Source organism: Drosophila nasuta, chromosome 3, assembly GCF_023558535.2.
Source record: "Drosophila nasuta strain 15112-1781.00 chromosome 3, ASM2355853v1, whole genome shotgun sequence".
Taxonomy (NCBI): domain Eukaryota; kingdom Metazoa; phylum Arthropoda; class Insecta; order Diptera; family Drosophilidae; genus Drosophila; species Drosophila nasuta.
In genome coordinates, this window is record NC_083457.1 from 46,265,990 (window position 1) to 46,511,399 (window position 245,410).

A 245,410-nucleotide genomic window follows, 5' to 3' on the forward strand; every position below is an offset into this window, starting at 1 on the left:
CTCTAGCTGCTGCACACCTGAATGAGTCTCGGAGCTGGCAGGCGCCCGCGGCTGTCGCGGCTGTATCTTCATTTGCCTGGCTGCTCTGTTCATTCCAATGAAGTGGAAATATGTCAACAAGCGACGGAAGTTGGCTTCAGCAATAAAAAAAAAAAACAACAACAACGAGAAGCAGACACTCACACAGACACAAGCAGCAACTCACGCCAAGCGCATTACACATACGACCCGTAGGCGCTGCTAGTTAATGTTGTTAGCCAAGGCAACGCGACGCTGAACTGCCACTGCCGTAGGCCAGATAAAACTAGTTGACATACATAAGAAAGTACTGTGAAAGTATCAATCGGGTATGTACGACTAAGCAAGACAAATAAATAATATATACTTAAGTATAGATAATAACTCTAATATATAATATATTAATAGTCCTTTAAAAAAATCTTTTTATTGGACGAAGAGGGAACTGATAACAGTTAGATGTTTTATACAAGAATACAATACAAATTTAAATTAAAAATAAATGCATGTAAATAAATTAAGTATATGCAATATTGTGTCAGACTATTCCCAATGACATACAAAATAGGGTGAAGATAGAACCATAGAAAATTCAAGATTATTAAAAACAAATACTATTTGTTCATATATAAAATACTTATTTTGTAGAAAAATAAAGTATTGGAATTGGAATTAAGTAAATCGCTTATTAACACCTTAATTATTTGGCACATTATTTATATTACCGCAAAATATTGCCGTTAAACATACTAAACAAATGCGAATATCCGTAAGCTATATATTTTCGTATACTTAATATTTTACTAGATTATTTCCAATGTAAATGATAAGAATTAGGTATAAGATTCATAATAAATACAAATTGTTTTCATTACTTAACAAAATTATGTGAAAGATAATAATTTAATAGGTATCCGAAAATTGCAAATTCTCCAATTTCAAGATGCGTATACGCAATATTGTAGTAGACTATCTCCAATGCAAGAAATAGGAATTATATAAGAAGAAAGTAAAACAAAAATCATTGAAATATCAAGACTATTATTAATAATAATTTTTTTTATTACACAAATTAAAATTAATAAATTTTACTTAAATATAAATTAAAAGAAAAGTTAATTAAAGTAACTATTTCATAAAAGATTTAACGATTAACATATTAGAGCTAGATATAATTACTGAATATGTATATTCGTAATTTATGAATTAATTTATTTTTTCACATTACTTATACGCAGCATTGTAGTGGGCTATTTCCTATTATAGTGATAATAATTAAGAATAACAATATGAATCAAGAATCACAAAAAAATAAATTATTTTACATAATCAAAAAAATGCTGCGAAAGTTAATAATTTAATAGTTATATCCGTGGGCTACAAAGATTTTTGCTCACATTGCCTATACGCAACACTGTAATAGGCTATTCCCCATTGAAGTGATAATAATGATAATGATAATGTGAACCAAGAGAAAGTTAATAATTTAATAGTTATATCCGTGAGCTACAAATATATTTGCTCACATTGCGTATACGCAACATTGTAGTAGACTATTCCCCATCGAGTTGAGCTGCATTTGAAAGGTATTCGCTTGGCACTTGTGTATTCATTTTAAGCTATATTTAGATAGTGATTCATGATAATGAGAGCGTATGTGATTGCACATATCGGAGTGCTCTGATTTTACATTCTCGCAGTTTGTCACGGGGGCGTCTAAAAATTGCATTGCACGGCCTGAACTTCCTGTTGTCCTGCTTGCTACCCAACAATCCAGCCAGCAATTGTTGTTGTTCCCTCGCATTCCCAAATAAAGGAAGTGTTTGCTCCTTGTCGCTGTCGTCGTTTGCTGTTGTTGCCGCACTTCCGTTGCGCGCTGTTTAACTTTTTGTGTGCAGTGACATGCGCGCCCATAAATTCGCCCTCGAAAAAGCAACAACTAAAACTGAAACTGAAATAACTGGCACAAGATTTGTTACACTTTTCTAGCTGCTTTGCTGCTGGCCAGCGAAGTGTTCTCCTACTCTCTCAGTCGCAGTCTTAATGCTGACCTTCCATTTGCTTACTTATATTTTAGCTTGGCATTTGCTAGTTTGCCATTTATCTTTGGCTTTATGCCAAACACAAGCCTGGCACGGAAATGCTGCTTATTTGTAAAGAGTTACAATGCCATTTTCCCTCATATCCTCATATCCTTTTACACAGGACCAGAACGTGGTCAGATGACCTGCAGTAAACTGTGTGAGTTTATCATCGAAATAAGGAAGGGGGGAAATGGGGAGGAGAAATTCCCCATATTTCAGCACACTTCATTAGGCTTTGCTTGCTGGTTAGGCGACTCATTAAAACGCATTTAGCATTTAGCATTTGGTTATTGGATTTCCCTCGCTGCAGTTGGAATTAAATTGAAATTAGAAAACACAAAAAAGATCTGTTTTGTTGTTGTCTGCGGCGACCACAAAATGTTAAAACAATGGCGCATTATTCAATTAGTGTGTGCGAGCGAGTAAACAAATAATATTATGCCAAGAGCCTCTCGCTGGCACACAACCAAAATAATTACAGTTGCAAAATAAGCGTGAAACTGGAGCACATATGCACACAGTCTCTAATACAAGCACCTGTTTCGACCATGTTTGTCTCCAATGGTAATTAAATATGGCTTATAATTTATAATTCGCTGCTCCGAATATGTGCATGCGTCTCTGTGTGTGTATGTGTGTGTGTCAAATGTTACTAAATAGTTAATTGCCCAATTCAAATTATTTCAAATCGCTTTTCCGACAGACAACATTTATTTACATTTTATAAATAGAATTTATTAGCATGGAATGAATGGGAATTTAAAACCGCTTTCACATACACTTGCACAGCTCTTAACAAATTTAAATAATAGCCTATTTATTTTTGACACTATGTGTAATTAATATATGGACAACATATTTATTTAAGGCATGCATGCTAATATAAGTTTATTTAAAACAAAGACTGCTATAATGAACTCCTTCATGTTAATGCTTACTTGTTTAAGCTAAATTTTTTAAATTTATTTTTCAAACTTATCTTAAATCACAATAATTAAAATTTATTTCTGAAACGTCTTAATTTTTTTTTCTTTCATTTTCATTTTACTTTCAATTTGGTTAAACAATTTAGATTCAATTCTAAAATATTTTATTTTGTCAACTGCTCATTTTTAATTTACTTTCAATTTGGTTAAAAAATTTAGATTCAATTTTTAAATATGTTATTTTATTTTGTCAACTGCTCAAATTAAAGGTTAATGAAAAATAAATAAACTCAAAACAAAACTGCAAAAGTAAAAACATTTTATATAGAAATTATTTCTTATTTTGGAACAAATCTATTTAAAATTTTTTAATTATATTTTTGATATTTTTAATTGAATTCGGAATTTTTTTTGTTGTCTTGTGTTCAAACTGCAAAGGTATCCAGCAAAAACAGGTTTACAAATTAGAAGATTGGCAATTTTGGAGATAAACTGTGTAAATTGAATATTTTCTGATGATGTTCTTTGATTTTTGGGCTAGGGACGGAACAATTGTAGAGTGGATAAAAAAAGATCTAAGTATTGATTCACCAAATTTTCCATGAACGGAGCTGTAAAATTAAATGCATTTGAATTTGTGAAACATTTCGTTTAATATATCTTAATTGCATATGCTGAATTTCAATCATATTTCTAATGTAATAAAAATGACTTATTTTTGTCATCTATTCGTAATCGAAATTGATAATAAATAAAAATAAAAACATTGAATATTAATTTCTTAAGCAAATTTGCAAATTTGGAAAGGCATGTTATAAAACATTTCATTCCTTATTCATCGTGCTAAATTTAGAAAAATAATATACTTTTTATATTAATTAGGAATGCTTTTATTTACAATATTTTAAATTTAAATGTGCATTTATTTTTATGTTTACTGTTCTACATAATTTTTTTTATTCATCAACGATGCATAGAAATGAACCTGATGAAAAATATTATTAAATAATTCTTAAAAGTATCATCACGTTTCCAATTCTGATTTGAATATTTCTCCTTGTCAACTAATTATTGTTGATATTTTCTGTGTTGTAAATAAAAAATGTAATTCTCAAAGCAATTTACTACGAATGTAAGCGCATTTTGTGTTATTAAACATTAAATTTGTGAATATGAAATTGCAAAAGTAGTATAAATTATTCTCTTATGAAACGTGCTGTAATTTAATTTTATTTTCCTTTTTTTTTTTTTGCGACAGCAATAACCTTGTGTCCATTTTAGTCCCTGAAGTGTCTGCTGTTCTGTTGTAATCTCTGCGCTCGTTGTGCATAGTCAACGCGTATCAATCAAACATAAATGAGCTTTCAGGCAGATAATTAACTCGCACTCGCTCTGTCTCTGAGTATTTATATGCTCATCTATTATTTCATCATCATTTGCAGTATGTTCCGGTTACACACGGGTTAAGTTGTGGGTTAAACATTCGACATTTGGCTGTGGCTGTGGCTGAAGCAGATTGAAACAAAATATTTGGTACAAACCCACACACACACACACATAAAGTTGTGCCATGTGTTTGTCATGGGCTAATTAGTGGCTGCGGTTTGTTCAAACACACATCGAGACACACATAATGCGAATGGAATATGCAAAAGTGTGTTATGGTAATGCAATCAGAAGGCCAAATGTGAAATATCAAATGAAAATCGATTTGAATGGCCATTAACATGCTTTCGAAATCCCATAACCATAATTATTAATATGCCCAGGATAATGTTAAGTGCACTGCACTGAACTGAACTCAAATGCAACTCATTCCAGAGACTTTTACAAGCATCCCCTCGACGATTTGTCGCCAGTCGGTTGTCTACTGATAGCATTGTCAAATGCTTTCTCTGCTGTGGCTGTGGCTGTCGCTGTGGCTGCGTTATCAGCTCTCTGCTCGCGGGATGTGATGGTGTAAATCTGTTTGGAGCTGCCAAACAAATGGCAAGCAATGCGCACACAATTGCAGGACATTCATCTTGGGCGTCATCTAACAATTGTTCGCTCAATCGGCGACAAAAAAAAAAGAAACGCGCAGCCATGACAAAAGGCAACGAAGAATGGAGACAGAGAAGAAGAACGAATCATGTGAGTACTCGCACTCGCATTTATCGATTGCTGCTCATCAACCACATAGCGCGAGCTCAGCGTTAAGGCCAAAGAAGACATATCCTGCGCTCTTCTTCGCTCTCCTTCTTCGTTCGCCGCAGTCGCTTGCCATTGAGTTATGGCAAACATGCAGCATAAATTATGGGTTTAGGCAAAAGTGCTTGACACCAAACTCTCACCCGCTGCTAAAAGTTGAAGCGTTGACATGCCAAGTGCGGTTCTCCGTCTCCATCTCCCACTTCAGCTCCCACTCCATTGGCATGACATGTCAGTTGCTCATCATGCACGTCAATGTCGCACTGTCGATGACGATGATGATGACGATGACGATGTTGTTGATGACGCTAACTTTCATTGCTTGTCAGTTGAACATTTCAAGCATTTCACTTGCTTCCTCTGGCTATAATATTATTACCACACTATCACAAATACAACACACACATACATACACATAAGCTCACTCACACATACATACGTGACTGCCTGTCAGTCTTCTCGCTCTTTGGCAATTATCCAAAAAAACCATTTTGAGAGCTAAACGCTTTGGCCGCAATTAGGCAAAAATACCAAAAACGAAACCATTTGAAGAGTTTATGGCCGAACGTGCTGATATTTGTATACCCGCTACCCATAAGGAAGAAGGGTATTATCATTTTGTGCCGACAGGAAATGTATGTAATACGCAACAGGATGCATTCTTGATCAGCGTCGACTATGTCCATTTGTTTGTCCGTATGAAAACCTGGATCTCATAGATTTAAAAGAGATATATGTAGCTATAATTTTAAACTGCAAGATCAAGTTTATTTCAAATTTTTGCCAAGCCCGCCTCCGCTTTCGCAAATATAAATGGTATACTTTGACCTATGGTATATTTCGAATATAGTACTTTATCGATATATCAAATGTAGCCTTTTTATGTATATTTAGTATTTTTGTGGTATATTAATTTGACGAAATTTTTTGCTTTAATTGAACATGGGTAGCGATAGAAAACACTCGACTGTAACTTTGTTACTTGTCAGTATTTTTGCAGTATATTTTTTGGTATACCTTAAGAATAATACCGCACTGTTTTGGTTTTTTCTCAAACTGTGTAGCGGGTATCTCACAGTCGAGCACACTCGACTGAAGATTTCTTACTTGTTAGTATTTTTACGGTATATTGTTTGGTATTTTTTAAGAATAACACCGCACTGTTTTACTCTTAATAATATTGCATATTTCGAAAATAGAACTTCATCGATATATCAAATTACCTTTAGTTTTATTTAGTATTTTATAATATATTTATTTGGTATATTTTAAAATGAATACCGAACTATTTTGCTTTCACTCAAACTGTGTAGCGGGTATCTCACAGTCGAGCACACTCGACTGTAGCTTCCTTACTTGTTGGTGGTAGCAATGGGATTATGCTCCATGCCATGGCTATTGACCACATCAAATAGCTGTAAAGACATTAAATACACATGCATAAATAATTTTGGCAAAGCTGCCAAAAATAAAAATCTACCCGTAAAATTGAATTCGAATTGCATGCGAATTTGCGAAATATTTTTCAACAATTTATTTATGCATTTGATTTAACTTTGTTGATTATTTTTCGTTAATTCACTAAGTCTTGTTTGCATTTGATTTTTAGAAATATATTTTTGTAGCTCTTATCTTGACTTTTCTTAATTGAATCATCAATTTTGCATTTATATAAATTTTTATATTTTCAATATTTTTCATCGAGCCTTTTTAAATATTTATAGTTATGGCAATGGCTTTGGCTTTGCCATTCAATTTCAATTATACAATAAATTCAAAGCACTTGCTTTGGCTGTACTTGCAGCTAGCTGAAGATCTAATAAACCTCCCGTGGCGGCAATTCGTTAAATAGCCCACCAAGGGCATACAAATATCGAGGGTCTGTTGTCGAGGCCTTTTTTTTGCTGCTGTCGTGTGCGGCATGGCGTATGATTATTGCGTATACGCAACGGGGTCACTTTAACTTTATGAATTATGCATGGGCGTTTATAACAATTTTTGCGGTGTGCGCCCAGCGAACTGCCTCAATAAAATCTGCGTTTTGGCGCTCATAAATGTTTAACGCACCTGCAGCGACCCAGAGCGTACAGACAGAGCGTACAACAAGCAACGCTCGAGGCAGCTGCTCGACCTTTTTATCTTCCTTCCCCACATATACGTATGTACATACATCTGTGTCTGTTTCGGTTGCTGTTGCTTATCTGTTATCATGCTAAAGCTAAAGCGAAAGCTAAAATGACGGCCACAATTGCGCACGCCGCAGAGGAATATGTCGAGTGGCAGACAGAGAGCGTGAGAGTTGGGGGCGTGGCAGTCGGAGCCCTTTTTTGGCCACATTAGCAACAATCAATGTTTTGAAGCCCGGCGCCTATTTTAGTTTCATGTATTCTCAGCATAAATCACATGCAACAACATGCCAAGCTGCCTGCAGACTCTTTCCCTTTCACTCACTATCCTATTCCTTCCTTCCTCTTCTACACTGAAAAAAAAAGTTGTGAAATTAAGATTTTGCTTTCACTACTAAAAATTATTTGCGTCGCGAACATAAAATTCTTAAAGGTGGAAAACACATCTTGTTATAAGACTTAGTTGATATTAATAAAAATTAATCTATCATATTTTTAACTCTTTGTTGTATTTTGAAGCCTTCGGTATACTTTAGTATTTTTTTGATTATGTATTATATTTTAAGAACAATATCGTATTGTTTTGATTTTTAATGAAAATGGATCACTGTTTTTTTTTTTGTTTCTTTTTATGCCGTTTATTATTGTATTATTTAATAAGCACATTCTTATGAATATTTAACGCTATACGCTCTATATTAACGCTATACTTACAAAGTACTTATCGATCTTCTCTCACAGACTACAGAGAACTGTTCACGACTATGAACGAAAAGACTGAAGACTTGCTAAAAACTATATAGAAATTTTGATAGCTTCGAGAATTGCGTATCCCAATCATATTTTGATAATTTCGCATTTTTAAGATACATAATACATAATAATAATAAAACATTATTTTAATAATTCAATCTTCAAGTAAACTTATTTTAAGAACATAAATGTTTCTCATTACAAAAACTGACTTTTTTCAGTGTACACCTCGTTACCATTGCCATTGCCGGTGTGTTCGTTATTTATTCATAGCCAAACTCTGGCGATGCTGCTCGTCATTGACAGTCAGTCTCGCTCTCTCTCTCTCTCTCTCTGCTCTCTGCTCTCGGTCTGCAGTAGGTGATGATGGGCATTAGGTGGCTGCAGAGTCGCGTCTGCTGCAGAATAAATACAGCGAAAACCTCAACGTAACGAAACGAAACAACCAAAAGCCGCCTGCCACACACAAAACAATACGATGCGACGCTTGTCGTCATTGTTGCCTGATTTTCCACGCGGTCTCTCTGTGTGTGTGTTTTTGTGTGTGTGTATGCTTAGCGTTGCGTAAAATAAATCATTTTGATGCGGCACACACATGCACAGATAGCGGCGGTTCAGTTGTTACAAGCAGCCAAACAAATTGCCAAGAGGCTGCGCGCCTCTGTACTCAGCTTTTTCCCTCATTTGCCATGATGGTTAGTTAGGCTTCCCCACATACTCCCACTCCCACTCCCACTCCACCCCTCTTCGTCTCTCTATCTGCGTCTAAAATTGGTTAAATGAATAAAAATGAATCATTTGCGAGCACGAAAATTAAGCACTTGCCAGGCTAAATGAGCAAATATGCAAACACATTTTGAAAAGCCAAAATGAGTGCAAAAGGTGGAATGGCATGCGATTAGACACTGTGAACACTGTGAACGAGATAAGCTCCTGGGCTTAGTTCTACTCAAATGACTCCCCACTGAATATAGACAAACCCAATTGTACTCCATTTGCCAAATTACAGCTTATTAAAGGCGACAAATGAAACTTGGAGAATTTTTGGCAAAGTACTGAATGCAAATGCCAAGCATTTTCCAATTTAAATAAGACATAATTATAACGATTTATATTTGCGAAGGCTTATACAAAACAAGTTAGAAAGTTACAGTCGAAAGTGCTCGACTGTAAGATACGCGCTACCTAATTTAAATAAATGCTAAATAGTAGTATTATTCATAAAATATTTTCAATAAACTAACTGGAATATACTGAAATATACCTATGGTTATATTTGGTATACCGTAATACTATTACATTTAAAGCATACCTGAATCTAAATATACCGAAGGCTATAGTTGATATATTGATATAGTACATAAATTACCAGATTTTCAGCTAAGCAACCGAATCCATTTTTTGCAATATAAAAATAATTTTGAAATACTTCCACAATTTATATCTGATCGCAACCACATTTTTCGTAATCCTTACATCTTTAATTGCGATTTATTATTACTTGCTATTCGATTTTTTTTCGATATGCAGGTATGCTTTATCTATCTATTATAGTCTATCTATTATAGTAGGCTGTGGGCACCGATCAAGAACATATAATATATACTTTATAGTGTAGGAGTTGCCTCCTTCTGCCTGTTACACAGATTTACTGGAGGCACAAAGATATGCTACCCTACTTTCTTCTATGGGGACGGGTATAAAAATTAATTAGAATACGCTTTTTACCAATTGCCAAAAGGATAAAGACTTTGCAACATAATGAACTCTGACAGAAAATGCAGAATTTCAGTAAAATGTGCTTAGTCTCTGACAATTTAAAATCTGCACAATTTTGCGCAACAACTTTCATTGTAAATTGATGCGAAGCACATAAAATATATGTATTGTTTGCAACTTTTTAAACGATTTTAATATAAATCTCAGTTTGCGTGCGCCACAAAGTATGCAACACAAATTTTCGACTGCAACGCGAAAAATTCGAGAACGTTGCGAACAGCGAGCGCGCCAACAACAAACAATAGCTGCAAATTTGTTGAATATGCCAGCAATATTCAACACTGTTTGTTCGACATATAGTAAACAGCTATATAATATATATATGTATATTAAGTATACGTATAAATTACGTGCAAACTGTTTGCTGAAAACACTATGAATAAGCGAAAGAGAGAGAGGGAGAGAGAGGGAAGGAGCATAGATAGACGGATAGATAGATTGATGTATTTCTATGGCAATAAATGAGTTTTGATCAAACAAGCTTGCAAATTGAACAATCTGTGCTGCGTGTAACATGTATATAATATTGTACCAGCTGCCAGGGTAAATTTAATGCAAAGCTGAATGAAATTGAAATGAAATATTGCTGAAACGAAGGGAACGCGTATTCAGGCCATTTTCTAATTAACTTTTACGCATACATTTTGTTGCGTGGGCCGAGCCGTGTAGATCTTTTCAGTTTCATCATCAAATGCAATGACCATGTGTTTACCTAGCATTGTGCGTAATTCAATTTCCCTCCCATCAGAGACGAGAAGAAACGGCGCCCAACTGCCCGGAAACACTAAAAGCTCGCGCCGTCAACTGAGAGGGAAGGAGGCCAACTTTGCGCTGCCCTGCACAAATATAATTAAAATGCTCAAACGGCAAATGACTCGAATGCCAACGCAATGTCGAATGGCAATAGCAAAACACAAAAACTCAACAGGCCAAACAAGTAAACTTGTCATTTAATTTGCCTCACAGAGCTCAAAGAAAAGTGATTCTATGGGTGGGAGGAAACGCTCTGCTCCCTTTTCTGAAAGGCAGAAGCAGGTCTTTGATTCCCATCTATTTAAATTGTCAGCAGCTGTGGCGGAAATTTAAGCGCAGCAGCAGCAACAAAAAGGGAGGCAGAGAGTTGCACTCTTTGAATGCTTTGCAGACTGCGAGCTGACTGCAATTCCTATTTTGTTGCCATTTTTAAAACGAATGTTGTGTTATTTCCGTCAAAAGAGTAATTAAACGTACAAAGCAAAACGGCAATTCAACACACGCCGCAGCGAGGGCAGCTCAAGCAGTTGACCATTCAAAGCTATGTGTGTGTGAAGTTGCTTCGCTTGCAAGCAACCCTCGTTATACCCTTTACCCATAGGGTCAAAGGGTATTATAGCTTTATGCCTGTACTATAATTATACCACATATAATCTTTAGTACATTTTTAGTAATTTTGCTGTATACTAAGTTGGTAAATTTTTAATTTAATACTGCACTGTTCAGCTTTTATTCATATGGTATATTTCAAATGTAGTACTTCAGCGTTATATCAAATAGGACTTACGGTATACTTTTAGTATTTTTGCGGTACATTAATTAGGTATATTTTAAAAGTAATGTTGCACTATTTTACTTTTATTCGTATGGTATTCTAGTATATTCTGTATATTTGTCATCTGCATATTTTTAGTATTTTATGTCATATTAATATGGTATATTTTGAAATTAATATCACACAGTTCCAGTTTTATAAATATGGTATATATTGCAAATATAGTACTTAATCGATTCGGTATATTTTTAGTATTTTGTGGTATATTGTTTAGTATATTTTAATTAATGCAATATTTCAAATGGCATTCGGCATATTAATTTGGTATATTAATACTGCACTGTTTTGCTTTTATTGACAATGGGTACCGGGTATCTCACAGTCCAGCATACTTGACCGTAGGTTTCTTACTTGTTTTTGGCTTCTGCTTATGGCCGCCAGGCATTGCCATTGCCAATGCACATTGCAATGTAACATTACAAGGGTCGACAGAGAAGACAACGTGTGAGGAGCAGCAGCAGCAGCAGCTGGAGACAAGGGAGCAAAAGCAATGTCGACAGGAACCTGTGTTCAAAACATTGTAAATAAAATGCGCCAGAGCAACGTCTGCTCAGAAATTCGGTAGAAGAAAGAGAGAGAGGAGGGGCAACATACTATACACAGAGACAGTAAAGCCATTCTGACCTGCGGGCGCTTTTGTGTTAATTGCGGTTGCATTTAATTACAGTTCGTTGCATTTGCAGCAGCAGCAACAGCAGCACGTGACCATGTCTGACGCGTCTGTCTGACTATCAGCACCATCAGCTGCAGGGCGAATTTGTCGGACAAGGTAGAAAGACGCCTGCATACTTCAGCAGCAACTTGCCACATTTGCCGCAAAGTTTAGCTTTTAATTAAAGTTAAAAAGAATTTCGACTCGCCTCGACTCGCCTCGACTCGCTTCGACTGCTGGACTGCTCGACTTTTGACCCCGTTTTCGACGGCACTGTTGCTGCTGTCATGACCATTGGCTTGTACACAGGCAGGCGGCAGGCGTGGCAATAATTAGCAGGCCATACCGAATAAACAGACCAAATGGGCCAAATACAGCAGCAAAACCAGCGGCCAAATGACATATGCAGGCCACAAGCGGCATGATTTGCATAAGCCACATGGCGAGGCAAACGCTAGATTACGCATACGCCACATGCACCGAACCGAACTCAACTGAACTGTGCCACGACACGCTGCATGCGCTCAATTATGAGTGCACCCAATCCACCCCCACGCCCCCATTCACTATCAGTATTAGCATTTAACGGCAAACATTAGGCATCGAGGGAAACGTTAATAATGTCCATGCTGCGCTAGTTCAAGAAGAGCAATATCATCAGAGCAGCAAATTATCGTAATGCACATTAAAACCAAACAGAAAACACACCATTCACATTGTCGGTAAGTATAATTCACATTAATGGTTGCACATTGCTTTATCTATAATTTTATGGTATTCAAATACCTAATAAGCTACTAATCAACATTAATGCATTTCTTATTATATCTTAATTTTATACTACATGCATTTGTCATCAATTATTTAATGTGAAACTCAAATAAGATGTCATCTATAATCTTTGTAGTCTCCAATTACCTACCAAACTTAGAATTTTGTCTTTATTGTCTTTCTTTTGGAAGTGATTAAGTAATTAAAATTTAACTCCAACTAGATACGTTGATTACGATATGAACTGATCAACCTATAATTTTCAGGTGTACAAATATCTGTCAAACTCATAACTCTGGAAATATTATCTTCATAATTTTTTGTATCATATTTTCTCTACATTTAATTGCTTTATATATCTTTACACAATGTTTAACCCAAACTTAATGCTTATGATACAATTTGGCAGAAAAACAGCTTATAAATAACTTAATCCTACTAAATAAATGTACATAAATGTTAGATGAACCCTAAGTTGAACAAATTATTGACATTATATCTGCATTTGATTGCAACATAAAATTTAATATTTTTCCCGAAGTAACTTAACAAATAAATGCATTTCTTAGTCTATAATTTACAGTTTTCGAAATATCTTACAAACCCAAATCTATGCATTATTTATTATGTTCTTATGTTTATATTAAATTTACATTGACTAACTATTTCATAGTTAACTCGAACTAGATACTTTCACTAATAAATAACATAGTTGTTTACCTAATCATGTTTAATCACCCAGGAGTTATTATTGCTAGCTATATTACGAGTATATCTATATATATTGAAATATATAACCAATTAAGGCGCAGAACTTATTACCATTACAAATGCATTTAATTGATATATAGCATACTTAATCAATTTCGCAAATTTGATGATTTTATTAAATAATACACTGCTCTAGCGAATCTATAATTTTGAAATATACAAAACAGATAAGAAAATCAATAAGTTGATCTCTGTTTTCTTGTCTTATCAATAAGTATAATTTATTTGATTTATCTCTATATTGAATTTATAACTACTACTATATATTCATTCACTTATTAATAATATTGTTCCTGAATGATGAATAATATTCTATTTTATTTAAACTAAATGCTTTAACTAAATTAATATATAAGAAACTGATAAGAAATCTATATTTTATTGTATATCAGAATGTCGATGAGATATTAGAAAGGAAATTTTGTACTTTGTCTCTACATTCAATTCCTACCTACTCGAACTTGTTGCTTGCATTTATAAATACATTGCATTGCAAAATCTATAAAGTTAAAAAATATATATCCAATTGTCTAAACAAACTCATATCTCTGCCTTATTGCAGGCATATGTATCAATAATCTCTTCGACACTGACAAAAGTACCCACAAAACCGCCGAAAGCGCCGAACATAAATAGCAATATGTTAATCACCAGCTTATACTTTAGACGCCCGTAACCCTGTTCGTATTGAATACAGATTTGCAGCAAAGCCGGGCACATAAGTCCCAATATAGAGAGACATAATGCTCCGACCAGCGACAAGAAGAGTCCAAGATCCGGTATGGCAACCGCAGCAAGAACTGAAATTTAACAATTAATACAATTCAATTTAAACATTAAAATTAATTTAAGTGACTTACATGTTAGAATCACAATTACTGCGCGCATAATGAGTTCGTATCTCGTATGTTTGGGATTCATCTGGGAAATGTTTAATCAAATACTTGTTCCAAATAATGTTGGCCGCAACATAACCCTGCAATGCATATGAAATATATGTTGTGACTGCAAATAATATCTTCACACACTGCGGCAAGCTACATAGAGAGAAAAAAAAACATGTAACGTATACGTAATATTTTTTGACTGCGCTCCTTACATGTCTGTTTGTGGTATGTTGAGTGTGACGCTGCCCAATACCTCATTACCGTACCTCCAATAGCCAAAGAACCCGATTGTTGCATACAAAGTCAGCACAATGGCCATGCCCCAGTTCATGATGCCACACGGGGTAACATATGACTTTGGTGTGGCCATATTCTCTTCAATAGCTAAGATCTGAAAGAAGTTAGTCATAGTACAAAGAAAGAACTAATTAATAATTAAAATTAAACTTACCACGCCCACAGCTTCTAAAGCAAAGAGAACAGTACCGAAAAAAGACGGGCATTTGTCTGATATCCACAAGCATTTCTCGTTCACTTAAAGGAGGCAACTCAGTGCAAATATAATACATAACAATGGATAGACCTTTAGGCAAGATATAAATATTTATGGTTTAGTAAGCAAAACTTATAGTAAACAAACTAAATAATATGATATCAGCAATAGTGGCTTGAAATTTTAAAATGATTATATAAAAACTTGCGAATTGTAAAAGCTTAACATCTTATATTATAAATCAAAATTAAAAAACTTATTTTGACTTTTTTTTACGAAAATATTGTAATAAAATTTTTATGAAATGCATTAACCAAACATTTGGTGGCTTACCATTTCTGCGGATAAGAATTTGATTTATTATTTTATTTGTTGAAATTAAAGCTAATAACTTATAAAAATTGATAGTATTGCTATGTAAAATTCAACGCTTGTACCACAGACATTTGTTCCATTTAAAGTTAATCGATAATACTTAAAATTTATGTCATTATCATTATATATAATTTTGCATGGATGCCATTCTACTCTTATTTAATCAATTCGTAAACTGCTTCGAGTATCTACTGTATTTAGTTTGTAGTAAAGTAGATAAAAATTCCCAAATTTAACTTACCGAAAAGGAGCAGAATATTGGCAGCCGCACAAAAGGGAGCGAGTAACTTGAGATTCCTGATGCTAAAGATGAGTAAAAGCGGAATAACCAGAAAGCACATGTGAGTGCGAACTGGCCACACGATGAGATTATGGTCGACAACCTGTTTGATGTTGCTCGCCATAAACACCACATAAATGCAACAGATGCCATAATGATAGAAGGCCAGAAATCCATCCACTATCGGGCTAGGAGTGAGTTTAAAATTCAGTTTAAAGAGAGATAAAATTAGCGACTTACGTGGCAAGTGGAATCAAGCATTGAAATATGGGCGGACCCTCCTTTAAACCAATTTCCATGCACTCCGAGTAGCTGATGTAGGGCACTCGCTTGCGCTTACATAGAATATACATGGATCCGAGCTGCAAAAAAATAGAATTTAAAACCAATTTAATAGCAAACTAGAGAACTTACTAAAATGTGGAGACAATATAGAGCTATGCAGCCAAGGATCACAGTCGAGATGCTACCATTCAAATACCCAGCATGGGCGAAAGCATTGGGCATGGCCAGCACTCCAGTGCCAACTGAAGCCTTCAAGAAATGCACCATCGTTTGCCAATTGCTGGACGGGAATTATATAGGATAAGGCTGTTTATAACGGATTTTTTACGTACTTTGTGGGTTTCTTAACATCGCGATGCTCGTGGGGATCATAATCATCATTAGAATCATTCCTAAAATTGAAATTACAAATTTTATTTTAGAAAAGTATTTACGGATCTGCTTCTGTCGTCTTGTCATTATTGAATTAAATGCTGGCGTGTCTACTCACTTCATAATAACTTAAAATTTAGAGTAATAACGATAAAATAACTAAAGAATTTAATTCAAATGGAGCATCGAAATAAAACAAAAATTTTATTCAGTTTTCAAAATATATTTTAATTCATAAAAATGAGAATAAACAAAACGAAAAACCTACTAATTTTTTTACATTTACTCATTCGCCACAGTGCTTAAAATATTGCTAAGTAACTAACATAAATTAATTCTAAGACAAAGCCTCCACAATATCGACGATGCTAACATAGGTGCCGACAATTCCACCAAAGAAACCGAAGATTAACAACAACATATTGATCACCAGTCTGATGTGAAAAGGTCCATAACCCTGTTCGTATTGTACACAAATCTGCAGCAAAGCCGGAAAGATCAGGCCCAGGATAGAGAGGCAGAAAGATCCCACGAGGGATAGGAACAGGGAAAGATCCGGAATGGCAATGGCACACAAGACTAGATAATAGATAATAGATAATAGATAATAGATAATAGATAATAGATAATAGATAATAGATAATAGATAATAGATAATAGATAATAGATAATAGATAATAGATAATAGATAATAGATAATAGATAATAGATAATAGATAATAGATAATAGATAATAGATAATAGATAATAGATAATAGATAATAGATAATAGATAATAGATAATAGATAATAGATAATAGATAATAGATAATAGATAATAGATAATAGATAATAGATAATAGATAATAGATAATAGATAATAGATAATAGATAATAGATAATAGATAATAGATAATAGATAATAGATAATAGATAATAGATAATAGATAATAGATAATAGATAATAGATAATAGATAATAGATAATAGATAATAGATAATAGATAATAGATAATAGATAATAGATAATAGATAATAGATAATAGATAATAGATAATAGATAATAGATAATAGATAATAGATAATAGATAATAGATAATAGATAATAGATAATAGATAATAGATAATAGATAATAGATAATAGATAATAGATAATAGATAATAGATAATAGATAATAGATAATAGATAATAGATAATAGATAATAGATAATAGATAATAGATAATAGATAATAGATAATAGATAATAGATAATAGATAATAGATAATAGATAATAGATAATAGATAATATATAGTAGATAGTACTTACAAGTGAGCAGCACAATCACAGCTCGAAAAAGGAGCTCATAGAGCGTATGCTTGGATATGTCCTTAATGCGTTTGCTTAGATACTTGCTCCACAAGATGTGTGCTGTGACATAACCTTGAAGCGCATAAGAAATGTATGTAGTGATGGCAAAGAAGATCTTCACCACTTGCGCCATGCTGCGGGAGAGAGCGACAAAATTATATGTATTACTATGCGTATGAGTAATATTGTGAATAAAGCTTACACTTCCGTCTGTGGTATGTTTAAGGTAACGCTGCCCAATGCCTCATCACCATATTTCCAGTAGCCAAAGAATCCAAGGAACACATACAAGCTCAACACAATGGCCATGCCCCAGTTCATGATGCCACACGGCGTCACGTAGGCACGAGGTGTTGCCATGTTCTCCTCAATAGCCAAGATCTAACGGAAGCAATGCACAGATAACAATTGCAATTGCTGTTAATGGCAGTTAAACTTACCACGCCCACCGCTTCCAGTGCAAAAAGCACAGTGCCAAAAAATGTAGGAAACTTTTTGTAATCTTCAAAGGCTTCCCGTTCACTGAGCGGTGGTAAATCCGTACAAATATAATACAGTACAATTCCAAAGCCTAAGGTAGTAAACAAAATTCTTGTAATTATCAAAATAATGTCATAAAGTAATATAAAAGTGTTATTAAAAATTTCCAAGCCAATTGAAGGTAGATCAATGGGTGACGTAATCAGTTTAAACTCTATTTTTACGACTATAATAATAGTACTTCATTTAGTGATCGAAAACATATTTATGACTAAAACAAATACTTTAATCTTAACTCACCCACAAAGAGCAACAAATTGGCAGCACTAGAAAATGGCGCAAGTAGTTTGAGATTTCTTATGCTAAAGATCAGCAAAAGTGGCACGATCAGCAAGCACATGTGCAAGCGTACATCCCATACGACGACGTATTCATCAAACAGCTGCTTGATGCTCTCCGCAATAAAAACGACGTAAACGCAGCAGATGCCGAAGTGATAGAAAGCCAAAAAACCATCCACAAAAGGACTGAGAGAGAGAAATACAAAATGGTTGATAAGATAATTAAGATATGAATGCAACAATTGACTCACGTGGCAATTGGAGCCAGACAGCGTAAAAAAGGTGGACCTTGCTGCAGACCTAGTTTCATGGCTTCCGAGAAGCTGACGTAGGGCACTCGCTGACGTTTGCATAACAAATACATGCAGCTGATCTGATAAGTAAACGGAAGTAATAAAAAGATTATTGACAATAAAAAGACAAATTTATTATCTCCATGTACATCGAAAAGAGATTATATCTATCTAACTTTATCTAGCTACATGTGCACTTATCGATTGCTGATAAAAATATTTAAATATGTACTTTATCTACTTGTTAAAGTGTGATTATTGAATAGTACAGATTCTGCACTTAATGTAAAACATGATTAAAATGAATATATACTTTTGGATGTGCAAAAGAAGTACAACAATTTTTTCTAAATGAGTTTTAATTTATAATTTGTGTTACGATAATAAGTAAATTTAGTGAATAAAAGTATTGGCAAATAAAAACATAAAAATACATAAAAATATATAACAAATAAAGTGTGCAGTTTTTTGGTATAAAAGTAAAGTGTCTAAAGTACAGGTTCTACACATGAGAAATGTGTACATAAGTGAAGTCAATAAAGTTTAGATCGACATTATTAATTTCTAAAACGTAGTTTAATAAATTGTAAATAAATAAAAAAGAACATTTTTTTTTATACCCGCTACCCATAGGGTAGAAGGGTATTATAACTTTGTGCCGGCAGGAAATGTATGTAACAGGTAGAAGGAGGCATCTCCGACCCTATAAAGTATATATATTCTTGATCAGCGTCAACAGCCGAGACGATATAGCCATGTCCGTCTGTCCGTCTGTGTGTCTGTCCGTCCGTCCGTATGAACACCTAGATCTCAGAGACTATAAGAGATAGAGCTATAGTTTTTTTTCGACAACATTTGTTATGTTTGCACGCAGATCAAGTTTGTTTCAAATTTTTGCCACGCCCACTTCCGCCCCCGCAAAACAAAAAAATCGAATAACAAGCGTAATTTTAAAGCTAGAGTTCCGAATTTTGGTATATATAATAACTACTATAGTAGTTATGATTTCTGAAAATTTGGTTGCGATCAGATAAAAATTGTCGAAGTTATAAAAGAAATATTTTTGTATGGGCAAAAACGCCTACTTACTAGGGGTCTTAGTTGCTTTGGCTGACAATCTGGTATATTGTGCCGTCTATGGTATATTTTGAATGCGGTACTATGTCGATATACCAAATATACCATTTGGTATATTTTTAGTATTTTTGCAGTATATTCGGTATATTTTGAGAAAATACAGCAAATTATATTTATTTTATTCAAAATGGGTAGCGGGTATCTCACAGTCGAGTACACTCGACTGTAGCTTTCTTACTTGTTTTTTAATACAAGCGTAAACAAAGTGAATAAAATTGAACTATGCATTACAATTTTCCACAATTTTGAGCAAGTCAACTTACCAATATGTGCAGACAGTAAAGAGCCAGCCCACCAATGATCAGAGTCAAGATAATACCATTCACATAACCCGCATGAGCAAAAGCACTTGGCATAGCCAGCACTCCAGTGCCAATGGACGCCTTCAAAAAGTGGGCAAATGTTTGCCAGTTGCTTAAAAAATAAAAGAAAGTAAAGATCATGGAGATAATTCTATTTTTGTAGATGCCAATTATGTTATGTTTCTTACTTTGTGGGATTTTTCACATTGCGATGCTTGTGGGGATCGTAATCATCTGATATGGTTGGCTTCGTGGGGTACACCATGGACTCATTTTTGATATCGGCTCTAAGATAAGCATTTAATTCACATTAGTTTGGATTTTTACAACACCCATTAATCGAGAGCGTCATTATGTCAGATTGCGTGTGTTGATTTTATTGCCCTCAAGGAACAAAACAGTTGTTAAACTTTATTATCGGAGGTAATCAGTATATACTGCTGTGGCAGTACATACAGCTTACAGTGTTAATTGCTAATGTCTTTTATGGAAGGTTGTTGTCATTAACTAACATAGCAAACGAAAGACAGCAGCAATTGTTCTACCAAAAAATAATAATATACGAGAACAAACAACTCGAAGAGCTGACTCTTTGTCTGTCGCTTCTGTCATCTCTGTTTGCTCATCAGTTAGCTAAGAGTTTGTGACTTAATGACTTGAGTTGTTTAATTTACTCACTGCATTGTCAGCTACTCGACTGCACATAAATCGTTTATCACACACAAGATAAAAATGTAGACTAGGATTAACAGCGAGGATCACGAGTATTTCTGGAGGCACAACCGAGCGAGGAGACCGACGAGCAGCTACTAAATTGCAAATGCACGTCGAAGTAGCTTAATGCCTGTGAAATGTGCACAACTCTAATCTAGATCTAGATAACACAGAAATCCTAAGGGAATAAAAATGCCATCATCATAGCTGAACTTTGGTTCACCTGGCGTATGCGTAATAAACCCTGACTTTGAAGATCAAGTGTAATGAAAGCACAATACAAAAGCTAAGTGAACTAGCCGAGACAGCAATCATTCGACTCTAAAAGCTCAAAGCTTGCGTGGGATCTCGATAAAGAGAGCGAGAGCGAGACAGAGAGAGAGCTTTGCCGCTCTTAATGCGTTAACAGTACCAAAACGAGTTAAAGTTTTGGTTTTGGTTTTTATTTGTTGCTTTGTCGCTCATTCTTCATCGAAAAACTGTCCACAACAGACGTGTAATCGCCGCGTTTCCCATTATTGTCGTGCGCGTGAAAAAAAATACAATAAAAGCTATAGCAACGGCGTCAGGCCAGTAGAAAAGGTTAAATATATACCATACGTATATATATTATTATATACTCGCGGTGCTCGCAATTTAATGTGCTTCATATGAAAAATAATTCGAAAAAGCGACAAGTTAATGCAATTAAATTCAATCAATCAACAACCGGTTCTTCATTTGACACCCAACAATTAAATAATATAAAATAATAGTTATTATCAAAGCTGTCTATTTGATTTCACGGCAAAGTGAAATAAACGACGACAGTTGAAAAGTGTGCGGAAAATTTAGCAAAACAAATATAATCCAATCAATAATATATTATTATTATGCGTATTTGATCTTTGTGTGTGCGTGTGTGTGTGTTGGGAAATATCAATAACTGCCTAATAATCGCAATATAAACAAAACAAAATTCCCAGAAACGAGAACTCCACAATCATATACTATAAAACCAATAAATTATTAGCCAGACAGACATGGTATACTCCATAAAGGTGAGCAACGAACGCGTTTTGGCCTCAATAGACAAAAAAGCAGCCGAAAACAAAAAAAAAAATAATATAAAATAAAATAAAAGTTAAGAGATTGTCTGTATCGCCAGCATTTTAATTGTTTTCCCCTTTTTCTCGTTTCGACGTTATATTAGGCTCCAGTTTTAGATTTTTAAACGCTGTCTGGCCAAAACTCGTTTTTGGTTTGTGGTCCAAAACGGCGAAAGGCAGGCAGAGAATGAGAGACTGAGAGAAAGAGCGAACAAGAGATGGGCAGCGAGAGTATTTTTGGCATTAAATCTAGCTATTTATTGGGATCTGTTTTTATTTTAACTTTGCGCGTAATTAAGCTCATTTAAAAATGCGCCCTATAAACAACGATTTTATTGTGATTTACTATTTTGCCAAATGCCAGACAAACTAATGGCAACTCATGCTCTCGCTCTCGGTCTTTCGCTCTCGTGACGTATACTTGATATGCGTGATAATCGCAACAAATGCGAACCTATCGATTGGTCGACACTGCGTTATCACTTAAGTGTTACAGCAACAGCAGCAGCGACAACTATGACAATGTCTACTACTATGTATACTTTATTACATGGCTTTATCGTAGAACTGTCATCAAATTAGCTGCCGCAGGTATTACTTTTTCGAGTACCCTTTTAACACCATGTAATTACACTCGGCACTAAGCCAACAGCTACCAACCAACCACCAACCATCGATTGTCCCATTTTCAAGCTAAAAAGTGTAAACAGCACTTTAGAGATCAGAGAGATGTGAGATTAAAGCGATGAGTGATAAATTGATTGACATCTCTCGGGGCTTGCCTATGGGAGACTGTACCTTTTGTCAAAGTCAATCACGGAAGATAGTATTATATAAGCTCATACATTGTCGAGGGCAGGGAGACCACCCAGGAGAAATAATATCTTATATAGCACTTGGCATGCGAGTCAAGTAGTGTACTCAATTGAATATATTCATGGGTGCATTAGGTTAGTCAAACATCGAGAAACACTACGCAGCACAGTTCAAGATTGACTAGCAACGTCTGATATAAAAATAGACACCGATTTAATAACTATAATTATAATTAAAGCCAGTTGTTCATTATTATGTCATGAACTGCGTCTTAGCAGCTTCTGGATTTTATTTTTTTATTCTCACATTCCCGCTCAGTGTCAAATTGGATTAATCATATGGGAAAGATTTTGCACGCAACTCAATCAAGGGCTAGACCTCGTGTTGGGGGGAATGAAGCTGCAATGAAGCTGCCCAAAATATTGTCACACTATAGAGTATAGAAATGTAAAAATGATAAGCGACTCTAAAATATTTCATAAGGCTGGCAGGCACTGTCGTCGTATCTCAAGTCTCGCTGATAACGATAAGTTATTTTATATTTTTTTTGTTTGTAGTGTATTTGTATTATTATGTTATTGTGTCGCATGGACAAGCGACCGAATACCATTAACGAGTACTCGTATTCGTATTCTTCGGGTTTAGTATCACTCTAAACATGATGGTGGTAAGGTGCATGCCAAAAAGTATTTCGTGTTCACTGGCAAATATTGCGCGCAATACCGTTAAATGAATCACATTCTGCGATTCGATTAGAATCGTATCACAGGCAATGTATAAGCCTCTCGATTCCCCCCTTGGGGGCTGCCTGTCTTATCAAGGAAAAACATGTCTCGCCTATTTTTGGAAACTAAGAAATAAAAACAATTTAATTGCCTACTCTATCAACACACTAAGAACGAGAGGGATGAAAGACGATAGAATGTGTCACAAGTTCAGATCGAGATCAGAGATACCGCAAAGCCAAAATTTGAAATGTAAATTTTCATTACCATCAGCTGTTGCAGAAAGCGTAGAACTCCTTATCAACTTTGCTATCAGCTTTAAACAACTTAAACTAATCTTTACGTGTTTTGTTATTCTTTTTTTATTTTGTTCGGTTGTAGAACAGCGAAACTGGTGAGTTTGAGTATTTCTACACCGATTCAGCACGCGTCAAACAGCCCAAATATGACGAAGAGACCGGTGAACCCGTCAACGATCGGATGAAAGTTCGCTATCGCAAGCACGGCAACTTCCATGTGCCACGCCATTTCTTGCGTGGCACCATCTGCGATGAGGTCGAGAATGTGCTGGCCAACAAATATCAGGCGGACTTCGAAGTCAAAGCCAAGTATCTGAGCGACGATGAAGCGCGTAATGTTACCGCCAAGCAACCAACTAAGACGCCCGGCTATGAGCGTGAGGATTACATCGAAATGGATGGAGTGAGCACCGTAAGCTGTAAATCAATATAAATTTAAAATGTGTGTACTAAATATTTGATTTGTAGAACATCATTTTGGGCTACGAACGCAACAAGACGTACTTGCTGTTCCTCATCCCAACGCTCTTCTGCTGGAGCTTTGTCGTGTGGTGGCTGTTGTCCATTCTGGAGATCGTTCTCCACATGATGGCACACAAAAAGAACTCGCTGACCATGCAGAAGAACCTCTATTTTCGCAGTCCTATGCACGTTTTGAGCTCGCAGTTCTGCGCCATCTGTCGCAACGAATACGGCAGCAAATACAATCGCACCTTTGATATACTTAATCGACAAATGCGCCTCGCTCATCGCTCCGGGGCACTTAAGGACATGGCCAAGGCAATGGGGTAAATGGGTTGGATTGGATAACAAGCAAAATTACATTAACAAACTTTACACTTTAATCGTAATAAAAGAAACACACACGATTGTTGTTCCACGTTTCAATAACAATAAATGCACAAATATATCACTTCGAGTACCTGAACTGCATTTTTAGCCAATTGCAATTCTTAATTCTCGGCAGCTTAGACGGGTATTTGCCTCATTTGGGTCACATTTGGTGACACACTGAACTTAGCTCCGGTGCAGGCAATAATATCATCGACCGTGAAGCCTTCGGCAACCTCGATCAAGGTTAAACCGACGCCCTTTTCCACTTGGAACACTGCCTTCTCCGAGATGATCAGATCGATGACTTCCTTGCCTGTGAGTGGCAACGAGCAGCTGTCCAGAATCTTTGGCGAACCGTCGCGTGCATTGTGTTCCATCGTAATGATGACTTTTGTGCCGGGAGCAGCCACCAGATCCATAGCACCGCCCATGCCCTTCACCAGCTTGCCCTGCGATGCAAAATTAAGATCATTAATAAACTGTATTTTGTTTAAGGAAAAAAATTGCACTAACGGGTATCATCCAGTTGGCCAAATCACCAGTGGCCGACACCTCCATGGCACCCAGAATAGTCAGATCAACGTGTCCACCGCGTATCATGGCAAAGCTGTCATCGGAGCCAAAGTAGGCAGCACCTTGCACAACAGTAACGCTCTCCTTGCCGGCATTGATCAAATCGGGATCGACCTTATCCTTTGTAGGGAAGGGACCCAGACCCAGGATACCGTTCTCCGACTGCAGCATGACGTTCATGCCATCGGGGATGTAGTTAGAAGCCAGCACTGGAATGCCAATGCCCAGATTGGCGTACATGCCATCGCTAAACTCCAGCGCCACACGACGAGCGATGCGCTCACGCAGCAGCTGAGCAGGATTTGCCTTTGCAGCCGGTTGACCGGCTTCCTTAGGTTCGGTGATGCGCAGACGTTCCACACGCTTGTTGTAGTTGCTGCCCTTGAAGATGCGCTTCACATAGATGCCAGGCACATGGATCTCATCGGGAGAAATGGCGCCAACAGGCACAATTTCCTCCACTTCAGCCACGGTCACCTTGGCCGCACGGCACATGGGTGCATTAAAGTTACGGGCGGATTTGTTAAACACCAGATTACCCAGGGCATCGGCCTTCTGTGCCTTAACAAAGGCAAAGTCAGCGAAAATGGACTCCTCCATGACATAGTTGCGGCCATTGAAGGATTGCACCGGTTTCTTAACGCTCTCAACGATCACCTTGCCATCCGTGGAGTATTTGACGGGTGCTCCGCCTTCCTGGACCAAGGTGGCATAGCCAGTTGGGGTGAAGAATGCGGGAATGCCGGCGCCACCAGCACGAATCTTTTCGGCCAAGGTGCCCTGAGGTGTCAGTTCAACGGCCAATTCACCGGCGAGATACTGACGCACTAGCTCGGTATTCTCGCCCACATACGAGCCAATCACCTTAGCCACTTGCTTCTGCTTAATCAGCACTCCCAGACCGCAATCGTCTACGCCTGGAAATGGTCGCGAGATAAGATTGATTATTTGCAAAATTTATGTTGCGATAAAACACTTGTTTTGTTTGATTAACAGTGGCTGCTGTTAATAGCTAGTGATAGGCAACCCTGGCCAATCAGCTGTGCTCAGCTGAGTTCATCAGCCTGAACTAGTTCCCTCGGAACTTTGAATCTAGGAATGCAACAGGTGTCATTACCATATGATAACTGGAAATGCTAATTAGAGGTGGAAGTTTCTATAAAATGCAATTAAAACAAGTCTTAAATTTATGAGCAATGCGAATCCAATATTTTATGATGCTAATAAAAAAGCTACTCGGATTTAAATCAATTTAAATCTTTTCAGTATTTGTTTAATGTGTTTTAAGTCAAAAATGATTCCGATATGTTTTTAGTGTCTCTCAAACGCATTAATTAACATTAAATATACTTCAGTATCTCAAAACTTAAATAAAAACACTAAAAAACTGTTTATTTTATCATAGTTTAAAATGTTTTTCTTTATTTTTAATGCGTTTACTAACAGCTGATAAATTGAAATTAAATAGCTTGTGGTGCTTATGCTTCTTGAATTTCAATTAACCATTTTTTTTTTTAAACTAGCAACTCCTTATAATGTTTGCAATGTTACTTTAAATCAATTCCTTACATTTTATTTTTAGAGTTGCAGAAAAGTTTCCCTTATTAACAGTTCGCTAATTAAAATCAAATGTTTTTAGTGATCAATTAATTAATACTGGCCTCTCTTCGTATATTTTTAGTTCAATTTGTTGATTCAGCTTTAGTTTGTACCATTAAATATTATTTTAAAGAAAATTTAAATTGATTTGCAGCTCTATTTACCTCCGTTATTGGACACTGCGGTGATGTTCTTAACACCCTTCTGTTTCAGAGCATCAATCATCTTCTCGGGAATGCCGCAAATACCAAAGCCACCAAAGAGGATCTTGGAACCATCCTTAACATCGGCAACCGCGTCGTTAGCGGACTCGTAGATTTTACCCTGTCGAGGTTTACCCGATGTCGAATAACAAGCAATGAGCTAAAAGTAGAATAACCAGGTGTTTAGATTAAATTAGGTTTCCAGCGGGCAGCAATTTGCATACAAGTTTGTCATGATTATCTATCTATATAGCGTGAGTGCGTGTTGTTTTTATTTTTGCAAACAACAACTTGCGTAACAGCCGCCTATTTATTAAATTGTGTTCGCTAGTGTTCGTTGTCGGGTGTCAAGGGCGAGGAGAATTTGTTCGCGTGGGGTGATCACAATCACGATCAAAATAGTGCTTATCAGGACTGTAGAAGAAGCCAACGAATCACACACTAATAAACTTATCAATCTTCACTATTCACACACACACACACACTCACACAAACAAATGTGTAAACTATGCTGGGAAGTGTGTACACATCTAATTTTAGCATATCAACATGTGGCTGTTTAGCACCTGTTCCAAGACTGGATTCAGTCTTATCACGCACTAAGCGAGAGGTAACAATTTCTATGAGTGGCTAATAAAGTGTTAAAGATAGTCAAGAAACCCCACATAGAGTGTCTCTGCATTTGTTATTGTAGCCACAATTAGATTATCCAGACACACAAACACACGCATAAGTTGGTATCTATGAATAAATAATTGCTACACTTTTAACTCACCTTGAACGCTGGACTCTTATTGGCCAGGCTCTTATTCACAAGAAATCTACACAGCATTTTGTTACAATTTGTGTGTGGACTTTCAATATGAAAAATATTCCTTAAAAATTGATATTTTTATTATTATTAACGCGAATTCCGTTGAATAAAAGCGCGCGTAACAATCGCCGTCGAGCAAAAGACTGACTGCAGATACAATAGTTAAATAACATTAGCAACAGCTGTTAATTAACAGCAGGCACGGCGCAACTCAGCTGTTGCTTTCGCTCATCGCATTATTGTAGATAACAGCTGTTGTATGTTTACATTCCCTGTACAGCTGTCATCGATTGTTTTGCGTTGTATCGCTATCGAACTACCATCACTCACAGCTGATTTCTGCAATAACAAAGCAGTTCTTGAGCGCTTTTTGTTTATAACAATAATAGAACGCACGCACACACCAACAGACGTGCAGCGGAACTAAAACAGTGTGTTGTCCTAAGGAAAAAACTATAATTGTGTTGTGTTATTAATATTTTTGTGAACGGTGTACATACTCGAAACCAAAATGGCGTATTAAAAGTGTTGTTGTTTTGCGCCGTTGTTTTTTGTTGTTCCCGTTGTTCTTCGTGGTTTTTTCGTTTTTTTGGTTCTGCGGGTAAGGTCTGGTGATTTTTCGCTATGAGCAATTCTAATATAATATATATGTGTAAATAATTTAGTGGGCAGCGTCATCGAAAGGTATTTACGCAGTTTAAAAATTGGAGAACTTGAAGAATATATTTTTAATATGCATATATTATTGTTATTTTGTTTACATTGCAATCTTCTGAGATGTTGTTGTTGTTATAATTGTTGTTGCTGAAGTCGTTGGCCGATAAGAAACCGCATTTAATTGCTAATTGAACTGAACGGTCAATTCATAAACTATGCACTTTCTATTGATCAAGAAGTCGGCGCATAGAGTTACTCCGCTTATCGTCGCGAATAGAGAAGACGCGCATCACTGCCAGCTATTTACCCCGCCGCCTTCTCCCGCGCGACACGCCTACAAATGCCGGCTTTGGAGGCGCACTTGACAACAGCAACAGTGCAGTTTGCCATTGGAGCATGGCTATAAATAGCAATCAAATATAGTTTGCCAGCAGAAAGTTTCCATTATATTGCTCGTCCAAATAATAATCAGCTTCACCGGCCTCTGCTGTGTGTATGCGTTCCTCCTTCTCCTCGGTCGCTCGCTCGACTATCGCGACCACGCATAAAGTCAGTTTCACACACACAAATGCACTCACACACTTTATTTGTACTTGTTTAATTACAGCTGGCAGATAGTCGCTAGTTCGGTGCATTCACATCCATTCGGTCAGTTCACTTGCAGCGCTTATTGCGGCCACAACGTTGCCCGATGCTCGACAATACAGCCGGAATCGTAGCAGCAGCCAGAAGCAGCAGCAGGAAGAGTGTGTTTTGCCATGGCCACCGAGCAGCAGCAGCAACAGGAGAAGGTGGAAGTGGAGGTGGAGGAGGAGGATCAACGTCAACTGTTGCTGCACACATTGAACAGACTTTGGAGCCATTATCTGCACGCTCCAGACTCTGAGGCTGCGGATGATAACCAAGCAGCGAGTGTCAAGGTTTGTATACAACTCAGATATATTACGCTCTTCATTCCCCTCATCACTTTTTCACTTATCGCACACTTATTTCAGGAGCATTGGCTCTGGCTTTTGCTATACAACTTTCAGTACGTGGATGATCAAACGCTGCAAGATGCCCAGTTCAATAGGTGAACTAATCATTTCTTTCTCATACTAAACATAATCATATTCATATCATTGTTGCTTTTAGCAATTTTAACCAGCTGCCAGAGGAGCTGTGTTCATATCTCCTGGAGCAAGTGTATCAAATCATCAGCGCTGCCAAACGATCGCAGGAATTGGAATCCGAGCAGCAGAACAAATGCATCAAGCAGCTGCGCAAGCAACACAACCTAGCACAGGTAATAAAAATACAGTTATTATCGGTTTTTATGGATGATTAGAAAGTGCTAAACTAATTTCTTGTATGATCGCTAAAATACAGAAATTTATTGACACTTTTCTTTGATCAATAAGTTGAATTAGTTACCTCAAATTATATTACAAAGGTCTAATAGTCACGTCTAGTCATTGTATTGCAATTCCTTCCAGTATTCTAGAAAACAGATTTAGGTACAGACACTTTTAACTAAAAGCATTATTATTATAATCACTTGAATTGCGTGTTATATATGGATATACATACAATTTATTCATGAGACCTATTCAGATATACATTTAAATCATCGACAATAAGTTTAACAATATACTCAAATATATTGTTATGTATTAAATCCCACAAATTTCATTTTACATTCGCGAAATTGAAAATATTGTCAAAATCCATTTATATAAAATAATCTTTCTTAAATACAAAACTACAAAGGTATATTTATGAGTTGAGAATTAGTAAAAAGTTAAAAACTTATTGAGAATTTTTATCAGTCAATAAGCTGTATTATTAGAGTCTACTTCAAATTATCTTTAATCTACAACTCAGTATTGAGGTATTGGATTTTAGTGCTTAATCTTGTTCGTAAATATTGCCCAAATATTATCTGCATTATCAGTGTAATTCCTTGTGTGATTTCATACTAAATATATATGCCAATTGGATTACAGCTCATACTCAGCACACCCAGCGACTGCAATAAGATACTGGCACTTCGAACTTTCCTCACCAATGGACTGGGTCAGCACTTGCTCGCCTTTCTGCTGCGAGTGCAAATCAAGGCAAGTCAAAGCAGAGCTACTCCGAAGTGAAGTCAGCTTATCATTAACTGTTTTGTTTTTTGTTTCTTTGCAGCACATTGCTTCACAGAAGAGCCTCTGTCAGCTGTGCATCAATCTGTTTCCCAATTGCAAATGGAGTGCAGAGAATCCGCCACTTCAATCGCTCACCAGCATTGCACAGTTCATTGGAAGTTTTCACCTGAATTCGCAGCGCAACAAATCACGTCGCCAGCAACAACAGTCACAAGTTCAACAGCAACCGCAACAAGTGCAACTTGCAGTTGAGACAGATTACAATTTTGAGCAGTTTAAAGCTGCCAGTAAGACGAGCGATGAATTGGCTTTGCTGCTCATTCAATTGCTGACGCGTTGCCTCGATGCCGAGCAGGAGCCGCAGCTGAGTGTGACTGTGCACAACTTTGCATTGGGACATCTCTGCAGCGGCTGTGTGGAGGATGCCAACGATACGAACGATGAGATTATCAAGTTTGAGTTGCTGCAACTGATCGCACATTGCGTCAACAACTTTTACGTGCATGAGCAACAACCAACAGCCTTGGATTTCAACAGCAACTTTAGTCAGCTGCTCTATGCGCTGGCTGCCAATCGAGGAAGTCCTTTGTTATCGCATGGCATACTCTATCTAATGTTTGGCACGCTGCACAATCTGATCGAACATGGCGCCCAGCAGTTGGGACAAATCGATGTGAAGAACTTTGACAGCTGCTTCGACGTGCTGCAAGAGGCAGCCACCTCAACAACAAGCACTTCGCTGCTATTTCTGCACATCTACAAGCTGCTGTTGCGTCTCACCGATCATCTGTCGCGCCAGGAGCAACAGCAACAATGTCTCATGGAGAGCAGCACCTCCACCGCACTGGCCAAGCATCAACAGCAACAACAACAGCATCAGCAACCACCGCGCCACAAGCGACAGCGACACAGTCAATTGCACTGCTCGAGGCGCTCGCTGAGCTGTTATTTCCAGGGCAAACTGTATCAGCTACTGCCCAGCCTGGTGCCCGAGCTGCAGGAGCACAGCGTGCGCTCGCTACTGCGCACCGGCAGCTGCTGTTGTCACTACAATGCGACCAACTATGCCAGCTGTTTGCGTCTGGCCACACAACTCTCGGGCAGTTATCAAAAGTGCGCCTACAAATTTCTGCACTACAATGTGCTGCACACGATCTTCGTGAAGCGTTCGCCACAGCATTGCAGTGTCTGCGAGGAGAAGTTAAAGTCACCGGCATTTCACACCCAACTATTGAGCATCTACAGGGATAACTATCGACCGCTGCTTAACACCAGCTCCATGCTGCTCTTTCTGAAGCATCTCAAGCACATTGCTTACCTGCTATCGTATGATCTGGCTGCTGGCATTCTAGCTGAGGTGGCGTTGCCCATCTTTCGGCAATACAAACAGCTAAGCGAGTGCAGCGCGAAGTCGCACATCAATCCAGCTAATAAGTTGCCAAGACTGCAGCTGCCTGGGAGACTGGAGAACTATCGTGTGCTTCACGAATGTCTGAGCATCTTTGTGATGTACTTGAGCGACATTCGGCTGGTGAAGGCGTTCTACAACGAGGAGAACATCGGATACATGCAGGATCTGTTGAGTGTGCCCGAGTTGCAACGCGGCGTCTGTGATCTCATCAAGGTGGGCATCGATAACATTGCCTTCCTCGGCGACAACAATCACGAACAGGTTGCTTTGAGTCGTCGTTTGATACAACTACAACTGAATAGCAGCGATCGTGCCTCGAAGCTGTTCCAGGCGCTGCTTCAAAGATGTGCCAAACGTTCGCAGGTTAAATTCTGGCTGGATGATGCAGCAAATACAGCGCTGCTCGATGGTCACAAACCTGTGGATATACTCTATATAACAGCGCTGCAGTGGACACTCAACTATGAGCTATTAAAGACCAGTCAGCTTTTTTATAATGAATTTGCCAAAATCTACTCGATACCCGTGGAAATGACAGTGGACGACGAGGATGACGAAGAGGAGGAGGAAAAGTTGAAGCTGGAGCAACCACAATTGGAGCAGGAGCAGAAGTTGCGGCATGGTGATAAGACCATCATTGACATACTCAAGCTGAACTACAATGCGCTTAGCTGTTTCCTCATGCTGCCCAAAGCCGCCATCTCAACCGCAACCGCAACGACGACGGCAACTGTGACGCCGTCGTCATCGACGTCGCAGACGCCGCTGCCTCAGCTGCCACGAAATGGGGGCGTTTGTGGCTCAAGTTCATTGGAGGCACTCGTGTCGCATGTACAGCTGCCGTTCAGTAGTGCGCTGGCAGCCTCGACAACGACGACAGCGAGCTCAGACTACGCGGACTCGTCGCTCGATTACGCCGCTGTCATCGATAACTACGCCGAACAGGCAGCATTGCCTTCATTTCTACAACATCTGCAGTCCAGTGAACCGGACGAAAGCATTGTGCTCTTCGACATACGCGGAAGCAATCACAGCAACAGCATTGAACCAACTACCACAACAGCTATCCCACTGGCCACCACCCACTTGACACTCTCCAACGTTGCTATTGAGGATCAGGTGGCCGCAGCCGGACTAATTAGCAAGCTCTTTAACATTGTGGGCTCGCTTTTTGGTGGCAACGCCACCAGCCCCACGTCGGACGAGAGCGAACGACGTGTTGCGGCAGAGCCAACTCTCGACATCGATGCTGACTTGTATTGTCTGTACGAATCGAATGGGGAGTGCAAGAAACTGTTGCTAAAACTCTTCGAGGCGACCATGGCCATCTGCATCAAGGGCTTTCAGAACGAAGAAGGTGAGTCTAAGCTGCGTAATATGTGTGGAGTGTGAGGGTGTGTGATTGGAGCATGAACGTGTTGTCGATTCTACGCTTAAGTGGTTATTATACCCTGTACTCTAAGAGGAGAATAGGGGAGTTTGACTTTATTATTGAATAAGACTAAATGAATCAAGTGTGATGATGATACGTAGTAATGACGTCGTTAATTCGGTAACCGCAACAATTCTATAATTGTGATTATGTGGGTTATCCATATTAAAAGATCTCACTAATATAAATTTATTATTCACAATTAGATATAGAATCTTTCAATTTTTTTATTATTATTAGAAAAGCAGAGCTTTTCTTAATGTAGACGGGTTTTCTCATAAAGCAATGTTGAGGTTCTTGAAAGTGCATTGACATTATTTATTATTTCATTCTTTTAAAAACTTATGTGTAATAATTTAGATAAACAAATTTATTTTTACGAAAGTTTTATAGTTGCATTTTTTCGTTATGAATTTTAGTTATTTTTTGTTTTTCATTTTTTAAAAACTACCCAACTTCATTCACATTTTTTGATTAATTGTATTTTGTGTTTAATTTCCAGACTATTAGCTCTTACAATTTTCATTGTGCTTTAATAGTTCAGCATGAGAGTCAGGAGAAACAAACATTTCAGCCTCCTAGCTATTACCTTATGAACTGTGATTGAACAGTTTAGTCTGTCAGTATAAATATGAATAGATTCGTTTAGAAGTGGTGTAGAAATTTACAAACTACAGAATTCATGTGTTCAAACTTTAGCATTCTACCTCTTACCATTTGGGTTATGCCTTTATTATTCAGTCAGTCTGTACAAACAGTTTTATATATCGATTAACAGTCTCCTAGCTCTTACTCTTACTATATGAGCTGTGTTTTAATAGTTCTGTCTTTGACTCAAGACAAACATTTTAAATAAATAGAATTTCTGCAGAAATTGTGCAAATTTTAACATTTATTTATTAAAATATCAACCTTCTAGGTCTTACCGCTTGGTTTGTAGAAAGATGTTAATTATACAGTAGTGAGATTTTGACTAATGGGAACAATCCAATATTGAATTTGACTTTCTTTGCTTTGCATTCATTTCAATTATGATTAAAGAGTGTCTTCTCAAATGAATACCCTTTGATAGACAAGCAAGCTCGGCGACTGTTGCTATAACATTCCGCGGCTAATGCGTTTCCAATGCAATCGACTGAAGCTAGGCCAAGAAGCCTTAGAAAAGCCCGTGAGTCGAGAACAAAGCACGCAACACACACAGCACTCGAAACAGATGAGAGGGCAACGATTGTTGCTGTTGCTGTTGCTTATGTTGTTGCTCTTGTTTGGCGGCGGCTAATAACGGTGCGTTGTGGTTGCCCAAGAGTTAATTATAAGACGAGTCAGTTAGTCGGTGAGTCAGGCAGACGCTGTGTTACTTTTGCGCCATAATACGAAGCGCTTACAACGAACACTCCGAGCAGCTGAGATTGAATTTCTCAGACTGAGAGTGTGTGTGTGTGTGTGTTGCACACGTTACAGAAATGGATACAGATGCCGGAGAAGGCATTCCACACGTTCCAACAGTAACAACAGAGGCAGCAACACTTTTGCTTTGGCACTCGTCGAACACTGACGACTAACTCCCAACGAATGCTGTTGCAGACGACGCTCCCGCTGATGTGTTTTGCTTTGTTGATGTTTGAGCTAGATAAGATCTAGTCTCGATTCTTATCTAACATCTCGCGCGTCCACTCAACCGAACCAACCGAAGCTCTAATCACATTTCATTTGGTCTTTGCAGTCGAGAAGATGCAGAAGCACCTGCGCAAACTCAAGGCAATCATACTCAGCAACGCCTCGAGCAACTGGTCGGAGCATGGCGAGCAACATGCTCGGGACAACGCTGTCATTCAGACACTACAAACGCTGCTCAAGATCGCCGAGCTGTCGAGCACACACCACAACAACGAACCAGCTGGCGTGGCTGCTGTAAGTGACACGCCCTCCGCAGACTCCACACAACCGCGACCACGTGCGCGTTCCTTCAACAGCGGCAGCGTTGAGCTGCCTCGGCCACAGACCACAGCGGTCAAGCTGCCGGCGAAGAATTCGCTGGCCACTCCACCAACACCACGACGTCGCCCCAACTCAAGTGAAGCAGCCATGGGCGCCGATGCCGATTACTTTTCCACACGCGCCTCGCTTAGTTGCGCAGCCGACAGCGAACTCGAGCTGAGCGAGAATGAACAGGATTACTATTTAACAGCAGACGAAGGTTATGAGGCGGATGGCGAAATAGCCGAACTCACCGAATCCGAGTGTGAACTGAATGGCGGCGTCGCTGTGGCCGCCAACGAATCGTGGCTGCCCTTTCAGCCATCGTCGCGTTATCGCAGTCACATCATGCACGAGGGATTGAGTCAGCTGGTGGTGCAAATGCTGGTGGAATTGTCGCTGCTCTGCATGCGCCAACCCGCCGGCTGGACAGAGAGTCTCACACAGCTGGCGAATCGATTGTTTGTCATCAGGGATTATCTCGGTGGACCGTTGTGTCTACTCCAAGGTTTCGCTCCTGTCCTCAGCAGCAGCGATGCCAAGCTGCGAGGTAGGTTTGGAATACTATCAAGCATTTTCCTCAACTAATCATTTTCCTTTACTCTTCCAGAACTCCAGCAATCCATACTAGAGCTAATCAGTCAACTGAATACTCCCGATGTGCTCAACACTTTCTTTGGCATTTTGGCCAGCAAACAGCCGCCAATCGAGTTGCTAATGCGTCACATGCATCACATTTGCGCCTTCAGTTTGCGCAAAGCACAGCCTTGCATGGAACTGGAGTTTCCCATTACAATCGATGGCAAAATTGTCATCACGGCGGATGCATTTGTTAGTGAACAGATCGAGCGCGTACGTCTGCAGCATCAACAGTGTCAGGCCACAACTTTATTCACACGCGCCGCTTGCATTGTGCCGGTGACACAGACGCGTCTCTGGCAGCCCGATGGACTCACGTTGTCGTTGTGGCTAGAGGTTAAAGGTCAGCAATTGCAACGCAGCTTTGCACAACTGAACGACGACGAAACGCGCTACTCCGGCGAGGATTTGACAGTGAGTACAGTGTTTATTTTGATAGCTGTCATTCCAAGGAGTTGAAGCTTATTATTAGTGGAGTTATTTATGAAGACAATTAAAATATGTCAGTATGTCATGTCTGTCTAAACATCCTGAGCTCAGAGGCTACAAGAGTTACTTCTACAGTTATCATATGTACGATGAATAGATCTTATTGTTGAATGTTTCGTGCCTTAGCAATAAAGACAATGTATCTATACAGCGGATCTGTCACATGTAGGTTCGTACATAGCTATTTTAAGCCATTTAATAGTAAGAGAAAAAATTATAGACCAACCTATGCAAAAAAGTCCAATGTTACAGTTTGAAGTTAGAGAATATCTCCTGCATTATTAAGAATTTAGCATATCTTAAAAACTAGAGTATTCAATTATGTGAATCACATTAGCTAATAGCTGCAGCATTCATCAGATTAACGTTGATTAATTGTTGATTAAGTGGATTTAAATTCAATGCCTTCGACTAGAATGATTCCTTAAAATCTAGTGTTAATAATTAGCTTAAGACTTTTTGGAAGTCTGTTGTAGCTGTACCAATATCTGTTGCTTGTTGACTATTAATTATTGTATGTACTCTCAAATGCTATGGCAGTTATCTTCCTCAATTTTTATATCAAACTTAACGAACATGCCTTCTCCCCCGCAGAAATCGCATCTTATCTCGCTTGGCAGCAGCGGCGTTATGCTAAGTATCTACATCAGCAACAATCTGCAGTTGGTTTTCGAACTGGTCAAACCCAGCGAGCAGCTGCCGCAGCGCATCGAGGAACACATTGAGCCAGCTACAAGCACTGAGCCCGCTACACAAACAGCGCAATCGAGTGGCAGCTTTCGTCATGCTTTGAAGCAAACGAAGATGGCGCTGCTAAACAGCTTTGGACAGATGCATCTGCTCAACGGACATCAATCCTCGGCCGAGGGACATGGCGGCTACTTTGAAGGCGCCTCCGTGCAGCTGCACAGCTGCGTTTGCCACGCAACAAGTGGCTGCATTTGGTGTTTGGACTGCAGCAGCAAACGGATGGCTTGCAGGTGACCATCTGCATGGATGGCCTCGAGCAGCACACGCTCAACATGCCGTTCCACAATCTGCACGTTGCAACGCGCTCGCACAGTTTCCAGATGCTCGCCGTGGGCGAAGGCATTCCCGCCAAGGCGGGCAACGGCAATAGCAACAGCAGCTCATCGCGTTCCACGCTCGATGGCTCGGCACCTCGCTATGCACTGTCTAATTTGGTGCTCTTCAAGCGTCGCCTAGTTGAGCGCAATCTAATGCTCAATCTGACCGCAATGGGCCCGGACTTTACCGAATTTACACAGTGCCAAGTGGCCAATTGGAAGCCCAACTATGGTTACGTGCAGCTGAACAAACTGACGTCCGCTTCGTTTGGAAATTATGCGGACTGCATGAAGCTGTTGCGGCAAGCAAGGGTTTTGGTCTATTCCGCACAGCAACCTGATCTTGTGATGTGCTATGACACCAGCCAAGAGCTGGACATGTCCAGCTATGGTTGCCCGCAGGGACACATGCTCTATGGCGAGCTGCTGCAGCATCATCCACAAACTCTGCAGACGGCGGTGCTGCTCAACGGAGGACTGTCCACGATGCTTTACCTTTTCGCTAGGGTAAGTAACATCAGTAAAGTATCTATCATTCAAACTATCGAAAGTGTTTGAAATTGTTTAATGATTTTGAAATCTATTGAAACTGTTTTATATATTTTTATCATGTCAATATTGTAATAACTGTTTTTTATATTTTTATCACCTCAATATTGTGAAATATACTTTAGGAATTTGTTGTTCATGTCTGAAGTTAAAGGCACATAAAATGTTCTAGATATATAAATGTTTTCATAATTAATTATGTTTTAAAATTCATTTATCATTTTAACTTATTTCATTGAATGTCTTGGAAGATATGCAATTTTGTTGTGCTCTAAGAAATGCCTTAAATAGAGTTGAATGATTGATCTAAACCAGATTAGATAACTTGAAAGATTGATCACTCTATGAAAATATCATTAACTTTAATTACAAAGTCGATGAACATTATTTATTTTATTTTTACACGCTCACTTACTATATTATAAATCAAATTTTGCCTATTATAACTTTACTCTCAAATCAAGTCTCTACAATAAACAAAAACATCGATAGTAGATGATAGTACTTTGATGCTTTTACAGCTCTATCTAACAGATCTAGCAATTCTCTATATTCACCCAATTAACACACTTTTCCCTTGCAGATCGTGGAGCTCTCCAGCACAGCCAATACTCAAGCGCTTGCCTTGGATCTGCTACTGCAGCTGGCGCACTCGGATGCACAGCTTTACACGGAGTTTCTGAGACAGGATTACCTCGCACTCATTGGCTATGTGATCAAATCAGAGCGCTGTTCCAAGGACGTGCAATTGCTGCGCAGCATTGTGAACAACGCCTGCTCACAGCCACTCATAAGTCGACGTGGTGATGGACTGCATGTGAATGACAACACAACAGCCTGTCTGGTATATCCACGCCTGCTGATGGCCGTGCTGCAACGCTACTCGGACTGGCATCGCTCGGGATCCACGCACTCCGATGTGCTGGACATGCTGTTCCGTTCGATACTCGCGCTGAGTCGCGACAAGCATCCGCAGCGGGATTTCAACATGGAGCAATTGCAGAACTCGGGCTTGCTGCGAGCGCTGCTCAACCTGTGCAAAGTCTATGTGATAGAATCACCCAATCCGGTTCACATCTCGCCCTATGCCGCCGAGTGCTTTGTGCAGATTCTAGCGGTGTTTGCTGGTTCACCGCCAGCACCTTCGTTGCTAGACGAGATGATGAAGCTGCTGCTGTTGCTGCACAAGCCCAGCGAATGCTATGTGACGCACGATCGTGGCAACTTTTACTTTCTGCTCACTCCGCAGTTGCCTGTAAAGGAACGCTCGCTGGTGGCAGCCAATCTCAGTCGGGTGACAACCTCGTTTCGACGCCAACCGCAGCCAGCGACGCAGGAACTGGATCCAGAGCGTGCGGAGCGCATCAGGCGACTAAGAAGATTTCACAACTCGAATTCCAGTTACAAGCGGGCGCTCAACGAGCTGGAGGATCAGCTGGAACAGATGGCCGACTGTTCCAATCTGAACAAAGCCGCGCTTCGTCTCTTGAGTCCCGTGGAGGCAACGCGTTGGCGTCAGCGCTTCAAGCGTCGTCATCCCAGCACCAGTCAAAGCCCGAAACGCAGTCCGCTGAAGGTCGCCCGACGTCGTGGTCACTCGCATCCCAGCAAACAGTGGCAACCCACGGGTCACAGCACGCCCAGCTCAGCGCAAATGGCGCCGCTGCCCAATCGCAAAACAGACTTCTACGATCAACCCGGAATTGTGACGCTGCAACAGCGTTTGCTCACGCTGCTCAAAGACTTTCTATGCCTGCTGCCAGACTCAGCAGTGGATGAGGTGCTGCGTCACTATGTCAAGCTTGAATTTTTGCTAGTGCTGGCCAATCAACGCAGCTGTGCAGTGCGCACAGCCATTGTTCAGCTGCTGGCGGTGCTCACCAAGCGTTTGCCATCGGCGGAACTTGTTGCTGCCTCCAAGCAATTGTATCCATTGCATTTGGCCAATCAGCTGACCATTCATGGCAGCGATGTGGCCATGTTTGAGGCGTGTCTGTCCTGGGTGACAGATCTCCACGGCAGCCTCGACGACATGTGCAGCAGCGAGGTGTCGCTGGCCATTCGTCAGCGCTTCGGTTTGCAGTCCTTGCTCGCCATCTCGATGGCCATGGGCAACAACAGCTGGCACAGCGAACCGCAGCGGGTCTTCAAGGCGCTGCTTCGATTGTATCTGCAGGTGAGTTTTGTATTTATTGTAATAAGTGTGTAACTGGCTCGCAGAACTATCAATAAGTGCAACCTGATGGGACCATGTGGTTTACAATATATCGATTGAATAGCTGTTAAAGCTATGATGATAATCAAAGTTTTTTTGCTTTAATTTTTAACGCAAAATAAGTATTATAATTATACTGAGAAAATTGATCCAGGTTCAAATGATAACATTCACAGTGATTTTAAGTAATGACAACATTTATATATTACTAAAAATTTAATTTATTGAGATTGTTTTATATTCTGTACTGCAACAAAGCCATGAAATAACTTTTTTTGTTTGGAAAACCGAGAACAATTAGTGAATTAAGATAGAAAAAAACAACTTGATGAGAGTGAACACAAACGATTACTTTATTATTTTCGAATACAAAAATCAATTGCTTACAAAGTAAAAGAGGAAATATAGAATATAGAATTCGTAACACGATCAAAAAAAATATAAATTATTTAGAATTTAAAAACAAAATAGAAACATGTATTACTATTTGTAATTCTATCAAAGCGGACTTTAACAATTACATCTTTCATATTTTCTTAATAAAAAGTCAATGAATTTTACATTCAAGAATCTATAAATTGGAAAATATGTTTCCTAAAGATAAATAATATATTTAATATATATTATATAATATTTTTATAAATTCTCTCAATACACATATATGACTATATCTTAAACTGTATTTCTTCTCAAAATAAAACTATAATATGAATACCATTTCAATATTCCCACAGAATGCCGATGAGCAGCTGAGTCTAGTGGATGCAGGATTGCTGCAGTGTGCAGTGAAGGCGTTGCATCAGCTTTACTCTCTTCGCTTAGGACAACCCAACATGGATCAATCCATCGTAGAGCTACTTGGGGGCATAGGCGAACGTGCATTGAAGTCTGTGGGGCAAATCAATGTGAGTAGATGTTGTAACCACTTTAATGCATTGAAGTTAATCTCTCTAATTCCTCGACAGCTGGTGTGGGATATACTCAACATGCTGTCCTTCTACCAGGACAAGCAACCAGCGCTGATTGTGCGCAGCTTTCGCACAGTTCAAGCGCTCCTGCAGCTGCAGTGGCTCAACATGTTCTTCGAGGCGTGCGAGGGCAACAAGAAGAGCTATCGGTTGAGGAGCAGTCTTCCCGACTGTTCGCTCAGTGCCACCGAGTGTCGCACTCGCATGGAACTGCTCATCGATCGCAGCACACAGTTCTTCACCGGCAGCGGCTGTGTTGCCAATGGAAATACCAACAGCAGCAGCAGTAGCTATGTGGCCAGCAGCCCAGAAGTGGCCCTCTTCGAGCTACTCGTCTCTTATGGCATTGCCAACAATCAGCGTTGCAACAATTTCATTGCCTGGGGTCTGCAACCGTCGCGTCCGCGAGATTTGCGCGCTTACATTGTGGATGCATTGTGGCGCACATGCCAGGATGAGTTTCAGAGCGCCATCATCTGCGATGGTAAGATGATCAAAGCGCTGCTGTGGCTAAGTCTCATGGAAGACATCAAACCGCCCATTGAGAATCTGTCGCCACTCTGCCAGGCGCTGGGCATCAAGGAGAACGACTCCTCTTGGAATCTGGTGAATGAAATTCAACGACTCGAGTTGAATCGCAGCAGCTTGGCAGGCAAGCAAAAGCAACTGCTCGAGAAGACGCTCTACAAGTTTGAGCCGCTGGTGCAGCACTGCATCGACACTTCGATGGTGACTACGAGGCGCGTGGCAGAACTCCAGGTGAGTGTTAAACACATGCTCTTTTACTAGTAGTAGATATAGTACGTAATATAATTTACTGCAGATTTAAGGTTGTGGTTGCCTTACATCAAACACAAATAAATTGCATCTTAATTATAAGAATGGAAATAGCTGAATATATTTTAAAAGGTTTCCTGAAAGTGCAAATTACTTAAGAATATTAAAAAAGCCTTGCCTTTTCATTATGAAACATACTTTCAATCATTTAAATTACGCATGGTCATGCAATAAAACGAAGTTTTCTCAAATTACTTTTACTTTACTGTGTTTTTAGAATGCTGAGCGCAAGTTGCTGATGTGCCACATGAAGGACTACGATGACACCTACACGTACACCAAGTGGCTGGAGATTATACGCCGTATGACACACGAGGGTGCTCCGTGGCACTGCAGCGAACGCGCCGAGTGGTAAGAAAATGAGTTCGTCAATCTTATCAAGCAATAACATTCTTTCCCTTGCAGCTCTTGGGAACTCGACGACACCGAAGGACCATCGCGAGTGCACACGCGATTGCGACGTTGTCACCTAGAGATCGATCGCAGGTTCTTCATGAACGACTATTGTCCTGGGCAGGGACAACGTGAGGATCTGGAGCAGTATACACGACCGCTGGACTATCTGATAGCCAGCTATGATCAGCAATTGAACATATCGCTCAACTCGCAGATACTCTACAATTTCGCGGCAAAGTTTCTGCCCGTGGATGGGGAGATTGATGGCGAGATTATCATCACGGATCTGAAGCTATACTTTCTGGCCACATATCGTTGTAAATACTTTAACGTCAACTGTGATATATCGAACATTACTGAGATCTGGCTGAAGCGCTATCAACACCAGGAGAAGGCATTCGAGATTCTTCTCGACACGAACAAATCGCTCTTCTTTTCGCTGCAAAACGCCGACGACTGGAAGATCATGCGCGAGGTATTCTGTGATAAAATTGTGACCATGCCGGACAATAGCAAGGTGCTGGCCATTACGCAACAATGGCGCGAAGGCCTGCTAACCAACTGGGAGTATCTGATGACACTCAACCAGATAGCTGGACGCACCTACAACGATCTCATGCAGTACCCGGTATTTCCTTGGGTGCTGGCCAACTACAAATCGGAGCTGCTCGATCTCCGGCTGCCGCAGAACTTCCGAAAATTACCGCGACCCATTGCCGTGCAGTTGGAGGAGAATGAGCAGCACTACATCAGCAATTACACGGTGAGTAGTCGGGGTGGAGCAAAGAGTATTATAAGTAATTTAGCAACAACAACAGCACACATTGAGGTTGGCAAAGCGCTACTTAATAGAAAAGGAGCAGTGGCATTATTAGCAAACACTTTCTTCTTTCAGTTTTTTTTTATAATTGTCAAGTGAAGTATTCACTCAAAAGTCGATAAAGTAAAACAAAAAGAAATAAATTTAGCTAGAATTCGCTCCGTTAGCTTAGTGTCTTAATTTAAAGGTGGAACTACATTTTGTTGAACATTATAATTATCACTATTTTGATCATTCCTAATCTTATTTGCCGTCAAAAACCTTAAATCTGTTGAGCTAATTAAAAGAAAATGTATTCATTAATAGCAATGTTAGTAATTACAATCAATTGTGTTTCTTCTTTTCTGCAGTACATCGATAGCACCAACACGAACATGGGTTCGCTGATACTGAAGCCGTATCACTACAGTTCCCATTACTCCAACTCTGGCACCGTGTTGCACTTCCTCGTTCGTGTGCCGCCTTTCACCAGCTACTTTCTGCGTTATCAAGGTAACATTTCCATTATCAATTGTTGGTTAGTTCTTATTCTTTTGTTATTACTTTTTAGACAACAACTTTGATCTGCCGGATCGCACATTCCATGCGCTAAACACCACCTACTGTCTGGCTAGTCGCGATAGTCCCACCGATGTCAAGGAGCTGATACCCGAGTTCTTTTGTCTGCCCGAAATGTTTGAGAACTTCGAGCGTTTCAATTTCGGATGTCGACAGAATGGCGAACGTGTTGAAGATGTGGCATTGCCCGCTTGGTGTCAACGTGATCCGCGACTCTTTGTACTCATACATCGACAGGCGCTGGAGTCGGAATTGGTGCGCAATGATCTGCATCATTGGATTGATCTGATTTTTGGGTACAAGCAAACGGGCGAGAGCGCCATCGAGGCCATCAATGTATTCCACCCAGCAGTAAGTATAAAGTTTTAAAGCAAGTTCTATTTCTCATGGCAACCTTTGCAGACTTACGCTGTGTTCTTGGACTCGGAGATCAGTGATCCCATTGAGCGCGAGGCGGTCAAGACAATGGTCAAAACATACGGACAAATGCCGCGACAGCTGTTCAAATCGCCGCATCCTTCGACCAAGGCTCTGGATTATTCTTTGGTAGACACGCCTATTGTTAACCAGGTGAAGGGACTCCGCTGGGGCGTCTATGTGGGCTCGCCACAGCTGAAGCCACCCTCGTGGGCCAACATACACAAACTGCCCGGCACCGAGAATCTGTTCAGCTTCAGCAACACGAATGTGGTCTATGCGCTGCCCACGCGAGCTGGCGTCATGCAAGGCGCTGAGCCAGATACCTACAATGTCATCTCGTGGGGCTACGACGATCGCATTGTGCGCATCCAGCCGCTGAATAAACCGCAGGCCAAACCCAAGAATCTGCTGCACAATGGCAGCTTCGATGACATCACCGCCTGTGGCTGCGATGTGAATTGCAATCAGCTGTGGTTCGGACACAAATCGGGACGCATTAGTGTCTACAAGTGTGCCAGCAGCATGGATGCACAGCAGCGCACCAGCACCAAGAGCCGTCAGAGCTATGTGCGTGGACTGCGTCTGTCCTACAACTCGGCTTTCCGGAAGATGACCTCAAAGAGTTCGGTGCCTGGCACAGCGCTCGATGTGTCCGATGAGTCGAGTAATCTGCATGCCACGCATTCAGCTGCATCGGTTGCTTCATCGGGCGGATCTTCGTCGAGTGATGCATTGCAACGCGATGGCGCTGATCTTAGTTGGTTGGGTCCTACGTTGCTGGTACGGCACACCGATGAAATCACCTGCATAGCACTCTCGGTGGAGTTCAAGCTGGCTGTGACAGCTGGACGCGATGGCATTGCCGTCATCTGGGATCTCAATGAGTAAGTGTGAGCATTAAATACATCAATTCAGTTGTTATATATAATCTTGTTTTACAGCTGGAGCTATGTGCGCACCATTGCGCGTCCCGCAGAGATACATCAATCGCCCATCACACACGTGGCCATTAGTCCAACCCTCGGAGACATTGTCACGGTGCATACGCTGCCTCAGCAACCAGATGCCAATGCTGTGGCTGTCGCTCAAGCCAAGCCAAGCGCAGCGGATGAATGCTTCGAGGTGACAGAGGAGAGTCTGGATGATTTTGTCAATGTCAACATCAATCCCAATGGCAAATCCATATTACGACTGCACTCTGTGAATGCTCGCTATGTGCAGCATCTGGTGCACGAGGATCGCATTCAGGCTGTGTGTTATTCCTACATCAAGGAAGGCGTTGGCGTCAACGTGATTGCCACCGCTGTGGAGGGCGGCTTTGTGCGCTTCTGGTCCAGTTGGAACTTGGCATTTGTGAGCGAACTAACCACAGGCACTTCGCCCATTCGCAGGTAAGTCCAGAGAAAATATAAAGCCAAGAAACTCGTTAAACTTAATGCACTTCATTCACAGTATTTGCTACTCTACGCATCAGCATTTGGTGGTGCTCACGAGGGAGTCGCACATACAGGTCTGGGAATCGGAGGGACTCTATGGCAATGCGCCCAAATTTCCCCAGATTGCCTACAAGTGAACAACAAAAGTAACAAGCTAATAAAAATTCACTCAACCGATAGCATATCAATGACAAATCCATCAAACAGCATAGCTACTAAATCAAAGCGAATCGTAATCCTAAATTTAATCAAAAAATATTTTTTACTGGCTTCGAGTTACATATATACAATATACATACATATACTATATACATTATAAAAGCAATTCGTTTTATAGCCTTAAGTTCATAGAGCTGTATAAAATACAATTTTCCACCAGACAAAACTTTATAGTTTGCTAACACCTCAAAACATAATACAAACTTAACCAAGTGACGATGGCATCTCTGATCGAGGGCAGAAAAGAAGATACATTACTTCTCCTTGCTACTATCATAATAACTAACCAAAAGGCAGAAGATTCAACTCGTCTCTGCCCTTTCCTTGCCTTCAATTGTTGATATTATCAATAAATAAAATTCACTTTTTTACAATGACTAAACAATTTACTTTCCATAGACAAAAGTACAAAAATAGAAGCCACATCTGTGACTACATCTACAGCTAACTAATTACAATCTTATACATCAATCTTTTGGCTTCGTCAGGCTTTCCAAGGCGGTGGCTTTGGCACGTTGCTGGCATTGCGCTTCTGTTGTTTGGCAGTCTGCTTTGCAGTCAGCGCTAGAATCTGATCAAGCTTATCGAAATCACTGGGCGATTTGCTCAACAACAGCTCAATGTATGCCTGCAACTTGTCCATGGGCGATGATGGATCCTTCTTGCCCACTACATCTAAGTTGTTTTTTTCCGTATTGTTGCTGCGCTGCGTTTTGCTCGACTTTGGCGTGTCCGCATAGTGACGTGCATTATTTAAATCAGGAGACTCGGTATCTGTTTCACCGCCCGAAATTTGAAATGTCTGATTGGGTGAAGTGAGAATAGCCAAAGCCTGTTGCCACTGTGCCTCCATAACTCCGTGCAGCTTTTCCGCAATATCCGCACTGAAAAGAATCGAATTTAGTAAACCATTGAAGCAATCATTAATTAAATCTAAATTACCGCTTATTCTTATAACCGCTGAGCTTGAATTCGAGTTCTTCAATCTTCTTGGAAGCATTTGCCAGTTGAAGACGATACAGTTCCACCTCCTCGTTGTGCTTCTCTTGAATGAGATTCAATTCCTGATTGTTCTTTTCGTTTATCATCTCCAGCTGCTTCACAGCGCGCTCTGCTATTAAACGTTCTCTTTCACGTGCTTCTGTCTTTAGAGTCTCCTCCACTTTGTCGAGCTGAAGCTGAAACTCTTGCAGCTTCTTTGCCACAACATTTTCCAGTTGTTGCTGATAATGCTGCTTCAACGATTTTTGTTGTATATCTAGTTTTTTCTTGAGATTCGTCTGCAAATTGAACAATTGGTTATAGAATTGTTTATATTGTAAACTGTTTGGACCGACCTCAGTCTCGGTTAGATTGGCCAGCGCTTCTTGTAGAGATTTGCGCTGTCCCTCGAGCTGATCAGCACGTGTCTTTTGCTTTTGATGATACTCCTGCAGCATTTCCTTCTGCTGGCGTAATGTTGAACTCTCCTTTTCCAGCTCTTCTATGCGCGCCTTGAGCTGTCGAGGAAATAAAATGTATGACTTGACTTCTTATAATGGAATCTACAATTTAGTAGTTGAACCTTCTCTTGCTGATAATCCACCTTGGCGAATCTGTCCCGCAGCTTGTTCAGCTCGCCATGCGACAATTCCTCGGCTCGTCGACTGCTTTGCAGCTGCAGTTCCAGCTGCTCTTGGGCATGCAAAGCATCGCTCGCCTGTCGCTTGCTCCGCTCCACCTCCGCCTCAAGTTTCTCGGTCCGATCTTGAAATTTGGTGGCCAGAGACATGGCCTGCGCCAACTCATGCTGCAGAGCATCACAACGCACCAGAGTATCGCCACGTTCCACTTCCTGCTTGTGCAGGGAGTCCCGCAAATGCTGCACCTCAAAGTTAAGCGTCTTCGTCTGTTGTTCCGCCTGCTGCAGTGCGGCATCTTTGCTGCGATCCACTTCCACGGCCACAGAGATGCGCTGCTCATACTCCAGCAGCTGCGTTTGCAGATTCTGAACCATTTTCTCCAGATGCTGCCGTCGCAGCTGCTCTTCCTTCAGTGAACTGCTTGCCGCTGCAGTCGATGCATTATTTGCTATGACTGTACCTGCCATATTGCTGCTTTTGCCCCACAAATCACTCAGACTTATCAGTCTGGGTTCGGTTACAGAGGCTCCCAAACGTATGCTGGGCAACGAAGTCGCCGCCGGCTGCGATTCCTGAGCTGAGGATCCACGCATCCGCAAATAATCGTCACTGTGATGTTGCTGATGTTGTGGCTGCCAACAAGCATTCTGATCCTCCAGATAATGATCGATCTCATGCAGTAGGTTATCATCGGGTCGACGCACGCCATTCTTCGGCGTCGAGTGCACCACACCATGCAGCTCACGCTGCTGTTTGCTGCCCAGCGCAGTGCGCACAGTGCTCGATGAGATTGTGGACAGATCGGAGGGAGCGTCGAAGCGACGCTCGTCATCGAGTTCGATGTTTTGCAGGCGTGCATTGATGTGATTCAGTTCCGTCTTTTTGCTGGGCATCAAAAATTGATATGCAGCCGTCGTCGGTACTGAAGGCGGAGGCATTGCAAGTACATCTGCCTCAACATCTGCCGCAGTTGCAGCTGCGGTTGGCATCATTTTAGAATAGTAATTTGGTGGTATCAGCAACAATAGATCGGTGTCGTCCGTATCGGTATCACTCATCACTTAAACATAGTCAATTTGAAATAATTAAACTAAATTATTTTTAGCAAATATAAAAATTTAAATAGCCAAGCGAAACAAGCGCTCTGTATGGTTGCTATGACTGCACGTAAACATAAGGGTTGCCACTCGATTTAACTAAATTTAGCAATCAGGCTACGCTACTTATGTGGCAGCGCAAGCAGTGCTGCCAGTCTTACCAACTGCAGTTGGTTGGCAACAAAATAAGTACAAAATCAGCGCATGTGGCAACGCGACGCGTACGGCGAAAAAATGTGAAAAGTGAATTTGAATTTTTTTAAGCTTTATTTTTAACAATTACGCGTGTGCAATGTGTTCTGGTGTTAAAAGTGCGTTATTAAAAGTGATTCTCGTCGATTTACATATAATTTGTCTCGTACATGAAGTAGGCTATGAAAGCGAACAACATTGTGAGTATAACGTAGAGCACCTTGTTCCTCTTCTTCTTATTAATTATTATTTGCGCATTCGCCTTGTCGAGAGCCTCGACTTTTTGCGACAGCGTCTTGCGCTCCTCCTCCAATTCGTGGACTTGATTCAATAGATTGGCCAGGGGATCACTCTCTTCCCTATCCACATTGCCCTCCATACTGTCGACCAAATTAATCGGAGATCTAAGACATGCCTCTGTCAACGTAGTGTTCTGTTCAACAAATTTGATTTTAATTTTGATTTCATTGGCCTTAGCAGGATCAAGGTTGCGCCAATACTGATGCAAGTCCGGCACTTCACCATCTATGGTGGTAGCCAGCAATAGAAACTTGTGGCGTTGCGTATTTTCATTTTCGCTTATTGGATGTACGAATATATCAATATTGCAGGTTTCTCCCGGCTTCACAACACCCACATTTGGGCGCACAAAGAAGAGGCGTGGCGTTGTGGTCTTCAGCTTGAAGGCCATGCGCAACTTCTTGCCAGGATTGTGAACCAATAACTTTTTGCAGATAGCTCGATTAAATGGTCCCTCTAACAACAACTCCTCGGGGGGATCAACGATCAGAACGCCTTCGCTTGTGTTCATTGTCAAATCTTTTTTAGTAGAAATTGTCATTTCTTGAAAAATTCTTTTTTGTTTTTGGTAAAACTATTTTTTTGTTTTCGTTAAAATTAAAATGTGATTGGAACAAAATATTCTCACGAACTGAATATCTACATAATAAAGTGCTCAACGTGCATTAAAAAAGATTTCACAGTGTACTGTGATTAAAAAATTGTGTTTATCAGATATTGTTTTCTATCAAAGAATTAATTTAAATATAATAATGGTAGATTTGAATGAATTTTTAACTAATCTAAAGATGACCTTTTTTTATTAATTAAAATTTATTTTTGTTATCTTTTTAAAGTTAGATTAATATATTAAGAAGAATAAGAATTCAGTCCTTCAGTCCCAGAAACTTATTTTATAATCTATTTTTATTATTCCCAAAAATAACTAAAACACTATAATATAGCTTTTTCATTATTCGTGGAGTATTTAATTCGTTTTCTTTTTTGTATTTACAGGTTCGTTTCGATAAAATTCGGGTAAGTTCAAGTTTCGATTCATATCGTATTGGCTTTCTACCAAAATATCATTCGTCCTGCATTCGGGGACGTTGCCTTCGAGAGGATTATATCCGAGAGCTCCTCGTCCTCCAGATCGTTGCTATGCACCCCATAATGCAAGTACGAGTTTGGGTTGAAAATGAAAATGGAATCATATAGAAGGGAGGGAGACATAGAAGGATAAATACAAAGTTATTTATTGCTTTTGTGAATACACAAAATTCAAATGTGCACACATTTATTAATTGCTTTATTCGCTTGGTTTTGTTGTTTTTTTTGTTTTTGCTTTGATTTAGTTGTGTGTAATAAATAACAATGAATGTTTGTTGCTGATACGGCTGGACATCGATATAGATCACCTTGTTATGGGTTTCGGGATGTGGATTGATGAGGAGGTTGTTGAATTCGATTCGGGGTATGTGCAGAGGCAGGTGTGCGCACAACAATAACAACAAGTACAACAAATTGCAGTAGACAAATGCGCTTTTTTATGGTCTACAAATAAAGTTCAAAAAAGAGAGAAAGAGAAAGAAAAAGAAAGGAAAGATAATATGGAAGAATATTCCATTAAAAATACAAGAAAGAATTCGGATTTAATTAGCAGCATTGACATTCAACACAAACATTAAACAAAATAAATATTACAGAACAGAACAAAGAAACATTTAAAATGAACATGCGAATGATAGAACTGATAAATATATATAAATATATAGAGATGTCTGATAAAGCAGGGGGGACACGCGGATGCAGGGGAAGTTTCCACTTTGGCAATAATACACAAATTGATTTAATTATAATTCACATTTTATTTTGTAACTAGTCCAAATTTTAGGCACTATTTAATCATTAGTCATTAAATATATATTGCAAAAATCAATAAAAATATGCCTTAAGTCTCTTTTGCTAAAATTAAAATATTTTACAGCATAGTTTCTGGTTTTTGTTGTAACTTTAAATTTCCTTTTTTTTTTTGTTTTTTGTCATGTATATTTTTAAATATCACTTAAATATTTTCGTTTCAAGCCACGTTTTGTGTTGTTTTGTGAAGTTTCCTTTAGTTTTTCTCATTTTGCGGACGGTTACAAGAAAAAAATTGCATTTGGAAATTAAATTTACAATTTTTGACAATAAATATTAATCGTATATCATAACGTATAATTAATAGAGTTCTCATGTATTTTTCTTCTTCTCTTTTTTTTGTATGTTTTTGAGTTTTTTTTTCTTTTAAATTAGTTTTATAAATTATGTTTTGATTTTATGCAGTCGTTAAAAATAGTTTATAAATTAGTTTGCAATTTAAATTCGTTTTTTTGCATTTCTAAAAAAAAAAACAACTAATCACAAGGCAAATAGATCTTGACTTTAGACTGAAAGAAGGGGGAGGGGCGTTCAAGAAGTTGTTGTTGTTGTTTTGGGGCAACGCAGGCAAGTTTTAGTGGATGCTAGAAGCTTAACGAGTTTTCAGATACTATGAGCTACGAGCTAAGAGATAAGTTGAGATAGCGAGCGAGTACCATAACCACAGAGAGCAAGAGAGCGAGAAGAGAAGTAAATATAGTCGATAGCGAGCGAGGGGGACTGTGACAAACAGGGGCCCAGGGGATGTGTGCGTGTGTGTATTGAATGAATGATTAATAATATTGATGCATGAGATTCGTTTAAAATGACACAAATGTAACGAGTAGCGAGTGACGAGTAAAAACGTAAAGCAAAGACTTTAGTGAATGAAATGAAAGACGTTAAAATAATAATAATAGTAGAACAAGATGAGTTGTATAGTACGTTGTGCTTGTGTGTCTGTGTGCGTGATTAGATAGTAACGAGTAACGAATGGAAAATAGCGAGTAAACTATGTAGTAGAAGTTTTGCAAATTTGTATCGAGATTAAATCGATCAGAATTTTGTTCGCATTTCTCAGGCTTACTTTTTGATCAGCGAGCGCACTTTTTTCATCGTACGATTAAAGATCGTCTTATTGTTGGCGCTATTGTTCGATCCCAGCGACGAAGTGGACGTCTTAGTGCTGTTCAATCCGCCACCGCGATGCACATGCGCCGACGCACGCTGCTGATTGCCATGCTGACTATGCGACGACGACGATTCGCTCGGCTGTGAACGCACCGATTGCCCATCCTCCCGCTCGCTCTCCGTGGAACTGACGCCATCGGGACTCTGACGACTCGGACGCTCCGGTGTGGGGGATTTCGATGAGGAGCTTGTGTCACGTCGCTGCGGCTGTGGCGTCATTGGCAACACCAGATTCTGCATCGATTGCGTCTCATCGGTTGGCTCATTCACTGGCAATATCTCAGCGAGCGTCTGCTTCGATAGTATGTGATCCAAACTACGCGATTTACGATGCTGCTGCACATTTGCCGGCGGTGGCACCAAATTCTGTTTCTCACGTCTCATCACATTGCACATCTCCTGCTCCTGCTCCTCCTCCCCATCCACTTCATCCTCCGGCTGCAATGTGCTCGTCGAACTGGCATTCGTCAACGCTGTACTCCCAGCGGCCACCACAGCCGCTGCAGCCGCAATTCGTTGCTCTGGGGTGCTCAGGCTATCCTGACTAGTTTCCGCTGCCGCCGCCTGATCCAACAGACCGTCCACGCTGTGCGACCGATAACCGTTCGCCACGCCCCCATTGTGTCCCAGTCCCGCTGCGGAACTGCGTCGCGGTGGCAAATATGCCAGCGGTGTCATGTTCTGCATCGATGCCGAGCCGGCGCCGGACTTATGCAGCATGGCTGCCTGTTGGGTGCGATACGGAGGCAGCATGTGATTTGAACGCTTCGCTGGGCCGCGGCCGTAGCTCAGAAGTGAGGTGCTGCCACCGGCTGCACGTTGACGCGCTGGTGAGGGGGATTGCCGGTATCTATTTGCCTGGTGATTAGCTGATCTCGTGAATTAGCGAGATAGACACAGAGAGAGAGAGAGAGTTCGAGGTGTTGTCGAGAGGTTGCAATCAAAATTAAATTAATTATTAATTCACTTTTGTTTCGAAGAAAGTTATATGTAAGTGTGTGTGTGTGTGTGGTTGAGTGAGAAAAAGAAAAAGTGTAATTAAAAGCAGGGCTGCAAAGTCTATATCGAAGTAGTTACTCCAAATTTATACAGTATGGAAGTTTCAAAGAATTTCCCTACAACGAAACATCCTTGCAGCCTTGTGTCTAGGTGATTATGTGCGTTTGTTTTACGTGTGTGTGTGTGTGTACTTAAAAGAGAGGGGAAAGAGAGTTTCGGGAGAGAGAGATAGAAAGAGAGTCATCGGAGCTGCTTTGAAGCAGTTCTTTGAGGTTGATTTTGTATATAATATATTGCTGAGGAGGATTTTTTGTCTGAGGATGTGTGTTATTGATTTTGTTTTTTGTTTTCTTTTTTTTTTTTTGTAACACTTTGCTGGTTTGTTTGTTGCTTATTCGAGGCTAGCCTAAGTGCTCTCGATGGCCTAGTCTACGCTGTAGTTGGCTTTGATTCGCATTCGAATTTAAATTCGGATTCGGATTCTGATTTTGGTTTTGATTTAGATTTGAAGTCTGATTTGTAGTAGTAGTTGAACTCGTTGGCCCACCTTGTCCGCTGCCATTTGCTGCCATTAATGCATCCACCACACTGCCGTTGCCGCCGCCTCCACCACTGCTTCCGCCTCCGCCGCCGCCTCCTCCTCCATTCGTTTGATAGTCTGGATCGTTGCTGTGCGTTCTTTGGAACGAAGCCACTCCGGGCGTGCCAGGCCCCATCGCCGTAATGCGATCGATATTCTTTTCGCCGCGCAAAAATCTATCAACATCAGAAGATGAAGTTTGTTGATGGGTTGAGAATTTGGGTAGAAGAAGGGAAGGGGAAATTTGAAGTTTAGACATTGAGCTCTTAAGTTGCTACAAATATGTATATATATAAACTATATACTACATTGTAGTAGTATTGGGTCTATTTGGTTGTCCATTTAGTCCTAAATGCGCCGTTAATATACCTTTCGAGCTTGTCGATGCACGCATCCTGGTAGTCATGTATCCAATTGACGCCATTGAAGTTCGCCACGCTGCACATGTCCTCGGGTAGATTCTCTGGCCAACTGAATTTATGATCCATAATTGGGATGATGTTGCAACTGGAGTTGAGGGCAGCCACAATTTCCTGCAATACACGCAAATAAGTGTAAGAGCTTTTCCCGTTTGGGGGTTTCAGGAAGACTTACGCGATGCACCCAATCCTTGCACTCGTCATCGTTGATGCAGCGATGCAGCGCATCGGGGGTTAATACTAAGACAAAGTTCTTTGCCTGACGAATACTGTTCAGTAGGCCATTATCAAATTTGCCCGCCTCCAAGCGCTCCACATCGATGAACACCGAGAAGCCGCGCAACTGCAGATGAACCTGAAGAGGAAATTATTTCCCAAAATTAGTTAACCGCATTTCAACATCATTATCTTTATAAGGACTATTTACCTTAAGCAAACTGGCCAGCTGGGAGCCATTGGAGCGACGATAGCTGACAAACACATCCAGCGTCTTGGCCATGTTCTCTTCCGACGAGCTGGGCAACGAGTTCTCGAGGTTCTTCACCGAATTCAGAATGCGCAAACGATGTATCGCATTCTTGATACCGCACTCAGTCATCAGCATATCCTCGTTGACATGAGGGAGCGTGCACTTGTCAATGCCCGCATTGAGCATGGCATATGTGTAGGTGCAATAATCGGCGCCAATCTCGGCGAGAAAATGATGCATTTTCGCTGTGTCCTTCGACGAATAGTCGGCCATACGCTTGAGATTTTGCAGTTCACGTTCGAAGCGCTTGAGGAGAATGCCATTCGAAATCCCGATATCGTCGCGCAGATTCTCCTGATTAAGCTTGAGCAACAGATCGCCATCCACCTGGGATTCTTTGAACAGCGACAGATACTTGTCGAAGCCAATCTGTTTGACCCATTCCTGCACATCCTCCACGGACCACAACGGCACCTGTTGCGACAACTTGTGAGGCACCGTTTCACCAATCAGACGCAGAGCCTGCGCAGCAAACTTCGAGGCAATCGCATTGGGGCAGCTGGCCACCGTTTTGAGTGCTTCGATGGCGCCAATCTCGTGAAAGATATCGGTGTTTCCCTGCTTGCGTTTGATGCCCGCCTCCATGCAGAAGTGGAACGCGGCCAGATTGCGTGCTTCCTCGCGATTGGAGCTCAACACCGGAACAAGACGTCCCAGCCAATGTTTGCTCTGACCGTGCGCATGCGCCAGATTCGATTTGGCAAACTCGTAGGGATCGTGGGTGGTCACAAAGGGTTCCACAAGATCCAGGCAACCGGACTTGAGCACCTCGGCTTCGATCTCCTTGTTGGCCACAAGCACAGCGATGGCCAAACAGGCGTAGTACTTGATGTTGTCGTCGTTGTGGAACGCCAAGGGGAACAACCACATGGGCACCTTGCGCACAATCATCTCCTCTTGATTCTCCGCGCCACCGTACAGCGATAGATTGACCAAGGCGCTGGCACAGTGACGCAACGTTTCCACATCGCTGGTGCGGCACTTGAAGAGCAGAGCATCGAGACCGCCGAGGCGTATGACATCGGAGCAAGTGCCCTCGGAATGCTTGAAGAGATGCTCCAGTATGCCTGTGCCGACACGTGAATGCTCCATGTTCGATTCCTTTGTACAGACGCAGGCCACATTCACGACCTTATCGAGTCCGTTGTCCACCACATGCGAACGATTCTCGGTGGTCAGACACTGCTCCAGCAACTGGGCGGTGGAGAACTGCAGTTCGCTGTTGTGCTGCACACAGTTCTTCATGAGCAGATCGAGACCTCCACTCTGACGCAGTGAATTGCACAACGAGTAGCCTAGTTCGTGTCCATGTGTGGGCACAGCCCAGGCTCGACGGATCACCTCGTTGATCATCTGCAGATAGACGGACTTTTTGTCGCCGTGACTCGATACGCTGTTGTCGTCGTCCTGCTGAAGTGTGCTCACAAATGTGGTCAGCACATTCGAATACTTTGTGATGGCCTGTTCGATTTCCTGTTGACCGCTGCCGGCGGTTAGGGATTTTAGATCGTCGAGCTTGAGATCCTTGAGCTTGACCATTTGACCGTTGGTGGCAGACATTTGCGAGGAGGAAGAGATCATGCTGCTGCCGGTGCTGGAGACACCTTTGTGTGTCATCGTGTAGTTCGCTTGCGAGGCGGATGACACATGTTTCTCCTGGCTGATGATGCCATTCGAAGTCATCGTCTGCGATTGCTGTGACTGCGAGATGGCTTTCTTGTCGGCGGAGAAATTGTCGCTCTGCACTTTTATGCCGGCGGCGGCGACTTTGTTGGTCGCCTGTTGCGTGATGTCGCCGGTGCGCAGCGAGAGGGCTTCCTAGAAGGCGAGGCAGAGTATAACAGTTAGTACAAGTGTGTAAAACAATTATGCGGGCTGTAAATTGTAAAGATTGCTAATTACATGCTGCTAGAGGACTGACGGTTGTTGTATAACAGTTCATGGACACTGTTATACAAGACAAATTTGATGGTTATGCTATGTTTTCAAGCATATTATATCAATAAAGCTGCTTCTGACATTCAATGTGTATGTATGACAGTTTTCATGTAACTGTTATATACGCTAAAATGTTCATAAACCAGGAAATTCATCTGTGTTTGCTAATATCTCGACTGTGAAAGCCGCATTAGAGTGTATAACAGTTGTTTATGACTGTCATAAACAACTGTTATACTCAGCAAAATTGTGTAGTATGCCAAGAATTGAGTTGTGATTGCTGTGTAAACTATTATGAAAGTCCAATTCGCATGTATAACAGTTTTCATACTGTTATACTCCATTATAAAACATAAATAATTAACACAGTCTCGAACTTAGCCACTGTTATACCTTGCTCTGTTCTACCTCAATGGGTATTTCGCGCACATTTGATTTAATATGGTTGTTGTGGTTTGTCGTGGTGATGATAGCTGGTGTGTGGTTTAAGTTGTGGTTGTGGTTGAGGGGCGTGGCCGTGGGCATTTGTGTGGTGGGTGCGGGCGACAGGGAGCGGGTGGCGGCAACTGGCTGCAAAGGGGGATTAGAACTTTTACGTACTCTATTTTGTGAACTACAACTTTGACTAGAGGATGACGACGACGAAGACGACGACGACGAAGAGGAGGCAGAGGAACAACCAGACGATGACGATGACGACGACGATGAGCAGCTACTTGATGCGCCAGACATTCGGGCAGCGGATGCAGTCGACATGTTTGTGGAGGCACCGACAGACGATGTCAATGGCAAGTTGCTAACCAATTGAATTGGCTGCGGTGGCGGCGACAGCGGCGAGCGAATAGAGCGTCCCAGAGGCGTGCCCGGGGGCGGTGGCGATAACGGCATTTCAACAATGGGACTGGGCGAACGGGTGGGCACAAAATCGGATTGTCCGCTCGATCGAAAGATGCCCTTGCGCACAGGCCAAGGCGCCTGGTTCTGTTGATTGTTGTTGTTATTGTTGGACATGGTTCCCGTGGGGTTTCGTTTACTCGGTTGTGGAGCAACTCAGTTGCAGTTGATTTGATTTGATTAAACGATTCGATTCGACGCGATGCGGTGCGATGCGATGTGGTGTAGTGCTCTTGTTTCGTTCTTGTGAAATAATTAAGTATAACACAGCGTGAACGTGAGAATGAATGTTTTCAGAGTGTTATATACAAGTTAAACACAATTTCAGTTTGCTTATTTATTTTCATACACATCAAAAATAGCGCACAAATTGCCAGCGCTGACGTCGCGCGCTTTCGCTGAGAGGGAAGAGTGTCTTTTTGGTGTATGTGTGGTGAGAGTGTGCGGAAGAGTGTGTGTGTGTGTGAGAGAGTTTGTTGGGAGCATCTCTCGGAGCTACGTTGACATTGACCGACAAATTGAGCTTGTAACAATTATTATACTTGGCTCGCTAATGACACTTAACGTCAAACTGAACAAACACACACATAAAACTCTTAACGAATGTTTGTCAGATATCTCACATATTGCCGAAAGCGATAGCTCATTATTCACTGAAGTTGCGCGTAGAGTTTTGAGAGTTTCGTCAAGTCTCTGTTTCGTTGATTTTAGGAACTTTTGTTTGCTTTCGACGTGATTAATGTGCTTCACATATATTTTTATGAAATTCCACAAGTTGTTGCTTTTTCTTTTTTGGGTGTTTATTTTTAAATGATCCGCCGCGCCGGAAGGTCAAGTTCTAATTTTGTGTCACTTGTTCTGCTTTTGTTAGTGATAATAAGTATTTGTACTATTTTATACTTTATGCGATTGTTTTGCTTTTTCTCTTTTAATTAGGAAGTCGTCTTTTGGTGCCAATTGGCTAATTAATGCATTGTTCATGCATATGTATAACTCATATATGTATATTCACAGAACATATACAAATGTATATACTATATTTCAGACTTGTCAGCTATACGGCGTAACGCTCGCGTCGATCGTTCCTCTGATACTGAGAACCGAGCACCGCTCAGTGCCATTTTATTTAAAGGAAAATATTCTCGAAAAGAAAATAAAAACTTTTTGCTCCCAACGCCAAAAACTGAGCACAATAAAAGAAACAACAACAGGCAGAAACAAGAATGTCGGAAATTTGTATCGAAATTTCGGAGCGTAAAAATAATTGTGATATAAATCAAAAAACTACAATTTACATATGGAACATTTGATTGAAAGTTCTGCTGGAAAACTACTCAGCGGTGCTTCCAAAAACTTTCAACTGCTGAATTTTATAGAATGTATCACAAAGTACATTTGCTTTATGATCTGCTCGTCGACAATAAAGAGACGGCTGAACACATGGAGCGTGTCTGCAGTTGGCCCAATGCCAGGCAATAGATCTAATTTGTAGCATTATCATCTTAGCCAGGGGGTTAAAATCAAATCGTGTTCCTTGCGGATAAAACTTGAACAAAGTGCTTGCTAACAGCAAGTTGTAGTTGACTTTTGAACTTTAGTATTATTAATTATTATTTATTTATGCAATGGACTGGATGTAATTGCATCATCTGTCGCGAATTGCGTTGCTAGCTAACTAGCTGACTTTTATGGGACCCATCATAAAACAATTTATGCTAATTTGTAATACGCCGGCCTAGTCGATGATACGTCAGCTCGATTTTTCCCCCCTCGCTCACTGATTAGATAGTGTGGGTCACAACAAAAGGCAGCGCTCGTTGCCCGGGGAAACCAGAAAAAAAAGTACCTGAATTTTCTTGAACATCGATCCCTTGACTTGGTCTCCTTTCTTGCAAAAATGACGAACTAGACGAGGACTGCTCCGCTGGAGCTGGTGGCACTTGTAGAGGAACATATTACGTATACGCGATGCTATTCCGCAGTAGACTGTTGCCTACTTTTGGGCGCCTGGCAAACACACATACGAAATGTGGCAAGAAAATCGATTTTATTCCTTGGGGAGGGATTGTTAACTTAATTTAACTGGATAGTTTTCACTTTCGTTTGGGTGCGAAGGCGAAGGCGACGCCATTAACGGCTCGTGTGTCCCTCTTATGCGACTTGAACATGCACGCGACGGAGTTCGACTGAAAGGAGTGTCACAGCAGGGCACAACAGTTGGGTACGCGGAGTGAGCTTTCGCTAAGGGTTGACTACCGGGGGGTGTACAGAGCTTTCAAAGCTCGCCACTTGCAGATTTAATAACAGAGTTCAACGACTAGTTTTTGTTGTTTTGTCTATCGCATGTAATTAGCTATGTACGCAACAACAGTTTACGCATTGATTTTGATCGATTTGCTCACCTGCATGACGGCTGCCTTCTCTTCGGTCTTGACGCCATCCATTTCCAGGCGATTTCGCATCGCTGACGCAGCCTTAGCCTCTTTGTAATCAATATCACCGGCCTGCAGACGCTTCATCTCTGCCGTATTGCTCGTTGCCTGCTCGGAACTGAAGCCATCGGCGACGACTTTTGTGGTTGCCACTGATTTCGAACGTTTCTCCTCGAATTTGATGGTATCGATGGTTTTGTTGGAGCCACTGAGGCCGCTGCTCGCGCTCAGCTGTGCGGCAGCCGGATGTGTGAGATCCAGGCCGCTGCCAAAATGTTTGTGTGTGCAATCATCGTCGCCATCTGGCGTCGTGACAATGCCATGACAACTGCTATCATCATCACGATCCACCAGATTCTCGAATGAAGCGCGCATTCTACACAGCAAAAATTAAAAGAGAGAGAATGTGTTAGCACTTGATTGTTATAGCTGAGAGGGGCTTTACTACTCACTTCTTTTTCAGCTGCGTTATGGCATCTTCGCTATTGAGACCCTTGAGGTCGTCAATCGATGGATGATGTCGTGCCTGCGGCGGTGCCGCTGTGAGACGCTCTATTTCCGACATGGACATTTTAATATCTGTGAGATCGCGCTTGACGGCGGCAGCCTTCATTTCCGAAGACGTCGTCGATGACGAGGATGTTATGTGATGTAGACGCTGTGATTTCTTCTCAACTCGCGTCGTTGTGCTGCTGCTGTTTACAACCTGCCAAAGAGAGAGAGATGAGAATAGAACACATTTAATAAGAGCAGAAAACTTGTGATGTTGAATCAGCCAGCAAATATGCGAAGTATGCAGACATTTTGTGCAGTTGTCGCGCACTCGACAAATATTACTTATACGCATCTATATATCCGATATGATATACTACTCTCTCTCTCTCTCTCTCTCTGTGTCTGTTTCTGTGCTATCTGTGCTTTCGGTTTTATGGCAGGCGCTTAGTGGTTGTCGCCTTTATAAATCAACCGAGAGCTGTTTCGGTTTTTTTTTTTGTGTATTGTTATTTTTGCGAACCCCTCGACGAGCATTTGCTTAACTGTTTGGCTTTTTTGGGGTTCTGATAGATAGGTTTTACTGGCTCGACTTGTGCAGCGTTTCTTCTATCTGATAAACAAAACATTGTGATAAATGGCCAATTGTTTATGGTTCTCCCTCCCCAAATTAACAAATCATTTATAGCCGCTCTTTTGCTCGGAGTGTGTTCGAGTGTCGAACTGAAGATAATTTGCACACAATTTCTGTCTTCTGTGAGATACATCAGCAAAACTCAAGTGCTGATTGTCTGCGCTTTGTATAATTATACCTGGTGCCCGTAGGGTTGAAGGGTATTATGTGTTTGTGATGGCAAATGAATCTAATTGACAGAAGAAGCTTTGTGTGACTCCATTAAATATACTTTTATATTCTTGATCAGAGTATATAGCAGAGACAATATAAACTATAATTTCTCTCATCTTGTTTTATCAACATATGCATTTTGGAAGATTTCAGTATTCTTTGGTATATGTTATATATAAATTATACCAACATACCAAATATGCATTTCAGTATATTATGATATAGTTCAAAAATTTTATACCAACATATCAAATATACCTTTTGGTATATTATAGTCATTTCAGTATTTTTCAGAAAATGTTATATTAAAATATCAAATATACATTTCGGTATATTATGGTATTTTTCGGTATATGTTATATGTAAGTATATGCTATAGCAATATACCAAATTTATAGTATATTATTTTATATTTCAGTATTTTTCGATATATGTTATATCAAAATACCAAATATAAATTTCGGTATGTCAGTATTTTTTAAGCTAATTTAGTATATTTAAACAATAACCGAATGATTTGCTTGTATTAAAAACGTAGAACGAGTATCTCACAGTCGAGCATACTCAAGTTTCCTACTTGTTTCCCCATTTGGGATTCGCGTTATGAAAGGCATTACATATGTCAGTCATATCTGCAGCTGTTGCAGTGACAAATTTGCATTAGTCATAAACTCTATTTAAATACAACTTATTTAATTCCGAGATGAACTTTAAGTATAGTTAAAAACTTTACTATTACTCATTATTGCTATCTTTCATTCGTTTCACATTCCATCAACAGTTACATCAATTATTTTACGCTTTTCAAGTTATTGTTCTTCAATAAACGTTTTGTAGTTGTTGAAGATTGTAAATTCATTGTCGAAATTTCAGAAAGCTTTGGGCCACAAATTCTTTAGCCAATTATATTTCGACAGCACTAATGAATAGTTATTGTGGGTTTTTCGCAGAAAATCTATTTATTTTGGCAAACAGCACTTGAATTGCTACGTGAAATTTTTTGAACAGGTTGACAGCAAACAAGAAGACCGCACAAATCTTTTCCGTTTTTTTTTTTTTTTTTTTCTTTTTGACAAATGCTGCCACAACATTACGAATCAATTCTAATTTTGGACACATTTCATTTTTGTCTCGTTGTGTTTCGAGAAGAAGCGCCAAATTGTAGAACGTGCCCAATATTTTGTGTGTAGGTGTTTATAGGTTGTATAAGGCGCGAAGCTCTGACTAATAAAACATATTCATATATAAAATGCAAATAGTATAACAATAATTATCCGGTTTTGGAAAAGAATAATAATAAACATGCATAATTCTGTTGTCTGCGATTTGTAATCACATTCTCTTTCTCTCTCATTCTATGGCATAATATGAATCGGACTTATCGCAGCAATTGTGCCAATGGGGAAAAAAATTCCCCAAGTGCCAAGTGATCGACATTCTCTTTTTATTTTTTCGCTGTTCTTGCTGCAGTGTATTGTGTTGGTAAATATTATTATTATTATACTGTTGGGGTTCGCTTGGTCGCTTGGGCTGCTAGCGTTACTTGGACATGGTGGCAGTCAATAGTATAGATTAGATATGAATATGGGAACCTTAAGTTAACGCTTTTAAGACTGCGTCATTTACTAATTTATCATTATTATTATTATGTATGTGTGTGTGTGCGGGGTCTAAAGTAGTACTAACCAATGACAGCTAACACGTTGGACGTTAAGAGTTTTCTGGAAATTCCTCTAGGCGAATTTCCTTTTCATGCGTTACGTATACGACAAGTTGTCGCTGCCAAAACTAAACAAACGCTGGGGGGGCTTATCAGTAGACACACAAATATGTATATATACTATATACATTAGACACAAGAATCTGTTTTTTTTTATTGTCTAACTTGCGCAGAGTCTCTTAAATATTTATACTTGATTTATTTACTCATATATATTTGTATTGTTTTTTCGCGTACTTTGTAATGATTTTTTGTTGGCCAGCTTTTTGCGTTGCTCTCCCTTCTTGTTGTTTCTTCGTAAGTTTCACACGCTGAGAAGACGCGTTGCAAACTGAACTGAACTTTGCGTTAACAATTTTCACGCTTGCCCAAATAATAATCTTTCGAGGTTTCTTCTTTTTGTTATTATTGTTATTGTAGATGTGTAGTTCGTTGTTCGTTTAGATGTTTTATTTTGTTTGTGTATGTATAGAATACTGATAACAAAAAAGAGGGTTCGTTTAATTGTTCGTTAATTGGCAAAAAGTTGTGTGTGTTTAACTTTTGCTCTTTTCGTTCGAAATCGTTGTGTTTTGGTATTATGCAAAATATTTATTTCTATATTATAATATTAGACGAAGGATGCGCTGCCGTCACACGAGAAAAACAAAGTCACTCTGCACGTTTTGAAACAGAAAATCAACAAATATTCATTGGCAATTCTTTTCGGGCGACGTTTTGTAGATTTTTCCTCTTTTTGGTTTTTTTGTGCGCGCGACGCTCGCTTCTCGTTCGTTTCGTTAACTAAAGTAAAATGAGCGAATTCCTAGCGACGCCGTCGTTGCTGGGTTCTGTTCGCTGTGCGCGAGCTTTGCTTGAGCTAGAGCTTTCACTGCCGACGTTGACGTCGACGACGTCGCTGCTGCGGGCGACTGCTTGTCATTTTAAAGTGGCATCGGTGCGATCGATGTGTGGGTGCAAGCGGGACAGCTAGTGGGAACACATCGAAAGTTTGCTATTGACATGAGCTCAGCGCGCGTTGAGAATTCTAGGAAATCATATTGTAAATACTATTCTTGCCGGCAGCAGCAGCCGACGCAACAACAACAACAACAAGAATAGCAACAATGACAACGCGTTGCCTATTTATATGTATTATTTAATTTATGCAGCGTTATTCTTGCTGTTTTTGCTACTCTCTTACTTTGCATTTCCATAATTCCTCACGTTTTAGTCCAAGCGATTTTCTAATTAACGCGTTCAGCTTGGGTTTTTTATACTCAATCTATCGCTGTCTTTGTCTCGCGTTAACTGTCTGTGTTTTTTGTATCTCGTTTGCGAGATGTTTGCTTACTTGATTAGTGTCGCTTTTTTGCATTAACCCCATTAAGGTGAGAGGGAGATGGAGACGGAGACGGGATGCTTTTTCGTCATGAATTGTTTTTGCTCGCTGTTTATATTTATAATTATTGTGTGGCGTTTTTACTGTGTTTACACACTATATAATAAGCTACTAATTTATGTACAATTGATAAACAATTGACTTAATAAATTTGCATAATCAGTGGCAAGCGTAGGTTATCTATCTGCTAATGTTCAATAAATTCCCCAGCATCTTTTCCCTCCTCTTCTCTCCTCTCCACTCTTTCTCTTTCTTCGGGCATGACTAATAATATATTTGCCATATTTCATTTATTGGCCATAAATTAAGTTCATTAGCTTCTTTTTTGGCACTTCCATATTTATGTATTTTATAATACCAGAGATTTAATAATCTTTGTTTAGTATTTTATAATCCATCCATCTTTTCGATGACATGCGTCACACTCTCCTTTCTTTCACCCTTGCTTTAAATTTATAAATTTCTTTATTAGTCGTTACAATCACAAAGTGTTCTGCGAAAAGAAATCATATCGATTCTCGTTCATGCTCAAAATAAAAGTATTTTCTCAGAAATTTCGCATGTCAACCAATTCGGACAGCTAATTTTCGTTAGAAACAACTTGGCGAGGATTGACTTTATTCATTTCTATATATTATATTTTGTATACGAAGTGTTGTCTGTGTGTCAACAAACAATCGCATAATAATTATTAAAGCTCAGTGAAGAATCTCTGATTAGAAACATCTGCTCAAAAGCTCGCTCTCTCTGTCTCTCTCTCTGTGTCTCTCTCTCACTCATGACGAACTAACGACGACGTCACGAAGCGGATCTCGTGCCGGTAAATGAGAAATAAGTTCGTCTGTCATCAAGCAGAGCATAAATAAATAAAATGTATGATTAAGTGGGTTCAATTGTTGACGCTGCTCTCTTGATTGCATAATAAAATACTTATTTAAAAGACGCTCGAGACATTTGTCATCCATAAATTTAAAAGTACTTCGCACTGACAGAAATCTTCATCATAATAATCAAAACTAACTTGACCAAGACAACAACTGAACGCAAAGCGTGTAAGCGACTATTTTGGAGGCAAGTGATTCAATGCGCGAGGTGTCGAAAACGGATTGATAAGCCAACCAACCAGCTAAGGGGAACTCTCTGATGCCGCTAAAGCAATCTTATCTATGGAGAATCCGTCATGAACATATCTTTCACTGCAAGACAAATACTATATATATACATATATGGGTAATAACATTAATGAGCCAACGTTTTTGTATGCAAACCGAGCTAAGGGCAATTAAGTTTATGACGCCTTTGCTCAATCAATAGTTGTGAACACCCCGAAATGAATACTCAATGATTATGCCGAGTTGTAAATATTATTCAAACACACAATAATTGTTGCTTTGAGCTGCGAGTTTCGGTTTCAGTTTCAGTTTTGCCCAGCAGCCGTTGTGTCGCCAATCGTCGGGAATGTTGTAATCTAATCGGGTTTGTTTGATATCGAATCGAATCGAATCGATTCGTTAACCTTTAACGGGAAAACGTGCTGGCCAACAACTACTACTGATCGCTCCTGATCGTTCTTGCTCACTCTTATCAGTCGAGTCGAAATGCTTTGACAAAAGGTTTTACATTTTTGGCTTAAGTAATTGTTTAAAAATAGCAACGCGTCAGGCAGGCAGTCAGTCAGGGCTGCCTTTATCACAAAAGGGAGTCGTAGCCATTGCTTGCCTCATCAATAATGTGACATCGAAACAATTGTTAATCAATCGCCCCCAACATTGCGTATACGTAATGTGTGTTATTATCTTCGTTGCTGCTGCTTCTTACCTGTTGCGATGTGGATGTGGATTGATGTGAGGTTTCCTTAAGACTACTGCATGAACTAGAACTTGTATTTATCTGTCGTCCGCCCAAACTCGATGCTGAATTGTTCCCAGCACTCAGCGCTCCTCCAACTCCATTTGTGGAGCCATTCAATGTGGGCGTGGCGCTGAGCTGAAGCGGTGAACCGGCCGCTGATTGTCCACTCTTCTTGTTGAAACTCTCAATGAGCGTTGTGGCCGGACTCAACATGCCGCCGCTCTGTGAACTATCCGAAAAGTCTGTCATCTGAAAAAATCAAACAAAAAAGAAGAATCGATACTGATTAGTGTCTTATTCTGTATTCTGGTTTTTATTGCTATTGACACAATGAAAATGTCGTAGAATACAACTAAAAGGTTTTATCGCCCATTCTTCGAAGCTTTAGATCAGCAGAATTGCCTTATATGGACACAAGCGAAAAGTCGCACGACTCTACAGATATCGTCGTCTAGGTAAATGTTTAGTCACATCATCATGCATCATGACAGGTCACTATCTAGAGATTGTTTTAAGAGATGTAAGTCCGGAAGTAGATTAAATGTGACAACTATAAGCGTGCCAAACTATAAGCCAGTGACTTTAAAACTGTAGTCACTAAAAGAATCGCGACTCTAGAGATATCGTCGTCTAGGTAAATGTTTAGTCACATCATCATGCATCATGGCAGGTCACTATCTAGAGATTCTTTTTAGATGTAAGTCCGGAAGTAGATTAAATGTGACAACTAGAAACGTGTCAAACCGTATTTACGAAAGGAAGAGCTTTAAAGTTAACAGAAAGACAGTAACAACTAAACTGTACACCCCATAATTAAGGGAAATATTTAGCCACTTACTTGGAGTGTTTAACAAAATTAAAAGTATTCAAAAGTTTCACACAGTATTTAAGCTTTGCTTTTTATTTTATTTTACTTTACTTGATCCACCACTTTGGCTATCTAAAGAAGCCGACAGTGGCTCTCAAACTGTATGCGCGACTCCCATTAGTAAAGAAAAAGTTTAGCAACTCACTCTTAGTGTTGAACAATACTAATAGTATTCTTAGGTTGAGCAATTGATTTATGTTTGTTTTGATTTTGTTTTGTTATGCTAATCAGTTGCCATGCATTTGGCTTTTTTGCATATTTACATAAGAGTTTTGCCTTTTTGATTTAGCACAAAGCTATATAAATAACACGCTGGCAGCTGGGCGATTTGTTATTGTTTTTTGATTTTTTTTTTTGTTGTGCTGCAAATGTGTGTACATAATTAATAACGTTTCGAGTCGCTTCTGATTAAAATTCCATTTACGCGTGGGCGTCACGCTGTTTTACTGAGCTACTTGAGCCCGTTTCTCAGTTGGTTGTGTGTTCGTTGTGTGGGCGCCTTGCGACCAGTTTTGCGATTTACGATTCGCGTTCTTCCCTCGGAATCAATAATTCGCAATTCGCACATATATTTGCAATGTAATTTATGACAAAATGCGCCTCTCAATAAAACTGTTTATTTTTTTTTTCTCCCATCATAAAACACGCCATAAACACGCAAACCGAAACGACGCGCGACGCACGGTTTAACAGTGTTGAAAGCTTTTTATTTGTGCTTTTGCGCAAGCTTTAAAACGTAACGTACATTTGTCGCGACGGTAGCTTACAACACTGTGAGCGTTGCCCATAAGCTGCAGCTAAAGCCGAACAGCTGTTTGTGGTATATTTAGTGTATTTCTTGTGCGAGTTGGTCACATTGCGCTGCTCGGAGCGATTCGCAGAAGTTGATAAAAATGTTTTAATTTGTGCGCATTAAAAAGTGTTTGTTTTTAAAGTGTTTGTGTCGTGGAAAGTGTGTGTGTTAAAAGTGTAATCTGATTGTGCAATTTGTAACGCAAAATGCGAGCGTTCGAACAAAGATGGCTGTTTTGCTGCTGCTGGCTAACGATGGCGTCAGCGGCAGCATACGCGACGTCCGTCGACGTCATGGCAGCGCCAGCTGGAGTGGGGAGTGTTGTCGCTGCAGCAGCAGAGGCAGCTGCTTCGGGTAGCACATTAACAACAACAACAACCAATGCCAACAGCAAACAGTTGCCCGTGTGCAGTCGCATGCTGCGTCATGTGTTTGAGAATGCAACGCCACGCGACGAACAGCAGGCGGGCATCTTTGTGGAGTACAAACCGGAGGCGGGGCAACCTATGGACGAGGAGTCGTATCTGTGGAACTGTCTGGACGCGTGTTGCGAGAAATCGCAGAACCAAACACAGGCCAATCCCTGCAATGTGGTTCTGGTGTTCAAGCGCAAATGCTATCACATTCACTGTGTCAGCAATGAGGCGTGTCTGCCCAAGCCACTTTCACGTGAACGCGAAAACGATAAGGTGCAAATGGTTCTAGTCAATCCGGTGGGCGGCACAGCAGAGTCAGAGACATGGACGCAGCTGCTCAAGGCTGCCAAACAAACGGCCGAAGTGTTGCCATACGATGCAGAGCTCAACTTTTGGAAGCAGCCACGTCGGCTACCTTTTCAAGTTAGTTGGAGACACACAAATGCTTCTCTTCTCCCTTATTAAAAGTATTTCATGTTTTACAGGACAGCAATGCCTACGATGACGATGATTTTCCCATTGCGGAGAAGCGCATGAAACAACTGCTGTTGCAACAACAACAAACGGCAGATGACAACGATGAGGACTTGAGTTACTATGGCGAGAATGCCAAATTCATGACCTGCGACCTGGACACACCTTGTCCCCCGCAAGAGCAATGTGTGCCACTTCAACCAAATGCAGTCACCGGACTCTGCAGATGCAAACGTAACTTTGTGCGCAACAAGCAGTTGAAGTGTGTCATGCCAGCGGTGCCTTATCGCGCCTACAGCAACGAGGCAGCTATCGCAGAAGACGCACAAGAAGCCGCCGCTGCTGCTAGTGAAATTGCGACAGAGGCGGTGTTGCCACCGCCTGCTAAGCAGGAAGCCAACAAAGCGATTGTGGTGTCGGTGATGTCAAAGGACGTTCAGCTACCTGAACAAGAGGTCACGTTGGCGGCATTTACAGTGCCCGACGAGCAGACAAGTGGCACGAAATACAAATACCTCTGGACACTGATATCACAACCCAAGGGGCCGATGAATGGCACGATATCGGATCAAAGCAAATCCAAGGTGAAGTTATCGAATCTGTCCGAGGGTTTGTACACCTTCAAGGTGACAGTGACGGGAGACAATGGCACGTTTGGCGAGGCGGCCGCCAATGTCACAGTGATGCCTGAAAAACGCATTAATCAAGCGCCACAGGTGATTATATCACCCAAGGAACAGATTATACGCCAGCCCACATCGAATGCGGTGCTCGATGGCAGTCCTAGCACCGATGACGATAAGATCATCAATTGGCACTGGGAAGTCATCTCGGGACCGATTGGTTATCAACCTCAGCTCCCCGAGGTAAACACACTGCAACTGGATCTCACTTCGCCGGGCAATTACACCTTTAAACTGACCGTAACGGATTCCAACAACGTGACCAACTCGACCACAGCCACGATAGCAGTGCTGAAGGAGACGGACTATGCGCCGGTGGCGAATGCCGGCGATGCCGTCATCTTGTATCTGCCCAACAATAATGTGACGCTCAACGGCACAGCGAGTTCGGATGATCACGAAATTGTGGCTTGGGAGTGGACCAAAGATGCCAGCGACGAAGCCAAAGCTGTGGACATGCAGAACACGAGAACTCCATATGTGCAGCTGTCCAATCTGGAGGAGGGCATGTATACCTTTGTGCTGAAGGTGACCGATGGCAGCGGACAGTCGAGCACCGCCAAAGTGCATGTGTTTGTGAAGCCACCAACGAATTCCCCGCCTGTGGTCAAAGCGGGCATGAATGTGGTAAGTTCAATTGTGTAAAACTTGATAAAAAGGCTGTATTAATCTTTCATCTTTTAGACCAGCAATTTGCCCGTCAACTGGGCGCTGTTGAATGGCTCCGAGTCTAAGGATGACATTGCCATAAAGAGCTATCAATGGAAGCAGCTGAGCGGACCGAATAATGCGATTATTCTTCAGGCCAACAGCTCGGTAAGTTTTTGGGCCAACAAACCACACTCGAAACGAAAGCTAATCTTATCTCGTTTATATCGTTGACAGATTGCCAATGCCACAAGCCTAACGCTGGGACTTTATGAGTTCGAGCTGAGCGTGGCCGATGAGAACAACAATATGGCCAGCGACAGCACTTGGGTGAAGATTGTGCAGGGTGAGTGGAGTAGTAACATCTAACAGAAGAACCTCTAATTACATTTATATATCTATTGTAGAACGCAATGCGGCGCCTATTGCGAATGCGGGCGGAGATCGAACCATAACGCTGCCGGTGACAGCAATTTATTTGAATGGCACGCAATCGTCGGATGATCTGGCGGTGGTCAAGTACGTGTGGACACGTGAGGACAATAGTTTGGCAGCTGGCACCATTGTAGGCGACACCGACAAGCAGTCGGTTATGATTGTAAGACGACATTGAACTTTATGCCATGAATCATTAATTGTTATATTTCACACCTTGTAGCTAACGAATGTGGTGCAAGGTCGCTACGTCTTCAAGCTGACTGTGAGCGATGATCAGGGTTTGACTGGCACCGATACAGTCAGCATTAATGTGCATCCCGATCCCATGTTGCATTACCTCGTGGAAATGACGCTGCCCATGGGAATTTCGGTGATAACCAAAAGCGAATTGGACTCGACAGTGCAAAAGTTGCAACTTCTACTGGGCGACGACAACAAAATACAAATTCGTGAACTCAAATACGATCTCCACACTGAGGCAGCTGTGCTCGTATTTTATGTCCTAGCCGATGCGACGGTGAAAGGTGAACCAGCCAAGCCGGTGAATGGTCTACATGTGGAGCGTTTGCTGCGTGCCAAACTGCAAAAGGATGCCTCGATACTCGGGGCACTTTATGTGGACATACGCACCACTGTGTGCCAGAATAATTGCTCGGGACATGGACGTTGCAATCCATCGACACGAGCTTGCGAATGCGAAGCATTCTGGATGCCCTCTGTGGGCTATTTTATCAACAACGACGAGGCCAATTGTGGTAAGTATGGAGTAAAAAATATCTCTAAAGAATAGATTGTTTTACATACTGTGTTTTCGCTTTGCAGATTGGTCGATTTTATATGTGTTTGTGGGCGTCATTGCCAGCTGCCTGTTGCTGTCTGGCATCTTTTGGGGCATTGCGTGCGCCTGTCGCCAGAGCAAGAAGCCGCGATTGCGTCAGAAGGTGCAAAAGTATGCGCTGATTGGCGCACAGGACGAGGAGGCAGCCAATTGTGAGTAGTCAACAGTTTAGCATGGGCATCGATTAATATTTCTTTTTGTAGATTCACGCAACACTTCGTTGACTGAATCGGAGACGGATTCGGATGTGCTCTTCGAGACGCGCTCGAAGAGTAATGGCATTGGCAAGCACAAAGGACACCACAGCAGCTCGCATGGCAGCGGTAGCAGCGCAGGACGCGATGGCAACAAATTTGCAGTCACCAAATTGGGGCGCAAGATCAAGGCATAGACACAGTTTGAATGTGTGTGACTGTTTGTTCTTATATAGAGAGAGTGTGTGTGTGTGTGAGTGAGTGTGTGATATATTTGTATTTGTACTTGTATTTCTATATAATCCTGTATACTATATATATATATATATCCTGAATACTATATGTGTATATGTATGTACTTGTATCTTTTGTACTTGCCGCGCGCTCCGACTGCGCCTCAACTTTTTATTGTGTATCTATGCTATATATATATTTATATATGTTTATGTGTGCGTGCTTGTGAGTATGTATGTTCCTTTTTATACTTATGTGATATGTGCACAACCTCTTGGTTATTAAGCTTTTATTATTATAATTATTATTTGTATCGTTTTATAGTATTATTTTTATTACGCCACGCTGCCGGGCAATAAACTTGTGTTTATCTTAATATTTATAATCTATGCTTTTATTAGTGCATATGCGTTTTGTTTACGTTCGTATTGTGTATAGAAGTTGCAATAGAAGCGATAGAAGTTCACAATCAATGTAATAAATTACATGAAACTGCTTAAAAACCCAACAAAAATTGTAGTTTTTATGGCAGTGCATTTCGAACTGTTTTGTACTGCGGGGGTTTGACATGCAGCGTGCTGCATTGTAAACATTAATAAAATATAGTTAATTCTAGAATATTATAATGAATGTTACATTATTACGGAAGTCAATTGTGACTTCTGTGCAATGCTTCTCAAACCTACTGATGAACTGCACTGCACAAACAGTTTGACAGTAATGCCACAGTTTTGCATGCTTGTTTGTAATTTCTGGCTGTCGCCACTCGATTTGAAACGCATTTCAACAACTATTGACGCATTTTATTTGCCTTGCACCCACATTCGACTGCCTACGAGTTCCTGGTAACTGGAAATTCGTTGCGCTTCTCTTCAACAAATCTCTGGGCATTATTAAAGCCATGCTGTGATTCATTTTTTGACTTCTGCTGCCTGTTTTTGGTCATTTGGCTTGGCGCTGTGTCTGAGCACGGCTTAAGTGTTTGCGCTTTTTATTGATTTTAGCCGGATTTTGTGCTGCTACCGATGGCGACAACGCAACGTCATATTTGTGTTGGCTTTAGAATTTTTGGTTTCTCTGTTCTGTTCTTGTTTTTTATGGTGGCATGCCACGCGCGTCCCATTTTCCACACACATAGCGTAGAGTTTTGGGTGCGGCACTTTTTCGCTTTTTAACTGTGACACGCGATTTGCTCATAGCCATTGCTTTGGCGCCTCATTGTCCTTTCACCTGCCCCCCACACAACGGACGGAGAACCTAATTAACCGACCTCTGTCTCTGTCTCTGTCTCTGTGGTCTCTATTTGCATGCCAAACTAATGAAAAGTTTCTTGAACTTTTGACCTCTCTCACACGTGACAAACATGGTAAACATGCTGCACAATTCACTGCGGGGTTCTTTCTTTAGTTTTCTTGGTATTTTTATGCGCGTTTAATTGTTTGTTTTGACTGCCTCTGCACAACCAACCAACCAACATCAGGCCAACAAACAACAAACCACACTGACACCACCTCAATTAACTGTGTGGAGAGTTGAGGGCATCATTTAATATACATGAATTCCTTTCTGCGCGAGTTCCAAGAAATCATCGGAATAACGAAAACGCAAAAAATGAATTTTTAATAGCACTTAAATGTTTGTCGAATACTTTATTATCATTGTCTGTTGTCGTTGTTGCCTTTTTGTTTAACTTTTATTGGACAATCTTTTGACTAATTTGCATGCTCTCAGCTCCGATGACAGTTTACAGCTTTTCAAAACTCATTTGATAGTATATCGAGAATAACAACGCTTAAACCTCCTCGAGGGTCAATCCAGCTACCGGTATTATTAACTATTATTTTGCGATTCATTTGACAAATCTGCTAAAAATGTGACTAAACGCAGCTGTCGCTTTGAGTCAAACAAAATTTGCATAAATTCATTTAGACTAAAGTCTTTATTAAACATTTTAGGCAAAAACAATAAGCGAGGAATGTGAATTAAATGTTTCTATACTCGCTAGTTATAGGGTAAAAGAGTATTATAACTTTTTTATATTGTAGAAAATATATGTACCAAACAGAAGAAGGCATCTCTAAACGCATTAAGTATATATATTTCTGATCAGTATGAGTATTTTTGCGATCAGAAGGTATTTAAAAAATATATAGTATATTCTGAATGGTGTGCTATAACGATATACCAAATATAGCCCAAGGTATACTTTTGTATATTTTCGGTATACTAATGTTAATGGTATGTTTTTAGAATATGATTTTATTGAAATTGGGTAACGGGTATCTTACAGTCGAGCCCACTTGACTGGTATATTTTGTATTCTATGGTATATTTTGGTTGTACTACTATATGGATATACCAAATATAGTATTCGCTATATGTTAGTATTTTTTGTATATAAATTTGACATATTTTGAGCGTACAATAATATACCAAATGCAACCTTCAGTATTTATTTGGTATATTTTTAGAATATGTTTTTATTGAAATTAAGTAGCGGGTATCTCATAGCCGTGCACACTCAACTGTAGCTTACTTGTTTTAAAATTACTTTGCTTTCATTTGGGAGGGGGAATTCCCAAAGGCATTTTGAGAATAAAATTCCTCGGTGTAAACTATTTCAAGGCTTCTTGGATTCAATTTGCGTTTAGCATTTCATTATAAAAGCTTTATATCAACTTTTTATCAATTAACATAAAAAACGTGTGCAGACCCGAAAATAAAAATAAAGGCCAAAAACTGGCTTCGCTAACGGATAAAGTTATAATGTGGTTTTTATGCGATTTAAATGAACTTTTGCGGACACTGTCGAAGGGAAGGAGAAAGAGGAGTGGGGATGAAGCCACATTTTTGCACATTTCTGTGTATGTGTTTGTATAATAAATTTAACAACAACAAAGAAATGGCACACGAGACAACGGTTGAGTGATTTTTAATGTATTCGTGACAATAATTTGTGCGTTGCGTTCTGTTTTGTTCTTTTTCTGTTCTCTCTCGCTTTTTTGTTGCTGTTGTGTTGCAGATAAAATGTTTTAATGTTTTATTTGCGTTTTTATTATTGTTTAATAAGGCAGAGGCAGCCCAGTCAGCCAGCCTCCCCTCCGAATGAATGGCAAACTTTGTTTGTCGCCACACACAAAACAAAAATAAAAAAAAAGCTACGACTGACTACAAATTGCGCTATGAGCCAAGTTTATTGTTCTAGGCGCCTTTTCAGTTGCAAACAATTCCAGTTCACAGCGTGGGTTTGCGTTCAAAGTGCGAGATGAGAGACAACTATAACTATAGCAATAACAATGTTGCACTCGGTTAGGGTTGGAACTGGAACTCAAAAGTTGTCTATATCTATCTGAGTGTGTGTGTTTTTTTGTGTGTGGGTGGCAGACACTGACATCGACTCCAAAAAGTTGCCAACAATTGAGTTAGCTTGTGAAATATCCGAGCAGCGACTTTCCATAAAAGGAAACTCTCTGAATATTCATAGCTTACGAGTTAGTAAATGACACAGACAGATTGTGAAATTAGTATAAATGCGGAAAAATATAATTATTTTATTTTTAAAGTAGGTATTTACAACTTTCAAGTTAGTAACTGACAATTTCTCTGATTGTGAAATTAATGTAAATGAAAAAAATACATTTTGTAAAGTAATGTTCATTTCTGAGAAATACAAATTTGTAGAAACATTTTTTTTATATATTTAAAGTGTCTACTTTTATTATAATAATTAGAATATTTTATTCGAAATTTTACAACTGAATATGTTTTCTGTTATATTAGAAAAGTACAAGTTAGTTTTAATTATACTGAAGACGATGTAAGGCACAAAATAATCGAATTTTAAATTGAATACAAAATGAAACAAGTATGAAAGCTACAGTCCAGAGTGCTCGACTGTGAGATACCCGCTACCCATTTTTAATAAAAGCTAAACAATGCAGTATTAGTCTTAAAATACTACAAATTAATATACCACAAAAATACTAAAATATACCAAAGGTTATATTTGGTATATTACGATAGTATTAATTCAAAATATACCACATAATATAAACTATAATCTTAAAATATATCAAATTAATATACCATAAAAATACTAAAATACACCAAAGACTATATTTCGATAGTATTAATTCAGAATATACCACAGAGTATACAATTTTAGCAGATTGTCAGCCAAAGCAAGAAACAAAAGAATTTCTTAAATACCTTCTACATTTTTTATCTGTTTGCAACCAAATTTTCTGGAATCATATATGTATGTATATTTTATATGTTACTTCATTTTAAATTTGCCAGCTTCTACTATAGTCGTACAAATTAAATATTTAGTAGTTATTCTTTTCATTTATTCTTTTTTAAATGCATTTATTATTTGCTTTCTTGTCAACATAAAATTATGAAAACATTGCAAACTGACAATCAACACTTTTTATATTTTATTAAGTTTGTTATGTCTAATGCATGAATATTTTTAAAAGCATTGTTCACGCCAGCTATGATTCATATTTTTGCTCGCTATGCAGATTTCTAGTTTACCAAATTGAATCTAAACAACTTGGTGAAATAGTTGCAGCTGCTGCAGCGAAAGCATCTGCAGTTGACAGCAGCCACTAGTTTAGAAGATAAGTGTGTAATCAAATTGAAGCACTCAAGACGAAGCTGTTTTTGAGACGCCTTTCAAGTTTGCGTAATTGAATTTGAGCAGCAGTTGAGCTCTGCCACAACAGTAGCAGAAACAGGCAGCATCAGAAGCAGGCAGCACCTCAAGTTTACTTGACACGCAAATGCAATAAAAATGACATCGTACACTAAAGCATTTCCGCCTCGACTAGAAGCTCCAGCTTCAAAAAGCAAATCGAGTCGAGAGTCGAGGTAGCAATTTTCTATTCAAATATTGTAACATAACAGAATTGAATATTTCACCGTGAAAATGCGGCACAGTTGCTTTGCTTCGCTTTGCCTTGCTTTGCCATTGATCATACGCCCCGTAGCCGATGGCGATGCTAAAGCAAAATGCGCTGAGGTTCAAGGTCAATGCCATTGTCTCGGCTGAGATAAAAACAGCTGCAATCGCAATCGCAGTCGACAGACGTCGTCGTCGTTGCTGTCGTTGTCTTTGCCAATTAGTTGGCCCACAAAATGCGGTTTGGCCAACGAATGTGTCTCATTAGCCGCAGATTAATTTTGATTGCACTCGCAATTTGACGTTACATTTAGCAACGTTGCGTGGGTGCTGCCAAAAAACAAATAAAAACTTGAAAACTAATCTCACAGCTGCCAGTGTTTACTGTACTTTTTAGAAGGGAGGTTAGTTTGATTTATTTTTTTCAGTTTCTGGTTTTTGGTTTTTGATTTTCGCAACCCTTAAATCAAATGACGCAGTTAGCCCTTGACACGAGCGAGTTTTGTTTTTGCGACGCCAATCGCGGGTCAGGTTGCAACTCCCAACTGCACTATCAAAGGTTTGTTGGTTGCGGGGAGCGGTTAGCGGGTGCGGTTGTAGGTGCCAGCTTCGATAAGAGTGGGGCAGAGATAAGCCATAAATAAACAGTGGCCATAAAATGGAACAACAACTGCCAGCCGAGAATCCCTCGACAAACATCAAACACAGCAGTTGCCATGCGTGCGGGCTCAATTTTCAAAATACTACAAAAAAAAACCAATGAATATAAAAACTAGCCAGACTACTGCAATAAAGTATGCTCGACTGTGAGATACCCGTTTAAAAGTGACTTTAAATTATGTTTTAAAAATAAGTTAAAACCATTTTGAAAGCATTTTTACTTAAATTTGTTAGCTTTAAAAAAATGGGTATGCTCGACTATGAGATACCCGTTGTATGTATTTTAGGGAAATTTTAAAAGAAACTTTAATTTAAGTATTAAAAATAAGCTGCAACCGTTTGGACAACATATTAACTTAAACTTGCTAGCTTTAAATGAATGGGTATGCTCGACTGAGAGATACTCGTTATATGTATTCGAGGAAAATTTTAAAAGCGTCTAAAATCAATTTGGAAAAACAAATTTGTTAGCTTTAAATGAGGGAACAGACAAGACATATCTACAGGATTATATTTAGGATAGGTTGTGTAAAACAGTCAGCCTTAGCAGGAGACTTGAAGGTTAACCCTCTAGTGCCCAAGACCGCCTCTAGACGGACGAAGTTGAAAATACCGTTAATCGCTGTTCTTATATCATTTTGTCTTCGTTCTTGATTATTTTACAATTGTGCAAGTACATTTTACATTTTACACTAAAAATGTCAGCCTATTGCTCATACTTAAGCTATGTTGTATACTAAAGACAGACTCCCAGCTTCTACATATGTATTTATGTAGAGGATAAATAATTTACATATCTGTAAATACATATTACTCTGTGGCACAACTCCATCAATAAAAGATTTACTTAAGGCTGCTATTTTAATGAACTATAATCATTTAAATATCATCCTCCTGCTCATATATCAACTATCTTGAGTCAAAACGCAGCCTCCTAGCTCTTATACGGCTCCATTGAGAATAAAATGTGTATAATAAATAATAAGTATCATTCAAATTTGAATTTGATGGAAGACATGAACTATGTTGTGTTAAAATGCCAGCTTTTTAGCTCTTCAATGTCTTCATAACTTATAAAATAAGACTAATTTCTGAAAAAAGCAAAAGTTTTAAATCTATTATTAGCGGAAATTTGAATTTTCGAAAATACGTAGATTATTCTGTATACAAATTTCAGCTTTCTAACTCCTAACATAAGGATAAATGAAGAAATGTATAATACATAATACGTAATAATTAAATTTGAATTTTGTGGAAATACGTAAACTGTTTTGAGTAAAGTTTTTAGCCTTCTCTCTTCTACAATTTGCAAAGAAAGTTTAGTTAGTCAGGACAAACCGTTAAATTTTGTGTTAGTAACAATTTCAAACTACCCTTTTTCCTCTTCCGGCTAGGGGGCATAAAAAAAGACCACAATATTAAACTAAAACTAAAACCGGTTGAACAATCGACGTCAGCGACATTCGCTTTAGGGGTCTGTGCTTAACTCTGTCGCTGCTGCTGTCTCAGTGTGAATCTCTGGGTCTGGGTCTGGGTCTCGGTCTCGGTCTCGGTCTCGGTCTCGGTCTCGGTCTCTGGGGCTGAGTAACAAAAGGTAAAAGTGCCAAATAGTATATAAATTTAATGCCTCTGCCTCTGTTTGCTGTTGCTGTTGCTGTGTGTGGCAGTGCAATCAAAGCATAATCGAAGCAATCGAGCATGAAGCACACACTATTCACACACACTAAGACACCAACACACACTCGCAGATACAGCAAAACTATCTGCGAGATACATTTTTGTTTTGCCATTTGTCGAGCATTTCCTACACACAAACTCGGGCCGCACACAAACCTCGCTAATCAGAGACAACACAGTGCGATCAATCTACTCGCAATAGCAACAACAACTAAAACAACGCCAACGCTTGCGCTTTACTGTAAACAACAACAAGCAGCATTTTATGCCTTTTCGCTTGAAACTTTTCGTTTGTTTCTTTTACGAGTTGTTTCTAGAAGTTTTATATTTTTTCGCATTTTATTTACCTTTTCTTATTTTTGTTTATATTTTTCTTGTTTTTTATTGTTTTGTGCACATTTTAACAAAAAACATCAGGCTACAGGAAAATCACCTTTTTCTTTTACTGTGGTTACCTTTGGTTTTTCACTTGCTCTTGTTTTTTGCACACATTTTCATTTCAAATTTTTCACACAGCAGATCGCGGCATCAAAAGCCGCGCCGAAATCGCGTGCGTTTTTTTTTTGTGCCTTTGATTTTTCGACTGCACGCGTTTTTCTCTAGTGAATGTGTTTTCAGCTTTTGCACGCGCGGAAGCGACGAACACAACTGAAACGAAACTGAATGAAAAGCACAAATATCGCACACACGCAGCGAAGCAAAGAGAGCGAGTGAGTGTGTGAGAGAGAGAGAGCGGTTTGACTTGTTTTGGCAGCCAGCAGCAACAACACACACTCTGTTGGGGCCGTCTGTTTAGTGCTTTTGCTTTTGCGTCGCTTTGCAACACTGTTCGCGCAAGGCGAGAGCTTTTTGAACTTGTTGCTCTTGTTATTGTTTTATGCTGCTTGCTCGCTCTCTCGCACTCGCTCTCACGTTAATTCAAGGGGGGCGCCGTTAATTGTGACCCAAACTGTTTGCAGTTGCTTTTGCCGTCCGTTGCAGTTTGAATGACGCTTTCAATTAAAAACTGAGCGCTGTCATTTTGCTGTAATAAGTGTTGTGTTTGGCTCCGGTTTTGCAGTTATCTTAATTGATTTGAAGCATAAATTATAGACAAACAGGCAGGTTTTAGATACTTCATGGCATTAAGTGCATAATATTTTCACTTGCAAGATTGGAAGTGGAGGAAGAAGAAGATGAATTGGAAGGAGTGAAGTAAATTTAGCATCAAGGCTGGCAATTCCACACATAACTCGACTTTTCGACTGACTACTGTATGTATGTACATCTCTCCCTCATCTATCCAGCGAAACGGATTCAAAAAAAAAAAAACAAAAAAATTCCCTCTGCTGTCTCCCATTGACGTCAGTCAGTAAGGCAGTGAGGCAGGCCAAGCAGCAGGCACGTTCTGGAAATCAAATGTACGAGTTGAGTTGTGGTTAATATAGACAAAGGCGACGCATAGAAGAACAGCGAACAGCAACAGAAATAAAACAGCAACAGCAAACAGAAACAGTCGTGGGCCACTTTAGAGAATAGTCAAAAGAAAATTGCGCGATCGTCGAGCAAAAAAGAAACAAACGTATATGGTTAAGTGCCTCCAAATGGAGAAGGGAGATGGGAGAGAGGAGAGAGGAGAGGACTGAAGAGACTTGGGCCAGGTCGAGAGTGCAAATTAGCAGATGGTTTAATCAGAAATGGAACTGTTCAATATCTGTATTTGGATCGACTTTGGAGGGGAACTACTTTGGTGATCGTATAATTAGAGAGACGGCTGCAGTTGACGCATTTAGCTCTAGATTGAAGATGGGCAATAAACAAAAAACCGCATGAAATTAATTATAAACAAATAACATTTGCCGATTTATGTGCCGCCTATTTTAATGGCATCTGAATTTTGAATTCGCATTCGCGATCAACAAAAACACGATCGCGTTCCTCTCTCGCTCTCTCTCTCTCTCTCTCTTTTAATTGGTTCTGTCTATCTCTTTTATGTATGTAAATTAGAGTCAACATTCAACGGTTAAGTATGCGTAAATTACGCCCCAAAATTTTGTGAATCGAGTTAGAAAGCCGAAAACAAAACACGAATCGCTTAATTTATGCTCATTCCAATTAAAAGTTAAGTAATCGTATTTTTCGAAATCTATTTCTATCGCTGCATAATTAAGTTATCAAGCATTTTAATAGCTCAGTGAGGAGTAAATTAAGTGTAAGATGATATCGCATTTCCAGTGAATTGACGCTGCAATTCTAGATTGAATATTTGCATAATGTTTAGTAAATAAATTTAATTGTTTGCCTATTTAATATATCAATTATATAGGTTGTGAGATATGCAGCTAAGATATGCACAGGTTTTATTTAAAAAGACTATTTACTGCCAATATACATTTATCTTGTTATCTGTTACTCTTAAAAGTCTATTAAATTACTTTTCTTAACACAGTTTTTTCTTTATTCTCATTCATCTGACCAGTAGACTTAGACTTTGTTATATTAATTACCGTTCCCTTGTGAAGTAAAGTGTTTTAAAAAAAAATTTACAATAGTCTACATGTTTTAATATAAATTTTTCATGTTATCCATTTCCTCCAAAGATTTTATTTTATTTTGTTTCTTACATTGTTTTTCTTTAATTCATTTAGTCTTATTCTAAAGCTTGTGAAATTTCAACTTAACTTTCACAAGTTTTTTAATTCATTTGAACTTAATTCTATAGCTTGTGAAACATTTATGTTTTTTAACTTAAGTGTTGTAAAAAAATAATAATAAAGAAGGTTTTCATTGTTAATAAATTTTTAGCAAATGATTCATTCGCCTATTTTGTTATATTCCATGCATTATTTTTCAATTTCATTCATTTTAAAGTGGAAATGATGAAATTGTTTTAAAGTCACGTTTTAGAGCTTGTGAATTGTTAATATTTTTTTAACTAAACTGTTCTTCAACTAGTAAGAAAATTATAGTCGAGTGAGCTTGACTATGAGATACCCGCTAGTTATATTCAATTAAACCATATTCGAAATATAGTATATACCAAATTACTGAAATATACCGAAGGCTGAATATTGTAGATCAATATTGTAAACATAACAGATTGTAAGTCAAAGACTCGATTGTAGTCTTAAATAATTTCTACAAGCAGATGTGATCCACATTTGTTGATGAATTAAATATTGTAATTATAACAAAGAAATAATTTGCACTGCATTCTAAATCATCTTCAATTTTAGGTGTAAATGCAGCTTAGGTTTGCATGAGCTTAAAATCAAATTGATCCCACATTTTTTGATGAATTAAATATTGTATTTATAAGAAATAAATAATTTTCATTGCATCCTAAGTTCTCTTCAATCTTAGGTGTAAATGCAGCTTAAGTTTGTGATCGCACACATTTTGAAAATTAAATATTGTTTTTATAACAATTAAATAATTTCCATTACATTGGAGCTTAAGTTTTTATGAGTTTACTATGAAATATGATATGCTGTGCATCTTATCTCAAGGCTTCAGTTACAACACATAGTGTCGAAGTTTACGATCGTTGTTGCACATGCTTCTGTTTCTGCAGAATTTCCCTATGAAATAATAATAATAATAATGGGCTGGGCATTACGTGTTGTCGCCCGATGTTATTGCTGCTCTTTCCACTTGCTGTCTGAGCAAAGGTCAAGACGCACAGCACACAATTAGACTACACAATAATAGGAATCATAAATGGGTAATGCTGTCTGCCTTTCACTCACTCACTCACAGTCTAGGGAACGGCGCTGTGAATGGTTCAGAGACAGCGGCAGAGAAGAAGAAGAAGGAAACGAAGGGAGAAGAGCATTAGGGGAGACGACAGAGCGTCGTCTGGTTTGATCATTTGTAGCGGCGTCGCGGGGGTTAATGAACGATTCGCTTGGCGCTTCGAATTCAAACTCAATGGAATAGATAGGCGAGGATTAACCGAGGAAAAACCTTACCTGATAGTGTTGCCGTGGAAATATCAAACGGGATCGCAACGCTGCCGTGTGGCTGCCGCCGCCGCTCGACGCTGAACTCTTGGGTTGGGTTTGGGCCAAGAGTGGACTGCGCGTTGAGGTGACAACCATGATGATGATGATGATTATATCACTTGAATTCTTTTTGATCACCGATCTTTTGTTTATACGATAAATTCTTGACGTTCTTTTCTTTTCTTTACTCGCTGCACTTTTGTGTGTTATTCACTTTGCTTCGCTGCACTTTTGTTGGCATTTTGGGAAGCTAATTCAATAATTCTCCTTTATTTTCTTTTTGTTGTTCTCTATGCCAAAAACAAAGCATAATTCATTTGCATTAATTTCAACAATTAGCATTCCAGAAAGCGAGAACGCGCATTTTCCCCCCGAAATCGATAATAATAACGCATAAAACACACAAGAGAAATATGCCTTCGCTCTGTGTGTGTGTGTGTGTATCGAAAAACTCTTATTGTTATAAACAATTACCACACTTTGAACATCTGGTTTTCGAACAACGAGAAAATAACAAGAAAAGAAATGAGAAAACAACAAAGAGGAAGAGAAAAAAGACCCGGCTACTCAGCAGACAACAATCGCAGCGACCGTTAACCAAAATAAGAGAAAGAAATGTTTAAGTTCTCGAAGCTGAGACTGCTTGCTTTGGAGATACCCTGTAACTGGTGTTTGACTTGAAAAACTCTCGCTTCTAGTATTTATGAAGTTTTCAGATAAGATAACGAAGTTCGATTAACTTAGAAAGCAAAGTTCAAATTGAAAGTAAACAAGATAAATAGAGTAAACAATGAAATTAAAGCGTGATGTTGCTGCTCCAAACTCGAATACCCTTTGCTTTTGAAGAGAGATGCCAGAGAACTGGTTTTGCTCAAGTATCTTTGGTTTAGCATTTGGCTTGACAAATGTATCTAGCAGATACAGATACAGATACAGCTGCCATAAAGTAGCTGATTATGACATCTCCTCGCCTTGGAGCCTTGACTCTCCACTTTGCTCTGGGCGTTGTTTTGGGACAAGTTCAGTACCCACTCATAAACACACTCACACACACACACATTATCGCACACTCGCATTCCCTCCACGTGGGTTTTACACTTCCGTTTGCATTTGTCGCTTGTGGCATGCAAGTTGCTGTCTGCTGCTTCAACTTGGCTAATGAATTTCCGTTTGGCCAACTCAGGCGTTAACCGTTTTACACAAATACGTTCCCCCCCTCTCTCTCTCTCTCTCTTTCTCCCTCCCTCCCTCTCGGTCTTCCCCCTTCTTTGGGTCTCTGGGTTATAGTCAATAAAACGCGTTTCTCGCAACTCTGTTTGGGCGTCTTTGCGATTGATTTTGCAGCCTACGCAATTGGCCAACAAATTTTCCAAGAATCAAGCTTTGGCTTTTGGCACAAACTGGTTATTAAACTATCGCATGTATAACTATGCAAATTTATGTGCATTTTATATTGCACTAATTTCACAAGAAGACGTATTATAAACCGAATTTTTATTAGCACTTTCTGAAATGTAACGGCAAAGCACGAGACTCGATTTGTTTGCTATTTCGAATTAGCATTGAGAATTATTTATGTGCTTTATGAATTCGGTTTGTTTAAAATTCTTGAATTTTATTTTGTCGTCTAATTTATGGGAAGCATTTCACGATTTTACGCACTCAGTTACACCTTCTTCTTTTTGATGTGTTTTATTTATGTTTTATTTCTATTTAAATACACACACAATTTATATATTACTTTGCTCGTATTTTTTGTTTAGTTATTGCGCTTTGGTCGCATTCTCTAGATTTCACAATATTATTTAAAGCTTTTATCTTTCGCTGCTGCTAATTTGATTTTGTTGTATTTATAAAGTATATTTTTTATTTGTTTCGCGTCGTTGTCTTCGATTGCGCTCTGAACTTGTCCGTTGCGTGTTCGACACAAGACTGAAAAAACTGAATCTCTCTCGGTTGGCAGGTTGAGGCTACGCTCTGAAAGAGCCGAAACACAGTGAGAGAGAGACAGTACTAAATAGAGAGAGAGATAGAGAGGAATAGTGTGCAGATCAGCGCTCGCTCTCTCCTTCGCTCTCACTTGGAGCTTGTTTTCAATTTTTTATTTGCATTGCAATTTTTTGTTGGTGTAAGGGGCATCAACGATAATAATGTGATTTTTCTCGCAGTTGGCTTTGTACCCGTTACGCAGTGGGTAGAAGGGCATTATAATTTGATGTCTACAGGAAATGTATGATGCAGTCGAGTCTTAGTCGATTTGGTTGACAATGTGGTATATTTTATACTTATTGATATATTTTGATTAATAAAGTACATCGATATACCAAATACAGCGTTCGATATATGGTATATTTTGAACTTAATAGTATACTGATATACTAAATATAGCTTTCGGTATATTTTGTACTCTACATTATATTTCGATTATATATCAATGTACCATATATGTCGGTATATTTTGTACTTAATAATACATTTTGAACATACTACTATATCAATATACCAAATTTAGCTTTCGGTATATTTTGTATTCAATGATATATTTTGGACTATTATGATCCAAAAACCAAATATAGCTTTCGGCATGTTATATACTTTGAACATAATAATATGCCTATATACCAAATATAACTTTCGGTATATTTTGTAATCTATGATTTAGTTTAATAATATATCGATATACCATATAAGTCGTTATATTTTGTACTATATTAAATATTTTAAGCATCGCAGTATATTAATATACCAAATACAGCTTTGGTATATTTTGTACTCAATGATATATTTTGAACATTATACTGTATTGATGTTCCAAATATAACATTCGGCATATTTTGTACTCAATAACATATTTTGACCATAATAGTATTTTGTATAGTACATATACAAAATATAGCTCTTGGTATATTTTGCACTCAATGACATATTTTGACTATAGTAATATATCGATATACCAGAAATAGCTCATGGTTTACTTTGCATTCAATAAAATATTTAGAACATAATAGTATATAGATATACCATATATAGCTTTTAATATATTTTAGTATTTAAGTATACTTAGTATATTCTAAGAATAAATCGGGTATCTCACAGTCAATCACACACTTAACTAAAGTTTTTTTTTACATGTGTTTGTATTATTTTTACACGCGTTTTAATTTGCTCTGTTGTATTTTCAAAAATTATCCACACACAAAAAAGGGATTGAATGAACTTTGAAGTTGCTTTTGCTTTTGCAAGTGAGCAAAAAGAAGAGACATTGGCATAAACAACTCGCATTAGTTTATTTATTATGCGCATTTGGTTTTTGCGCTTAAAAGATAAATAAACAAATTGGTTAATAACACATTTTGTTGACTGGCAGACTGGCAAACGGACATTCTCAGGTTCAGGTTGATTCAATGATTGAATTGAATTGAACATAACGAGAGACACGTGCATTGTATTATTTTGTTTTTGTTTTAGTTTTTGCGGTTAATTCTTAATTACGTGTATGTTTTTGTTTAATAAACATTTCAATTGCGATCGCGTTGAAATGAGCTGAAAAATCTTTAATGTTTCCTGGAAATTCAAAAGTATTTCGGAAATTTCGATGTTTGTGTATATTTGCAACTTGTGCATTGTTCAACACAACCAAAAAGTATTCAAATATTGAAACACAAAATTTGTTTATGCGTTTGGTTTAGATTACAAGGCAGCTCTGTGCGTTTACCATGAACCGCATTTGGTGGCGCCACCCACACACACACACACACACACATAGAGAAGTAATTTGGACAGCTGTATCTGTATCTGTCAGATACAAAATGTTGTTGAACTAAGGCAAGCGAGAGAAGGTCAATTGATAGCGTGGCCAATGCGTTTTATTCGCTCGCCTTTAATTGAGTTATAGGAAGCACACACACACACACTCTCGGATATATTATACGCTGTATTATTAATAATAATCAGCAATAATTATACAATTTGTTGTGCAATTTGGCCGAGAGAATAAACACTACCTGACTGACAGACCGACTGACGACAGAAAGCCACAAGACAATTTATCATCTACTTTTTTGTACTACATAAATCTGTTTTTTGCTGTATCTTTCAGATACTTTCGTTTTTAAGCCAAAATGAGGCCAGCAGCAGCAGCAGCAGCATCCGCTTTTGAAGAATTAGTCACAAATGTGTCAGCAGCTCTTTCAGCCAATTAGCTATTTGGACAAACGATTAGCATGAACAAATGGCTCGTCTTAAGATCCGCCCAATTTAGGTGAAGCTTCCCAATTCCCATTCCGATTCATCCTGATCTAAGCGCTGATTCATCGTGTGTGGAAAATGTGTCTTCAATTACGCGGCCGCGAATTTAGTAAGTACGTTTTGTATCTTGTATCTGATATCTTGTATCTGGTGCGCTGCCTCATGAATGAATGAATGAATGAATGTTGTGTGTGTGTGGCATGACTTTCGCCTAACTCGCATGACTCATAATTGTGAATACTTGTGTATCAAGTCAAGCCAATCACAGCGCCATGTGCATCTCAAAAGGTTTTGCATTGTCGTTTGGTGACTCACACGCTTTCTGGGGCTTTCTCAGTGTCTGAGAATCTAACAGAACCAGTCACATTGGCGTCGGTTTTCCAGAGGGCCCAAGGCGCATAACTCAAAATGCCGTGAGAGAGTTTTTTAAGTGTCTGTTTTTGTTTTTTGTGTTTTTTTTTTTGGGCGTCCGTCGCGCATGCGCCAATGATTGTCATTATCATCAAGCGTCATTCGTTTTGGTATTTTGGTATTTCGGTCGCATTTCATTTGAGTTTTTCATGCGTAATTGATTTTTATGCACATCCCAGAGAGAGAGAGAGGGAAAGAGAAACCCTTTTGGGAGATTTAAATGCAAAGCGTGTTAAACACGTTTTCACATTTGATTTATTTCGTTTGGACTTGGAATTGGGTCATTCGACTTTGAAGCGCGCTGAGCTTCCAGAAATACAACTTTGTACAATTCTTTAGATTAGATTCAATGCGGACAATTTAATTTGAAAATAGAAGGGAATGTAGCGCTGTGATTGATAAACAGACACTCCAATTGTAATTTATAGATTGCTTAACAAGTTCCCCCCAAAAAAAAGCATTTGACATACAAAAGCATTTCATGCTGATGATGATAGCTCTAACAATAGTAACTAAATGCGTCTAAACTGGTCGCAACTTGATATGGATTTATAGCATATTAGCTACTTTGGCTTTGTCATTACAATATTTATTACCATCTCATCGGCAGCTCATTAATTTCCCAGTTCTAATACCGTTTCAATGACTAAGCCTCAGCTTATCAGCGCAAAAGATCTTCATCGTCGACACCTTCCGAGTTTGCCTGAACAGCATCCGCCTTTACAACGTTTTGTCATAATTTCCGACATGCTAATGACAACAACTCTGAATCTGAATCTGACTCTGACTCAGACTCCCCCAAAAATTAAAAACCAAACGACCTTATCAACAATTGCCACTGTCCCTGAACTTCTCAACTACATCACATGTCAAGTATTTTATGGTCAACGAAAAAGCGCAGAGCAGCAACAGCTTATTGTTTTAGCATTAGAAATAATGATAGAACCCAGAAAACCAGAAGCCAAATGACATAATTGTCATTATACGCTCTATACACTAACTGAAGGTATTACAACTAGAAGACTTTGAAGATAAAATGCATTTAAAAGTATAAGAATTACATTTTAAGAACTTGCAAACAAATTTAGAGTTTTGGAGTGAATAAAAATTCATGGAACAAGAATCTTTAATCAACATTGAAGGAGTAAATAAAACCCATAAAAGATTTCAAAGTTCTTAAAACTAAAATACAAAAATGTAATATACGAACATTTGTATCTTCAAATGACATAATTGTCATTATACGCTCTATACACTAACTGAAGGTATTACAACTAGAAGTCTATAGAGATAAATACTTTATACAAAATTTATTATTATGATGCAAAAAGTAGAAAGGAAATCTTCAGTTTGAGAGCATTTCTATCCCTAAAAAAGTGTTTAAAACATGATTTCAATCTTCAATCATTTTGAGATTAAATAAATTACTTAAGGTAAAAGATTACTACGTACTAAAATATTCTTTAGACAATATTTTAAATAAATCGCATAAAAGATGTTCTACTGACTCATTAAAAATATTGAATATGAAAACTTTGGGATCTTAAAAACGTTTTGAAACCAGTTTTCAATTTAAATAAGTTTTTGAAATAAACTTTCCAAACTGCAATTAAAATGTTGCTTTAAGTTCGAAAGTACATCCAATCTTGCTTTAATTTCAAAAAGTTTAGAATTTTGAAATTAATTTAAAAGTTTACACATATTCGGTGTTGTATTTTGTTAATTAATGATACGATAATATTTTTCTTGACTTTAGCATTTGAGAGTTACTTTCATTCTTTCCCAAAACACTTTTTAAATAACTGCTACTGGAGATAATTTAGTATATTTTGTACTCTATGGTATATTTTGAATGAAATTGTATATCGATATACCAAAATTTTTTATAACTGTTGTTCGGCATATTCAAAATAATACTGCCTTATTCATGTCTTAGTATTTCTTCGGTATATTCAAAATAATACTGCACTGTTTTGTTTTTATAGACATTAAGCATGCTCTAATGTAACTTTCTTATTCTTTTTTGCACTTTAAATTCACTTCCACCTTTGTCTAGTGAGAGCATTTAGCATTCGACTATCTCAACTTCGCTGCATTCTTTTATGTGTTACTGCGATTGTTTGGATTGTTGTTTTTCCGTTTTTGTGTTTTGTTTTTTCGTTAGTCTTTTGTTATTGTTATTATTGTTTTGTGCTGTTGCTGTTGCTTTTGGCACATTAAATACCACAGCTGTAAATACCACAGCGAGACGAATTTGTAATTGAAATGGTAATTGAAATTAAAATTGTGGCAAACGCCCCCGCTCAGGAAGCGGGTAACTCGGTTCTACGATTAAAGATGACCTCGTCGAGCGACTAAAACCGAGTGGAGCTCAAACTTACCTTGACAGTGGGCAGTTGTGCATTGACCTTCATGGTTGTCTTGGGATTGGGCAACGTTTGTGACTCGAATGGAGTTGATTGCGGAGACGGAGCTTTCACTAGTTGCTCGTATTGTTGTTCGATGGTTGAGATGCCGCAACTTGGCGTCGACTTTTTGTTATCTTTGGAGACACAACTCGATAAAGATAAACGTCGAGCGCTGCCAAAGCGAAAAGTGCCACCGAAAGCAGCTCCTGATTTCCTTCTGCTCGATTTATTGTTGCTGGAAGTGGTTTGCGATTGTTGTTGCTGTGCTTGCTTTGGATCGTTGTTGATATGCAATGTTGTTGTTGTTGTTGTCTTTTTACACCACAAGCCACTCAAACGATTGCCCATGCTACAGCGATTATGATAACGTTTTTATTACACTAAACGATCGAAATTTGAAGAGCAGACAGCGCAATTTCACATTCTCAACAAACTGAACAATTAATCAAAAATATTCTATCTATATTTTGTGTTTTATTATCGTGGAAGAAAGTTGGGAACGGCACGAAACGGAACGAAACGAGGGAAGCGAGAACGAGAACCGGCGCGCATCTCAATTCGCCAAATACTGAGAATGGAATTCTTTCAAAAAACCACACAAAACACCAAAAACGTTGTTGTCAGTTTTATAAGCAGCATGTGTGTGTATTTGTATCTGTATCTGTGCTTGTCTGTGTTTGTATCTGTGTGTTGTTTGTGGTGTGTGCGTCGCTTTATTATGCCCGAAAAACACGGCGTCATCAGTGTGCGTTATGTGTTATACGTCGTATTTCGTTGTGTTCTGTTTTTTTTTGTGGTTAGTTGTGTGTATTTCAACAGTTCTCGAAGCGCTAACTTCCTTTTGCCCGAACATTTGTTGGCGTACTAATCGATTTTTTGTTGTGCCTCAGCAACGATGACTCTCTCTCTCTCTCGCTCTGAGTAGAAGTTCGTATATATTCAGTAGCAGCAAACAGCAGTACTCATTAATATACCCAGACCTGACTATACATACTAATATATATATACACACTATACACTATAGTTTAATGTTGCTTTGGCACCTCGACTTCTACCTGCACCTTCCATCCCATCCCATCCCATGCCATCCATTCATTCGCGTATTCGAGTCGAGTATAATCTCCAGCTAACGACAGCGACAAGAACCACTCACGCTCACGTTTTCTGTGTGATGAAGAGCTTGTCAAATAGTTTTCAAAAAACGAAGCGACTGCATAGGGAGTGATCTGCTAGTGAATACCCTAACCGATCCTCAGCCAATGCTTAGAGTAGAGAGAATAGAATAGGGTATAAGTTCTAGGTAAATAATATGAGTTCCCTCTTCAGCAAGTTATCCAAACTATTCAAAATACGATAAATGAAAGTTGCAATACTATTAAATTCTAAAGTAGTTAACCAAAACTAATGATGAAGTGTTGTTTCATATTTTATAAAAACATATATAACATACAACATAAAAACCATAAGGTTATCCAATATCCAACATTCAGTTGCGGTCAAAATAAAACTTATGAGCTATAGCTCTTCTTAAAATATTTGGATAAAAAGAAAAAAGGAAGTTTTGTTTCATTTTTTAATATAGAACCCAACATATCAGGAAAACAATGATTCTTTGATATTAGCTTTTAAAGTTATTGTTAAAACAGAGTGTGGACAAAAGTTCTAACCTAAGGAATGAATAAATTTATTAAAAATACATATATATAGAAATGATGAAAATATCTATTGCAACTGAATTAAAAGTGATCCAATAACAATCCATAGAAATTCAAAAATGTATATTCACAGTTTTTAATTTGATATTTTGGTGAATTTATTCCAACTTTACATTAGTCTTTTCTTAAGTTTAAACTTCATTAAGTTCACACAAAATATTTGTCTTCTACTTATTTTCATAGAAATTTAAAAAATGTATTTTCAGATTATTTTGATTCAAATTAAAATTGTTATTTAACAATTAAAAGTTTGCAATTTTGCCAAATCAATTTTAGAATTGTGTTAGTTTCACTTTAAGTGCAATAACTCTTAGGTTTGGAGATCGATTTTAATCAGAATATTACATCTAAAAGCTTATTTAATTTTTTTTAGGTGTTTAGTGTTAGTCTTATTATTTACTTAGAGTTTAGTGAAATATCTAAAAGTCCATGCTACCCGCTTCCCTTAGAACTACTGCCGGATACAATAAACTAAGCACAAGGTGTAAAAAAGCGTGTTTAGTTTGCGTTGAAGTGGCAGCCGAATGCTCTACAGTTAAGAATAGGTAGTATACACATCTATTTCCTTTGTGAAGATTTTGCTGATATAAAACTCGAAGCTCCCCCATTGAAATGATTGACTAAAAAGTGTTGATATCAATTGCATTGTCAGCACCAAATGGGTCATCGAGCCTAAACTTTTAATTGAAATGTTAGCTGATAATCATTTCATCAGCCTAACGTAATCACTTGGTTTAAACTGACTCACAACTGACAATCGATATGGTCGAACAATCAGTCACAATTCGCCAGATATATAATACTAAATAAACCAGCTGATCAAACCGATCAAACAGATCAGCGTAGCGCAAAGCACGAGCCAAAGCAAAAGCAAAGCAAAGCAAAGTAAATAAAAAATCAAAACACAAGTCAAATCGAGTGGCGATTATTCATATACCCATAACGTGCATAAGTATGTACAATACTATATGCCAATAACTGGCCGTTAACTAATTTACCTGGCACATCGTTATTCGTATTCGCTGTTCGAACAGAGTCGAGAGTCTAGAGTCTCGTTGTTGTGCCTGCTTCGTCGTTCACCGCGCCCCCTTTTATATTCAAATCTTGCTAAATATTATTTATTAATTAAGTTGACGCTATTTTCTACCTATTTACTGCCGCTTGCCGCTAAAATATGGCCAACCAGTCTCGTCTCACTTCTGGGAGTGTCCACCAACCTTTCTCCCCCGCTCCCTACCTCCCTCCCCTTGCCCTCTGGAGAGTCGCGTGAGCTGCGAAAGCTGACCAGAAAAGACGTTTATTTGTGTTTGCAAAGCATTTCGCTGTGGGTCAACAGCGTATGCAAAATCACAGATAAGAGAGCAAACAGAATGTTTGTGAGAGAGACAGAGAGAGAGATAGAGAGAATACCGCTCAAAGAGAGCGAACGCTACGTGACGTGAGCGAAAGAGTGTTACAACTTACATGAAGTGACCCTAGGGCATAACTCTATAAATAACTATTAGGCATTGTTTGTGGGTGTTTCTCATTAGAGTTGAGAGACGGAGCTGGTTCAAGGAACGAAAAGTGCTAAACGGAACGAACCGGAGGAACACGGAATGGAACTAGAGAAATACTAATTTAATAAAGTAAATAGAGTAATAGAAATAATGCGAAATGGAATTCATTGCACTATGTTAGGAGACAACAATAGATATATTTATTTGAACTTGAATTGGTACTAAGAATGTTCATTCGATTATTTTAAAAAAGAAAGCTTAAAAAACAGAAAGAACCTTGAAGACTCGAAATGAAAGAAAACTAAATTAACTAATAGGAATAATGTAAGAATGTACGAATGTGAAATAATATATGGGTAATTCCAAAACGAAATTTGTAAACTGAAACAATTTTGAAAATAAGAAAAGTTTATTTTTATAGCTCTAGATAAGTACTTTAATTAGAGCTAAGAATGGTTTTGTTTTCTGTTGTGATAATTGCAAAAATTAACCAATTCGTACGCAAAACCAAAAAATTAACGAAATTATATATTTTGTCCTAAAATCAATCTTAGCTCTAAATATAGTGCTTATCTAGAGCTTTAAGAATAACATTCACTTATTTCAAAAATTGTTTCAGTTTATGTTATTTTCACTGCAGTGCACTGTAAAAAGTCTCGCACGGGACAAATTCCGCCATGGAATTACCCATATATCTTTTTTTCTTTGTTTTATGGTAATACTCGTGGCATTTTAAGTAACCAATCGATCTTAGTAACCAATCGATGATTCAAACACAGATTCAAACAAAAACGAAACGAACATACAGATCATGAAATAGAATAACTATATAATAAAACAAATATAACATTATGAACTGCATTCATGTGAAATCCCTACATTTTAATTATATCATTTTAATTTTCTTTGGGATACATTTGATTAGAAGTGTAACATGGAAGTGTAAAATGGAACAAGCCTTGGGAATACGGAATGAAACTATTTTAGATTTATTCGATAAAGCAAATAAAACAAAAAGAAACCATACAATTTTGAAAGACATTGCATATAAAATGTGAAATTTTGCGATAACTTTAAAAAAATTAATGATTTTAAGAGTATGAAAACGATGATTGAAAGAACAAAGTTTACAGAACGAAGCAAACATTCGGAACCTAAAATGGAACCATGTTCAATTACTTAAAGAAATCTAATAACCAAACAAATATTCGTTTATGAAATACTTTAGGGAATTTATAAAGCGTAATGAATTATTGTTTTTGTGATTTAGAGCTAACACTTGATTTTTTCCAGAAACACAATTTGTTCATAGAGTATGCTATCGATAGAACGAACTAGGCTAAAAATTCATATATGTACATCCATACACAACAATAGAGTGGATACGGATATGTACAGATATGAGCATAGAATTTTATAAAGTATTTGTGAATTTTATAAAGTATAGTGACATTCTTAAATCTACGAGTAACCACTGAATTTCTTTTGTTTCGAAAGACTTTGTCTTCATTTTAAGTTAGGGGTTGGTTTATATTCATGTTCAATATCATAGATTTAGATCTTCTTGTAAGTAAATTTACCTTTATATTGCCTCACTATTTATTGATCAACTTAGGTAAAATATTATAGAATTTTTATAACAAATGAGGTACTCACATTTCCGTAGCTTCTCATGCTGTTGGGACTGAGGCTGAAGAGTCTGCCCAGCTGATGATGATGAGTTGGAGAACCGTTGCTATTCGCTGGCGAGATGGCAGTGCTGATGTCCGTGAACAGCGGCGAATGCGAGTGATCTAAAAGAGAGAAAAATAACGTTAAGTTAACAAAGAAAATCTCTGAGTATAACTCAAGGACTCACCTGCCAGCTCCAATGCAGGAGACATGTCCTTGGCAAAGGCGAACAGGTCGTTGTTGTTGCGAATGTCCGAGGAGTTGAGTGTGAGACTCGGTTTGCGGACGCCTAGAAAACTAGATGAGGCCGAAGAGCAGGCGCTGCTCTGACCGCCATTGCTCGTTGATCCATTGTAGAAGAGAGGCGTGCCACTCGGGGGCGTCACATTGGGCAACTTATGCGACTCCAAAGGCGATGCTGATTTGGGTATAAAACTGTTTTCGCCACTCGAATTACAGTTGCTGTTGTTGCCTGAAACTGAAGTGTGTCGCTTCAAGAGGGGAGCGGGAGGCAGTTGAGAAGGGGACTGGCGATAAATGTTGCTGGTCTGCGCATGTGGCAGCGAAACCGAGTCACCCTGTTGCTTCGGTATCGCCAGACGCAGAGTTTGCCTCGCTGCTAGCCTACGTGCAGGCGCAAATTTATTTGCTGCCTGTGTGGAATTATTATTGCTGTTGCTGTTGTTGTTGCTGTTGTTGTTGCTGCTGTTGTTGCTGCTGTGGTGAGCTTGCGCCGCTGTGCTAACGAGCTGTGGTGAATTCATTTTGTTTACGATCGCGTGCGACGAACGAGAGCGAGTGAGAACACGCGGCGTATGCGCAATTTTTCTTCTTCTGTGTCTGTTTATCAATGAATTCGTGTTTGCTATATGCTTTTGTTTGTTGTTGCCGCTTCATTCAGCGCCGCACTGCAGTTGCACAATTACATAAACAGATGAAAAAAAAACGGAAAACAAAAATAAACACAACAAAATTAAAAAGAGATACGGTGAGAGAGAAAGGCAAACTTTTTAAATGTTGAGCAAACAAAAAATAAAACAAAAATTGTGTGTGCTGTGAGAAGTTCTGCAAGTCGAATATTCTGGTTGTTGCACCTTGGGACGTGCCCCTGATGCGCGTCCTCAGCGCCTCTGTGTGACCCACTTTGCCACTTTGCCACAGAAATGCAGCCAACACCTTTTCGGTTAAATATTTCTTTTGGCACGCTTAATTTATTGTTACTGCTGACTTGTTGTTTTGCTGTTCTTTTGTCTTTTTTTTTTTTTTTTTATTGTCGTGGCTCCGTTGTGAACTTGAGCTTTACGTGGTCGGCTTTAATTTGGATGCCGACATTAAGACTGAGACACTCCGAACTCAGACTGCGACTCTGTCTCAGTATTTTTTTGTTTTTCTGGCACTGAGAAATCGCGTCGCGTTGCTCAATTTTCGTGACTTGCGTGGGAGCTGCCATAATAGTCCATATGCCATTTAATGGCGTGTTTAATCTGTAATATATATATGTATTGCATATATATACACAGATATAATACACAGAAAAAGACAGCCACGAAAAATGTATCCATTTTAGTTTAAATTGCACACGCTAAATACTTGGAAACGTAAAATGAATCTTATTGCCGCCGCCAGTTATTCAGTGTTCATATATATATGTATGTAAAAGTGCGTCGGTTGATCGGATCTGAGAACTGAGAGAACTGAGAACTGAGACTCGAAATAGACCTTGAACTCTGTCGTAAAGGGTTGCGCTAAGGTCGCGAAGCATCTGTCTGAATCTCAATCTTAAATTAAGAGTTACAGCTGCTGAGAATCAACCTCAAGTTTTGACTGTAAATTAATGTATAAAAAATTATTTAAATTTCTTTGATTTTAAATGCATTTCAGTTGTCAATCTGCAGTTGATTTAAATCAGTTTGATTGTCAATTCTGTGACTGCAGTTGCAGTCAAGTTGTCACTGCAATTGGCTGACTTGTCAGATTGATGCTCTGATTAAGTGTCAACAAATTTGGAATTGAGAACCCAACAAAAAGTATAGCAAACAATGAATTGTAATAAATGTTTTACGGAGTTTATTAACCAAAAGCCTATCAACTTTTTATACCAAATATCTATAGGGTAGAGTATAATGAAGAAGAAGGAAACATCTCCGAAACATATTCGTTGCTTTGGCTTTCAGTTTATAGTATATTTTGTAATCTATGGTATATTTTCAAAGTTGTACTATATCAATATACCAAATACAACATTTGGTATATTTTTAGTATTTTTAGTATATTAATTTGGTATATTTTAAAATTAATACCGGGTAATAACGGATATCTCACAGCCGAGCACACTCGACTATAGCTTTCTTACTTGTTTAAATCGTTTGGTGAGCAAAAATTTATAAGTTCAATAATTGAATAGAAATTCAGTAGAAGTTATTAAATGATTTGCCATAAATATTTTACGGCGTTGATTTACGTAAGGGTTTTATGCGACGAACATATAATGATTAGTTTAAAATATTTGAAAAAGCTATAGCAAAAGCTGATAAATTAAATTTATAAAATAAAATAATGTACCAAACTAAATATATGGAGTTTGTTAAATTAGTTTTATTGCTTTTTAAAATACACCAAATTTTAATTATTTAATTGTTCAAGAATTTCATTTTTTTTTAAATTAGAGTTAGTAAAATATAAAAATTTTATCAAATTATTTTCTATAAAATTCATTATTATATTCATTGTTCTTCAAATGCTTAATTTTGAACATGTCTAATCGATTAATAACAACTATAGCATTTATTTCGCCACAATTATTTCACTTTAACTGCATCTGAATTAGCTTTATTGATTTTCAAATACCCTAATATTCAAATGTTTTATCTAATATTAAAATGTATTATGGTGAATTAGTTGTATTACTCTTGGAATGCCTCAAATTTGAATTATTTATTCAGTAACAAGTAGATTTAGTTTACCCTTTCAATTATTTCACGTTAACTGCAACTGTTTCGCTTAAATTTGCATGTTAATTTTGTAGGTGCAGTTTCAATATTTCGCTATGCAAATTGGTAACAAATTGACAGCGTTGTAAACTGAAACTGAAACTTTGACAACTACAAATAAAATCTAAAATTACAAATTGAAATCGAAAACATAACTAAAGACAGCGATCTCTGTTTCAATTTGAATTGCAGTTGTGGTTTCAATTAATCCATTGAGATTGACAACTAATCAGCAAGTTGTGTGTGTGATTGAATGTCAAACACTTGTTGTACACACACACTTACACACACACACATAGAATTGATGGACAGTGTCAGATTTGAGTGTCAAAAGTGACACGAGACATGGCTTGACACATTTGCTTATAGAGATTCTAATGAGTTTGCAATTCTTTTCTCAAACTGCACATAGCTGAATTTGCATAGCTGAAAAGTTGAAAAGACTGAAAACTCTGTAAAAAGAGAAGGCGAATGAAAAGCCGTCGGCCTTTGGCGGCAAATGCCTTTGCCTTTAACAGAGTTTTAGCTACATTTTTGTTGCATATTTGCACACGGATTTACAATAAATTGCAATTATGCAAATGAGAGAGGCAGCTCAAAGCGAACTAACTTTTAAGAACCGGCTTGAAAAAAATCTTCGCAAAATGCCAAACATTAATCACTGAGATTACTTGGGCACCATTTAGCAATTATGCTTATTGACGGGGCGTGTCAATTGGCCAGATGATTAAACGATTTCGAATCGAATCGATGTGTTTTGTTTCGTTAGGTTTCGATTTGTCTGTCCTGTTTCTAGTTTTGGGTCAAGTTCACAAAAAGCTGAGCAGGCTTTTCGCTTTTGGCATTTTGCTTTTTAGACGCTTCTCAGGCAGCGACATGAACGAGGAGACGCTCGACATACAGCGTCTCATGTCGTTCCAGACACTTGTGGATACGGATAAGCAGCTCTGTTTAGACAACTACAGTCAAGAGCGGATGGACGAGAAGCATCGCATGAATAAGTACTTCAAACGCAGCGAATACATAGCGAAACAATATCGTTGCGATCCGGCGGATAATGAATGCTTTCTCGCCTTCGATGTATACCCGGTTAATAACAAATACTGCGCGGTAATCTTCAGTCTGTGCGGCATCTCTTCACACTTTTTCTACGTGCTCTACTGGAGTGTGATCGAAGAGTCGCGACTGGAGGAACCGGAGAAATTCATTTGTGATCTTTTGGCCCACATATTCATCTCTGAAATACCCAAGCTGAAGAAGTTCTTGGTGAAGTTTGCTCTCTGCCGCAATTCGGTGATCAATGAGCGTGTGATCAAGTTGTTTGCTGAATCGAAAAAAACAGCAAAGTTGTACAACACTTTTCCGTTCATCTGTGAGCCGTTGGATTTGCGGCATCATCAGTTGCACGATCCGTATACGCAACATGCCTGGATGGAGATATTGCAGGGCAACATCGAGCAGACAACGGTGCGTGAGATCTTCTCGAAGTATCGGGAAATCGCCATCGAAAAAGGCAACACAATTCTTCAGCAGTTTGTCGAGCAATTCTTTTACTTAGCACGCGACTTGCTCGACAGCAGATTTCAGATAAATCTTCGACTGTGTACCATGGAGCGCATGGATAACTTTGAGCGCATCATAAGGGCGCACATGAAGGATTACACGGATAAGGTTTTGTCGCGTATGTTTGTCTTCGACCTGATAAGAGCTCTAATCCATATTTATGGCTTCTGAGAAGCAACTATTTTGTATATATAATCGATTTGGCATTCAAATTTTTTGTATATACCTAAATTCAATGAGTTTACATCAGCATTTTTTCATCTTTTCTTTTTATTGATTTGAATAAATATGTAAACATCAATTCGTCAGCATTCTGCTCGTTTTGTGTGCGTGGCCAGTTTCTTATGGCGACTTTGGCACTCGCTACTCAACTGTCAGGATGGCCGAGTGGTCTAAGGCGCTGCGTTCAGGTCGCAGTCTACTCTGTAGGCGTGGGTTCGAATCCCACTTCTGACAAGAACTTTTTTTTACATTTTTTAATTTTTATTGCGATTGTTTTATGTTGATTTTATTGTACATTCGACATTTGCAATTAGCCAAGAGTCGCGCTGTTCCTTAACCTGCATCACACATAGCGCACATAAAAATCTAAGCACTTAACGGCCGCCAATAAAAAAGCACACACACAAATCTTATCTCTTAAACGTTGTTCAGACTTTGCGAGAGGGAAAAGTGGCATTAAAATGCATTAAACGTGCTACTAAGGTTTTTATCTGTGTGCGTTAACAAAGTGATTTATCAATTTGCCTGACCATGGCGTGGCAGAGTTCACACGTGCCACATTTTGGCAGTAGGAAAGAATACGACGACTAAAGTGTCTGTACTGATATCTGAACTTCACTTTTCGATTTAACCTGTTTTTACTGCTTGTTCAGATAGTAATATTCAACCATTACTAATAAAAGTAAACAAAACACATTAATGTAAAAAAAAAATAGCTCAGACCTTGTACGACAAATGCTTTAATTCGATTCCAATTTCAATTCTGTTGACGCAGTTGCAAGTCAAGCATAATAATTTAATAATAACAGAACTGACCCAACCAAATGGCATTGAGCCCGTGCCCTGAAAATCGAAATCGCAATCCCAACTGTGTCAACTCTTTGTTTATAAACAAATGCCACAAGATATTGCAATAGTATTTCCCTTTGTTTTCTTTTTTTTTTTGCTGCACTTGACAAATAGAGAAAGAAACGGTGTCACATTTCACATTATATCATTATACCTCTATAGTACACCTTCTTGATTTGATCTTTGATCTTGTGTGATCTCGAATGATATTTGAAGCTCGCAAAGTGCACAAATGAAATATGAAATTGAAATTGAATTGAAAATTGCGTGCGCAATTGTTTGCTAGACTTGAGAGTTTGACCTATTTCAACGATTATAAAATTAATAACACTTATCAAGCGGAGAGCTCGAGAGAGTGAGAATTGCAATTTTCTCTGGGCGGAAAAACTGATTGCAAAGTCGCAAATTGAATTTGTGTTTATACTACGAATACGGCGATTAAGATTGAGGCAAAAGTTCAATGGCAAATGCGGAACATTTTTGCGGCATGTCAAAACATTTCATGCCATTTGGTTTTTTCCCCTCAGATAAACAAACAATTAAATTAGTTTGAAATGCGCATGCATACTCGAATTATAGCGGAAAATACTCTCGCACATTCATCTATAAATAATCCAACAAAATACGATTTTTGATGTCGATGTCGGTGTCGGCATCAAGTCAAAGCGTTTCCCTTTGACTGTGCAAAACAATGCTGCGTCTCTATTCGTTTTAACTTAATACAATTATAAGATGTATCGATTGTGCATTAAATTGACGCTGAAATTGAAAATGAAATTGAAAGCATAAGGAATATATTCTCTTATACACGGTAGAGTGAGCTTCGTGAACTTGTTTCTTACCCACATAAATCAAATGAAAATGTCGCCAAGTGTCGAGAAACTCATTAAAATATCTTTGCAAAGACAACAAAAGCCAACAAAGTATCCCACAGTGTCTATCTACACAGAGAGAAAAATGTCTAGCTGTTGATTTAAGATTTTTTCCTAAAAATCTTATTTCAAAATGGTTCTTTTTAAAACCGAAAAAAATCTTAAATAAGATTGTTTCAACCTAAAAAACTAACTTCAAGATTTTTCTTTATAAGATCGAAAATTTTATCAAGATTTTTTTCAATCTTAAATCAAGATTTTTTCAATCTTAAAAAAAACAATCTTGAAGTAAGATTTTTACGTTGAAACAATCATAAATCAAGATTTGCATTTTAAGATGATAAACATCTTATTTAAAGATTATAATCTTGATTCGAAAATGTTTTATTATAGATTGAAAAGTAGATTGCAAATCTAAATTTAAGATTATTTGATTTAAAAATTTGGCTTGGTTTAATTTTAAAGATTTTTCAATTTTTCAAAGAAGAGTCTAATCTTCAATTAAGACTGTTTCATCTTCACATTTGAGTTATTATCAATCTTATATCAAGTATTCAATCTATAAATAATCTAGAACGTTTTATCTTGATTTAGGACTTTGCCATCTTAATTCAATTTAAAGGCATTTCCATTGAAAACTATATTATAATCTTATACAAAGAATGTATTATCTTCGCGATTTAGATTTTGTGTTCTTGATTCAATTTTAAGATTTTTCCTAGAAACAAAATTATAATCTGTAATTTTCATATTGATCAATCTAGATTTTATGCAGATTTTCGAGCTTGATTTAAGAATTATTCTTCTTGGTTCAACTTTGACATACAAACAAATTTGATTCAATATTTTATTCTTGTTTTTATTACGTTTATTCTTTCTGTGTATATACCATAAATAATATAATCATATACTCGAACACAGTTGAGTAAAAAATAAATCACAAAATACAACAAAAGACTGCCGCCTCTAATGAGAGAGGATCGAAAGAGCGTTAAGTCTTCAAGTGACACGCCCACAGCTGAAGAAAAACCGCAGTATTAGCGCCCTGATTTTTGTTGTAGAATGCGGGTTGACCCCATTTTCAAACTGGCCGCTGATTTCGGAACTCTTTTTTGGAAGCTTACTAAGCTTTACTTTATTTTACATGGTTCTGTGTGGCTCTGTGACTAATCTCTTGTGGGGCTTGTTATTGTTATTGTTTTTATTTAATGACGATTGTGGCCTGAAGGCGCAGCCCATAACGGGCAGAGATAAGATTTATCTAAAAAGGGGAAATAACGCTGCCGTCCGTCGTCTGGCAATTAGTCGGCATTTGTACACAAGCAGCAGATCGAATCAGTTTAATTTGCAATTATTATGCCATAAAATTGCAGTTAACGTATTTATTTTAATACCGCTGCAGGCCAACCTCCAAGCAATAGCGATACTAACTGCCCATTAGTTGAATAATTTGTAATGTAGCCCATAAATTGTTGGCAAATTAACAACAACGCAAAAGTTCTAGCAGCACAAAGTGCACAGCAAATAAATGGGAAAAGTCGAAACTAAAATCCCTTAACCGGAATAAAGATTTTGTGGTTGCCATAAACTTGTTATTTATAGCATGCTGTAAATCTAACAGCGAACATTAACAGCATAACAGCTGAGGGCACAAAAGCGGCTTTTGCTCACAGAGCAACAACTGTCAGGATGGCCGAGTGGTCTAAGGCGCTGCGTTCAGGTCGCAGTCTACTCTGTAGGCGTGGGTTCGAATCCCACTTCTGACAAGACTTTTTTTTTGTACTTTTTTAGATTTATTTTGCTTTTTTCTACAATTGATTTACATTAATCCGACTGAATATTAAAAAATACAAGTTGCTTAAAACACATACACACATTTTAATGGACGGCATGTGTTTTTTCGTAATAAGGCTGTGCTGGTTTCCTGGGTGTGGGGGTGTGTGGGTGTCGTCTGTTTGACTGATGGAAAACAGCAGGCATTGACTGGAAGATTCACGTAGTTGCTGTTTTTATTCGCTAATCGCCCTCACACACACAGTTGTGCGCTGTTTTTTTTCTGATTTTCGTACGAAAATGAAAACTTTGATTGGGAAATAACCAAAATAATAATTAATAATACAATTTAATTACGCCGTCTTATTTATGTTTGTTCATTTATCTGCCGCCCTATTCGACTTTTATGTTGATTTTTATGCGCATCTCGCACACTGATGTGCAATTAAACAAAAGCCAGACGATCAACACAATGTATACGAAACGGAGACGGAGGCGATACTTTGTGTTTTTGCTTTGTAAATATGTGTATAGAGAGATGGAATCATATTTGTCTTGGTGAAATTAGTTCGTAATTTCAATGTGCAACTCACTGAAAACGTAACTCATGCGCCTCACATAATCACAGGGAACTGTGCTTGCCGCCCCGATGATAAGCAACGGAAGCTGTGGTTGGAGACGCTGGAGACGCAGCTAGTACAATATGGATGTGGATGTGGATGTGGATGTGGATGTGGGATGTGGTTGTGGATGTTCAATCTCGGATGCTACTGACGTCTGATGACTGTCGGCTGTTTGTTATTTGCTGTTTGCTGTTGTTTGACTGACTGACTGACTGCCTGCTTGCCTGCTTTGCCTTGCTTACTTGTTGTTGTTGTTGTTGTTGGGGTCTTTCTCGAAATTCCTTCGAGTCAATCAACCCGTCAGTTGTGGCGCTTATTGTTGTTGCTTTTGTTATTGTTGTGGTTGTTCTTTCTGCGTGCTTTTAGCTTTGCTTTCTGACCAAGCGACTGACTGTGTTCACTGCTCACTTTTCGGTCATATATTTTGGACGTCGCGTCCGTTGTATTTATAGACACATGGAACACACACTACACTACACACACACACGAAATTTGAACGTAAAGATTTCGTAATTGCATAGCACAAGAATCGCGGGGGGAAATGCGTTTTGCCAAGTGACAACAAATAATAAATGTGGTAACAATATGGCACTTGACTCAATTGGGGATTGTCAAGGGAATCAAATTGTTAGGTACAATATTATTATTATTATATTTTTTGCGCGATAAGCCAAGTGAAGCCCCCCCTAAAAAACAAACTACACTACACACGTAGTTCTCGATACGCGTAACAAAACAAATCAAACGCACCTCGACCAGCTGTAACTTTCCGTTAATACGAAATTTTCGAACCGACGCGTTGCGCTTTTTTGCTGTTGACTGCAGCGACGCAGTGGCGCAGTCGAAGGCAAAACAACAGCAGCGTCAAACGCAAAGCAGATCGCACGCTCAATAAGATTCGTTCCAACGAGAGAGCGGCTCTCTTTGCGCTGACGTCACAGCGTAACAGCTGTTGTGCACTGCAAGCACAGCGCAATTGTGACGTCACGCACAGCTCTAGTGCGTAACCTGCACAGCAGAACGAAGCTTGACAAAGATCGCAAGAGAGCGAAAGCGACGACGCCGCAGCGGCAGCAGCAGCGAGAGTGAGAACGACAGCGAGAATGAGAGAGGGCGCAAAAGCAGCGGCGTTGTTGTTGCTGTTCGCTCTGTGTGGTGCGCCGTAAAGTTTTGTTTTTATTTCTCGTGTCTTTTTATTTGTCTTGGCTTCTTCACTTCACTCACACACACACAAACACAAGTAAACTGACAGCGTCAATCCCGCATGCGTGGGCAGCACACACACACACACATAGAGAGAGCTTTGGCTTCGGCTTTAGCTGCACGTGCAGCGCGCCAACTCTCAAAGCAAAACCATAAACAAAACAACGCCAATAACAACAACACGGACAACAACAAAACAAAATTGCATGGCTAATTAAATTTCTATTAGCCAAGCAGCAAAAAAAGCAGTGTTTAAACATGTTTTCAAATTGATTTCAGCTCGCTTTCTTCGGAGCTGTCGCTGAGACATTACGTATACGCCCCCATAATCCACACATACAAGAATATGTATGTTTGTGTGTAGAGCAGACTTATGAATTATTATTGCGGCTAAAAAACAATGAAACCTGTTAATTAACTTTGTACAAATTTGGCATAAAATGTCGCGACAACAACAATTAATGATTAATGTTCGCTGTGGTCAAAGTGTCTTCCCAATTGTCTGGCAGTCTGTTTTGAACTTGAAAGCGAGCATTGACTCCGAACCAAGAGGAAGTCGAATGGAGTTTTTCCTTTTGGGCCAACTCACAACTTCAGCTATCCATCTAACTTGTCACTGCTCTTGTTGACCCACTTAACTGGCCATTGTTATGCTAATTTACAAGCTGGTTGCCTGGCTGCACCCACTGCGGTTGCAGTAGTAAGTAAAATAAAGTCAAGTCAAGTAGTTGCTGCCACACCCCGTTGCTGTTCCATATATTTGATTCATATTTATACACATTGTGTCCAACTGACAGTAGCAAACACACACAAATTTTGATTGATGACTTTTGATTGACATTCGGGCAATTTGCTAATTTTACGACTGCAACAGAATAGAACACAACATAAAAAAATGGGTCACTTGAGTTCTCCTAGAACTATGCGTCTACCATTAATCATAATTTGAATTTATGCTCAAGCACACAAGCACAATTGTTGCTGTTGAGGTACTTCATGATGTTTGGTCTGCAAAATAAACATGGATAAATAACGCAAACTAAACTGGAAACTCGTATGCATTGGAAAATTTTATGCGTAAAGTTTAATTAACTTTAGCTGTCAGGTCAGCCAACTGATTAACATATATAAATGCCTATCAAATGTCTACAATCAAGCTATAAAAATGAAAATATCACTTGAACACTGTGAACTGAACGCAAAGCAACGTTCGCTTCGCTTCAAAGTCAAAGTGGAGCAGCAGCAGCAGCAACAGTCGAAGCTAATTGAAATGCATTGAAAGTGCGTGTGACCAAGCAACAAGTGGCAACAACCACAACAACAACAACAACTCCGTTACAAGTTGCAGCTGGTGGTGCGTGTGAAATGTCAACAGCGTTTGGCCATTGGGGAGCAATTTGGCTGCAGGCCAGTTGACATTTCGTTCAACTAACTTAATTATTTTGCATGCCTCATTGAAACTTCAACTGAACTCAACAGTGGGTGGGCAGTAGTTGTTGTTGTTGTTGTTGTTGTTGCTGTTACTGCTGTTGCATAACTAATCGAAATAAATATAAAAAGTGACAGTTGCCAATCTGCGGACTTACTCAGTTTGATGTATGATTTTGACCTCATTTCGATTACCTTTTATTATTATTATCAGCTCGATGTTGCTGCGTTGCATCGCTGCATGTTTCATGCCACAAACATAATTGTACAAAATTTAAGCCTTGTTATTGCTGCCTTTGTTGTTGCCTGTTGTCTGTTGTCTGTTCAACACACCTTTCCATGACGCGACGACGAGTGCAATTTGTCTTTGCCTGCAGGCGCCACATGCAATATTTCATTCTCAATCCCATTCACGTAGCGCGTAGGCTGCCCAAGTTCAAAGAGTTAAGTGTGATTGGGTAACACATGTAATACATGGCGTATACTCAACACAAAAAGCCAACAAAAATACTTTTGCACTGGGAAGAGAGAGGCACACGTTGAACACATTGAATGCCATTGGTAATTGAACAGCACTCGACCAAGAGTCAGGATGGCCGAGTGGTCTAAGGCGCTGCGTTCAGGTCGCAGTCTACTCTGTAGGCGTGGGTTCGAATCCCACTTCTGACAAGAACTTTTTTTCGCTTTTTTTGTGCACAATTTAAATTTTATGCTATTTTTAAATAATTTGGAACATTTTATTGGAAAAGTTATGAATCTACCAAAAGTAAACCTGCATTTTTATTATTTAGGTCATTAACATTAAACCGAAATCAATGAATGAAAGAAAGCTACCCATGTTCAATACAACCATAATCTACAAACATACCAAAAATATGACGCAAAAATACTGAAACATATTGAAGAAATGCTTAAGAAGGATAATTTTGGTAAGTAGGCGTTTTTTTCCATACAAAAGTATTTCTTAAGTAAATTCCACAATTTTCATCTGATCGCAACCAAGTTTTCAGGTATTTTAAATACTATATTATTGTCATTATTTTATACACCAAAAATCGCTCTAGCTTTAAAATTACACTTGTTATTCGATTTTCGGAAGTGGGCGTGGCAAAATTTTGAAACAAAACTGATCGGTGTGGAAATATTACAAATGATGGAACAAAAATCAAAGCTCTATCTTTTACAGCCTCTGAGATCCAGTGTTTCATACGCACAGACAGACAGACGGACAGACAGCCTATGACAGACAGACAGGCAGACAGACCGACAGACGGACAGACAGACAGACAGACAGATAGACAGAAAGACAGACGGACGGACAGACAGACAGGCTATGACAGATATGGCTATATCGCCTAGACTATTGACGCTGATTATGAATATAGTTTGGAAATGAATCCTGCTGCCGGTTAAAAACATTTCCTGGATGTACAAAGTTATAATACCCCATAGAGCGTATAAAAAGTAAGAAACATAGTTGAAAACATTTATTATTTTCAAAAAGACCTCAAACGATTTAAAATATTATTGCTCTGCATGCAAGTTATTTAGATTATCCCAAATCGCATTTAGATCAGTTGATCGCCGCTGCAATTGCTTCAATTGCACTTGTTAACTGTGAGCGCCGTTGGCGCCATTAAGAATTACAAGTAAATCAATTTATGTGCGCCTTAATTGTCAATATTCTAATCACATAATCTGAGGCGGCCAAACCGTTTCGCCTTCAAGCATTGAGTCAAACATTAAGACCACACACACAACTCACAACACACATTGAATGAGTGCTCCAATGATGATTATTATCGCAGTCTGGCATCGTCTTAGGCACTTCAAGTCTTCAACGAATCATTCAGTCAATCAAACTGGAGAAACCGCTGACTTGTTCAATTTCAATTGCAACTGCAGCAGTAGTTGAGTTGCTCTTGAGGATAAGACGAGTATTTTCAGACATTGGCATGATCATTAAAACTTGATGCGTAGGCCTGACTTGCCCTATTTGTAATTATACTTGATCATTAGCGGCAATCAGACGCATAAAACCCGGCATTCCCAAGTTGTATTTTTTTCTATTTTTTATAGTCAAAAGTTTACGACAATTTTACATCATTTAATATTGGAGCCTATAAAAATTAAAAACCCTCAACTACTACTATTAAGATAATTTAATGGCCCCAAGGCGTGAAGCATTGAGCCGTTGAACAATTGACAACTGACTCTGCGGCTGCTTAGCAAAAACTGTTTACACAATTTAAATTGACATGTGAGTGAAGAGAAAAAAAAAACGAAGATGCATTATTATGAATGATGTGAGACAAGACAAACGCCTTATCTGCCACCAACTGCATTTTTCTTTTTTGCAAACGTCTTTTTCGCCTTCATTATACAAGAATATTTCAACTATTGAAATTTATGGCATCCACAAGTTTTCAATTGATTGGCTTTTAAATAGCAAATTAAACGTGCTTTCAGCAAATTATTATTAATGCTCAAAAGAGCTGCAGTCACTCACTTCTACCCCATCGATGTTGCATAGCTACCTTTTTACTTATAACACCTGTTGGTTGTTTATGCAAAGCTTTTAACACTTTTAATTAAATTTTGAATGGAAAACTGTCAAATAGTCGCTGCAATTTATGGCAGGTAATTAAGATACGAAAAATGATTATTTAAATGCAATGCACATTCAAATTCTGTGAATAGTATTTATAGTTTATCATTGAAATGCGAAATTATGCATTTTAAATTCCCATCCAATAGATTTTGTCTCAAATTTCACTCGAATAGCTTTTCAAAAGCTTCGAGCGCCTTTATTTAACAGGCCATAAAAGCTTTTTGTAACGAAGCGATTTAAATTATGATCTCGTACCACGAAAAAAGCTTTTGGCCATTGAAGACCACCCTCGGCACTGCGGCGCTCTCTCTTTTGTAGGTGAGCGAAAAAGCTTCGTCTCTGGTAAGTGAGAAAGCGCACAAGCGCTCAGAAACCAAGCTTACAAAAAACGAAAAAACGAGCCGCGAGCTTTTCGAAGAGCGGCAAAAAGCGTTGCGTCGACCTGCTTTCAGCTTTCAATACGTTTTTTACATTATACTTGAAATGACGCAGGCGAAACTTTTGGCAGTCTTTGAGATACCATGACGTAGCTTGGACAGAACGTAATCAAAGTAAGGCACACACACACACACACATACACAGACACAGTGTTTAAAGTTAAAGGCAAAGTGAAAATACAACAACAGCAAGAGTAAGAACAATAACTATAACTGGAATTACATTTTAAACTGCAACGGCAAAAGAAGCAATTGAATTTTAAACGCCTGGCAATAGCGACGTTGTGAAAGCTCTTGAAGAATTCAAGAAATAAAGACACATAAAGAGCGTTGATAATTGTGACAGGCAAAAAAAAGCACGCCACACAACAGACAACGTGTTGTGAGTTGTTGTTGTTGTTGTCGTTGTTGTGACTGTTGCTGTGTGGCGGCGTCTGTGGCGTGCAGTAAGGTTATTCAACCCAAGACTAGCACAGCGGCTTCATCAAGAGCAAAAGATATTGTGAGTATTGATAACTATTAAGTTTTAAGTTCTTTTCTGTTTTTTTTATCATAAACTAGCGCAAACTATGTATCAACTAATTTTGCAACATTCGCAATTTCGCATTCGCCGCATTCAACTTTCGGCAGCAGCAGCGGGAACGAGGCGTAAGCGCTGTTCTATCAAAGCTTTTACTTTTATATGGCTGTCTGGCACTCGCTGTGCACTACGCCGCAAAAGCTCTGTTCATTTTTGAATAATAAGATGAAACTGCAGCAGCGGCGTGTTACTGCCGAAAGCTGCACACAAGAGAGTGACTGACTGAGAGTCCGAGAGAGAGAAAAAGCTTTTAACGTTTATTTTTCGTTGTGTGCGACTCCGCGCGCTCATTCATTCGCTCTCATATTTCGTTATTATGCTCAAGTTAAATAGAAAAGTAGTACAGACACATGGCGCTAATAAATAGCCCAAGCATAAGCAGCCTCCTCCCAACTCCCTCTCCCACATATCTCTTTGGCAACCATTGTAAACGACGCTTTTGATTAAATACGCTTTTTCGTAGATAACCTGACGGCAATAGAATGAGCAATCTACGCATTTGTAAAGCCATGTCGTTGCATCCCAGCGCGAATATAAAAGCTGAAAGTCAGCCAGAGCCCAGTTCGAGGATGTGTTTGATGGGCTGCGAGGCGAGTGCGACAGAGTTACGTCGATTTCCAATACACGATGTCATTCGGTAAGTGAATATGCCCAATAATATCACACCACACACATAAATATACCATTAAATAAGTGGCCTTTTTACCGATCTACATTTAAACCTGTTTATGGAGCTCAGCTTTAACTTAGCCTTGCACTCGAGCTTGTTGCGCATCACAAATTCTCTTTTGCATACAAACAGACACCTATGCTTGTATGTAGTGTGTGTGTGTGTGTGTTTACAAATTGTATTCCAGACAAACCTTCTAGGCACATACAAACATACCTACATACATACAGGTATAGCAGAGAAAGAGCTTTTGCTTTTGGCATAGCCATTCTGGCGAGTCAAAGGTTATTGAACTCATAGCGCCCGCATCAACTTCATAGAAAATTTCAATGCCATGGCAAAAACAAGAGCTACAACAACAAGTACTTGCATGCATTTCTGTTGCAATTATGCGCATTGTGGGTGTGAGGGAAACAGCGAGAGCGCCAGAGCAGCATAAGAAGCTGCGTCCCACACACACACACACACAGCTACATATCCCCCATGAGTTTATTTTTAACTCTCTGGCGCTCTCGCTCTGGCTCTCTCTTGTAATGTGCGTGCAAGGCGCTGTGCGCTCTGTTGGCCGTGAAGTTGTTGTTGCAAAAAAAAAGTTCTGTGCAGTTGAGTTGATGGCATCAGGCTGGAGTTTAAAGTGGACATACATAAATACAAACGTATAATTTTCTAGCAAATATACATGCATACATACGTGGAAGGGCATATGTAATCAGTTAATTAATTAATTGTGTGACATACCCATCTGTAGTTAATTAAAGTTAAATTAAGTAATGCAACTTTAGCACATCGACTATTTTTTGGTCTAGCCTAATTGCTTTAGTTGTGTAAAATAAATAAACAGAAGCAGCTCTTGTTATTACTGCTTATTCGTGCTTGTAGAGTGGGGGAAGTTGAAGCGGCAATTGTGAACGCCGGCACTAGACGCAGCAAACTTCCGCTCTCTGAGAGCGCATAAAGTAAAGCAGTGAGAGAGGGAGTGAGAGCGAGTGTAAGAGTAGCGAAAGCAGCACACATGCAAAAACACAGACAGAGAGAGCGAGAGACAAGCAGTGCATTGAGCATAAAAGCGCTTTTTTCAGCGACAACTTTTGGCGGCCATGGAAGAACTTTTCATTCGCATGGCGTTTGTGTTTGTGAGAAAGAGCGAGATGGGATCTAATTTTAAAGCTGCACAGGAAAAGCACGACGAGCAAAAGAATTAAACTTCAATGCAGTTCTTTACAGTAAACAAAGAACTTCCGAGGCGATCGCACCGTCGAGGAGCGCGCATGAGTTTCGTGTAGTTTTTTTGGGGTAAAACTCGAATCCATACAAAACAAAACGTCGCGATTGCTGTAGTAGTATTTATTGTGCTCTTTACTATTCAATTTGAAAGCTTTCTTGTGAAGAACTTTTACAATTGCTACACAGTGTTTGTGTTGTTGACCAAAGCTGAGCTTGCATTTCGGTGCGCCAGAGAGTCATGTTGCATTCTTACGCTCACGATCTCACTAACACAAGCACACACACATACTGCTTGCAATACATACATGCGCATGTAACTTGTCCACTGAATAATCAACAATTGTAATTCCTGCAGCTGCAACTATTGGCTGCGCCATTTCGGAGTGAGCGAGCAACTGGTAAACGAACTTGGTGGCCTGAAGAAGCTGCGCATCTGCTGCCGACACTTCAGTCAGCGCAAGGCAATGGCCAAGACGCGCATCAAGACGACGCCGTTGCGTGGATCCAAGCACATAATCCCAGCAACAACAACTGCAACAACAACAGCAGCAGCAGCAACATCTGCTAAGCCCATGGCTGATAGCACAACGATAGAGCTGGTCGATGTAAGTGCAAGTTCACCTCGATAACGATAACATCGATAACCTTTTCTCCTTTGCAGAGTTCCAGCGGGGATTCCCAAAAGCAACAGACAATGCAGGAGAAGTCTGTGACTACCATAACACCTCTTCCACAGCGTTCACACTCCATTTGCTCGTCGTCTTCCGTCTCGAGCGATGTGCAGTCCATAAGCTCGGACTACGAGGCGAGTATGCCGCTCTCGGCACTCGTGAATGCACATGGTCAGAATGGCACTGGCAAATCCGCAAATGGAGTGGCTAAGAAGCGCAAACTGTATTTGATAACCGAGAAATCGGATGAGAAGAATGGCAACAGCGGCGTCAATGGACAAAAGCGCAAAATGTTTGTAGTCGTCGAACAGGAAAAGGATACGGCTGCCAAGAAACTGATGATTGTCACAGATAAATCCAAGGCGAATATCACAGAGCATTTGGAAAAGTTTCTGCCCGAAATACTCAGCTGCATTCAGGGCAAGGAACAGGCACAAGCAAAAGCCAAACATCCAGCTATCAAACAGGAACCAACACCGACTCCCATTGCTCACAAACCACACATCACGTTGCCGCCCAAGAAGAATCCCACAAACTTTATCAAAGTGGAAGGAGCACCCGGTGTTGCGCTTCCTGCCAGCGTTTCCATCTTACCCGTGGACTCCGAGCCCATCAAACCACCATCGATGTCATCGCCCTCGCCGTCGCCGCCGGAGACTGAAACCAACATAAATCTATCACCAGATTTCCGTTTCCTTATGAAGATATTGCCCAAACTGGAACAGCTGCCAGAACCGCACAAACAGCACGTGAAGCGTTCCATACAGATCTTCGTGGAGGAGAGCTACAGCCATTATGGCAAAAAAGGATTAGCCCCAAAACAAAGCAAACACACACACAAACACAGTTCACTTATCATTTTAGTATTCCTTAGACCTTAGTCTTCGTTAGTCTTTAGCTTCCCGATTAAGAAATAAGTTCTTAAAAATCATTTCAAATATTCGTTGTTTAAGACTGATGCAAAAGAAACATATTTGTAAGGCACCGCAGAGTTGGTGCAACACCCTAGACATATAAGGTACAAATTTTATATACTACCTACTATATAGAGCCCGATCAGAGAGGAAAGGCATATACTTTTATAACGTATTTGTAGCCATAAAACACATGAAATCTGAATAGAATATACGAGAGCTTTTAAGCCAAGAACTGAATTAATCAACTGGTGTTTTATCAATAAATGTAAATAGAGATTTATGATGAGAATTGTTTATCAAATTATAGAACTCGTCCTGATCTAGAAAACGAGCCATTTCCGGTCCAAATTGGCAGGGAACTTCCGAAGTTATTATTATTTTGGGTTTTATGTACTCTTTTTTATTGATCCTGGTCCTTGATATCCTTGTGAATCTTGAAAAGACTCATATATTTGTACTCTCCGCAAGTAGTATTATCGATTTACATTTCAAAATTTTAAAAATCTCGCAAAAAAAATTTTCGAAAATTTTCAAAGGGGGTGGCATAGAAAAAATGTCCTGAAATCGAAAAATCGACTGTAACTCAGCCGTTTGAAGGACTAGAAGAATGTCCTTTGGCAGAAAGATAGTACTTACTTAGAGTAGTAAGAATATGTAATAAAAAGGACAAAAGTCTTTACAGGAGCTGAGAAAAACAGTAATTTTTGTATACAAAAAATAAGCTCTAACTCGAAAGTCCTTGGAAGGATCTGACTAAAACTAGTGTCAATCGACGTTATTTAAAAAGGACTATCCACTGACCAAAGGACATCCCGATTGTCCTTCTAGTTTCTGAGATATCAAGGATTTCTGGTTTTGACACTTTTCTCAGCGCCTTCTGACTGAAATTTTACAAGTGTCGGATTCTTAGATGACCCCATATTTTTAAGATGCCAATCGAAAGAGTAAGGCTAAACGTGCCCAACAAAACATGTCCTGCCAAAATGCGCAGGGATATGGCTAAGTTATGGGGATTTAAAAATTTAATAATTCGGTTTACTTGACAAGTTGTTTTGGCGCCATCTGTTGTGCTGTAGCGGTAGTTCCTTGTGGCGCCATCTATTGACTTCTAGCAGCTGTTGCTTTTGAGGGCACTGCTTGCGGACAACACAATGAAGCAGTGCACTGTTTGCTAGCGTTTCGCTGCTAGAAGTCAATAGATGGCGCCACAAGGAACTACCGCTACAGCACAACAGATGGCGCCAAAACAACTTGTCAAGTAAACCGAATTATTGAATTTTTAAATCCTATTTAAAAAAGTAACCGTCACCCAGTAAAAAGAACTTTTGCGATTTGTTTTCGTATCTTTTGTTTTGCATTGTAATTCCAAAGAACTTTATTTAGTTTGAAAGCATTTTGACTGTTTTTGTTTTCTTTTTCGTTTGAAATTTATTTGTTTTTTTGTTTTCAGTATTACGTTATAATAATTTTAGTAAGTCTAATGCTTGGTTTCTTTTGGTTTTATTAGTTAATACAATGGTTAGTGTGTGGTATTATGTTAATTATGTAATTCTGAAAAATTCTGAGGGTTTTGCTCATTTAATAATGTACATTTTGTTGTTACATTCGCATACACATACATCTATATATTTATATTTATGCGAAGTAACGTATCAATTGAGTTAGTGTATTAATGGTTAATGTGATGCTTGTGTGTGAGTACATCATACGAGTACATACAAAGATAATATAATTACATATATACAGTTAAACAATGCTTTGTTTAATATACTTTCATTCCGTTCGAACGTTCTCGATTTGCATCTGCATCTGGAGAACCCAAAGATTAAAGGACATTTTGCTCAATCGCGTGCAATTTTGTTTTGTTTTGTTTTTGTGGGGTTTAGCGGGAACTTCTACTTGAGAGGATTTTCATTATACTCACATAGTGTTGTAAATTGTTGATCATTTCATCAAAGTGTGCTACAATATTTTCACATATACATTTATAGAGTTGTCTTGCGTTATATAAATACTATAGATTCTTTTCTTTTTACAACATTTATCGAATTTCCCATATATGTATATAAGTTGTATGTATGCCCCTATATATCTTAATATTGGATAAGCTGAAGAATTCTACCTTCTGTATGTATTGTTTATGGTATTGTTAACTACTCGTACATTCTGTGTTGTGTCCTACATAAGTATATATATATATATTTCTTGGGGGAGTTGGGATTTCTATACGACAAGTTGGATGTGGCTAACTGCTGGGTATGTATATAAGAAAAGTACACACACATCGGCTTATCATCAATGAGAAGCAATCACAAAGTTTTTTTCTTCTATATAGTTAATGTATCATGGTAATTTTAATTATTATTATAGTTTTTTTTTCCTTTTTGTTAATTTCATGTATTTACACAAGTTTCGCATAGAGTGCACAAAGCGACCCCGCTTAGCATTCGCTACAGGGTATCTCTAGGTCGTGGGCTAAGCAACTACGAGTACATTAATCATAATCAGAAGTTCAAATTAGCGTGATTTCTGCTTTTTACTTTCATTTCTTTTCGTTTTTTGCAAAGCTTTTAGCGTGTATTCTACTACATTTACATCAAAAATTTCCCTTTATCGTTTATGTATATTGTAATCGTATATGTATTTGTTGTTGTTAGGGGTTAAAAAACTGTGTCACAATTTCAACAAACAGCCTTTTGTTAAACATGGTAAACGTACATTTAGTTATGTATGTTGTATGCAATATGTTTTTGGTTTTTTTTTTATATTTTGAATTAATTGTTTTACATTTAAGTAATGTCGATTTTTATTCTTTACATATTCTGTTTCTTTTTTTTTATAACCTGAGCGCAATTTATTCTCTGTTAAGAAAACATTTATTATTTTTACTATTATTTGTTTAATGTCCGCCAAGAAGTTGTTGTCTTTATTTTTGGTTAATTCTGGCACAAATGTCGTTTTATAATCGAGTTCAATATTATATATATAATACTTATTATTCTGAGAGATATTCAAAAGCTGCCTTCGATCCAAAGGACATACATTTCAAATGTGTTTTTTAGATACCTGTATTTGGAATAATCTGTTTCGAGTTTGTTTTATTTTCGTTCTTTTGCAATATTGTCCATACATACACATATATTTATAAATATAAGTATATATCGTATATTTTAGTAGTGCTAATTCTTGACAAATAACACAAAAAAAAAATGCATACATGTATTTATAGCTATAAATTCTAATTGCAAATGCATTGGGTCTGTGGTTTTTTACTAGACGGTCTTCGGAAACAATTTCCCTCGCCTCCAAAATTTCGAAGGAAAGTTTTGTGTTTTAAGAGTTGTTAAGAAATGGTAAAATTCAAAGAATAAAACAAAAATGTTGTCGCTTTTTTTATACAAACAGTTTTACACAATTTTATTTCTCTCTCTTTTTCATCTCGCTTCTCATTCTTCGTCTGCAGCCATTATGAAAACGTTAACTCGTATATATAATATTATGTAGGTTCTACTATATAATTATATATATATATATATATATATATATTTAGTACTGCTCCACAATTGGTTTAGGTCAAAATACTAATGCAGTTTACTTAGTCAACTAACAGTTAAACATATATTTTCGAACTTATTGAAACATAAGCTATGAAATCCAAGTATTAAAATAGACAAATTAAGATTCTATATCTATATATATTTAAATTTTAATGTGTGTGTTGTGTGTGGTTGTCGGGATTTGAATTGAAAGGAGTGCAAAAATGTACATGTCAACATCATGATTCGAAATAGAGCACATGATGATATATAATAATCATAATCATAATCATAATCGTAATAATAATAATCGTATCGTATAGTATTAATTATATTAGTTGATTTCGTTTCGCTTTCGTTTAAACTTGTAGAACTAAACACTAAAAAAAACTAGTTGCCGCTTAAGAATTAAGTGTATGGGTGTTATATTATATCATATAAGTATTGGTGGGGTGTTAATGTTATGTACATGGTGCCTACATAAGTCCGATGTCGTTATTCATTACATAATTTGTTTAATAAATGATGTATGTATGTAAAATGTGTTGTTCTTCTTAATCTCTAATGAAGATGATAATTTTGCATTGTATTTCTTGCCTTTCTTCTTCTTCTTCTACTCGTTTCCTCGATTCAAGTAAGAATTTTTTAATAACTAAAGGTATTTATATATTTCAGAGTGTGTGTGTGTATGTAAGTGTGTGTGACAAAGATTTGTAGTCTACATATTTGTGTTGTATATAAGACAAAAAAAATCGTTATATTTCTAAACAAAAGGCTATGTTAAAAAATCGAAAAGAAATCGCTTACAACCAAAGGACGGGATTTTCAACTATGTATTTTCCTCTCATTTTCACACAATTTCCCGGTCGTGTCTAAGCTGTTGATTTCCTTTTGCTTTTCAGCATAATTTTCGTTTTTCCTTTTTTGTTTTTGTTTTTGCTATGAGATCTCCGTGAAAGTTTGAATTCATATTTATTTATTTTTTTATTTTGTTTCTTTACTTCTCGCGTTCTATCTTTCTCTTTATCATCATCGTAAGCGTACGCTAAATTAGTTAATGCCATATATATAAGTATATCTCAAGTATAGATCATATATATCGATATAGTTATATAATGATGTAAAACTACATACATAAGAAAGCAGCACAGTTAAAGAGAGTTGAAGAATTGGGTGGAAATAGTTTTTAAAGTGAGCGCACAAATTCTACAAATTTTTCGAGTGTGTTTTTCTCTTTTTGTTTTTTTCTAAACTTTGAATGATCAAAGACATTAAATACAAATACGCACACATATAGATTTATACACATGTATATTGTAATATTTGTATATATATATATATGTTCATATATAGTTTGCTACATTAATACATAATTTAAGCAATACGAATTCAAATTTAAATTTCAACTTCAATTCTTCAACATTGATTTATCCAATTTCGATTTCGATTTTCATTTTCTTATTCTTTTTTTTTATTGCATGGGCGCGCTTGTCAACCATCTCTTTTATAAGGAAATGAGATAACTCAGTCTTAAACATACATATGTATATATCCTATATATTTTGTAGCTTGAATCTAAACGAACGATGAATGTTCATATTTCTTTTTTTTTGCTATAGCGTTTAGTTGGCATGAGCATTTGTTGCTACTTAAAAAAGAAGAAAAAGTTGTAGAAATTATGTCGAGTGTGGGGAGAGTAGAAAGTGAGGTGGAAGGAAGGAAGGAAATTAAACTATATTACACTTTAAAATAATGCAGAGTATGTAAAAACTAATTGAAATAGCACGGCGTCGTTGATAGACACGCACAAACACGCACGCACGCGCTCAAACATGCACAATCACGCACGCGCACAGAGAAAAAGGCAGTGTGAATAAAAAGTTTCGAATGAGATTTGGCTGTGACTGTTGTTGTTGTGGTTGCCCCACTCGCTGCGAATGTTGTTGTTGTGTGTGGTGTGGTGTGGTGCGGTGGTGAAATGCGGTGGTGCTGGTGGTGAGTGCTGCTGTGGTGTCCATTGCAACTGCTGAGCGCCTGTGCACATTCACTGGGGGGCAGTGTGTCGTCCACTTGTTGTTGGTTTCTTTTTTTGTGTTTTATTCTTTAACTACCATTCGCAATTTATACGAGAAACATATTGTACAATAAGTTCAAGTTGAAATGTGCGTGTGCTAAGAACTAAGCAACTAAAACCTAATTGTAATCATAGTAATCGTAATCATAATAATAATATTCATAAATTGTCATTAACTAAGAATTAGAATTAGAATTAGTACAAATTAAATTGGTTAATTGCATAATTGCTTGAATTATGCTTTATAATCAGTCCACAGTTAAAATGTTTTGTTTTGTTTTGTTTTCGATAGTTTGTTTGTTTCCCATAACTTTTAACTAAACTCTTTTCATATTTGTTGCCTTGTTTTGTTTTGTTTTGTTTTTTTCTATTTTACATACAGAGACAGAGAAATAGACACTGACACACATACATTTCTTTTGCACACAAATATAGAGTTAATATTTATATATATTCGTAATATTCATATATATTTGTAATTTAGTTATATATATATTTTTCTCTGCTCCCTTTTTTTACACATAGTTAGAGAAACCAGTTTCAAACATGAAGCGCAAATACAATATAAATATATACGTGTGTTGAAATGAATTTAATTTAGCTTTTTGCATTCGCTTTTGTTAATTTGCACAAATTTCTAAAGAGTTGACAGTTTTTCACTACACATTGAGAGTTTTTCCTATAGTAGAGTTTTGTTAAATCAAAATTCTTGTGTTACTCTAAAGTGAGTGTGTGTCTGTGTGTGTGTATTTGTGTGTGAGGTAAATTTGGCAAACAAATTTCTGTACGTGTGTGTGAGTGTATTTGTATTTGTTACACACTTTTTAATTGTAATTAGAATTTATAGTTTTATAGTTGTAGTTTATGTTTTGTTTTGTGTTTTGTTTATTACAATATTCACACACGAACATGACGTCAGTTTTTTTTTGGGGTTGGTGGAGAGTGGCAAATGTTTTGTTTGTTTGTTTTTGGGGGGATGTTTAGTCTAGTTGCTAATTAATTTACATAGATTTAAAGCGCTTAACATAAAACATTTTTGTAATTTGCTTATTTAGACCAAAAATTTCATTGTTTAGTAATAGTTGCTCTTAACTCTTCTCCTTCTCTTTTTTCTTTTCTATCCTCTATCCTCTACTTCGTTTGTTTTTTGTGTTTTCCGTTTTTACCAATTTTGTCAAGCACAACAAATTAGCTGCTTTGTTGCCAAATAGTTTTTGTTTTTTTGTGTAATACGCCTTCCACAATTTGTATGCGTAGTTTGTTTTTTGTTGTTGTTTATGTTCCATTAATTTTTGTAGTTTATCATCGAATTTGTTGTCTCTGCCACTGCGTTTTCCTTTTTCCTTCGTTTTTATATATTTTTAGACTAGTTTCAGTTGAGTTACGTTACGTTGTGTGTGTATTTTGTGTTTGTTTGTTTTGTTGCATTTTAGTTCGTTTCATTTATTCATTTCGGTGGTGGAATGCTTTAACTTTTAAATTGACTGCGCACGAAAAAACACAATTTGTTCGGCGCTCTCAATTTAACCGTTGTTTCTTCCTTTCATCTGCTGCTTCGACTGCTACTACTTCTGCTTCTTCTTCTGCTTTTACTCCTTCTCCTTCTTCTGTGAATAGCATTTTTGCCATTCGCAGAATGCGTCGCTTAAGTTTCTAAAGTTGTGTGTTTTTGTTTTTCGAATTTTTTTTGTTTAGTTTGTTTTTGAGTGAGTTTTGGTAGTTGGCGCGAAGTTCCTGTTTCACTTCCAATATTTCAATTTTCCAGGTGTGTTGTCAAAAATTGTTCATGTTGCTGTTGTTGCTGTGTTGCTTTTCATATTTTAGGCAGCAATCGCCTCATTTTGCCGTCATTCCCATTGATGCGGCGATGGCGGCAGCTCCGAGGGATGTGCCACAGTGGAACTAGATGAATAAAAATTGAATTAATAATCAGCGTATTGGTATTTAATATTTACAATTTTACATATAGAGAAAGAAGAAGTACATGCAAGCTCTACCAAACAAACTATCATATTTACAACATAAAATAGAGTTACTTAAAATCGTAGATAGCATATTTTAAGCAGAAACAACAAAAACATACATACAAAATAACAAATAAAAAAAAATAATGTTGAGCCCAGTAAAACACAAATGCACATAAAATGAAAAATATATATATGAAAATCATACAAACTACGAAAAAAAAAGAATTTCGAAAAAACAAAAACAAAAAAAGAGAAAAAAAAATTGAATATATTTACTGGATTTAGTTAAAATTATCTTCAAGTGGAAGTTGTTCAAGCGTTTATTTCTTTCTTGTTTTTTTTTTTTTTGACTACTTTTGACCATTGTCACTGCTGCTCAACTGCACTGAATTAATTTTTGTAAGAAATGTAATTTTTTTATACATAAATTTAATATTGATATTGATATATAGATCTGGCAGTGTTTTTTGGGTTTGCTTAATTTCTGAACAAAGTGTTAAAGCTATATTTTGGGGGGATATTTGTGTGTTGTTTTCGATAATCAAATGAGATACAAATGCATGAAAAGGAAGAGAAAACTATGGAGATTTTAAGATCGAATGGATCTATCAGGGTTTTCTTTATAAAGAACTTTAAATAGTGAGTATTTTGTGTAAAGTTTAATGTGTGCATTTGCTATGTCAATTGAGAAGTTATCCGGGAGGTGTAAAATGGGTTTAATGAATAGAATTGATATATAATATATGCTGTACACAATATAAGGGGAAATATATATGGATGGTATTATATATAATAGTATTATGTATATGAGTTGCAAAACATTAACACAAATTGATGGAGAGAGAGGAATACGATTATGAATGAGTATTTATGCACTAGGTTGACTCTTAATATTATTATTATTTTTGTTTTTTTTATCATATGTATATTATTTGACTAGAAATGTCAATGAAAAGTGTTGATAATTTTTGTATAATTTTCTTTTGCTTTTTTGCCAATTGCTGTTTGTTTTGTTTTTGTTATTTTCAGTTTCAGTTTTGTTCTTTTCATATTTCACGACCAATTGATGACATTTATAAACAATTTGATAGTTAGCATTGCGATTTTTTTTTGTTTTTGTTTTTTAACATTTATGTACACAAATATTTACGCAAAAAAAAACCCATTTAAAATAATATTAAACTAAATGTTGTATAAACAAGAAGGAAAATTATGAGATTTTAGTTATGTTTGTAAAACTAAAATTATTTAAGGTTTTTATACACATTTGCATTTGATTGTAAACGTAAAGAACACAAATCAAATCAATTAAAAAAAGTAGGGTGTTAAATCATATGTAAATTATAATATTTTGTAAATTTAAAATGATAGTTTTAGCAAATGTAGCAATATGTAGAGTCGCTTTATCAACAGACCTAAAAGTTTTTCAAGATCGCGCCTCTTTGGGAGAAGTTTCGAGTTGCTGCTGCCGCGATTCCCCCACATTCGATTCGATTCAACTAGATCGATCTGATTGAGATATTGGTATATGGTATATGGTATTTTATGGTAGGTATTGGTATATTGTTCATACTGCCTTTTTGTTTTTCTGAATCGATATCGATTTCTGTTTCAGCAGTTCTCTTTTTATGTTTGTTTGTGACTTCATCGCTCTTGACTTTATACTATGTCGGTCGGTATATATCAATATTTGGTATATTTTTGATATATACGTTATGTTGGTATATACCAATATTTTGGTATATTTTCGATATATACGGTATGTATGTTATTGGTTCGCGCCTAGTACACTCTCTTTCATGTATTTCTTTTGTTCTTCAACAGCAGTGGCAGCGACAATGACAACGACAACGGCAGAGGTTGGCAGCAGCAGCAGCGACAGCGGCAGCAGCGGCAACAGCAGCGGCAGCGGCAGGAGCAGCAGTGCAAGTTGTGGTAGTAGTAGTAGTGGTAGTACGAGTAGTAGTAGTAGATATTCTCATTCTCATTGGCTTAACAACGCAAATATAATAATTAAATTTAATAGAATCATTTATCAATATCATATCATATTATTTTCATATCGATCGATCGATGTTTTGTTTTGTTTTTTTTTTGTTTCGAAAATACACACACAAAAACGATAGAAAAAAAAGAAAACAAAAATTAAAATCGTTTATATATTATATTATTTCGAGTAAGTAAATAAACAACATAGAGGAGAGAGAGATATATAGAAATAGATGGAGATAAATAGATAGATAGAGAGCTGGGACAGTTTCGGACTCGAAGCAGTGACAAAAACAAATTTTAGTTTTGAAATCAAAGGAGATAGTGATAGTTTTACTTTCCAACTGAAAAGCATATTACGATTTTTTTTTGGAACAACAACAAATTATAAAGACAGATTCATAGAAAGATAGAGAGAGAGAGAGAGTGTGATAGCTTAGCAGGAACTTTAGGGGAGAGGTTAAAGGAGCTGGGGGGTGGAGGCAACGTGCAGCTTGATTTACAGTGGGACAACGACTCACCTGGCAAAGCTCTTGAATGCCGCACTCTGCGGATTGATGCACAGTGGCACTCGTCCCGTTTGCAGCTGCTCGGCAATGAATTTGTGCATTTCCTCTGCAAAGAACAAAAATTAAAAGAATATGTGTGAGTTTATCGCGGAGTTTCAGTTTTAGTGCGTGCCATTTGTTACTCACCCTTCACCTGCTGCACTGAGGGAAGCTTGCGTTCCCATAAATCATCAAAGGGCTGTCCGGCCGATGGCTCAAAGTCCGCCGTATACTGACGCATGCCAGCCGAGGTAGTGAAGCAGCATTTGCACATGCACGAATGATAGCGCAGTCGACCCTCATCCAGATACGGATGCGCCAAGGCATCCGTCACCGAAATGCGCTTATCCTGCAAAACGCCACACAAAACAAAACTTTAGTTAGAAGCTGACAACTTTTTATACCCTTTACTGATAAGGCGTAAAAGGGCATTATAACTTTATGGTAACAAGAAATGAATGTAACAGACAGCAGGAAGTATTCGAAGAAATAATTGTATAAGGTTTGTAGGTGTTGCGCCTAATGGCTTTGATTAACAAAATAGTACAATTTGTACTGTATGGTATATTTTGTATGCAGTGGTATATCGGTTATCCAATTATACTTCAGTATTTTATGCGTTTATTATTATATTTTTCAGGATTATCGGACTAGGAAATATACCTTTTGGTATATTTCAGTTTTTGATTCGGTATATTGGCTTGGTATATTATTATACTCCATGATATGTTATTATACTTTCGTATATCGGTTTGCAATTATAAAATGTGGTAAATTTCAGTATTTTATTGGTTTAATAAAATATACGAAATAATCCTTTTGATGTAATTCAATATTAACTCTATAGTATATTTTATACGGTATATTATTATACTCTTTGATATACTCTATCGTATATTTTGAATGCATGAATGTATTTTAATTTCCCAATTATAAAATGTGTTATATTTCAATATATTATTGGTATATTACTATAATTTAGCTGTTTGGTATATCGGATTACTTAGCATAACTTTTGGTATATTTCAACATTTGGTTCGGTATATTAATATGTTTATGTATACTTTATAGTATTTTCTGAATGAAATTGAAGTATTTTGAAGTATTTTAATACTTTATTTGCAACTGACATACCGGTTTATGAAATATATTTTGGTATATTTCAGTATTTTTCCAGTATAATAATATGCTGTGTCTATGGACTATTTTTAATGTAATACCAAATGGACTAATTTAGTATTTTTTCGGTATATTAGTGTTTTCGCACGGAATGAAAATAAATAGCAAGTATTTCAAAGTCGACTTCCTTAAACATTTTCAGTTCTTGGTACTTACCGGATCGAAGACAAGCATCTGGCAGAGCAAGTGAACAGCCTCGTGTGTGGCATGCGAGCTGAGTGTGTAGAGCACCGAGAACGACGGCGGCTTGGGCGCCCGCCTCAACATGTGTCTGCGTGCTCCCTCGCACGCATGGCGCATATCCTCCATGGTCGGTGTGCCCAGCAGCTCGGTGATGAGCTCCAACTGCTGCACCGGATTCTGTGCCTGGAACAAGATGCGTCTGCCCAACAGCTCGCCAAAGATGCAGCCCACCGACCACACATCCACGGCGGACGAATAATGACTGGCGCCCATGAGAATCTCAGGTGCGCGATAGTATTGTGTGACCACCTCTTGGGTCATGCTCTTGGCCTGATCGGGCTCCTCGACACGTGCCAGGCCAAAGTCGCATATCTTGAGGACACAATTAGAGTTGACGAGCAGATTGCCAGGCTTAATATCGCGATGGAGAATCCGAGCCGAGTGCAGATACTTGAGACCACGCAGTATCTGATAGAGAAAGACCTTGATGTGATCGGCGGATAGATGTTGTGGCGACACGATGATCTTGTGCAGATCCGACTGCAGCAGCTCCGTTATCACATAGCTGAAAATCGAGAGGGAGTTAAGGCAAACCAATTTCATGCAAACCTACATTTTTGCAGTATACATAACATATTTCTATCTATATTAGACACTCTGTTGAAAGTTTTATGTTTGTTTGTTTGCCTTCAACTTTTTCAATTAAGTTGTTGCTGGGGGTGGCAACTTTTTAGTGCTGAAAATAGCTTCGTGTTGTCAGACGCCCCGAAAAGTAGGCAACGCATTGTGCAGCTGTGACTAGAAAAAAAAGGTTGAGGTTGCAAAAGTATCTAGCTCCTCTAGTATCTTTGTATCTTTGCCACATTTTGATTAGATTGCAGGCATAAGCTGCTTAACGAGCAGCAGCAGAAGCTGAGTCGGCTTCAACTATCGGATAACAATTAAAATGTGCAACTTTAACAAATTTAAGTTATTTTCGTTGTTGTTGTTTAAAAAAGGATACATTTCTTGAAAGAAGTCCAAGTGTGGTGGCTGTAAAATGTCCAAAGCTGACAGCACCTGCAATGAAGAGGAGAAATAAAGTTGGTTAATAAATTTCAAAGCTGACAGAGATGCAACTGCTGTTGCTGCTGCTGTTAGAGACAATGTAGAGTGTGTCGTTTATTGGATGTGGCTGGCATTAGGTGCATAAATCTGCAAGACAATGCACCGACATACAACTTGCAACTTGCAACTTACGGCGGCAGCAACCTCATCTTTAGTAAGATCATAAATTATGCACTCCAATAAAATATAAATAAAAATAAAAATCAAGCTTGGAGCGCAGCGCATCAAATGCGCCATTTAGTTGCATGTTAAGTGTCGCTGCCAGGCACTAAAATGCCACAAAGTTCAGCCACAGCAACAGCCAAAGCCACAACAACAACATCAACAACAACGTTGACCCGTTGATGATGTTTAGCGGCAGATACAAAACACGCCACTGTCTGCACTCCGTTGAGAGATGAGATGAGAGTTTGGCGGTTGAGCTGCAGCAGCTTCGGGGGGAGACTTGTCCAATTGTCTGTCTGTCTGTCCGTCCGTCTGACTGGCAACGGCTCTATAAAAAAAAGGAGAAGAAAACGGTACGAAGCTGCCATGCAGTTGATGGACAGCAGAACACAACAAACGACGAGAGCCAAGAACTCTGCAGACAGACATTGAGACAAGCGTCGACAGAGCCAAAGCGTCTCGCTGCTGCCCGGAACCTTTTTTTATTTTTTTGCTTCTCAGTTTATGCCACAATCCGATTTTGAAGTCCGAGAGGGAGACACAGAGAGAGAGAGAGAGAGGGAGAGAGATGAAGTCGTAGTCAGCGACCAAAGCTTGAGTCGCAGACAAGCGCTGATTTATTTTGCTTGCGGTCAGAAAAATGATGAAGGAACTTCCTTTTGCAACAAAACCCAAACCAAGCCAACTTGGCTTCCCTTTTGCTGCAATCTCTAAACAGCTGAGCCGAATTTCAAAATCAATTTTCAATATCATTTAACAAGTCACAATGCTATATGAAAATTGCCAAAGTTGTGCTGTAGAATGCGTGAGGCAGCCGAAAAAAAAAAATACAAACTACAAAAATATGTTGCACAATCCACAATGTTGCCCCAGTGTTTAGCTTCGGTCTTCCCGGTCTGCTGTCGGCAACGGCGGCAAAAGACCACAAAAAGCAGCTCAGCAATTTTGCGTACTTTTCACACAGTTTTGGGGCACGAAGAAGTTGCAGGGGAACGTGTGGCACACACGGCAAAAAGTGCCGCCGAGTCGTTAAGCTGCCGCTGACTTTAGTCTCTTGTCTGTCTCTCTCTTTCTTTCTCTCGGTGTCTTAAGTGGCAAAAGTTTTATTTGTATTTTACTTTTTTTTTTGTGTGTTTGTTATTTTCGTCTTTGTTTTGTTTTGTTGCGATTACAAAAGTCGCAGTTGCAACCTCAGTTGCAAGTCGCTCAGACTAAGCCTCGAACAGTTTTTTTTTGTTTAGCCTTTGAGGGTTCGAACCTCGTCTTTGGCCAAGTCGCTGAAATTGTTTTGTTTTTGCTGCTGCAGTTCTGTTAATATTTCAATGACGTTGCCTCAATTTAGCGACTGCATTTTGTGCGCTTTGCGGTTGCACAAGCTTAACACAACATAATGCCAGCAAAATCGTTGTACAACGAATGACAGATACGCTAACTTTAAAGAGCGATTTGAACTTTACTATGAGAAATGTTTTGCTTTCAATGGATTTTATTTATTTCTTATTGATTATAGGGTTAATTTTCCTTACATTAAAAGCTTTATTTGCAATCTATCTTGCGATGCAAATTTAATATTTTGGAGGAAGATAATGACAGTCTAAAAAGTTTGAATTTTGAAGACTTCACAGATTTCTATTACTACTCTTTGAATGACTATAAATAGAACCTTAAATATTATATTTTTTGACAGTCTAAAAAGTTTGATTTTTGAAGACTTGAAAGATCTCTTTTACTACTCTTTGAATGACTACAAAGAAGATCAATGGGATAATAAATAGAACCTTAAATATTATATTTATTGTATGAAAATATCGATTTAATTATGTTATGTTTTATGTTGTTTGATATTTCTGCCGAAGTTAGAAGTTTGCCAGAAGAAGAAACTCATAAAAAAGAGTGACCAATCTATAATTGATTTGTAATACCGATTTTTGGAAGGTTGCCATATATCGAAAAATGATATTAGTAGCTTGTTAATTGCTTAATTCTATATTAAACTTTTTAAGTACTAAGTATAATAAAACATAATTAAGCACTAAGCTATGCAACCTTTTTGGCAGCGTATGCCAAAAACCTTCAAGTTAGTAAGTGGTTTCGGTTGCTCGCTTGTTTTACGTACATAATTTGTTGCAACTGTTGTTGTTGCTGTTGCTGTTGCAACTGGCCTCACACGTGCGTCGTTCACTTGTGTTGCAGGCAGCTAATTAACATTTCGCTGTGGCTGCGGCAGCGGCAATCAAAAACCAAATTTATGCACTTATATATGGAAAGCTTTTGACTACTGTCCTTGGCTTGGTAGCGTTGCATCTTCGAAGGTTTTCGGGTGTTGCCACAAGAGCGAACTTGCAACTAGGTGTGTAATAATGCCACACTAGTTGCCACAGGAGCAACTACTAGCTGTGGCAACACAACTTAGAGAACAACTTTTGCCGAGGTGCAACTAGAAAACTTGCAACTTGCAACAGCTGCGGCCACCTTTGTTGCCCAACCTCACAACTTCGTTTCTCTTCCCTTTTTTTTTTGCGTTGCGTTTGTCTTTAAAACATTTCATGTGAATTTCAAGCGGCTGAACAACTACAACAACAACAACAACAAGTCGCATCAAAACAAAAGCAAAAGTGTTTGTTGCTGCTTCGCTGCTTGCTTCATTTTCATTCCACACAAGCTTAAATTCTAGCTAAAAATTGCAGCCAGCTGCTGACAACATTTCACAACGATTTTCTTGCTGTTGTTGTTGTTGTTCTCTACTTGTTTGTTGACTAATTAAAGCGCCGCAGAGTTTTGTAAAACATTTTGTCAGCTGCTTGTCGTAAACGACAACAACAAATTTGTTAAGATTGTTATTGCTATTGCTATTGCCATTGTTGTCGCTCTTGTTGTTGCCACTCAAGACACTTGGACATCAAGCGTTGTTGGCCTTAACTTGCTGAGAAATCTCCCAGAGTTCGCTTCGAAATCTTGTCCGGCTTTCCAGCTAAACCCTATCGCATCTTTTTGACCAGGTGTCATCGCTGGTAGCGTGAGATTAGGCTTGAATAGCATCTGTTCTGCGGCATTGAAAAGCAATCAGCTAGTTAATAAAATTACCAAGAAATACAGGAAGTTATTCTTCTAAAGCAGATCACATCTAAAGTTAAGCTGTCAGTCTGAAAAGCTTAATTCTGTCCGCTGGTGACTTTTTCGGTAGTAAATCATTAAGGAAATCTAAGATGCTAAGTTAGACTGTTAACGGCAATCAATCAGTTTTGATTGATTAAACAAGCTATTGAAGTACTCAAACTGCTAATCACTTTGTCAATCAGAAATTTAAGACTAGATTGTTTTGGAACACTTTCAATAAATAAGTTTATCGAACACAGACAGTCAATCAATCAATCAGTTCATAAGGTTAGTCCGTATACAACAAATTTATCACTTCAATCAATCTTTTAATCTATTCTTCAATCAGCAACTAACAACTTTACGAGATAAGTTTGCTTTTAAATACCTGAGAGCCAGTTTAGAAGTTAATCATTCAATCAATTAGCAAGTCAATCGCGTTTGATTGGTTAGACAAGTTGTTCAACCAATCAATCTGCCAATCTGACATTAACTCAAATAAGCGACTTTATCAATTACAATACTTGAGTTGTACAATCAGTCAATCAATCAATATGCATACTATTAGTCAACAAAAAGTTAATCACCTTTCAATCAAATACTTACGAACCCAAAAAAATATAGATTGTTTTGTATTATTTAAAATTAGTCAAGTCAATCAGCTTTGAATGGTTGAACAATTCTTTCAACCAAATTTATTTTCCAATCACTTAATCCATCTGCAACTAACAACTCCATCAGCATAGATTATTTTGAATTATCTAAGATCAGTTTCCCATAAATGACTTAATCCAGCAAAGTTAGTTTCTCAATCAGTCAATCAATCCATAAGTCTCGCAGTTTGTCTGACAATAAGCTAATGAGCAGCAGATTGTCAATCAAGTTGAGCAAGCTGAGCATTCCATCATGCCATCAGTCATTCAAGTCACTACAATTCAATTGAGATCAGTTGCGGACTGAAGAAAAGACTTTCAATCGATGTTTTGTGTGTGTGTATAGAACACAAAGTCGAAATCAAAATCGAATCGAATGGCAACGAAACGCACATCCATCAAAGATTGGGGCAAGAAATGAAATTGACATTTCAATTGCAATTTGTTGGCAAAAAAAAGCGCCCAAAAGCAAATAATAACAAAATTTGCATGCAATTGATGCCAGGCATCAAACTCGAAACTCAATCATTTACTTTACTTTTTCCGCTGAGGGCTGTCTCACAATCATATGCATGTGTGTGTGTGTCTCAGTGTGTGTGTGTTGAGGGTTTTGACTGAAGAAGAAGAAGAGGAAAAGCAAATCAAAGCCGACAAACGGCGGCTGCATGTGAGAAATGCTTTTGAAATGTGCGCCACGTACGTTGCAAAATCTTTTATTGAAATTCGCAATTGAAATCAGCAACAGCAACAACAAGAACAACAACAAGAGTAAGCGACAGCAACAACAACAACAATGCATAATGGGGCAAAACATTTTGCAGCGATTTGTTAAAATGTATATTGCACATTCGCACACACTCTCACACTCTGCACACACACTTTGTATGCTTGGCCCATATAATGTGCAAGCAATTGAGACGATTGCCAGTCTCTTTCTCTGCTCTGCTCAACTCCTCTCCACTGCTCTTCTCTTTATTCTTTTACTGTCAGCCACAATACGAATGAGAACAGACAAGCAAATGTGTATAAGTGTGTGTGTGTTTGGGTTGCGAATTGTTAGGAAATTGGTGTAAAGCACGAAGAGCGCGACAGGTTAACACAGGCGGCAGAAAAGAAAGACGCCAAAAAAAGAAGCAGGAAAACAGATAGACAGCGAACATGACATTTCTAAAGCTAAAACTGTTCTACAATGGGGTTGGCATTTCGCTTCTAACTTGATGCTGGTCACACCTATCAAAGGCCTCGCCACTTGGGTTGACTGCACTTGTTTGACATGGCAACGAAGACGACGCCGCCGACGACGATGAGGTTGTTGCATGTAGGAAATGAAAATGCAATTGAAACAGGAAACCAACAGCAGACACGCAACAGCAACAACAACAATAAATGTCGCGCCTCTTTTTATTTCATACAGCATTTTGCATATTAATAGAAATTTTGCATTTGCATATTGGGCAAGGTGTTGATAATTTCCATGTGTATGTGTGTGGGAAGCGTCGCGTCTCTTTATTATATTACATAATCTTCTCCACCTTCCTTCTCCTTCGTTCTCTGCTGAACGAAACCGTGACATTTTGTTGTGGCAATCTTTTTTGCGACAACATGTGTGTTCCAAGCTCATGTTATGAATTTGCCACTAATAACTTGGCTTCGGCTGACATTTTAGCTGCCACAAAAAAGCAAAAACAAAAAGGTTCTCTCAATCAGAGATCGCGTGGAGCACGTGCTCAGAGATAAATAAATTAAGGCAAATCGCCACAAAGTCACATAAAACTGGCCATAAAATCAGCACAAAGCACAAAGCAGCTGTCGACCTGCCACCTTATCCCCTTCCTCCCTCTTGCTCTGGCATGTAATACTTTTGTTGCTTTTTATTAATAATTCTAAATGTTATATGCACAACAATATTTCTTTTACATTTGGCATTTTGCTGCCAGTTGGCTTTTTGTGGCCTCCTGTCCAGCTGTCTGTCTCCCTCCCTCCCTCTCTATCTCTGTCTGTCTGTCGCTTTGTCTGCCTGTGTTAACAAATTTGCATGCAACAAAATGTTGGGCAGTTTTCAGACAGTTTCGCTCTGCATTTTGTTGTTGTCGGATATCTCATTTTATGTGCATAAAATTTGTTTGTCATAAATTTTGCATGACAGCCTTTTGTGTGTGTGTGGCAAACTGGCAACTGACAGAGAGTTGGGGGAGCGGAGCGAGGGGATTGCAGCTTAGCAATAGATTTTTGCCTGCTGCTGAAATCTGTGCAACTGCAGCAGTTGCTGTGTGCAATGAATATGAATGAGTTAATTAGTGCTTTTGAGTGATTGAATCGCAACTGTCACACTCAGCTGATAGTCTCTCTCGCTCGCTCTCTCTCTGTCTCCTCTTACATTTACAATTGCAGCTTAGCAGATATTGAAATCTGTTACAAAAGTGTGACTCAGTGTGGCCATAGGCGAGGAAGTGGAAACAAACACAAAATGGAAATGCAAAATCGCGACCGCAAAATGATTTTAATGCTGGCAGCAATAACCTAGATGCAGAACCTTTTTTGTGGAGTTGCTTTATTTATTATACGTTTTGTGTTTATACACTACACAACACTTAATCGGCACGCACTAACCAACACTTAAGAAATACAAATATCGATAAGGAGAAGTTAGAAATTCGATTTGCGCCACCTATGTGTGTAATCGATACTAAACAAACATTGTAAAATAGAAATGTAAAGATCGAAATTGTAAAATATAGCGAAATAAGGAAATTAAATATCGTACTTAATAAGTGAGTTACTTTAAAGCTTGTGCTCTGCAACACGCCAAATTTAGCGTTAATGAGTTGAGCCTTAAGAGTTCTTTAGCATTTCTCATTTGTACGTGCAACGTTTAATTAATGACAATAATTGCAGAGCTCATAAGCGACACTTGTCTGACAGCAATAACCAGTCGAAGGGCAATAAATGTGCGAGAGAGAGCTATTTGCGGATTGCGAGCTGGTTATAGCTACCAGAGCCATGACAACCTTTGAGAGTTGCAATTATGCGAACAAAAAAAATAAGCGGACAATAATAATTGATAATAAACCAACAGACGAAACTTGAAGATACCCTGTAAATTACCCTTCAGCAATCATTATATAACAGACTCAGTCGAGCGTACGCTGCGTATGCGTAATATTTGTGCAGAGGCTGTGAAAATATTTTCACTGTCCAACACAAAAGTAATCGAATTGGGGGTATTTTTTTTTTTAATTAAATTTAATGTCATAAACGCGACGCGTAATTAAATGTGCAGCAATGGCATTTCAATATATATATTATATATAAGTATGTAAATAATGTGTGCACAACTTACATTTTCATGCTTGAAAAAGCAGAGCATTTTGAGCTCGCGGAAAACGCGCTTGGATGAGACCAAAGATTGGAACACATTTGGCAGCTTTTTGAGTGCGACGCGGCGACCATCGCGTGGATCTGTGACAGCCCTGTAAATGAAAGAGAAAGAGATGAGAAATGCAGCATTAATAAACGTTGATAAGTCGAGTAATGGAAATGGAGAATGGGAATTTACTTTGCATTTAATGCTCTTCTGTGTGCGGACAAAACAAAAGAAGTCCATGACAAAAGTTGCGACAGTCAGACGAAACTCAAACTGAGCGCACACACAAAATGTTGATTGTTTTCGTCTCGCTAGCAAAATAAAAAGGGTTCAATGAACTCACTCATGAACAACAAAAAAAAGCCTATAACAACGCCTAGAAGTATGCAGAGATCCTTTTCTCCTCCTCCTTCATCCTTTTGCTAACTATATTTCTCTGTCGCTCTCTGTCAATTGATAAACGCTGTAAATTAGTAACGCAAAAAGGTCAAACAACAGACGCAGACGAGTCAAGTCGACTCGAGTTGAGTTGAGTTCATACTCGCATTATGCTTGCCTCGTGCTTTGTGGCAAGTGCGTGCTGAGCTGCAAACAACGCAAACAACGTTGTCGACGCACAGGCGTCACAGCTCGAGACACAACGCAACAACAATAACAACAACAACAGCAACAACATTAGCTTAGATAGAGTTTTATGATGCCATTGGCCATGGCCAAAAAGTGCGAATGTCTGGGCCCGAAAAACGCAGGGCGACGACGTCTTTGTCGCCGTCTGTCTGACTCACTCCTTGGTCGCTTGTCTCCTCTCCTCCTCCTCCTCCTCCTCTCTTCCCTTTCTCTATGCTGTCTGCGTTGTGAAGTTGCAGCCGAAAAATATTTTTGTTATGGTTTTCGTTTTTACGCAGCATCTTTTTTCTGCGTTTGTTTTTTTTCGTCTTCTTCTTGTTAGCCCTTCAGCAGCAGCAGCAAGTTTTTCTCCTCCTTCAACGTCCTTCGTCCTTGTCTTCCATCTTCATCTACATTTTTATCTATGAAAAGTTGGCTCCCGTAAATCTTAGCAGCCGTAGTTAAGCGTTCAAATTATGGCAAATTGCTCTACGAATTGGATTGAATCGCTGTGCGTGCAGATGACTCATCATCCGTTTCCCCTTCTTCCCTCTTCCTCCCTCCTCTTACACATCAACTGGATATATATTTGTAGTCTACTTTTAGGCGCTCGCTTCAGCAATTTGCATGTCTAATGGCAGCTCCACAGCCTGTTAATGATAATGAGTTGATTATACAAAGTGTCTTCGCTCGTCGCTTTAGCCTGATTTATTCGCTTTCTAAACAGCAGTAGCAAAAGTGTTACGAGCCCCATAAAGCAATCACTTCAAAACAGAAACAGACTCAAAGGAACCTTTCCATTAGACAGATAGTTTTCTTCACACTCTTGTTTACTCTTGGCAATAAATAGTTCAGACGATATTTGCAACCTACTTTTTTTTTGGTTTTGATTTGTTGGAGACATTATTTCTATTTGCTATGTTTTTAAGAAGATTATATTACAGCAGCGTAAATTTGTAAGATTTATCATAACAAGAATATATATTATATTTCTATTAAACACATAAAATGTGTAGTTAAATCTTTCAGTTCCAATTGTTCAATATTTTGTTTTTCATTTGTTTGCACAAATATTAAATATTATTTCTAACAAGATTCTCTACTGCAGTTTGTTTACTTAGCATTAAATAGTTCAGACGATATTTGTAACCTTTTTTTTTTGATATGTTAGAGAACTAATTTTGTCGTGCTGTCTCTCTGTGTTTTTAAAGTGGACTATTGTACAGCAATTGTAAATTTCCTATATTTATTATTTGAAGTATATATCCTACAATCCATTGAACACATAAAATGTTTATTTAAGAGTCTCAGTTCCACATAAAGTAGTTTAATATTTCGTTTTTCCTTTGTTTTATTCTTTGCCGTTTGGTTACTCAATATTTTACTTTCTCATGCACAAATATTAGGTTGGCCAAAAAGTCTTGCGGTATTTCCGATAGGTGTCTTTGCAAGCGCGTAGTTCTAGTTCTATTTATCATGCTGCCAATAAAATTTGTGCAGTTTATGGACCCGATACAGTTTCCATTTCCACCGCACAACGATGGTTTCAACGTTTTCGTTCTGGTGCGGAGGTGGTCGAAGATGCGCCACGGTCCGGAAGGCCTGTCGTCGAAAATTGCGATAAAATCGCCGAATTGATCGAAAGAGATCGGCATAGTAGCACCCGTAGCATCGGCCAAGAGCTTGGCATGAGTGATCAAACCGTTTTAAACCATTTGAAGAAGCTTGGATTAAAAAAAAAGCTAGATGTATGGGTGCCACACGACTTGACGCAAAAAAACATTTTTGGCCGTATGGATGCATGCGAATCGCTTCTGAATCGCAACAAAATCGACCCGTTTTTGAAGCGGATGGTGACTGGCGATGAAAAGTGGATCACTTACGATAACGTGAAGCGCAAACGGTCGTGGTCGAAAAGCGGTGAAGCTGCCCAGACGGTGGCCAAGCTTGGATTGACGGCCAGGAAGGTTCTTCTGTGTGTTTGGTGGGATTGGCGGGGAATCATCCACTATGAGCTGCTCTCCTATGGCCAAACGCTCAATTCGGACCTGTACTGCCAACAACTGGACCGCTTGAATGCAGCACTCAAGCAGAAGAGGCCATCTTTGGTCAACAGAGGCCGAATTGTCTTCCATCAGGACAACGCCAGGCCACACACATCTTTGGTGACGCGCCAGAAGCTCCGGGAGTTCGGATGGGAGGTTCTATTGCATCCACCGTATAGTCCGGATCTCGCACCAAGTGATTACCACCTATTTCTGTCCATGGCGAACGACCTTGGTAGTCGGAAATTGGCCACAAGAGAGTCCTGTGAAAATTGGCTCTCCGAGCTTTTTGCCAATAGAAAAGCGAGCTTCTATAAGAGGGGCATTATGAAGTTGGCATCTCGTTGGGAACTCGTCATCGAACAAAACGGCGCATATTTGACTTAAATCGCATTATTCTAACCAATTTTATGAACAATTGAAAATTCAATAAAAATACCGCAAGACTTTTTGGCCAACCTAATATTAAATATTATTTCAAACAAAATTCTTTGCTGCAATTTATTTACTTGGCAATAAATAGCTAAGTTGATATTTGCAAGTTCTTTGACATAGTTTTTGTTGTGATTTGTTAGGCAGATAGCTTTGCCATCTTGTCCTACATTTTTGTATTATTTTACAGACACATCAACTTGCTATTATTATTGTATTTCATTCTTCTCAAATATTTAGACTGCACTGTTTTCCTGGTTGTTCCCCTTGATTTATTCTTTGCTCGTTTGTTGAACATAAGTTTAGTTACTAATTGTAATGTATGCATTTGGCAAACTTACAATAGATTTCGATATCCCGATTCACATCTTTTAAGTAGTCAGTCTCTTTTAAGTTATGAACCCGACACACCACATGCAAATGAATTGCACTAAACTTTATATACTTTGTATTATATCAATAAAACTCTGAATAAACTAAATTATAACATATTCACATGTTCACATGTTATTTGCAAATTCCTAAACCAATTTGTTTTGTCTTACATATAAGTTATCTATCTGTCTTTGTGTTTTTAAAATCATTTTTAAGTAAGTAGATTATTTTATTGCAGCTTCAACTTGGTTTACTTTTAATATTATAAGCATATATTGTATTTATTTTGAACAGACATTCCTTCCTACTATGTGTCTTTCACATTTCATTGTTTTCTATTTTGTTACTCAATAGTTCAATTTGAAATAAGATTAGTTTGTTTATTTTGTTACTCAATAGTTCAATTTGCAATAAGATTAGTTTATTTATTTTGTTACTCAATAGTTCAATTTGCAATAAGATTAGTTTATTTATTTTGTTACTGAATATTTCAATTTGAAATAAAATTATTTTATGCTCTGAACATTTCTATTTCTATTTCTAATAGTAATCCAGTTTACTACAGTTTTGTTACTGATGCATCAATTTCTTCTAATACTATTTCAATAAGCATATTATGTGTACGTTTTGAATCCATCACTTATCTATTTAAATCCATCAATCGATGCGATGCATGGTACTCAAGTGAAACTAGCATCGTATTTCTTTACAATAACTGCGCCATTTCGTTTTCGTGGTTCAAAAGAAGAAAAAGACCTTGAAGTCAAAGTCAAATCAGAGGAGAATTCAAATATATACACACATGCACATCACAGCACAGCGAGCACACATTAATATTTTATGGTCATCTATCAAATCTGGGAAAAAATCAAACGTCGGTCGTCGGGTCAGTTCGTGGTCTGCCCGTTTTTTTTGATGGGTTCTTTTCTTACTTAGAGGAATCAATAGAAGTGGAGAGGGGGCGGGGAAAAGAGCATCAAGTTACCGAGACGAAGAGAATCAACTTCAAGTTCCAAGTGGAATGAAATGGCCAGCGGTGCTCCATCTTTACGCTTTTCATTTGAAATTGGGTTAAACAAATCTGTGCGCCTTAAAGCGATGGCCAAAGAAAAACATTGAAGAAAAATGTGAAAAACTAGACAAATAATTCGGATTGCTTGATGCTGCTGATGTAGACAGTTGATAATGGAGGGACAAAATAGCTGAAGAGGGAGTCATCGCCTAACGTTGATGATGGATGACAAATGCAGCACACACACACACACACTCTTACACACACTTGCACAGCATGTGGACTTGCTTAGTATATTGGCTTTGTCCTGTTTGATGTTCGTAGCTGTTGCCTGCGTTGCTTTGTTGCTTTTTCCAATGCCAGTTAATGGAAAATCATTTATCATGTGCGTGTCTCGTCTTTGGAGTCGAGTCGAGTCGAGTAAAGAAACCAGAATCAGAAAAAGTGCCATAACTAAATGATAATTACCCAAGCAACCATCACAAATGATGAAATCCTAAAAGATCATTCTCCCTTTTTTCTTATTTTGTTGCTGTTGTAGGGTTCCTCAATTTGAGTTGGTCAATTTGTGCACGCAATGTGAAAACTGTAGCAAATCATTGCTGCTTTTTGCTTTTGATTGATTTTAGTAAAATGGAAATAGTGGCAGTGAATGACTGATGAATACCCTGTATTAATCCATTCAGCCAATTTTTCACTTGCCGAAAGAAAAACAATTTGAACATCGACAAAAGAAAAATTCTTGAAAAGATGAATCTTATTCGGCTGGATTTTTAAATATGCATTTAAAATTAAATTAATACTGTTTGAGTATTAAAATGACAAAATACATATTACAAAAATACTAGATTGATTTTTACCTATGAATTCAATATTAAATTTGAGTATTAAAATGACCAAATATACCACAAATACTAAATCAGCTTGAATTACAACATTAAACTAATTTTGTTTGAGTATTAAAATGACAAAATATTACAAAAATTCTAAATTGATTTTTACCTATGAATTCAATATTAAATTAGTACTGTTTGAGTATTAAAATGAAAATATACCAAAAATACTAAAATGATTTTGATATATGCATTTGAAATTAAATTAATATTGCTTGAGTTTTAAAATGACAAAATATAGTAAAAATACTAAATTGATTTTAAAATTTAATATTAATTTAATATTGTTTGAGTATTGAAATGACAAAATATACCAAAATACTAGATTGAAGTCAAAATTACAATAATGCTGTTTGAGAATTAAAATGACAAAAATTACCCTAAAAAATACTAGATATTGATCAACTTATTGCTTTCGCCTAAGCTGTCGCGAATTGTTCTTTTTGTTTGTCTGAGGTCCTCGGTTCAAATGCTTCACTTCAATTCTTGCTCTACTTATCTCTAACTTATAAATATTTCGCTGCAAGCTACCTTTTTGCTCTTCCTACTGCAGGGTATAATAATCATCAACGCTTTTGTTGCACAATTGGAAATTACTTTTTTGGTCTCAATTCCGGACTTTTGCTTTTTGTGCTTTTTGTTGTTCAGGTGCATTTCGTGCTCAAGTGTTGACGACCAGCTCAGCGCACGTTGGCTCTGCTGGTAGAGAGGTGGGTGGCATGGAAGGGGGAAGGGAGGGAGGCGTGGCAATAGCAGCTGCAAAAATCAAATCAGACACCAATGTCCGCTTGGCACGTGATAAGCAAAAAGGCAGCAGCCAAAAGCGAGTCGCATGGCAACGAATCGGAATCGGAATCGAAAAGTTCAAATTGCTATTTGGCATTGGAAAGTTTCTCAACTTGGCAGTTTTTTGGCCTCCGTATTTGAACGGTTACTGTAAAAAGTCCTCGCCCGAGGGTCCCAACTCATCCCACAATACTATAACCAACTAAAAAGAGAGAGAAGAGAGTGAGGAAAGACCGACCATTCACAGCTGCCTCGTGTATTTTCCACACTAACCAAAAGATTGTGTTATCCCTTTTTTTTGTGGTAAGTGGCGACTGCTGGCTTTTAATCTCATTTGATTTCTTCTGACACTTTTGCACATGCTTTTCGAATAACTCATCACCTTTGCAAGCAGCAGCATCGGCAGCAGTCAAGGAATTCAATTCTCAAACTCAAACTCACTCTCGAAACTGTTTCATCATTATGCCACTTTTTTTGTTGCCTTTCGCCTCTGGGCCTCAAAAGTGACTCGAACTTGTTCCGTCGTCTGCCACGCCCTCAACACACATCCGCCCCTCTTTTACCCAATCCCTATCAACATCTTTGCCAGCTCCTGGTTGTCGTCCGTTCATTGAACTCTCTCACTCTCCTCTTCAGCTTTTTGCGCATTTCTTTAAATAATTTGATTTGCTCTTTAAGTGCTGAGGCGCAACTTTACATTTTATTTGATTTTTTCAAAGTACATATATTGAACACTTTATGGGAGAAAGGAAGTGAAAATGTGTAAAGAAAAAAAAGTCTTTTCTGTTTAAACATATTAACACATCCAATAGAAACTATGAAATATAATATAACATTTTTATATCTGCGATATTGAGGAACTGTAAGGGGTAACCTTATAATTTTGTTTTGGTATATCAAAATACCTTTTGGTATATTAATTAATTAATTTTTTCGTTTATTTAAATGACAATACTGTACTGTTTTTAACCTTAACAATATACCAAATATACATTATTATATTTCAGTTTTATTTCGAAATATGCATGTCAAGGTTGCACTGCTTTGCTTTCATTATTATTAATAACACACATATACTTTCTGGTATTTTTCAGTATTACTTCGGTATATGTATTCGGTATATATGGCAATACTGCACTGTTGTTCATTTATTATTATCAATTTACCAAATATACAATATGGTATATTTGAGCATTTGTTTTGTTATATTTAAATGACAATGCTGCAATGTTTTGCTTTTATTACTATCAATACATCAACTATATATTATGGTATATTTCAGTATTTTTTAAGTATATTAATTTAATGTATTTAAATATCAATACTGCACAGTTTTGCTTTTAATGAGAGAGGTTAATCAAACACACACTCAACCGCAGCTTTCTTACTTGTTTGACTTTGCTTTGCAATACAAATTGCATTTAAATTTGACGCGATTTGCTTGCGTTTTAAACTGCTTACAACAAGCGCAACAATTGTCAATTAAACAAACTGCTTAAACTGTTCAATTACTAATTGCTGCTGTTGCGGTCCATAATCAATGCTCATTACGTATGCTATATATCCTGTCAAAAGGGGCAGCAGGCGATCACATTTGTGCAATGTAAATTAGTAATTTGTATTGTTGATACTCTATCTATCTGCTGTGTGTTGTGTTGCTTGGTTGTGTAGTGGCGTCATTTTGATTACCTCTGTCCGACTGTCTCGCAGTCTCTCTCTCTCTCTCTCTCTCTGTCTTTGTCCCTCGGTGTTGATGACCCCAAACCGAAACCCAAAATGCGGGTGTGAAGACACAGGCGACACATCGAGAGTTTCGCTGTCGCACTCAATGATTGCATAACTGGAATACGATTTCGACGCATTTGTCGCCTGTTATGTAAGCTGTCCGTCGTCCCCCTTCCCCTCTCCTCTCACCTCTCACATATGAGTGTGGCTCACACAAATGGTGCGTAATTCGCAATGTTTCAGGCGGCCAACTGAGGTAATTATGCCAATGCAGGACAATGCTCGCAGCACACCAGCGGGAGTCACCAATATATATCCCTTACATAACGATGATGATGGGCTCTAGGAATGTGCGAGTGTATGTGTGTGTGTATTGGGTGTGCCACACAATACGCAACATTAATTGCAACATTTCGCTGTTGTTAATTGACAAATAGCTTGGGGAGCGCAGACAGAAGACAGAAACTACAACAAACATAATTAAAGCAAATTGAATTTGATTACATAAATTGTATATATGTATATGTATGTGTGTGTGTGCGATATGTTTTTACGTAAAACTGAATGAAATTCAATTTGAAACTAGCCTAAAAAAAAAGAACGTAGAGAGAGGAGACTGGAGGTTGTCCCTCGTCCTCTTGCAACCCCTGTGGCAACATTTTGATATCGTCGTCGCTCGTCTGCTTCAATTTATGCGCGTAATCAATTTTACAAATGGCCTGCAGGCAGGTGGGCGTGGCGTGCGGGGGGCGACAGGCCGAAAACCCCAGCCCCCAACCCAACTCAATAGAAAATGGGGCGGCAAACGAGGCAAGACATAAATTTATGCAATTTAGAATTTGCCAAGTTGAGCCTGCGAGTTCTATGTGAGTTGTCAAGCATTAGAGTATATGCAATATGTATGTGCATGTGTGTGTGTGTGAGTGTTCGCTCAGGCAAGCAGTCATTGACTTTAGAGGCAAACGACGACGAGAAGCGACGCGACGTCGACTAAAATCAATTAAAACCATTTTGATTGCATACTTCTGGGCGTGCTAGGCAAATTATGTGCGCCCGCCTAAGCACAGCACTATAAAGAGACTACACACACACTCACACACACACACACATACATGTGCAACACACACATGCTTGAGTGCATTCACATAGCCTAAGGTAAAGTTTGTAATAGCCATCTGTCACCCTAGCACGGCCAGACATTACCGACAGACATTTCAGCACTCGGTAAGGCAGGTTTTCCATAGCAATCAAAGTAAACATTATACGATTGTCTAGAGTAACAGTAGAAATACTAGAAAATAAAAGAGATTTCATCCAAAACAACATTAACCAACAAAATTATAGCATTGCTGACTTTTTCAGCACAAGGTAAGGCAAGTGATCCACAACTCTCTATGTAAACATTATACGATTATTTAGACTAACAGTAGGAGCATTACGATATATCAATAGATACTCCAATGAAATACTAAAGAACAACATATATATCAAAAGATACCTTCTATAACTCATCCTACAAAATATTGACAACAAAATGTTTTAGCACTGCTGACCTTTTCATCACCCGGTAAGCTAGGATTTCCTTAGCAGTCAATGTAGTAGGATATAAAAGAGACTTCGACCAATAAAATATAAACCAACAAAATTTTCAGAGTAATAGTATACACTTTTTTTGATATAAAATGAAACTTACTATACTTCATCCAACAAATTATAAAACATCAAAATTGTATAGCATTGCTGAACTTTTCACCACCCGGTAAGCTAGGTTTTCCGCAAGTGTCTACGTAAACTCTCAGTAGAGAACTTCGAATTTACCTTATGTTTATCAATTAAGAAAGGCTTTGCCAAAACCGTCTATGCAAGACATGAATAGCATTATAAGTCATAAGCTTTTGAAGATCTATATAGACATATAGCTTTTTTTTTTTTAAGTTTCATTCAACAAAATAATAAACAACATTGTAGTATTGCTGAACTTTTCAGCACCTGGTAAGCTAGGTTTTCTATAGCTGTCTATGTTAACTTGCAAAGCGTTGTGAAGCATTACTTTTTTTACCATAAGGTAAGGAAGGTTCTCTCTACAACAATCTATCTAAGCATACAATGTTGCCACACATTACCATTCCACAGTCGGTAAGCAAGGTATTCCACAACTGTCTATATATATCACTACTCCCAAACTTTACACCTTTGTAGCACAAGTTTAAGCAGAAAATTGATAGAAGTCGCTGCATTCTATTGAATGTGAAATCAACTACCTTACTTTAAGTTTAAACCAAAACTTTTCTATTTCCTAAATGCCTTTTGCACATAACAACATGTCATAGGCAGCATGTGGAAAATGTGCCTGATTATTGAATATTTATGGCAGATACTATTTATGTAATTTTAGCTATGCAAATGATTTATTGCTGCCACAGGCAATGACAGCAATGAGAAGCAACAACGCTGCTTTTGCTTTAATCATCAACATTAAGAATCATAACAAGCATAAAGTTGACCATTTAATAAGGCAGCTGCGATGAAGCAAAGCTGACAACAACGACAACGACAACAATGGCGATAAAGACGTTGCTGCTGATGTTGCTCTGTAAAGTTTGCGCCTCAATATTTCACTTTAATTTCTCCCGCCGTCACATGCCTCACACAAAAGTAGGCAAAGTAAAATGTAGAATGAAAAATGACAACAGCGCCAAATTGCAAAGGCATTACATGAAATATTTAAGCACGGAATGAGGGGCAGAAGGTAGCTTGAGGGGTTTTTTTGGAGACTCTGCGATGTGGAAAATGTGGCCAAAGAATGAAACGTCGCTTGCTTGTTACTCATTGCAACCTTTTGTGAGGCGCAAATTTTGTCGGCGCCGATTTTTAATTGTTTAAGAGAAATTGACATAAATTTATGCATCATTTGGCAGCCGCACAATCGCCGGAGCACAAAATGACCAATGGCCAATGCCCAGCTTTGTGGAGTGGCGAATGAAGTAGAACTTTTCTTTTGTGCTAGCCAAAAAACGAAAAAAGAAGAAGAAAACCATGTTTGAGCCATAATAAATGAGGGCATTCTCGACCTAATTGCATAGCTACCCAGCTCTCTCTCTCACTCTTCTTCTTCTGCTTGTCAGTCGTCGCACAAAAGTAGGCAATGCAAATATTTATATTCATTTGCTACACTGAGAGAAAACGTTTTTTTTTTTCTTTTTTTGTTTGTTTGTTGTCTACAGAAATTTGTGGAGCAGGGGCTTTGAATTCCTATTTCGAGCACTTGAAAATCTCGTTGCTATGCCGAAAAATTCTTGGAATAAGTTTAATTGAATTTATTTTTGAGCAGATTTTTGCTTGAGTGTACTTAGCCCATAAATCACTTTGTTCTCTCGCTCTCTCTCAGTCTATCTAGATTGTTATCTGTTGTTGTTTTTTTGTATTGTTTATAATCCAAGTAGCTTACCTAAAAAGAAACGAAATGAAAACAAAAAGGGGTTAGTCAAACAGTTGGCAACAGTTTCAGCAAAAAGGTCGCAACAAGGTGAACTCTAAACTCCTGTTTTGGCATAAACAAATTTCAAGCGCGCGAGACGCGACGCCAAAGCAAATTAAAATTTTTATGGAAAATATGTGAAAATGTGTTTACGGTAAGAAGTGGGAAAACAAAAATAAAAAACAAGGGACAGACGTTTAAACTGATTGATTATGACACACACTCAACTCGGCTCTGACGCAATTGCAGCTCACCAAAAAATTTGTTGTTTGTGCTCGCTTATGTAATGGAAAATTACCAAACTGAGGCACAGGACACAGAGAGTTTTGTCAGCCAAAGGCAATATTGCAAAAACACTGAGAGGAAAAGCTTAAAAAAGCAGAAAGCAAATCACAAAACCAAAAGAGAGAGATGAATGGGAAGAAAATCTCTGGTCATGCATTTGACACATGGAAAACTTTGCTCTGCTCGTCGAGATATAAATGATGATGGCCTTGAAAGCGAGCTCCACTTGAGTGCTTGCTGTGTTTTTCATGTGGGTGGCAGAGACGTTGTCGTTTGTGGCAAAACTAATTTTTCGTTTGTGGGCGCCCAACGTGCGGCGCAACGCTGTAATGGCGCCCAACGTGAGACGAGGCTGATGTCCAAAAATAGCCACGCCCACAAGCAGTGTTTCCTCGCTCGTTTTAAGAGCGTCATCAGCATTTCGCATGGATTTCTATTCCCAACTCGACTCCTCCATCACATTCCCTACTCATTTTGCATGCCCCAGCGATTTCTTGCTGTGTTTGGCATGCTTAATTTAGCCTGGCCATCAGCAGCTCAACAAAAAAAGAGAAAAGCGCACAAAAACAAAAAAAAGGGATGCCACAGGAGTTAGCCACAATTGAGAGAGCTGCAGGCGAGTTACTTTTAAATTAATTATGTGTTAATTATGTAATTATTGCCAGTGAGCTAATGCTAAAGCTCAGCTCTCATCATGCTGATTTTTGGCACAAAGCTTCTCTACTCATTTTCTGCTTAGCTTTTTGTTTCAACATGTTTTTTGACACCTCTGCCCCACGTCTAAGTACTAAAAGTAGATCACAACTTTTCGCTTAACTCTTCCATTCCCCCTTCGCGTTTTCCGCTTATCTCCGGCTTACAATTGAACGAACGAATAAGAGAGACAGAGAGTGAGAGAGAAAGGAAAGCGCCTTTTGTCAATGCCAGTCACATAACGGCAACTTCTTTTGTCATTTTTGGGCAATTTATATATTTTATACACCTGGCTAAGCTTTTCACCAATTCTCGTTCACTCTCCCCATCTCTCTCTCTTACTCAGTTGCTGTGTCTCTTTCTATTCAAGGTGCGCGCTCTCATTAAAAATGCGTCAACAAAATTCCTGTGGCGTCTGCGAATAATTTGTTAAAATTCAAGTCAGTTGAAAAGCGCGTGGAAACTGACAACAATCTGATGAAATAAACTCGAGTTTTGAGTTCAAAGGAAGTGAGGGGAGGTTAGGGAGGCAGATATAGGGAAGCTATGAGAGAGAGAAAGAGAGAGAGAGAGTGGTGCGGAGCCAGAGAGAGGACGCGGTTATAAATGTAAAAGGCAGCACATTTCTCATATGCCAGTGACAATCACAAAAGCCAAAATGGGCAGCCCGTAGGGGAGTGTTATATGTGTTTGTGGTGTGTGTGTGTTAGTCGAGGGGTGCTGTGTATATTTCAAGGCTGCTCGGCGAGCAGTCAGTTATTGTCAGACAAAGAGAAACGCGCGCCATTTCTTAGCGCCCGCTAAAGACAAAACAAGTACGAAAGCTACACTTGAGTGTAAAATACCCGCACCAAATTTGAATAGAAGTACCAAATATACCATAGACTAGAAAATATACCAAATTGTCAGCAATACAAAAGTATTTTTTTATATGCTATAATGATATACTAATATATTCAAAATATACCAGATTGACTAAAATACCAGCAAGAAAATGTGTTCGACTGTGTGATACCTATTTGTAATAAAACCATATTCTAAAAGAATACCAAATTAATATACCAAAAAAATACTAAAATACGTCAAATGCTATATTTGGTATATTTATATAATGCTACATTCAAAATATACCACAGATTACAAAATAGATTGTCAGCCATAGTATTATAATCAAAATATACCGTAGAGTACAAAATATACCAAATCGTCAGAATTTCACGCAGGCACAAAGTTAACCTTCTACAGCTACAATCAAGTGTACCCGACTGTGAAATACCTGCACCCATTTTAAATGAAAGTAAGACAGTGCGGTATTAACTTTAAAATATACCGAATTAATATACCGCAAAGTACCAAAGGATGTATTTAGTAAATTGATATACTGCTACATTCAAAATATCGAAAACATACAAAATACATACATTGAGTACAAAATATACTATAGATTACAAAATATACCAAATTGTGAGCATTTCCTCCAGTCATAAACTTATAATACCCGTCTACCCTATGAGTAGCGGGTATAAAAGGAAAACAGTTGTCGACTTTCAAGCAGCAGCCGCAACCTAAGAATTATATGTACAATATATATATATATATATATATGGTATATATATTTTACTGTAGGAAGCGTGTGCCATAAACATGACAAGCTGTCATTGTTTCATTTCCTTTGTGCAGCAGCGCGCCCCAAACTCTCACAACTTCCAAGTTCCAACTTCCACTTGAACAATAAGAACCACAAGTTATCAAGTTGCTCATACGCCACGTTGTACTAATAAGTTAATAGCTCAATGCTCGTGCTCAAAGCCAAAGAAATTTATATACATAAATGTATTATTTTTCTCGCTCAGCTCGCTGTCAGCTTAACGCTCTCCACACACATTGCTGACAAATTGAAAATAAAATAGGATTTTACGGCAAAGTGTGGCAACGCCTAAATCCGTGCAGCATTTTCTTTTCTCTCTGGTTTTTTTTTTGGGGGGCACACAAAAGTAGATTTATGGCCTACCGACATGTGCGTGTGTGTGTGTGGGCGTGGTTAACAGATTGGCGTCTTCGATGCAAACTTAAATATATATTTCTTTTAAAGATTTTTTAAGAGCCCAACGGCGATTTGCGTCGAAACGAGGCAACAATGAAGAAGTTTCCGCTTTGACAAGCGGGAATGGGTTCAATAGGTTTCTATGCAATTTGTGCGCCAAACAATGGGCCAAGGATATTTCAATGAAATAGCAGCTGCACCACTGTCATCTATTTAGTTATGACGTCCAACAACTAAACTTGCAACAAAGCTGAGAAGCTGAGACTGAGGCTGATAAGCCACGTAAGGCTGAACGGCTTGAAAGGACTTCTCCTTCCTTTAGATGTCCTCAATATTTCATACGGATGTCGTTGTCATCGTCATCGTCGTCGTTGTTGTTGTTGTCTCGCCTGTCTTATTCATGACAACGCCGCGTGTGACGCGCAAAGCAAGCACATGTATTCACATTTATTTATTCATGCTGTTTATCGATCAATTGGCAACGTGCCTCAAATCCCCAATCCCAAACTGCGTAGCAGATTTTCAACTTTAAACTTGCAAACGTGAGAAACTAAAGTTGTCTTTGTTGTGATTTGTTCAATAATTTATTAGCTTAATTCGGGGTCAAAGTCTGTTCGCATTCAAATTTAGCGGCTCATTTACTGCGATTTTAATATTCATTAAATTGGTTATTATAATAACCAATTCACATGTCAATCCACACACATATCATTGCCCATAAAAATGACACATTAAAAAATCCGATTTTTAATATCAGATTTTTCTCGAGCCAACGAACAACTGTTTGTTTATTATGCACACCAAATGTCAACTGGCAATTTGTCAATGTCCAGTTTAGTTGCGTTTGGCGTCATAGTTTTTATATTAACACTCACAGGACAAGAAGCGGAGAGCGGAGGGCAGCAGCAGGGAGAAGGATGTCAAACAATTTTACGAGCTGTTTTTCATTTTTCTCTGTATGTTTTTTGTTGTATTATGTTTGCAAATTCAACACGCACATGTCATGATGAATACGATGATATCAAATGCCAGTCTCAAATGATAATCACGCGCGATAATGACACTCGCAATTGCCAGTGAGTAACACCGACTACCACATACTCTACACTCTACAATTCTATTTAAATATGCATAAAACATTTGCTGCCGTCTATCCCCTCAGCTTTAAGCTCTGTTTATTTCACTTTATAATTGTTGGTTCTCTCTTGTTTTGTTGTCGTCGTCGTTGTTGTTGTTATTGTTGTAAATTTATGGAAATGCCTGTGATTATCATAATGTTTCAGTGCTCTGACTTTCAGTCACTCGACAATAAAATGCAATCAAAATGTAAATCGCTGCAGCTTTTGCCGACTAATGTCATAATCGGATGGCCGAAAAAAAGAAAAGCAACAAACACAGTTCAGTTTGAGTTTGCGGGGGGGGATTCAGAGGTGTGCAATCGTTGAATGTTGATAAAAGAAACAACAAGTAATTATTACGATTCAATACCCTGCGAACTGTGGACAATAGTGAAGCGAATGTTATGGGGAATTTGTGAGGTTTGTGTGAATAGTTTTTCCTCAAAAAATGTTTGGGTTTGATTTATAATAGTATTTTTCGGAACTTTGGTTGTTGTGAATATAATAGTACTACTGTGGGCAAAAAGTAAGGTGAATTTTCAATTTAAACTTCGCGGGCCTAACAATTCGGCCTAATTCTTTTTTTCTTAAGTTAACAAGACTGTTAATGACATCTGGGCCAAATTTCATTTGAATGTCATTATCAGAAATATATTTACGCTTGTGTCTTCCAAACGACCAAGAGTGCATTTTTCGATTTTTTACAATGTCTGAATGAGAAGTGCCATCAAATTTTGTTTGCTGAATGAAATTTCGGCTGCGGAAACGCCGAGTATGTTGCGGAAGACCTTTGGTGATTCTACCATGTCACAAAAAAAATGTTTTTAAGTGGTACAAAGACATCAAAGAGGGTCGAGAACGTGTTGATGACTTGGAGCGCTCCGGACGACAATCGACGTCAACACATGACCAACACGTCAAGAAAGTGGAGGCAAAAATAGTCGGTTGACTATTAGAGACCTTACTGATATGATCGGAATATCAGAAAGATCTGTGAAAACCATTTTGAAAGACCATTTGGGCCTACGAAAAGTCAAATCTCGTTTGGTACCAAAAACGACCAATTTCTGTACACGTTTTTCTTGACCATTTCGCAAAAATTCGACGCATATCGTTCCAAGACTACTGTATTCGCCTGATTTGGCTCCGTGTGACTTCTGACTATTCCCAAAACTGAAGAGACCACTTCGGGGAATGCGTTTCGAGTCGATTGATGAGATAAAAGCTAAATCGAAGAAGGCACTGATGGCTATACCGAAAAGGGACTATTTGGCATATTTCGAGGATAGGAAAAAAAGTGTACATAAGTGTATTTTATCGGGAGGGGATCACTTTGAAGGGAATGATATTGATTTAGAAGAATAAATAAAGATTTTTCATTTTACAAACAAATTCACCTTACTTTTTGCCCACAGTAGTATATTAAAATACCAAAAATTCGTATATCTCTTGGAATATTTCCGTATTATTATTGGGGTTGTGTAAACTTTTACCTCAAAAAAAGGGGCAGTTATTAAATTATTATTAAATAGTAGCTTTGGTTGTCAATGTGGCATATTTTGAATGTAAATAGTATATTAATATACCAAATGTAGCCTTCTGCATATTTTAAGAATAATGCCTCAAAAAAGGGCAGTTATTAAACTATAATTAAATAGTATTTTATTGCATTTCAGTTGCTTTCGCTGTCAATGTGAATGTAAATAGTATATTAATATACCAAATGTAGCCTTCGGCATATTTTAAGAATACTACCAGATCGTTCTTCATTTGCTTTGGTTGACGATGAAATATGTTCGAAATATTTTAATTTCTATTGGGGTTGTGTAAATACTTTTCCGTGAAAATGGGTAGTTAGTATATTTTCTTTGGTTGACAATGTGGTATATTTTGAATGCAAATGGTATATTAATATAGCAAAAATATAGTTTTCGTTATATTTTAAGTATAATACCACACAGTTTTGTTTTTTTCACAATGGTATTTTTTGGTATATTTAGTTGGTATATTTTAGTCATTACGCTTTAGCACTGCTTTGACTATAACTTTCGTACTGGATTAAATTCATCTCTTTTTTTATAGTTTCGAAAACCTTCTCTTAAAAATTTACTCTTTATTATTACTCTAATAAAGTGCTCTATATACTATTATATATAAAATAGACTCACTATTTGACTGACCACCATACTAAACAAGAATTAATACAAGTTCTAAGGGAAGCTGCTAATCAATCTCTAAACTAGCCACAGGTTATTGCCAAGTGTAAATCACATTTCCTAACTAGGTTACATGGATTACACTCGGCCGCATATTAATATTTAGTTTCCTTTTCGTAGTTGTGCTCTAGTTAAAAGAGCGCAACAGCTTGTAGAAATTATCTGCGCTGTGGTACTTTTCGGTTGGGTAAATAGATCAGTGCGGGCTGATAAAATAGATTTTGAAATGTGTTTTTTGTCGTGTTGTTGGAAATTAGCAAACAGCTGTGAGAATGAGAAATACTTTTAGCTGCGGCGAGTTTACTTTTGTGTAATGTGTGTGCACATATTTAGATTTGTTTAGCTTGTTTTTTTAGAGTCAATTATGCAGATTTACGAGTGCTGGCAAACAGAGCTGAGAACAATTTCGAGAAGGAGGAGGAGGATGAAAAATGTTTTATAATAAGGCAACTATTTACCTTAAGGCTACGTGACAATGTCGCAGCCACGCCCACTTTCCAACTACACTTCCCAATTTATTTGTGGCAACTTTTCACGCCTGTAAACAATTTCCCGCGCCAAGTCGGAGGAGTCCAAGAAAATGGCAACCTCGGCCCCATAACCTGTAATCAAAACGGAAATGGCAACGCGTTTCCGGCTGTCGCTCCCTTTGCTCCCCCCTCTTCCCCACAAGCGTACTTCCACTTCCTCTCTCCTGATCACGCGAAGGTTGGCATTATTAACCCCTGGTTGACCTTATTTCTTTGTGGCATTGTGACGTATTTAGTGAATTTCTTCTTGCATCGAATTAAGCGCGCCCCAGAGCAACACGCGACATTAATTAGTGTGCCACGCCCACTCCGACTCCTGTCCCGGATATCAACTAAAAAGCTTGCTGATAATGGAAACACGTCAAGCGAACGAATGCCAAATGCCAAAAATGCCCCCAAACAAAAAACACAATAACGAGCAAAGACAACGAAACAGTTGTACACGACGGAAAAGTGTCGGGTGCGATAAACGTGCCAAACAATAAATGAAAAACCAATATGCAGCATTTTTCAGTGGGCTAACAATGTGAAAAATGTGCTGGGAAAAAATCTCGTAAAACTCGAATCTGCATTTCGAGATACGAATACGAATTTTTTTTTGCTTTGTTTTACTTGCAGGTTAAGTCAATTTACACGCCAGTTAATTGACAATAGCCAGCGGGGCTAGGGGGGGTGGATGACGGGACTACTGTGCGTATGCGTAATGCGAGACAAACTGGCCACAAATCTCAAATGTCAGCGCTTGAGTGACATTTGTATTGATTAGTAATGCGATTAATCACGTGAGTTGTTGTGTGTGTGTGTTTCTGTCTGTGTGTGTGTGTGTGTGTGTGTGCGTTGGGCATGTGGCATGTGGCATTATTTAATGACATTACGCATACGCCAACTATGTAGGCCAAAAGTGTTTTTTTCCTTCTTTGCTTTTCTACGTAAAATGTGTATAAGGTAAAGCCATAAATTAAATGTGCCATACAAAACTGTTTTGCGGCATCCCACAAAATGCTGGACAAAAGCTGCTAATGAAGCAGTAGGGACTGTTCACTATAATACAGCTGTCTCCCTCTCTCTCAATCTTTCTTTCTCAGTATTGAAGTCGCAGCTGTTGCAGTAATTTTGCGCAATGATTGGCGCCTGATAAAAAAAACACAGTTGCATATAAATCAAACAGCTGCTGTGGTTTCGCTTTGCTGTGTTGTTTGTTGTTGACCAACTAGAAGCCAATTTCAATTTCTTGAACTGCTCTTTAAATTAACTGACCGCCTGCTGTTGTTGTGTTTGATAACCATAAAGAAATTCGTGTTAATAAGACGAGACGAAAGCTGACGTCACAGGATGCTGCTGCTACCCGCAGGATGACGACGACGACGTCTGTGACCCAAATCGAAGCCAATTTACACAGGCAGGACATGCGAAGAAGCAGAAGATAAGAAACTAAAACGCATATTGCAAAGCAAATGGGCAACAGCTGCTGTTAAGAATTGCATCGGCAGCTGACGTAGACAACGACAAACACGTTCGACACGTTGTTCATCAGCATCAGCATCCCCATCCCTATCATCATCATCAGCAGCAGCAGCATAATTATCTACAACGCGCTGTGACCCAATTTTGCAACTCATATTATAATAAGAGTGAGTGAGGCGGTGACTTCCCTCACAACTTTTCTCAAGCTGCTAGTTTCACTCACTCTCTTTCAATCACTCAATTGTGCGCTCTCTCATTCTTTCTGCGTATATTTAATCAACAATAACAGCGCTGCTAATTAGCTGTAATTGAGCACAACAACAACTACACACACACCCACACACTCACATACTTGCACATACATTCATATCAAACGTAATTTTGCAAATTACATGGCCAATTAATAAGCAAATTATAAGCAGCTGCTGTACAAGAAATTACTCCAATAACAAACTACTGCACAAAGCAGCCCAAGAGAAGAGAGCGAGAGCAAGAGAGAGACCAAGAGAGTGTCAAGTTCAGAAAGCTCCAAACTGCTAATCAGCTGCTATTGAGTGAGTTTATTTATAGCCGCCGTCGTATAAGACAAGGTGTGAGCAGCATAGCAGCTGCCTATGCTCAACGATCATTTGTCATGCCAACTACTGCGCTCTCTCTCTCTCTCTCTGTCCCTTGCCTACTAAACTTTCGGCTTGCCCTCCACATAGTTATTCTGCCTTGGTTTCTTGTGCGCACTTTGCGGTCGGACATTCACAAGGGGATGTAGCTCAGATGGTAGAGCGCTCGCTTAGCATGTGAGAGGTACGGGGATCGATGCCCCGCATCTCCAACTTGGAAATTACTTTTTTTTTTCATTTTTTAAATTATTTGCTCAACTTTAAACAAGGCTAATTTAAAATTGACCACATTTCAAACTTTTTTGAAGCCGCAAACGCGCAGTCCGCAGTGCTGTCAAACACTTGAAGCAAGGACAAAAGCCTTAAAATCAAAATGGACGCAGTGCAGCATTAAGCACACAAAAAAGAATGAAAATAGAAGAGGAAGAAATCACGAATGCGTCATAAAAACTTTGCACATCAATGCGCTGTAAAAAAGGAAATGGAGCATCGAGAGGGGAGAAATTGGGTAGACAGAGAGAGAGAGAGAGAAAGAGAGAGGGAGATAGATAGAAAAGCGCGTCCACTCTCAAAAGCGAGTGCAGTGTGCTCTTCAGAGCCAACAAAGTCCTGACAACAGCAACAACACAGAAAAAAAAGTTCTATATACATATATATAAAATGAGCTGGCTGAGAAAAGCGCACTTGAAAATGCAGCAAAAAGTGCCAAATGAAGTGGCGAGCAGCAAAGAGGGGAGTGAGGAAGCTGTTTTGAAGGGTCAGCGCGCGAACAAGGCTTTTATTGCTGCATTCTTGCATCTGTATGCGTGTGTGTGTGCGTGCAACCCCCTGTGGCAGTTGCCTCATTTGCTGATGGATTAGTCAAAGTGCAGCAAAGGCCACGAACTGGCAGGAGGCACAAAAAAAAAGGGCAGCTTCAGGGCCAAGGGACTCTCGGCTCCAGCTCGAGGCTAGCCTCAGGCTTGCAATTTGCTGCACTTCCATTTCCAGTTGCAGTTGCAGTTTTGCATTTCTCGCTCCCTTTTGCAGCATGCAGCATGCAGCATGAGCAACGTTTTTGCATCATTAAAGTCGCAACACACACAGTTTTGCCTTCGCACGCACAGCACAAAATTTTGATTGATGATTGAATGCAACACACTCACACAGCAAAAGCAAAAGCAACATCAGCAATGTGCAACTGATGAGCAACAGCTGCTTAATGATCGAGGCCTCAGGCCGAAAAGGAAACAATTTCAAGTTTTTATTTCTCGCTTTGCAACCGCAAAACTTATTTCGCAATATTTCTCTTCTGCTCATCTCATATTGATGTTGCTTAACACAAAATTTTAATTTCACACTCAACTTCATGTGATTTGATGCGCCCACGCATTTCTCAATCAAAATAATTATAAAAACATAATTCAGCAATTTTTTGAAAAGCATTTTTCATAGCACATCTGCAGTTGTCACAAAGGCATTTAAATTTGTTCTGGTCTGTTTATGGGATTCATAAAACTTAATATAATGTGTCTAATAAATTTATTTAAATATCTAAATTTTTCAGTTTAGTTGTCCAAATTTTCTTTTAATTTCATTCGATTCATAAAATGTAATATTAAATTAAATGCCCAATAAAATTATTAAAACAGCTTTCAGTTTTCTAAATTCTCTGTAAATAAAAAATTCCTTTAAATTTCCCCCAATACATTTTTGTAGTATTTCCCTAATCAATAACATAAATGTCTAATAAAGTTATTGAAATAACTTTCAGTTTACTAAATTATCTGTAAAGTTTACTAACAATATGCCTTTAAATTGTTCTTATACATTTGTTTATTATTTTCTTAAAATAAATGTCTAATAACATTATTAAAATAACTTTCAGATCTCCAAATTCAAAGCTTATTTAAAATTTTCTTAAAACATTTTTGTATTATTTTCCTAATAAATAAAATAAATGCCTCATAAAATTATACAAATTCACTTTTCTAAAAAAAATTCCCCTAATAAATTTAGTTTTATAATTTCCCTATTAAATTTCCTTACAATTTCCCTCATCATACAATCCCACATTTATGTTATAGGATAACTTGTAGTCGTGCTTCGATATTTTCCAAATTAATTGAGCAACTAGAGTTCTGTTTTGGGCGCGCTTCTTTTGCATTATTAAAATTTCAAGATCTCATTTCAAAAGTGACTCAACATTAAATACGCGAATATACAAAAGCGATTAAATGCTTCACATTTTCGGAGGCGGGGCAGCAGAGCGAGGAGGAAGCAGAGGAATTGTGATGCAAAGCTATTTTTAATCATACGCCAAGGCTCCCAACAAGAGTTCCCTCGAGCGCTGCTCGCTTAAAGCTTCATCAGGGTTGTGTTTGTGAGCACACTTTAAGCTGCTGTTTTATGATTTATTTTTTGGGGGTATTAATTAATTTACACAGCGACTATGCTTTAAATTGCGTATACGTAATGCCAGCCGACTATTTGCGCTCGCTCTCTCTCTCTCTCTTCTCCTTCTTCTTCTTATTTGTTGCACACGTCGATGCACGCAGCATACCTCTTACTTTCTTTATCAATTCGGTAACTATCCCTTTATATCCTACGCTTGCTGTTCATCTTTTTTCCTAGGATAGGTTAGTCAACCTTTTGCATTTGTGATCAGGTAGAAGTTATTTAAATTATTTACAATGTGGTATATTTTGTACTCTATAGTATATTTCAAACGAAGTGCTAACTATATACCAAATACAGCTTTCGGTATGGTATATTTTGTACTATATAGTATATTGTGAATGTAGTACTATATCTATATAGCATATACAGTGTATTTTAGTATTTTTAAGGTATATTAATTTCGTATACTTTTAGTACATGGTTTTATTGAAAATACTTAGCGGGTATCTTATAGTCGAGCACATTTTCTTACTTGTTTTCTAAGGAATTTCAGTCAAATCTGGTATATTTTGTATTCAATGATTTTGAATGCAGTACCAAATATAACCTTTGGTATATTTTCAGTATTTTTTGCGATATATTAAGTTGGTATCTGACAGCCGAGCACACTTTTTGAATGTAGTACTAAAGGTTAGCTATAATTAAAATTAATACTAACGCTATTGGTAAAGCAATGACAGCGAAGGCCTTCAGCTATACCAAATATATATTTCGGTATATTTCAGTATTTTTGTGGTATCACTTTGATATATTTTTATTGGTATACCTAACAATCGAGCACATTTTTATACTTGTTTTCTAGGGTATTTCAGTCATTCATTTGTTTTTCTTTCGAATTCTCTGCATTTGATGCATTGCCAATAATCTTTTGACGTTTATCGTTGACATTAATTACTTTGGGCCATGTGTGCATTGCTTTAGCCAGCCTTCTGCCTCGCTCTCCTCTTCCCTCTTCCCTTTTCCCTATTTACATTTACATTTATTTTTTCGTTTATTCATTTGCTGCGCTGTTTTTCTTTCCATTTGCAATTTGGATTGTCAATTTGTGCCTCAGAACTTACTTGGACTGAACCTGCCCCAAAAAAACAAAATAATGAACTATGCGAGATTTTATTTTATTTGCTAGTTGTTGGCAAATTAGCAGCGGCTGCATCAAATTTAAAAGCTCTACTTAAAACTGAGTTATTTTCTTGTCTCTCGTCTCATGTTAATACATAACTTAAACGCTGAGTTGTTTTTAACAGCTGTTGCTGCTGCCGTTGCTTGTTAGCAGTTGTTTTGTGGCAGCAATTTGGCAACTTAATGTTGGCCAAGAAAAACCGAAAAAACTGAATAAGCAGCTCTTGCAAGCAATTTGGTAACAACTTTGCTCTGCAATTTTTCGGCTTTTGTGTGCTTCGTTTTGTGGGTTTCTTAGTTTCGTTAGTTGGTCGAATTTAAATATTTAATTAAGTTTTCAAAACTAGAAAACTGTTGAGACAGCAGCAACATAAAGTCGGGGGCGGGGTACCGAAAATTAGCATATCAACAAAGCAGTCAAAACATTTTAAAGCAGATGCCGCAACATCAAGCAGCTGAGAGTTTGTGTATATTTGAAATATGCATATTTTCAGTGGGAGGCAGACAGATAACAGTTCTTATCAGTAGCCAAGCAGACAGATAAAGCAGATAAACAGAGAGGAAGAGAGAGAGGAAGAGGGAGGGAGTTGGCATCAGTTTCCGAGCTTTTGGGCTTGCCGTATTCTTGTGGCCTGCTGTCAAACTTGAGTGGCATTAACTCAACGCAACTCAGAGCTGCCTCTGCTCAAGCTCTCAAGTGTTGCAATCTTTTGGTTTCCACATCAAGTGTCAAATTATCCAAGCAGCAGCTTACTATCTCTCTCCCACTCTCTCTTTCTTTTGTTTTTCACTCTCACTTATTTTACAGTGGAACCACGAGTTGCGGTTTTTTGGGCTGCGTCGTCGCCTTCCTCTCTCCTCAGTTTGCCTAATTAATTAGCGAATTCATTTAAGCGACGAAATTGTTGACATTTTTGTGTGAAAGGCGGCACCTGAACAAAGCGAGAGAGAGAGGGAAGGAGAGAGAGAGCGAGATGCTTATGCAAACTGCAGCTGATTCATGAGGTCATCTGCTGTTGCAGCTGCTATTAAATCAATAAAAGTCGCGACTGCGATTGCGACTGCAACTTCGGCCAGGGCCAAAGTCAAAATGTAATCTATGCATGGAACTTGTCGTCGCCTCTCTGGAATAATATATTTTCCCACAGCAGCAGCCCACACTCTTTTATTGCTCTTGGCTCCTCCAACAGCTGAATGTCACAACACAAAAGCTTTGGTGACAAAACAAACACAGTGAACGCTCGATAAACGAAGCAAGCGATTATGTGCAGCTTTCATTGATTGAACTCAGAATAGTTTTTCATAATTTTTAATTTATGATCAAATAATTTTTCAATTTGTAATTTAATAAACACAAAATTAATAGAGAATAATGATGAAAATATCAATATCACATTGAACATATTTTACAAATGTGAATGACACAAACACATACAAATATCAATAAAACTAATAGCGTTAGAGAGTGACAATATTTCACAGAAAAGCTATTTGTTTAAGGAATGCCAAATTTCAATTATAAGTCATCGAAAATAAGGTGAAAATTCGAATAAAGATGCTTTAATATAAAAGCTCCCACATGAATTCTAACATTTTTTAAAATTTTTTTTAAATTGAAACATTTTAATAAAGACAACATATTTAAAAGGCTTGCAATAATACGAAATATAGTAATAATATTTCAAAACATACAAATTCCTTTAGAAGGTGCCCAAAAATCGGAACAAAATTCTTATGAATATGCTTTAAGCATTAAATACAGAATTTTGTATAAGAAAACTCCTTAAAGAATATCAAATCTTTAATATACCATGATTTCTTAAATTTAATAACTCTTTAATAAGAACATCATTATCATAATCATTATGACACACATCAATTATAATAAGTGCCGAAAAAAATCGGGTCAAAGTTCATATGGAAATGCTCCAACATTAAAGTAAACAAAACTGCTGGCAAACCCAAAACATTTACTCGAAAAAGTTAAAGAGTACAAATGTGTTGTTATGAACACACACTCACACCTGCAATTTATTACAATATCGAGCGTGCACTGTATTCCCATATTCAACACATTCATTTCCATTTCCAGCAAAACAGAGAGAAACACACACAATTTAAAACATGTTTAAAAATGCATAAATTAAGCGCAGCTCAGCTTCGCCTAAGCAAAGTCAAAAATGCAAATTAGACTTTAGCTGATGATTTGGATTTGTGTTTTGGTTTTGCTTTTGTATTTGGCTTTGCCTGCCTGCCACTTAAGCTTGTGAGGTGGGCGTGTGATAGTGTCAGTGTATATGTGTGTGTGTCTGTGTGGTGTGTAATTATATATGGGAAGCAACAATGAAAGCCCCCGAAAGGCCAAACAACCTGCACACACATTGTGCTCTCAAATGTATTTCCAGTTTTGGGCAAAAATGTGTTGAAAATGCAACGTAAGCGGAAATTATAGCAAAACAAATGCAATAGCTGCAGACGATGACGACGGAGGAGGACGTGGAGAAGGAGGGAGAATGCGAAGAAGCAGCGGTAAACAGCTGAGCAAGCAGGCAAAGGCAAATGCTGATAATGATGACGACTGCGACACCGACGTCGCAGTCGCTGTCGCTGCCTTTACTTTGCTTTGCTTTTGTGTGGTTTAATGACCTTGCCCAAGTTGCGTTGCTCTCTCTCTCTGCTGCCGCTCACGCTCTCACACACTCTCTTCTTTTGGCGTTGCTCCCCTGCCAAGCTCGACGCCAGCGTCGCGCCATGTGGTCAAACGACGCTGTCGATGTTCGTGCCTAAATTTAATTTTATGCGCGCTTCACACGCCTCTTCTCCTTCTTCTCCTTCGCCGTCTCGCTCACTCCAGTGCAAAAGCTCCCTTTGCCCCGTATATTTCAGTTGATTAGCTGTGTGCGCTACTTTGTCGTCGGCGTCAATTTTTATTTTTAAACTATTTTGAAAAAGTGTTTCGAGAATTGTGTCAAGTGTACGACGCCCAAAAATAAAAAAAAGTCGAAAAAAAAAACGATAAAGAATAAAAACACAGTTCACATGTGTCTGCTCTCTCACACTGATGATGAAATCTGTGCGTGTGGGCGTCTCATCGTCCCTAACCTACTCATCATGTCTTCCCCCCTCCCCACCATTACGTATTGTGTATGTGTGTGTTGTCGCGGCGCTGCATTAAAAGCTCGTAAAAATTGACAATCAAAATTGTCGTTAAATGCCATAAAATGCAGGGAAAGCATCCATTTATATCGATAGAACCCAACACAAAATCAAAGTCGAAAACAAACGAAACTTGCCATATTTCATGAGTGTATAAAATTTTATGTATTGTATTTTACTTGAGAAAAAATAAAAATAAAAATAGTTGCTTGCTGGCCTTTCTTTATGACTGTGTTATAATTTATGGCACAAACCAGCAAAGTCAATGACATATGTGAGTGGGCGGGTGGGGTTAAAATAAATTTGTGATTTGACCTTAGCAACGAAATATAATTGATGCCCAGCGAACACGAGATGAAATTTGGATTTATAGGCAACAGTAATAAAAAATAATAATACATATTTATAAATAACTTTAGTAGACGCTCGCAAATTAGTATTCTCTGAAATTTCCCAACTTCCAAACTTAATTGAAAAACTTTTTATAATATTCTTACAAGTTGAATCTTTTTGGAAATGGTAGTTAAAGTTCTTTAAGTGACTCTTTAATATTTGTAGCTCATAGATAGTAAATAAAAAACATGTATTGTAACCAATTGTTTAGTTCCGTTTACCTAGTTTTAATAAATTTTCAAAGGAAAATTTTCTGAATTTAGACACCTTACTGGAAATAATATGGAAAAGTGTTTTTCACATTTCTTTTTCGTTTAGAATTGCTCCTTTTTTGTCAATGAAAAATTTTTAAGTAATTTGTTTTTCAGTAAATAGAATTACCTATTTTTTTGGTGTTCACATTTTCGAAAATGGGAAATTTGTGGCAAAAATTTAAATTATTTTTCGTCATGTGACTTTTCCGGTTATTTGCATATTTTCTAGGGCTATTCCCAATCGATAAACATTGCTCGCAATTTCGCCAATTGCAGTAAAAAAAGAAAACAAAAAAAACCTCGCTCCTAATTCATTCATTCATTCAACGAATCATTTTCTTGTCATGCTTCTTTTTGCGTTTCATGTTCGCTTTACAGTTTCTGTGTGTATGTTTTTGCTGTTTGGGGCATTTCTGTAGTTGGACATTGTCGTCATCGTCATCGTCTGCTTGTGGCATGCCACAAGCGTCAGCAAGCGGCGCAGTGTTCCCAATTCGCCTGCAGCTGCAGCAGTTGTGTGTCAACTTGGCAACTGGCAGCCAAAAAAAGGAAAGAAAAGAAAGCAAATCATAAATAAATGCTTACATACTTATATCAAAAGAGTATGTAGAAACAACAACAACAATAACAACTACAAAGTGCACTCTTTCGTGTCATGGCTGGGCATGGGATTATGATGTGTTGTTGTTGTTGTTGCTGCTGTTGATGACAACGCGTTGACAACTGCAAGAAATGCACACAAAAGTAATGCGAGACAACGGCAACGAAATGCATAGAAAGAAAAGAAAAACAAACTCTCTGAGCTGCGCTGCTCTGCTCTGCAAACGGCAAAAGCAGCAGCAGCAGCAGCGACAACCAAGACGACAACAACAAAGATAGCAACAACAACAACAACAACAAGTTGCCTTAGCATAGGCAACGTTGACGTTGTAATTTGGCGCGTGTTTTTGCTGTTTTTGTCGTCTTTGTCAAGGTTACATTTTCATTTGCAATTTGCACAAGTGTGTGTGTGTGTTTGCTTGTGTGCATGTGTGTGCGCTGCATGTCAAGCTGCTTGGCAACGCCAACGCCTCCCTTGGCCACCTTATGCCCCAGCCACCGTACACCTCACTCCCCATTAGCGGCCTCTCCTCACAGCATGCGTCACTAAGCGTGAGCAATTTGCATACCCTGCAATCACAGATGTCTTACAAAGGGTATGCCGAATTAATACACAGCAAAGAACGAAGTTATATAATCTAGAAACCCAATGAAATTATTATTTAAACAAGACTTGCTTCTAAAAAAGTTTGTGTATCAGCGTTAAGTCTTTTAATAAGTTTTGTTTTCAATTAAAAAGTTAAAATATTATACTTGAGAGAATATTACAAGCACCAAAAGTTCTTGATAAAAGATTTAAATCTTTAACCATCATTTTGAGCTTAGAAACTTTTGTTTTTTTCGTTTGTGATTTTTAAAAAATTCTTGAAACAATATGTTTCTTAGATATTTAAAATTTTAAGATTGAAAAATATTGTTTTCAGTTAAAAAATTATTCTTTTTCCTTCTTGATCTTACACAAAACATTCTTCAAACAATATTTCAATCATAAATCAAAAATCTTAAACCAGCTTTTTGAGATTACCAAATTTTGTTTTTTTTTTTGTGATCTTTAAAAAATACTTCCAACAATATGTTTGATGGAAATTTTAAGTTTGAACATTAAATAATCTTGTTTTTAATTAAAAAGGTATTATTTATTCTTCTCGATCTTAAGAAAAGTACTTGAAACAGTATTTCAATCATTAAATTCGAAAATTATTGTTTTCAAATTGAAATCTTTTGCTTTGTTGATCTTCTTCTCTAAACTCAATTACAGAGTATTCAGAACATCTTCTATCAGGCACTCAGCATTTCTCAAACGATTCACAACTATTTATTATTTCAATTAATACTCAAATTCGCGTGAAGTTTGAACCAAGTGAAACTAGCTGATAAATCACTTAATATTCAAGTATCGACTCTTGATTAGTCAAAAGTCAAACGCCAATAAAGTCAGGGACAGGTCAAAACTTAATTCCTAGATATTCAAGTTTTACATATCAATTGTAGGGTAACAACTAGCCGATCATAACAAATCAATGCTAGGTTCTTTTTAAATATAGTTTTGTCAATTTTAGGGCACAACGGTCAAATATCAATTGGAAACTAGTTCACTTCTATTTGTTGATTTCTATTTGCATTTCCTCGATTTATTATTAAAATGAAATTGTCACTTTCGACTACTGAGTGTTGCTTAGTCGTTCATCGACGCCTGTCGCCTGTTTATTCTATTTGATTTGCTATTTTCAGAGCATGCTAATTTTATATCCATTGTCAAGTTGCACAATTTTATTTTTTATTTTCTACTTCGATTGCCCTGTAACACTTAATGCTTGGGCCAAGGCCACAACATGTATTAGGCTACAGATTTTATTAGAGAATTACAATAAATCTCTCTTGGGGAATTGAACTGAGTCTCCCACGATTCCCACACACACACACATACATACACACTGCTGTCAAAGTCTTCAGCATGATTCCCATGATATTTATGGCCATGTTCTATAACTAAGTTGAAAGTGGGGTCGTCTTCTCGCCTAAAACGCCAAGTCAAGAGTTTAGTTTGTGTGTCAATTACCTACCCTAGAATTTGAGATAAGGCAAAGTTCAATGCACTCCGAGAGGTGCGAGAGAGAGAGAGCGAGACGAAGAGATATTCCCTAGCACGTAAAAGGCAAATAATCAAAACCAAATTAGTCATTTCAAGTTGCGTTAGACAAATAAATGCGCTGCCCCATATAAAACGTCAAATACGATTCCCCCTCCCCTTGAGTTTCACTGCTTCCAGTCTTATTCCCATTCCAGTATGTTTGCTATCTCCCTCACTCGCTCATCAGTTTCTAAAGCCTGCGAGTCGTGGATAAGATAAGAACCTGATGACGACCCAAAAAAAAAAAGAAAAACCAAACAAGAACACATTTTAGTGAACACTGCTCGACTAAGAAATACCTTAACTACAGTGAAAGGGAAACAGCTTAAATTTTGTACGTCCACTATACCCTCTATGTTTGATAGTTGCTGGGTATTTTGAAATATGTGCACGGCACGTTGATGATTGCTTTTTCCAAAATCAAAAAAGTTGATGACGAATTTCACCTCACGATGATATTGCAAGTTAAAATAAAGTGGCAGATATACCATAAACTATATATGGTATATTCTAGTATTTCCGTCAAATTCCCAAGAGATCTGCGATAACTAATCTGACCTTAATAGTGACCAGTCTCCAATCCATTTCAAGTCTTCAAAGTATCTTTTATTTTTGCTTACCTGCAAATAGAAAAAAAGAGAAGCAAAGAAAAACATTTTAATTACGTGCAATCAATAAATTGTGTTTTTTATTTATTTGCCCAAGGCAATAGTCATATAAATAAGTAAGTATTTATGTTAGTTCGACTGCAGTTAACGAGTATTAGACGCCAAATCAGTGTGGCAAGTGTCATAAATTACTCGATCGTTAGATTGAAATTGAGTAAAATATAAATTCCGTAAAACGTTACGCCACAAGAGAGTCGCAAATGTGTCGTCGGCACTTTTAGGGGAATAACTCAGAGACCCAATTTTTGGGGCAGACAAGTGACTGCTGTGTAGTCATAATTTATGTTTATGTTTATGTCTCGCGATCCTGTTTGCTACAAAAAAATGCACGTCACGTTTCTTCAATAATAATGGAAACCAGTTCGGTTTTTTTTTTATTTCGAGGTGAAAACTGCAAAACGGAAAAACTGCAAAAAACTGAAAGTTCACGTTTCAGTTAATAAATTGTGCACATTTCAATTGTGGAAAATGCCAATAAATTTGTCGCAGAAGAATTTCTTGAGAATACACCAAAAGAGAGAGATAGAAAGAGAGTGAGAGAGAGAGAAAGAGAGAGCTATACACACATACTTTAACTCATTAATTAAACAAGCTTCGTGGCAGCGTACAAACAAAATGCATTTACAAATCAACTTTTTGGTTGTCGTCGCTCCAATCGATAAAAGTTGTTTCAGTTGTTGTTTTTGTTGCTTGGCAGTTGCTTGTTTTATGTCCGCATTGTGGGCGTTACTTCTAGCTGCTTGTGTGTGCCATCAGAATGAATGCGGCATTTGAATGAATGAATGAACTTTAGCTGTGCGCTTTTAATGATTAATTGCAACTGAGCCAAGCAAACAACACAACATCGAGAAATACAAATACTCGGTCAATGCAATAACCAATCCACATCATCAACATCCACATCCACATCATCATCATCCACATCGACAACGATTGATGGAACCCGCATCTGGGACTGCAATTTTGAATGCCAACTAATTAGCCATGTTCGAAGCGAGTGCTTCAAAGCGGTTTATAGTCGACCTACTAATGCTCTACAGCTGTCAGTAATTCTTTTAATTTAGGCACTGTTATTTATTGCGCTATTAATTTTGTATGCGATTCAGCAGTTTAAACTTTCTTTCATTTTAGTTTAACTAAGCAACTTTTTTCTATAGTTTTAGAGCTAAAATCAATTGGATTGGTCTGTTTATTCTAAATTCAATTATTTTTAGTTATATTTTCTATATTTTATTACTAACTTTTTGGTTATTTATAATTATTCTATTCTTCCATCAAATATTTATATTTTTTCCTAGTTATTTCATTTTGAACTACTATCAATAAATAATCATTTTTATTATAGTTTTTTACTCCTTGTCTATCAATTTGATTTTATTCTTTGTTTTTATCTAAATTTGTTTATACTTTTCAATACATTTTCTCCATATGATAGCTACAACTTTCTTTCAATTTAGTTTAACTAACCTTTAACTTTTTGTATCAAATTTATATAGTTTGAAAGCTAAAATCAATGAGTTTGCTGTTACTGATTTTAAATGTAATTTTTTTTTTTACATTTTATTATGTTAATAGCCAACTAACTGATTTATTCTTTTATCAAATCTTTATACTTTATTCTATTTTTTAATTACATACAACTTGCCAAATAAGTTGTCTTTATTCTTTAATCAAGAAATTATCATTTTTATTTATAGGTTTTAACTTTTTATCAATTAGACTTCATTTTTGTGTCAATTTAATCTTACTTTACAACTTTCTTTCCTTTTAATTTTACTTTTATTTAAACGAATTTATTTATTTTTTTATAACATTAATTTTAAGTATAACCTGACTACAAACTGCCTTGAATCAATTTGATTTTATTTTGCCGTCAAGAAATCTTTAATATTCTTTATATTTTCGAGTATTTTATATTTTTACATTTTTCTTCAATAGTTTTTAGCTATTTTTGTATATTAATTCTTAACTGGTTGGTAATTTTTTTAACCGGATTTAGTTTTCTTTCAAATCTTAACTTGTATTTATATTTTTCCTACTTATTAATTACCAACTGCTGTCGAATCAATTTGTGAACTTGTTAAAGTGCATTTTCTGCCGCTTTGAACGTATTTAATTTTTTCTCTTGCCTTGTTCAAAGGTGAACACTGATCATGATCATGATCATGATCACCATCATCGCCATGAGATGATTGCTGTTTGTTTGTTTGTTAGTTTTTGGTGTTGTTGTTGCCATGTGTTGTTTGCTGCTGTGCCGCTGATTGCTGATTAGTTTGGACTAGTCAGAGACTATAACTATCTGTCTATCCGCTGACCCCACTTGCCCCGAAAGTATTTGCCTGCGTTGCTGCCGCAGTGAGCCATGTAATTATAACTGTTTACAATTGCAAGCTTCTCGTATCAAATCTCTGTCTCTCTTCCAGTGAAGCCAAAAGCCGTTAGAGCAGACACTACCAAATTAAAGCGGGGCACAGACAACACACAGAATAACAACAACAACAACAGCAGCAACAACAACTCGACAGCAGTTAGAAATAAGAATCCTTTAAATTTAACAAGTTAACTGCGGGCAAAAGCAACTCCCAGAAAAAGAGAGAAAGAGAAACGACAAATGCAAAATAAATAAATAGTCAAGTAAATAAACAGTCACAGCAACAACAACAAATACTACGAATGGGAAACTGGTATTTTTCCATTGCAAGTTCTACTATTCCCAACCCTCCCCTCATTCCTCGTTCCTCGTCTCTCAAAACGATTCCTTCTCATTGCGTTTTGTCGCCTGTCAGCCAACTTTACATTCGACGCCTTTTCCTGTTTAGTTTTCGTTGTTGTTTCAGTTGTCTGTTTGTGTTGCTTTTGCTTCTTGCCTCTGTGCGTGAAGAGCCCTCGGCAAACGTGGCTCAAAGCCATTACGTATACGTAATATCTATAATTATGCATTTGTGCATTTCCGTTGGGTGGCACAACACAATCTCACTCACTCTCTCACTCACTCGACTGTCCACAGCAACGGAACTGCCTTGAAGCTCATTTGAATTTCAGCATTGAACAATTTCACAATTTTACAATTTAACAAAATTAAACTAAAAATTGCTGTTGGCTAAATCAGCAACAGCAGCAGCAACACACATTTTAATTGCCATTTAAGTTGTCTGCATAAGTTACAGCTAGCTAACAAACGGAAGCGGAAGTTGCCACATACCACATGAGGCAAGAGAGCAGAGAATCCAAGTCAAGGATAGCAAAAGGGCGTCTACAAAACCTCGACTTGAAAGCCACAATTAGACATTAGATAGATAAGGCAACATAATTGAGCCTCAAGCCTCAACGCAAAAAAAAAGAAGACAGAAAGAGAAACAGCAAAGGCAGGAAATGAAGGATTTGCTCAAAAGAGAGATGAATGAGGCACGACAAAAGCAAAACGGAAAGATGCTTAACTAGCCAACAAAGGCAGGATTACACTGCACAAGTTATGTTAAATATATTTTAAAACAATTACACTTTGTTTCAATGTTAATCTATGCAAATTTTAATTGCAAACACAGCACAAAGTTATTTGGAATATCATTAATATTATTATGTAAGAGCTGCATTAGACTACAGCGTTTTCATATCTAATTTGTATTTCTAAGAAATGTAATTTCAATTTGGGACCTTGCTGTTTAACAATGCTGCTAGTTAAACCAATTATATATTTATTTATTTGTTTCCTGGAACTTCAAATTAAGCTTATGTTATGATGATGAGTTACTAACATTTTATTGTACCACTTTTAATATGCTTTGTAATAATAACAACATTCTTTATAATTCCAAAAAATTTGGTTGTCATCAAATAAAAACCTTAAAGAAACTCTTTTATTTTGCAACTATCAGGTTTTAGTTGTTTTGAGCAATAATTTGGTATATATTGAATTCTGTGGTATATCAATATAACATGTATAATCTTTGGTATGTTTTAGTATATTTTCCTATATTAATTCGGTATTTTTGTAATATTTTAAAAAGCATTATAGTACATAAATATACCTACTATAATCTTCGGTATATTTTCCTTATATTAATTTTGATTTTAAAGAAAATACTACACAATCGGGGTTTAGTTGATTTGAGTGACAGATTGATATATTTTCAACTCTATGGAATATTTTGAATATAATAGTATCTCAATATACCAAACATAGCATTTAGTATATTTTAATACATTTTTCTTTCATAATTTATTTTGGTCTATTTGCTATGATATATTTTAAATTTATTTTAGTACATCAATATACCAAGAATAACCTTTGGTTTTTCTTATGAATAATAACGCATTTATTGAAAATGGATAGAGTATTTCTCTGTCTTACTTCTCAAAATTCTATTTGTAATGCAATTACTTATTATTAAAATGATTTTCATTTGTCAATGACTCCTTTCAATCAATGTTGCAAGCTATCAAAACTCTCTTTAGCAGCAGAAGTTGAGGGAATTGTAACTACTTCTACATGCTCAGCAAGTTGATTATACAATTTGGTGTATTGATTTGTATTCTATTATTTAGAGACTGCAGCAAACATTCCAAATTTCAAGTTATCTATAAAAATCGAATCGTGCCAGAGTTAACATTTGATTGAAATGCGGCATTGTTATTTTGAATAATAGTTGAATGGGTTTTTTTTTTTAGAAGGGGGAGGATTGCTTTGCATTTGCATTTGTAAGTAGATGCGGCACAGGAAGACACTGACAAAAAGAAGACACCTGTGTGTCTGTCTGTGTTTTGGGGATAGTTTTTTTTCGTGTCTGGAATTCAAAACACAGAGAAATAGTAAGTACATGAAAGGGCTGTCAGGCAGAACTACTTACTACTGAAAGCGAGGAGTGTCTGTGCTGTGCTGTGTTGTGGGCTTCAACTACTTCTCTCGTCGACTGACACGCAATACGAGGGTTGCTATTTATATTTCTGGCCTAATAATGAAAATGCGAATATTTATAAAAAAAAATGGATTTATTGTTTGTCACAGTATTCTCCAGCAAGATTTATATACTTTTGAATCCCCTCAAATCAATTGTCGAAGCACTTTTTCCACTCTGATTGAGGCACCTCCAAAACATGGTTTTTGAACGCTTTAATAGCATCTTCTGACATCGAAAATCGATGACCACGCCTTTTTTCGATGATGTGCGGGTATAAAAAGAAGTCATTGGGTGCCAAGTCAGGGCTGTACGGCGGATGACCCATGAATTCCACGTTTTGACCACAAAAAAAGGCGCTGGTGTGTGAGAGTTCGCGTTGTCATGGTGCGGAATGATCCATCTTTTCTTGTTCGTTTTTCGAATTTCTACAAGGACTTCAGGCTTACAAATTATGGTGTACCACTCAGAATTGACCGTCCTACATTGCTCAAGCGAAACAGTCGCCACATGACCAGTTTTACCGAAGAAACACTTGACCATTTGCTGAATAGTGCTTCCTCCACGAACAAGGTTCGTTGGATTTGGCTCGTCTTCAAAGACCCACACGGTCGATTGCTGTTTTGTTTTGGGCTCATAACCATATATCCATGATTCGTCACCTGTGACTATCTTATAAATGTCTTTTGAAGCACAGGGAATGTATTTTTCCAAAATTTCTTTGAACCAATCCACACAAGCCTTTTTTTGAGCAATTGTCAAATTGTGCGGGATCCAACGAGAACAATCCTTTTTTACGACCAGGTGTTTATGCAATATCGAATGTATTCTGGTGGAAGAAATGTCAAAGGATGCCTCTATCTAACGATATGTCACATGACGATCTAGCATTATCAGTTCACGCACGGCATCAATGTTTTCTGGCACAACGTCTGTTTTTTGACGACCTTCACAACCTTCGTCTTCCAGCGAGCATCGGCCACGATAGAATCCATTAAACCAGTATTTCACAAAGCTATAGGATGGCACTTCATCGCGTTATAAAGATTTAAGTTCATCGGTGCACTCTTGTCGTAATAATCCAAGTCGAAAGTTGTGAAAAATTATTGCTCGAAAGTGTTAACGAGTTAATTCGATTTTTCTGCCGAGGTAAGTTTTTGATTAATCGTTTATCGATATCAAACGTGGTCGCACATGAAAAAGTAGTATGGAGCTTTTATCGATAAAAGTCCAAACTTTCTTTGGGAAATAGCCAATTGGTCATAATATGGCTAGAAGTGACCTAGGCCAGAAACTTAAATAGCAGCCCTCGTAGTTAGACGAAACTCACAGCTCACAAACTCACAACTCAAACTCAAACTCAACTCTTGTAACGTCCCATGGGCCATGTTCGTGTGTTCGTGTCTTGTCTACCTGCTTAACACAGTCGGTTGTATTGCAGTTGTTGCACTCACAGAAGAGAGTCGAAGTCACAGTTGTGTGGCATGTAATTATGCTGTTTAACAGCGAGAAGTTTGGTTAACAAATAAGACACGTTGAGGTAGCCAACGCAACACAAGACAACACAACACATACCACGTAATTATGGCCTGGCCACTCAACTGCTTACAAGTATGTCTGCGAGTACTATTCACATTCATACTCACACATTCACACATTCATTGCGAGTCTCTCGCATATGCAATTGCGCTTTGAAATTAGGCTGCCCAAAACAAAAAAGGAAATGTGCAATTAGATGACGGAGAGAAACAACAAATTGCAAGGCATTTTAAATAAATAATTTTCATTTTAAGGCCAAAGTTCGTGCTCGGTTATTAATGTGGCAATATTTTGATAAACGATTGCCAAAAAGCAAAGAACTGAGTTCACCCCCAGAAAATTGTTTTTTTTTTGCTTTTACCGGCTGCTTCACTAAATTTCAACAAGCTGCCAGAGGGAGAAGCCATTTCATTTTAATGTGCGGCCTTAAATCAAATCAACAAAAATATGTGCGTCAAGGGTGAGAAAAACACACACACGCATGGGAAAATCGAGAGAGAGGCAGCAAAATGTGTTTAGGAGCACATAAAATTAGTTATTGATAGCGAGAACACACAATATGGCGTATACTTAATGTGCTTCCAATTGTAATACCCGAAAAACCGAAACACACGCATGTTATGAGAGGGGAGAAATATTGTGAAGAAAACTCTGGCAAAAGGGGGAAAAATATTGTGAAGAAAACTCTGGCAAGTGAAACCTCAATATTTAATCTTAATGGCTAGGCAAAGATGCGAACTGAAGTAGGGAAGAGAACTCATAAGAGGGTTCAACTTTTTTTTACGGGGCAGGGCGTGTCATTGTGTCGTGCATTGACCAAGAGGCAAGTGATCGCCGCGATGTCAGGTTGAATGTACCCCACACACAAAAACGTCTCTCTCTCTCTCTGTCTTTCTACAAAACCATAGAGAACACGTCGTTCAACATCGTCATCGTCATCTCGCGTCTCTCGCCTCAGTTGTTGCTGTTCCACGTTTTTGCTAACCGGACAGGCGCAAAGTTTATAACCTTGAGAGCATTTTCATGCGAAAGTTCAATGAATTTAGTTTTACTTCCATGTCTCAAAATGGCAAAAGAGAACATAACACAGCCAAAGAGCAGTGAATGCGAGAGAGAGAGTAACAAGAGGGGGATCGGGGGAATTTGTATTGCTGCTAAAGACGCAGACAAAGTCGCAATTGCGAGTTCTAAAAAAAAAACAACAGAAAAAAAGAAACCAGCACATGTGAAACGAACAGCAAAAGAAAAATAAAACAAGCGCAGCATTGTGTCAGAAGCAAAAGTGAGCGACTAAAAGGTGCTCTAGAAATTCAGTTTTAAATAGATGCTGAGGAGGAACTTAACGCTAGATGGCGCTAATGCAGATCCTTTGGTGGATTTCTGTATTTGAATATTTCCGTATTGTTTAAGATTTAAAAATATGGTTTTCAATGAAAGTTCGTTTCATTGACTTATTAAAAAAAGATCAATATGTTTTAAAATAAATATAAATAAAATTCATCTGAATACAAAGCTTAGTAGCAATTGAGGAAAAATATCAAATTATCAAATCTATCTCACTTATAATGACATCAAAGTTCGTTTCTTTAAAAAATCATTAAAAAATATCAATATGTTTTAAGATAAATATTCACAAAATGCATCTTAATATAAAGTTTACAATCGTGTAATGGCAAATATGAAAAGATAGTAAAACAAAAATGTACTCAATTTAAAATATACCATAGAGAACAAAATAAATATAAATAAAATAAATATATTATCAGAAGGTATAATAATTTTCAATGCATAATTTCTCATTTTCTAGTGAGCTTCAAGTATTTTTGAAAATACTCTGAACTGTATATACAATTTTTTTTCTCAAACTGTATTTTGCTGCCTCTGCCAACTAATCTACCCGTTTTCCATTGAGCAACGTATCGCAGAAAAAAAAGTAGTTATAACTACTGAGAAAAGTGAAACAAAACCAGACTAAACATTGAGACTGAGAACCAGTTCAGCAAATGGACAAACTGTTGCAGTTTTGCTAGAGCTACAGATCTTGAAGACTACTCTTCTACTCTGCGACGGGGAGGCGTGGCAGTAGATAGGGGCGTGAAATCGATGCGTCGTCGTCGTCATCATCGTTGTTGTTGTCGTCGTTGGTCTTTGTTTTCGAAGCTCATGAAATGCGCAGAGGAAATCAATGATTCGGTTCTGTTCGGTTTCGATTACACGCACACGACGTCGATGACGACAACTGCAACACAGCAATAGTCACAGCTACAGCAACAGCAACAGCAACAACAAACTTGCCACGCAGCATGCTGCTGAAAGCATTTGCAATAAATTAACTAAAATTATAGACAATTATTAGCATTGATCGAGAGAGAACGCAGTGCAGAATGCTGTGAGCGATGAATGCTGTTGCTGCTGCCGGTGCAGTTGCATATTTATTGGGGCGTTTGCGCATTTTAATTAAGCGATTTGTCATTAGCAAGAGGCACACACAAAAAAGGGTTAAGACTGGCTTTAGGCCAAAGGCAGTTGCAGTGGCAAGTTGGCCTTATTGATTACACACGTTTAGTTTGGACTCGAAGGGGGAGGCAACAATCATTATTCAATTAAAGTGCAGCAGATGAAAATGGGAATCTTTAAAGTTGTAAAAAGAAAATCAACAACGATTACACACAGACAATTTTGTATATTTTTTACCAAATGGTATATTTTGAATGTACTATATTCAATAAATACACCAAATATAGCCTTTGGTACATTTTAGTGCAGCCTTGAAATAGGAAATCTTTAAAGTTATAGTTTGGTATATTTTGCACTGTTTGGTATATTTTTATTGTAGACATACCGTATATTTGGTATATTTTAAATAAAATACTACACCGATATACCATATAGCCTCGGTATATTTCAGTATCCGTGGTATATTTTAGTATTTTGCAGTATATTAATTTAGTATATTTTTAAAATATGATTTTATTGAAAATGGGTAGCGAGTATAACTTCACAACAATTGAACATTTTTACACCCGCTGAAAATCTGGTATATTTTGCAAATTTGGAATGTAGTTCTATATCGATATATCAAATTTCTTGGTATATTTTTAGAATATGTCTTTATTGAAAATGAGTATCGATCACACTCGATCGTAGCTTTCTTATTTGTTATCATATAAGTATAAAACTGCATTCAGGAAACAGCTAATGACCATATGTTTTTTTATGAAATTAAAAAACACTTGGCAACTTCCTGACCCAAAAAATATTATAACAAGTAAAGAAAGCATAATGTTTCAGCAAAGGAAACTCGAGGAGGAGAATTGGTCTGAGACACACACAAACGCACACACACATCATGTAATTTGAGTGGCGTGTAAGCCGCAGACATAAAACCCGCAGCGTGCATAATTTAATATGAATATTATAAGTATATAAAAGGTTGAAGCTCTCTTCTACCCTGGAGTCTTAATGACAAACCAAGTGCAGCACTTCAACACTTTTAGTGGCAATTTACAGGAGCTGACCACAAAGACAAAAGAGGCAGCAACAGCAACAGCAGAAGCAGCAGCAATAATGACCGCTCCACGCTGATTGCTGATTATGAGATGGCTTCCAAGCCTGAAGTTGGAGACTGACTGCGACTAAAAAGGGTGAGAAAAAGCCAAGTTAGATTGTCGTCGGCCACATGCAGATGACGACGACAACGACGACGACGCTGATGATGACGTGAAGTGCAAATAATTATGACAAGCAGGCGAGCGAGGACAAGCAAAGCTGTCGTCAGCTGCCAATGTGGGGAAAGCCAAAGGAAATGTGAAGAGGGGCGAAAACGTTGAACGGAAGCACTGAAAAAACAACAGCTAAAGCACTGAGAGAAATATTTATTTTATTACTTACTTACGTTACGTTAAAAAAAAACTATTTATTATATTTTAAAGATGTTTATAAATGAGCGCCCATTAAATAAAATCTGTTTCAGTTTTTGATTGAGAAACAGATTTTCGTTTCAGCATTCATGGTTATTCAGACAACAGTTTTACGAAACGACTTCTTATACACAATATTTTTACATTTTATTATTTATAAGAATATGTATTACCATATTTACTTATTTCTTGACAAGTAACAAAATTCTATTTACTTTTTTATTTAAGTCATCAAGCACAAGCTTATTTATATGTGAATTCTATATGAGCGTTTTATACATGAATTTTTAAAAGCCGATTTTTTTAAATTTTATGATAAAATCATCAGTAAGTTTTTCCTAAATAGTCAAAAGTGACCAAATTATTTTGCTTTAAATTGCCTTGTTCAATTTTAAATTCTTTTTATGGGTTTTGTCATTTTTTTCTTTTAGATTTCAAATTTATAAAAAGATAATTAAGAAGTTTTACCTATATGATTAAAAACTGGCAGTTTTGCTTCTTTCTTTTTATTTTCTTGCAGCGAACCGCTTACAAAATTGAGAAGTTTATTCATTTTTCATTTGATCTTTCTTATAAATTAGTTAAAAAAGTATTTCTTTTCAGCTCTCATAGTAGTCACTAACAACTCCTGCTTTTTCTCTCAGTGTAACAACAATATGAAATCATTGCACACCTGCGAATAAGTCAGTCGTTGGAAAAACATATATAAATTGCGTGGTGCGAAGAAAAAACAACAACCACAACAACGAAACGAAAAAAAAGCGCGAGAAATGAGAGGAAAAAGTGCAACACTTGAACTTTGGCGCAGCTGCAGCAATAAGCAGGAGACTTGAGGAAGCTGTTCGGGGAGGGAGAGAGGTAGAGGAGAGGGGAATCAGCATTGAGTCAGCAAAGTCTAAGCCAGAGCCACACCTCCAGCAGACACCAGCAACAGCAGCAGCAGAAGTGGCAGCAACGAACTCAGGCCGCAATAACGACGTCGACGATTATGAAAGACAATCAGCTGTAGCTCCTTCCCATTGTTGCCTCAGCTGAGCTGAACTGAGTTGTTGTTGTTGTTGTTGCTGCAGTTGAGGTTTGTAGGGTAATTGACAACGGCTGTGGCCAGAGCAGACAGTCAGTAGAGCAGTAGAGACAACAGCCAAGAGATAGCTAGCTGGCTGGCCACTCAATGAGCCAGCCAAGCGAGGCAATGCCAAATGCCTTAGTTATTGCCCCCAAAACCAGCACAACAAAAGAATATATATAGAGAATAGAGCGGCGAGACAGACGCAGACAGAATAGAGTAGCCTAGCTACCTAGGGGTTAATCTTGTCTGTGTCCAACTGAAAATGCCTAAGCTCTGCTCTGATTGCTGATAAATGTGTTAAAACGTAAGACCCCCAAGACAAAGCCTCTCCGCTTCTCCCTTTAGCGTCTCCCTGCCCAACGAACAAAGAGTAGATCATGGTTAAAACTGACGAATTGAGCACAATCAGCTTTGATATTGCAGCTACAAAAAGAACAAAGCGAGGGCCCAACATTAATCCAATAAAATGAAATTTTTTGAGGTTTGTGTAACTCAAATTTTGAATTACATTTTAGTACAAAAGTTGCCAAATAACTTTTGATAATTACACATAATTAAATTCATTATTAATTATTTTTAATTCAACTTCAAATTAAACCGAAATTGGCTTAATGAGAATCAAGATTTCTTTTCAGCATTTGAGTCAAAAATTTTTTCAGTTTCAACAACTACAAAAAGCAACTTTTTTGGGAACTAAGCAAGTCGATTTTAATCTACTTAATGCACTCCAACTTCAATATTGAAACTAGAAAACTTTTAAATATATTTTGCTTAATAATATAAATAAAACAATGCAAAAAAATTCAATGAAATAAAGTAACAAACTTTTTAAATACATTTCAATATGAAGTCCAACCTTTATAAACTTGAATCAATATTTATTTAATGTTCTCAATATAATTAAAATATTGGTTAATTGAGTAACTATGGCAAGCTAATTTTTTGAGTACAATTCAAGACAATTTTCAAGATAAGTTCTTGTGAATTCAAACCAATCAAACAATGTACATAAATTTAGTTGCATAGAAATATAGCATCGAATTGTGCAATTATATTTGAAATCATCCATAGAAATATGGAAATAAATTGTATAATTCTAAATCATGATGAACTTTGAATATTTAGAATCAAGATTTCTTTAATATTTTCGAAAAAAGATTTTGTATCGACTGTATTCAGTCCACTTTCTTTAATATAAGTGGCTTTAATATTGAATATAGAAAACAAGAGCCTAACGTGCTCTTCAAATCTGTCCTCGAGTTTAAGCTCAGTTCATCAGACTGGCCCGGAAAAGAGCAGACCAGTATTATCCCCACAGCTACAACTATTACAGCACAGCCTTCCCTCTCTCCACTTCCCTTCTTAACAAGCAGTTCCACTTTGTTAAATTCACAAAACAAAAAGCGACCAAGGGAGGCGGGCTTCATTACAAAAATATGCCGCTAATTATGATGGCCCTTCAAAAAGTTATGATGGCATTTCAACTCTCGGCACAGAACACAGCACAAAAGTAGAAACATTATTACACAGATATTATTGACCTTTAAGGGCATGAGACCGACCGAACAGACTCTGAACTTGCCCAAAAAGTTTAAAAGTCAAAACAATAAAAATTGAAAACCTTTTTGACAAATTATGAAGAGGAAAACCAGAAAACAAAAAACCGAACTCAAAGCGAAGCGAAATCAATTAGCAATTAATAATCTTCTGCGCTGCTCTCCAAAACTCGTCTAACCAGATCTTTTCTATGCATCCCGAGGCGTCCTTTAAGCCATTAAAGCTACGATTATGGCCACGATTATTTGGCCGCAGGGCCTAAACAGATGAGAAGTTCAACTGGCGCTAGTTTTGGCCAAGTTAGCGTCGCGTCGCGTTATTATAACAAATATTTACATTTGACCAAGAGTTGCGTTTTTGGGGGTCTTTCAATTAGCAGTTAAAGCTGATGGCCGTCTCAGCAGGAAAAGCCAACATCCAAGAGCCAAAAGCCAATTACCAATGTGCGTGGTGGGCGTCAATTTGAGTTGACATCAGGTGGCCAAGAGCCAGACAGTCAATGTGAGACTTTAAACGCGTTATCAAACAATGTCGCTGTCTCTTGTTATACTTGCTAACCATAAAGGTGGAAGGGTATTATAATTGTGTGCTAAATGGAAATGTATTTAACACGCAGTAAGAAAAATCTCAAGCCATAATTCTACAGTCAGAAATATAGTATATTTTGTGCTCTATGGTATATTTCCAATATAGTTGATTTTAAGGTATGTTTTGAATGCTTTGGTATAACACTTTACCAAACACAGGTTTTAGTATATTTGAGTATTTTTTCAGTATATTACTATACTGCACTTTTAGGCATATTTTGCATGTCATGGCATATCACTTCACCAAATAGACCAAATAGAATATTTCAGTATACCAAATACATCTTTCGGTATATTTTAGTATTTTATTTGGGAAAGTCATTGAACTTCAATTAACAAAATACGGATTTTGGTATATTTCAGATTTTTTTCAGTATATGCTGTATTCTAAGGTATATTTTAAATTTCATGGTATATAAGTTTACCAAAAACATCATTCGGTATATGTCAGTATTTTTGTGGTAAATTAAGTTAATTTCGACTTCTAAAGCGGGTATCTCACAGTCAAGCCCACTGGACTAGTAGATTTCATTATCCCACTCTCTATCTTTCTCTGTCTCCTGCCTCATTCTCTGCTGTGGCCTTTACACGCAATGCGCCATGACGTTGACGCTGCACAACGAGCAGCAGCTTGACGACGACGACAAGTGTCATTATATCAAGTGATTTTCCTTTTGGCCACAGCCAGTGTCACTGCATCCACTTCCCCTTCCCCTTTCCCATCCTCTTCCCTTTCCCTCATCCTTGTCCCATTGGCATTCAATGCCAACTTTTGAGTGGCTTATGGAGCGAGAGACAGAGAGAGAGGGGGAGTGGAGAGCAGCCCGCAGTATCCATGCTGTCTGTCCGTTTGACAGTTTTGAAGTGTTATGCGATTTTACATTATTGGCTCTGGCTGCCAGTCAAACAATATTCTATGCTCTTCACTTCACTCTCTGACTCTTTCTCCCTCCTCTGTTGGCTTTTGTTTGGTGTTGAATAGTTTTGACGTAGTTTTGCATATGTTGGCATACAAAAGTTTGTTGCATCGCTGAGCGCTGCTGCTGCTGCTGCCTTTCTAAACAGATTTGCTGCTGGCGCTTGTCAGCTAAGATAACAGATATAAAACAGCAGCAGCAGCAGGCAAGCTCATTGTCTGTCATAGCTTTACAGTTAGGTTCAGCACGTGCCATTGAAGCAGATTTGTGTGCCAAATTATCATCCAAGTTTTCCATTTCCTAATTGGCATTCGACTCTCAGAAACTCTCAACTGCTGCTTATTATCATAATATAATATATATTTGTGGCGCCATTCAAGGGATTTCCTTTTTGCAATCTTTTGGCTCAAGGGAAAATACTTGCTGCCAATTAAAAACTGTTAACTTTTCACTTGAATTGCACACGCTTCCCTGATGAGTGAAGGAAAGGAAAGCGAGTTTATAATAGAGAATTCTGTCATACATATATATATATTTTTTTTGCCTCCTCAAATCTCTTTTGCACTAATCCACATTTAATGCACTTAACGTGCAGCAGCTTCGTCGTCGTATCTGTTTCTTCTACTTCGCTTCTCGTTGCTACTTCAACTACTTCGACATTGGCAACTTGTTTTCGGATGGTGAGGGGAGGGGAAGGAAAAACTGGAACTTTTGCTGTCATAAGTTTCGTTTGCAATTTATGCACATGACATAAAAACGTGCACAGAGACACAGATAGAGACAGAGAGCGAGAGAGAGATTGAAGTGTGCTGATTTTATTTATGCGCTACGTATGGCACGTATACGTTTTATTGTCGTATTTCATTACGCTTTTCCACGTGCCAATCTCTCCACATAGAATTTTTTTAGCCGTCAATTATTTAAGTTTCGGTGCGCTTTAATTGTGAAACAAAAACACTTTTTTTGGTTTTTTGGGCAGCAACAACAACAATAAGAAATGCAACAACGAAAACAAAAAGAGAAACAAGAGATAACCCAAAGAGTCGACGGTCTGGCATAAAAACTGGGTCAAAAGTTGGAAAAATTATAAAGTAAAAAGAAAAGTGTAGGAAACTTGCAGTGCTCAAAAGAAAAACAGAAGCGGCAGCGGCAGCAACGTTGCAACAAATACTGCAAGGCAAATGTTTATCCACACACACACACCCACACACACACATTCATATGTATTTGTGTAGTCTAAAGCTCTTGCAGTCAAAGCAATTGCAACTGCATTTCGGCTCTTCTCTCTTCCTCACTCCATCTTCCGTCTCTTTCTTAGTCTTTTGTGCTTTTGTTGTTGTTTATTATTTTGTTTAGCACTTTTTATTTACTGTTTGTTTGTGTTACTTTTTTATTGCAGCAGCCACAAAGAAAAGTCTTTTTCCACCGCGGGGAGGAAAACTGCTCAGAGGGGAGTCGAAATCGAGGAGGAGGAGTTGAAGTAGAATACATAGAATTATTAAAGCAGTAAAAGCATTAAACATTGGCTTCTCCAAATGCAACATGTCGTATACTTAATATCGCCACAGGCATTTGTTTGCTTTGTATTTTCTTGTTTAATTCCCCCGCCAATTAAAGCGGACCCCGTTTTTTGCTATTTCACAATCATCAGCTGTATAATCATGATAGCCAATAAGTAAAAAGCACATTAATTACGCCTCGAGACATTTTGCAAGGTGTTAACTACAATTTTATGCAAATTACTTTACGAAAAAAAATACAGATGCATATCCTAAATAGTTGAAAACAAAAAACTAATTGCATAGAGAAACAATTCTTGTTGCGCTCAGCTTAATTAACGTCGAATGTTTTGTGCCGCGCCTTAAGAACACCAACAACAACTTTAACTTGTTGACACCTAAAACTGATCTGAAAGTGAATTTGCCAAATCTGAACAATTGCGTTTTGCCATGAAAATTGCAAGTAAAACTGAAAAGTCTTTTCATAGATTAAAGAATAATCTGTAGAAATAATTTTAGGATTTTCAGAAACTTGGTATTTTTTTGTACTCTATGGTATATTTTTTTATGTAATCGCATATTTGTTTACCAACTACACCTTTTGGTAAATTGGATTATTCTTTTGTATATTTTAAATTTCATTGTAATGTTTTTTTTTAGAAATCTGGTATTTTTTTATACTCTGGTATATTTTCCATATATTCGCATATTCATTTACCAACTATGCCTTTTGGTATTTTTGGTATATTTATATATTGATATGGTATATTTTCAATGTGATGTCAAAGTTAGCTTACCAATTCCACCCTTTGGTATATTTCAGTATTTTTCCAGTATATAAATATACTTAACTCGTAATTTATCGCCTTTAAAGCAACAACAAAAGCAACTTTAACTTGTTGACACCTAAAACTGATCTGAAAGTGTATTTGGTAATCGCGACTTTTGCATTGGAAATGGCAACTCAAACTCAAAAGTCTCTTTCTCGACAAATACCATAAATATATATTGGCTAATTATGGCAACAAAAACAACAATAACAACAAAAAGATTGTTGCCATAACGCGGCCTTGAACGAACAACAATTGAAAAAGCTCAAAAGAAAAAGAGACAAAAATCAAATGCGATAAAATGTCAAAGCAAAAATATTTGCTGTTGGATTTTTCTGTGAGCTGCAGCAACAGCAGCAGCAAAATGTTAAAAACACAAACAAAACCAACAACAACAACAATAACAAATGCAAATAAATTACATGCAACAAATGCAGTAACATTGACGACGACGACGTCAACGTTGCAGTCACGTTGAGTGTGGCTGCCGCTGCTGCTGCAACTGCCGCGCTGTCTGTGCCACTAACCCACTTAAAGACAACTCGTTGCTGTTGCTCTCGCTCTCTCTCTTTAGCCATATACCCTTCTCTTTCACGCAGCGCAACGTGAAACGTTGACAAAATAACGAACAGCAAGCAAAACTTCACGACGTCGTCGCTTTGCATTTTATTACGAAAATTCTTTGGGATTCAGTAAAAACCTAAAAAGCATTCAATTAATCAGCTGAGGGTGGATAAAAAGGCGTGGGGAAGGCAAGCTCGGGGGGGAAACAGAACAAATTAGCGGCTTACAGCCCCAAGGCGTTGATTGATTTGAAGGGCTTCCAGCAAAGCGCAAGAGTGGAGCAAGAAGTCGAAGTAGAAGCAACGCTGTTTGATCACATTTTGCTCAATGGCTCGCATTTGGCAGCTGTCAGCAACTGACGGTGACAGAGGGGCACACGGGTCAAAGGGCACAGCGAGCGGGGGAGATGGAAGAGGAGTAACAGCTCAATTGAAAGCTTATTTATAGGTCTGCCATCACAACTTCACAACTCCAACTCCACAACTCCTGACAAGCGTCGACAGTTGTGACCCAAAAAAATGAAAACGAAAACCACAAAAAATCCACTTTTGACCACAGAAATCTTCGACAAGCGACCACAAAGTGTTGGCTGGGCACACCCCGCGCTCCGCCCTGCAAGATAATGACGTGAGCGCATTGAAAACTCTTTGGCACTATCAACACACCAAAAAGAAGAAAGAAAAAAAACAAACGAGAAAGTACTCGACTTTGAGTTACCCGCTGCCCGTTTTCAATATAACCATATTCTCAAAGTATATACCATATTAATATACCGCAAAAATACTAAAGTATACAGATGGTTATATCAATAAATACCAAATAATGCGGTAAAATATACCGATTTAATATATATGTATATATTATATATATAGAAAAATACTGAAATATATTGAGTGCTATATTTGGTATACAAGTAAATACTAAACTATACCGAGTGTTATATTTGGTATATAAATATGTTCATTTACACTATACATTTTTTAAACAACTTCTACATGTTTGATCTGATGCCAACCCAATTTTGAGGAATCATTCTTTCACTGAAATGTACTAAAATATACCGAGTGCTATATTTGGTATATCGATATAGTACTACATTGAAAATATACTATATTGTTCTTAAATAACATCTCCAATTTTGATCTGATCGAAACCAAACTTTGAGAAATCATAAATACTGACAAGAATAAATACTGAATATATATGTGCTTTATACGGTTGGGTATGCCTTCTTCTGCCTGTCACATACATTTCATGCAGACCACAAATTTATAACACCCCTCCACATTATGAGTAGCGGAGTATAAAAACTACATTAAATTGTGTCCATTGTTTGGCTGCTGTTGCTCTGATTCATCAACTGCCTCTCCCCCTCCTCCTACCCTGCCCCCGTCTAAATGCCATTCGACAACTGTGCTCGCCATAAACATAAACATAATTTTCTATTGCCGCCACACGACGCTTTGTCAACAGCTGCACAACACACACACACACACACACACACAGCAAGTTGCAAGTTGCGTTGCATTTTCGCTTTCGAAAAAAAAGCGTTGCACAACTTTTTGTGCAGTTGTTAGGCATACCCGGCATAGAAAAGTGCACACGGAGTATGCACAGCTGCCTTATAAAGTTAAAGATTAGCTACTGCCTTTTGCATACTCTGCACCTAAGTAATTGCCATATTAAGTATACGCCAAGTGGTTCCACACAACTTATCCAGCGCACACTCCCGCAACATAACGCGTAACTGTGGAGTTAAGTCAACAACCAGCTGCTTGCCTGCTTGCTTTTAGTTCAACGAACTGCACTTGGCCAAGCAATTTCCAACTGACCAGTTCACTAATTAAATTCGCTCATTTCAATAATAATCGTAATAATAATAATAAAGAAAATGTATGCACAATAGGGGAATTCGACAGACAACAGCGAGCAGAGAGAGAGAGAGAGAGAGGGAATGAGGTTAACAGCGGGCAGCATGCGACAAACAGTTGTGCGATATGTTTTTAATCAACAAACGAGACACAAACACACCTCGACAATTAAAATTTTTAATAGCAGACATCGCGCTGTGGGGGAGGGGCGTGTTAATTAGAACCTGTTGCTTCAACTTGTTCTCTCTTTGTTACTCGCAGCTCATCTGCTTCTGCTACTGTTTCTATTTCTATTTCTCCTATTACTTCTACTTCATCTACATTTCATTACTCAGTTCGCAAAGTGAATTGACCCCAAACTAACTAACGCCTCTACACAGAAGAAAAAAGTCGGGAATAGGCTAAATTGGATTTAAAATAGTGTCAATATCAACCTAGTATAAAAAATACTTTAATTTTTCCTTTATAAAATTGGGAATGAAAAATTCATGAAGCTGTATTTATAGGTTGATATTTCGGTCTCCAAATCCTTAAATTCAAAGTGAAGATTTTATAAAACTGTCCATAATGTCAGTATTATTACATCAACGAAATATTGATGACTAGATTAAAATTATAGGGGAAGATCCAATTGATTTAAGATTTTTCTAAAATGAATCGTGGTACTTAATCCTCAAATAGTATATGCGTAAAGTATATATAAGTAGAAAAATGACTTAATTTTTTCAATTTTGCAATTCTTAAACTCAGAAGATAGAATTTCTTTAAACAACTTTATTATTCGTTTTACATAATAAAAACAAAATACTGATGGGTAATCTACCCAATTTGTAAAGGAAGATATGATTTGTAAATTGTATGGGCTAAAACAAGTATTTAATCTGCAAACATGATTTTGTTAACCCAATTAAAATAAATTTTTGATTTTTTGAATCTTGAAATTCTTCAACTCAGAAGAAATTTTAGAAAACCTTACGAGTAGATTACATTTTGTAAAGAAGATATGATAAGATAATTTTGTAGACTGAATCAATTATTTAATCCTCAAACAGGATTTTCTCAACCCAACTATAAAATTTCAAACTTTAACGAACTCGAATTTTTTAAATTCAAAAATTAGTAAAAACAATATTGTTATTAAAAACGAACTATTGATGGCAAGATTGAAATTCTAAGATTTTATTGTGTTGAGAATTGTAGCCTAAATCTAGTGTGAAATTTTCAACCAGTATTAATACAATACTGAAATACTGAAAGTATACTCAAAGCATCCAAGCTAACGCCAAATTTAAAGCACTTGATTTATCAAAGTTGTTTTTTTGTTCTGTGTAAATAAGCTAAAGACGCGGGCTGCGTGCGTTTTTTAGACGCCAAGAAATGTTGCGCCAAAAAAAAGACAAAAAGAAAAACAGCTGACAAAGTGCAACGCCAAAGGCATTAGAGCGTTAAGACTTTGCCAGTGCTGTGGGCGGTTGGGGGGCGTGGCCTGCCATAGCATTAACATGCTGCATTGTAATTACAAAATATAAATTTTCAGCGGATTTAACGGATGTGAACGAGCGAACGAACGTCGCGAGTTTTGCATAGATAAAAGCTAGTAAACGCGTCTAGGCTAAAGTTATTGTTGCTCTTCCTCCCTCGCTCTCCTTTTCTCTCACTCTCTGTCTCTCTCTCTCTTTCTCTGCTGTTGTTATTGGTGGTGGTTCAGTGCCGTCGCGCAGCAGCGCGTAAAAGTCAACGACAGCAAAATGTGGCGCTCGAAATTAATTCTTTTTATATATTTTTTTCTGTTCAACTTTTATTGCGGTTTATAGAGGAGTTGCCTCCACCACAAGTACTTCCCAGAGCTAGAGAGTAAGTACTTAACTTACTACATATTTATTTATGTACAGTCAAATATCATTTTAATGAGACATGCGTGTGTATCTTCAACTTGAACTTACAATCGTGTTTTGGGGATCACACAACAACCGCTCAGCGATCCATGACGCACATTGTGTTTTCTATTCTAAGTCAAGTTTTTTTTTTTTCATTCAACTTACCTGAAAAGAGAAAAGATGAAAGAAAAGCATGAATAAATAGGAATTTTATTTAGAGATTGGCTAAACTAAAGAACTTTGCTGGGAATCTGAATCTGCCACTCGCGAGTTATTTATCGAAGGGATGCTGACTGAGAGAGCATCCATGGCAATCCATAACAATAAGCTCACGAGAGTCTCAAGTGACTGCAGCAGTCGTCGGCACATGAAATACCATTTTTAGTTCTTTTTTAGTTTGGTTTGGTTTTGTTTCGTTGAAACAAAAATGTCAAAAGCAAATTCAGCAAACACTTAAAATGGTCTCAAGTGAGCACAAGTTGAAATACCATAAAAAAATTCAATATGAACAAAGTAAAAAAAGTGAGTAAGAAAGCGATGTCGAGTGTGCTCGACTGTGAGATATTTGATATCCATTTTTAAAAATGTATATTCTGATAATATACCAAATACATACCGCAAAAATACTATAACATCGATATTATACTGCATTCGAAATACACCATTGAGCACAAAATTTACCAGATTGTTAGTAAAAAATTAATATTCAAAAAATATACCGCATAAATACTGAAACATACCGAAGGCTATATTTGGTATAATGGCATTGTGCTAAATTCAAAATATACCGTGGAGAGAATATCAGTCAAAAATGGATATTCCAAAAATATACCGCAAAAATATACTGAAGGCTATGATTGGTATATCGATATTATACTGTGTTTAAAATATACTTTGGAAGACAAAATTGTCAGTCTACAATATTCAATATATTCCGAAAATATACCGCAAAAATACTAAAAATATATCCGAAGGCTATATTTGTATATAAATATACTACTACATTTAAAATATATTATAGAGTACAGAAAATACAAGATTGTCAACCGTTTTTTGCCACATAAAATTATTTTTAAAATAATTTCTATAGTTTTTATCCGATCTATGACTATATCTTTTCGACTGTTGACAGTGATCAAGAATATATACTATATAGTAAAGACTTCTTCCGCCTATTGCGTACATTTGCTGGAGGCGCAAAGTTATAAAACCCTTCTAGCCTATGGGTAACGGGTATGAAAACAAAAGAAACTACGACGAGAAATGGGAAAACAAACAACAAATACAAAAATTATAGACGAAAAACGAACGAGCGAACGCAATGCATTTTCCCAAAAGCAGCAAAAAGTCAACTGGCGACTAAAAAACAGTCAGGCAGATATCACAGAAAGAACGTAGAGAATATGTGACGAGTGAGTGTGGAAGGGGGGGAAAAGGGAGGCAGGCAGGAGGTGCCACTGACTGGCCTGCAGCAATGTCCTGGGACAGTGGTGGGGGAATGTAAAATACGCTGGAAATTTATGCACATACAACAACGAGGAACAGCGGGAGATGGAGGAGGAGGGAGAGAAGAGCACACACTTTTACCCTAGAGGCTGGACAGAGGCGATGCCTGGTGCCTCCGGGCATTTGGGGGCGTGTGCCTCGTGGACCACCCCGCCTTTTGTAAATATGCATGAGCACGTCTCTAAAAATCATCTCTGAAGGACGATGACAAAGTGACTCAAACTGATGATGGACTGATGAACTACTGTTCCACTGGCTTCACAAACTGCTGATTTTTATTTGAACAGAGAACGAACTCGAGAGTTCAGTTCATGTTCAGTTTTGCTGCTAAAACTCATCCACATATGTGAGTAGAGAGAGCGAGAGCTGAGCTGACTGGGATTGCTGTCAAGGCTGAGAGACTGCGAGACACTGATAACCGACGAGAGATGAAAGTTATGCACACTTAATGCCAGGAGAAAGCTGCGCCAGCAGCAAAACTAATTGCACTTGTTATAGCAATAATAATATTACAAATTAATCTCTTCGACTGACTTCGAATGACCCCAAACAAAAATGGTAAATGGAAACCAATGAATACAAATTGATTTCAAATCGTAAAAGAAAGAGATCATAATGCTATAACAAAAAATTATATTGCATTCTCAATTCATTTGCCAGCTATTTGCTTCGATAATATTTACAGTCTGAATCGATTTATTTGCCTGCATTTTTGCTTGATTATTATTTGCATTTATGTGTTGAACAATCTTTTTTTTTTTGTAACAATTTCTCAATTTTAATTATCGTTTTGAAGTTAGTGTCTAGCTATGTTTAGCATAATTGATTTTTCATATTTTTCAATTTGTTATTATAGAAATATAATTTAGTAAGTATTCCTATAACGCCATCATCAAGCTTTTATAATAGTAATTCAGTCTCAATTTATTTGCCAACTATTTGCTTGAATAATTGCACTTTGACTCGATTTATTTGCCTGCATTTTTGTTGCTTGAATATTATTTGCATTTATCTTATCAAGCAATTTCATGTTTTTAACAAATGCAAATTTTTCTATTTGAATTCCCAATTTGTGATTACATTTTTTAGCTAGTTTTTAATAGCATTCATGAATAAGATTTTTTTTAATTAAGTTTAAGTGCTGCATCAAAATATTACTATAGAAATATACTTTTCATATAATATAATTTGCAAAGGCAATTTGTGTTTTTTTATATTTATGAAATATACTTTTCATAGTTAATTTAGATTGCATTTTTAGAATACTGTGTATATTTTAGTACTCTATGGTATATTGTAAATGTAGTACCATAAAATTATACGGAATATAGTTTATGGCATATTTTAGTATTTTGTGGTATATTAACATGGTATATTTTAGAATTTTGTGGTATATTAATTTTGTGTATATTGTAAATGTGTACCACAAAATTATACCGAATACAGTTTTTGGTATACTTTAGTATTGTATGACATATTAATTTGGCATATTTTAGTATTTTGTGGTATATTATTTTTGTATATTTTAGCATTTTGTGGCATATTAATAAGATATATTTTTGGTATTTTTGGTATATTCATTTTAGTACTCTATGGTATAATGTAAATGTAGTACCATAAAATTATACCGATTATAGTTTTTGGTATATTTTAGTATTTTAAGACATTAACTTGGTATATTTTAGAATTTTGTGGTTTATTAATTTTGTATATTTTAGCATTTTGTGGCATATTAATAAGATATATTTTAGTATTTTTTTGGTATATGGGCAATTCTCAAAAAATGGTAAACCACGACCGAAAAAAAAAATCTTCACATTCATCGTATTTTTTTGTATAATGTCATAAAGAAGTATCCATATTTTCATAATACAATGGATCCGTAGCATATCTCCGTTGTTTTTATAAAAAAAATTGCCTGCAAACTGAAAAAATTTAATTTTTTCACTTTTAGCTCCTTTTGTGTGCATATTTATGTTTTATTATTTCACAAAGAAAACATATGATATGTTTGCTCTTTTTCTACCAAATCTCTTAATAGCAATCCAATAATAAGATAAAAAATGCAAAGTGAGCGAAAATATGTTCAATCAACTGTTTATTTTTATTTTGCTTCTTATCTATGTTCAAATCGTACGTTCGCGACCAAAAACATCATTTTATTGTAATTGCTCCGCAATAAGTGCAAGCAGGTGAATGAAACTTCTCGTGTTAAGTGATTTTGGTATATATATTAAAAATATAAAAAATCGTTGGGGTTACTCAAACCAATCTTTTTTTATTGATTGTCAAAGTAGCGTACGTTCGCGACCTTACCTATAAGCATATGTCGATTTTTACTAGCGTCGCATGGATTTAAAAAAAAAAAATTTTTTTTTTTGTTTTTGAAAACTATGTCGTTTGCAGTTACTTATTACTTGTTAGTTATTACTTATTATTTATTACATATTTTTCTTGCTATTAATAAATTTCAGTACATTTTTCATATTTAATAAAAATTTATTTTTTTTGCTTTTAAATGTTATTAGACACATTAAATTGAGTTAAATCCGTTTGTTTTTATGATATATGAAGTTATTAATAAAAAAAAGTTGTGGTAAAAATAAAAATTTAATAAATAAAACAACATGGAAAAATCGTACGTTCGCGACCGGAACTTAATTAAATTAAAAATAAATAAATGGAGATATTTTCTTGGGAGTAGACTTAATAGAAAGCTACATGATTCTACTTTAAAAGTAAAGTTATTTCTTTAAAATATTCCGTCTCAATTCGCAGAGTTTTGAATTTTACTGTATTAAGCCAAAGTCGACTTCCATTTTGCGTACGTTCGCGACCGCATGTTTTTTGACAATATTATGAAAATTAAAAATCGATAAGCCCCATAATTTACACCAACCAAAGAGCTAAACAAATGCTATCGAAGAGTAAAAAAAAAGTTTCAGGAAACGTTTGTTTTCGATTTTATTTTTCTAATTTATCTCGTACGAACGTACGTTCGCGACTTTGAGAAATGCCCATATTCATTTTAGCACTCTATGGTATAATGTAAATGTAGTAACATAAAATTATACCGAATATAGTTATTGGTATATTTTAGTATTTTTATGGCATATTAACTTGGTATAATTTATTATTTTGTGGTATATTACTTTGGTATATTTTAGCATTTTGAGGTATATTAATAAGATATGTTTTAGTATATTTTAAGTATATTTTAGGAATACTGTTTTGCTTTCATTAAAATTGCGTAGCGTTGTATTATAAAGTGTATTATTATAAAGTGTAATTATTTCTTTTTATTTTTAAATTCAATTCAAATTCAGTACTAGCATAAACAAATGTTTATTATAAATATGTAATTATGTTTCCGTTATTATTATTATGTGCCTTTCTTTTTAATTTAGTTAAAGTGCGGCTATCAATAAAATATACGTTTCATAGTTGCATATTTGAATTTTCGTTTTAATGCCGCATCAAAAAGTAACTTTCACACTTTAGCCCCTCGACTTGATCAGCTGCATTTAACGCAACTCGACTAAAAATCCAATAAATTCTCTTGGCTAACAGCTAAAAATTCATCACGCCAATACATAAATACAAATACAAACAGAGCACAAAAAAGAAAACACAGAGAGAGAGAGAGAGTGAGAGAAAGATACAAAAAGCAATGCGAACACGTACAATAGCTAAAGTAATACAATAACAAATCGCCACAGTACAAAAGAAAAACCAAAAGCGAGTGAGACAGAGATAGAGAGTGAGTGAGTGAGAGATGAAGCTGAAGGAAAATCGAAGAAGAAAATCGCTGGGCATCAACTTGGGAGCTGAGTTTTTCCTTTTTGCTTGTGTCTTGCTTTGGCTTGCCTTGGTTTGGTTTCTTCTTCTGTCTGTGTGCGCGCCCCGTGTGCCCGGGAATTTCGCAGCGTCCAGGGGCACACACACACACAGATTCACACACACACACACACATACTTGCACACACTCTGCTACACAACATGAAAATCTACTCAGCTGCTGATTTTGCTGTGGTTGTTGTTGCTGCTTTTGCTTTTGCTGCTGCCCCGCGAAGGGTGCAAAATTGTATGCGCGCGCGTGTGTGTGAATGTGTGTGTGACTGTATGTGTGTGTCTGCGAGATGAGGGTGTTATAAGCGGTTAAATTTCGAACATGCCCCGGCTTCCTTTCATCCCCCTCCCCATGCCCTCTGCTATCTGTGCTTCCACCTTCGTCTCGGTTTTTGTTTGTGCCACCCTTCACTTCGCTTCGCTTTTTGCTGCCCACTGTGCTCTGTGTGTCCCACTGTGCACGCGCCGTTGGCGCCCATCGTTACCGCCAATTTCCCATAGTCATCCTCTGCCCCTTTTCTCCACCCCCCCTTTCGCATCTTCGCAGCCCCGTCATCCTCAGCTGCTGTTTGTCCTTTGAGCGACCCTCAGACCAAAACTCTTGCCACATTTTTGGCAGCCAGCGCTTAACCCACGTGCGTTTCGTTTCAACAACTGCGTTAGCTAATTTTACGTTACGCATACGCAACGTATGTTGCCCAGTGTGTGTGTGTGTGTGTGCTCTACAAATTTGGAAGTCTTGTGTGTTGCTTTCTCTGTGTTTGTGTTTGGCAAACAAAATAGAAACTAAAATGCTGTTGCCTAGTTTTAAGCGCTTTATGGCGCACCAAAAACTCTTCGGGGCGAATCTAATTTTAATGATGAGTCAAATACATGTTGAACAAACTAAATCAATTGCATGGCATATATATATATATATATATCGCATATAGTTTGCTTTATATAACGGAAAAAAGTTGTAAAAATACTTTTTCCCCATTTAGTTTATCTCTTCACACACAAATTTCACCCCGAACGAAAATAAAATGAAATTCGTTAAATAATCGCCGCAATGTTGGCGAAAACTTTGTTCGCCCTTTGCTGTCTGTGTCGTCTGTGAAAGAGGGTGGAAAAAGCGTCGCTTAAAATTAAACAAAACACAAGTTGGCAGCAGTCAGCCAGCCAGCCAGCCAGCGATGAATCTCGGCTAAAAGTCAGGCACCCGGAAGCTGCCTTTTCCACACCACACCACACACACACACTCTACACCTTACCTCCATCTTAGTCTGCAGCGATTGCAGTGCCTGGCATCCATTTGGCCGTCGTCAGCTGCGTAATCTAGCAACTACTCGAGCGGCATAAATTTCAGCCAAGCAGCAACAACAACTGCAATGTGGAGCCATAAAAGTTACAACCCAATAAGAGAGGCCAACTGAAGAGAGTGAGAGAGGGGAATGTGGGGTTAAGACCTGACCAGAGAGATGGCATATATAATTTCGCACAAGGCACTGAACTTGGCGACTTCTCTGTCTCTCTCTCTCTCTCTTTGCCTCTCGCTCGGCCTGCATAAGTAATAAAAATAGTAATTTGCTCGTAAAATAGTTGCGCTCAAGTAATTTTAACGATTATGATCTTAATCAAGTTGCTAACGCAAAGCAGGGAGCAGGAGGAAAAGAGGAAAGAGTGAGCAAAATGTTAAGCACTCTCAGCTGGCAAGCTTTCTAAAGTTTAACAAGCAAGACAAACACAAAAGAGATTCAAAGATCCAAAACAGGGAACAAACAACACATGAGCTGCTCTCATATCTCCCTCTAAATATTTATACACACATATATAATATTATTATGCACAGACTGATGAGAAATTTTGAGGAATATAAAAAACCAATTAAAACTTTAACTTTCCCTTGGCAAAGTTATCAAGCCGCAATTTGCCAAACATTCTCCTGTTTTTATTTTTTATTTTTGCGTACTCTCGTTAACTAATTTCCATAGATTTTCCCTAACATTTTTCACACACAAGCTTGATCACAACCCGTTGAATTTATTGCCCACATTCTAGCATTTCTATTTTCTGCTTTACAAAATTAAAACTAGAAAAAGCCACGCCCCCAAGAACACAACAGCAACAAAATGTTTGAAAATTTTACGTTTTTTGCATAAAAGTTCGAGTAATTTATTTCGCACAAAACAAGAGATAAATATAAAAAGCGACCAACAACAAAAAAAAACACAGTTGAGAGAACGACAAGAAAAATAGTGGGACAAAAAAACAACAAATGAGAAGGTCGCGCGGGTGGAGAGGAAAAGGAAAGGAATCCAACAAAGGCGTTTTGGAAAATGCCAAGCAATGAGTAAGCAAAGCAGAAAAGCAGAAAAACCAAAAGCAAAACACACACAAACGTTGCAGAAAAGTTTACGACTTGGAAAAGCAGCGCTTGAATTTATGTGCATAATTTTTATATTTGCGACAGACGATAGAGCTCCGAGTGCGCGCCCTTAACTAAGCTGGGGGCGTGGCAATTACACACACACAAACACACACAGACACATGTGAAACAGAGCAAAACAAATGAAAAAGTTTTGCGATTTGCTTTAAAATTGTGACTTGCAGCATTGCTAGGAATTCGCCAAAGGTAATTGAAATGGAGCAAAATAAGACACAATGAAGAGGGAGAAGGAAGTAGAGAGAGAGGGGAGAGGGTAGAGAGCTTGCCCAGCTAAACAACTTATGCTTGCAGCTGAAGGAGTCTCGTTGCCTGTGAGCCATGTGAGTTATGCGCAAAAGTTTTCAATGCACCTACAAGGTATCACTTTAAATGGAAGCTGGTGTGGCATGCAACACCATTAAGCTCAGTGTTGTTGTGTGTGTGTGTTGCATGCGCTTAACAAGAAGCAGCTGAACAAAACATGCGTGCAGCAAAGCAACAATGAAGCTGCCACCTGCCACACATCAACTACTCGCTCTCTTTCTCCCTTGGCGCTGAAAAGTGTGCTATACTTTTTTTTCTTTTTTTGCATTGCACACAATTAAAGCCGCGCAAGTGCTGCGTGTGTGTGTGTGTGTGTGTGTGAGTTGGTTTGTTAAGCACTTTTAAGGTATGCAAATTTCATTTGAAGCATATTTTGCTGCTGCACAAAATAAAGGTGTGAAAAGCAAACAAAACACAACAAAACAAAACAAAAAAGCCAAAGTCGAGCACTGAAACTTTCTGGCATTATAACAGTAATAAGTACAACAACTACAAACACACACACACATCTACACACACACACACTTGAACACACACTCAGATACAGAGAAAGATTGCACATCAGTGACTTTGGCTTTGGTGTTGAAGTGTGTACTTTGTTTAATGAGTTTTCAAGATGAGTTTTCCCACTCTCTCTCTCTGTCTCTCTCTCTTTCTGTCTCTGTGTGTTTGTTGAAAGAAAAACAATAGCTGAAATGCCGCGCCCAGCAAATGTTTTGTGTCGAGGATAACGAGGCCAAACGACCAAGGCAAGTCTCTAGGCAAGTCCGACTTACATATACTATATATACGTTCGTTATATATATACTTTTGATTGAAATGCGCGCTGGCAGCCAAAAGTTTTCTACTGCTGCCGTTTTTTTTCTGCTCTGCTCTGCTCTTCTACTACTACAAGTCAAAAGTTCGCGAAGCAAAAGTTGCAACAAAATGCGATGAAGTGAGAAAAGAGCGCGGAATTGAAAACGAAATGAGCTGCGCGATGGCTGCCGCATGCTGCAAATTGCCTGGAAATTTTCATTCTGTGGCTGCGAATTGTGTGGCAACAAGAGAACGCGCCCCAGCCCCCTCCTAACCACCATCCTAACCTCTGAGCTGTAAACAGGCAACAAAATATATATTTCACAGAAAGAGAAGTAAAGAAAAAGTGCAGTTTGCCTGCTTTAGACGTAGGCGTTGAACACGCCCATTAAATGAACACCAAAAAAAAATGAACTACGGAAAAAAATTGTTTGAAAATTTAGCGCACAGCAGGTAAAGACACAGCGGGAAAACCAAAGTGAAAAGAAGAAACGAAAATGAAAATGAAAACAACAACACACAGGGGGAGAAAAAAATGTAATAGAAAGAAAGCAAAGGAAAAATTAATGACAAATTTCCTTGTTGCTTAAGCTGAAAATCAATTGATCAATTTTACACAGAATTTTCCACACAGCCCTTTCTCTCTCTCTTTTGTCTACGTTTTCCCATTGATGTTTATCGAAGGAGTAAGTAGCAAAGGAAGCCAAAGGAAAACCAAAAACCAAAATGATTCAAAGAGCCATAAAACATTCAGATAAGATAAGAGAAACTCAATCTTCAATCTGTTTGTTTACACACATAACTCTGAGTGCCTTCTGCTGCTGCTTCCCCCCTTTATTTTTTTTTTGTCGAAGGTCATCAAACTTTGAAATGATCAGAGCTAAAAGTCAAATAAGAAGGCAAAGAACATGTGAACAGATGGCACTGAACTGACTCTGAAATACGTCTATATCTTCTGTATATGAAACCAGTTAAAATGTGGCCCCAAAATGTGAAGAGAGAGAGAGAGAGAGAGACACAAATGTGAGTCTGTTCACAAAGACAAGTTGTGTGTTGGGTCCACAATTAACAGCTGGATAAATAGTGAATAGAGAGAGACCAACACGACGACAAAGCAAATGAGTAAAGTCAACGCTGATAATGACGTTCTGTGAAACGATAATGATGCCAAAGATGAGTCAGGCATACACTATAACATATGTGTGAAAACGTATGGAAACACGCTTCTCTTGGGGATCGTGCCACATTGAGGCGCTGACAAATCAATGCAATGCCATCTCGGTAGAGGGGCACATTTAAATTTAGCAAATATCAAAAGGAACAACTGGAAATAAAGACACGAACAACAACAACAACTAACACACACACCCCTCTCTCTCGATAGATTAAAATGGAAATTCCCTTTGTCGCCGCCCCTTCTGTCAACAGTTTTCAATCATGCTGAAAGCGAACTAATGTGCCGCCGACATTAATACGAACAGTATGTGAATAAGCAGCTATTATACACAGCGAGAAACGTTCAATATTGGCAGACCCTTTAATTCTCAAAATAGTGAAAAAGGGTCTACTCATTTCATTCTTTACACTTTGAAGTATAGATTCCGCAAAGAGTTTGAGGAAATACTACATACATAATTGATTAGAAAATGTCACATCTCTCGGAATAAGTTTATTTCAGGTTTCAACTATTTTAGTTAACTAGTGAAAAATTAGTGAAAAAGGGTCTATTCATTTCATTCTTTACACTTTGTAGTATAAATTCCGCATAGAGTTTGAGGAAATACTAAAACATAATTGATTATCATCACTTCTCTCGGAATATCATATTTCAGGTTCCAATTATTTCAGTTAACAACTATTGTACACAGCGAAAAACGTTTAATATTGGCAGACCCTTTACTTTTCAAAATAGTGAAAAAGAGTCTATTCATTTCCTACATTACACTTTATAGTATAAATTTCGCATAGAGTTTGAGGAAATACTCTTTCGGAATATATTTATTGGCAGACCCTTTACTTTTCAAAATTGTGAAAAAGGGTGTATTATTTTTTTAGGCTTAAGTGGTAGAAAGGATTTCGTTTGGAATTCTTGAATCAAGATCAAAACCCTATTTATCCAAAATTTAAAGCATCTTTACATTCATATTCATTCGACTCTTCACTTTTAAGACAAGTGGAAATGGGTCTAATAAAATTTAAAAATATATTGAATTCTGAAGTCAAAACTGAAATTTAATTGCCGAAGATAGGTAAATTCTCTAAAAATATTTCTACACAACGCCTAAAAATTTTAAATTTATTAGACCCTTAACTTTTAAAACAAGTGTAATCTCTCATATTCAAGGCTTATTTTTATTAGATACCAACTATTTTAGATAGCAATGCTATACTAATCATAAACTTCTGAACCAATAAAAAAGTATCTATAAAGTGTGTAGCACTGATTTCTTAAGAAATTCTAAATTTAAGACTATAACTTGATTGCCAAATTAAAAATTAAAGTTAATCTACACAACAAGAAATAGAGTATTATCATTAGACCATTTACTTTTAAAATAAGTGAAAAAGATCTCTTAATTTCACACATTAAATGCATAATCAATTTAATGCAGTTTTCAGACCATATCAAAACATGATTCTCATGTGTGTTTTATACTTTTTGGATTGTAGATTTTCTCACGGTGAGCCGTGAATTCTCGACAATTTCCAATTCTTATTAACTCATACTCATTCTCTTTCTTTTTGAGTTCACATCCTGGCCACAAAATTATGCTTTATTCTGTGGCTCAACTTTTTATGCACACTTGCAGCACTTTTTTAATTACGTCCCAAGCACAGCGAGGCGAGTGAGTTGAGCTTGGACGGAGAATAAAGCCTACATTATGGTCAACTCAAATTCCAGGCAGTGTGGACCGACTGCGCCTAAAAATAGTTGGATAGTTGGACCGTTAGTGCAGCACCCTCGTCTCTCTCTGGCACTGTATTTTCTATCCTGCCTCGCCTTTAGCCAATATTGTTTTATAGCCCATACAATATTACCATTAGATAAATTGCCTTTTGGCCTGGACTGGACATGAAGCTAGATACTGGCTGACTGGCTGAATAGAAGAAGAAGTGCGGGATATTCACAAGTTTTTCTCTCTCTCTCTCTCGGTTTCGTTCCCGCAGCACGTTTCAAATTACTTTCTTTATTGATTTGCCGATGACTCGCATTGTTTGCTATTTTTACTGCAGCTCTACATGCATTCCGTTGACTGTTGGCTGCCACAACCACCAACAACAACAACACCTCTCCATCTCTATTCTATATGGCGCATTATTAGTCGCGCGGTCCCCTACATATGTACGATATGTATGTTGGCATCCCACTTACCCCTGACCCCCTTTTTTCTGGTTGTTCTTGTACCGTGCGTGTCAATTTGATGCGTGTCTTTTTCCTGGCTGCATTTTGACCCTAGAACTTTGTGCCTCAAGTCGCCAAAGCTTCATAAAAAGATGTGTTCTCGCTACCCACGCCATCACACTTATCTCTCTCTGTCTCCCTTTCTCTCTCGTCATCTCTGCTCTTTGAACAGAACACATTTCTACATTTATTTTATGACGCATTTTTATTGAAAATTTTAATGCATTTTGTGTTGTTCGCTGTGCGTTTTATGATGCAAACTCTTGTGTCTTGTCCATTGATTGGACTTCTCTCCACACACATTCTCTTTCTCTCTCTCTCTCTCTCTCTTTTCTCTCTCCGCTCTGCAATCGAAGTTGTCTAGCATGCGGGTTTAAGGCGGAGCTACATTTATTAATTAGTCATACATAATTAAGAGCAAACTCAGTTCAGAGTTCTAATTACAAGTTTGCGTTTGCAATGTGGGCTGATGTGTTTAGACTTCTTTTTGTTGTATTTTATTTTACTTACGTAACAATCGATAAATTCAACGCTTAACTTACCTGCAAAGAGAAGAGGAGAAAATAATTAATAACAAGTCAAACTGGATTCTTAATAATAATAAGTAATAGCAAAAGACATTTTGTTAAAAAAAAACTATCCATTTTATTAAAATCAGAGTAGTGCGGTATTATTCTTAAAATATACCAAATAATATACTGCGAAAATACTAAAATATACCGAAGGCCATATTTGGTATATTGATTAATGCTATATTCTAAGCACTCTATCTGAAATATACCATAAGAGGTCAAAATATACCAGATTTTCAGTCAAAGCAGCTAAAACCCGATTGCAGTTTAGTGTTATTTGTTAAATTACTTCTACAATTTAACATAAAGAAATACCTTGTATATACAATACAATACCTTATATACAATTTATTAAGGCAAAAACATTTGAAGCACATAAATCTATATATTTTTATATGAAACATAAAATATAAGCACCCCTTCTAAAAGGAAAAATTTCATTCACATAAATCTATAAATTTTCATAACTATTCTAGTTAATTAAATTGCACATTTTATTGTGCAATCAAATATAAATTTAGTTTCATATTGATATACAAGTATAAATTTCCGCTCTACTATTAACTGGTTATTTATTGAAATTTCCAGCTCGATGGGGACACTATAAAGCACTCAATGCAACTATCAATGGCTTGTGTATTACAGCTCCAATTATTAAATGCTCCTTTCCCTCCCTCTCTTTCACACTTCCTGTGTTGCTCTATCTGTGTGTCGAGTAATTAGCTTGACCCCTTGTGACTCATCTAACAAGCAAATTATAATGTTAATGTTAATGTTATGTATATCATAACTATGCGAGGGCAAGGTTGAATGAATGTGTGTGTGTGTGTGTGTGTGTGTGAGAAAGACAGACGATGGGGGCAAAACTTTGCATGTTTTTCTCCCCGATATCTATCTAATCAATAACCACAAGAACCGCTCCCCAACACAGTACACAACACATCGCAGAGAGTGGAGAGTGAAGAACCCCCCGAAAATTTCCCCCTTGTGGTTTTCGACATTGTAGAAACAAAGTTAATGCCCGTAGTTGTTGTTGTCCATCCGTCTGTCTGTCCGTCCGACTGTTCGTACGTTGAAGTTGCACGTTGTCTGGAGGCAAAAGTTCAATTAAAAATATTTAAACTGCGCTTTGCCCGCCGCCTGGGGATGGGCACACACAGTGAACAGCATTGCGCATCCCATTGGCTGATGCGTGTCAAAACTCAACTTGGGATAGGTTGGAGAGCTCCCGCAAGGCAACAACAACAAGTTGCAAAAGCTGCAAGGAAGGCAACTTCAGTACAACGAACGCCTCGCAATGGCCATAAGCCGCATCGGTCAGCGTGTTGACGACCCCCACATGCAGCCCCCCTCTCCCAACCCCTTCTTTTGCCCTTCTCTCTGCTAACCAGTGACTGCGTTCCCTCTACCTTCACCGTCGCCTCCTGCCTGCTGCTGCTGCTTCGACCATCCGGTTCTCAGTCGTCGTCGTCGTCGTAAAAACACAACAGCAACAACAACAACAATAAAAGGAGAAGCGAGCGAGTAAGAAACAACAACAACAAAATAAAGAAACCCAACGAAAATTTCATTCTTCTTTTTGTTCTTTTTATTTTTGTTGTATTTTGTGTTTTTTTTTGTTTTGGGTGCAATGAACGTTGCGTTGTCGACTTCGTTGTAGTTGTTGTTGTTGTTGTATCTGCTGCTGGCACGCATGCGCAACAGCAACAACAAAAGCAACAACATTGTAGTCTGGTCTGTGAATCGCTGCCCGGTTCGTTGAAAAATTCGTTAATAAATTGGCTACCCGAACTGCCGAGGTCCCAGACCCGGGACCCAAGCTCCACCTTGCGTCAATATTAACATTCATGCTCATCCTTTTAGCTGTTGTTGTTGTTTTTGTTGTTGCCGGTTGCAACTTCAACAACTGCTACCCCTCAGGGTCAACGGCCCACTTGTGTCGTCGTCGTCGTCGTCATCGTCGTCGTCGCTATTATCTCAGACCATCTGCCATTTGCCAGGCATTCAAGATCAACCCAAAAACCGGCTGTCGAGCTCCCACAACAACTCCAAGTGGCAGCCGCATCGATTTGTGACATGTGAGAAAAATCAATAAGCAAAAAAGGATCCCCAAAAAAAGAAGAGACGCAAAGAGAGGAGAGATCACAGACATTTGTGTTGCAGCTGCAAGTGCTCAAGTAAAGGACACAAAGCAGCACTTGAGAAAGGATCTTTTGCCAGACAACCCCTAAGAGACAAAAAAAAACCTAAACTAACAATGCTGTAATTTGAGCGCAATCCGTAGAACTGCTTTTCACAAAAAGGAAGGGAACAAAACGATTCAGCCCAAGGATCTTTTATATACCTGCAAATAGTTTTGCACCTGCTCTACAAAATACTTTTCGTTGTTGCTGCGATCCATGCAACCATGGCTAATTGAAACTGCAAATAATTGGTTGTACTCGGAAAGTGATTGAAGAAAAATTTTTCGACTGCTGATTTCATCAGAGCAATTGCAGTGACTCAACTGTTTACACGGCGTGTAATCATGATTAGCTGTTATTACGATCAACAAAGAAATTTTACTTAAATGCGTCTCCAAGTTTAAAGCGTATGCTGAACGCATTGAATTAAAGGTTAATCGCGATAAGAATTGATGTAAACGTGCACCGTGTTGAAGCACATGTTGTAAGCTGCGTTGTTGCCACACTTCACACATGTGACATTTGGCATCAGTTGCTGTGTGTGTGGCATTTTCATGTAAACTTTTGTAACTTTTCGTAACAATTGCTAAAAACAGTATCGACAACGAGGCTGCTGCTGTTGTTGCTGCTGCAAGTCATCTTGGCAACAGCAACACAACAATTGTTGTCAAACAATTCGCAGCTGAAGCTTATTCAAAACTGGCAACAAAAGCGACTCCGACCGTCAGCCTTCATCTGCACCCCCACAGACTCCAGCCTTCTGCCTGCCCCCTCATTGCAAATCTTTAACTGATGCGCAGTTGATGGAGGCGCCAAGGCAACAGCACAAAGCGTAGAAGAGGGAATGGAGAGACTTTTGAGGGGCAGCAGAGGCTGCCTCTTTTGTCATGCACGTTGTGTATACGTTGTATTTTTGTGCGGAAATCAAGATCATACATCAATAATGACAGTTGACAATGAGAAAGAGAGAATCTGCTGCTGACTCACACACACACACACACACACACACACACAGCATGCAAAAAAAAGGAGAAACAGCAATAAGCAACAAAAATGGAAATTATTTTTAAACGTAATAAAAATGCAACATGTCATGCGAGGGGGGAGATCAGAGCTGGAATGTCAAACAAAAGCCCAGCCACAGGCTACTCAACCCAAGAGCAGAGGCTGTTGCTGTTTCCCTTGTTCCGCTGATGGGGCACATGTTGCAGGTGGCGCAGCTCAGTTGCCACATTTGCGAACTGCGTTGTGTTGGGTGTGGTTCCAAATCCAGATCAGAACGTTCGTTGGGGCTAGACAAATGTCAGCGGCTTGAAAGGCAGTTGTGGCAGTTGCACTGTTGATGCTGCTCATTTGTCATAAGACATTAGCAGACATGCGGCTGGCTGGGAGAACATCAGACAGCAGATAACACGCAGCAATCATATTTAGTATTTATATGCGTCTCTATATGCAGCAGGCGTGGCATGCAACTGACTGGAGCATGACTCAAAGTTTGCCACTGCCACTGCAGCCATTTGAAAGTGCCACAATTAACGCGTTCTTTTACTCTCTCTCTCTTTCTCTCTGACTCTAATTATCTCGTTGACAGCAGTAGTCGAGGAGGAGCTGCAATTGCAACTGCAACGACTGCTTGCAACATGGCAACAGACTGCGGCGCCAACTGCACCATTTCCAAATACATTTGGCAAATATTTAACAATGACGTCGCCGTCGTCGTCGGTTTGTCGCGCAGCTTCTGCAATTACCGCCGCAATAGACGAGACTTTGTAGAATTTTAATTGAAATGTCAAAAGCGTTTAGTGTGTGGCAAGCAAGTAGAGGCAGCAACAGCATCAGCAGCTATGATGCAGCCGCCACTGCTGCTGTCATTGCCACAAAGCAGACAGCAAACTCGACAAACTGCAAACGCAACTGGCGAGCGGCCAGGTACTGGAATTTTAATCGGCAATGCGGCAGAATTTGATTGTGGCATTATTGAGGTTAAGGAAATATGTTAAGAGCAGCTTCACAGTCCCGGACAATGGGCCCGAGAGTCTATAAAGCACCGCAAATGAGGTCTGCTTTGTGCAAGGACAGTCAAAGTGTGAATGTATGAGTACGTGTGTGTTTTAATAGGACAGCTGCAGTGTTGCCAAACTTCAGCTGTTTACACTGCCTACAAATTACATTAGTCTTGCACTGGATAAGAAAGCAGTTGTGTAGAGAAGTTTAATCAGCATTTATCATACATTGTTTCTTAACTGGAATCATAGATTGTGTTTTCGCTTTACTATAAAACCTTTAAGCATATCGAAATTTACTTTGATTTATTAAAACACATGCAGTATTGCCAAACTTCAGCTGTTTACACTGCTGACAAATTGCATTAGTGTTGCACTGGATAAGAAAGCAGTTGAGTACAGAAGTTTAGAGTTTTAATGGATAAAAAACAGATGTGCAGTGAAGTTTAATCAGTATTCATCATAAATTATTACTCAACTGGAATCATAGTTTTTGCCTTCACGTTAATACCATCAACTTAAGCCTCAATAAATAAACAAAGTAACAAACTGCCAAAGTTCTCTCGACTATTTAAAAATCGAACACTTCAATTGCACTTTGAAATGTTCTCAATCGAATCGATTAATGACTTCAGACCACACACACAAACCATTAAAGACATCAAACTTTACTTTGACTTATAAGAACACCTGCAGTGTTGCCAAACTTCAGCTGTTTACAAAACATATGTACAGAGAAGTTTAATAACAATTCAACACACTTCATTGCTTAAAATGAATCATAGTTCTAGCCTTCACTTTACTATCAAATTACAAACAATGTTGCCAAACTTCACTTGACAATTTGAAAATGAAAAACTTGAATTGCACTTGAAAATATTCTTAATAATTCTTGAATTCAGACCACAATCGTTGCACACACACACACACAACAGTCAAACCTTTAGAGATATCGAACTTGACTTTGCCACAAAATTGCCGCAAATTATGCAAAGTGCAAAGACACAAACTTTGCTGTCAATCCAAATCGATTAACGTTCATTGAAAAGCTGTAACTGAAGTTGCATCCGACAATTGTTAATTAACACTGCCAGAGGCAACAAAATTTGCACAAATTGTGGTTACAAATTGGAGACAGGGCAAATGCAACAGCAAAAGGAATCAAAGATGCACCGCAACCAAAGGTTGAGGAGAGGGTGGCAAATGTTGTCAAAACTTGTGCAACAAAAGAGATGCCAGATAGACCATTAGGGTATCTCACAGTCTCGATGATTGTGTGTGTGTTTGTGTGTGTGTGTGTGTGTGTTTGTGTGTGTGTGTGCCTAGTTGGGGCAAGCAGATGAGTGGCAGCATCAGCAGCAAGCTGCAGCAGCCCGCAGACATTTACAGTTGCAGTTGCAGCAGCTTTTTGGTTAAAGGAGCTGAGCTTGGCTCATTGCCGTTTCATTTTTGAACCCTCATTTAGCATAAACACAGCAGGCAGATGAATCGAGTCTCCAGTCAGACAATAGCTGCTGTTGCATGCAGCTGCAACTGCAACTTCAACTACAAAAGCAGCAAAATACTCGTCGTCGTCGTCGTCTTGGTCGTCGTATTAAACGCTCGCACGATTTTCTCGTTGCGGCTGAGTGACTTGTGCCGTCGTGCCAGCGGCTCTTGAAAAGCAAAACAACACAACACAAAAAAAACGAAACTCAAGAAAAACTTGCGCATTGTGCTAAATATACGAAAGCGAGATAGATAGAGATGGAGATAGAAGAGACTCAAGCAGAAGCTACTTCAGCTGCTGAAAACCACAACGAATCCTGTCCTGATGATGACGAAGCTGCAGTCGCTTAATTAGCACGTCTCCAACATATTTTTTTTGGGCTATAAATAGCGCCGACTGCATAACTCGACCAGAGGGGGAAAAATCGTCAAGATGAAAAGGTGTGTCCAAAGAGCAGCTACACATCGCTTTTCCAGATAGTAGAACAAATAATAAATGAAGACGCATTAATCTTGAAGCGAAAAGCATCAGTTTAAAGCATTCAAAACTGCAGAATTTTCAACCATTTATATATGTTCCATGCTTCATATCGATAACGTTGAGCAAGGGAGACATAAGCTGCACCTTGGTTGCCTCATAAAAATGTGTTACTACGGTGGCCTCCAAATGATGTTGGCAAGCGAATCATAAATTTAAATCATATCCTGAGAAATGTATTTTCCCCACACACACACACACACACTCGTACATTCGCACACACATGCATAAATTTACTCAAACATTTTTCCAGTTGTTTGGTGTCAAGAAAATAGTTTGACGCAAAACTTAATTAGTTTCTCTCTCGCCTGTGTGGCTATCGAAGGAAGTTGAGGGAAGAGGACTGACTGGCTTTACCCTGAAGGCAGCTTAATGCCCGCTCGCCTTTTCACCCCCCGCTTCACTCTTCATCATCATCTATGCTATCCCCTCGAGGCGCTTCTTACTTCAACTTGGGTTTTTCTTATGGCTTTCTGGTCTGTGTTCACCGCCCGAGCTTCATTAAGTTTTGGGTTCAAGCAGTTGCCCGTTGGCTGCCAGTTCAACTGTCCAACTGTCCAGCTGTCTAACTGTGTTGCACACACACACACACACACCTCACCACACTCACCGATCTCAACCCCTTATTACTTGTTGCCCCTTCACGCAACCTGCAACTGCAACTGCAACGAATTGTCTATTTCAGTTTTCCAATGTAGTTTACGATCCGTTTGTGGCAAAGAGTTTTGTGCATCGTCGTACGTCTCTCGTCGCACCGCACACACACACACACACACACACCGACACAATGATTTATTTGGCACACACACACACTCACACATTGAGGCGCTACCTGCGCGTGTAAATGCATTTTGCTGTAGGTGAATTAGGTTTTCTGCTGCTGTTGCTGCTGTTGCATGGAGCGAGGAAAAACTAGGGCGATAAGGGCAGCTCTGTTGGGAGAACGAAGAGAGAGCGAGAGAGTCTCTGGGGAACTGCGAGAGCGGGGGCAGTGACAAGAGGGGTCAATGAGGTCTTCTCTTCGCTGGGCCAAAAGCTTTTTCGTTGGTGGCACTTTGTTGACTATTATTTTTCATTTTGAGTGCGAGCTCAACTTGGGAGGGCCGCGGGACGCATGTGAAAACAAGTGGGAGAGCGTTGACAATAAAAAAGGGGTAGACCACAGAGATACCCTGTATCAGATAGTCTGCTGAAAACTAAAAAAAATTCGCGAAAGGAGTTATGAAATGAATATATAGCAAGCAACCAACTAAATTGAATCTTTTCTTACTTTTAAATACTTTTTTTTTAAGTTTAGTTTTTTCTTTATTTAAGTTATATATATAGTTTATTATTTATAATCATTATTTTACTATAACGATTTTATTACTTTAATTTTAAAACTTTTTTAAATTCAATACTTTTTTTATATAATATTTTAACTCATATAAAATCATTATTTCACTTTAACGATTTTATTACTTCAATTTTAATGATAACCAAAGTAGAATTTTTCAATTTTTTTTCTGAATTTTAAATTTGTCAGTTTTTAAAGTATGTACTATATTTTTCATTTCTTAATATATATATTTTTGTAATATAACTAAAGTAATCATTTCAAAGCCAAAAGTTCATAGCTGACATAAAATAATAAATTTAAAGGCCTTTTCAAATGCTTCTCATAATACATCCTTTCAAAAACTCTAGGGTATAATTATTTCATGTCACACAAGCACGCACAGCACACACACAAACACACACACATACACTCAAAGAAACATAGGTTCAAAGTGTTTGCTATGGCTGTTACATGATATCTAAAGCCGGAGCTGCAAGCGGAGAAGAGGTGAGAGACAGAGACAGAAAGAAAGAGATAGTGTGAGCGTAAGCAGAACAGAGAGAGAAAATATAAACCTCAAAGATACATTTGCGCTTCACTTGAACCGTAGAACGCAATTCAAGTGAACTAAGCTGGAGCCGCAGCAAGTGACTCACATATCTATCTATCTATCTAACTATGTGTATCTGTTTATGTGTACGTGAGATATGTGTTTGTATTTGTATGATGTGTGTGTGTGTTGTGTGAGGGCGAAATGAAGCTGTAGACAAAATTGCGTGCGTAATTCTTTGGCAACGTACGGCAAATGTTTGAGCCAAAAAAACAAAGCGCAGAGCTGAAATAGTTTGGCAACGAATAGCAGTAAAAGCAGCGAAAGGAACGGAGAAGGAGCAGAACTGAGATGTCGCTGCTATTTGGGCACTACCTAAGCCCAAACCAGCTGAAAAATGCGGCGCATGTAACAGCATTGCGATGTTGCCAAATTTCACCAGCAAATAAGAAATAGTTTTGAGGTGAATTCAATTAAATTATCCTTCGATTAAATTGCCATTCTGCGGCATTGTTGCCGAATTTCATTCACTTGTGTGCTGTCGACCAGCTGCACTTAAGTATTATTAAAACCCAAAAAGTTGATGGACAAAAACTTTGAAGAAATTCGACAAAACTTCAATATGAACTATAAGCCGAACACTTTATAATTTATGCAGGGATTTGTCAGAACCCTACTCGACCCCATTAAAGCGCCCAAAAGTTTTTAAAACGAAAAACAATAAAACACCATAAAGCAATTTTCCCATAATGTAATGCAATCAAATGGTAGTAATAAAATGAAAACGCATGAAATTTAAAGCAGACAGTAAAATCGAAGAGGCAACGAGAAAACGAGAAGAGGCAGAGGAGGTTGGTTGAATGAAAAACAGGATAATTATTCAAACACTTTCAAAGTCAAACACACAGAGAGCCGCACATACTATGCATGCAAAGAGGAAAAACCAACGAGAATATATTCAGAATTCAGAATTGAGAATCAGAATCAGGCAAACGGAACTCTATATGGGAAAAACTTTGTCACTGAAAACTGCAGCAGCAGCAGCAGCAGTCCAAGGGATGGATGAATGGATGAAAGTACAGTTCAGGGAAGTTTTACTTTACTCTCCAAGCGAAACGAGAAGCGAGACGAAAGGAAGCGATAGGAAAAATGTGGTGGCAGATGAAAAACATATGCGGGACTCGCAAGCCAGAAGCAGCATATATCCTGCAAGTGGTCCTGTCTGCATATTCCCGACTATATGCCTGCATATTGTATGTGCGAGTGTGTGTGTGTGTGTGTGCGGCAGACAAAATATCTAAAAACTGTCGAAGGTTGTTCAACCAACCAACCAACGAGCCAACGAAGCAACCACCACAAGGACCAGTCTCAGCCTCAGCCTCAGCAAGTCGACCGACCAGCCAGCATCAACAACATCGAACTCTAAAGCCACGACCAGAGCAGCTGTTCTGTCTCCGGAAAGTGCTGAAAGGAAGCAAAGGTGGACTAAGGGATGCCGAGAAATAAAATACCCTGACATTTAACCACAAATATTGGTTATTATGATAGCAGAAAATAATATAAAAGATATTTGTGAACTTCAAATTTAATAAATAAATCAATTTCACTAAAATTTATTCAGATTTCATAATAAAAATAACAATTTCTTTATTTAAGTGAGGTACAAAAAAATATTTGATTGTTCAGGAAACAAATCTAAGAAAATGTTTCTTAAAATGTATAGTTATATTATATATTTATCATCTTTCCTTTCTTTTCTTTTGAGGAAACAATTTTATTGAACATATTTTAATTATGTCTATATTTCAATTACAAAACCTTCTATATGTCATTGTAAAAGTGCCTAGAGCAAGGGCATTATACAAATAGTGGATGATAAAATAAAACTACGTGTCCCGGTGCTCGAATGTTGAATGCTGCGCTCCGCGTGCACTGCTTTTGCATTTGCTTTTGTTTTGTTTAGGTTGTTTTTTTTTTTTTGGTGGTGGTGCAACACCACCGTCACAAGTAGAAAGAGAGGGCAAGAGAGAAGAGTGAGGAAATCACTTAATAGGCAGAGGAATACAAGAAGGGAGCAAACGGGTGGGGAAATAAACTAAAGCGGCAGCAGCGTCAACTAATACCAGAGAATCGCATCGAATCGCATGCGGGCAATGGGCATGGTCATGGATTTTCGCCAGGCCTATGAGAGAGTCTCTGATACTGATTCTGTGTCCGGGCAGGGCCATTGGACTCGAGATTAGCACAGGATTTGCGCCTGATCAAAGACCAGAGAGAAAAGCCTAGAGAAAAAATAACAGGAACACCAGAGCAGAGCTCTAGCTTGGGCAACCAGATAACGACAACGGCAACGACAACGACGACACCTTGCAAGCCACAGGCTGTAGCTGAAGCTGATGCTGATGTTCAGTCTCGAGACTCAGCATCGAGACTCAGCCAGGCCACAAGTCGTGCAGGAAGCGAGTTTTATGCAGGCAAAAGGTTTATCACGTCTCTCCTCTCTCGCAGTCTGTCTGTTCCACTGTCCGTTCTTGGACTTGTCGTCTTGCGTCTGCTGCTTTGCTTGCTTGGTTGTCTGCTTGCTTCTAAAACCAGTTGCAGGTAGTTTAAAGTAAGCCCAAAGATGTGTTCGGTCATCTTTTGCGGCTCTTTTCGGCATGCCTTCGATGCCTTATAGCACATTTCCTCCTCTTCTTCTTCTTCGCCTTCGACGACTGCTGTTGCTGTTGCTGCTTTGTCTACTGTGTGCGCAACAGTCCAGCGAAGTCTGTTCGCTTTCGGCCTGTGTCCAATATTTTGTTTTGTGGCCCAAACCCCGCTCTTTGCCCTCGCCCCCACACACACAGCAAAACTCAGTCCGACTGTGGCCGTTTTTTCCATTTTTTTTCTGTACGCTTGTCTTGGCCAAATGCAGTGAGAAAAATTCGTAGAACTTTGCCTAGGATTAATTGGTTAATCTTGTTGTGTGTTTAAGTGCATAAATGGTTTCCCATTTCTTCGAAATAAATCATAAACTGATTAATCTGGCGTTTAGCATCGCATTTTTTATTACTCGAGCTGCTCGAGTGGAAATGGAAATGGTCGATGTAATTAGCGATCAATTTAGTGCTGCATCAGGCTGTGTTGCCGAACTTCTTAGTGTGCTGTTGTCACACTTCATAAACCACATTTGGACTCGATTGAAAAGTGTACTTTGCCCTAGCATTCGCTCTGCATTTGTTGAGAGTTCAAGTGGTTGCCCTCTGTTGCCAAACTTCACGCACAGTTCACAGTTTACTACCCAAAACGGAATGTATGACTGAAATGACACTTGCTCGCATTTCTGGTTAACTTCCTGGCACCTCACCTGCTTGTGCTGCTAACCAACGGCACACAACAAACCAAGAGACCATAAACAAAACTAGCCAGGCATCTGGCCCACACGGCATCTAACAAGTTCGACATTTGGCACTTAAATTTAACGCTTGATTGCATTTACAGAGTGCAGTGTGCTGTGCTCAGCGTGGACCGTTGAGTGTCGACTGTCGACTGACTATATATTAATATAAGTAAGCATTTCTGCTAGAGCTAGTGCAGCTGACTCTCCAACTCTTCGACTTCGACCCAAGACCCAAAGACCAGAGACTAGAGAACATGATGATTGCTTTCAAAAGCCAATCCAACGTCAACGACTCTATTCAAGCGGGCTCTACTTTAAGCCCATGGCCCATGCCGGCTTCATTCTAACCAGCTTTCTGCACTCGCCTTTCCCATTCTTTAGGGCTCAGGTTCTGGTGCTGGTGCTGGTACTGGTTCAGCTTGGGGGTCTCTCTCCTCCACTTGTGGCACATTTCGTTGTCGTCTTTATGGACTGCAACTTCCTTGTGCCTACTTTTTCTCTTTGCCTCTCCTCGCATCGCTACTTGGCGTCACTTAGCGTGTGCCACTTTTTTCCACTGGCTTCTTTTAGTGTTTACCCAACACTAAAGCCGCTGCACCACCGCCTCCCCTTCGTCAAAGGCCTTTAGAGTGAGCCTTATTGCTTGACTAGGCGCTGGGCGAGCAGCTTGTGTGATTGCATTTGCAGCCGGAAATGCCGTTTTACACGTGAATGAAAATATAATCGTAATATGAGTATGATGGATGCGACGTTGCCAAACTTCACTGGCTTCTCAATACAGCTGGCAAAAAGAAGTCATTACAACGAACGAACTCGTTTAGCAACAATTAATGTAAACTTTAAAAATTTCATACAAAGGCCAAAAAGTAAAAAATGCAAATGCAAATCAGAAAAAGAAGGCACACATTTTTCACAACTCTGCCGCGAGCCAAAGCAGCAAAAGAACAAAAATAAAACAACAGTTACCGCGCGCGCCAGGGATGTCGGAATGGGGTGAATCATTTGATAGAAAAACCACCCTGTCGTTACAAGCAAGTTGCAGAAATGCACAAGGCAACAAGGCACAAAAGGATAAAGGGACGTCAGGACGACAAGCTGATGTTGATGTTGACGTTGCGACGACAGACCGCACAAAAAGGGGTAAAAGAAAAAATAGAAAGCAGCTAGAGAGCGCATAAAGTGGACGTCAGGCCTATGCATAAAGGAGCACGGGCCCAGCGAAAGGTCGCCCGCCAGCCAAGGCATTGAACCCACAGTCGCAATCCTAGACTAGGGTTTAGTCTGCACAGCATTTGATTTTACCCATTACCCATTGCAAAAGTTAGTCCCCATGGTGGAAAATGTGTGTAGCAGGAAAAAGCGGAAATCTATGAGCCCATAAAGTATATTGTATGTATTTTTGATCACCTGATGCAAGTCATCGAGTGCTGAAAATTTGGCTATTTTAGAGCCGACTTTCGAGCTAGTCTGCAGTCTATTTAATTGCAATCAACATAAAAATGTTAGGCCAATTTTAAGTTTTCTTTTACAACTTTTAACACTGTTTTTAATTGCTAACCCAAATTTCGATTTTATAAATGGGATTGTGTTTGTATATGACCAATTTATGCCGATAATAAAAAAAGCAACATTCCAACGTATGTATTTTAAAAATAAATTGACTTTTGATTAAAATAACAAAAAAACGACATAAACTACACAGAAAAGGCCAAGAGAATCAATAATAAAAGTGTCCATAAACACAAACATATTTTAGTGAAAATTTTCAATCTGAACTTTTTAATCACGAAATAAACTGCATGTATGTATTATTATGTATTATTTTTAGCTATTATTTTCCACATTTAGCCCCTAAAATCTAGCTACTTTCTGTCAGCACTATTTCAACATTAATATTGGATTTACATATGCTATACGATTTGATGTTTCGATCATATTCAGACTTACCATACAACTCCGAAGGCACCGTAGCCAATTGGACGATCCGGTTGCACATCCTGGGGCACAGCTGGCGGCTGATAATATGGAGCCGCAGCGGCCAATATTGCGCTAGCGCCCTGTGGCGCACCACCGGCAGCACCACCCTGTACCAGTGACATCGATACGCTCATTGAGCTACGCGGCGCAGCAGCTGAAGAATTTGGGCAGCTGTTGCTGCTACTGTTGTTGCAATTGGAGGAGTTGTTGTTGTTGTGCTGGAGGGGATTAGCTTGCGTTTGATAGCTAAAAGGCCTTTGCTGCTTATTGTTGCTGTTGCTGTTGCTATTGTTAGTGCTAGTTGTGGTGGTGTTGCAATTGTTGTTGTTGGTGGTGGTGTTGTTGATATTGGTTTTGATCTTGGTATTGGTGGAGATGGTAGTGCTGATGTTTGGATGGGAGAAATGGTGTTGATTGCTCAATGGATGCCGCTTGGGGCCACTAATGGCCGCCATTCAATAGTTGCCCATTTGAATTTCTTAATTTTGTTGTTTTGATTTTCTTGCAGTTTAACACATTTAAAATACGAATATTTCCGGAATTTCTAGAATTCGTTGCGATTTCCGTTTTCCGATTTTATGCACTTATTTTAATTAATTTTGCTTGCGAGATTTTCTTGCAGTTGTTGCGTTTGTTGCTGCTGTGGCTGTAAAGAGAGAGAGGAAGAATTTCAATAAGAAAACGTAAGAAACTGGAGGGGAAAAAGAAACATTTTAGATATTTAGGCGCATTTTGATTTTTTTTTTTTTGGCAGTCTAAAAGAGAGCGAAAAACAGCACAAAGAGAACGCACAAAACACAAAAATGAAGAAAAAAGTGCCGTTAGCTGCGACCGGGGCGCGTCCGTGTAAGCGAATGTAAGTGTGCGCATGTATATGTATGCGTGAGTCTCAGTATCGGAGAGTGAGTGTGTGTGAGAGAGAGCGAGCGAGAGAGCGCGCAAACAAGACACAACACAACCAAACAACAAAATAAAAGTGGAGTATGAAGTTTTCAAGTGTTGTTTACATGGGAGAGAGCACGCAGCAGACAGTTTAATAAACTTGAAAATACAACGAAATAAAAAAAAAAGAAAATACAATTTAATAAGTGCTGCACATGTTTTGCAACAAACACACACAAAAGTCAAAATGAGAGAGCGAGACGACGGCGCTCTTTTCGGCCTCAGTCTCAGTCGCAGTCACAGCTCAGCGTCATGTCGCTCTGTAGCCGCAGCAGCAGCAGCGCTAGCGTCGCGCACTTGACACTTTTTGCGGACAGACGGACGGACGACAAGGCAAAAGCAAAATCAAAAGCAGCGCGCATAGAAAACAATGCACAACAAAAATGTGGAAGGGAAGATGCAATGAAATGAAATGAAGAATTTGCATTTCACATGGAATTTGTTGCCAACCTAATTGCACATTGTGTTTTTCACTAATGCTGCTGCTGCTGCTGTTGTTGTTGTTGTTGTATGCTCACCTTATAGAAATGCACAATTATTGAGAAGCAGCGGCTTATTGTTGTTGGTGGGGAGCTGATTTCAATAACTGCGGCGACTCTTCCGCATTTGTATGTATGAGTGCGTGCGTGTATGCTTGTGTTTGCGAGTGTGTGTATGTGTGTGTGCAGTAGCGTCGGTGGCGGCGACGACGACGACGGCAGCGACAAACGGCGCGGCTCGAAAGACAGACAAGCAACACAACAACAATATACGAAATTGTACAAATAAAATTCGAAGCTAACTAAAACGCGACGCGTACTGCGACTGCGACTACGACTAAAATGCAGTAAAATCTCACGAATTTGTTGTTGTTATTTGTGGTTTATTAACGCACACACACATTGATTTCAACACACAGACGACGGGCAACGACACACACAGAAAAGAGAGCGAGACCGACGGCAATCAATTTGAATTGAATAATATTTTCTTTATTTGTTGTGCATTTGTCACGTTTTGCTGAGAGAATGGAACTCTAAATTTTCTATTGCATTATCTTGCGTTATCACACTACCTTTTGTAAGTAGTTTGGATTTAGGTAGCAAAAAATTGAAATTGCTTTTGCAATACACACAGCGGATAAATATGCATGCATTAACTTTTTTCCTTTGCCTTTTGCATCAAACACACGCGGCGTCTTTTTCCCGATAACATGCGTGTCGTTTATGCGAAAGTCGTGATAGGACTGACAACAACAAAAATTTTCACTAAAGTGACTTTACACAACGGTGTGACCAGTCACCGTCAGTTGTGTGGATTTTCACGAACAGCTGGCCGTTGGCAACATGTTGCACGCAAAGTCAGCAACATTTAATAACGTTGTGATCCTTTGACGACAAGTTTTCTAAACAGTTAAATGGAAAATTTATTCATATTAGTTTATTTTAATGTGCAGTTGTGTCAATACTAGAATGTCTTTGGAAATATAAACAAATAAGTGTGACCCTACAAAACTTTGAAGTGTTACTAAAATTGTTAAATAACAGCGCAATGTTAATAACAGCTGTTGTCACGAAAAACAATTTGTTATTAGTATATTTTGGTATATTTGAAATTAAAACTGGTTTCAATAAAAATAAATGGCTTTAGCTGATCCAAAAGAATATTTTGCTCGGCAATAGATACTTCTAAGCAATTATAAAACACAAAAACATAATGTATATATACATATATAATTGAGGTGTAAAGATTTCAAAAACTATCGATAATAATCTAATGTAATCGATGTTTCTCAACCGCTGCTACTGTTTGTCACGTTGCTGGAATTTAATCTCAGGAATATGGCCAAAACCAGTGGAACTGTGGATGCAGTGAAGGAATACCTTACCGATCTCGTAGTGCCCCATCATCGCTGCAATGTCAACATCATACCTGATCACATTACCATGCTGCACGGCACCAAGAGCAAAAAGCAGCTCAGCCGCAAGCGTCGCGCCCACAAATCCAACACGCTGACCAGGAAACAATACGCTGAACTGGGCCTGAATACGCTTCCTAGGAAACAGTTGCGCTACGAACAGATGCTGCCACTGCACAAACTGTGGCGAGGCTATATACGCGAGCATCTGGATCTTGAAGAGGGCGACGAGGTGCCGCAAGTGCATGAGAAGCGCTACGATGAATTTAGCAAACAGTTGGTCAAGATGGATTTGCATGGCGCCAAGCTGCGTGTGCTGCAGTCCAAGTGTCAAACACTAGTCGGATTGAATGGTATATGTGTGATGGACACAAAGAATGTGCTAAAGCTGCTGGGTGAGGATCATGTGGTACGAACGGTGCCCAAAAGCGAATGCGTCTTTGGCCTCAATGTGGGCAACATGGAGTTCACCATCTTTGGACAGCATCTGACAATGCGACCAGCTGAGCGCAGCGTCAAGAAAATCAAGAATTACGTGGAGCCCTTCATGTAGCAAAGTCTCGAGGGAGTAATTTATAAGATGTTTATTAAGTTTGCTAGAAATATAGTTCCTAACTGTAAGAAAATAAATTCGAAGAGGTCTGAGTATTGTTTCTGAAATAAACTAACGAAATATTGTTCACAAGATTCACATTGCCAACTCCTATCTCAGAGATCAGCCTATTGTATGAACAGTCAGAAAAACATGTTTGTATAGATCGTATGTCCTTTTATGGCTTATAAAGTCTTGGTCTTAACACGCATTTATCTAACTTCAATAATAAGTCTTGTTTACTTTATAAAATCGCCGATTTTACGCCCCAGCCTCTCGAGGGCGACTGGAAATATTTATTAAATATATAATGTATCGTATTTTGTATATAGTATGTGTATAGTTATAAATGTTTTGTTTAATTCTTTGTGATTCGTTGGATAGATTTACGCCGCGGCTTTAGTCATAATGATGACAGCGGACGGCACCAGGCCGAGCACCTCAAGCGGTTTCTCATAGTCATCGTCGCCAAAGTGCTTACGCGGAAACGAAGTCATCAGGGCGAACGGTGTCTCGATTCCAGTCTTCACCTGGATGAAGACACGCACAGCGGACAGTGGTTCCTTCACATTGAACTCGGAAGTCAGCGTTGAACCATCCTGCAGTCGCACCTGGATGCGTGTCTCGGTGTATTCACGCGGCGGCGATTTAACACTTGTTGGCGATGTGACCGAAGTGGTGGTGGAACTGACCGAAGCTACGGCATCCGACAGTTGGGGACTGTCCTTTAGCTCTCTGCCAAGTAAAGAAAAGTAAGAAATATGTCTTGCAACTTCAACTATAAACTCACCTGGCTTTGCGTGCTGCTTTGTCAGCCTCGATCTTGGCACGCACGCGATCACGGGCAGCCTTCTCTTCTTCCTTTTCGCGCTTGCGTTGATCCACAATTTTCTTCATCTCGATCTCTTCCATGCGACGACGTGCCTCAGTCATGTCCTTGCCGGAGCGGATGCGATTGCGTTCGCGCTCCAGGGCATCGGCCTTTTCACGCTCCTCGCGCTCGACGCGCTTCTGTTTGAGTTTCTCTTCGATGAGAGCGAGCTGTTCCTTCTTCTCCTCCTCGGTGAGTGCTTTCTTCTCTTCGGTGGACTCGGAGAAATTGGCGTGTCCCGTCTTCGCGGCATGGTATTCAACCTCTGTCTGATCCTTTAGCACCTTGCCGCAATCGTCGCACTTTAGCGACTTAGCCACAGCTTCAGTTGCTCCGCTGCTGCTTGGTGCATTGTCCTGCGATGCAGTTGCAGCTGTAGCTGTGGCTGTATCGGCAGCCGGGGCAGCTGGTGCGGCGGCGGCGGCGGCAGCTGGAATCTCTTCATCACCATGAGCCAAGAGCCATTCCATGGCCATCTCGACTCCCTTGTGGCTGGTCACCTGCAAGGCATATTCACTGAACAACAAAATTATTTTTTTTTAAATGCCGGTGAAAACATAAATATTCGGTTACTTACACTCTCTCTTTGGGAAAACCCATGTCCATTAATGTTTGCACATCGCTCATATCTGTATCGTTTGCTGCGTTCGATTCTTGAAATAAGCTAAAACGTAAAATTTACGAAACTTCAACTTCTGTAATATTTTCTCGTTCAGAGTGACACACAAAAACAATGTCCCGTTGTTAGTGTTCTAAAACGCGATAAATTTGGCTACTCGTAACTAATTAATCGATTACAATATTTAATTAAAAGATTACAGTTAAAATATGCATTTAAAAAATGCAATTCATTTTGAATTCTTGCTTGAAATTAAGTTTTAAAACTTAAACTTTCACATATCGATAATTAACAGCTGCTGGAAAACAATACAAATATTCCGTTGCTGCAGTGTTAAACAATGCTGAAACACTGAATATATGAATTAAAATATTGATATTGTAAATGGTAATATAACGTTTATTGGAAATAAATTGCCGCTATAAAGTCGTTGTTTGTGGTATATTTCATTTTAATAGAGTTTAATGGTTATATTCTTGAATAAAGATTTTCGATACACTCAAGCAGATGTTTGTTATTGTTATCGAAGTTCTTGCAGCAGCAGCTGCCTGACAATTTCAGCTGGCGTCTGATTCAGCTGCGTTTTTACTACAAGGAAGCATCACAGAAAATGTCACCTCAACACAAAACCAAAAAAATAGTAATTAAAATCCCACGCCATCCATACATAATGGCGCAAGACGAGTTAAATTGCATAGATCGCGTGCAGATACGTAAATGTCGCGTCAACTTGGAGCGCATTAAAGGACACCAGAATCCATTAACATTAAAGAAGCCAAACGCAAAGCGATGCTGCGTTCGGGTTGCGCGTCTGCCAAACGTGGAACGCAATGAAATGTCCGTGACGCCAGCCAGTTCAATAGTCTGCTCCGATTTCGACGATGGTAACTGATAAGCATTGCTTTTTCTAATCTACATACAGATTGTGATTGATGTTTGTTTGTTTTTGCAGAATCCACACATGAATAACAATGTTAGCGGATGATGAAATACACTTGCTATGCAGAACAAAGACTTTTGACGAGACTCAATAAGAGCGTGCTGTCCGGGGATCCCATATTCACTGTAATATTATAAGAATATTTACACACATTTGTAATAAATTTACTTACTGTTTGCTAACAAATTTCAAAAGCACAACCGATTGACGGGAGCACGAGCTATCGATAAAGGTTGCGTTGCATGGGCTGCCATCTCTAGTCTTTGGCTGTCAGCTACAAAAGATATTTGAGAAAAATTTCCCAAAATTTTGTTCGTCAGTTTTTTTTATATTTCGGGGCTGCAAAACAATAACATTCCAGGCAGAGAAATTAATCATGAATTGGCACACGGGCAACATAGCTGAGGCTGTAGCCGAGTCCAAGGCCAAAGATGCCATCTTCGTCGTTTACATTGAAGGTAAAGCGAGAAAATGAAAAAAAAACATGAACTTTGCAACCACGTCATGTTGTCGATATCCCCAAAAAAGGGCACAGTCATTGTGCATACTAAATGTTATGTTTTCCCGATCACAGGCCAGGATGAGATGTCGGCCAAACTGGACAGGTTCCTTGGCGACTCGCGCGTCAGCTCCAAACTGATGACATCCGACTTTGTTGCAGTTAAAATACAAGGCGATAGTCCAACCTACGCTCAGTTCATAGCGCTGTGTAAGTAAAGTGCATTATCCGTTATACCCGGCAGTTAATTGTATAGAAGGGTATGAGAGGTAAGTAGCTATCGGTTGGGAAAGCAAAAGATATTAGCTAGTGCTTAATAAAAAAGCGAGATGAAATGCACTAAATTTATATGGTATCGGGTATTTCACAATCACACAGCTCTAGCTACTCTGTCTAACTATTGTCTAATAACCACTCATATCTTATCTTAGACAAAGTCGTGCCTGTGCCATCGATTTTCTTCATTGGTAACTCAGGCACACCGCTTGACGTGACCACAGGCATCATTGAGAGCGTCGAAGAGCTGGTGGCAAAAATCGATAAAGTGCTGCTGCTGGCGGGCAAGCAAACCAATCAGGAAGCATCTACCAGTAGTCAAATAGAGACTCCAGCTGCTGAACTGGAACGCAGCATTGCTGGCGAGGAAAAAAAGAAACAAGCACAGCAGGAGCAGCAATCAGAGCAGGAGGAACAGACGGAACAAGCAACAGAGGAGAGTGCATCAGAGGAGGGTTCATCGGAGGCACCTGCTCCCGAGCCCATTGAAACACCGGAACTCTCCAGCGATGCAGCCGATGAACCAATTCAGCCAGTCATTGCACCTGAGCCAACGTCGACCTCTTCGACAGCCGCCGCTGCCGCTGAGAAGCGAGCAGCTAGTGCAGCTGCTACGGCGGTGGCCTCGCTGATGCCAGTGAGTGTGCCGCTTGTGCCGCCTCAAGCTGACAACGGCAGCACACGTTCCCTGACTCAGGAGCCAGTGGACATACAGCAGCTGGTAGAGCAGAAGCGTGCGGAGCGACAGAAAGAGCAGCGACGTCGCGAGAAGGACAACGAGTTGCGACGACGTCGCGAGGGACGCGAATCGCAAGTGCATCAACAACAAGCCAGGGAACAGGAGCTGAAGAACATGCAGGTGAGTAGTTAGGATTGATTGAGGTTGCATTGTTTAGTAAGTTTTTTTAAAAGTTTTTTTTAGGTCACTTAAATCTAACTTCCACTGAATTTTAAGCTTTGGTAATATAGTTTTCAGCTATTTTGCTTTTAAAATCCTTACAATATCAAAACTATTTCAATGTCTCCGTGATTTCCAATAGTTTTAAACTATTCTGCTATTAATTTATTGACTAATTATAGCAATATAATTTATATTTAACCCTCTTCTATCATATAAAATCATTTCTGCAACTCTGGGAACAATTCCCAGAGCTCCTGAGCTAAAAGTTTGGGCTTAAACCTTTGCTCACTTAAATAGCCTAGTCTTGAATCTTTTAATCTCGCAAAAATTTTTCAACTAACATTTCTACACAATTACTAATTACAAAATCTAAACTATTGAAATATATCGACATTAAGGTTCGATTCTTATAACAATTCTTATAGTCCCTGAGCTAAAAGTTTAGGTTGAAAACTTTGCTCACTTCAATAGTGTAGTTTGATTGATTTATAATTATGTCCAAGTTTATATTTAAATTTGCATTCACTCTTTAACTTTAAAACTTTAAAAAATCTTTTTAATAGTATTTATGTGAAGCATAGAAAAAGAAGCTGAAGTCGACTGTCTAATGTTTGATCACATTACGTCGAATTTTAATAAAATTGGTTATTTCGACATTTGTAACTTCTGGGAATAATATTAAATAAGGAAAAATTTAAATTGGGGAAACTTAACTTAAATTCATGCCAATTTGGTTTTAACTTGTGAAAATAAAATCATTATTTAATTCTCTTATCAACTTAATTTTCTAATCTCTACTTCAACTCAACTCCTATTCCCCAGGAACGCCTACGTCGTGAGAAACAGGAGGAGCAGGCAGCACGGGAGCGAATTAAGGCACAAATCGCCGCCGATCGCGCAGAGCAAGCGAACCGAGTGGAAGCGCAGAACGTCAACACACAGTCGAACTCAACGAACACGGCATCATCAGCGCCAGCTGAGTCCACGCAGAGCAACAGCAGCTCGTCGGATGAGACACGTCTACAGATTCGACTACCAGGCGGCATAACACGCACCAAGGCTTTTCCCAGTGCTGAACCTTTGGCCACAGTGCGCGTCTATGTGACCAACGAACTGCTCGCTGGCAACAGCAATGTTCGCAACTTCAGCTTGGCCACGAGTTATCCGCGTCGAGAATTCCAAACAGAGGATGAGATTAAGTCGCTGCTCGAGTTGAATCTGGTGCCCAATGCGGTGCTGTTGGTCCTGCAGCGTGAGCAAGTCAATAGCGTTGTGCGCACCAGCAACAATCTGTTCAGCATTTTGTCCAGCGTTCTGTGGGCGATACTTACACCCGCAACGATGGCATTTGACTATCTGAACAAGATAGGATTGCAGCGCATACGACAGCGTTTCGTCCAGATGGTCTCTAATGTGGGATTCAAGACACCAGGACGCGCAGTTGACAACGATGTGGCAGCCGCTCAAGATGCGTAAGTTGAGCCCTTTTACCCATAGAGTAGAAGGGTATTATAACTTTGTAGGAAATGTATGTACAGGCAGAAGAAGCAATCTGCGTCCCTAAATATTTTCTTGATCAATATCAACAGTTGAGACTTTATAACAATATCCGTCTGTCTGTCCGTCCGCATCAACACTTAGATCTCAGAGACTATATGAGATAGAGATATAATGGGAAAAAGCATCTACTGCAATCTAGTTTTAGTTTCTTTGGTTGACAATCTTCTATATTTTGTACTTTTAAAATGTACTGATATTGATATACCAAGTATAACCTTCAGTGTAATTTAGTATTTTGGCTGTATATTTGTAGGATACAGTTTTATTATAGAAAAATGTAGTAGTTTAGTATTTTTGCAGTATATTTGTACGTATATAATGGCTTTATGGCTTTATCAAAAAAAGATAGCGGGTATCCCAGAGTTGAGCACACTCAATTGTACTATTCTTACTTGTTTAAATGTATTATCAATGGTATATTTAAAATGTATGTAGTACAGTATTGATATACCAAATATAGCGTTGGGTATAATTTTATATTTTTGCGGTATATTTGTAGAATATTGTCTCATTAAAAATGGGTAGCTGGTTTACCAGAGTCGACTACACTCAAATGTAGCTTTCTCAATTGTTTAATTTTATTATATACGGTATATTTAAAATGTATTTAGTACTATATTGATATACCAAATATACCTTTGGATATATTTTTCAATTTTTGCGGTATACTTGTAAAACATTATCTTATTAAAAATGAGTTGCAGGTTTCTCAGAGTCGACTACACTCGACTGTAGCTTTTTTACTTATTTAATTGTATTATCTGTGGTATATTATATTTAAAATGTGTGTATTAGTAAATGTAGTACTATATTGATATAACAAATATAGCTTTCGGTATAATTTAGTATCTAGTGGTATATTTGTAGATTATGGTCTTATTAAAAATGAGCAGCAGGTTTCTCAGAGTCGACCACACTCGACTGTAGCTTTTTTACCTGCTTAATTTATATATCGAATATTAACTAAACTATATTTTCCCTCTTCTAGTTCTGCACGTCGCAATATGGGCATGTTTACGCTGCAGTCGCGGCCACGTTCGCCGCCCCCTGCGTCGACGGCAGACGATGCCACCTCCACTTACAGCACCGATCCTCAGTATGAACCGCCCAACATGTTCTTCTCCCAGGGCGCCAGCTCACAGCAAAACAGTCAACGTGCTGGAGGCGGAGCAAGCTCTAGTTCTAGTTCCAATGCCAATTCTGGTGGCAGCTTTAGACGCTATGGTGGATCGAACATACGTCGACTGGCGGACACCAAGGATGACGACGATGAGAAGGCGACCTACAATGGCAACTCGACTCAGCAGCAATAAAAAAGAAGCAACACATCAGCTAAATTACATTAGCTAACGTTAGCTAAATATTAAATGATCTATATATAAATAATATCCCTTTTTAGAGCTCTCCCTCCCTTCCACACATATGTTATATTCTCTCAGCTTCAAAAATATGTAGCTTTAAATTATTATTATTATCTAAATAAATACGAACCATAATCAGAGCGCGGTGCCTGTATGTTATGTGTGTGAATGTTTAAAAAATATGATCCCTCAGAATTTGTGTTTATTTTGTAGCTTATAGAACATGCTTTCTTGGGGTGAGAATAAATGTAATTTATGGGGAAAATCAAATAAAAGTATTTCCTATATATGGTTGGAATTTAAGAATCATTTCAAGAACTGAACTTAAACAATAACTCCGAAAATTTGAAGCCTTGTTGAACTAATTAATAAAAATGCAATTCTATATCAAATTTAAAGAAAAATGTCAATGTATGTTTCATATTTTGTTTTTGATTAAAAACTATCGACAATTTACCATTATGATTATAAGTGTTTCATCAGTCATTAGAATTGATATTTTTACCTCACTTCTAAAAGCTATCAAAAATATAAGTTATGGGGGAAGTGACAAATATTTCTGTTGTCTTTATGATTCTTCAACAGGCTTTAAGACATATTGAATTTAATCAAAATATGTATCTTCTATAGCCTATAGAATTTACTTTCTAGGGATGAGAGTAAAAGTTATATATATACTTTATACTTTATACTTTATATATTTAGCTGAGTTTGATTCTCAAGATTTTATTATGGAGCTCTTAAAAATCATTTCACAACTTCTAAAAAATGTTAAGCACTGCGTTTAATTAAAAATGCAGTTGTGTAATATTCAAAGTATGCAAAATTTTGCTTTGTGTTTGCTCAATAACTATAAAGAAAATATTTTACATACCAGTATGTTTTTAAACTTCAGCCCTAATCGTTTCTATTTTTGTAACCTGTAGAATTGAAATTATGGGGGAAGTGACAAATATATTTGTTGTTATGCATTTGGATTTGTGGCTTATGGTTTCTCTAGTTGAAATTATGAGATTTCTTAAAAATCTTTCCACAATTCAAATAAAATTTCTATCTTTAATAGCCAGGAAAAATTACTTGCTTTATCAAGTAAACAAATGATTAATATTGTTGTTGTCTTGTAATCATTATATTTCTATACTTAGAAATCAAGTAGTAATGATTGAAGAGAAATCGTACATCGAACCCAACCCCATCAACAACTCCGGTTTTATACTAAATAACTTCAATAATCGCATCATAAAGTATGTTATCTGTGTGCCTTTTTTTATTCAGAAACAATCGAAAGACTGATGTGTAAATAATAAACAAATTTGTTCTAATTAATGTTAATAATAGATGCAATGAGTGCAGCGAATACTGCACATTGTCGTGATATGGTGGATCGGATCACAATCTCTATGTTGCATACACATACATACATACATACGTATGTATATACAACGTAGCCTCACATCAGCGATGTCCAATGCTGATGGCTCCTTAAATACTATAGAACAGATCGTTAAACATAAAGATTGAGTAAGCTCCGCAGATGTGGGTGAACTCTTCTCTTCTCCTCTCTTTTCTACACTGTGAACCAGATGAGGAATTGCAGCAACTTGTAGATGTTGACCAGCGGGAATTTCCATTCCTCTTTACGCTGCAGGGGCGGCACCAGACTTGGATAATGCACCGGACTGCTGATGTGGCAATTGGTGTTGACGGTACCGCCGGGATATTTGATGGCCGTGAGATCGCCCTGCATGACGCCATCGCAATCCATCAGTTCCAGCGATTTGTTGAAGCATATGCGTATCTCGGCTAAATAGCTAATGCTCGTCTTGCTATCGTAGAAACAGTGAATCGATGGATTCTTGCCCAGTCCCCGCACAATTGCATTATTCAGCGCAATGACCGTGTTATTGGAGTCGGGATGAATGCCAGCGGCGTCGAGAACGCGTGACATGATGAAATTCTCGCGCCATTTGAGACCCTGATTAAAGTACTTGTATTCATCGTCCAGCTCGGCGAGCACAGCTGCACAGGTGCCATGTTTCAGCCACTCATGTTTCCACAGCCACTCCTCGGACGAGGCGCCCTCCAGATCCGGCCAATAAGTGTTCAAACGATCCAGTATTGCTTGCAGCTGATCGGGATTGAATTCCGCCGAACGGTTGCAGAAATTGGGTCCAATGCGCTCAAATTTTGTGGGCCAAATGCCGTGTATGGTCCAGAACTCCTTCTGCTGGGGCAGCACACATTCGTGTGAGGGATTTTGCTCCCTCCAGTGGTAACAGGTGGTCACGGGCCACTGCTGTGTAAAGATCAGCACATCCCATTCGTGGTCATTGCGCCGCTCTAACTCATTGCCATAGGCATAATCATCCTCCTTGTCATAGTCATCATCATCATCAAAGTCTGCAGCCGTTGGACGCTTCAGTGGCTGCTCCACGGAACTACTCGATTCATCTGATGCGTTGGCCAGTGCAATACCCGAGTCCGAGATGTCTTCGAGCAGGCTATCAAAACAAAAACAAAACAGAGATGAGAGCGTGAGTAATCCACATTTGTTGTTATTCTCGAAGGTCAAAGAATAGATGCATCGCAAGGGGAGGGGGATAACCTTGAACTTGCTGCCATCGCAAGGGCGTTTATCGGGATATCGATTAGTGTGCGCTTTGTTAAGTTTTGCACTAATCTCGACCAGCTGCAAAGTTGTTTTGTTGTTATACTACGACGTCTTGCGCTTATTGTTTTTGTTTTCTTTGGTTGCCGCCTACGCAAACAAACCAGAAATTTCGCAGCTCTTTTGTTTGGGTTGCCTAACATTATTTTGTTTATTATTATTTCATGAGTGTCGCTTACCTCAGTGGACTCGCTTTTGTCCAACTAATGCTGCATATTAAAATCGTCAAAAGACCCAAATATTGTTGTTGTTTCTGCATAATTTTTTTGCTGAACTCTCGTTTTTTTTTTGTTTTGAATAACGACGCGTAAGCACTATTTCAACTATGACGCATTTTCACATGCGGGCAACCGCAAAAACTATTTATAATATGTAAAGCGGGCACTTATGCCTGCTTTTCTATTGTTGTTCCGATTTAATTGCGACAACTGCATTCAGGGGATTGACTTGTTTTGTTATAAATCCTCTTGTTTTTGTTAGAGGTGTAGAAAAATGCAAAGTTTAATCGATATATCGATGACTTATTTAAAAAAATCGATTCTTTGTGACAAAAATCGATGTTTTTTTGCGACATTTATTTATTTATTTATTTATTTTTCAAAGAATTTATTATTTTAGATAAACGTAGTCTTCTTTTTATTTAAAAAACAATCTCTCTTGGATTTGTCGGTATGCGACTGCTAGCAATATTTCTAATGCGTCGACCGTTAAGATATACTAAAATGTAGGCATTCTGCGAACTGTCACCTGGTTACACCTATAGAAATTGCAAAAAAAAAGTGGCGGAGTGCGCGTAAAAAGAAGCGTTTTCTAAATAACCGCGTTTCGCGTTATTTAATAAAATCTTGATACCGTTTAAAGTTGTTTTATGCCATTATTCGTGTTCACTTAGGGAACTTTTTCTAAAACTGAAAACAGACTTTAAATTGGTTTACATAAAAGTGAGTGGTGCACAAAAAAAAACTAACGGTAAATGTTTTGGAACTATACAGTATTTTTATACTAAAAAGTATTTATTACGCGTCCTCCGGTGTCACTGAGGTGTGTTGTCCGCTCTGCAACACTGGCGACATTCGGTGCACTGTTAATAACAGTCGTGTAATAACAGGTGCAAAAGATAAGTGTTATTAAATACGATTTAATGTCATCGATAAGTGTCCTGATGTACATCGATATTCGATTAAGCCGCGTTATTCAAACTCGAATAACGATAGGTTCGCAGGCAAGTAATACTTTGTACTTATTTCTCAGATAAAAAACCCGACCATTGCAATTGTTATATTTATTGTGAGTTACTCAGTGGGATTTCCGACACATAGTCTGCTGGCTTTTGTTTTGAAATCCAAGAAATGAAAATAAAAAATCACACTCACTTCTAGTCAAAGATAAGATGCAACTTTTTAGTCAGAGGCATAGAAAAAGATGCACACACACACACCGATAAACAAGCGCGCCTAAGCACTTTAATTAGTGACAACGATAATTACACACATTTTGTGCTGGCACAATTGCGCTATTTTATCTATGAAATGACAAACATGACAAGTAACCAAACACCAAACGACTTCTGTTGAAAACTCAATGACTACTCCAACTACACAGCCACAGCCACAGCAACACAGCAATGACAAGGCGAACAAGAGGGAGCAACAATAGTGTTTTTGCTACTGAAATTAATACAACCATTGCTAAGCAATTGATTATTGCTTAACTGTACTTCGAGCTCTCCTCCTCTCCAACTCCTAACTTTTCCGGTGGTGATCCCATTTTGATGTTGCGGGGGCATAGATAGATAAAACGCACCCAAAGTGGAAGCATTTGGCACCACTTAACACTTAGTGTCAGCAATTTTATCGAATTCAATTAGTCGAACTCATTTACATGCGCCACAGTTCGTTATCATTTGGGGGAGCTTTATCATAACATTTGTGATTATTTTGTCATGTTTTGTGGGCTATACGAGCTAAGTGAAGTACATGATTTTTTGAGCCAACTGGGGGTTGCTTTTATGCAGATTTAGTTTTGTTTTTATACTGTGTATATGTTTTGTTTGATGACAAATTAATTTAATAATAACAGCTGCAAACATTTTGTAATCAATGGACTTGGCTGTCTGTACAATCAATTAATGCTTGTTGTTGTTATGCATTCATTGTGTGTGTTTTGTTTTTGCATTTGCTGGCCTTAGATAAAAACATTGGCCAATTAGAAGCATTTTCGTATACATAGTAGTTGCCCATTCGTGACATTAACAAAATTATCATTATTTGGCGCAAATAGTCGAAAAATCGCCAAGGCAAGCGAAAAAGTTGAGACATTAATTTTAAAATGCGCCCATTATAAGTCGACGTCGCATAATCAACGCCGTCATCATCATCACCATCATCATCAACGGCGTCGTCGTCGGCTTCGGAGTCTTCGTCGCGTAATCAACGCCATCATCGCACGCCATGATGCTGGCTCAGCCTCTGCCAGCGTCGACGCACGCCATGATGCTCAGCCGCAGCCTCTGCCGACGCTCGCTCTCTCTCTCTCGCAGAGCGCAACGCATGCGTTGAGAGCATGCACTTGCAAGTGTGTGTGAAAGAGAGAGAGGAAGAACGAGAGCAACTATGTGGGTGGAGTCAGCATAGTTCACGCTTTATGTAGAGCACATGCTAGCAAGAGGGAGGGGGATTGAAGAGCCGGTAATTGCCTCAATTTGCCGTACATACTCGCAGCCAGTCAGTTGACGTGCTGCCCTCTTTTTTCCTTATTTCTTCTTTCGTTTTTTCTATTTTGCTGCTTTCTTGGCGACGTCGTCGTCGTCGTCGTCGCTTTCGTTGTTGTCGTTGTTTTTGTGCAATTGCTGTGTAAATGGCATGAGAATGATAATTGTAGCAATTATAATATTAAATTGGGAGATCATGGCTCACAGGGTTTTCCTGCCTTCCCCCACCCCTTCCCCCACTGGAAGTGCTCGTTTTTATGTACGTTTATCGTAGCATACTTTTTTGCTGTCGTCGCCATCTCTAATTCCATCTCGCTCGCACTCGCTCTGACTCTCGCTCTTCTTCTCTGTCTCTTGGGGCTTTCCATGGCTGCTGTGTATTTTGCCGGATTTGTTTGTTAATTAGAATTCTAGCGTTGAAATTAAATTCCCCCCTTCACTCTATTTCATTCTCTCCTCTTGCGCTCTCTGCATTGAAATAAATTCCTAAAAAACGAGTCGTTTTTTAGAGGCTGTGGAAAGGAGGAGCTTCGTTTGGGATTTGGATTTGGCGTCTGCCTCCGCTTAATTACTGCAGTTTATTTTCTAAGTGAGACTAATTAACGGTCTATTCGTAGCATTGCGGCACATTTTCCACGTCCAGCAGCAGCTTCTTCTTCTTTCTTCTTCCTCCCTCTCTAGCTTGGGTTTAGTTTGGATTTAGTTGAAGCTCACAGAGTTCGCTGTGTGTGTGTGTTTGAGTGGCTGGCGAAAATGGTCAACATTTTGGGCTAGTTAGTTGGTTGATAGCATGCAAAGTGCCCCAAAAGACATTGAATCAACTTCCAACAAACATAAAAAAAAACTTTTATTTTCAGCCAAACTTTTTATTCCCAATTATGTTAGTTGACCAAGTTTTGAGCATTAACTTTGGGCTATAAAAACTATCGAAGTTGGAAATTAACTGATATTAAACACAATTCTAACTATAATAGGAAATATGCAAATCTTTTTAATAACAATAACTATTAATATAATTTAGGATATTTCGCTAATTGATTTCTACCGATAATATAAACATACGCAAATAAAAAAATATATAATATATATCAAAATATATTGAAATTTTAAAGAATTCATTCCTGTAGTTGACTGAAATTTTGTATTAGGAAAACTCAACTTAATCTTGTTATATAAATCTTGTTATATAAAAATATTTGTATAATATACTAGTAGTTGAAAATATTTATTTATTACTTTTGTTTTGGAACACTTAATTTGATAATTACATCTAATTTACACCACACATTGTATTACAGAATAAAGAGTTCAAGCCAGTCAAAACTTTATTGTCTGAAACAAAATAATAATAAAATTAAAGAAAAATAATGTGAAAACATGGTATACAAGATGTGTAGCAGACAAAAAGTTTAAAAAAAAGTTCAAGTACATATATAATGATAATAGAGTCTCAAATTAGATGGGTTATGGTTAGTTATGAAAAATAACAGGATTGAATAATCGACAAAGTTTATTAATATCACATGCCGGAAATATTTAAGAATTTAATCAGAAAGCAATCTATTATAATTTACGTTTTGTTTAAAAGCCAGTTTGAATAAACAAATATTATACAATAAGAGAAGTAATAAATACATTAAAAATAGTTACATTGTTTCTTATTATCCGATTCTTGAACGCCGCTTTCTCGATGTCTAGTTAAGTTAAGTGATAGTTAGGTAACATTAAATGGATAGTTAAGAGTTAAAGAAAAAAAAATCAATTTTTTTCTTGAAGTTGAAAAATCTTGATTTAAGATTTTTCCAGTCTTAAAAAAAACAATCTTGAAATAAGATTTTTTGGTTGAAAACATCTTTGTATGCTAAAATTGTATTAAAAGATTGAAAACATCTTATTTTAAGATTCAAATCTTGATTCAATAAGGTTTTGTCAAGATTTTGCATTTACAATCTTGATATATTATTTTATTATTGATTTTAGGACTTATTTTCATTCTGTATAGAGATAGAGTAAACGACCCTAAGTAGTATATAAATTTATCTTTGTTGGAATGTCCTTCTTCAAATAGCCAAAAATACCATTTACTATAATATATATGTAAGTATATTGAGTGTTGGGCACGCTGGTCACACTGATGTGCTCTCTCTCACTTCGTGCATAATCTTTGAAGAGTGTTAACTAAATAAATAATCAAGAGAATAAAAAGCTCGTGTGTTTCTATAATAATTGGTTGTATTTTTCAATAATCTTATATTCCTTTAGTTAATTTGTTTCTTTACTTTATATTCTTTTATACTTATTAAGAGGAAAACTTGCTTCTTTTTATAGAGCCTAATATTCCCTCAGTTTGCATTGTGCGTATATTCTAGGCATTTCATTTGGAATTGATATTCCATTGCTGAAGTGTGACTAGCATCCACTCGCACTCTCTCTTTCTCTCTCTCTCTCTCTCTCTCTCTCTCTCTAAGCCGCAAATTTACGTTATTAGCGCAACATTAGACGCGCTGCTAATTACCAACACTGTCTGGCAAACTGGCAACTGGCAATGGGAATAGGAATGGCCATCATCAGAAGCATTCGAAAAGCGCCAATACAGCAGAAAGTGCCACTAAAACATACACAATACTCCCCCTCAAATGCCACCCCGAAGCACACACACACACACACACTAATACACCCTTATACACCTATAGACATAAAGAGAAAAGCGGAGCACAACCCTCGCACGTTAATGAACGTAAAATTCACTTAATTCCAACTTTAGCCATGAATTAAGCCCGACAAATGGGTTGGAGAGAAATTCCTCCATCCTTGTACAGCTTTCGGGGGGATGAAAGCAAGAGGGGGTGGCTGGGGGTGGCCACATTGGCGTTGCGTTGACTGGTTGCCCAAGTTGGGTATAAATATAAATAAGCGTAAAGACGTGCTCGAGAACGTCGACGTCGACGACGACGACGAGTCGCAACTCTCTCGCCCTTTCTCTCTTCCTTCCCCCTCTCTCTCCACTCGTTTGGATCTGGTACAATAAGTAAATGTGCTTTTATGGCTCTTAATTAAGGCAATGATGGGGTGTTTTAATACGTTTGCCAAATGTTAAATGACAAACTGCCTGTCGACGTGGCACGTCCTCAGTTTCCAGCTCCCAGCTCCATTTCCACTTCTCAGTTCTCAGTTCCGAATGCGTTGCTGTTTGTTAATGAAGCCGCCTTTTTGTGCCTTTCGGCCATTTGCTTGTCGCATCGACAATTTTCCATTTTTACACCCGCTATCCATAGGGTAGAAGGGTATTATATAGGAAATGTATGCTGATGTCAAGTTTGATTGACAATTTTGTACTTTATCGTAAATTTTGTATCTTAGAATAACATAGATAGCCATTAGAAGATTTCAAAATTAGTTTGGTATATTAATTTAACATATTTTAAGAATAATGCCGTGAATGTTGTAGTGTTAATATACTGTATATTGCCTATATTATTTTTAAGTATTTTATGGTATATATTAATAATAGTGCCGTGAATGTAGTAGATTAGCGATATACCAAATATCGTATTCGGTATATATTTAGTATTGTTAAGACTATGAAATTGGTATATTTTAAGAATATTGTATGAGTATATCAATATACCAAATATTTTCTATGCTATAATTCAGTATTTTTTCGTATATAAAAAATATTATATGTTAGGGCCGTGAATGTTGTAGTGTATCGATATACCATATATAGAATTCGGTATATATTTAGTATTATTAAGGCATTATTATTCAAATATACCAAATTAATAGTATATTTTAAGAATAATGCCATGAATGTAATAGTATTTCAATATACCAAATATTCCTTTGCTAACTTTTAGTATTCTTCTGTATATTAATTTTGTATATGTTAGTATTTTCGTGAATCTTCGGCATATTTATAGTATGGTTGAGTATAATAATTTGGTATTTTTAAAGAATATTGTATTAGTTAGCTAATATACCATATATTGCTCATGCTATATTTTAGTATTTTTCGGTATATTAATTTGGTATATGTTAAGAATTGTGCAGTAAATGAAGGAGTATATCAATATACCGAATATATCATTCGGTATATATATAGTATTTTTCGGTATATTAATTTGGTATATTTTAAGAAATATGTCTCATGGTTTTTGCTTTCATTGAAATTGAGCGGGTATCTCACAGTCAAGCACACTTCACTGTACCTTTTATATTTGTCCATTTTCTGGTCTTTACAGCTGTTTACTAATTACCCAGGTATTCTGTTTGCTACTTCGACTAACGAGCAATTGTTATAACACTTTGTAGAAAACAAAAAAAAAAATAAAAACGAGGCGTCTGAAAGTACCGAAAAGTACAAGACGCATCATTGACATTTTATGGCCGATTGATTTTGAGCAGGCCAAAAAGAGACAAATCTGAAGACTCGCGGCTTTCAATTGTTGTTGCGCCTTCTGTCTGCCGTTTTTATGATTTGTAAATGTTTGTCTTGGCAAGTTTATAGCTCCATTCGCAGCGCCATTTGTGGCTTTTTATATCGACTGACCGCACACACAGACATACACACACACACTCACACTCTCATGTAGTTAAATCTGTGTGTGGCACATAAAAATCCAAATGCGCCATTTGCAACGCTGGCAAAAATAACATTTTCAACACATTTCGTTTGATTAATCAAAAGCTACATTTGCTAGCTACTCATCGACACATAGATAGAGAGATATATAGTATATATATGTGTATATATAGCCATGTATCCATTTAGACCAAATTAGTATGCCACGCACGTTTCGCCCAAAAAAATATCCAAACAGAAAAAAAGCAAACGCTTAACAAAAGCAGCAGCAAAGCGGAAACTGAAAGAGAGACAAAACAACAACAATAAAAAATGGCGATTCAGCTGAATTATGTTGTTGTTATTGTTGCTGTGGTAGGGAACGTTTGTTTTTTTTATGACTATTTATATATTCAAAACAAATGCAATTGGTTTATTACACATCAATAAACGCGACCAACCAGTCAAATTTGCGGTGCGTGTCGAAAACTCAAAATACGAGAAAGAAAAAAACACAAATTGAAACTGAATAAATACAACAAAATATATATTTGATCTATAAATATAGACTATAGACTATAGACATTGGCATATTTGCAGATACAGCGTAAAGTATAAACAAGCATCGCGAATACGTGTGGAAATTATGATTTGATGAGGTTCAAAAGAAGCTGACTTTCAGAGATGATTCACAACTGAATTTGCGGGCATGGTAAAAGAATCTTTTACTCATTCTATTGACAAGATGTACAAGTATTAAGTGAGTGTTTTCTTTTTTGGGAATATGAAACACTAAGATTGAAAGTTTGAAATCAAATTTGATAAAAAATTGGCTCGTTAGTGTTAGTGTTAGAAGTCTACAAAATATTTGTATTTACTTCATTAGTGCAAAGTTACATTAATTCTAGTAGAGTTAACTCACAATTGAATTTGCAGCTGTTGTTATTTTAAGTATTAAATTTCGATGTAATCTTGTTAATTGCATTTAACTGCTCATTTAAGAAATGTTTTTAAATAAGAAAATAAAGTTTATTCGCTTTACAAATTTTTTAATTTTTTTTACTCATTTTAAAAGGTTTGCCACATGTATAAATATTCTATAAATTATGAATTTTATATTATATTTATGACCAAGTCTATGATATAATTTTTGTCGACTATAAATCTAGATTAGGTTCCTAATTATATGACGCTGTTAGCAATCTGGTTAAAGTAAATATAATAAAACAAAATTTTTTAATTTTGGATAATTACTTTATTGTTTTATGAAACTGATCTTTTTTTTATATAAAAGTTTAATTTATAAAACATCTTTAGTAAAGCAATTTGTTTTATTTTGTTATTATAATCAGGGTTCCACAGAAATCGCTTTCACTCGGTGCCACAGATCATTCCGCCAACAAATTTTGAGCGGAATAATTCCGCTATAAATTAATAATCACTTTTTGCTTGATACTGAAAGAAAATGGTTATGAAATTTAAATTATAATTCTAAATATCCGAATAATTCAATTCAATAATGTGCTTCTTAGCTTTATTAAGAGTATTTTATAGCTATTCAATGAAGCTGTAAATATTTGTTTATAGTACCTCATTAAGGACTCGCACCTCTCGCTTTTCTCCTCCCAACTCTTTCTCTTCTTCTCACACCTCTTGTAATCTTCTTCCTTGACCTGGCTGCATCTCAACAGGTCACTTATCAAGTGCTTAAACAGCTTTCCGCTATTGACCCAAGCAAATAGCCTGCAGTTGCAATTTATTGTTTGCTTATCAGGCTCGCTATATAAGAGAAGCCTCCTTCATCTCCATCTCCTTTCCCCACTTCTCCTTCTCTTTCTCGCTTCGGAGTCACGTGCGAGTTGAGTCTAATGCCTTGGCCAAACAGCAGCTCCCCATGCTCCATAAGTCCGGCCAATTAAAATTATGAAGCCAAGTCGTGAGCCCCCAAACTTGACTTGTCTGATGATTAAAAGACAACAATTGCCACTGAACTGTTGGAGTGCCAAACTTGGCCAGATTGCAATTTATCTGCACGCAAATTTGTGCCCGAGTTGTGATGCTGCAGTTGAGCAGGAGGAGGAAGAGAGTGTGAAAAGTCAAGTTGTTGTTGGCTGGGCAAACACAATTGCCAAGCATTGCCATGATCTTGGTTTGCACTTCGCATTTCAGTTGTGTCCTGCAGGCAGTTGGAGGCACAACTCTGATTTGTGCTTGAGCGGCAAATGGGAAAATGTGGAAAAGCGACTCAACTGTCGACTGCTGAATGCTGACTACTGAATGCTGGCTTTGTTAGCACTGTCAGGGAGTCAATTTGTGCACAATTTCGTTATTGGCTACCAAATTCCCCAATGTGTCCTTTTGCTTGAACTTCTGGCCTCTGCATAACTGCTGTCGTTATGCGGAGATGTGTGCAAAATGAGTTACACAGAGAAAAACATAAAAAAAGACTCGAAGAAGTCATGCTTGCATTCAGTATTAAATTCGTAAGTTAACCCTGATTGAAGATTAGAATAATAAAATACATATACCATAAATACTAGATTTTAGCTAACCATGTTCCTTAACCATTTAAATGCTGTAGGAATCGGTGACAAATATTTCGTTGGTAGTATTAAACAAATAAATACAACTGAATATAAATGCAAACTAAATAATAATACTAAATTGGCATATTTCACATATTCAGTATATCCTTTTATTTTAATTTTTCTAAAAGTAACTTTATGGTATAAAATTTAACTCCCGAATTTAAGAATTTCGGGATTAAAAATATACTGAAGTGATATACCAAAAAATACTGAATTATATTGAAGTGATATTTGTACTCTCTGTTACATTTTGAGAGATATACTACTACATTAAAAATGTACCATAGATTTTACATGGTATATGATATATTTTGACAGATATACTGCAACATTTAAAATATACCATAGATTATACATCGTATATGGTATATTTTGTCACATATACTGCAACATTCAAAATATACCATAGATTATGCATGGTATATGGTATATTTTGACAGGTATACTCCTACATTCATAATATACCATTGAGTATATATGGGATATGGTATATTTTGACGTATGTATATCTGTCACCCAATATACCATAGAGTATATATGGTATACTTTGACAGATATACTACTACATTTAAAATATACCATTGCGTATATATGGTATATTTGACAGACATACCACTGCATTGAAAATCTAATATATAGTACAAAGTATCCCGATTCAGGTTTAATTCGACATATTTATTTTGGATTTTTTTTCAGTGTATGTACCCCAAAAATGACAGCGGCGAAGTCGTGCGTTAACTGCCAAATATTCAGTTGCTAGTGCGATAAACAAACTTGCAAGTTATGTATTTTGATATGCAATTTGGCAGCTTCAAATTTGCGTATGTGTTTAACGAAGCGACACTTGAGATGAGCAGAAGGGCGAGGGGAAGTGGAGCAGCAGCAAGAGAAACCACAAATTTGTGTATGATTTTTGTTTTACGACTGCGACAATGGCGACTGCGACTGTACAAAAAGTGTTGCCTGCTTTTGGGGGCAGCCATTTAGCAGAGTCTCTCCTTCTCTCTCTCTGCCACTCGCTCCGTCTGCGTCTTAAGAGTGAGAGAGAGAGGGCAACTACAAATATTTATATACATTTCGCATAATAATAAAAGACACACCCAATTTTCGTAAAATCCACAAATAAATACAAATTGTAGCCAGTTGTTGTTATTGGCAACAGCAGCCACACCCACCCACCGCCTCCGCCTCTGCTCCCCCGCCTCTTGGCGCCAAAGAAAATGGGCAGCCACAAAGCCAGTCGACTGAAAATTGCCCAATGCTTGTTTACACAATTTTATTGTTTGTGGTCCGAGAACCCGAAAAATTGTCATGCATAGCAGATACTAACAACAAGAGCAAGAGTAAGGATAACAATCTGACCTTAGGCTTAATTTTAAATGAGAAACACAGAAAACAAAGCCACAACAACAACAATGAAAGAATGTCCCATTTAATTTTTGGTTATTTTGCAATTTTTCACTTCATTAAACATTTTTTACGGATTTGTCATATCAATTTACTGAAAGGGTTAAAGAAATGTATCTTAAGGGTTGATTGAGACGTTTGCAAACAAGACAAACAAATTTCGTTACATCACGCAAAAGGGTCGACGTCGGGTCTCATGAGTTGGCTAATCCCGAAAAGTCGGGAGCTGAAGATGGAGATGGAAATGGAGCTGGAGATGGGAAGATGAAGAGATGAAAGGATGAAATTAGAAGTCGGGGTCTGTCATGTCAAATCAATGTCAGAGTGCTCGCTACTTACGCAATTTGCTTACATGATGTCAGCATCCGGCATAAACAACTTCAGTTTTTAAGTGCAAACGGAGGAGCATTTATTTACATATGTGGCACATTTGTTTTTACGAGGCAAGTGCCAAGTGGATCTGCCTCCCTCCCCTACCTTCTCCTTCAACGAACCATCAAAGTTTTGCCTAAATTCTGACAAATCTGTAAAAATTTGTCGTCTGTCGTCAGGCAAATGATTCAAAGCGAATTCCCCTTTCTGCTTCAACTTTGACTTTGCTGCCTCGCGCATGTTTAGCATACTTATCAGAGGGCAGCTACACGTGGAGAAAATAATGTCTCATTAATTTCTATTTCATTTATTTGAAGAATTTTGTAGCAGGTTTTTATAGAATTCTTTTGCATTATATTTCGGCGAGAAAATTGTGATTTAAATTAAAGAAATTACATTCTAATTAAAATTTATACTTAACAATTTGACAAGATATTCTTTATAAGAATACCTAAGCATTTTTAAATCTTCTTGTAAAATGAATTTCTTTTAAAATTCGTGTTAAGTTACGCATTAAGAAAATAATGATTCATTCATTTAGATTTATGTCATTTATTTTAACATTTCAACATTTGTATTCATACTCCAGACTTTTATAGAATGTTTTTGCGTGACATTTCGGGGAAAAAATGATGATCTACTATAAAGACAAGAAATACTAATAAACATAAGATGATCCAAAACAAAGACAAGATATACTTATTTAACATATAAATTATACTTAACAATTCGTAATAATTTATTCATGAATTTCACTTACACATAACATTCTATTAAAAAGTCATACTTAAGAATTTTTAAACATTTTATGAAATGAATTCTTCTTAGATATGTATATATATGTTAAGCTACAAGTAGAGATAATAATGATTAAAACAAGACAAGAAATTCTAATTCTTCATTGTATTTCTTTTATTTATATTCTATAATTTGGTATAATTAATTAACATAATTTAAGCTTAGAAATCTGAAACCAATATATCAAATGAATAATTCAATTAAGTTTCGGTATTCATTTTTCAATAATAAATTTCCATACATTAATGAACAAAATAATAATTTATATTATATTATATTTATTTAAATTAATTATATTTAAAAAAATAATTCTTACATATGCTTTGAGAATTTCTTTGAATTACTCGTATTTTAACCAAAATATATAATATATTATATTTTAAGAAGTCAAATTAAATTGTTTCACAAATATGAAAGCTGTGAGTTTACTCATATACTTTATTTATAATATTACTCCAGAATCAAATAAAATTTATTGATGATACAATGAATAAAATTTAATAAATGAATAATAAACATTTAGAACTGAACGTAGAAATAAAAATAAATTAGTAAGATTTATTTAAAATCAAAGAACGAAGTTTTTATCAATATTGTCTAGTTAGCTTAGATGAATAGACATCTTTGTGTCACTTTCATTGTATCATAACTTTCTCTCAGTGCACTGAAGAGTATGAGAATCCTTGGTGTGGGTTTTGTATCATGCGCTCGTTAAGCGCCAAGTAAAACAAATCATAATCTTCAAGACGAAGACGAAGACGAGGACATCAAGTGTATGACAACGCGTGCCATTTGTCTGTTTGCATTTTGTGCGCCTTTTGTGGTCTTGTCACTGGGCAAGTCCTTCTCAGCCGCTTTCCTTAAGGACTCGTGTGTGTGTTCCCAGTGGAGCTGACGCATGTGCCAAAAAAAGTGGCAGAGATTTGCTTGTTGTTGTTCTTCTTCTCTCCTCCTCCAGTTGTGTATTTGCACAATACTTGTCATAAATCTTGAGCCCCCCTAAAAATCATACAAATCTTTGGCCATAACTCAAAGCTTCGCTGCTCAGCTGAAGACAACAACTTCACATTATCTCTGTTTTGGTGCCTTCTAATCATTGCTTAATCATTCTAGACTCTCTAGACAAGTCGTTCAACAGTATTATCAATCAATGCCCAGAGGCAGAGGCAGAGTGAGTGTCGCATAGTTGTTGTTGTTGGTGGCAACTTGAACTTCGTACACGCCACACACACACACACTCACACACACACACACTCATGCAACCATAAATAAAACATAGTATCCAATGTGATATCTTATCAGTAGTTGAAAGCACTTTACTAATAATTAAAATGTCATCATTAAGAAATATGAAAAAGTCAACAAAAGGCGCAAAGAGCGCTCAGCTCCAACAATGAGCTAGTCAATAAGCTAAAGTGCAGTCTGATGGACTAAAAAAATACTCGGTATTCAGTGCTAGAGAATAGAGAGAAAGGCAATTAAAGAGGAGCCACTTTCATTTATGAAATTTTTGTAATACATTTCACATTTTTCTTAGATTGTAATAAAGTTTTCAGAAACACTTTGGATTATCGTTAATTACTTAAAATAATTTGAAACTAATGTACTTTAAAATGGAATAGATAGAAAAACAATTAAATAAAATATTGCCCAAAACAAAAATTATATATTCTATATCAACAAAATTGTTGTACGAGATTGTAGCCAAGTTTTGAAAAAGAATTTTGATGGTAGTGGATCTTTAAAGTATCATAAAAAAATAAATAGTAAATAAACATTAACTGTGGAATTTTGTATTAATAATTGGTAATTCTAAAGATATTTTATAGTCTATGATATATAGATTTTTATACATACGGACAGTTTACAAATGGATACTTTCTAAAGCTCTCACATAAATAATTTATCTTTAATAACTTCTAAATTAACTTATTAACCATCCTTTAAAATTTGACATTTTTACTTTTATATATACTTTTTTACTTTGATAGTCACTGTGATAGAGATTTTTATATAAATATAGTATATAAGGTTAGTTATCTTAGTATATTTTATTAATATTTTATATATCTCTGATATCGACATGGCATCATAATCAAGCCTTATAGTTTAAGCAAAAATTACCTTATACACTTATGTACATACATGTTTATAATTTATATAAATTAGGACAAAAATTGTATGATGATGACTCACAATGGAAGATCTACTGATTGAACCCTTTTGAGCCTTTTTCGTTGTCTAAGCTATTGACAAAAATACTTTTTTATTTCCTTCACACTCATTGTGTGTTCTCACTAAATGAATATACCCTACTTTTCATCGCCGATTAACGATCATGACAACGAACAACTTCAACTGCATTTTATTGTTTTGCTATTGACTATAAAAACTTGTGACAGAGGCAGAGGGAAAAATGCGTTTTTCCTTTAGTTGCCCATTTTTATCGAGTGTTTACCCGAAGCTGGACGTTGAGTCTCCTTGTCTCTCAATGTTGACACTCCGTAGTGGCTGCCGTAGTTGCTGCTTGCTTGACGATTGGCGTCAATTTTCGTGTCGTGACTGAGTAGCGACAGTAGCTGCATTTTCAATTAGAAACAGATGTAAAACGCTGATAAAGTTACACTCTTTGCCCGGTGGCTTATCAGCAGCGCTTGGCCCCCGCCTAACCGGAGTAGTGGCGGAGTATCGAAGTAGCTGCTCGCTTCGTGGTACTTGAGCTGTAATGAGTCGTGTCGGAGTCGTGCTCGTTGTTAGAAGTCAACGTCGTTGTTGTCTACGCTGTTTGCACAGATGAGTTTTTAATTAAATGCTATCGTTGCGCTTAAATAAATTGAAATAATCAATTTATATTACGTATACGACCCCTTGGTCGTCGTCCCCAAGCGAGTTGTGTCAACAAATTTAATTGAAAATCTAAACAGCAAGTCAACATGGATGGAAAGTCAAAATGACGACCACGTCCCGACCGGTGTCCCCATCTCCCTCCCTCTCCCTCTCTCTCTCTTGTTCCCTCTAGTCACTGGCTTTTTAGCAAACAGTAGCAATAACAACAACAACAACACAGACGACAACATTGCATACTTTTGTTTGTGCGCATAATTTTAAAATCAATAGAAATATATCCGTGCCCACGGTTCGTCATCATCATTCACGTTGTTGTTCGCTCTCTCTCTCTTGGCAAACATTCAAATAAATGGCAATCAATGGTTACCAACCATCGACTGACTACCGTATAATTCCCATCCTCACCTCTTATCTGGCACTTCGCTCGATTCGTTTTTTATACCCGCTACCCATAGGGTAGAAGGGTATTATAACTTTGTGCCGGCAGGAAATGTATGTAACAGGTGGAAGGAGGCATCTCCGACCTTATAAAGTATATATATTCTTGATCAGCGTCAACAGCCGAGACGATATAGCCATGTCCGTCTGTCCGTCTGTGTGTCTGTCCGTCTGTCCGTCTGTCCGTATGAAACACTGGATCTCAGAGACTATAAGAGATAGAGCTATATTTTTTTTTCGACAGCATTTGTTATGTTTGCACGCAGATCAAGTTTGTTTCAAATTTTTGCCACGCCCACTTCCGCCCCCGCAAATTAAAAAAATCGAATAACAAGCGTAATTTTAAAGCTATAGTTCCGAATTTTGGTATATACAATAATAATTATAGTATTTATGATTTCTGAAAATTTGGTTGCGATCAGATAAAAATTGTCGAAATTATTAAAGAAATACTTTTGTATGGGCAAAAAAAGCCTACTTTCTAGGGGTCCTAGTTGCTTTGGCTGACAATCTGGTATCTTGTGTCGTCTATGGTATATTTTGATATACTATATCGATATACCAAATATACCATTTGGTATATTTTTAGTATTTTTGCAGTATACTTGGTATATTTTGAGAAAATACCGCAAAATATATTTCTTTTATTCAAAATGGGTAGCGGGTATCTCACAGTCGAGTACACTCGACTGTAGCTTTCTTACTTGTTTCTGCTGTTCGGATTTCGTTGATTGAAAATTATACGCTTTGCTTTCAATTAAAGCCTGTCCGATATGCAGCGTCTGTCATAAATCTTGAAACGAACTATGGATTGTTTTCGTAGGCTACCGAGTGTCACGTTAATATACTATATAATATACTATATCTTTATGATAGGTCCAACCAGTAGTCTTATCGACTTCATTAACTAAACAAATTTGTTTATTGGGGGCTCTTCTACGCGTTTGGCTAGATAAATAAACAAATTAAACGAAATTATTGTACTAAAAAAGTATTAATAAGTTGGATCGAAAATAATGAAATCGCCTGGTTTATGATCCAGTCATAAAGTTCTGTAACTTCTGGGAACAACAATAACAACAACAACAGCAAACAAAAAGGGTTTTGCTTTTATTTAATTGAACTGAAAGTGGGTCTAGGGATAAGCCATAGATTAGATTAAGTTACCCTTAACTAGCACTAATCTTCTATATATAGAGGCATTTGCGATTATCCTTGCCACTGTCCTCCCCCCTTTTAATTAGCTGTCCATTGTGGCCTTATTTATATGCATGGCCCAAAATGCAAAAGGCATCGCCATTTGCACGCAATTAGTGACACAAATTGGCGCCCAGCGATGGAAAGGGGAAGGTTCTCGATTTAGCTACTGTGTTGGATTATCTCTCTACGAGCTACGCGATACTCGTGTCTACACAGAGCGAACAAATCAAACCTTTATCAACAGTATTTAATTGAAAATAAACTATGATATGCTAAAAATACTTTTAGTACTGAAAAAATGTAGTTAGTTAATACTAAATAAATAATACTTTAATATTAATATATATGTATATATAATAATAATAATAATAATAATAATAATAATAATAATAATAATAATAATAATAATAATAATAATAATAATAATAATAATAATAATAATAATAATAATAATAATAATAATAATAATAATAATAATAATAATAATAATAATAATAATAATAATAATAATAATAATAATAATAATAATAATAATAATAATAATAATAATAGTAATAATAATAAGAATAAAATACTAATAATAATACATATTCGTAAAGTAAATGGAAATACATCAAAAGGTTATCTTTAATTTAATTATCTTAATCCGAGAAAGCAACTTGATCCTGTGAAAGGTGAATTTTTAATAATTCATTTGACAATATTAAGTATAATATATCTTAAGATTAGAACGTATAACATTAGAGACTTTAATTATCTTTTTATGAAAGTATTCATTTTAAATATTTTCTTAAACATATTTTTTAAATTACGACTGATAACTATAATAATAAATAATAATAAACTATATATTTAAATTAATCTATTTATATTTATTAGAATTTAAATGATGAGCTAACCTAGTTTTAAAAATACCTCTTTAATCACTAAATCGTTCTTCATTATACAATAAATTGTTGAGTGCATTAAAATGACAAACCGTAAATAATGATTATTATTGGTTTTGAGCCAAAAATATTTCAGTAAAAGAATGGAACTACTAAAAAAAAAATAGTATACCCTTTAATTCACTTAGGGCAACTCCTGTAAAGTTGCAGCCGGTTTTAGTTCCATTGATTAATAATTGTAATGAATGTAATAGTATATCGGTATACCAAATACCACCTTCGGTATTATTTAAATTTTTTTCGCTGTATTAATTTGGTATATTTAAAGAACTATACCAAAAATACCAAGTATAGTATTTTCCATATATTATTTCGTTATATTTTAAGATTTATAGCGCACTATTTTGCTTTTATTGAACATGGCTAGCGGTATCTCAAAGTCGAGCACATTCGATTATCTTATTTTCTTTGCCTCTATAAGGAAACGAAATATTAGACGTTAACAACTTCACAAATAGTCGCAATTATGTAATTTTAAACTTATAGAATTCTTTGTTCCCTATTATCTGCAATAATAGATGACAACAAAATTATATAAAAGTCGCAATTTTTTAAATTTAAACTTTTAGTATTCCTAATTTTTTAAATAAACATTTCATTAAGTTTCTCCCAGTGTTTTCGCACATTTCTATCGCTACTAGAACTTGCTGCTTGCATCGTTTGCATAATTATTGCAAATTTATTATGCGCTAATTGTGACGCCAAAGTTTAAGTACTACTACGACTATTTGCTATTTAGGAGGTGCCGCCAAATTGCCGAAAATGTTCCATTGCAAAAGCGAGAATTCCTCCCCTTAACCCCCACCCCGTAAGCACATATCAATTTTATGCGAACATTTGCATAATCGCAATCAATCACTGCAAAACAGAAAAAAAACCAACGAATCGTTGAAAGCCATTTGAAAAATTACGTTGCACTTGTTAAAAACAATTTGCAGCCCTTTTTCTTTATTTGCGATTGTGGGTTCGACGCTGGTTCAAAGTACTTGTAACGAAATGCGATGTGTGAGGGGAGGGGGGAGAGTTAAGAGAGTTTTTTATGTGAAGTGAAGAAGGTGGAGCAATGGCGGGGCAAAATGATAAATGCTAATTTGAGGCAAGATCACGCATAAACCAACAATAAATAAATCAAATGGCAGGTCACACAAAAAAGCTGCCCCCAAGCACAATGGTCAAAGGAAAGAATGGGAGAGAGAGAGAGTGAGAGGTGGGGGGTGATGGGCAGTCATATGAATGCGATTTAGGGCCACTTATGCGTGCACATGTAAAAATCGAGAGCATCAAGGAACCTTAGCACGATTTTTACTTACGTTTCGTAGAAAATTTTTGCAAATTGTTAAGTGATTTACGAGACAAGACAAGCCATTTATTAGATAAGATTAAATAAAGGGAGCAAGAGAGCAGACAGAGAGAACAAGCAAAGCACAGAATACACTTTGTGTACAAGTGTGTGCACAGTGGGGCGGGGTAAGAGCAAAAGGAGCCATGCTAGGACATGGCACACAGAAAAAGTTTTGCAATCGTTTCGCTTCGTTCGTTTTGGGGGAAAATTCAAATAAAAGTTTTGTGCGCTCTCCAATACAAATTGCAGCAACATTATGTGAGATTATACATCCATAGAGAAGAGTAGGAGAATTGCAGAGCATATTCGTTTTATTATATTCACAGTGCAGCTAATCACGTTTGCTACACTGTAAATAGAGCTAAGACTGCGATCAACGAGAGAAGCTGTGAGTTAGAGCAGGAAAGATGCTGTTCGCATTGCAGCTTAATTTAGCTTAGCTCGCTATCTCAGTTTAACATAAGCAAGTTTCAAGTTGATGCAAATTAACAACAACAAAGCTGGTTTTGCTTTATTTTCTCTTTGCTGTTCTCTCTCTTAAGTTGATCGTTTTAATGTGCACGCTAATTGGAAGCTGTTTCTAACTTTTGCCATTATTCTCTTGAACATATCGAACTATTCAAACTCATGCGTTTGTATTATAAGCCCATTCCATGGTAATCCCGAACAGTTTTACTCCCATTTCGAAAGCAAAAAGCGCAATCAGCTCGCATTTTGAGCAAAAACGCCACACAGTTTATCTATTGCTCAGTTCAGTTCTTGTAACCCGTAAAATACACATTTTCTGGTGGTAGAAAATCCAGCAAATTGATTTTAGTGGGTGTTTACACAAAGCTTAGA

At 37.8% G+C, this 245,410-nt stretch overlaps 16 protein-coding genes, 4 non-coding genes and 1 pseudogene across 30 annotated transcripts; 12 read left to right on the forward strand and 9 right to left on the reverse strand.

Moving 5' to 3' along the window:
• Nucleotides 1-14,018: 14,018 nt before the first annotated feature.
• Nucleotides 14,019-16,579, reverse strand: LOC132792198 (proton-coupled amino acid transporter-like protein CG1139; annotated as a pseudogene).
• Nucleotides 16,580-16,656: 77 nt separating this feature from the next.
• LOC132792197 (proton-coupled amino acid transporter-like protein CG1139) lies at nt 16,657-21,027 on the reverse strand. The gene is made up of 9 exons (XM_060801454.1): nt 20,911-21,027; nt 20,421-20,519; nt 20,194-20,344; nt 18,752-18,873; nt 18,460-18,686; nt 18,120-18,250; nt 17,882-18,060; nt 17,638-17,813; nt 16,657-16,929 (listed from the first exon to the last, which is right to left on the reverse strand). The coding sequence occupies exons 1-9, from the start codon at nt 20,913-20,915 to the stop codon at nt 16,688-16,690; spliced, it is 1,332 nt and encodes a 443-aa protein (XP_060657437.1). The 5' UTR covers nt 20,916-21,027; the 3' UTR covers nt 16,657-16,687.
• Nucleotides 21,028-21,424: 397 nt separating this feature from the next.
• On the forward strand, nt 21,425-24,807 carry LOC132793572 (uncharacterized). The gene is made up of 3 exons (XM_060803557.1): nt 21,425-21,986; nt 23,957-24,286; nt 24,343-24,807. The coding sequence occupies exons 1-3, from the start codon at nt 21,969-21,971 to the stop codon at nt 24,664-24,666; spliced, it is 672 nt and encodes a 223-aa protein (XP_060659540.1). The 5' UTR covers nt 21,425-21,968; the 3' UTR covers nt 24,667-24,807.
• On the reverse strand, nt 24,694-28,042 carry LOC132793569 (succinyl-CoA:3-ketoacid-coenzyme A transferase, mitochondrial). The gene is made up of 4 exons (XM_060803553.1): nt 27,859-28,042; nt 27,045-27,243; nt 25,222-26,198; nt 24,694-25,157 (listed from the first exon to the last, which is right to left on the reverse strand). Exons 1-4 carry the CDS (start codon nt 27,913-27,915, stop codon nt 24,843-24,845), a joined length of 1,548 nt encoding a protein of 515 aa, XP_060659536.1. The 5' UTR covers nt 27,916-28,042; the 3' UTR covers nt 24,694-24,842.
• A 258-nt stretch (nt 28,043-28,300) lies between these two features.
• LOC132793565 (lysosomal-trafficking regulator) lies at nt 28,301-46,487 on the forward strand. The gene is given in 20 exon segments (XM_060803540.1): nt 28,301-28,498; nt 29,162-29,474; nt 29,550-29,626; nt 29,689-29,839; nt 30,540-30,650; nt 30,724-33,451; nt 35,250-36,053; nt 36,114-36,556; nt 37,226-37,535; nt 37,538-38,205; nt 38,831-40,423; nt 41,197-41,367; nt 41,428-42,189; nt 42,485-42,618; nt 42,673-43,426; nt 43,834-43,975; nt 44,034-44,392; nt 44,444-45,345; nt 45,403-45,852; nt 45,914-46,487. Coding segments are annotated over 19 exon segments (10,842 nt in total). The 5' UTR covers nt 28,301-28,498; nt 29,162-29,312; the 3' UTR covers nt 46,035-46,487.
• A 1-nt stretch (nt 46,488) lies between these two features.
• On the reverse strand, nt 46,489-48,922 carry LOC132793568 (golgin subfamily A member 6-like protein 25). Its single transcript, XM_060803552.1, has 4 exons — nt 47,681-48,922; nt 47,454-47,615; nt 47,059-47,396; nt 46,489-47,000 (listed from the first exon to the last, which is right to left on the reverse strand). The coding sequence occupies exons 1-4, from the start codon at nt 48,794-48,796 to the stop codon at nt 46,601-46,603; spliced, it is 2,016 nt and encodes a 671-aa protein (XP_060659535.1). The 5' UTR covers nt 48,797-48,922; the 3' UTR covers nt 46,489-46,600.
• Nucleotides 48,923-49,083: 161 nt separating this feature from the next.
• LOC132793571 (vesicle-associated membrane protein-associated protein A) lies at nt 49,084-49,967 on the reverse strand. Its single transcript, XM_060803556.1, has one exon. It carries the CDS (start codon nt 49,866-49,868, stop codon nt 49,176-49,178), a length of 693 nt encoding a protein of 230 aa, XP_060659539.1. The 5' UTR covers nt 49,869-49,967; the 3' UTR covers nt 49,084-49,175.
• A 301-nt stretch (nt 49,968-50,268) lies between these two features.
• On the reverse strand, nt 50,269-96,100 carry LOC132793566 (NAD(+) hydrolase sarm1). 8 transcript variants are annotated; one of them, XM_060803542.1, is made up of 11 exons: nt 95,430-96,100; nt 95,228-95,364; nt 66,446-66,727; nt 60,640-60,893; nt 60,158-60,563; nt 54,822-56,741; nt 54,570-54,749; nt 54,345-54,508; nt 53,943-54,151; nt 52,293-53,265; nt 50,269-50,465 (listed from the first exon to the last, which is right to left on the reverse strand). In XM_060803542.1, exons 1-11 carry the CDS (start codon nt 96,004-96,006, stop codon nt 50,381-50,383), a joined length of 5,187 nt encoding a protein of 1,728 aa, XP_060659525.1. In that variant the 5' UTR covers nt 96,007-96,100; the 3' UTR covers nt 50,269-50,380. The 8 variants fall into 8 exon arrangements, with proteins under 8 accessions (XP_060659525.1, XP_060659527.1, XP_060659528.1 ...); XM_060803544.1 differs by lacking the exons at nt 95,228-95,364; nt 95,430-96,100 and adding exons at nt 83,258-83,580; nt 85,032-85,138; XM_060803543.1 differs by lacking the exon at nt 50,269-50,465 and adding an exon at nt 50,558-50,860 and having other exon boundaries at nt 95,430-96,099.
• Nucleotides 68,184-72,548, forward strand: LOC132793567 (dyslexia-associated protein KIAA0319-like protein). The gene is made up of 8 exons (XM_060803550.1): nt 68,184-68,978; nt 69,041-70,339; nt 70,397-70,528; nt 70,598-70,706; nt 70,768-70,958; nt 71,019-71,553; nt 71,621-71,788; nt 71,840-72,548. The coding sequence occupies exons 1-8, from the start codon at nt 68,346-68,348 to the stop codon at nt 72,025-72,027; spliced, it is 3,255 nt and encodes a 1,084-aa protein (XP_060659533.1). The 5' UTR covers nt 68,184-68,345; the 3' UTR covers nt 72,028-72,548.
• Nucleotides 96,101-99,027: 2,927 nt separating the features above from the next.
• Nucleotides 99,028-100,047, forward strand: LOC132793130 (uncharacterized). The gene has a single exon (XM_060802810.1). It carries the CDS (start codon nt 99,109-99,111, stop codon nt 99,964-99,966), a length of 858 nt encoding a protein of 285 aa, XP_060658793.1. The 5' UTR covers nt 99,028-99,108; the 3' UTR covers nt 99,967-100,047.
• A 121-nt stretch (nt 100,048-100,168) lies between these two features.
• On the forward strand, nt 100,169-100,251 carry Trnal-cag (transfer RNA leucine (anticodon CAG)). The gene has a single exon. It is a non-coding gene; the product is annotated as a tRNA-Leu (tRNA).
• A 3,170-nt stretch (nt 100,252-103,421) lies between these two features.
• Trnal-cag (transfer RNA leucine (anticodon CAG)) lies at nt 103,422-103,504 on the forward strand. The gene has a single exon. It is a non-coding gene; the product is annotated as a tRNA-Leu (tRNA).
• A 3,847-nt stretch (nt 103,505-107,351) lies between these two features.
• Nucleotides 107,352-107,434, forward strand: Trnal-cag (transfer RNA leucine (anticodon CAG)). The gene has a single exon. It is a non-coding gene; the product is annotated as a tRNA-Leu (tRNA).
• A 2,773-nt stretch (nt 107,435-110,207) lies between these two features.
• On the forward strand, nt 110,208-114,124 carry LOC132793570 (uncharacterized). Of its 2 annotated transcripts, XM_060803554.1 has the most exons (4): nt 110,208-110,315; nt 110,857-111,030; nt 112,643-112,892; nt 112,949-114,124. In XM_060803554.1, the coding sequence occupies exons 2-4, from the start codon at nt 110,876-110,878 to the stop codon at nt 113,837-113,839; spliced, it is 1,296 nt and encodes a 431-aa protein (XP_060659537.1). In that variant the 5' UTR covers nt 110,208-110,315; nt 110,857-110,875; the 3' UTR covers nt 113,840-114,124. The 2 variants fall into 2 exon arrangements, with proteins under 2 accessions (XP_060659537.1, XP_060659538.1); XM_060803555.1 differs by lacking the exons at nt 110,208-110,315; nt 110,857-111,030 and adding an exon at nt 112,220-112,356.
• Nucleotides 114,125-116,593: 2,469 nt separating this feature from the next.
• LOC132788619 (serine/threonine-protein kinase NLK2) lies at nt 116,594-214,413 on the reverse strand. Of its 3 annotated transcripts, XR_009632639.1 has the most exons (9): nt 213,695-214,413; nt 212,205-212,880; nt 133,713-133,842; nt 126,355-126,410; nt 125,325-125,916; nt 124,137-124,338; nt 123,963-124,056; nt 122,868-123,443; nt 116,594-121,387 (listed from the first exon to the last, which is right to left on the reverse strand). XR_009632639.1 is itself a non-coding variant. In XM_060796113.1 (8 exons), exons 2-8 carry the CDS (start codon nt 212,687-212,689, stop codon nt 121,333-121,335), a joined length of 1,614 nt encoding a protein of 537 aa, XP_060652096.1. In that variant the 5' UTR covers nt 212,690-212,880; nt 214,231-214,413; the 3' UTR covers nt 116,594-121,332. The 3 variants fall into 3 exon arrangements, 2 of the variants coding, with proteins under 2 accessions (XP_060652096.1, XP_060652095.1); XM_060796113.1 differs by lacking the exon at nt 122,868-123,443 and having other exon boundaries at nt 214,231-214,413; XM_060796112.1 differs by lacking the exon at nt 122,868-123,443.
• Trnaa-agc (transfer RNA alanine (anticodon AGC)) lies at nt 154,195-154,267 on the forward strand. Its single transcript has one exon. It is a non-coding gene; the product is annotated as a tRNA-Ala (tRNA).
• A 515-nt stretch (nt 214,414-214,928) lies between the features above and the next one.
• LOC132789122 (ribonuclease P protein subunit p29) lies at nt 214,929-215,925 on the forward strand. Its single transcript, XM_060796905.1, has one exon. It carries the CDS (start codon nt 214,997-214,999, stop codon nt 215,624-215,626), a length of 630 nt encoding a protein of 209 aa, XP_060652888.1. The 5' UTR covers nt 214,929-214,996; the 3' UTR covers nt 215,627-215,925.
• On the reverse strand, nt 215,918-217,279 carry LOC132789121 (UBX domain-containing protein 1). Its single transcript, XM_060796904.1, has 3 exons — nt 217,114-217,279; nt 216,456-217,052; nt 215,918-216,400 (listed from the first exon to the last, which is right to left on the reverse strand). The coding sequence occupies exons 1-3, from the start codon at nt 217,161-217,163 to the stop codon at nt 216,052-216,054; spliced, it is 996 nt and encodes a 331-aa protein (XP_060652887.1). The 5' UTR covers nt 217,164-217,279; the 3' UTR covers nt 215,918-216,051.
• Nucleotides 217,280-217,674: 395 nt separating this feature from the next.
• Nucleotides 217,675-218,281, forward strand: LOC132789123 (uncharacterized). Its single transcript, XM_060796906.1, has 2 exons — nt 217,675-218,039; nt 218,108-218,281. Exons 1-2 carry the CDS (start codon nt 217,766-217,768, stop codon nt 218,122-218,124), a joined length of 291 nt encoding a protein of 96 aa, XP_060652889.1. The 5' UTR covers nt 217,675-217,765; the 3' UTR covers nt 218,125-218,281.
• An 81-nt stretch (nt 218,282-218,362) lies between these two features.
• On the forward strand, nt 218,363-222,832 carry LOC132789120 (UBX domain-containing protein 4). Its single transcript, XM_060796902.1, has 5 exons — nt 218,363-218,553; nt 218,670-218,804; nt 219,026-219,729; nt 220,594-221,243; nt 222,320-222,832. The coding sequence occupies exons 1-5, from the start codon at nt 218,472-218,474 to the stop codon at nt 222,642-222,644; spliced, it is 1,896 nt and encodes a 631-aa protein (XP_060652885.1). The 5' UTR covers nt 218,363-218,471; the 3' UTR covers nt 222,645-222,832.
• A 1,109-nt stretch (nt 222,833-223,941) lies between these two features.
• LOC132791713 (ribonuclease T2) lies at nt 223,942-225,836 on the reverse strand. The gene is made up of 2 exons (XM_060800743.1): nt 225,540-225,836; nt 223,942-225,193 (listed from the first exon to the last, which is right to left on the reverse strand). Exons 1-2 carry the CDS (start codon nt 225,617-225,619, stop codon nt 224,260-224,262), a joined length of 1,014 nt encoding a protein of 337 aa, XP_060656726.1. The 5' UTR covers nt 225,620-225,836; the 3' UTR covers nt 223,942-224,259.
• Between the last annotated feature and the right edge of the window lie 19,574 nt (nt 225,837-245,410).

What these genes read in the sequence shown, in the direction of transcription:
- LOC132792197 (XM_060801454.1), bottom strand. An exon ending in TTTACTGTCTGCACATATTG is followed by an intron (nt 18,874 to 20,193) that starts GTAAGTTGACTT and finishes TTTACTTATCAG; the next exon opens with ATCAGCTGCATGTATTTGTT. An exon ending in CAATTTGTTGCTCTTTGTGG is followed by an intron (nt 18,251 to 18,459) that starts GTGAGTTAAGAT and finishes TTACTACCTTAG; the next exon opens with GCTTTGGAATTGTACTGTAT.
- LOC132793572 (XM_060803557.1), top strand. An exon ending in AAATGGATGGAGTGAGCACC is followed by an intron (nt 24,287 to 24,342) that starts GTAAGCTGTAAA and finishes TTTGATTTGTAG; the next exon opens with AACATCATTTTGGGCTACGA.
- LOC132793569 (XM_060803553.1), bottom strand. Translation starts at nt 27,915, where the DNA reads ATGCTGTGTAGATTTCTTGTGAATAAGAGCCTGGCCAATAAGAGTCCA. An exon ending in ATAAGAGTCCAGCGTTCAAG is followed by an intron (nt 27,244 to 27,858) that starts GTGAGTTAAAAG and finishes TTCTACTTTTAG; the next exon opens with CTCATTGCTTGTTATTCGAC. An exon ending in TGGCCAACTGGATGATACCC is followed by an intron (nt 25,158 to 25,221) that starts GTTAGTGCAATT and finishes TTTGCATCGCAG; the next exon opens with GGCAAGCTGGTGAAGGGCAT.
- LOC132793568 (XM_060803552.1), bottom strand. Translation starts at nt 48,796, where the DNA reads ATGAGTGATACCGATACGGACGACACCGATCTATTGTTGCTGATACCA. An exon ending in TGGATTATCAGCAAGAGAAG is followed by an intron (nt 47,616 to 47,680) that starts GTTCAACTACTA and finishes TTTCCTCGACAG; the next exon opens with CTCAAGGCGCGCATAGAAGA. An exon ending in CCAATCTAACCGAGACTGAG is followed by an intron (nt 47,397 to 47,453) that starts GTCGGTCCAAAC and finishes TTCAATTTGCAG; the next exon opens with ACGAATCTCAAGAAAAAACT.
- LOC132793571 (XM_060803556.1), bottom strand. Translation starts at nt 49,868, where the DNA reads ATGACAATTTCTACTAAAAAAGATTTGACAATGAACACAAGCGAAGGC.
- LOC132793567 (XM_060803550.1), top strand. Translation starts at nt 68,346, where the DNA reads ATGCGAGCGTTCGAACAAAGATGGCTGTTTTGCTGCTGCTGGCTAACG. An exon ending in TTGGGTGAAGATTGTGCAGG is followed by an intron (nt 70,707 to 70,767) that starts GTGAGTGGAGTA and finishes TATCTATTGTAG; the next exon opens with AACGCAATGCGGCGCCTATT. An exon ending in CAACGACGAGGCCAATTGTG is followed by an intron (nt 71,554 to 71,620) that starts GTAAGTATGGAG and finishes TTCGCTTTGCAG; the next exon opens with ATTGGTCGATTTTATATGTG.
- LOC132793566 (XM_060803542.1), bottom strand. Translation starts at nt 96,006, where the DNA reads ATGAATTCACCACAGCTCGTTAGCACAGCGGCGCAAGCTCACCACAGC. An exon ending in AGCTGGCCAGTTTGCTTAAG is followed by an intron (nt 54,750 to 54,821) that starts GTAAATAGTCCT and finishes TTTCCTCTTCAG; the next exon opens with GTTCATCTGCAGTTGCGCGG. An exon ending in AGCAAATGGCAGCGGACAAG is followed by an intron (nt 53,266 to 53,942) that starts GTGGGCCAACGA and finishes TCACGAGATCAG; the next exon opens with CTAATCACCAGGCAAATAGA.
- LOC132793130 (XM_060802810.1), top strand. Translation starts at nt 99,109, where the DNA reads ATGAACGAGGAGACGCTCGACATACAGCGTCTCATGTCGTTCCAGACA.
- LOC132793570 (XM_060803554.1), top strand. Translation starts at nt 110,876, where the DNA reads ATGAGCAATCTACGCATTTGTAAAGCCATGTCGTTGCATCCCAGCGCG. An exon ending in CCAATACACGATGTCATTCG is followed by an intron (nt 111,031 to 112,642) that starts GTAAGTGAATAT and finishes TAATTCCTGCAG; the next exon opens with CTGCAACTATTGGCTGCGCC. An exon ending in CAACGATAGAGCTGGTCGAT is followed by an intron (nt 112,893 to 112,948) that starts GTAAGTGCAAGT and finishes TCTCCTTTGCAG; the next exon opens with AGTTCCAGCGGGGATTCCCA.
- LOC132788619 (XM_060796113.1), bottom strand. Translation starts at nt 212,689, where the DNA reads ATGGCGGCCATTAGTGGCCCCAAGCGGCATCCATTGAGCAATCAACAC. An exon ending in GGTGCCTTCGGAGTTGTATG is followed by an intron (nt 133,843 to 212,204) that starts GTAAGTCTGAAT and finishes TTTCATTTACAG; the next exon opens with GGCTGTCACAGATCCACGCG. An exon ending in CTCAGTGCAGCAGGTGAAGG is followed by an intron (nt 124,057 to 124,136) that starts GTGAGTAACAAA and finishes TGTTCTTTGCAG; the next exon opens with AGGAAATGCACAAATTCATT.
- LOC132789122 (XM_060796905.1), top strand. Translation starts at nt 214,997, where the DNA reads ATGGCCAAAACCAGTGGAACTGTGGATGCAGTGAAGGAATACCTTACC.
- LOC132789121 (XM_060796904.1), bottom strand. Translation starts at nt 217,163, where the DNA reads ATGAGCGATGTGCAAACATTAATGGACATGGGTTTTCCCAAAGAGAGA. An exon ending in GGTTTTCCCAAAGAGAGAGT is followed by an intron (nt 217,053 to 217,113) that starts GTAAGTAACCGA and finishes TTTGTTGTTCAG; the next exon opens with TGAATATGCCTTGCAGGTGA. An exon ending in AAAGCAGCACGCAAAGCCAG is followed by an intron (nt 216,401 to 216,455) that starts GTGAGTTTATAG and finishes TTTACTTGGCAG; the next exon opens with AGAGCTAAAGGACAGTCCCC.
- LOC132789123 (XM_060796906.1), top strand. Translation starts at nt 217,766, where the DNA reads ATGTCACCTCAACACAAAACCAAAAAAATAGTAATTAAAATCCCACGC.
- LOC132789120 (XM_060796902.1), top strand. Translation starts at nt 218,472, where the DNA reads ATGAATTGGCACACGGGCAACATAGCTGAGGCTGTAGCCGAGTCCAAG. An exon ending in CGCTCAGTTCATAGCGCTGT is followed by an intron (nt 218,805 to 219,025) that starts GTAAGTAAAGTG and finishes ATCTTATCTTAG; the next exon opens with ACAAAGTCGTGCCTGTGCCA. An exon ending in AGGAGCTGAAGAACATGCAG is followed by an intron (nt 219,730 to 220,593) that starts GTGAGTAGTTAG and finishes CCTATTCCCCAG; the next exon opens with GAACGCCTACGTCGTGAGAA.
- LOC132791713 (XM_060800743.1), bottom strand. Translation starts at nt 225,619, where the DNA reads ATGCAGAAACAACAACAATATTTGGGTCTTTTGACGATTTTAATATGC. An exon ending in ACAAAAGCGAGTCCACTGAG is followed by an intron (nt 225,194 to 225,539) that starts GTAAGCGACACT and finishes TTGTTTTGATAG; the next exon opens with CCTGCTCGAAGACATCTCGG.